The sequence below is a fragment of the Panthera leo genome, chromosome E3 (assembly GCF_018350215.1).
Source record: "Panthera leo isolate Ple1 chromosome E3, P.leo_Ple1_pat1.1, whole genome shotgun sequence".
NCBI classification, from domain to species: Eukaryota; Metazoa; Chordata; class Mammalia; order Carnivora; family Felidae; genus Panthera; species Panthera leo.
The window spans coordinates 18,728,643-19,000,407 of NC_056694.1; the positions used below are offsets into that span (position 1 = coordinate 18,728,643).

At 51.9% G+C, this 271,765-nt stretch overlaps 11 protein-coding genes, 2 long non-coding RNA genes and 1 other non-coding gene across 58 annotated transcripts in view; 8 read left to right on the forward strand and 6 right to left on the reverse strand.

Moving 5' to 3' along the window:
- The window catches only part of LOC122209692 (eukaryotic translation initiation factor 3 subunit C), a 20,748-nt gene extending 14,877 nt beyond the window's left edge, over window positions 1-5,871 (forward strand). The window contains exons 16-21 of the mRNA XM_042921792.1: window positions 2,271-2,634; window positions 4,838-4,997; window positions 5,092-5,157; window positions 5,247-5,334; window positions 5,450-5,612; window positions 5,700-5,871. Coding sequence (XP_042777726.1) covers window positions 2,271-2,634; window positions 4,838-4,997; window positions 5,092-5,157; window positions 5,247-5,334; window positions 5,450-5,612; window positions 5,700-5,782 — 924 coding nt within the window. The 3' untranslated portion in view covers window positions 5,783-5,871. The remainder of the gene's footprint in view (window positions 1-2,270; window positions 2,635-4,837; window positions 4,998-5,091; window positions 5,158-5,246; window positions 5,335-5,449; window positions 5,613-5,699) is intronic.
- A 44,492-nt stretch (window positions 5,872-50,363) lies between these two features.
- ATXN2L (ataxin 2 like) lies at window positions 50,364-62,756 on the forward strand. Of its 23 annotated transcripts, none has more exons than XM_042921307.1 (24): window positions 50,366-50,885; window positions 52,404-52,440; window positions 52,612-52,668; window positions 52,754-52,825; window positions 53,176-53,326; window positions 53,722-53,846; window positions 54,917-55,008; window positions 55,429-55,629; window positions 56,257-56,432; window positions 56,608-56,721; window positions 57,917-58,129; window positions 58,219-58,290; window positions 58,551-58,621; window positions 58,808-59,103; window positions 59,182-59,251; window positions 59,689-59,835; window positions 59,959-60,031; window positions 60,135-60,322; window positions 60,563-60,692; window positions 60,778-60,899; window positions 61,051-61,263; window positions 61,435-61,678; window positions 61,828-61,987; window positions 62,256-62,756. In XM_042921307.1, the coding sequence occupies exons 1-23, from the start codon at window positions 50,587-50,589 to the stop codon at window positions 61,980-61,982; spliced, it is 3,318 nt and encodes a 1,105-aa protein (XP_042777241.1). In that variant the 5' UTR covers window positions 50,366-50,586; the 3' UTR covers window positions 61,983-61,987; window positions 62,256-62,756. The 23 variants fall into 23 exon arrangements, with proteins under 23 accessions (XP_042777261.1, XP_042777241.1, XP_042777240.1 ...); XM_042921306.1 differs by having other exon boundaries at window positions 62,233-62,325; XM_042921318.1 differs by having other exon boundaries at window positions 50,367-50,885; window positions 61,951-61,987.
- A 1,724-nt stretch (window positions 62,757-64,480) lies between these two features.
- TUFM (Tu translation elongation factor, mitochondrial) lies at window positions 64,481-68,525 on the reverse strand. Its single transcript, XM_042922919.1, has 10 exons — window positions 67,838-68,525; window positions 67,541-67,735; window positions 66,924-67,090; window positions 66,572-66,676; window positions 66,321-66,485; window positions 66,046-66,178; window positions 65,858-65,962; window positions 65,589-65,740; window positions 65,362-65,481; window positions 64,481-64,843 (listed from the first exon to the last, which is right to left on the reverse strand). Exons 1-10 carry the CDS (start codon window positions 68,523-68,525, stop codon window positions 64,670-64,672), a joined length of 2,004 nt encoding a protein of 667 aa, XP_042778853.1. The 3' UTR covers window positions 64,481-64,669.
- Window positions 68,526-74,502: 5,977 nt separating this feature from the next.
- LOC122209918 lies at window positions 74,503-75,069 on the reverse strand. The gene is made up of 2 exons (XR_006197832.1): window positions 75,005-75,069; window positions 74,503-74,846 (listed from the first exon to the last, which is right to left on the reverse strand). It is a non-coding gene; the product is annotated as an uncharacterized LOC122209918 (long non-coding RNA).
- A 3,678-nt stretch (window positions 75,070-78,747) lies between these two features.
- Window positions 78,748-87,191, forward strand: SH2B1 (SH2B adaptor protein 1). 6 transcript variants are annotated; one of them, XM_042921220.1, is made up of 10 exons: window positions 78,748-79,091; window positions 81,101-82,128; window positions 82,406-82,507; window positions 82,757-82,848; window positions 82,961-83,136; window positions 84,768-84,980; window positions 85,165-85,376; window positions 85,488-85,715; window positions 86,129-86,228; window positions 86,407-86,498. In XM_042921220.1, coding segments are annotated over exons 2-10 (2,064 nt in total). In that variant the 5' UTR covers window positions 78,748-79,091; window positions 81,101-81,189; the 3' UTR covers window positions 86,409-86,498. The 6 variants fall into 6 exon arrangements, with proteins under 6 accessions (XP_042777154.1, XP_042777156.1, XP_042777155.1 ...); XM_042921221.1 differs by lacking the exon at window positions 78,748-79,091 and adding an exon at window positions 79,143-80,732; XM_042921222.1 differs by lacking the exon at window positions 78,748-79,091 and having other exon boundaries at window positions 79,141-82,128; window positions 84,768-84,971.
- A 2-nt stretch (window positions 87,192-87,193) lies between these two features.
- On the reverse strand, window positions 87,194-92,369 carry LOC122209411. Of its 2 annotated transcripts, none has more exons than XR_006197582.1 (3): window positions 92,255-92,369; window positions 91,714-91,802; window positions 87,194-87,517 (listed from the first exon to the last, which is right to left on the reverse strand). It is a non-coding gene; the product is annotated as an uncharacterized LOC122209411 (long non-coding RNA). The 2 variants fall into 2 exon arrangements; XR_006197583.1 differs by having other exon boundaries at window positions 91,714-91,805.
- Window positions 91,101-106,564, forward strand: ATP2A1 (ATPase sarcoplasmic/endoplasmic reticulum Ca2+ transporting 1). 2 transcript variants are annotated; one of them, XM_042921219.1, is made up of 23 exons: window positions 91,101-91,453; window positions 91,797-91,814; window positions 92,214-92,296; window positions 93,724-93,828; window positions 94,522-94,660; window positions 96,594-96,674; window positions 97,533-97,618; window positions 97,774-98,071; window positions 98,264-98,430; window positions 100,132-100,220; window positions 100,489-100,591; window positions 100,792-100,923; window positions 102,488-102,610; window positions 102,739-102,957; window positions 103,637-103,972; window positions 104,177-104,397; window positions 104,505-104,707; window positions 104,854-104,939; window positions 105,032-105,165; window positions 105,290-105,407; window positions 105,588-105,705; window positions 105,947-105,991; window positions 106,405-106,564. In XM_042921219.1, exons 1-22 carry the CDS (start codon window positions 91,336-91,338, stop codon window positions 105,949-105,951), a joined length of 2,982 nt encoding a protein of 993 aa, XP_042777153.1. In that variant the 5' UTR covers window positions 91,101-91,335; the 3' UTR covers window positions 105,952-105,991; window positions 106,405-106,564. The 2 variants fall into 2 exon arrangements, with proteins under 2 accessions (XP_042777153.1, XP_042777152.1); XM_042921218.1 differs by lacking the exon at window positions 105,947-105,991.
- A 94-nt stretch (window positions 106,565-106,658) lies between these two features.
- RABEP2 (rabaptin, RAB GTPase binding effector protein 2) lies at window positions 106,659-119,204 on the reverse strand. Of its 2 annotated transcripts, XM_042921226.1 has the most exons (13): window positions 118,969-119,189; window positions 118,294-118,503; window positions 114,296-114,444; window positions 112,105-112,215; window positions 111,670-112,017; window positions 111,314-111,409; window positions 111,122-111,220; window positions 109,680-109,835; window positions 108,431-108,608; window positions 108,273-108,284; window positions 108,126-108,181; window positions 107,747-107,863; window positions 106,659-107,315 (listed from the first exon to the last, which is right to left on the reverse strand). In XM_042921226.1, exons 1-13 carry the CDS (start codon window positions 119,027-119,029, stop codon window positions 107,214-107,216), a joined length of 1,695 nt encoding a protein of 564 aa, XP_042777160.1. In that variant the 5' UTR covers window positions 119,030-119,189; the 3' UTR covers window positions 106,659-107,213. The 2 variants fall into 2 exon arrangements, with proteins under 2 accessions (XP_042777160.1, XP_042777161.1); XM_042921227.1 differs by lacking the exon at window positions 106,659-107,315 and having other exon boundaries at window positions 107,816-107,863; window positions 108,126-108,168; window positions 118,969-119,204.
- A 5,567-nt stretch (window positions 119,205-124,771) lies between these two features.
- CD19 (CD19 molecule) lies at window positions 124,772-130,530 on the forward strand. Of its 4 annotated transcripts, none has more exons than XM_042922610.1 (15): window positions 124,772-124,881; window positions 125,125-125,379; window positions 125,693-125,896; window positions 126,026-126,319; window positions 127,335-127,442; window positions 127,715-127,763; window positions 128,047-128,135; window positions 128,532-128,645; window positions 128,780-128,884; window positions 128,968-129,036; window positions 129,143-129,202; window positions 129,295-129,351; window positions 129,858-129,950; window positions 130,050-130,151; window positions 130,308-130,530. In XM_042922610.1, the coding sequence occupies exons 1-14, from the start codon at window positions 124,794-124,796 to the stop codon at window positions 130,139-130,141; spliced, it is 1,677 nt and encodes a 558-aa protein (XP_042778544.1). In that variant the 5' UTR covers window positions 124,772-124,793; the 3' UTR covers window positions 130,142-130,151; window positions 130,308-130,530. The 4 variants fall into 4 exon arrangements, with proteins under 4 accessions (XP_042778544.1, XP_042778545.1, XP_042778543.1 ...); XM_042922611.1 differs by having other exon boundaries at window positions 129,146-129,202; XM_042922612.1 differs by lacking the exon at window positions 124,772-124,881 and having other exon boundaries at window positions 125,298-125,896.
- A 6,973-nt stretch (window positions 130,531-137,503) lies between these two features.
- On the forward strand, window positions 137,504-147,028 carry LOC122209926 (nuclear factor of activated T cells 2 interacting protein). Of its 3 annotated transcripts, XM_042922236.1 has the most exons (9): window positions 137,520-137,976; window positions 138,640-138,712; window positions 140,899-141,016; window positions 141,628-141,708; window positions 141,799-141,985; window positions 142,940-143,084; window positions 143,217-143,326; window positions 144,937-145,033; window positions 145,655-147,028. In XM_042922236.1, the coding sequence occupies exons 1-9, from the start codon at window positions 137,590-137,592 to the stop codon at window positions 145,705-145,707; spliced, it is 1,251 nt and encodes a 416-aa protein (XP_042778170.1). In that variant the 5' UTR covers window positions 137,520-137,589; the 3' UTR covers window positions 145,708-147,028. The 3 variants fall into 3 exon arrangements, with proteins under 3 accessions (XP_042778171.1, XP_042778170.1, XP_042778168.1); XM_042922237.1 differs by having other exon boundaries at window positions 137,504-137,601; window positions 144,937-147,028; XM_042922234.1 differs by having other exon boundaries at window positions 137,521-137,976; window positions 144,937-147,028.
- Window positions 147,029-156,122: 9,094 nt separating this feature from the next.
- On the forward strand, window positions 156,123-164,543 carry SPNS1 (sphingolipid transporter 1 (putative)). 3 transcript variants are annotated; one of them, XM_042921806.1, is made up of 13 exons: window positions 156,123-156,573; window positions 156,866-157,157; window positions 157,253-157,318; window positions 158,917-159,053; window positions 160,166-160,317; window positions 160,422-160,488; window positions 161,309-161,454; window positions 161,754-161,909; window positions 162,201-162,390; window positions 162,760-162,825; window positions 163,091-163,189; window positions 163,525-163,696; window positions 163,987-164,543. In XM_042921806.1, the coding sequence occupies exons 2-13, from the start codon at window positions 156,917-156,919 to the stop codon at window positions 164,079-164,081; spliced, it is 1,587 nt and encodes a 528-aa protein (XP_042777740.1). In that variant the 5' UTR covers window positions 156,123-156,573; window positions 156,866-156,916; the 3' UTR covers window positions 164,082-164,543. The 3 variants fall into 3 exon arrangements, with proteins under 3 accessions (XP_042777740.1, XP_042777741.1, XP_042777742.1); XM_042921807.1 differs by having other exon boundaries at window positions 156,126-156,573; window positions 156,949-157,157; window positions 163,987-164,490; XM_042921808.1 differs by having other exon boundaries at window positions 156,126-156,573; window positions 156,953-157,157; window positions 163,987-164,490.
- Window positions 164,544-164,630: 87 nt separating this feature from the next.
- On the forward strand, window positions 164,631-170,014 carry LAT (linker for activation of T cells). 3 transcript variants are annotated; one of them, XM_042921810.1, is made up of 13 exons: window positions 164,825-164,930; window positions 165,257-165,350; window positions 165,493-165,520; window positions 165,643-165,677; window positions 165,943-166,030; window positions 166,164-166,228; window positions 166,322-166,351; window positions 166,436-166,496; window positions 166,570-166,664; window positions 168,231-168,293; window positions 168,420-168,482; window positions 168,593-168,673; window positions 168,800-170,014. In XM_042921810.1, the coding sequence occupies exons 1-12, from the start codon at window positions 164,841-164,843 to the stop codon at window positions 168,664-168,666; spliced, it is 786 nt and encodes a 261-aa protein (XP_042777744.1). In that variant the 5' UTR covers window positions 164,825-164,840; the 3' UTR covers window positions 168,667-168,673; window positions 168,800-170,014. The 3 variants fall into 3 exon arrangements, with proteins under 3 accessions (XP_042777745.1, XP_042777744.1, XP_042777743.1); XM_042921811.1 differs by lacking the exon at window positions 164,825-164,930 and adding an exon at window positions 164,631-164,705 and having other exon boundaries at window positions 166,322-166,496; XM_042921809.1 differs by having other exon boundaries at window positions 166,322-166,496.
- A 24,687-nt stretch (window positions 170,015-194,701) lies between these two features.
- Window positions 194,702-219,762, reverse strand: SBK1 (SH3 domain binding kinase 1). 6 transcript variants are annotated; one of them, XM_042921993.1, is made up of 4 exons: window positions 218,997-219,762; window positions 200,929-201,161; window positions 199,326-199,528; window positions 194,702-198,423 (listed from the first exon to the last, which is right to left on the reverse strand). In XM_042921993.1, the coding sequence occupies exons 2-4, from the start codon at window positions 201,152-201,154 to the stop codon at window positions 197,584-197,586; spliced, it is 1,269 nt and encodes a 422-aa protein (XP_042777927.1). In that variant the 5' UTR covers window positions 201,155-201,161; window positions 218,997-219,762; the 3' UTR covers window positions 194,702-197,583. The 6 variants fall into 6 exon arrangements, with proteins under 6 accessions (XP_042777927.1, XP_042777926.1, XP_042777924.1 ...); XM_042921992.1 differs by lacking the exon at window positions 218,997-219,762 and adding an exon at window positions 204,900-205,845; XM_042921990.1 differs by lacking the exon at window positions 218,997-219,762 and adding an exon at window positions 204,545-205,845.
- LOC122210380 lies at window positions 207,108-207,257 on the reverse strand. Its single transcript, XR_006198030.1, has one exon. It is a non-coding gene; the product is annotated as a U12 minor spliceosomal RNA (small nuclear RNA).
- Window positions 219,763-271,765: the final 52,003 nt, after the last annotated feature.

Here is a 271,765-nt window from a genome sequence, read left to right on the forward strand (position 1 = left end):
TTGAAGATTGGATTGTTCCATTTTTTTATTATTGGATACCAATCCTTTGTCATATAAATGTTTTCCAAATATTTTGTTCCTGTCTGTGGTCTGCCTGTTCGTTTTTAACACCATGTCTTGTGGTGTAGTCTAATTTATCAGGGTTTTTTTAGTGCTTATTACTTTCGGGATCCTATCTAATGAAATCTTTGCAGTTCATGAAGATACTTGTTTTTTTTTAAGTTCTTAAAAGTCTTAGCTTTCACGTTTAGATCTATGATTTTGATACATGGTATGAAGTTAGTATATTTTTGTTTTGTTTCCTTCATTCATCTCTGTCCTTAGGCCAGTCCCACACTGTCTTGATTCCTCTGCCCGTAGAGTAAGTCTCCCAAGTCAGGTGGTAGGAGTCTTCCCACTTTGTTCTTTTTTAAGATGCTTTGAGTATTCTGTGACCTTTGCATTTCCACATAAATCTTCAAATTCTCTTGTCAATTTCCACAAAAATGCCTGTTGGAATTTTATGGAATCTGTAAATGAATTTTGAGAGGACTGACATCTTAACAACATTGAACCTTTGGATCTAAACACTTTATCTTTTTGTTTTATTTGTTTCTGCAGTGTTCTGTGGATTTCACTGTAGATGCATTACACATCTTCTAAGAAATTATTCCTGAATGTTACGAGTTTCAATGCTGTGTAAATGGACTTGTTTTTTATCTCAGTTTCTAATTGCTAATTAACTACTTGTGTATAAAAAAAACGATTCATTTTTGTATTTTGGCCTTGAATGCATCTGTTGGGCTAAATTCACTTATTTGGTTTAGCATTCAATAGATAATCCTTAAGATTTTCTGCTAAAGCACTCACGTCACGTACACGTAGACAGTTTTATTACTATGTCAGTCTTTAGGACTTTCCTTTTTTATTTCTTGCCATGTTGTGGTAACTCAAATTTCCAGTACTTAGTGCTGAGTAGAAGTACTGAGAGCAAGCACCTTGTCTTGCCCCCCAGCCTTAGGGGAGCAGTCGGCATTTTACCACTGAGTGTGATGCTAGCAGTAGCATTTTTGTAGGTACATTTTCTCAGATTGAGGAAGTTCTTTTCTGATTCTAGCTGACCCAAGAATTTTTGTCCTAAATAGATGTTGAATTTTGTCCAGAGCTTTTTCTGCATCTGCTGAAATGATGCAATGATTTCTCCTTTATTGTGTTCATAGGGTGAGTAACCATGGTTTTAGATTTTTGTATCAGCTTTTCGTTCCAGAGATACATCCCCGTTGATCAAGGTATATTATGTCATTCATCTATTGCTGCATTTTGTTTGCTAATATTTTTTCAGGCTCTTTGCATCTGTGTTCATGACTGATACTGACCTGTATACTTCTGTTGTTATAATAAAGAGTTTATCTGCCCCCACCCCCAGAAATCTGCACCACCTGAAATCTTCCCGTCTTAATTAGTGGCAAGTCCATACTTTCAGTTGCCTAGGCCAGAAGCCTCGGAGTCGTTAATTCTTATTTTTCTCTCATGTGCCACATCTCATTCCCCAGCCGTTCCTGTTCAGAGTCCATACCTGACCACTCATTACTTCCATCGCTCCCCTCTGGCCTGAGCCACTGTCATCTTCCTGGTGTGTGTTTCTGCTCTTACTTCCCTTCCCTTCCCTACAGCAGCCAGGGTTAACCTCGTTAAGTCAGATTATACCACCTGTTTTCTCAGAACCTTCCCATGGTTTCCCATCTCAACATCCTTAACGTGGCTTCCAGGGCCGTGTGCTTGCCTCTCCAATTTATGCTCACATCTTTACTGGCTTGGGCTGAATCACACTCCTTGTTCCTTGAGTGCACCTGGCACAGTTCTTCCATAAAGCCTTTGCATTGACTTTTCCTTTTTTTCTAGAATACTCTTCTCCCACATATCTGCATGACTTTTTCTATCAGGTTTCTATTTAAACTTTACCTTCAAAATGAGGCCTTCCCTGGTTATCCTATGGAAAAATTGTGAGTTCCTACCACCACCGCCACCACCCAGACTCCCTTCTTAACTCTTCTGTTTAATTTTTCTCCTTGGCATGAGTCACTGTCTGCATGCTGTGGTTATTTTGTCCTCCATACCCTTATCCCTAGAACGTAAGCTCCGCGGAAGGATAGCGACTCGCGTGTTTTGCTCCCTGTCCCGGCCCACAGCCCGGTGCCCGGCACCAGTGGGTGCTCGGTGTAGATTTCTGGAGCAGATGAACAGCTTGCCTCATGGTCGTCACTTCTGAGTGCATTGCCCTTTGTCCCCAGATCCTGTACAACCGCACCATGGTGCAGCTGGGCATATGTGCTTTCCGCCAAGGCCTGACCAAGGACGCTCACAACGCCCTGCTGGACATTCAGTCGAGCGGCCGGGCCAAGGAGCTTCTGGGCCAGGGTCTGCTGCTGCGCAGCCTGCAGGAGCGCAACCAGGAGCAGGAGAAGGTGGAGCGGCGCCGGCAGGTGCCCTTCCACCTGCACATCAACCTGGAGCTGCTGGAGTGCGTGTATCTGGTGTCCGCCATGCTCCTGGAGATCCCTTACATGGCTGCCCACGAGAGTGATGCTCGCCGGCGCATGATCAGCAAGCAGTTCCATCACCAGCTGCGCGTGGGCGAGCGGCAGCCCTTGCTGGGTGAGTGTGGGGCTCTCCGGTGCCGCAGACTCCCCTCATCGGGCCCTCGCTTCCCCTTTATTCGGAGGATTACGAGAAGCTGAAGGGAATAACTTTCACCCGAGATGATTCTGTCTGATGGGATGATCTCTCCACGTGTAACCTAGAAGTGTTCCTTTTACTCAGTAGTCTCTGCAGTCTCTTGCTCTGGGATATGGTGTCGTAGCTTACAGATTAAGCTCCTTACTTCCTGTCATTCTTCTCTTCAGTCGATGTTTCCCAGCATTATCTTTTTTTTTTTTTTTTTTTTTTTTTTTTTAAGTAGGCTCCACGCCCAGCGTGGAGCCAGTGTGGGGCTTGAATTCATGACCCTCAGATCAAGACCTGAGCTGAGGTCGAGTTGGTCTCTTAACCATCTGAGCCACCCAAGCACCCCCTCAGCATTATCTACCTACCAAATTTATGATGTTCTACACCCCCAGTACCTTCCAGAGTTCTTCATTGTCTATGGAATAAAGTCCAGCCTCCTTAACTAAGTTAAACTCTTCATGACCTGACTCCAATGATAGTTTTTATTTAACACAAACTTACATAGTACCTTTTTTGTGGCTGGCACTGTTTTAAGTGTTTTCCAAATAACGATACTGTTTTATAAATAATACATTTAATTGTCGTTAGTAATAACCGTGTGATATGGGTACCATTATTAACTTCTTGTTTCCTGAGGCATGGGGGTTAAGTGACTTAACCCAAGTCTTGGTTGGTTAACCAAGTTAACCCAAGGTTAACACAGCTGATATGTGTCTCTCTAATCTTTCTTTTTTTCTCATTTTTCCTTTTGTGCACATTGTTTTCTACCAACCCAACTAGACCTTTGGCATTTGAAAATCTAACATTGGCTCCTTTGATCACTTGAAGGTCTGATCGATCAGTCCAGGGGTTGAATGGGATGTGATTTCACTGGGAAAGGAATGGTGCCCTTCTGGTGGGGTTGGTGCCTGAAGGACTTGGTGAGGGACCAAGCTTACTGTCCACAGCCACATCCCCTCAGTTCTGTCCTCTACTGGTTGTGTTAACTGCTGGTGCCCCTTTTACAAATTTTGTCTGCCTTGTGTAGTGAAACTTTGTTTTCTTTTAATTGGAAAATTTATAGTGAAAGTCTGTTTCCAGCATCACTTACGGCTCTCTGGTTCACTACAGTCCCTGCCTCTCTATTACTGTCTAAAACCAAAAGGCAGTTTCTGTCTCTGTTCTGCACTACTGTTCGTTTTATGTAGAGAAATACTCCTTTGAACCTCTAACTTTGTCTCTTTTAAATTTTTTTTTTTTTTTTTTAACGTTTATTTATCTTTGAGACAGAGAGAGACAGAGCATGAACGGGGGAGGAGCAGAGAGAGACGGAGACACAGAATCGGAAGCAGGCTCCAGGCTCTGGGCCATTAGCCCAGAGCCCGACGCGGGGGTCGAACTCACGGACCGTGAGATCGTGACCTGAGCTGAAGTCGGACGCTTAACCGACTGAGCCACCCAGGCGCCCCTAACTTTGCCTCTTTTAAAAGTCACAGAGTAGAAGCTGACCAGAAGTGTGTTCTCTTAGTCTTATTCATACATTTCTCTTTGGGGCTGATCTGTTATACCTTTGAGCTTGCTGTCTGTTCCAGGTTCTGCCATGTTCGTGTTTCTTTATACCTACCATCCATTTCCAGTCTTAAGAGTTTTTGCACTTGCCTGTCAACTCGGAATTCCTGTGACTCTTGTTAGCCACGTTTTCTCTTCCTGGCTTGTCTTTAAGGAAAAATTAGCTGAACAGCGTGATATACAGATCTATTCAAAATCATGAAGGTAGTATAAGAAGGAATGAAGTTTGGTAACTGTTTTTCCAGCTGAGATATTAGAAATTGTTTTAGGTCAAGAAACCTCCTAAGAACCTGATGAAAGCTGGGGACCTTTCCCTGGGAAGATGTACATGAGGATAGGCGCAACAATTTGCCAACATTTTCAAGGCGCTCACCAGTCCCGATGCGTGTCATAAACTGATTTAGTCCAAATAAACGTATTCTGATGTTAAGTGATTTCTGCAATCACATGGCTATTTAATGGGGAGCTGGGAGAGTCCCAGTCTGGTTGTTTGCTCTCTCGTCCAGTGTTCCTCCTTGAATAGTGCCCAAGGTGGGAGCTATGTTGCCAAGCTTCCCTAAGCCCTGCCTTATTCCCAACCTTTCAGGTCCCCCTGAGTCAATGAGGGAACATGTGGTGGCTGCCTCCAAAGCTATGAAGATGGGCGACTGGAAGACCTGCCACAGTTTCATCATCAATGAAAAGATGAATGGCAAAGTGTGGGACCTTTTCCCTGAGGCTGACAAAGTCCGAACCATGCTGGTTAGGTGAGCGGAAAGGAAGGCCATGGTGGGTGGGGAAGACAAGACTGGTTGGTCTCCTTCAGTGGAGATGTTCCCCCTTTCTCCCTTCTCCCCACAGGAAGATCCAGGAAGAGTCACTGCGGACCTACCTCTTCACCTACAGCAGTGTCTATGACTCCATTAGGTAGGATGGGCCCCGAGGACGTACAGGGGGCCCAGCTTCGTAGTCAAAGCTCCTAATTGCTCCCTGCTTCCTGCCTTGCTTCTCCACAGCATGGAGACCCTGTCTGACATGTTTGAACTGGACCTGCCCACCGTGCACTCCATCATCAGCAAGATGATCATTAACGAGGAGTTGATGGTAAGGGCCAGGGTGATACATGGGCAGGCAGGTGGAGTCATGGGGAGTTCCAGTGGAGATCTCCAGTCAGCTTAGAGACCTGTGTCGCGTCCGTTCTCTCTCTCCCTCCCATCAGGCCTCCCTGGACCAGCCGACGCAGACCGTGGTGATGCATCGCACCGAGCCCACCGCCCAACAGAACCTGGCTCTGCAGCTGGCTGAGAAGCTGGGCAGCCTGGTGGAAAATAATGAGCGGGTGTTTGACCATAAGCAGGGGACCTACGGTGGCTATTTCCGAGGTAAGTGGTTCTGTTTCTCTGCTCTCCCAGGGTGCTGGCCCCCTTCCTGCCTCTTCAGTGTCATTCACCTCCTCCCCCGTCCTGCAGACCAGAAGGACGGCTACCGCAAAAACGAGGGCTACATGCGCCGAGGTGGCTACCGCCAGCAGCAGTCTCAGACAGCCTACTGATCACTTCCTCTGTTCCTGTGGCCTCACCCATTCAACCCCGAAGTCCTCAACCACACTCTGACTTATTAAAGTTCTGTTTTGAGTTGTTACGGTTCCTGTTGTCTGCATGTCGCCACAGAGGTGGGTCAGACATGTTCATTTGCTAATTGTATTTCTGCGCCTTCCGCCACATGATAGGCACGAGGCTCAGGATGCAGAGGTGACTTGTGCATGTCGCTGACTTCAGAGCTTGCTGCTCTTTGACATTCGACAGAAAGTTCTAATAACATGTGAGAAGTTGCTTTTTTTTTAACGTTTGTTTATTTTTGAGAGCGAGAGAGAGCACGAGCGGGAGGGGCAGAGAGAGGGAGACACAGAATTCGAAGGAGGCTCCAGGCTCTGAGCTGTCAGCACAGAGCCCGACGCGGGGCTCAAACTCATGAGCTGTGAGATCATGACCTGAGCCAAAGTAAGATGCTTAACCGACTGAGCCACCCAGGCACCCCCATTGTATTTTTCTCTTCCTGTTTTGGCCTAAGGGTGCCCCTGTCATCTGTAGTAGTGGCACCAGCAGTTAAAACTTCCAAAGAACCCTGCCTTTCTGACTGAGATTAAATTGCCTGCTAAAAATTCATGAGACTTTAGCAGAATCTAGTCTCACAACATAATAAAAAATGTTCTGGATACAATCTAGAATTATTCATCATATGGCCAGTTTTCAAGGGAAAAGGCTATTGACAGATGCCAACTGATAACAGAACCTGTAAAGCACCTACTGTAACATTATTGCATGAAACAAACTTTCAGTGAACGAAAAGGTAGATCTTCATATATCATCAATAAAATACAAGCAAATGAAATCCAACAGCTTATTACAAGGATTCTGCACCATGACCAAATGCATTTATTGCAGAAATGCAAGAAGGGTGATTCAACATCAGGAAATCTGTGTAGAGGGGCCTGGGTGGCTCAGTCTATTGAGCGTACAACTTTGGCTCAGGTTATGATCTCACGGTTCGTGGGTTTGAGGCCCCGCATCAGGCTCTGTGCTGACAACTCAGAGCCTGGGCCTGCTTAGGATTCTGTCTCCCGCTTTCTGCCTCTCCCCCACTCGTGTGAGCGCGCGTGCGGGCTCTCTCTCAAAAATAAACATTAAGTTTTAAAAAACGTGTAATATACCACATTAATAGAACAAAGGAAAAATTCGTCAGCTCAATTGATGCAGAAAAGGCATTTGACAAAACCAAGTGCCCTCTCATGATAAAATACTGGAAAAGTAGGAACAAAAGGAACTTCCTTGATAGTGATAAGGGCATTTGTGAAAACCTGACGGCTAACATGCTTAGTGATAAAAAACAAAGTACCCCCCCCCCAAGATCAGGAAAAAGACAAGGAAGTTCTCTTTCAACATAGTACTAAAAGTTTGAGCCAAAGTAGTTGGACAAGAAAAAGAAATAAAAGGCATCCAGTCTTGAAAGGCAGAAAGAAATAAAATCTCTATTCACAGACATGATCCTGTATATAGAAAAACCCAAAGACTCCATACGAGAGCTACTAGGACATTCAGCCAAATTACGGAGTACAGATTGTTCATGCATCATCGGACACTATCAGGATGAAAGGCAGTCCACAAAGTGGGAGAAGATATTTGCAAATCCTGCTTGATAAAGAGTTAATACCTAGAATTTATGAAGAACTAAAACCCAACAACAAAACTTGATTTTAGAATGGTCAAAGGAACTTGAAGATATTTTCCCAGAGATACCCAAATGACCAACAGGCACATGAAACATTAACCATTAAGGTAGTGCACATCGAAACCACAGTGAGGTACCACTTAACACCCATTAGCATGGCTATTATGAAATAGAAAATAAATGTTGATGAGGATGTGGGGAGATTGAAATTCTTGTACATTGCTGGTAGGAGTGTAAAATGGTGTGGCTGCTGTGGATAACTTGGTGGTTCCTCCAAAAGCTAAACAGAATTAGCATGTCACCCATCGGTTCCATTTGTTACATACCCAGAAGAACTGAAAACAGGAACTTAACACAGGACAGAAGGTACCACGTGGAGAATGTAGTCAGTGGTATCGTAAGAGTGTTGTGTGGTGACAGATGTAGCTACGCGTGTGAGTACAGCATAACTGTGTTGAGTTGTGGAATCGCTGTGTTGTACATCTGAAACGAACATAGCATTGTATGTCAACTACACTTCAATAATAAAAAGAGAACAGGGACTTAAGCTGATACCTGTACACCAGTGTTCATTGCAGCCTTGTTCACAGGAGCCAAAAGATGGAAGCAACCCAAGTGTCCATCAGCAGAGAAATGGATAGACAAACTGATGTATACATGAAATGCAATACTGGTCAGCCTTAAAAAGGAATAAGGTTCTGATACATTCTACAACATGGATAGAACATGGTAAATGAGCCAGACAAAGGAGCGTATACATTGAATGATTCTACTTCTATGAGGCATCTAGAATGGGCAAGTTCACAGAGGCGGAAAGTGGAATGGAGATTACCAGAGGCTGGGGCACAGGGAAATGGAAAGTCATTTCTCGTGGTTACACAGTTTCAGTTTTAGGTAAAGAAGTTTGGGAAGTAGATTGTAATGGTTCTGCAACATTGTGGGCGTACTTAAATACCACTGAGTTGTGTATGTAAAAATGGTTAAAAATTACCACTATGCACCGATTTGAATTACCAAAACCCGGAACAGACACCACCAAATGCTGGCAAGGGTGTAGACCAACAGGAAATCTTACTCATTGATGGTGGGAATGCAAAATAGTACAACCACTTTGAGAGACACTTGGGCAGTTTCTCACAAAACTAAACTCTTACCATGCCAGCCAGCAGTCATACTCCTTGGTATTTACCCGAAAGAGTTGGAAATTTACATCTACACAAAAACTTGCACTTGGATGTTTATAGTAACTTTATTTGTAACTGCCAAAACTTGGAAACCACCATGTCCTTTGTAAGGTGGGTGGATAAATAGACTGGTATATCCAGACCCTGGAGTAGTATTCAGTGCTAAAATCACCAAGCCATGGAAAGACATGGAGGAGGGGTGCCCTGGGTGGCTCAGTCCATTGAGTGTCTGACTCTTAATTTCTTGGGCTCGGGTCATGACCCCAGAGTTGTGGGATCAAGCCCCTTGTTGGGCTCTGCACTGGGCGTGAAGCCTGATTAGGGTTCTCTGTCTCTCTGTCTCTCTCCCTCCCCCCCCCCCCCCGTCTGTCTCTCTCTTCCCCCTCTCCCCCACTTTCTCTCCCTCTTTCTCTAAAATAAAATTAAGAAAAGACCTGAAGGAAACTTAAATGCATTTTCTTAAGTGGAAGAGGCCAGTCTGAAAAGGCTGCATGTTGTTTGATCCCAACTGTTTGACATTTTGTAAAAGGCAAAACTATGGAGACGGTAAAAAAATCAGTGGTTGCCAAGGATTAGGGAGGAGGGATGCACAGGTGGTGCACAAAGGTATTTTTAGGGCAGTGAAATTACTACATGATACTATAATGGATACATGCCATTAAATTTTTGTCCAAACCCATAGAATGTATAACTAGAGTGAACCCCAGTGTAAATTGTGGACCTCGGGTGATGATGTATCAATGTAGGTTCATCAGATATAACAAATACACCATTCTGGTGGGAGACATTGATAATGAGGGAGGCCGTACATAAGTGAGAGCAAGGGGAATATGTGGGATATCCCTTTTTTCTGCACAATTTTGCAGTGAACTTTAAAAAAAGTATTTTTTAATGGTAAATTTCATCTTATGTGTATTATACCACAGTAAAATAGAAACTGATCAGAGACCTAACTATAAAAAAAACTTACAAAACTATGGAAGAGGGGCACGTGGATGGCTCAGTCGGTTGAGCATCCAACTTCAGTTCAGGTCATGATCTCACAGTTCGTGAATTTGAGCCCACATCAGACCTGCTGCTGTCAGCCTGTCAGCACAGAGCCCACTTCAGGTCCTCTGTCCCCTCCTTTCGGCCCCTCCCCCGCTTGTGCTCTCCCCAAAATAAATATTTTAAAAAACAAAATTTTTAAAAATAAAACTATAAGAGAATCCTGAAGGAAATCTTTGTGACCATGAGTTAATTAAGCAAATATTTATTAGATATAATACCAAAAGCATAATTCATAAAAGAGCAAAAAAAGTAAATTGGATCTGATCAAAATTGAGAAATTCTGTTCTTTAAAAGTCACCGTTAAGAGAGAATGAGAAGACAAGCTACAGACTGGGAGACATTTGCAAATCACATGTCTGAAAAAAGACCTGTATCCAGAATATATAGAGAAGTTAAAAACTCTGTAAGAAAACAGCCCAATTTTAAAATGGATAAAAGAGAGGGGTGCCTGGGTACTTCAGTCAGTTAAACATCCAACTCTTGATCTCAGTTCAGGTCTTTTTTTTTTTTTTTTAATCTTTATTTGTTTTTGAGGGAGAAGAGCGTGAGCAGGGGAGGGGCAGAGAGGGAGACACAGAATCCAAAGCAGGCTCCAGGGTCTGAGCTGTTGGCACAGAGCCTGATAGCGGGGCTCGAAACCACGAGCTGTGAGATCATGACCCAAGCTGAAGTCGGACGCTCAACTGACTGAGTCACCTAGGCGCCGCAATCTTGGTTCAGGTCTTGATCTCAGGGTCGTGAGTTCAAGCACTGTGTTGGACTCCGCGCTGTTCGTGAAGCCTACTTAAAAATAAATGGGTAGGGAAGCAAAAGTAATATAAAAACGGACAAAACATAAGAGACTCTTAAATACAGAGAACAAACAGGATTGCTGGAGGGGGTGTGGGAGGGGGGATGGGATAAATGGGTAAGGGGCATTAAGGAATCTACTCCTGAAATCATTGTTGCGCCATGTGCTAACTAACTTGGATGTAAATTTTAAAAAATATAGAAAGAAAAAGATGGGTAAAAGATTTGAACAGACACTTCACCAAAGAAGATAACTATATTAATCGCCAATAAGCACATTAGGAGGAGACTCAGTATCATTAGTTTTAGGGAAATGAAAAATTAAAGCCACAAGATGCCACACTACACACCTATAGATATGTCTGAAATTAAACAGATTGATATCCTAAGTGCTGGAAAGGATGCGGAGGAACTGGAACTCTCATACGTTGTTGGCAGGAATGTAAAATGGCGTAGCCAGTCTGGAAAGCAGTCTGACACTTTCTTACAAAGCTAAACATATGGCTACCCTATGGACAGGGGTCTCAAGACATTTAAAACATTGAAGACACCCATGTGTAATACTCTCCATGCCTTGTTTGCCTTTCCTGGACTTGTGACAACCCTGTGGATGAGAAGGGCAGAGGTGTGGCAGGGCCAGATCCTGGCTTGGGTTCCCCTTCTACCACTTCTGCACGTGTGATCTGGGGCAGATTTCTCCCAACCTCTCTGAGCTTCAGTTTCTTCAGTACCACGGCAACATCACCGGCACACTGTAAGATTTAACAAGAACTATGATAACAGAGCACCAGGGTGGCTCAGTCGGTTGAGTATTGGACTTGGGCTCAGGTCATGGTCTCGCGGTTCGTGGGTTCGAGCCCCAGGTTGCGCTTTGCGCTGATGTTGTGGAGCCTGCTTAGGATTGTTTCCTTCTCTCTGCCCCTCCCCAACCTCTCAAAAATAAATATTAAAAAAAATTAACAAGAGCTGTGATAGTACGGTTTATAAAAAGCCATTTAAGTATGAAATGTTATGCTACATTGTCATGAACATCAGGAAGTTTTAACTGCTTGAGGTCACACAGCTAATGCAAAAGAAACATGATGTTAGAAATTGAAGGGACTTCCAGGATGTTGTGGTCGTCTTCCCACATCTGCCAGATGAGGACACGAAAACACAGCAAGAGAAAGTGATTTTCCCGAGGTATTTTGCCTCCCTGACTCCCACCAGTGTTCTCTCCATGACCTCTCCCCTTTAGTGTAGGAAAGAAACTCAGTCCCAAGAAGCCCTCTTCGTGTTGCCCGTTCTGGATGCCTCTCCTGGACACTGCCACAATTCCTCAACATGGGTTGCCAACCCCCAGAAAACAAACATGATGAAGTTTCCTAGGCCTGGCCTTGCCACATCTTAGCCTCAGAAACGAATTCTGGAGCCTGAGAAAAAATGGCCACCACATTTGGAATAGAAAGTCCAAACCTTTGCTCCAAAGACTTGGTCAGGCAGAGGGAAAAGGCTGTGGCCAGTTAAAAGCTAAGAGTTTGGAGGACAAATGTCACGCCCCTTCTGGAGTTCAGTCCAGGCTCTGGGGCTGCCAGAGGTATGGAGGGTGTTTAGGAAGGGCATGCAGTCTGCAGGTATGGAAGACCCCCCCCACTAACCTACACATGCATCCTGAGTGATAGCTGAGTGGAAAACATTTTTTCCCCTGACCTTCAAGTCACTCTTGCTTATTGTAGGAAACATGGAAAATACTAGAAAGTATGGAGACAAATCGCTTGTAACTTGCATACATATTCTACTACCCAGAGGTTATAAACACCATTAACATGTTGGTGTCTTTTTTCTGGTGTGTGTATTAGTTTATTACCAAATTGGAATAATTCTCTTTCCATATATATAGGATATAGAGTGTGTGTGTGTGTGTGTGTGTGTGTGTGTGTTCACTTTGTATTGCTTTAGTGTTTTGTTCTTCGTGGACATAATATTAACTTTTTCTTGAGAGAGCACAAGCAAGTGGGGGAGGGGCAGAGAGGGGGACAGGATCGGAATTGGTCTCTGCACTGACAGCAGTGAGCCAGATGTGGGGCTCAAACTCACAAACCACGAGGTCATGACCTGAGCCAAGGTCAGACGCTCAACCAACTGAGCCACCCAGGTGCCTCCCCCCCCTATTTTTTAAAATTCTAACTAATCCTCTGTTTGGGGAGGTAAGAGGGCATAGTAGCCAAAGGACAGGACTTAAGTCATCGGGGTTCAAATTCCAACTCCTTCCCTTATAAGCTACTGCCCTTGGGCAAATCACTTTCCCTCTTTTTTTTTCTTTTTTTTTAAGTTTATTTTGAGAAAGAGAAAGAGCAGGGGAGGGGCAGAGAGGGAGGGAGAGAGAGAATCTCAAGCAGGCTCTGTACTGTCAGCGCAGAGCCCAGTGTGAGGCTTGATCCCATGAACCGTAAGATCCATGACCTGAGCCGAAACTCAACCGACTGAGCCATCCAGGCACCCCAAATCACTTCCCCTCTTAAGCCTCAGTTTCTCCATCTGTACAAGAATCATACCTGTCTATTGGGATCGCTGTGTAATATAAATGAGATGGCATGCCTTGCGTGAGTCCAGTCTAAGGCATAGTGAAGCGTTGGCAGGGACAGTGGTATTTCACACCTTCAGGAGCATCCAGTGCTGAGATAGAGGCCCTCGTGGGAAGGAGGCAATTACACGGCTATTGCAACCGGCCATTCACATTCATAAACGCTTGTAGAGCCCCTACAGGTGCAAAGTCTCAGCCAGAGGTGCAGTGTAACCCAACAGTGACCAGGTGGCTCTGTGCCACGGGTTCACAGCCTAAGTAAGTGGGGAGAAGGCAGAGACCTTGTCGCAGAGGCGGGAACCAACCTGCCCTTCTCAGATCTCACTTTCCTCATCTCTCAGATGAAGAGAATACTTTTCAACATACAGGAACAAAAACTTCGTGTTCAAAATGTTCCATTAAACTGATCATTTTTTTTTTTTTTTACTTTACAAGAAATTGAGATGAAAAACATCAAATAGCCATTTAAAGCAAGGAATTCAGTGGCATTTAGTATATTCACAATGTGAATCTGTATCTAGTTTTAAAATGCTGCCATCACACCAAAGTAAAGTCCCTTATCCGTTAAGCAGTTTCTCACCATATTTCCTACCCCCACCCCCAACCCTGCAGTCTGTCCTTATTCTGTCTTTATGGATTTATCTCTTCTGGATCCTTCATATCCCTTTGTGACTGGCTTCTTTTGCTTCACATATTTTGGAGGTTCATCCACATAGCGTGTGCCAGAACTGCGTTCCTTTTTGTGGCTGAATAATATTCCATTTATTACAAATATTCCAGAACTCATTTATCCATTTATTCACTGATAAACATTTGGGCTGTTTCCACCTTATATTATCTAATTTTTAGCATTATCTCTTTTTATCCTCACCAAAACCCATTTTTTTAATGTTTATTGTTGAGAGAGAGAGTGAATGGGGCAGGGGCCGAGAGAGAGGGGGACAGAGGATCTGAAACAGGCTCTGCGTTGACAGCAACGAGCCCAATGGGGGCTTGAACTCATGAACCACGAGATCATGACCTGAGCCAAAGTCAGATGCTCAACCCACTGAGCCACTCAGGCACCCAAAAAGCCATTTTTTAAAGGGGAAACCAAGGCTCAAGAAGGTCACATGACTTGCCCAGGGTTCCCCAGGGACCTAGAGAGGGAGCCAGATGGGCTGAGACCCAGGACTGGCCTCTGCACTTCATTATCATGTCATGGCAAGGTCTGAGTTTTTGATGAACCGATGAAAGTGTGGCCTGGGTAATGAGAGACATTTGACCAAGGAAGGTTTTCTGGAGTGTGTGGCATCTGAACTACACTCCCTTTGAGGGAGAGATCGAACCCCTCCTTCCAGGTCTGCTGAGCCCCCGTACTCCAGGTCCCCAGGCCAGCAGGTGGCGTGGATCAGCAAGAGGTACACACATGAGTTTTGTTGACCTCTAGAGAGGAGTCACTGGATCTTTCTAGGGAGAGTTCTGGCCTGGCTACTGGAATTTCTGCTCTGAGTCACATATAAGAAACCTTGTTTCCTTGAGACCTGAGGTAACCACCTTTGGGATTGGTGTTTCACTTCCCAATCAGTGTCTTAGTGGAGTCAGGGGAGAGACATTCGTTTATCCTGGTCTAGGGATCACAACTCAGTGCCCACTGGGACCATTCATGAGGAAGTAATGCAACAGAACAAGATAAATGAGAAAGGGCAACTGATGTGTTGATGGAGAATGACAAACTGGAGAGTGTATGCCCTGTCTCAGGAGTCAGCCCCTCAACATAGGTCTGGTGTTGCCAGAGCTGGTTTTTTCAAGGGAAGCAGAAATCTAGATTTTATTGTGACATCTTCTGATCGCAATATGTTGGATTTTTATAAAGCATTTTGCTGATGAATAAATTTTGTAGGACAAACAAAACATTCGTTGGCTAGTTTGGTTCTGGGGCTCTTGGTTTGTGAATTCTGCTCCCATCATGTAGTTACTGTCAATTAAGCATTCAACCACAATTTATTGAGGCTTTCATGTAGGTCTTTGTGGAAGGAAGGCACTGGGGAGAAATTCAGTGAATGTAATTCATTTAAATACGGACTGTGCACTGTCTCTGTGTTAGTCCCTGATCTGGGCCCTCTGGACACATATGAACAAGGACTTTAGGCTCAAGAGACCAGGGGAAGCAAGGGCCACCTCTGTGCTCTAGAGAACATACCTGCAGTCAAAAGATGTGAGAAAGGGACTTCCAGGACAATCCAGATGATCCCCTCTTTGGGACTCTGGATGCCTTTAGATCCAACCACCAGGCGCCAATTCCCCTCAAGTTTGAGGGCATAAAAGGGCATATTTTGCTGCCTTTCAAAAATCCTTGGGCTAGTTTTTGTTTTCATCCTGCAGGCCATCTTTATTTTTCCAGGAAGTGGTATTCTCTCACAGAGTCCAAGGCCCACTCTTCTAAAAGCAGCAAAAGGCCATATGACAGCAGCTTCTCCTTTAACCAATCCATTCTGCCCTCACAGCCCTTCTCAGTCTTCCCCACCAGCAAAGCCTCATATTCTCCACACTCTAAAAACAGAATCCCCTGAGAAGCTTTAAAAACATACTGGTGGGGGTGCCTAGCCGGGCCAGCCAATAGAGTGTGTGACTCTTGATCTCAGGGCCATTAGTTCAAGCCCCACTTTGGGCATGGAGCCTATGAAAGAAAAAGAAAAAGAAAAGAAAAAAAGAGGAAGAAAGAAGGCAAAAAAAACAGACACTCAGGTCAATGGAACAGAGTAGAGAACCCAGAAATGGACCCACAAATGTATGGCCAACTAATCTTTGACCAAGCAGGAGAGAATATCCAGTGGAATAAAGACAGTCTCTTCAGCAAATGGTGCTGGGAAAACTGAACAGCGACATGCAGAAAAATGAACCTGGACCACTTTCTTACACCATACACAAAAATAAACTCAAAATGGATGAAAGACCTCAATGTAAGACAGGAAGCCACCAAAATCCTAGAGGAGAAGCAGGCAAAAACCTCTTTGACTTTGGCTTCAGCATCTTCTAATTCAAAGTGTCTCCAGAGGCAAGGGAAACAAAAGCAAAAATGAACTATTGGGACCTCATCAAGATAAAAAGCTTCTGCACAGTGAAGGAAACAATAGGCAAAACTAAAAGACAACCAACAGAATGGGAGAAGATATTTGCAAATGACATATCAGATAAAGGGTTAGTATCCAAAATCTATAAAGAATTTATGAAACTCAACACCCAAGAAACAATCTATTGAAATGGGCAAAAGACATGAATAGACACTTTTCCAGAGACATCCAGATGGCTAATAGACAAATGAAAAAATGCTCAACATCACTCACCATCAGGGAAATACAAACCAAAACCACAATGAGATACCACCTCACACCTGTCAGAATGGCTAACAATAACAACTCAGGCAACAACAGATGTTGGCAAGGATGTGGAGAAAGAGGATCTCTTTTGCATTGTTGGTGGGAATGCAAGCTGGTGCAGCCACTCTGGGAAACAGTATGGAGCCTCCTCAAAAAATTAAAACTAGAACTACCCTATGACCCAGCCATTGCACTATTAGGTATTTACCCAAGGGATAGAGGTGTGCTGTTTCGAAGGGGCACATGCATCCCAATGTTTATTGCTATAAACATTAGTGCTATCAACAATAGCCAAAGTATGGAAAGAGTCCAAATGTCCATCAATGGATGAATGGATAAAGAAGATGTGGTATATATACAATGGAGCATTACACAGCAATCAAAAAGAATGAAATCTTGCCATTTGCAACTACATGGATGGAACTAGAGGGTATTATGCTAAGCAGAATTAGAGAAAGACAAATATCATATGACTTCACTCATATGAGGACTTTAAGATACAAAAAAGATGAACATAAGGGAAGGGAAGCAGAAATAATATAAAAACAAGGAGGGGGACAAAACATAAGAGACTTTTACAGAGAACAAACTGAGGGTTGCTGGAGGGGCTGTGGGTGGGGAGATGGGCTAAATGGGTAAGGGGCATTAAGGAAGACACTTGTTGGGATGAGCACTGGGTGTTATCCATAGGGGATGAATCACTGGAATCTACTGCTGAAGTCATTATTGCACTATATGCTAACTTGGATGTAAATGAATATATGTGTGTGTGTGTGTGTGTGTGTGTGTGTGTGTGTGTGTGTGTGTGAAAGAAAGAAAAGGAAGGAGGGAAGGAAGAAAATAAGTCAAAATATATTAAAAAGTAAAATCAAATAATAAAATGAAAACATACTGATGATCCAACTGTATCCTGTTTTTGAGAGATCTACTTAGATTCAAAGACACAAACAGGTTGAAAGTAAAAGAAGATATGCAATGCAGAACAAAGCTGGAGTGACTGACTGTACTAACATCAGGCAAAATACACTTTAAGAAAAAAATTGCGAGGCGACTGGGTGCCTCAGTCGTTTAAGCATCCGACTGTGGCTTAGGTCATGATCTCACAGTTCATGAGTTCGAGCCCCATGTCAGGCTCTGTATTGACAGTTCAGAGCCTGGAGCCTGGTTTGGATTCTGTGTCTTCCTCTCTTTCTGCCCTTCCCCCACTCACACTCTGTCTCTCTCTCTGTCTCTCTCTCTCTCTGTCTCTCTCTGTCTCTCTCTCTCAAGAACAAATAAACATTAAAAATTCAAAAAAAAAAAGGAAAATTGTTACTGCAGGCAAGGGTGTTTTTATAATGATAAGAGGGTCATCCATTAGGAAGACCTAACAGTTAAAAAACATACAAGCACCTAATGTTAGAGCCCTCAAATACATGAAGCAAAAATTAATAGAACTGAAGAGAGATACGGGCAGCTCAACAGTAATAGTTGAAGACTTCAGTACCCTACTTTCAACAACGTATGTGATAACTAGGCAGAAGATTAACATGGAGATAGAGGACTTGAACAACACTATAAACCAACTGAACCTAAGCATTTGTAGAACACTCCATCCAACAATAGCAGAATAAACCTTCCTAAGTACTCTTAGATCATTCTCCATGTAAGAACATAGAGTAAGCCATGAAACAAATCTCAATAAATTTAAGAAGATTGAAATCACACAAAGTATGTTCTCCAACCATAATGGAATTAGATCAGAGATTAAGAACAGAAGGAATTTTGAGAAATTCACAAGTATGTAGAAATTAAACAACACACTCCTAAAACTATCAATGGGTCAAATTTAAAATCACAAAGAAAATTGGAAAGTACTTTGAAGTGAATGAAAACAAAAATACAACATGCCAAATCTTAGGGAAATCATATTACTCAGGCTTTAGAGGGAAATTTATAGTGGTAAACATCTATATTTTTAAAAGAGAAGAAAGATCTTGCATCTATAAGCTAAACTTCTACCTTAAAGAACTAGAAAAATAGACCAAAGGCAAGCAGAGGAAGAAAATAAGAAAGACAAGAGCAGAAGTAAATGAAACCAAGAATAGAGAAAATGAGTGAAACTGAACGTTGATCCTTTGAAAGATCCACAAAGTTGACAAACCTTTAGATGGATTGACCAAGAAAAAAAAGAGAGGGCTCAAATTATAAAGCAAGTACAAAAGAAGAGACATCACTACCAGAAGAACAGAAATAAAAAGATTATAAGGGACTACTATAAACAGCTGTATACCAACAAATTAGGTAACCTGGATGAAAGGAACAAATTCCTAGAACAGAAACTACTGAAACTAAGTCAAGAAGAAATATAAAATCTGAATAGATCTATAACAAGTAAAGACATTGAATTAGTAATTTTAAAAAACTTAACACAAGGAAAAGCCCAGGCCACATGACTTCATTATGAATTCTACCAAACATTTAAAGAATTAACATGAGGGGCGCCTGGGTGGCCCAGTTGGTTGGGTGTCTGACTTCGGCTCAGGTCATGATCTTGCAGTTGACAGGTTTGAACCCTACATCGGGCTCTGTGCTGACAGCTCAGAGCCTGGAGCCTGCTTCAGATTCTGTGTCTCCCTCTCTCTCTGCCTCTTCCCTGCTCATGCTCTGTCTCTCTCTGTCTCAAAAATAAATAAACATTTTAAAAAAATAAAGAATTAACATGAATCCTTCACATGCTCTTCAAAAATTGAAAGAGGGAGGAAGACAACAGAATAGCAAACACCAGGAATCCGTCTCCCACTAGACAGCAGTTGTACTGGCAGAGTCTGTCTGATGTGACTATTTTAGAACTGGAGTCTATTGAAGGCTTGCAATTCCAGGGGGATGTGTTGGGTAGTATTTAATTTCAATCCATTTCAGCTCCTACCTTGATAGCAGCTGCCCAACCCCCAATCCTGTTGCAGGCAATGGTGCACATGTTCTTGGAACAACTCACATGCAGCTTGTGGAAGCCAGGTTGGGCAGTCCTGTCCTTCAGATAAAGGGGTATCTGTGTTCTCGTCACTGATTGCTGCTTCTGATCATAGAGGTGCACACCCAGAGGCAGGCAGCCTTTGATGCGTGTACACACACACACACACACACACACACACACACAATCACTGTTGCCAGTCCCTCTCCCTCTGGCTGAAGTGAGTTCTAGGGGTACCTTTTAAAGCAAAGGTACCCTTTCTTCCCTTTTATTTTTGTCTTCTTCTTCTTTTGGGAGCCAGACATTAAAGACTAGGATATCCAAAACCAACCATATATACAGGGAAATTAGAGAGTCATCACACATGCCCAGAGAAAGGTGTAGATTCAGAAAAGACCTGAAGAGACCTTAGGTTTACAATTCAGTCTAATCTTCAGCACAGAGCAGCCTATGGGATGCAAAAAGCAAAAATAGCAAACTCTAGGAAAGAAGAGTCTGATTTGTAGTTGACAGCTTGGAGCCTGGAGCCTGCTTCGGATTCTGTGTCTCCTCTCTCTCTCTGCCCCTCCACCACTCGCGCTCTGTCTCTCTGTCACCCTCTCTCAAAAATAAATAAGCATTAAAAAACAAACAAACAAACGTTTAAAAAAAAGTAACAAAAGTATGGCCCATTCATAGGGGAAAAGAAACCAATAGAAACTGTCCCTGAGAAAGACCAGATAGAAGACCTACTAGACAAAGACTTTAAAACAGCTGTCTTAAAGATGCTCAGAGAATCAAAGATATGGAAAAGTTAAAAAAAAAAAAAAAGAGGTACGAACAAAATGTAAATGTCAATAAAAAGATAGGTTTAAAATGAAACTAAAAAGAAATTCTGGAGCTGAAAATTACATACCTAAAATGAAAAATTCGCTAGAGGGATTCAAGCATAGATTTGAACAGACAGAAACATAATCATCAAACTTGAAGACAGGACACGTGAAATTGTCCAGTCTGAGGGACAGAAAGAAAAAAGATTGAAGTGAACAGAGTCTCAGGGTTCTGTGGGTCAGTCATGATCAAGCAAACCAACATATGTGTTGTCAGAGTCTCGTAAGCAGACCAGGGAAAGAGGCACAGAGATTATTTGAAGAAATAATGGATGAAAACTTGACAAATACCAGATTAAATAGTCTTTAAATTTTAAAAGAACACAAGAGACAAAGAGGGATATTATATATTAATAAAAGGGCTAATACAGAAAAAATGTAATAAATATAAACATTTACACACCTGATAGGCCATCAAAATATGTAAAGTAAAAACTGACAGAATTGAAGGGAAAAATAGACAATTCCACAAGTGTTGGATACTTAAATATTCCACTCTCAGTAATGGGTAGAACAACCAGACAAAAGATAGGTAAGAACACAGAGGACTTGAACAACACAATAATCCACCTACATCTAGCAAATATATACAGAACATTCTACTCCACAAAACAGAGTACACATTCTTCTCAAGTGCACGTGGCACATTCTCCAGAATAGACCAACGTTATGCCACAAATTAAAAATAGATTTAAAAAATTTTTTTAATATTTACTTTTTAGAGAGAGAGACAGAGCATGAGTGGGGGAGGGGCAGAGAGAGAGGGAGACACAGAATCTGGAGCAGGCTTCAGGCTCTGAGCTGGCAGCACAGAACCTGATGCTGAGCTCAAACTCTGAACTGCGAGATCATGACCTGAGCCAAAGTCGGACACCCAACCAACTGAGCCACCCAGACGCCCCTAGAATTTTCAATATCATGTTGATTAGAAGTGGCATAAGCAGGCATCCTTGCTTTATCCCTGACTGTCGAAGAAAAGCTTTCCATCTTTCACCCTTGACTGTGTTGTTCTCTGTGGGTTTTTCATGTATGGCTTTTATTATATTAAAGTAGTTTCCTTTTATTTCTAGTTTCGGAAGTATTTTTATCGTGAAAGAGTGTTGAATTTTGTCAGATGCTTTCTGTGCATCAGTTGAGAACAGAGCTCATGCTCTGTTTCTCTTTCTCTCTCAAAAATAAATAAACATTAAAAAAAAAATTCTAGCCAGAGCAATTAGTCAAGAAAAATAAAGGTATCTAAACTGAAGAAGTAAAATTATCTGTATTTGCAGATGACATGATCTTATATGTGGAAAACCCTAAAGATCACACACACACACACACACACACACACACGAGTTTAAGCTAATAAATGCAGATAATAAACCAATTCAGCAAAGTTGGAGGATATAAACTCAACACACAAAAATCACTTGTGTCTCAGGGCGCCTGAGTGGCTCAGTCTGTTAAGCGTCTGACTTTGGCTCAGGTCATGATCTCACAGCGTGTGAGTTCAAGTCCCACGTCAGGCTCTGTCCTGAAAGCTTAGAGCCTGGAGCCTGCTTTGGATTCTGTGTCTCCCTCTCTCTCTGCCCCACCCCCACTCACACTCTACCTCTCTCTCCTTCAAAAATAAATAAACATTTAAAAATTTTAATTAAAAAAAATCAGTTGTGTCTCTAGACACTAACAATGAACAATTCAGAAAAGAAATTAAGAAAACAATTTCCTCGGGGTGCCTGGGTGGCTCAGTCTGGTGGAGCATCCAACTCTTGGTTTTCACTCAGGCCATGATCTCATGGTTCGTGAGAATGAGCCCCGCGTTGGGTTCTGCACTGACAGTACAGAGGCTGCTTGGGATTCTCTCTCTCCCTTTCTCTCTGCCCCCCACCCCTGTTCTCTCTCTCTCTCTCTCTCTCAATAAATAAATAAACACTTTTTTAAAAAAGAAAGAAAAAACTCATTTAAACATAGTAAAAAATAAAACAAAACCAGAAAATAATATGTTGGAAAGGATGTGGAGAAATTGGAACACTCAGGCATTGCTAGTGGGAATCTACCATGGTTCCACCACTGTGGACAACAGTATGGCAGTTCCTTAGAAAATTAGACATAGTTACTGTATGATCTAGCAATTCCATTTCTAGGTATATGCCCCCAGAAATGCAGGCTGTCACCGAGATCTTTGTACATCCATGTTCACAGCAGCATTATTCACATTAGGCAAAATGTAAACAACCCAGGTGCCTAGAGGTGCATGAGTAGATAAGCAATGTATATTGTATATTCAATGAAATATTATCCAGCCAGAAGAAGGAAGCAAATTCTGACAGATGCTACAACATGAATTGAACCTTGAGGTTATTATAGTAAGTGAAATAAGGCAGTCATAAAAAGACATACACTATATGATTCCACTTATATTAGGTACTAGAATGTTCAAATTCATAGAGACAGGTGGTGGCCAGGGGCTGGAGGCAAGGGGAGAATGGGAACTGATTGCTTAATGGGTACAGAGTTTCAGTTTTGCAGCATGAAAAGAGTTCTAGAGAGGGTGGTGGTGATAGTTGCACACCGATTAATTTTTTTTAATGTTTATTTATTTTTGAGACAGAGGGAAACAGAGCGCGAGTGGGGGAGGGGCAGGGAGAGAGGGAGACACAGAATCTGAAACAGGCTCCAGGCTCTGAGCTGTCAGCACAGAGCCTGATGCGGGCCTCAAACCCACCAACTGTGAGATTATGACCTGAGCCAAAGTCGGACGCTTAACCGACTGAGCCACCCAGGTGCCCCAACTGCACACCGATTAAAAACGATTAAGATGGTTTAAAAAGGGAAGTACACTTTCTCACTTATGCTGAGACCAGTATTACCCTGATACCAAAACTAGACATAGACAATCACAAGAAAACTACACACCAATATCCTTATTGATATAGATGCAAAAATCCTCAAAAAATATCAGCAAACAGAATCCAGCTGCACTTAAAAAGGATTATATTCTACTCCAACATGTAAAAAGCTTGGAATTATCATTTCAATCTCACAACAACAACAACAACAAAAACAACAACAACAAAAGCTGAACAGGGCACCTGGGTGGCTCAGTCGTTAAGCATCTGACTTCGGCTGAAGTCATGATCTCACGGTTCATGAGTTCGAGTCCAGCTTCGGGTAAGACACAAGCCCCATTTTGGGTGAGCCCCACTTCTCTCTCTCTCTCTCTCTCCCTCCCTCCCTCCCTCCCTCCCTCCCTCCCTCTTGGGATTCTCTCTCTCTGCCTGTCACTCACTTGGGCTCTCTCTCACTCTAAAAAAAAAAAAAAAAAAAAAAAAAAGAGAAAAGAAAAGAAAGTTGAACAAACTGAAAACGAAGAACCATTTTTAGATGCATCAGAGAATGGAAGTCACAAGGCAAAGCAACAGTCTGAAAACTGAAAAGACAGGCAATACAGAGAATCCCAGTTTACCAGGTGCAGAAGGAATTGGAACCAGGAACCGGTAGGAAAACACACTGCAATCTGTGAGCCTGTAGAGGATGAAGAGGGGCTAGTTGGAGAGTTAAAAACTCCCAGGGACTCAGTCTTAGGGGACCCTCACACTATTGACTTTTACCTCCAGGAGCCCACCACCTTCTCATAATGAAGATTGGAGAAAAATATCCTCGTGGAGGGGAAAAAGTAACTATTTAGTTCCAGGGCATTCTGTTCTCTATCTATCCTCAAGGGAAGCTACTTTATCAGAGCCTAACCTGTATGGGGAAGGGGCACATCCACCCCCAGCCCTCTCTAGCCATGCTGTCTCATTCAAGAAGGGGAAAAAGCTGAGAAGCATTTGTAAATATCACATTCCAGGGGCACAGATCCACTAAAATACTGTGATATTTACAAATCACAGGATTATAGATTGCTTTCCCCTCCCCCCCATTCCTTGCCACCACATCAAGAAGACTCCCATACAGTAACAGAGGATTATAGTTGAAAGAACTGTATGGGCTAGACTCTATCAAAGAAGGAGTTTCAGGGAGCCTGGGGGGCTCAGTGGGTTAACCGTCTGACTTCAGCTCAGGTCATGATCTCGCAGTTTGTGGGTTTGAGCCCCACGTCAGGCTCTGTGCTGACAACTCAGAGCCTGGAGCCTGCTTTGGATTCTGTGTCTCCCTCTCTGCTCTTCCCCCGCTCGAGCACTGTATCTCTCTCTCTCTCTCTCTCTCTCTCTCTCTCTCTCTCTCTCCCCAAAATAAATAAACATTATTTAAAATTCTTGAATAAATTTTATTTTTTAAAATTTTTTAATGTTTATTTTTGAGAAAGAGAGAAAGAATGCAAGTGAGGGAGGAGCAGAGAGAGAGGGAGACACAGAATCCGAAGCAGGCTCCAGGGTCTGAGCTGTAAGCAGAGAGCCAGACGCGGGGCTCGAACTCATGAACGGTGAGATCATGACCTGAGCTGAAGTCAGAAGCTTAACTGACTGAGCCACCCAGGTGCCCCTAGACCAGGTTTTTAAAATAACTATAATACGCTAGGAGCTCTAATGGGAAAGGGAGACAACATCCAAGATCAGTAACATAAGCAGAAAGATTAAAACTCTAAGGAAGAATCAAGAGAAAATACTAGAAAGCAAAAATACTAAACAGCAATGAAGAATGTCTTTGATGGACTCATTGGTAAACGGGACACAACTGAGGAAAGGATCAGTGAGCTTAGCAATATGTTAGTAGAAGACTCCCAAACAAATGTGAACATAAAAAATAATGAAAAAAAAAAGAAAGAAATAGGCTATCCAAGAACTCTGGGACAATACCAAAAGGTGTAACATACATATAATGGGAATACCGGAAGGAGAAGAAAGAAAGGAACAGAAGAAATATTTGATTAATGGCTGAGAAGTTTCCAAAATTAATGAAACACCAAACCACAGATCCAGGAAGCTCAGAGAACAACCACCAGGATAAGTATCAAAAATTCTACACCTAGACATATCATATTCAAACTGCAGAAAACTAAAGACAAAGAGAAAATCTTGCAGAAAGCCAGAGGAAATAAAACACCTTGCATGTAGAGGAACGAGAATAAATATTACATCAGACATTTTTTTTCCACAAACATGTAAGCAAGAAGAGAGGGGAGTAAAATATTTAAAGCACCAAAAGAAACAAGAAAACCTCTACAATTCTATATCCCGTAAAATTATCCTTCAAAAATGAGGGGGAAACAAAGATTTTCCTCAAACAAAAACTGAGACAATTTTGTAACCAGTAGACCTGTTTGCAAGAAAGGTTAAAAGAAGTGTTTTAAAGAAAAGGAAATGATATAGGTCAGAAACTCAGATCTACATTAAAAAAAAGAGTGTTAGAGAAACAATGCATGAAGGTAAAATAAAACCTTTATATTTCTTATTCTTAATTTATCTAACAAGTAAATTTTTGCTCTAAATGGTAATAGCAATCAGGTGTTGGATGATGACAGCTACAGAAATTGAATGTTACAAGGGATGGAAGGGAGGAATACTGTAAGATATTTGACTGTCCATGAAGGAACATATTTAAAAATGAGCCAATGGGGCGCCTGGATGGCTCAGCCAGTTAAGCGTCTGACTTCAGCTCAGGTCATGATCCCACGGTTCATGGGTTCGAGCCCCTCATCTGGCTCTGTGCTGACAGCTTAGAGCCTGCTTGGGATTCTCTCTTCTCTGCCCCTCCTCCACTTGCGCTCTTTCTCTCTCTCAAAAATAAATAAACATTTTTTTAAAATGAACCTAGATTAGTTGCAACTGTATATGCAAACTCTAGGGAGATCCTAATACCACAACCAGATAAAGACGATACGAGAAAGGAAAACTATAGGTTAATATCTCCCTGAACATGGATGCAGATATCCTCATCCAAATATTAGCACATTGAATCCATCAGTGTTTACAAAGAATTTACACATAATGACCAAGGAGGATTTATTCCAGAGATTCAAGCCAGAGTCAACATTCAAAAATTAATTAATGTAATCCATCACATCAACAAGATAAAGAAGAAATCACAAGATTCTATCAATAGCTACAGGAAAAGCATTCCACAAAATCCAACACCTACGCATGATTAAAAAAAAATTCTCAGCAGATCAGGGATACAGAACAAAATCTATAACTAACATCGTACTCAATGGTGATAAAGTAGGTGATTTCCTTTTTAAGACTTGGAATAAGGCAAGGATGTCCCTTCTCACCACTAGTATTCAACATTCTTACTGCTAGTGCAGTAAGACAAGACAAGAAAGGTGTGCAGATTGGTAAGGAGGAAACAAACTATCTTGGTTGCAGATGACATGATTGTCTACATAGAAAATCCCAGAAAATTAACCGTAAACTCCTGGATAAAACACGGATATCTCCTTTTACCCCTTCCATTAAAACTCTAGTTTCTAGCCAGGACAAGTAGGTGAGCTTGAGAAGGATTGGTGTTAGTTCTTCTATAAATGTTTTGCAGAATTCACCACCGAGGCCATCTGGCCCAGGGCTTTTCTTTGCTGGGAGGTTTTTGCTTAATGATTCAATCTCATTGTCTACAGGCCCATTCAGATTTGCTCTTCCTTCATTTTTGGTAGATTGTATGTTCCTAAGAATTTGTCCATGTCATCTAGCTTATCCCACGTGTTGGCATGCAGTTGTTCATAGCATATTCTCTTTACTCTGAAGGGTTTGAAATCGGAATACTGAACTGATTGTAACTGGTGCTGGCTCCTTCTCCCTCTTCTTCACAATTCTGTCTCTTCTCCCTATCTCTTACTCTCTACTTTTCATTTTTCAGCCTTTCTCGCTCTTCACACCTCTTCAACCTGTCTCTTTTTCCTTCTTTCTCCTGACTCATTATTCCTCCTTCCCATTCAGCTTTGTAGCTTACAAAGCTACATTCGTGAGTCCTTGGGGGCCTCTCTGTGCTGCATACGTGTCCCTTCAGTAGAAGGAACATCATTGGTCTGGTTACTCCACATACACTGTCATGTCCCATATGGCCTACACATTATGGCCTAATTTCTGGAGAAGGAGGAGAACAGTAGTAATGAGGCGTCCCCCCAGGTTCTATTTTCAAGACAACACTTCCCTATTGATACTCAGAATGCAGTAAGCTTTTAGGTCTTTCTCTTCATTGCCCCCAACTTCCACATAACCCTATCTCTTCCTGAGTTGTCTGCATCTGAGATGTAAGGTGTTCCAGACAAATGGATGGGAATGTTTGTAATAATAATCCATCTTCCCTTTTCACATTCCTCTGGCTGTCCCCCCATCTCCCCACCACCCCCACCATCTCTCTGCTCCCAATCCAGGTATCTTCAAGGGAGAATACCACTCTTCTCTGACACTTCGAAGATTTCTATGCAGTAGTGGGCCTTCAGGCCTGGTGGCTGTGGGGTAGGAAGGAACAGCCAAGGGTGATCAGCACTGGATTCCCCACACAGACCTGGAAAGCACCTTTGACCTGGAGCCGCCCTAAGCCTGATTCTACAGCCCTAAGATCAAGGGCCTGACTTTTTACCTGTCACGTGGCCCACCCAGCCATAGGACATCCCTGCAGCAGATACTATGGTTAAAGTTCAGAGAAAGTGGAAAGCAGTTCAGTGAGATGGCAGAAGAGGTCAAAGAAGATATGAAAAGGCCAACGAAGGGGTCACAGAAGATAAAGAACATGGAAAGGAGGGAGACAGAAGACGGTCTGGGTGAGATGTTTGCAAGATAACTTCTTTACTTACAATTTCTCATTCTCCGGTGGTCTGTAAACATGAGCGGTCAAGTTTGTAAACTGTCAAGTATCCTTTCAGTTCTGATGCCAGCTCTAGCTTCCATCATTTCCTTCCTTTGCTTTATTGCCAAATGTATAGAGAATACACCACTCATTGAACACTTAATGCTCACCAGATGCTTTCCTTGTAGCAGTGGTTCTCAAATTTTTGTGTGTGTCAGGACAAAATATATATATATATACGTGCCCGTGTTGAGCAATATATATATATACGTATATATATATATGTATATATATATATATATACGTATATATATATACGTGTGTGTATATATATATATACACACGTATATATATGTGTGTGTGTATATATATATATATATATACACGTATATATATATATATATATATATATATATATACACGTATATATATATATATATATATATATATATATACACGTATATATATATATATATATATATTGCTCAACACGGGGCTTGAACTCATGACCCTGAAATCAAGACTTGGATGCTCTACTGACTGAGCCAGCCAAGTGCTCCGAGGATACCTTTATACTCTTATTAAGGAACCCGAACAAACTTCAGGTTATGTAGTTTATCATGTAGCCATGATGTTCATCCCGCTGGAGATTAAAATGAAGATTTAAATGTTAGTCTCTCATTTAAAAATGCCAATAACAAACTACGTTAACATAAATACCGTGGTCTTAAATGAAAAGACAATGTTTTCCAAAAGAAAAACCCAAATTTACAGAGAAGGAAAGCTTGTTCTACATTTTTGTAAATCTCTTTCATGTCTGACCTGACTGGAAGAAAGTTGGCTTCTCATGACTGCTTCTGCATTCAGTATGGCTTGATGCATTGTTTTGGTTAAATATACAAAGGAAATCCAACCTCATGCAAATATATAGCTGGAAAAAGGAAGACTATTTTTCAGATAATTATAGATATACTTTTTTGATACTACACCAAAAGTTGACAGAGTTGAATTGTTTTAAGATTCATTAAAAATGTGGAATGTGAAATCATATCAATGAATATATCCTACTCTGTTATATGAAATTCCAGTGGTCTATCTTTACCACCAATCTCATTGGGAAAAAAATCTTAATATATTGAGAAGCTGTCAGGATCTTGATTACAGGCATAAGTTTTCAAAAATTATATATTTTCATTTAAAAGGTAGAATTTTATCACTGGCAACAAACATTGTCAGTTTTTTCTCTTGGTGTGACAGGCTTACTTAATTCATTTTTGTAAAACGTCTCCTAGAGATGACATAATACTATATATAAAAAACACTAAAATCTCCACTAAAAAACTACTAAAACTGATCAGTGAACTCAGTAACACAGGATACAAAATCAATATACAGAAACCTGTTACATCTCTATACACTAATGGTGAAGTACCAGAAAGAGAGATTAATAAAACAATCCCATTCACAATTGCACCAAAAATAATAAGATACCTAGGGATAAACAAGGAAGTGAAATACCTGTATTCTGAAAACTCTGAAACACTGATGAAACAAATTGAAGACAATACAAACAAATGGGAAGATATTCCTTGCTCAGTGATTGGAAGAAAAGATATTGTTAAAATGTCCATACTACCCAAATCAATCTACAGATTTAATGCAACGCATTGCCAACAGCATTTTTCACAGAACTAGAACAAATCCTAAAATATGTATGGAACCACAAAATACCCCGAATAGCAAAAACAATCTTGAAAAAGAACAAATCTGGAGGTTTCCCAATCCCAGATTTTGAGACACCCTACAAAGCTGTAGTAATCAAAACAGCATGGTACTGGCGCAAAAAATAGACACATAGATCAATGAAACAGGATAGAGTCCAGAAATAAACTCATGATTACATGATCAATAAATCTATGGCCAAAGAGGCAAGAATACGCAATGAGATGTTCTCTTCAATCAGTGGTGTTGGGAAAACTGAACAGCTACATGCAAAAGAATAAAACTGGACCACTTTCTTACGGCATGCAGAAAAATAAACTCAAAATGGATTGAAGACATAAATGTGAGACCTGAAACCATAAAAATCCTAGAAGAGAGCACAGGCAATAATTTGTCTGACATCGGCCATAGCAACATTTTTCTAAACGTGTCTCCTCAGGCAAGGGAAATAAAAGCAAAATAAACTGTTGGGACTTCATTAAAATAAAAAGCTTCTGCACAGCAAAGGAAACAATCAACAAAACAAAAAGACAACCTACCGAGTGGGAGAAGATATTTGCAGTGATATCTCTGATAAGGGATTAACATCCAAAATATATAACAACTGTAGAACTCAACACCCCAGAAACAAATAATCCAGTTAAGAAATGGGCAGAAGACACGAACAGACATTTCTCCAAAGACATCCTGATGACCACCAGACACATGAAAAGATGCTCAACATCACTCATCATCAGGGAAATGCAAATTAAAACCACGATGAGATATCACTTCACACCTGTCAGACTAGCTAAAATGAAAAACGCAAGAAACAACAAATGTTGTCAAGGAGGTGGGGGGGAAAAAAAGGGAACCCTCCTGCACTATTGGCTGGGAATACGAACTGTTGCGGCCACTGTGGAAAACATTAAGGACCTTCCTCAAAAAATGAAAAAATGAAATGACCCTATGATCCAGTAATTGCACTACTGGCCATTTACCCAAAGAATACAAAAACACTAATTTGAAAAGATATATGCACCCCTATGTTTATTGCAGCATTATTTACAATAGCCAAATTATGGAAGCAAGCCAAGTGTCCATCAATAGATGAATGGATAAAGAAGATGCAGTATGTGTATGTATGTGTGTGTGTGTGTGTGTGTGTGTGTGTGTGTGTGTAATGGAATATTACTCAGCCATAAAAAAGAATGAAATCTTAAAAAAAAAAGAAAAAGAACGAAATCTTTTGTAACAACATGGATGGATCTAGAGAGTATAATGCTAAGTGAAAAAAATAAAATAAAGCCTGCCAATACCCAAATCTGAATAAAAATAATTTGTTCTTCATTCTAATGAGTAAACATAGTACTCCATAAAAAATGACTAGCACAACTCACAACCCCATCTCACAAGTGTCTTTCCTTGAGATAACCATTGTTCGTTATGCATCATAAGTACCTTATCTGAACTCCTCGTTTTGACATGCAGAATATTAAAAAGATATAAATTCAAGGGTGGAGATTTAATAAAATCGATAGTTTTTGCTGCTCCAACAACATTCTTAAGTGAAACTGTCTTTCTTTTTTTCATTTTTTAATGTTTATTTATTTTTGAGAGAGAGAGAGAGACAGAGCGCCAGCTGGGGAGGGAGAGAGAGAGAGGGAGACACAGAATCCAGGCTCCAGTCTCTGAGCTGTCAGCACAGAGCCCGACGTGGGACTCGAACTCAGGAACAGCGAGATCGTGACGGGAGCGGGTCTGATGCTTAGCCGAATGAGCCCCCCAGGTACCCCTGTCCTTTTTTTTTTTTTTTTTAACTCTACGTCCGTACTGGTGAAAAGTACAACGACTATCAAGTACAGTATGCCAGTTACCAGTTTATTGCCTCTTAGCTCCAAGTCCATTAGTTGCTTTGCTTGCTTCTGGAATTGGAACTGGTAAACGTTTCGGCTTGCCAGTAGAGGGCGGTAGAGGAACACTGTGGGAAGAAGGGGCTTTTCGTGTTTCTTCTATGGGTTTTGTTTTGTCTTTTTGGTTTGTTTTTCTCTGCTGACCGTGGCAGGCAGCGCCGCACTGGACACCCGGTGACATTCAGCTTCCAGCTTGCCAATCCCACTTGGTGGTTCCCTGCCTGACAGCCTCAGCACACCGGCACTTGGGTGCATGGGTTTCCTGTTTACAGTTGCCCGGCCACCAGCCTCCACTGACTGGCTACGGACCCGCAAACTTCTCCGCACTGTCCATCGTCCTGCAGTCAGATCTCTCCAATAAGGTCTGCATCCCAGCTTTGCGCAGGGCACCCCCTTTTTAAGTTTGTTACTTTCTTGGGCACTCTCCCTCAGCCTATGCTAACTTTTTAGAGTTCTCTTTTATTTGTACTTAGCAGCAATGCCATGTAAATAGCTCATCATCCGTTGTGTTAAAACTTCCCTGTTTAAATTACTGTTTTTGCCTCCTGACCGAATCCTGACCGTTACAGAATTAGTACCAAGAGAGGGGCGCCTGGGGGGGCTCAGTCGGTTAAGAGTCCAACTCTTGATTTCAGCTCAGGTCACAATCTCATGGTTCCTGGGTTAGAGCCCCACATCCAGCTCCGCGCTGATAGTGCAGAGCCTGCTTAGGATTCTCTCTCTCTCTCTCTCTCTCTCTCTCTCTCTCTCCCTCTCTCTATGCCTCTCCCTCCCTCACATTCTCTGAATGAATAAATAAATAAACTAATTAATTAAAAAAAAAAAGAATTAGGAGGCGCCAGGAGATAGATCCACAAGGAGGGAATTTTGGGATTTGTTTGGTCATGTCATTGGGTTGGAGCTCCCTTAAAACGGGAGATAGGATATTAGTAATCCATGGCGTACAGTGGTGTCACAATTAATCAAACTGTCCCCTGTGGCTTCTTTGATGAGTGACTCAGGCATGTATTTGGGGAGCCCACGTGGCTGTTGGCTTGGACGGTCACATCAGTAATGATAACTATGAGATGTGTAGTGTGCAGTGGGTTCTTCAAAGTGCACTGTCCGCTTACGGAGGGAAAATGACAAATTCAGGTCCTTTCACGCTCAGATCCCTGCCACGGTCTCGCAACCAGAGAGCTTCCGTACGGCCCTAAAATGACTATAGTTCTTCTAGCCCCGGTGCTGAGTTTGCTTAAAATCCAAAATAAAAATTGCCTGGAGGATTTCTGCTTCCAACGAAGATGAAGTAGCAAGGACCAGAGTTACCCTCTCAGAAAGAAATCAAATTCTTTTTTTCATAGAGGACCCAATCATCTATGTATAGAGACCAATGAAATCTGCATAAAGTGCTACAAGAACCAATAAGTGAGTGTAGCAAGGTTGCAGACTACAAGACCAACGTACAAAAATCTGTGGTATTTCTTTTTTTTTTTATTTTTTAATGTTTATTTATTTTTGAGAGAGAGAGAGAGAGCGTGAGCAAGGGAGGGAGGGCAGAGAGAGGGAGACACAGAATCCGAAGCAGGCTCCAGGCTCCGAGCTGTCAGCACAGAGCCTGATGTGGGGCTCGAACTCGCAAACCATGAGATCGTGACCTGAGCCGACGTCGGATGCTTAACCGACCGAGCCACCCAGGTGGCTTGTACGTCTTGTACGTCTATATTGTAGCAACAAACTGTTGACATTTTTAAAAAAACATTTTCAAAAGTACCAAAAATGAAATGCTTAGGGCTAAACTTAACAAAAGATGTGAAAGGCGTGTAACACTGAAAACTACAAAGTATGTCTGAGAGAAATGACAGATAAACCATCTCGACAAAGAGAGAGCCCTCCTTTGTTCATTGATTGGAAGACTCAATATTGTTAAGACAACAATTCTTCTGGAACTGGTCTATGCAATCTCAAACTAAATCCCAACAGACTTTTTTTGGCGGGGGGGGGGGGGAGTAGAAATTAACAAGCTGTTTCTAAAATGTATATGGCAACGCAAAGGACCTAGAGAATAGTCAAAACAACTCTGAAAAAAGAACAAAGTAGAGGGCTACCACTATAACAATCTCAAGTCTTATTATAAAGCTACAGTAATCAAAACCAGTGTAGTCTCGTAAAGACAGACAAATTGATCAGTGAAACAGCGTAGGAAATGCAGACATAAACACACACATATATGGACAACTGACTTTTGACAAAGGCACTAAAGTAATACAATGGAGAAAGGGTATCTTTTCAACAAGTGGTGCTAGATTAATTATTTATCGATATCCCCCCCAATACTTTGATCCATATCTCATTCCATATACAAAAAGTACCTCAATTCGGCTTCCGTGTCTCCATCTATCTCTGTCCCTCCCCTGCTCACACTCCGTTTCTCTCTCCAGAATAAATAAACATTAAAAAAAAAAAAAAAGATAAGGGGCACCTGGGTGGTTCAGTCGGTTGAGCGTCCGGCTTCGGCTCGGGTCATGATCTCACGGCTCGTGAGTTCGAGCCCCACATTGGGCTCTGTGCTGACAGCTCAGAGCCTGGAGCCTGCTTCCGATTCTGGGTCTCCCTCTCTGCCCCTAACCCACTTGCATTCTGTCTCTGTCTCTCTCAAAAATAAATAAACGTTAAAAAATTTTTTAAACATAATAAGATAAAAAGTAACTCAAAATCATAGACCTTAATGTAAAATCTAAAACTATAAAACTTCCAAGGAAAAAAAAAAACAGGAAAAAATCCTTGTGACTTTCAATTAAGGCAAAGACTTCTTAGATTCAACATCAAAAGGACAATCCATGAAAGAAAAAAATTATAAATTGGACTTCATCAAAATAAAAAATGTATACTCTTCAAAAGACATTCTTTAAAAAAAATTTTTTTAATGTTTATTTTTATGAAAGAGAGAAAGACAGAGGCTAGCGGGGGAGGGGCAGAGAGAGAGGGAGACACGGAATCCAAAGCGGGCGCCAGGCTCTGAGCTGTCAGCATAGAGCCCAACGCGGGGCTCGAACTCACGGACCACGAGACCATGACCTACACCAAAGTTGGACGCTTAGCTGACTGAGCCACCCAGGCACCCCAAATTTATTTTATTAAAAAAAATTTTTAATGTTTTATTTATTTTTGAGACAGAGAGAACAGAGCACAAGCAGGGGAGGGGCAGAGAGAGAGACACACACAGAATCCGAAGCAGGCTCCAGGCTCTGAGCTGTCAGCACAGAGCCCGACGCGGGGCTCAAACTGGGGACCAGCAGGATCATGACTTGAGGTGAAGTCGGACACGTAACCGAGTGAGCCACCCAGGCGCCCCTCGAATAACTAAAATTTAAAGGCTGATCATATCAAGCATCAACAAGAATGTGGAACAACTGGAACTGTGAGTAGATACGGTCTGGCAGTTTCTTACAAAGTGAACATACACATCCCGTGTGACCCAGCCATTCTGATTTTAGGTATGTATCTTATACTAGGGTCTTATACTAACACAAGTATAGTAAAATGTTAATGATAGAACCTTGTTTGTGGGTATTCAGATGTTCGCTATAAATTCCTTTCGGTCATTTTGTATTTTTGGAATTTTTCATGATGAAATTTTGGGGGGGGAGATGGCTTGAGATATACATTTGTGATTCGTTACTGCTTATTTTTTCTTAATGTTTATTTCTTTTTGAGAGCCAGAGAGCAAGCAGGGGAGGGGCAGAGAGAGAGGGAGACACAGAATCGGAAGCAGGCTCCAGGCTCCGAGCTGTCAGCACAGAGCCCGACACGGGGGCTCGAACCCACGAACTGCGAGATTGTGACCTGAGCCGAAGTCGGACGCTCAGCCGACTGAGCCACCCAGGTGCCCCGATTCATTAGTGTTTAGATCAGGGGTTGGCAAACTACGGACTGTAAGGCAAATCTAGCTTCCTGCCTGTTTTTGTATGGTTGTGAACCAAGAATGATTTGTGCAGTTTTAACTGGTTGGAAAAAAGCAAAATAAGAATGACATGTGAAAATCATATGAAATTCAAATTTCAGGGTCTATCAAGTTTATAAGAATACACACACACACACACACACACACACACACACACACCCATTAGTTTATTTATTGTCTATGGCTGCTGTTGAGCTACAATAGTTTAATTAAATAATTGGGAAAGAGACTAGAATGTTCTGGCACTCTTGTCACTTCCAGCTGCTCCTAGAGGTGCTGCAAGTCACAGTGGCACAGTTTAATGTGACAAGGGTTTCCAGTGCCATACTGTGATTTTTCTTCAAAAAATTACCAGTTCAAGTCAAAATAAGAAAAAAGGTGGCCCTCAAGTATAGATTATTTTATTCCTGAATTAGGTGGCAAAGCATTGTATTCATGGTTTAGTGACTCTGCAGGGGTGCTAGAACACAATTCACATTGACCTTGGGATGCCGGGATGGCTCAGGCGGTTAAATGGCTGACTGTCGATTTCAGCTTCGGTCAAGGATCTGACGGTGGTGAGATAGAGCCCCACGTTCCCTTGGGCTCCACACTGGGCTTGGAGCCTGCTTCAGATTCCCTCTCTCTGCTCTTCCCCTGCTTACATGCAAACGTGTGCTTCCTCTCTCTCACTCGCTCTCTCAAAAACAAAACAAAAACAAAAAACAAAAAAACAAACCAAAAGAACAATGCACATTGACTTCTCAGATCGGGTACTCATCATACTCGTAATATTCCTAACTCACAGAGAAGCAATAGTTAGGGGGGACAAAAGAAAACTTAAAGTAGCAGAATTTCTCCACAAAAATAAAAAATACAGAAGAAAGACTACAACCACAGTTTCCAAGTAGTTTATTCATTAAATCATATTTGATGACAAAAATAGCCAAAGAAAAATAGCCAGAGAAAATAAACTTGTTTTGAGACTATTAGCCATTAAGTGAGAAGAGTTGCTTAAAGAGTTAGAAAATCGAAGGCAACATAATGACAATTAAAAAACAAGACAGGGGCTCCTGGGTGGCTTGGTCGGTTAAGTGTCTGACTTTGGCTCAGGTCCATGAGTTCGAGTCCCACATCGAGCTGTGTGCCGACAGCTCAGAGCCTGGAGACTGCTTTGGATTCTGTGTCTTCCTCTCTCTCTGCCCCTCCCCCACTCAGGCTCTGCCTCTCTCTCTCAAAAATAAATAAACATTAAAAATTAAAAAAAAACAACAACAAGACAAATGATTTCAAGTGGTTCTTCCAAACGTTTAATGACTTAGTAGATGTTACCAATCCTACTTAGTTGGTGTTGTTTAGTTGAGGAATCAGTGGTGAGTTGGAAGTGATTCAAGAATTAGCTTCTATGAATAATCTGGGTGGAATAACAGGCAAAAATGTTTTTAAAGAAATTGAGGAAACGCTAATTCATTACAAACTGAAGTGGAACCTGCTAAGATGTGTTACCACCAATGCTGATAAAAAGACACGTGGAGTTGAAAAGGTCTTCGTCAAACAAATTCACAAACCTTGTGATAATGAAGGGTGTTTAAAGCCTGTAATTATTAATTATATTATTCATCAGTAGATACTTTGCAGAAATTATTTGAACGTATTATATAAATTTCATTTGTTCTTGTGGACTTCACCATTATAAATTTTTGTTAGAAATAGAAGCTGAATGTTCTGACTTACCCTACCACATAGCAATTTGATGTCTTAGCAGAACCAAAGTTCTACTGGGGTGTTTTGAGCTCAGGGTTTAAAAAAACTTTTTTGTAATGTTTATCTATTTTTGAGACAGAGAGACAGAGTGCGAGTCAGGGAGGGGCAGAGAGAGAGGGAGACACAGACTCTCAAGCAGGCTCTGGGTTCTGGAGTTCACAGACTTCAACACAGGGTTCAAACCCACGAACTGTGAGATCATGACCTGAGCCGAAATCTGGTGCTTAACTGACTTAGCCACCCCAGGCGCCCCTGAACTCAAGGTTTAGATTGAAATGTTTCTGAATGAGAAGACCCACTCCCAGCCATTACTGTCAAACACGGAATGGCCTTGGTAACTAGCTTTTGTTGCAGACTTGACAAGGTTTCTGAATGAATTCGACCTAAAATTATAAGGCAAAATGGCACCTATATACATAACTTATATTGCTGTGAAGTAATTTTGATAATATTGTTTGAATTACAACTAACGTCAAGCTGCTTTATACACATGATGTAAAAAGTAAAAAGTAAAAAAGATCTCCATGCCCACATACATTTGTAGTAGCTTTATTTTCCAAACTCAAACTACAATTCCAGCAGCATTTTTAGGACTCCAAAACAAGTACAAAGCAAGTTTCCATATTTCAAAACCCACTTGTGTGATTGAGGCAATTCCACTTGACCTTCAGTTGGAAGTGATCAAACTCCAGTGTGGTGAAATGCTAAACAGCAAATAGCAGATGAACACTCTAATAGGATTCTATAATTGTTTTTCAAATGATGAATATGATGAGGTAAAATCATATACTTATGAATTGACATCTGTATTTGGCAACACCTAATCTCCACGTCCAACATGGGGCCCAGTCCAGGGCTTGAACTCACGACCCTGAGATCAAGACCTGAGCCAAAATCAAGAGTCAGACATTTAACCAACGGAGCCACCCAGGAGCCCCAGTGTGGAAGACATTTTTAAACATTGTGTTACAAGTCAGATTTAACAGATAAATGTTTGTGATAGATTTTGATGAGAGGGAACACTAAGTCTGAACATCAATTAAATAAAATGTTGTAGAAACTTCTTTTCATTAGTAGATTTGTATTACAAAAATTGGACTCAATTATTATTCTTTTAATCTCACAAATAAAATTTTTTTCTCTCTTGCTATACAAGTACCTATATAATATCTTCATTTTTGCCTGTTGGTCCACATCTAAAATATTTACCATTGGCCCTTTACAGAAAATGTTTGCCGACTCCCATTCTAGAAAACTCAAATAATCTGTAGTGACAGAAAGCAGATCAGTGGTTTCTTGGGGATGGGGGGTGGTGGAGAGGGGCAGGTGGGAGAGATTACAAAGGGTCACAAGGCAACTTTTGGAGTAATGAATGTGTTCACTATTTCTGCTGTGCTGATGGTCTCACAGGTATATGAATATGTCAAAATATATCAAAATTTTCACTTGGTATGTGTTCAATATGTTGTATTTTACTTATGGCTTAATTAAGCTGGTTTTAAAAATGAATTCTGTGGGGTGGCTGGGTGGCTCAGTTGGTTGAGCATCCGACTTCGGCTCAGGTCATGATCTTGCAGTTCGTGGGTTTGAGCCCCGCGTCAGGCTCTGTGCTGACAGCTCAGAGCCTGGAGCCTGCTTTGGATTCTGCCTGTGTGTCTCTCTCTCTGCCCCTCCCCCATCTGTGTGCTCGTTTTTTTTTTTCTCTCTCTCCCTCTCTCCCTCTCAAAAATAAATAAATAAACAAACATTTAAAAATTTTAAAAAAATGAATTCTGTGAGTTAATGAATTACAATAACAGTTAAATTCCCAGTCTCACAAGTTTCTTATGTGAACTTCTGGGCACTGATTGTGAACGAATGTGATCCTAGGGTACCTGGGTGGCTCAGTCGGTTAAACATCTGACTTCTGCTCAGGTCATGATCTCACGGTTCGTAGGTTCAAGCCCTACGTTGGCCTCTGTGCTGACAGCTCAGAACCTGGAGCCTGCTTCGGATCCGTGTCTCCCTCTCTCTTCCCCTCCCCTGCTTATGCTCTGTCTCTCTCTCAAAAATAAACAAACATTTTAAAAAATTTTAGTAAAAATAAAAAAATTTAAAAAATGGGATCCTGAAACCTGGAATAGGAACGTCTTATTGAACCATGATGAAACTGAAAACAGTTTTCTGAGTGCTTGCCAGTAGAAGTATCTTGCCTTCCAATATCTGGGGAGATTATTGAAAACTCCATGATAACCTCACCTGGGACAGATTCCTTGGAAGAAGATGTTCATCCTCCTTAAAACAGTCACATGATTTGCAACTACGTGGATGGAACTGGAGGGCATTATGCTGAGCGAAATTAGTCAGTCAGAGAAAGACAAATATCATATGACTTCACTCATATAAGGACTTTAAGACAGAACAGATGAACACAAGGGGAGGGAAGCAAAAATAATATAAAAACAGGGAGGGGGGCAAAACATAAGAGACTCTTAAATATGGAGAACAAACAGGGTTACTGGAGGGGGTGTGGGAGGGGGGATGGGCTCAATGGGGAAGGGGCACTAAGGAGTCTACTCCCGAAATCATTGTTGCACTCTAGGCTAATTTGGATGTAAATTTTAAAAAATAAAATTTAAAAAAATCATAGAAATGTAAAAAAAAAAAAAATGTTATCAAAGATTATTTCCCGGGGCGCCTGGGTGGCTCAGTTGGTTGAGCCTCCGACTTCGGCTCAGGTCATGATCTCATGGTTTCATGGGTTCGAGCCCCACGTCAGGCTGTGCACTGGCAGCATGGAGCCTGCTGGGATTCTCCGTCTCTCTCCCTCTCCCATCTTGTGCTGTCTCTGTGTCTCTCAAAATAAGTTTAGTTTTTTTTGTTTAGTTTTTTTTTTTTTTAATTTTTTTTCAACGTTTTTTATTTATTTTTGGGACAGAGAGAGACAGAGCATGAACGGGGGAGGGGCGGAGAGAGAGGGAGACACAGAATCGGAAACAGGCTCCAGGCTCCGAGCCATCAGCCCAGAGCCTGACGCGGGGCTCGAACTCACGGACTGCGAGATCGTGACCTGGCTGAAGTCGGACGCTTAACCGACTGCGCCACCCAGGCGCCCCAGTTTTTTTTTTTTTAACTAAACTTAAAAAACAATTTTTTAAACCATCACAACCCCTTCCTGATGCCATTAGACCCAAAATAAGGGTCAGATTTCAGTGAGTCCAGAGGATTTAGGTGCATACTATAGCTTAGGAGGAAATAACTTACACAGTAAAAGGACAAGACTTGACCAAGACATATCAGCAAACACCTGGAGCATATGTATGGAAGGGGATCCTAAGGATACTAGGCCAAGTTGAGCAAAATAGAGCACTAGGTTGGGTCAAATTCTTTGATGTGGGTGCACTTACTAGAGAGTCTGGAGATGTGTCGACTCATGCAGATGGAAGTGGTCCTAACAGTTCACTTGGTAAGCTGACTGAAATTTAAACTCAGCACTGGCCTACCGTGATGGAGTTGGGATGCCCGAGCTCCCTTCATAATGTGGAATAAAGAATCCAAAGGCTTAGCGAGATAGGAGTATCGGAGTAGACTTACCGTGTGCAATCAACATACCTCCCTCCTAACCGCATTGCACGAGAATTCCTAGAAGATATTTCCTTCACTAAGGCATTGAGAAATACACTGGTGAGGAAAGTGCCTGCATCACTGAAAAATCTCCGTTGTTGCTCTGTGTTTGTGTAAGCCAGGTATTCCATAGAGGATTCACCACGCAATGGGTTTATCACGTGGGCTCCCTGATTTCGGTGAGGACAGGAACCTGAAGTGGCAGAGGCTATAGACAGTATATTTCCACCAAAGATATGATGGGTACATCTGCTGTAAAGGGCAGCAGGGACATGCCAGTAATCGGAAGACTTTGGCCCACAGCGATCTTTGGCAGTGGCTGATTGGTCACCATGTTCTTAAGAACCCAAGGATGAGCAGCCTACTAAAAAGTTGTTTGATCTGAGTAACAGAAAAAAAAAAATCTTGCTCTGGTAGCCAAGAAATCTAACTTGAGTCACTACATTGGGAAGCCACAGTCTCTCTCCCAGTTTCTAGACCTAAGTCAGCATAGACTCAGAGCACCTTGATTAAAAGGGAGATTAAATCTCCTTGAGAAAGGAACTGTGGAGGTTTGTTGGAGTAACTGTGTATTAGGGGAAAGAAAATACCCAGACCTTTTGAGAATTACTAGATACTGGCTCTGAATTGATGCTAATTCCTTGGGGGATCCAATGGTGCTCTGGCCCACCAATCAAGGTAAGGGCTGAAGGTGGTCAGGTAATAGATGGATTCTTAGCTCAAGTCCAACTCACGAGGGGATCAGCTGATCCACGGTCCCAACCTGTGGTTATTTCCAAGTTCCTGAGAGTATACTTTTCTTTTATCTTTGTGAGGTATTTTTTTTCATTGAGTTTTTAATTTTAATTCCAGTACAGTTAACATACAGTGTTATGTTAGTTTCAGGTGTACCATAGAGTGATTTAACAGTTTCATACATCAACCTGTGCGCATCACCACAAGTGCACGCCTTAATCCCCATCACCCATCCCACCACCCCTCTCCCTTCTGGTAACCATCAGTTTGTTCTCTATAGTTAAGGGTCTGTTACTCGGTTTGTCTCTGTCTCTCTCTTTTTCCCTCTATTCATTTGTTTTGATTCTTAAATTCCACATATGAGTGAAACTATATGGTATTTATCTTTCTCTGTCGTATTTCACTTAGCATTATACTCTCTAGTTGTGTCCATGTTGTTGCAATGGCAAGATTTCATTCTTTTATGGCTGAATAATATTCCTGTGTGTGTGTGTGTGTGTGTGTGTGTGTGTGTGTGTGTGTACCACATCTTCTTTATCCCTTCGTCTATCAATGGACACTTGGGCTGCTTCCATAATTTGGCTGATGTAAATAATGCTGCAATAAATGTAGGGGTGCACATATCCCTTTGAATTGGTGTTTCGTATTTTCTGCGCAAACACCTTGTAGCGCGATTACTGGATCATAGAGTAGCTCTATGTTTAACTTTTTGAGGAGGTTCCTTAATATTTTCCACAGTGGCCGTACCAGTTTGTATTCCAATCAATAGTACAGGAGGGTTCCTTTTTCTCAACATCCTCACCAACATTTGTTGTTTCTTGTGGTTTTGATTTTAGCCATTCTGACAGGTGTGAGGTGATAATGTTATCGTGGTTTTGATTTGCGTATCCCTGATGATAAGTCATGTTGAGCAACTTTTCATGTGTCTGTTGGCCATCTGGATATTTTCTTTGGAGAAATGTCTGTTCATGTCTCCTGCCCATTTTCTAATTGGGTTATTTGTTTGGGGGCTGTTGAGTTCTATCAGTTCTTTATATATTTTGCATACTAACCCTTTATTGGGTATGTTATTGGCAAATATCTTCTTCCATTCAGTAGATTGCCTGTTAGGAGTTTTTTGCTTTTGCTTTTTCACCTTATAGTTTTGTTGATTGTTTCCTTTGCTGTGAAGAAGCTTTTTATTTTGAGGAAGTCCCAACAGTTCATTTTTGCTTTTATTTCCCTTGCCTGAAGAAACATGTAGAAAAATGTTGCTATGGCCAATGTCAGAGAAATTACTGCCTGTGCTCTCTTCTAGGATTTTTATAGTTCCAGGTCTCACATTTACGTCTTTCATTCATTTTGAGTTTATTTTTGTGTGTGGTGAAAGCGGTCCAGTTTCATTCTTCTGCATGTTGTACAGTTTTCCCAACACCATTTGTTGAAGAACTATCTTTTTCCCACTGGACATTCCTTCTTGCTTTGTCAAATATCAATTGATCTTATAACTGTGGGTTTATTTCTGGGTTTTCTATTCTGTTCCATTGACCTATGTGCCTATTGTGGTGCCAATACCATACAGATTTGATTACTACAGATTTGTGATATAACTCAAAGTCTGGAACTGTGATCCCTCCAGTTTTGTTTCTCTTGTTCAAGATTCCTTGAGCTGTTTGGGGTCTTTTGCGGTTCCATACAAATGTTAGGATTGTCTGTTCTAGTTCTGTGAAAAATGCTGTTGGTGTTTTCATAGGGAGTTCATTAAATCTGTAGATGGCTTTGGGTAATATAGACATTTTAACAATATTTGTTCTTTCAATCCATGAGCATGGGCTATCTTTCCATTTCTCTGTGTCATCTTCAAATTCTTTCATCAGTGTTTTATAGTTTTCAGAGTGCAGGCCTTTCACCTCTTTGGGTAAGTTTATTCCTGCTATTTTTTTTTAAATTATTGGTGCAATTGTAAATGGGATTGTTTTCTTAATGTCTCCTTCTGCTGCTTCATTATTAGTGTATAGAAATGCCACAGATTTCTGTACATGTATTTTGTTCCCTGTGACTTTACTGAATGAATTGATCAGTTCTAGTGGTTTTTTGGTGGAGTCTTTTCTATATATAGTATCATGTCATCTGCAAATAGTGAAAGTTTTACTTCAGTTTGGATGTCCTTTATTTCTTTTTGCTGATTGCCATGGCTGAGACTACTAAAGTACTACGCTGAATAAAAGGGGTGAGAGTGGACATCCTTGTCTTGTTCCTGACCTTAGGAGAAAAACTCTGTTCACTGTGGGTTTTTCATATATGGCCTTTATTATGTTAGGTACATTCCCTCTAGACCTACCTTGTTAAGGGTTTTTATCATGAATGGATGTTGTACTTTGTCCAGTGCTTTTTCTGCATTTATTGAAATGATCATATTGTTTGTATCCTTTCTCTTATTGATGTGATGTATCATGTTGATTGATTTGTGAGTACTGAACCACCTTGCATCCTGGGAATAAATGTACTTGATCATGGCATATAGTTTTTTTAATGTGCTGTTGGATTTGGTTTGCTAGTATTTTCTTGAGGATTTTTGCATCCATGTTCATCAGAGATATTGACATTGCAGTTCTCTTTTTTCGTGGTGTCTTTATTTGGGTTTGGTATCAGGCTAATACTGGCCTCATAGAATGAATTTGGAAGTTTTTCTTCCTCTTGTATTTTTTGGAATAGTTTGTGAAGCATAGGCATTAAGTCTTCTTTAAATGGTTGGTGGGATTAACCTGTGAAGCCATCTAGTCCTGGGGTTTTGTTTGTTGGGAGTTTTTTGATTACTGATTCAACTTCATTGCTGGTAATCAGTCTGCTCAAATTTTCCATTTATTCCTGCTCCAGTTTTGGTAATTTATGTTTCCAGGAATTCATCTATTTCTTCTAGGTTGGTCAATGTGTTGGCATATAATTTTTCATAATATTCTCTTATAATTGTATTTCTGAGAAATTGTGGTGTTGGTTATTTTTCTTCTTTCATTTGTGATTTTGTTTGTTTGAGTCCTGTCTCTCTTTCTCTTTTTCTCTGTCTGATAAGTCTGGCTAGGGGTTTATCAATTTTGTTGATCTTGTCAAAGAACAGCTCCTGGTCTCATTGATCTGTTCTACTGTGGGTGTTTTTGTTTGTTTTTATATCATTTATTTCTGCTCTGATCTTTATTATTTTCTTCCTTCTGCTGGTTTTGGGTTTTGTTGTTGTTGTCATTGTCATCGTTCTTCTTCTTCTTCTTCTTCTTCTTCTTCTTCTTCTTCTTCTTCTTCTTCTTCTTCCTCCTCCTCCTCCTCCTCCTCCTCCTCCTCCTTCTCCTTTAGGTGTAAGGTTAGGTTGTTTATTTGAGATTTTTCTTGCTTCTTGAAGTAGGACTGTATTGCCATAAACTTCCCTCTTAGAATCACTTTTCCTACATCCAAACGATTTTTGGACCATTATGTTTTCATTTTCATTTGTTTCTATGTAATTTTTTTATTTATTCTTTGATTTCTTGGTTGACCCATTCACTGCTTAGTAACATGTTATTTAAACTCCACGGATTTGTGCTCTTTCCAGACCTTTTTTCTTGTGGTTGACTTCTAGTTTCATAGTGTTGTGGTCAGAAAATATGCATGGTATGACTTTGATCTTTTTGATTCGTTAAGACTTGTTTTGTGGCCTAGCATGTGATCTATTCTGGAGAATGTTCCATGTCAAAATCTCTGGCAATCCTAGAACACAACCCTACCGGCAGAAGTTGATTGGAACTGAGAAGCAGGTGTCTCTTTTATTCATTCATTCATTCATTATTTCTTTATTTAACATGTTTCTTTTTGAGAGAGAGAGAGCTCACATGCACATGCATAACCTGGGGAGGGGCACAGAAAGAGGAGGACAGAAGATCTAAAGCAGGCTCTGTGCTATCAGCAGGGAGACCAGTGCAGGGCTCAAACTCATGAACCGTGAGATCATGACTGAGCCAAAGTCAAAGGCCTAACTGACTGAGCCACTCAGGGACCCCTTTTAGAGAGAGCGCATGCTGTCCAGTTTGTCACGGTGCCTCCTTGCTTCACTCTTTTTTATTACCAGCTTTCTCATGTAGGCATTTGAATTTGGTACCCTTCGTCTATTCTGACCTCTCCTTTTAGACAGAGGCTGCGGCCTCAGAGGTCCAATCACTTGCTGTGGTCGGTAGACTTAGTAAAAGACAAAGGCAGAGCTAGAATTCTCTTCTGGGCCATATCCTGTTAGGCCTGTATTGTTTCTGCTACCAGATGCTGCCTGTTCTTGAAAAACATTTTGGCACTTATGGGGAAAAAGTGTCCTTGTAGGATGTGTGTTGGGGAGGTAGAGTCAAATTTTCATCATAAGGAACATCTCATCTCGTTGCCCCAGCCACTCTCTGACATGTCTTAAGCGAGGAATATGCCCTCACTGTTTTGTATGAATGGAGTCCTAGTATCATTTGAGCCTCAAACTGGGACTACTTCTCAGATACACGCGGATAAAATGCCGTGAACACTGGTGTAGTGCCTAAGGGTATTCCTCAGAACTAAAAACTCCTCGCTTAATTCATCAATGAGTTTGTGGATGTTTAGTAGATATAATTACGTGGTTTACTCACTCCTTTCCCTAACTTTAGGGGTGTTAAAATGATATTTACTTATTGATATGTAAATTCTTTATTTTGAACATAATTTCAAACTTACAAGGAAGTTGAAAGGCTACTACAACGAACTTCGGTATGAAGTTTACCCGGAATGGGGCCCCTGGCTGGCTGAGTCAGAACATGCAACTCTTGATCTTGGGGTTGTGAGTTTGAGCCTCACATTGGGTGTAGAGATTACTTAAACATAAAATCTTAAAATAAACAAAAAAGAAAAATAAAGCTTATCCAGATCCACTAGTTAACATTGTGCCATAGTTGCTTCATCATTTTTTCTGTGTGAACATAAAGAAAATACATACACATAATTTGAACCAGTTGAAAGCAGGTTGGATATATCATATTCCTTTACCCCGTAGAATACTTAAGTGCATATTTACTAAGAATATACTTGTACACATCTACAATAGTTATCACATTCAGGAAATTATCCTGGATGTATTATACAGTCTATATTACAAATTTGTCCATTTTTCTCCATGTCTTTTATAGCAGTTTTTTTTTTTTTTCTTCCTGGATCTAGGCCAGGATCTAGTTCACTTTTTTTTTTTTAATGTTTATTTATTTTTGACAGAGAGAGAGAGAGCGCGCGCACACACACACACACACACACACACACACACACACACGCATGAGTGGGGGAGGGGCAGAGAGAGAGGGAGACAGAGAATCCGAAGCAGGTTCCAGGCTCTGAGCTGTCAGCACAGAGCCCGACGCGGGGCTTGAATTCACAGACCACGAGATCATGACCTGAGCCGAAGTCGGACGCTCAACCGACTGAGTCACCCAGGCGCCCCTCTAGTTCATTTATTGGTAGTCATTTTAGCCTTCTTTAACCTGGAACAGTTCCTCAACCTTTCTTTGTCTTTCATGCCATGGAACAGTTTTGAAGAATACAGTCTTGCTATTTCTCCTGTATGTTTCTTTTTGTGTGTGTATGCATGTATATTTATACCTATTAACAGTACGGATGTATGGATTCCTCTTTTATTCAATGGGTTATAACCTATTACTATACTTCTATATTGTGGATCCTCAAACTGTGTCAGGTTTGGCCTCTTCACGATGGTTCCTATGTCCCTTTAATGCCCTAATACTTTTTTTAGTACTTACTTCCTGGCACAACAAAATATTCCAAACTCCCTTGGTATCTTCCTTGCTCCTCCCCAAGCTGGAATCAGGAAGGAAGCTTCAAAGGGCCCTGGGACCTGGGATCTTTCTGTGGAATATTTAGAAGCCAAGATCTGGGAACTAGGTATGTGTAAATCAGTCAATCTATCATCTATTTTTCCCCCATAAATCTTATACTGATATTTCCTGTTCTGATCCAGCCCCACTAAAGTTTTGCTCACTTATTTCCTTCCATATTTGCTTTTCCCTACTTCCGCATGATAATCCTCCTTCTCAGCAATGTCTGTTTACTTGCATGTTCAATCCCCATACCCAAGGTAATTTCAGAATTGCTATGCCACTATCACTATAGCAAACCTCCTAAGAAGAACTTAAGGTTTGTAGTTCTTTTTTCTGTAGGCAGAGAGTGCCTGAAAGTTACTTGAATTAGTTCGATTTTTCCTCTTTCAGTGGGTCACTTTCACTCATCTAAAATAGAGTTGGGATCATTTATTTATGTCTATATTCTGATTTTAGCTACCGTCCATCTCTGTTGATTTAACTTTTTGAACAGGTCGACCATTAGGGGTGCCTGGCCGGCTCAGTCGATGAAGTATGAGACTTTTGATCTCGGGGTTGTGAGTTCAAGCCCCACGTTGGGCGTAGAGCTTACATTAAAAAAAAAATTGGGGCACCTGGGTGGCTCAGCCGGTTAAGCATCCAACTCTCGATTTTGGCTCAGGTCATGAACTCATGATGGAGCCCCTCGTCAGGCTCCATACTGAGCGTGGAGCCTACTTAGGATTCTCTTTCTCTGCCTGTCCTCTGCTCATGCTTTCTTCTGCCTCTCTCTCTCAACGTAAACTTAAGAAAGAAAAGTTTTAAAAAAAGAAAGTGTTGACCATTAAACATGATTTGAAAAGTCCAAGTTATATGAAAAGGTAAACTCAAAGAAGTGTCTTCCTCTCTCCAGAGCTCTGTTGTTTTCCTTTTTAAAAAAATTTTTTTAATTCTTATTTATTTTTGAGGGAGAGAGATAAGAGTGTGAGCGGTGGAGGGGCAGAGAGAGAGGGAGACTCAGAATCTGAACCGGGCTCTGGGCTCTGAGCTATCAGCATGGAGCCCAACATGGGTCTTGAACTCACAAACCGCCAGATAGCGACTTAAGCCAACGTCGGAAGCTTAACGGACTGAGCCACCCAGGCGCCCTCTGTTGTTTCCTTCAACAAGAACATAAACAACAACCCAGGAACCCTCATTAGGTAACCGATTTTATTAGTTTGGGGGTTATACTTTTTGTGCTTTCCTTTGCAAAAATTTGCAGATACATTTGTTTCTTTATTTTCCCTTCTGTGAACAAGAGGTAGCACAGACTATAAGCTTTGCTTTCTTCCTGGAAATCATTCCATATCAAATCACAGTGATATAATTTCTAAATTGCATATAGTAAGACAACGTTCCATTCATTTACCAAATAATTTGAGTGACTGTGTGCCAGCCACTCGGATCCATTTCTTTCATAAGTATTCAATTGACTACCTGTATTGTGCGAGGCACTGCGGGTACAGTAAGAGTAGGATCCCAACTCTTAGTGAGCGGACACAAGCAAGACGGAATTAAAGGAGGTCTTAGAATGATGTGGAGCAATTTGCCTGGCAAGCACATAGGAGGGGAGCCTAACACACTCGATGCCTGGAGTGAGACACGGGTGAAAGCATACTTCCCAAAAAGGAAGGGTGACTTTTAGCTAGAGATTGTGCCTGTTTGTGGTAGAGGGTTTGGGAAGGCTTCCAATGCTAATGCCTGGAGCGAAGGAAGATTGAGATACTGAAAGTCTCACTGGGATTAAGACCAGACTCATCGCTGCTCTACTCCATTCTCCACACTGCAGAGTACTCCTCTAAAAATGTAAATCTGGTCTCTTCCTTTTCTGTGAAAGGCTCCCCACTACTTTGAGCATAATGTCCAAGTCTCTTTAAAATCTAGTCCCAGGTCTCATTTTTTTAAAACTTCTTTAATTTTATATTCCTGCCACGTTGACGTTTTATCTCATCACATCCTATTCCCCTTGCCTAGCAATTCATCACCCAACGCTGGATTCAGTGTAACTCCTATCTGTGCTCATACGCTTCACCTGATAGATCTCATCTAATTGTCTGGGTCTACAACTAGCTTAAACTCCTTGAAGACACGAAGCGGTTAAATTACAGTTGTATCCAGTGCATCCAGCCTAATGTCCTAATGCCCAACTGATTTTGAATGGATGAAGCCTGGCTTCATCGCAGAGGTGAGTATCAAGAATTTTGAATTAGACCCTAAGTACTTTGACCTTCAAACAGTCTCTCCGTCACTACAGTTTAAGGGTTCATTCTAGGGCACGGAGAACCCATTTAGGTTTTAAATCACTTAAGTTTAAAATACTTCAGGATTTAGCATACATTTATCTACAACATGCTGAGTGTGTATCAGTCTTTTATTTAAAGCAGACAAGGTCAAGAATAGCTCAAGAAGCCCACCACCACCCCCCGGAGAGGGGCAGTCGCTAGTCTATACCCGGGATTTCTTTGCACTTAGACTCCGCCCACGAGCACCCAAGTGGCGGAAGAACTGCACGCTACGTCGTGACATCTCACACAAATGCGGAGGCATCCTGACGCTACGCCACCGGCGTGGGCGGGGCGGCCGGCTCTTCCTTCCTCTCGGCTACTTCGGCTCCTCCCCCAGCGCTTCACACGCTCATTGTGAAGCGACAGCGGGCATCAACCCCTAGGGCTGTTTGAGACCTAGGGATTCTAAATCTTTGGCGCGCGTGAGCGCCCGCGCTGCTCCTTCCCCACTCCAAAGGCTAGGGGTGCGAGATTCGCCTTTTTCTCTCCTCTCCCGCCCGGAGCCAACCGCCCCGGTGCGCGCGGACCTCTCGCGCCGCCGTTCCCTCCTGCCCGCCCCTCCCCCTTCGGGAGCTCCCGCCCGCGCGCTCCTCCTCTTTCCCCGGCGACGCGCACGCGCGCCAGGCCGGCTCGCGCCCTCTCGCTTTCCTCCGGCCCGCGGGACCCCCCTCCCCTTCCGCCTCGCGGCGCTTCCTCGAGCCGCGGTCGTCTCTGTCCACCCCCGACACCGCGGGGCTCCCCCCGCCCGCCAACGGCGGGTCCCCAGCTTCCCAATCCCCTTCGCTTCCCGCGCTCTCCGGCGGGGGCCTAGCCCCAGCCTCCTCTCTCCCTCCCTTCCCCCTAATTCCCCTTCCGGACGCTGCCATCATGTTGAAGCCTCAGCCGCCACAACAGACCTCCCAGCCCCAGCAGCCGCCCCCCACGCAACAGGCCGTGGCCCGCCGGCCTCCCGGGGGCACCAGCCCTCCCAACGGCGGCCTCCCGGGGCCCCTGGCCTCCACCTCGGCTCCCCCAGGGCCTCCCGCGGCCGCTACTCCCTGCTTGGGGCCTGCAGCAGCCGCCGGGAGCGGGCTCCGCCGGGGAGCCGAGGGCATTTTGGCGCCGCAGCCGCCGCCGCCGCAGCAACATCAGGAAAGGCCAGGGGCAGCGGCTATCGGCAGCGCCAGGTGAGGAGGGGTGGGTTTCCGGGCGCTGGAGGCTAAGCTGCGGGGCGGCGGCGGCCGCTCGGCTCCGGCCCAGCGGCCGGCACCCGAGGACACCGCGCGTGGCGGCTACCTAGCCTGGCCACCTTTGAGGGGCGCCCGGGGAAAGTGAGGAATTCCCGTGAGGCTGGGGGTGGGCCCCCTCAGGTCCTAACAGGTCAGGGGGAAGGGGTCCCCGGGCGGCCACCGGGACATTTAAGGGCCGTGCTCAGCTCTCAGAGCCTAGTCGGGGCTCGGGGCTCGGGCCTTAAGGGCAGGCGGGGCGCATCCCGCCAGCGCCGTCAGAACGAGGAGTTGGGGGGGTGAAGAGGTGATCGGGGTCCCCGGCTCCATTACCACGAAGGGTCTCGCGGTCCCCGGCTTCAGCCAATAGGGAGTCAGCTGCGGGAAGGGGTCCCCGGCCGTAGCCAATGGAGGGGGGCGCGCGGCCCACAGTTTGGCCAATGGGGAGGGAGGGACTTGGGAGCGGGTTGCTACCACCTCCTTCCCGGTCTGGCCAGTAGGAGGGGAGCGGGGTGGGCGGGGGAACGGAAGGAGGGACAACTGGGAGGACTGCGGGCAGGGAACCTCCAGCGCGCGCGCGCTCTTCTCGTACGTGCGCGCGGATGCTCTGTCTTATGACCCGGGCGTTCGTGAGCCGCGGGTAACCTACAGGGCAGGGTGTGGGAGTGTGCGTGGCGGGGTTCGCCTGGTGTTCGTGGATGAGTGGTGGGCACCCCACTCGGCTTCTTCTGCGTGTGGGTTAATGGACTTGAGAGTGGCGGTACACGCAGGCGCAGTGGGTTCTGGCCGCGGAGGGGGGATTTTGGAAGCCCGTGGGCTTTAATGCGCAGGCGCAGGCCGGGCGAGGCCTCCCGGTGGATGGCTTTTGCGGCTGCGCTGTCCCCCAGCCCCGCCAACGGCCCCCTCATCGCCCTCCTCAACCGCCGGTTACATCAGCCAGCGAAGAGCAGGGTTACCGGGCGATCAGTGACCCCTCCCAGAGTGGGTAATATTGAATGAGTAAAAGAGGTCGAGAGGAGGGTGGGTCCTAAAAGGAGTACCCTCCTCCCAGAGTTTGGGGCGTAAGGCTGGTGAAAATGATTGTCTTTTCTGTTTTGAGAGGTAACGTGCGTAAACTGGGTAGTTCTGAATCTGCTTTCACCTTTATGTTTGGGGTGGATTATTGGTTAACGATTAATGTAGCATTTTGGGGGGAAGCCTGTAGTCCTGGCCCCTTGGAGGTGAGAAGGTTGTGTTGAATTGACAACCATTGCTGATTGAGGTCTGTTTTAGTGGCATTTGGAGGAAATGTGTTTACTGGCTTTTACTGTCTATGCCTTTCTTCCTCTGTAAGGTGAGAGTTTGAAAATCTTGTTAATTGGTTTGTAGTCTAAATAGGCATGTTCACAGGGTATGTGATTGTAGGATACCACGTTCTTTGAAATAAATCGTATAAGAGGGATTAAACATTTTTAACTAGTTTTTTGTTTCCTCTCATAGGGGACAAAGCACAGGAAAGGGCCCCCCACAGTCACCGGTGAGTGCCTCCTCACACACACACCCCGAAGTACAGAGGTACATGTGGGCATATGGGACAGATTAGGTGCACAAATAGTTGGGCTCAGGATACGAAATGATGTGAGGGGAGTGTGGATATTCAGAAGGAAGGGGAGGTGTCAAGCGTCTATTTCTTCTGTGTTACTGACAGGTGTTCGAGGGTGTTTACAGCAATTCCAGAATGCTGCATTTTCTTACAGCTGTTGTGGTAAGTGGGTACCTAGCCCCTAGGTTGGTTGAGGGATGTAGCACGCCAGTTTGCTGGAGACACTCTTCTTATTCCTCTGTTCCAGGGCTCCACTTGTGATGTGAAGGTGAAGAATGGTACCACGTATGAAGGTATCTTCAAGACTCTGAGCTCAAAGGTTAGTGGACTCAAATTAGCTTATTTTTGCAGGGGCATGTAAGGAGAATGAAATAGACTCACTGAAGATGTGAGTTGAGTGGTGTTGGATAGGCTTGTGGTGTATGCTACTCATTTCTCTAGGCCTGTACCAGAGTAGTGCTGGAAGCACTAAAAAAATGTGGATTGGAAATTTGAGGGCTGGGTACTTTAGTGTTAAAATACTTAGTCCTGTGGCTAATGTTCAGAAGACTATTTGTGTGACTGTGGTGTTGGAAAAAGGTTAGAAAGGGTAGGAGAAAAATAGTCCTATTTTGACCATGGTATTTCTTGATATTGACCCTTTACTGTTGGGAAATGGGATTTTTATAGTTTGAACTAGCCGTGGATGCTGTACACCGGAAAGCATCTGAGCCAGCAGGTGGCCCTTGTCGGGAAGACATTGTGGATACCATGGTGTTTAAGCCAAGTGATGTCATGCTTGTCCACTTCCGAAATGTTGACTTCAATTATGCTACTAAAGGTATCGTGTCGAGTTTTTATGCCAGACCCACTCTTTGAGTAGAGGGCATAGAGCAGTTACGTAAGGACTTGTTCTTCTTCTTCCTCCTTTACAAACGTCTTTTTTTGGAGGAGGATGGCCAGATTTTTCTTTTTGAAACTGTATCTCGATACCTAAGATACAGTGGGATGAATTCCGGCCTGTGGTGTAGTTCTTCACGTTTTCCTTGCTTTGCTTTTAACTCCTTGCTTCTTTTGAACAGTTAAGATGTGGCTTGTTATGCTGCATCCACCCTCACCCACCTCTGACACACGCAAACTTTTCTTTGCTCCTGAACTACTCATTGGGGGCAGGGGGTGTTGGAAGAAGGCTATGAAGTATCTCTTGACTCCTGATCTTCAACTCTGCCCCCACAGACAAGTTTACGGATTCAGCCATTGCCATGAACTCAAAAGTGAATGGGGAGCACAAAGAGAAGGTGCTTCAGCGCTGGGAAGGGGGTGACAGCAACAGTGATGACTATGACCTCGAGTCTGACATGGTACGGTCCCCTTCCCTGAGAACCCGAGAGCTGGGTCACTCTCCTGTCTGAGTGTGGGTTGTTGACTGTGATGTCGTAGAACCAAGAGTTGCTTCTGGGGAAGGGGAGAAAAATCTCTTACTGTTGCCTGTTGTTGGCAGTCCGATTCCAAATGGAAAGGTACAGAAAATAAAACAAAAATACCTGTTCTCCCAACATCTGCGATTGACAGCTATTAACATTTGCTTGAAGGTGTTTTTTTTTTTTTTCTAATTAACAAAGTATAGACAAGATCGAGGACCGTGTGGACCCATGTCCCTTCCAAAAACAAGCACTATTATGAATCATTTAAAATTCCTCATGAGTTAAGGCATTATGATGCTATAGTTAATCCATACAAGAATTTTCTTCCCTTTCTGTTGTTTCTGAATTATTTCATGTTTGAGTTATTTCATGATCTACTTAATGCTTTTAGTGATTTTGTCTTATTCTGTTTATATACGTATACATGGATATATATACAACAGAACGTATTTTTTTTTTTTTCACTGGTTGGTGTTTTGACTCGTTATTTTGTTATTAGAAATAGTGCCTTACAGGGGCACTTGGGTGGCTCAGTCAGTTAAGCGTCTGACTTCGGTTCAGATCATAATCTCACAGTTCATGCGTTCAAGCCCCGCATAGGGCTCTGTGCTGATAGAGCCTGGAGCCTGCTTCAGATTTTGTGTCTCCCCTTTTCTCTTTGTCCCTCCGCTGTTCGGGCTTTGTGTCTCTCTGTCTTTCAAAAAAAAAAAAAAAATAGTGCCTTGCTAAACTTTAGAACATGTGTCCCCATGCACGTACGCTAAATTTTTCTGGGACATTAACCTGGTAAGGGATTTGTTAGGTCCTGTAAGACCTTGGTTTTACTAGTTGTTAGCAGTTTGTCCTACAATTGCTAGTACTAGTTGATATTCCTGCCAGCTTTGTTTCTATTTTCCACGCCTGGTTTGGTCAGATCTTTGTTTTTTCAGCCTGGTGGAGGAGAATGACAGGTCATTGTTGGCTTTCCTTGTTGGGTTTTAAAACATTCTCCTTCCTTCCCACCTTAGTCCAACGGATGGGACCCCAATGAAATGTTCAAGTTCAACGAGGAGAACTATGGTGTGAAGACCACCTATGATAGCAGTCTTTCTTCTTACACGTGAGTGTCTTGGTACTTCCTAGATGATGCAGTTTGAGGCCTAGGGTCGTGGCATTTGTTCATTCTTTTTTGGGTATCTAGGATGTCCTCTCCCCACTCCTCATCTGTCTTGTATATTGTTCCCTCAAAATACCAGGTCATCTCGTTGGTAGAATTAACTGCTTTTTTGTCCGTTTATCCATGCTTTTCTTCTAGAACTTAAAACATACTGATATATGCGTGTAAATACTCCTCAGGTTCAGAGATAGGCCTTGTTGCTCTGCCTGGGACCTAGTAGATGCCCATTAAATATGTTGAGTTGTTGAAGGGATTAAACATCCACACGTCTGAACTGGTGATAGGACCGATAGAAACGTTTTTCCTTTTTCCTCTCTTGTCCCCTGGCACTGGGGTGGTGGTGATCTGTGGTGGTCCTCTCAGGGTGCCCTTGGAGAAGGACAACTCGGAAGAGTTTCGTCAGCGGGAGCTGCGTGCGGCCCAGTTGGCTCGAGAGATTGAATCAAGCCCCCAGTACCGCCTGCGGATCGCAATGGAGAACGATGATGGGCGCACTGAGGAAGAGAAGCACAGTGCAGTCCAACGGCAGGGTTCAGGGCGGGAGAGCCCCAGCTTGGCATCCAGGTGATTGCTGGGGGCGGCCTGGTCTGTTTGGGGCTCTGTACGGGCTAGGGCTAGGCCTGGGGCCAAGAGCTTTGTACACTCTTTTCTAAGCTTCACAGCCGTGTAAGATACAGGTTAGTACGTAGTTTTTCCCAATTTTCAGGTGTAAGAGTGAGGCCTAGAGCAGATAAGTAATTTGTTCAAGGTAACAAAGATTAAAGCTTGTGGGTTTAGGGAGGAAAAAATGAGTTTGATTCCCTTTTTTTGCTCTGCAGGTTAATCCATTTGTAGGTCTTATTCTTCCCTTCATGCAAATGAAATCAGAGTGTACATGATGTCCAGTAACCTGTAAAAGCTGTACCTTGAACTATAACGTGATACTATTTTTCTCATAGGTCAGGATGGTAGAATGTGAAGCTTTGGCCAGGTTGGTCAGGTCAGGGATTGGCACATCATAAGATCACAAGCCTTATAGCCACAGAACATTTAACTAGAACAGATTTTCAGGTGGGGCAGTGCAAAAAGCCGGAGCCAGGCAGAGTATGTGTGTGTATACAGGTACACATGTGTTTTGGGAGGGAAAACTTCATTTTTCCAAAATGTGTGGGCTTTATGACTAATCGACCTTGCTTGAACTCTCTCCCCTAGGGAGGGAAAGTATATCCCTCTACCCCAACGAGTTCGGGAAGGTCCCCGGGGAGGAGTTCGATGCAGTAGTTCCCGGGGTGGCCGCCCTGGCCTTAGCTCTTTGCCACCTCGTGGCCCTCACCATCTTGACAATAGCAGCCCCAGCCCAGGTTCTGAGACACGTGGTATCAATGGAGGTGAGTTAAGCGGGCTTTTGGGGGCAGGGGGCGGTGGTAGGGAAGCCGATAGGAAGGAAGTGGGAAGGAGAATTGAAAGGATAGGTGGGTTGGAAGGGTGATGCGTTGGTGATAATGTAATAGCAGATACTCTGCCTCTTTTTTCCCCATCTTAAAAAAAAAAAAAAAAAAATAGGCCCTTCCCGCATGTCCCCTAAGGCACAGCGGCCTCTGAGAGGTGGTGCCAAGACTCTGTCTTCACCCAGCAGTAGGCCCTCTGGAGAAGCTTCTGTTCCACCTCCTCCTGCAGGTAAAATTTCAGCAGTGTTATATGAAGAAATAAAAATTTGTGGGGGATGTAAATGTCAGTTGTTGGAAAGCTGGGTTGGGAGACCGTTCCCAGATGAAATAGATGTTTTGGGGGTTTTGAGTTTATGCTTTTTAGAAAAGAAATTTGTTTCCCTCCCGTAGAAATACCAATGTAGCAATCCACGGTTTGTGTTTGGTTGTCAGATGTCTTTTGTTTAAATTAGTTGTCAGGGTGACTGGTTGGCTCAGAGGAGCATGTGACTCTTGATCTCAGGGTTGTGAGTTCAAGCCCCACATTGGGCATAGAGCTTACTTTAAAAAACAACAGTAACAAACTTCTAAGTTAACATTTTACTTACATTTTTAAAATGTTTAATATGAGAGAGAGCATGCTCAGGGGAGGGGAGAAAAGAGAGAGAGAGATATCCCAAGCAGACTCTGAGCTGTCAGCATGGAGCCAAATTCAAGGGCCCAGTCTCACAAACCATGAGATCATGACCTGAGCCAAAATCAAGAGTCTGGCCGTTTAACCGACTGAGCCACCCAGATGTCCCAGTTGTCAGCATTTTAAGACAGGAGAAATAGAAAATTTTCAACTTCTTTGGAAATACAGAAAGTTCTGCAAAGTGAGTCTGCTCCTGTAAAACATTCTGATCTTTTATGGTGCCCAGGAATCTGTTTTACCCGATTAGGTTACCTGCCTTGCTCTTCTAGGAATTTAGGTTTGACCTTGCATATTAAAGGAAAAGGGGTGGGGGGCGCCTGGGTGGCTCAGTCGGTTAAGCATCTGATATCACCTCAGGTCATGATCTCCTAGCTCTTGAGTTCAAGCCCCTCATCCAGCTCTGGGCTGACAGCTCAGAGTCCGGATCCAGTTCTGCCCCTCCCTCCCTCCCTCCCTCCCTCCCTCCCTCCCTCCCTCCCTCCCTCCCTCCCTCCCTCCCTCCCTCTCTCTCTCTCTCTCTCTCTCTCTTTCTCTCTCTCTCTCTTTCTCTCTCTCTCTCTCTCTCTCTCTCTCTCTCTCTCTCTCACTCTCTCTCACTGCCCCTCCCCTGCTCATGCTCTGTCTCTCTCTCTCTCTCCAAAAATAAACATACATTACAAATAATTTTTAAAAAAACAGATAAACTTGATTTGGTGTTTCTAGTAGGTTCCCTGTGCCCATTGTGCACTGACCAGCAGTAACCATCGTACAGCTTTCCCTTTTCTTCCAGTGGGCCGGATGTATCCCCCACGTTCTCCCAAGTCGGCTGCCCCTGCCCCAATCTCGGCTTCCTGTCCTGAGCCCCCCATTGGCTCAGCAGTACCAACCTCTTCAGCTTCCATCCCTGTGACATCATCAGTTGTGGATCCTGGAGTAGGCTCCATTTCCCCAGCTTCTCCAAAGATCTCATTGGCCCCCACAGATGGTAAGAGCCACATGGTTGAGGGCTTGTGGACAATGTGAAGTGTGGTTCTGGACAGAAGGACCTTCAGGCATGTGTCTCTTCTTGCTCAGTAAAAGAACTTCCAGCCAAGGAACCTGGGAGAACTCTGGAATCCCAGGAACTGTCCCGGATAGCTGGGAAAGGTGAGGATTTCCACCCCAACCCCCTACCCCCCGCTGAGGTCTGAGTGTCCTTTTAATTAGGAGAGCACCTCAGTTAGTACCAAGAGTTTTGTTGGGGTTTGGGAAACAGTAGCTTGTCAGTCATGTGATCCTAATTTGTTCTATAGAACTCTCAAGCCTTTTTTTTTTTTTCTTGTTTTCTTCGTCCTTTGGGCTACTGGCATTGTAGCCACCTTGAAAAAAGAAACGCGTATTTTTTCCTTTTTCACTGTTTTTCATAGTCCCTGGCCTTCAGAATGAACAGAAACGCTTTCAACTGGAAGAATTGAGAAAGTTTGGGGCCCAGTTTAAGGTGAGAGGAGTATGGGAGTGAGCCAGGGTGTAAGGATGGAGGGAGGGTGAGGGAGCTTATAGAAGAGGCACAGGACTAGGTGGAATAGAAGAGATGAGACCAAGCAAGGAGGAAGGAAGGAAGGAAGCCACGCCTAGGGTCTGGACCAGCTGTCTGGGCACTGTATGTGTGCTTTTCTCCTTCCAGCTGCAGTCCAGTAGCTCCCCTGAGACCAGCCTGGATCCTTTTCCTCCCCGGATCTTAAAGGAGGAGGCCAAAGGGAAAGAGAAGGAGGTTGATGGTCTGTTGACTTCGGAGCCAATGGGGTCGCCAGTCTCCTCCAAGACGGAGTCCGTATCGGATAAGGAGGACAAAGCACCCCTGCCGCCAGCAGGAGCCACCGAGGGGCCAGAGCAGCCCCCGCCACCTTGCCCAAGCCAGACTGGCAGCCCCCCGGTGGGCCTCATCAAGGGAGACGACAAGGATGAGGGCCCTGTTGCCGAGTGAGTAGGATGGGGAGCCGGGCAGGTGTCGGGGGAGATGAGCAAACTGTGAAGATTGACTTTGTTTTTCTCTCACAGACAAGTGAAGAAGTCCACGCTGAACCCCAATGCCAAGGAATTTAATCCCACAAAGCCTCTGCTGTCTGTGGTGAGATGGAATGGGCGAAGGTGGACTGGTTTCTCTGAGGGAGGCTTGGGAGTGGGGAGAGAGAGCATGGGGAGAGAGGTCGTGAAAGTTGGGCTGCTCTAGGGCAAACGTGTCAGGGTTGGGGGCGAGGGGTCACGATATGTGTGGCAGGTTTTTATGTGTTTAGGGTTTAGCTCCGGGAGTATGTGTGTTGGGCTAGTTCTGAACATAGGTTTCATTCAGATCCCTGATTTTGGCTTGAATGACAAGCCATTTAACTTTTTGGCTTTTGTTTCCTCACCTGTAATTTGAGAATACTCGTCTCGGGGTTCAGCGTGAGGCTTAAGCGAGATGAAGGGTAGAGTGTATCTGGCGTGCAGCGCTCTGTTGCTGTTATAAGTCCAGGAGGAGCATACAGAGACCAAAATGCACGCATCCTCTGTTGTCTCTTACTACAGAATAAATCCACCAGTACCCCGACTTCTCCGGGGCCCCGGACTCACTCAACTCCTTCCATCCCGGTGCTCACAGCAGGCCAGAGTGGGCTCTATAGCCCCCAGTACATTTCCTACATACCTCAGATCCACATGGGACCAGCTGTTCAGGTAAGAGGAGAGACCGAGTGAGTCTAGGCTAAGAGGCTTGGCTGGGCTGGTGAGGACCGGGTCAGGCCTGTTCTGGGCATCTGTGAGCAAGCTGTTCAGCCTCATTTGTATCCTTGTTCGTAGGCACCTCAGATGTATCCATATCCTGTATCCAATTCCGTGCCTGGACAGCAGGGCAAGTACCGGGGAGCAAAAGGTGAGCAGAGTTGGCAGGGCTGCTCCGACGGCAGGGGGGTGGTGCTGCCTCGTTGCCTCCTGGCAGATGGAACTTAAGCTTGGCGTTCTCTCCCTTTCCCCAGGCTCCCTGCCCCCGCAGCGCTCGGACCAACACCAGCCAGCCTCAGCCCCTCCGATGATGCAGGCCGCCGCCGCCGCCGGCCCCCCTCTTGTGGCTGCCACACCGTACTCTTCCTACATCCCCTACACCCCGCAGCAGTTCCCGGGCCAGCCTGCCATGATGCAGCCAATGGCCCACTACCCCTCGCAGGTAACTGAGGCACGGGAGGGAGACGGGAGTACAGAGCTGAGGGTCACTCGGGTGTCGGTCCTGGCTCCGGTAGGACCCGTAGCAAAGCACTGGTACTCTCTAAAGCGCAGGTCAAACAGCGTCTCCTTGCTTGCACCCTTGTGAACGTTAAACAAGGCGGTTGCGGCAAAGCCGGAGTCGTGCCGTGTACGGGTTATCGGGCAGCGCGACGTGCCCACCGCTCCTCTCTTGTCCTTCCAGCCGGTGTTCGCCCCCATGCTTCAGAGCAACCCACGCATGCTGACGTCGGGGAGCCATCCCCAGGCCATTGTGTCGTCCTCCACTCCTCAGTACCCTTCTGCAGAGCAGCCCACCCCCCAAGCCCTGTATGGTGAGTTCTGTGCCCTTCCCGAAGACTGCTCCTTAGCCCTCTCCGGTGTGCTTGGCGCTGATCCCTTCCCTCTTTCCTGCTGTAGCCACCGTTCACCAGTCCTATCCACACCATGCTACGCAGCTCCATGCCCACCAGCCGCAGCCGGCCACCACGCCTACTGGGAGCCAGCCGCAGTCCCAGCATGCGGCCCCCAGTCCCGTCCAGGTGCCTGCCATGGGGGATCCGAGTGGTTGGGGCTGGAGGAGGGGGATGGAGCCGGGGGCTCATTCCCTTCAGGCAGGGTCGGGAGTCGGTGGGGGGTAGGCCTGGTACCCGAGGAGTGGGGTGGCACTCACCCTTCCCCTCCCCCTAACAGCACCAGGCGGGGCAGGCCCCACACCTGGGCAGTGGACAGCCACAGCAGAATCTGTACCACCCAGGGGCCCTGACAGGCACGCCGCCTTCTCTGCCACCGGGACCTTCTGCCCAGTCCCCTCAGAGCAGCTTCCCCCAGCCAGCCGCTGTGTATGCCATCCATGCCCACCAGCAGCTGCCCCACGGCTTCACCAACATGGCCCATGTTACCCAGGTAAGAGCCCAAGGGACTTGCTTTCTATGGGTCTGTTTTGCCATCAGGACCCGGGTCCTGGGGCTATCCTGCTGCCCCTTTCCTCAGTGGTCTGAACACCAGGCTTCTCGGAGCCTGTGTGTAGCTTCTGGGGTGCTCCCAGCTGGGATTTTTTGTTGTTGTTTTCTGCAGGCCCATGTCCAAACTGGAATCACAGCAGCCCCGCCCCCTCACCCTGGGGCTCCCCACCCGCCCCAGGTGATGCTGCTGCACCCACCCCAGAGCCATGGGGGCCCCCCCCAAGGCGCGGTGCCCCAGAGTGGGGTGCCTGCACTCTCAGCTTCCACACCCTCACCCTACCCCTACATCGGACACCCCCAAGGTGAGCAGCCTGGCCAGGCGCCTGGATTTCCAGGAGGAGCCGATGACAGGATTCGTGAGTTCTCGTTAGCTGGGGGAATTTGGCATGGAAGAGCTGATGGGCTGCAGGTGGGGCAGGATGCACGGGTTCTGGGAGGGGAGTGAGGGGTCTTGGAGGCAGGGCTGTCCCACAGGGCGCCCGCCGACCTGCACCTGTCTGTGAAGTATGTAGGGTGGGCAGAAGCCACAGTCGCCGCCGCCAGGGGCTTGCTCCTGGCTCTGTCCTTTGCTTCCCTCCGTCCTCGCTCAGTTGTGATCCAGCAGCCCCCCTCCCCACTGCCTCCCCAGCTCTCAGTGACCCCGACTGTCTCCTGACTTAGCCGAGGTAAGGTCAGCGCAGCAGACAGGGCCAGGCTGGGGTGTGGGGGGCTGAGCTGGGCACACGAGTAAGGGCTCTGGCTCACTGGGAAACAGCGATTGATCTGTGCTTCTGACAGCCCCATGAGACACCTTGAGGAGGCCGCTCCTACCCACACACTCCCCCCACACCCCACACTGGACGGCATTGGATGAAGGGACAGCTGCTTGGGTTCTAATGCTCCTGCTCTCTTCTCTTTCCCCTCCAACCAGTTCAATCTCATCCCTCCCAGCAGCTCCCCTTCCACCCCCCGGGGAACTGAAGATTGTCCTGGCCGCGACCTGAGACCTCCATGAGTGGAGGGAAGAGTGATCTATGTCTCTTCCCCCAGCAGCTCGGACCAGTCCCAGCCCCCCAAACCCCCCTTTACCCCGGGGGAGCTGGGGAATTCCTGCCAAGCACCTTGAAGGGGGGCGGGGCTCGAAGTGGGCAGGGCCAGGGTCCAGCGGGGGTGGGGGGTTCCTGCTCTGCCCCTGCCCATCCCCACCCCATCTTGCCCTCCCATCCTCTCATCTATCCCCCACTGGAGACGGAAGATCTTTTATTTTCTATTATTTATAACCTCAGACTTGGGCCCCCCTGTTTCTTTCTTCCCCATTAACTTGAGTGACCGGCGTGAGAGACAGACAGACAGACAGATGCCCTACAAGGATGGTTGGACAAGGACTTTTACTTTTTATTACATAAAAATATTAAAAAAAAAAATTAAAAAAAATAAAATTTTAAACTAACTTAACCTGCCTATGGTTTCCTCTGGAAAAAAGAGTAAGCTAGCAGCTGTCAAGTCTTAGGTGTCATGAGGTGGCTCCCAGCAGTGGGTGGGGACAGCATAGCAGTACAGTCTGTGGGTGCTGGTCCTTCTGCCTCTCACTGCCACACATCACCCAGCCGCCTGGGGACTGTTATCTCATGTTGATGTTGGCCTTGTCTTGAGGTTTCAAGTTTGTATGTAGTTTTTAAGTTCACATTTCTAAAAGGTTAGAAGGTGTGTGGCAGGGGGGAATCTCAGGCTCCACGCCATCAGCACAGGGTTCAGTCTCCTGAACCATGAGATCGTGGTCTGAGCTGAAATCCCGAGTCCCAATGCTCAACTGACTGAGCCACCCAGGCACCCGTTTTCATTGAAAATCATTTCCTCCTTAGAGCATCAGGGAGGTGGCACTAGTACTCGCAGGTAGGCAAGGGTGTTTCAGATGGGACTAAAGCCAGAGGTGAGCTGAGGAGCAGGGCAGGAGAAGGATTACATAACCGGGCTACAGATCCAGGGTGTGAGGGTTGGAAACCTGGTAGTTGGGGGGCATGATGTGGGTATATAGAGGTAAAGAGAAAACAGATGTGCAGGGGTGGGGGTCCCCAGTGGAAGAGCTCTCTTAAGGGATGGCAACTGTGGTTGGGGGTGGGGCACTGCTGGAAGAGGCAGCAGCAGAAAGCCAGATGAGCTCAGAATGTCTCCGGTGCAGATGGAGACCAGTCTCCGCAGTACTGAGATGGAACTGCTGTGGGTGCTGGGTGGTCCTCCTCAGGGAAAAGAACTTTGCTTCGTCCCACCAGGAATCCCGGGAAACCTTTCAGCCTCGCTCACTGACTAAAGCAAACCTGCCCTATCTTTGGACAGGACTTTCTCGTGAAGTGCTTTTTGTTGCTGTCCTTTTCTTGAGCCCACTTCCGTGCCGTGAAGTCACAGGTTGGATGGTGACTCTCAAAACAGCTCTTAGGTTGGGCCTAAGAACCTCCCCACTCTGGAAGGCTGGTCAGTGCGGAACAGGCTCCTTTGTCAGGAAGCGAGGCTAAAAGGGGTGCCCGTTAATCCCTGTCGGAAGCTAACCTTTTTTGTTTGGGGTCAGCATCCTGGTCAGTCATTTCAAGTTTTCAAGCATTTTACTCCCCATTTATCTGGTAAAAAGTCCTCTCCTTAATTTTAAATCTCGGTACATGCTCTAAACCTTCATCTTTGAAGGTTTTAAAGTTATAAAATGAAATGTCGAACTGAAGATTGTCCTGTGTTTGGAATTGGTAATATATAGTGGGGATAACCTATCAAGCACACAGGCTAGTTCAGGGACCTCCTTAGGTGCTGGGTGTTGGTCCTGGAGGTGAGCTGCAGCCTCCGGTATCTTAGCGCTTAGATGAGGGCAGGTAGACATTAACAGCCTAGTAACTACTCCCCGGGCACGGGACGTGTGTCTGGCACCTCAGCCGAACCCATGCTGCGTCTCCCCCAGGACAGCCAGCAGTATCCTGCCATGGCACTTTGCTAGACGATCCTACCCAATCTGCTAGACCAGCTTTCCTCCTCTCCTTATGTCCCAGCGGTTCGGACCCCTTGAAAACGCAAAGCTTTTCCAAAACGGTACCACAGACGTGAACTGAAGGGCAGCACACAAGCTCATGTGTCCCAGGCTCCCCGTTTATACTCCTCCATCCTCTCCAACTTAGACCAAGGACACGAGAGACACAAGCTCCCTATTCACAGAACAGTTTATTGACCTACCTCACCTGGCAGGCCGTGGGCCCCTCCTGACCAGGAGAAGTGTCCGTCTAGCTGCACTGCTAGGCAGCAGCCCATGCCCTGGGAAGGGGGCATCGAAGCAGGAGAGAACGCTGGCCAGTGCAGCCTCAAACTCAAGAGAGCCTAAGCAGAGTCCAGACTCAACTCCATTTGATGTTCTTGTCTTCCTCAGTCAGGGCCGACGTCTCCGTGACGAGGCCAGTGCCAATGGTCCGGTTGCCATCTCGCAGGGTGAAACGTTGGCCTTTTTCTAAGATCATGGGCTGCCGCAAGATCAGGCTGAGCTTCAGGTCCTCCCCGGGCATGGCAAGCTCCTGGACAGGGCAGAGACAGGGTTCAGGCATGGCCCTCGGGGCACCTTTCCCCCAACTGCTGCCTACCAAGGTTAAAAGTTACAGGAAATGGCAGCAGGGAGATCCTTTCTGGGGACAGCTTCACTCCAGCCACCAGCAGAGGTAAACATATTTGAAGACCAAAGGACTTGTGACCAGTGTTCCTAAGGTCCAATGTTGAAAGGAAACTAGGCCATGCAGGTTTCTTAGTCACAAGACTTCTCTGAGCTGTTATGCACAGTATAATTCTTCAAGGGAGAATGCTTTTCTGGGAGATCTTTCTGTGGGTAAATGCTAGCATGGCCAAGTTCACCCAGGCAATACTAGATGAAGACTGACTTCTCCTAAACCCACTGGGTCAGACCCATCTATCACTAGCTTCATCTACACCAGTCAAGGAAAAGTCACCCGTGTTGTCACATCTCTGGCACCACGAGTGAGGTAGAGGTGGTATGAAGAGTGTCTCTGCCACTCTTTCACGTTCCCTATACGCACTATACCTTCCCTGGTGGCAAGATGACACGACAGGCCATGTCCCAAGTCAGAGAGAACATGACCGGCATAAAGTGAGACACAAAAGGCTTGTGGCGGCCACCCTCCTCCTTGCTGAGGATGTAAACCTGGAAGAGAGAGCAGCAAGGGTGAAGCTGTGCTTGGCTGGAAACCCTGCCTCTTTGCAGAGGACAGTTTGGCTCAGTGATGCCCCCCCATCCCCTGGAGCCCTCACCTGTGCCTCCACCTTCTGGTGGGGTTGGATGGTCCCTGGCTTGGCCATGACCAAGCCACGCCTCAGGTCCTCCCGCTTCAAGCCTCGGACCAGGGCCCCAAGGTTGTCGCCTGCCTCTGCTCTCTCCAGGCTCTTGTGGAACATCTCAATGCCTAGGAAGGAGCAGAAGAGAGCAGGGAGGAGGATCAAGGACGGAGGGAAGACACCAAGGAGCTACAAGGGGAAATCGTGGAGCCAGCCCCCGGGGTCCCAAGGCATCTTTCCTGTACCTGTCACCACGGTCCGAATGTTCTTGCTATGTCCCAGGAACTCACACTCGTCTCCCTTCTTCAGAATGCCACGCTCTAGTGTGCCTGTCACCACCGTGCCCCGGCCTGGGAAGAAACACAACACGACCTCAGGGACCCGGGGCCAGGCTACCACCAGAGAGGAGTGCAAGTGAACACACGGTCCTCACCAGGAATAGAGTAAACGGACTCCACAGGCAGCAGGAAAGGCTTCTCTAGGTCCCGGGTGGGCACTGGGATGTAAGTGTCCACAGCATCCAGCAGCTTCTGCACAGACTTCAGGCCTAGCTCAGGGTCACGTTGCTATGTGGGGGAGGTGACAGGACTCAAATTTTCATTCCGCTCTTCTTACTAAGAGACACTCCCCCGACTCCCAGCAGAGCTCCGGATGCCCCTCCAGCCCCATCCTTTGCCACCAGCAGCCCCTGCCTGAGCCCGCCTTCACCTCAAGGGCACAGAGGGCAGAGCCTATGATGACCGGGGTCTCCTCCCCTTTGTAGCCAAACTCAGTGAGCAGCTCCCGGATCTCCAGCTCAACCAGCTCGACCATCTCCGAGTCCTGGACGGCATCTGCTTTGTTTATGTACACCACAACGTGCTCTACTCCAATCTGTGGACGGGAAACAGAGACATGGTGTCCTGAATGGACCGACTCCCCACTCTTCCTCTCTCCACCCCTCCCCAGGCTCTGAGTACCTGTCTGGCCAGCAATAAATGCTCTCGGGTCTGGGGCATAGGGCCGTCGTTGGCCGCCACCACCAGGATGCAGCCGTCGAGGGGGGCGGTGCCCGTGATCATGTTCTGGGTACGAGAGGAAACAGCCTAGTTCAAGGACCTCCTCAGCTCCACGTCCATCTAGCCAAGCACAGCGGTTAGGAACCGAGGCCCCCCTTTCTCTGCCATCTCCTTACCAGCCACCTTGGAGTGGCCGTGCCCAGATATCCGTGACCTCAACCCACACACCTTGAATACCCTAACCTCCCCCACCAGTCCAACGTTTTTCCTGGCAGGAGACAGCCCCTGGCCCCACACCCAGCAACTCTCTCACCTTTACATAATCTGCGTGACCTGGGCAGTCGGTGTGGGCATAGTGGCGGGCGGCAGTGCTATACTCCACGTGAGCTGCATTGATTGTGATTCCACGGGCTCGCTCTTCAGGGGCATTATCAATCTCTTCATATTTCTTAAACTTGGCTCCACCTCCCTCGGCTAAAACTAAGGGGAAGGAAGAGAATAAACCTCTCAGGTAAAGTTCCAGGAGTAGAGGCAAGGCTCAAGCCACACCCCTGAATCTCTCCACCTACCCAAAGGACGGTCTGGGGGAATAACGCTTCCTTGACCCCCTCCCTCAGCTCCTGAGCAGAGGTAACTGGGGTCAGAAAGAAACGTTAAAAGGCCTCAAGGTCCAGCCCTGCGAATTCTCTAGGGTAAAAGCCTCTGCTTACAGAGCACCGGCCACGGCTAGAAAGAAGCCACTCGGGCTCCCCAACTTCTGCATCGCAAACACTTTTGCGTGCAGGGGAAATGTGTTTCCTGCATCTTCCCGCCCACCGCTCGCCCAAGTTCTGGCCCCTGGGGCCACGCCACCTCCAGCAGCACCTCCCCGGCTCCGGGTCCCGCCAGCAGAGAGGGCGTTGCCGGACGTTCCCAACCAACCCCGCTTACTTTTCGTGATGGCCGCGGTCAGTGTGGTCTTGCCGTGGTCCACATGGCCGATGGTGCCCACGTTCACATGGGGCTTGTCGCGCACGTAGGTCTTCTTGGCCTCCACGGCCAGGCCGCGGCACAAGCGGGGCAGTGCCGGGGCCTTCAGCGGCCGCAACAGACCCTGCAACAGCGGGGTCGGGCCGGTGCCGAGACCTGCCGGGAAGAAGCTTGGAATCAGAGCGCGGGTCCGAGCCCGGCCACTCCGGACGACGCCCCAAGCGTCCCGGGCCGCCATCGCCTTCCCCGCCCCCTCACCGCTCAAGAGGGGCGTCGCGCGCAGCAGGGTGGCGGCCGCCATTGTGGTCGTACTCTCGCCCGGAGTACCCGGTCCAGGGCGCCCGCGCGTGCAGAAAGGAAAGGGCACGGGAGACCGGAGGTCACTTCCGGCGGAAGTGAGGACAGGGAAGGCATGCCTCGGTCCCTCTAGCCTCCAGTTTTTATGGCCATCTTTACGACTTCCGGGCGTGGGACCAAAGGCGACGCCCGGAAGGTGCTGGTGTTTCGCGGGCGGGGAGGGAGGGAGACGGTTTCCACAAGGCTCGCGGACCTCGAACCTCGCGGACTGACGGGGCAACGCAGATGTCTTTGGCGGCGCCGGGGACCGACGTGGAGCGTCCGGTCGCGCACCAGAGCCCCGCAGGCTCACGGGAGTTGTAGTTCCGGGTGGGGCGTGCTGTGTTTGCGCCGGTCGTGGGAGTCCCGTAGGGCTAGGCCGGGTCTGGAGCGAGGGTGCCGGCCTCCGGGAGGCGGAGGAGGCCCCGGCGCGGCCTGCTCGGGAACGGCCTGGCTCAAAACCCCCTGGAGTCCGACCCACTGCGGGGGTCTGGCGAGAGATCTGGCGGCCCTTGAGCCGCCGCCGCCGGAGGTAGGACCAGGCCCTGCGGCCGGGCGAAGAGAGGCGGGCCTGGGAGCCTTTCGCGGGTGGGGCGCAAGTGTGACACATCTCTCCGCTGAGTCTTTGTTTTCTTATCTGTAAAATGGGAACCGTAGGATCTACTTCATGGGGAGATTCTGACATCTGGCTCTGAGAAAATGAGCTGGACAGGAAGCAGGAAATAGGGTCCAGGGGCCTCCAGGTCCCACAGTCCTTGACCCTCAAATCCCTGCCCGCCTGGGTCACACAGCTGGCGTGGACAGCTCTGCCGTCCACCCCTGAAGCCCCTCAGCAGGCCAGGAGCTAATTCCCTTGATTTTCGCCCCACCCACTCGTCCAGTTTTACTAATGATACCAAGATTGAGGAACCGGCCTCAGGTGCCTGTAAGGGTAGCCTGTCACGTTCCTGCGGTATCCCTGGCACCTGACACAGGGCGGGGCACCCAGTGAGTGCCCAGTGAATTTCTGTTGACTGAGTGAGTGCGAGGCTAGCAAATGACCTTTAGCTTTCACATCTATCATCTCATCACCTTGCAATGATAACAGCAGCTGCTTAACCCTGATTGATGTTTCCGAAACTCATCAGATCCTAAGGCTCGGTTGATGGGTGTTGTTTCAAATAGATTTCCTAAATCCTCCCTGAAAGATTATGATTCAAGAGGGTCTCTGAGCACAGACGGGGAAAGTCTTTATTTATAACACACAGCTTCCCAAGCTCAAAGGAGTTTGGGAAACTCAGAACTAGAGCTTTGTGTGGATCAGGCGTTGTGCAAATGCTTTATATTGGCTCACATTCAGCATTCCCATTGTTACCGCTCGTGGTTGAAGCCATCCTTTCCCCCGTTTCACAGGTGAGAAAACTTGAGCCTCAGGGTGATTTAGGAAGCCAATACCGCTAAACTCCAAGAAAAGTATGCACTTAACCACTGTACTGTCCTTTAGCTGCCAATATACTTTTCAAATAAAATGAAGAACTTGCTAAGACATCTGTCCTGGCCCTCCAACCCATCAGCTCCACTTAGGAAGGCCTGGGGCCGTAATTAAAAGAGCTTCTTTGTCTTTATCCTGTATTTCATTCACTCCTCTCCTAGGAACGTCTCTTAAGACACTATTGGCCACTATGGGAATATGAGACTGGGGGGGGGGGGGGGTAGTATTTGAACGAATCCTTTCTATTTTAGTTTATTTGAACATGTATTATGTATTAGTTTGAAAAAAAGGTAGCAAATACTGCGCTTAAAAAATGAGTCAACTTAAAAGCCAGTGTTGGTAAGTAATATGGTGGCATAAATATATGGCAGAGTTGGGCGAATGCGGTGCACGAATGACTGAAATTTGAAAAACGCCACGCTCGGAAGAGTCCAGAGGGAGAAAACTTTTTGTCCCGCTGTTGACTGCAGCATCCTCTGCAATAGTTAGGAGTCTTGATTTACAGAGAACAGAGTCTACGTTGGCTGGTTTGCACAGAAGGAGGATGTGTTTAAGGGTTGGGGGCAGCTCACAGAATCGTGGGACGGGCCGGAGCAACAGCTCCCTTACGGAACTTACGGAACCTGGTAAGGCAGCTGCTATTGCTGCCACTGCCACCAAACTCTAAACGCCAGGACTGAGACTCGTCTGCGACCCCTCCTGCTCATGGCACCAAAGCCACCTCTGCCTCAAGAAAGTGACCCGTCCGACTTCCCAACCCTCCTGCCCCCAAAGTCCGGCAGATTCAAAGCCCCACTTGAAGGTGTCTGGCCAGAGAAGCCTAGATCGTCATAGGTCAGTGTTCTTGTATCAGAGGAGTCTGAGAGATGTCGCCCGACTCTGATGGAGAGCAGGAGCACGAGCACGCAGTTTCCCCAGATGTCCAGCCGTGCTCGTGAACGAGCTGAAGAGCAGAGTGAACACAGCTGTCCAGTACGGGGACATGGGAGCAGGAGTCTGGTATAGCCACCGGCTGAAGTAGGAATAGAGTGGGCTCAGACTTGCAGAGATGGGGGGAGCCAGCCACCTGGGAACGTGCTCGTGAGTGGTGCCGAATGAAGGTGGAAGGCTGGCTGCCATAGAAAAACAGCAATGGGAGGAGGGGGCGGCGGGGACAGCGACAAAGGAAGCGGAAAACAATCAGGACTTCAGGAGGCTGTGAATTTGCGTAGAGAAAGTTCTTTCTCTTTCTGACGTGTCTTTTGTATGATTATAGTTAAAGAGAGAAACTGCATTCTTTGTGCAGAATGTTGAACTCTAAAAAGGCACCCTTGAAATCAAATGGCCTTCAGGGCCCCCCCTAGCAATCTATGCATTGGAGCTCCTGCTTAACAGCATTTTTCCGTCTTCCTCCAGGCAGGGCCCTGATTTTGTTGAAGGTGGCCCTTCCCCGAGTTCCAGGAATAAATCCTGACAGGTCTAGCCTACTTCTGGTGGTCCTATTGTCCTTGCCAGGGGGGGTTGTTTAGGGGGTGACTTCTTTGGGGCCAGTGTTTGGCCCCAAAGGAATCTCCTTTGGGGGGCTTCCAGGGAAGGGTCCCTCTTTTTATTTTTTTAATGCTTATTTTTATTTTTGAGAGACACTATGAGTGGGGCAGGGCAGAAAGAGAGGGGGACCAAGAATCCGAAGCAGGCTCCAGGCTCTGAGCTATCACACAGAGCCCGACGCAGGGCTCGAAACCGTGAACCATAAGATCATGACCTGAGCCAAAGTTGGACGCTCAACCGACTGAGCCACCCAGGCGCCCCAAGGGCCCCTCACTCTTGAGACACCGAAGAGAGGGACCGCCATCTGACTCTGGGTGTTGCTGGGTCTGGATGTGAAGCCTGGCACTACTCTGCCCTTCTTATTCCGGTCAGTGATGAAGCCAAAATCCAGAAGAGGGCAAAAGGCAGAGGGTTTTAGATGACTCCTTGAGGTATGGTGACTAACGTCCTTATTATTTAAGTCAGACTGTGTCGGAGTCGTCCGTTGTCTACATTCAAATACATCCTAACAGATAAACTGTCTCACAGCATTTAATACCCTGAGGCCTAATTCTTGGTTTCCCCTCTCTGAGACTGAGTGGCCTGAGTAGGGCCAGGACTGGGCTTCCTTGATCTCTGTATCCTCTGCCTGGCCACTGTAGGCCTCTGAATGACTGCACTTGAACCATGGATGAGGCTTCTTCCAAGGGTGCCACCACGTGGTGCTACAAACGTAACGTGTCCAAAACACGACCCTCCGCTCTCCCCAGGCTGTGTGCTTACACACCTGAATACGCACAGCACCACTTTTCTTCCTTCCCCTCAGCTCCAACATCTAACCCGTTACCCAGTCCTGCCGGCCATCTTTCCAAAACATACCTTGAAGGTGACCACTTCTGTCTCCACTGTTGACACTGTGGTTCGGTCCAGAATCATCTGTCACCTAGGTTAGCTCACTGGCCTCTACAATGGGCCTCCCGGCTCCCGTTCCCCTCGATATCTGGCCAATCCACCCTCCACACAGCAGTCAGACCAGGCTTTAAAATGTGGATCGGGGGGTGCCCGGGTGGCTCAGTCGGTTAAGCGTCCCGACTCTTGGTTTCAGCTCCACGATCTCCCAGTTCGTGAGCTCGAGCCCTGGGTCAGGCCCTGTGCTGACAGCACAGAGCCTGCTTCGGATTCTCTCTCTCCCTCCGCACTTTCCCTGCTCGCACCCTTTCTCTCCCTCTCAAAAGAAATCAACATTTAAAAAAGATAATAAAAATGTGGATCGGAAGGAGCACGTGGCTGGCTCAGTCAGTAGAGCACGTGACTTGATTTCATCTCGCGGTCATGAGATCGAGGCCCACACGGTATAGAGTTTACTTTAAAAAATAAATAAAAATAAAGATTCCCTTTGAAATGTATAAAGTTTAAATAAATAAAACGTGGATCAGAAATTAACCCCCCCCCTCCATGACTCCTTACAACACTTAGAACAAAATCCCAACCCGTAGTTTAAATGGCCAAATTGTATGGTGGGTGGATTATATATCAATAAAGCTGTCATAAAATTAACAATCCAAACTCCTCCCTGTGGCCCGTCTCTTGGAGCCTGTCTCCTGTGATTTCCCTCACCCTCTCTCCTGGCCACACTGGCCATTCTTCTGTCCCACAGACCTCCCATGATTGTTTCTACCTCAGGCTCTTTGCAGTGGTTGTTTCCTCTTCCGGCAGCGTCCTTCCCTGTAGCTTTCCCCCCAGGCTATTCCTTCCGCCATTAAGGTCCCCCTCAACTGTCACCTTTTCTTTATTTTTTTAAAATTTTTTTAACGTTTATTTATTTTTGAGACAGAGAGAGACAAAGCATGAATGGGGGAGGGGCAGAGAGAGAGGGAGACACAGAATCGGAAGCAGCCTCCAGGCCCAGAGCCGTCAGCCCCGAGCCCGACGTGGCGCTCGAACTCACGGACCGCGAGATCGTGACCTGAGCTGAAGTTGGACGCTTAACCGACTGAGCCACTCAGGTGCCCCAACTGTCACCTTTTCTATCTAAAGTAGCCCCCAGCTTCCCTCTACATCAGTGGTCCTGTTTGGTTTTCTTCATAGCCCCTAAATATCTGAAATTATTTTCTCAGTTTGCCTGTTGGTTGGTTTGTGGGGTTGATGTTGTTTTCCATCTCACCAGGTCATGACAGTAAGAGCTCCTTTTTTACCCCAAGAAGAGTGCCTGACACGCAGGTGAAGAACCATTGGTTGAAGGAATTATGTGTTGAATTATTTCAGTTGAGCATTTGCATTGGGCTTATTAAGGGTCCTGATGTTTTCAGTGGCAAGCAAGTTATGAATTCACGTTCACGCTAAAGATAAAGGTGAGCCACTGCAACTTTTGAAGCTCTTGCTTTATTATCTATAAAATGGGGATGGAGTGATGAAGTTAAATTTTATGATCTCTAAGATTTTTTACAGCTGTAACCTCTAAAGGGAGGGTGGGGTCTGATGTCACTGAAATAGGGTAGCCAGCAACTCAGTGACAGATGGGGCACCAGGACCTAGAACTTTGTCCTAGTGCCATTCAACAGACCTTTTGGAAGCTCAAGGGCATTCTTCAGTCTTCCCCACCGGCCAGCCTGGAAGTGCCTCCTCAGCGATCTCTTTGGACGTTCTCCTTGGTTCTGACCCCGCTGTACTGCCCTCGCCAGGTCAGCACCAGCCTCCTCTCTGCTTCCGGTCACTACCCACCCCGCTCCTGGCCCTGGATTTCCTTCCAGACACCGAATTCCGATCACACCCCTGTCACTCAGATGCGACTGGAGACATTCCGGTTGCAAATGCTTTGTGAATGTCACACAAAAGCTACTGAGTAGAAGGCGCTTCAGAGGCAGCCTAGCTGGGTTGGCTGTGCATGGCTTCCTCCAGGAGGCCACCCCTCGAAGCGTGAAACTAGAAGGAGAAAGACTGGCGGAAGCGAGGGGAATGGTGCCTGTGGGTTCAGAGGCAGAGCCTAAGCGAAGCGAGAGGACTTTGTGTTGTCAAAATACCCTGGTTGAGCACAGTATGATGTGGAGGGGCAGGAGGTCCTGACCAAAGCACCAAAGCTGAAGTTGACGTCCCAGAAAAGAGGACAGAATAGGAGAAATCCCCATCTCTTGGTGCCAGGGGGGGGCGCTAGGGTCAAGATGACCTCCAGAAGAATCCCTCAAGCAACCACTTCCCCTTCTGACAGAGACCCTAGCTTTCCTTTGAAGAGCCACACTCCGCAGTGCTCAGCCCATCCCAGTTTCAGACGACGGGTCCGTGATCCAGCGCTTTACCAATCGGCATCATCTACCTTTGTGATCACAAATGTTGGTTCAGGGTTAGTATTTTTGTTTCCACCCGAACTAGTGTGCTGAAGTTCAGTTCTGGCACTAACTCTGAACTAACTAACCCAAAGTTAATTCATACCCCACAAGCTAAGTAAGGGCTCCCTCCTCCACAAGAATGTCCCCGTTTGAGATGCCAGCTGCAAGGGGAGTCCCATCCGTCTTCGCTTCTGACCAACCTGCTCCAGATGCGGGAGTTTCCCATGACCCCCCTCAGGTGTGATGATTTGCTAGAACAACTCACAGAATGCAGGAAAACACGACACTTACGATCACAGTTTTATAGTAAAGAATACAAATTAGCAACAGCCAGATGAAAAGATGACGTAGAGTGAGGTGAGGTCTGGGAGGGTCCACAGGCAGAGCTTTCGTGCCCTCCATGGAACCAGGGCATGCCACCCTCCCGGCACATCAATGTGGTCACCAACCAGGAAGCCCCATTGAGTTTCAGTGCCCAGAGTTTTTCATTTCATTTCTTAGACGTGATTGATGAAGTCCTCGCCATGTGACTGAACTCAATCTCCAGGGAGGGCAGGGGTCCAGCTGCCTCAAAATCCCAAACCTCTTGGGAGCCTGGCTGGCTCAGTCGGAAAAGCATGTGACTCTTGGTCTGGGGGAGGGGGAGTGAATTTGAGCCCCACGTTGGGTGTAGAGATTATTTACATAAATAAACGAACTTTTAAAAATCCCAAGCCTCTAATCACAAAGTTAGTCTTTCTGGTGACCAGCTTAGTGCCTGAAGCTATCTAGGGGCTTGCCATCAGTTACCTCATTAGCAAAAACTCTGTGCCAGGGGGTGCCTGGGTGGCTCAGTCGGTTGAGCTCTTGATGTGGGCTCAGGTTATGATCTTGTGGTTCAGGAGTCCAAGCCCCGCGTCGGGCTCTGTGGAGCCTGCTTGGGATTCTGTCTCCTTCTCTCCCTGCCTCTCTCTCTCTCCTTCTCTCTGTCTCTCTCATAAACAAACAAACAAACAAACAAACAAACAAACAATTTTTTAGAAATTAAAAAACTCTGTGCCGGGAAGCTGGGACAAAAACCAAATTCTCCACTATACGGCAGACAGTCGTTGGGTGACCCAAGCTGAGCCGATGGGACTCAACCCTGTTGCGTTTACTGGAACTATTGGGAAAGCTATGATCTTTCCCCAGGACGATTGTTAAGCTAGTAGAAAGTACGCTTGGAGCTGCTGGTAGCCATCTGGCCACCCATGAGGGGACCATCTGCCTAAGGATTAAGACAGTCCAGAGGAAAACAGAGCTAGGAGACTGAGACCAAGTTCAAATGGACGTTTATTTGAGCCTCTGGCTTCAGCCATCCCACCTCTGATTTTTCAATTCTGTGAACCAGTAAGCTCCTCCTCTTTTCGTGCTGAGACCTTGAGGTGGGGGGGGGGGGTGCTCTGTTACCGGTAGCTAAAGGCATCCTGAGTATCACATCCTCTGTTCCTGGGGAAGAAGTGCTTCTCCCTTTTATATGAATACTTTGGCTTAACGTGGGTCCTGGATCCTACTGTTCTACCGTCCCCCTAACCTCACTCCAGTTACTATCATTTCTACTGGATCCTCTCCCTTTAGACTTTCCATGTAATCAGGTCTCCCTCAGGACTCGGCTCTCCAGATTCCCCCTCCTGTTTCTTCACCTTCACCTTCATTCCCACCACCCACCACCACTTGGCTTCTGCTTCTCCCACTTCCCCAAAATCACTCTCACCGAAGTTGCTGAGCAGTCGCTGAGTTGCCGAGGGACAGAAGCAGAAAAATATTCACCTTCAGCCTAGAAGACTAACCTAAAGCCTGCAGAGTTCTGACAAGGATCAAATACGTGCTGGCTGCCATAGTCTTAAAGGGTCTCGTGACTGTCAGCACATCTCACCGATAGTTAATATTGAACCGAATGATAAGCACCAGGGAAATCTTGCGAAAGTGGTTTTACGAGTAGAAATTCGAAGAAAACATTTGTGATCTAATACTCCCTGCACACGCCCTCCCCCGTGAACACTAAGCATATAAACACCACCGTCATACAGCAACAGTGCAGATCTTTCTGCCCATGGGTCTTGTCCCCGTGCTATAATAAAAGCACCTCTTTGCGTCAAAAACATCTCAAGAGGGGCGCCTGGGTGGCTCAGTCGGTTGAGCGTCCGACTTCGGCTCAGGTCACGATCTCGTGGTTCGTGAGTTCAAGCCCCGCGTCGGGCTCTGGGCTGATGGCTCAGAGCCTGGAGCCTGCTTCCAATTCTGTGTCTCCCTCTCTCTCTGCCCCTCCCCCGTTCATGCTCTGTCTCTCTCTGTCCCAAAAATAAATAAACGTTAAAAAAAATTAAAAAAAAACAAAAACATCTCAAGAATTCTTTCGTGACCGTTTGTTCATGGCCACACATCATTAGTCGTCAATGTTTTCTGTAGGAGACCATGTCAGGACCATGGATTCCTTTTTAATCGTTTGCCTGTGATGTGTCTGCCCAACTGCCCCCCCCCCCAACTTTGTTGTGTGGTTTCTCTTCCGAGAGTAAGAATGCCCAGCTTTTTTTCTTTTTTGGAGGAATGCCCTCAGGCCACTGGGGGCTTCGCCTTGATAAACTGATGTCTCCAGGAGTATCCCTTTGTCAAAAGCTGAGGAACGTGGGTATATGTCCCTTGTTTCTGGACAAATCTGAGGCATAACTTTCATCCAGAGCTCCCCTGCAGGATCACGTTGAACTACTCTCTGCCTGAGGTCACACGTTTGCTTGGTTTCCTTTCCTTCCCTCTCCTGCTTCTCCCACTCTTACTGGTTTCTTCTGGTAGCACTTTTTGACTAAATCACGTGCACACAAATCCTCCTCTCAAGGTGTGCTTCTGGGAAACGTGACCTAAGACATCATCTCGGCGCTTTCCACTCCCGTGTCGCTGCCTACCTGTTAAGTGCGGCTTGTTTTCCAGAATTAGGTCCGGGGCCCTATTCTACCGATATTGCCTGGACACTCTCACTGATGTCCGTGGCTTCAACCACTACTCACTTCTGATCGCCACCAAACTGCTTTACGCAGCTCACTGTAGCTCTCTCTCTGCTGGACAGCTCCTAGTTGTCCTTGACCGCTCCTGCACTAATACAGTCGTCATTACCTACATGTGGCTACTGTAATTAATTAAAACTTCAATTCCATTCCCTCGTCACACTGGCCACATTTCAAGTGCTCGATAGCTACACGCGGCTAGTGGCTTCCACACTGGATAGTGTCGATACAGAACACCTGTCGTTGCAGAAAGTTTTATCGGACAACTGAGACACATTTCCAAACCTAACTCATCATCACTAGACCCTTGCCTTTCTGCATTCCTCAACTGCGCCTCTCTCCTAGAAACGGCGGGGAGAAACCTCAGAGACTACAGACACTGGAAACTACAGAGGAAGTGTGTGTAAGGGTTTCAGGGAGGAGGGAGGAATTGACATCTTCCTCCGAACTGGGAAGACGAATGGACAAAGACAGCAATGGAGACCTTAGCCAAGACCACCTGCGGGCTGATGTCAGCTTGGTTAGAGCAGAGGCAGAGCTGGGGGAGTACAGCTGGCTAGGCAGGAACTTGCTTTCTACAACGAATTTTTCCAACTCCATCTGGCAGCCTCAGCCTTGAATAAACATTCTTGTGTGAGTCAGGGGATTTATCCATCTCCAGTCTCTTGTGTTCCGGGATGAGTATTTGATCCAAGCCAATCAGCTAAGGTCAGTTCTGGAAGTTTGATTGCAAATCTCAGAAAAGAAGCACGCTGCTGCTACTTGAGTTGCTAAGCTATTAGGACTTAAGTTTGGAGCCAAAGAAAGCCATTTTATCACTGAGATAGGCCGGCCTGCGAGTGAGGCCAAGTGCATGGGGAAAGAAGAGCCTAGAGAAGAACCACAGGTTTCTCCTATCTTTTGGCTCTTTTATTCAACTGTCCCTGAAGAAGCTAGAGCTGCTCTTTTCAATCGCTTCAGCCAAGATTCCCCTATTGCTTAGTTAGGCCAGTTGGAGCTGGGTCAGCGAGAGACCAGAGATGACTGATCTCATTGTGCTTGATTTCAACGCCTCTCTATACCTTAATGATTCTCCATTTCTGTGTCTGGTCTTTACGTCTCTCCTGAGCTCCAGACTGTATGTCCACTGTATGTCCGCCTGCCCCCCGCGACGTCCCACAAGCACGTCCAAAGTGATGTCTTTATTTCTGCCCTTCATCTTTACTTCTCGTCTCAGATGGAGCCTCCTAGACCTCCAGTCTCTTTCCTCCGGGAAGCCAAGGTCGTAAGTTCAGGCTCCGCCTCTTCTCGGGGCCTCAACCAAGGTCACCCGCGTCTTCCCTCGCCGGGCTCCGCGGGGGCGGTGTCTGCGAACCCCGCAGCCGCAGGGCCAGACGCTCTAGGCTGCGGCGGGCCTTGGAAAGGGCCTCCTCATCTCGCTGGTTTCCGGTACCCGGTGGCTTCTCTAGCCTGCACCAGGGCCTCGAGACTCTATCCCCTAAGGTGGCTTCTCATGGTTGACGCCTCTTCCTTTGTCCCGACTTTCCTTCGAGAGGCCGCCTGGTGGCATCCACCCCCTGCCCATGATTGCTTTCGGGGTCCCTTTTAGGAGCAAGCGGAGAAGCCCCTCAGCCGTCCGAGGGTCACCCCCCTCTCAGCGCTCGATGGGTTTGCACGGACTAGGAAGGTGGCGGAACTGAGCGTATAGGCGCCCTTCCCTCTCGCAGCTCTTCTCTATGGTCGCTTCCTTCGGTGACGGGAAAAGGGGTCCCGGCGCCTGCGCAGAAGCGGCCTGGGAGCTAGTCGCGGAGTGCGGGGGGAGGGGCAGGGAGCGGGAGCTGCCGCCGCCGCCGGAGCTAACCGCGGGGACCGAGATGCAGGTGGGACCGGAACCGGAACCCCCCCTCTTCAAGTACCTCTTCCCTCGCCGCGACCCGGCCCCGGCGCCTGAGAGGAGCCCTGGGTGGGGGCGGGCGTGGGGGGTGGGGGCAGAGGCAGGAGGGGCGCTCGGCCCCGGAGAGTGCAGCAGACGGGGCTGGTCCCGAGGCGGCTGCGGCCCCGGGGAATGGGCGGGTCGAGGGTGTCCAGGGAGTAGGGTCGGGTCGGAGTGCATTGACCACCGGGCCCAGAGGGTCCGAGCCGGGAGCGGAGCCTGCACCCTCCACCACCCGCCCTTCGGGAAATTTCAGAACTGAGCCCAGAGGCAGGTGCACCGGGGGAATGTGTCTGAGGCTTGCTTGGCAGAAGAGAAACTGAGTCACCAGCTCAGGAGCCGCAGGGTCAGCGGGCCTGAAGGGGGCCGGGTCTGCCAGTGGTGCAGAGGGTTGGGCGGGCCTGTGTGAGCCGAGGTGGCCACTGCCTGGAGATCGCTCTCCCTGCTGCGTCTGCACCTCTTGGCTCGGTTCCCCTGTGCTCCATGACTCTTGCGTCTCCTGGCTTCTCGTTGGTTTGGAATTGTCCCTGTGGTTGGAGCCATCTGAATGTGTAGGATCTAGGCCAAGGAGGAAGGGGAGGGGTCGCTGGTTGTGGGTCTGAGCAGGAGTCTGAGGTTTGGGGAGACTTTCCTGAGCTGTCCTCCCCGCAGCCCTGGTGCCAGTCATCATCCAACGTAATATGGGGGAGGAACACTAACAAAGAGCCATGGGTTCTAAATGCCAGGCCCAGCTCTGCCACTTGCTAGTTGTAAGAGCTTGGGAAGCCTCTTCCTTTCTCTGATTTCTCTCTTGGAAAAATTGGAACCCATAAAGATAGTAATAACGGGGCAGGCACTTATGGTGTGCTTGCTTTCTGCCAAGCCCTGACAGGTTCCGTTTGATTCTCCCCGCGAGTCTAGGAGTTAGGGATCATGAGCTCTGTTTTATAGATACACGCCCGCAGTCCCGAGAGGACATAGGATCTGTTCAAGATCACGCAGCTAATAGGTGGCCGAGCTGGGACTTCATCCCAGGTCCAACTCCACGTCCCACAGCCTTAACCACCAGGCTCACCAGCCTTTAGGGCACCCTCCCCAGTGAAAGAAGAGGAAGTGAGAAACCCTAGGGCCCCAGCTCCCTGTTATGTTTTATTTACTTTGTGGCCAAGAAAGACTTGCCCTGACCCAACCCACAGTCTTCCCCCGCCTGGTGCTGCCTGGTGCCGCTGCTTCTGGGCCCCAGGCTGAAGGCACAAAGAACTGGGCTGTGGCCATTCCAAGCCTCTGTCACACCGTGCTGGGGTGCTGGGCCCTGGGGTCCGCTTTCAGGACCGTTCTGGTTTCAGTCCATCATCCATTCCGCCTCTTGACTGAGCAGACTCCCTCCCCAGAGCTGGACCTCAGGACGCTCGAGGCAGGGTCTCTAAGCGCTGCAGACCTAGCTCCCTGAGAGCTGGGGCAGGGAGGGGCTGTGACAGGCTGGTCCAGCCAGTCCCTGGGGACGAGGACTATGCAGGGGGCAAAACCGTAGACTTGGAGTTCTGAGACTTCTCTGAGCTTCGGTTTCCTCACCTATTATCAAGGTTATTAAAGCCTGTTGCAGGGAAAGGTAAGAACACATGGGAAGCATGTGATAAACCTCGAAGGACCTGTTTTGGAGAAGGGAGGTGGTGTGAGTGGTGAAGACTCCTTTTTAGAGGCAGGTGCTTTGCGGGCGCGTGTCGCTCCCGGAACCAGAACCAGGGGGAGTGGGTTGGGAAGGCAGCGGGGCAGGTGCACCTCCCTCGCCCCGGGGAGCCAGCTGAATGGGGTGTGTGGGGTGTGAGGCTCTGGGACAGGGAAGGGAGGCGGTGTGGTGTGTTCCCCACTGCTTTCCGAGGAATCCAGACCAGAGTGGGGAGTCCGCTCGGGGTGGGGCTCTGCCCCCAGTCCCACCTCAGCAGTGACTCGGTGTATGTGCCTCTCTTCCTTCTGCAGCTGCTGTCGCTCACCCCGTGTCTTCTGGCCGCTTCCCTCTTTGCTGCCCCTCCCCACAGGCTCCCCCTCTCCACCTCCTGGGGACCATCATGAATGGTGCCCCTTCCCCGGAGGACGGGGCCTCCCCCTCCCCTCCCCCTTTGCCACCACCCCCTCCCCCGAGTTGGCGGGAGTTCTGTGAGTCCCACGCCCGGGCTGCCGCCCTGGATTTTGCCCGCCGTTTTCGCCTCTACCTGGCCTCCCACCCCCAGTATGCAGGGCCCGGGGCCGAGGCTGCCTTCTCCCGCCGTTTTGCTGAGCTCTTCCTGCAGCATTTTGAAGCTGAGGTGGCCCGGGCCTCCGGCTCCCTCTCACCGCCCATCCTGGCTCCCCTGAGTCCCGGTGTGGAGATCCCGCCACACGACCTGTCCCTTGAGAGCTGCAGGGTGGGCGGGCCCCTGGCTGTGCTGGGCCCTTCTCGATCATCTGAGGACCTGGCCGGCCCCCTCCCTTCCTCAGTCTCTTCCTCTTCTACGACCTCCTCGAAGCCGAAGCTAAAGAAACGCTTCTCTCTCCGCTCCGTGGGTCGCTCGGTCCGCGGTTCAGTCCGCGGCATCCTGCAGTGGCGGGGGACCGTTGACCCACCCTCCCCAGCTGGGCCCCTCGAGACCTCCTCGGGCCCCCCAGTCCTGGGTGGAAACAGCAACTCCAACTCCTCTGGCGGGGCTGGGACCATTGGCAGGGGACCGGTTAGTGATGGAACATCCCCCGGGGACAGATGGACTCACCGATTTGAGAGGCTGAGACTCAGTCGGGGCGGGGGGGCCTTGAAGGATGGAGCAGGGATGGTGCAGAGGGAAGAGCTGCTGAGTTTCATGGGGGCTGAAGAGGCAGCCCCGGACCCAGCCGGAGTGGGCCGGGGAGGAGGGGCAGCGGGGCCTGCCTCAGGGGGAGGAGGGCAGCCTCAGTGGCAGAAGTGTCGCTTACTGCTTCGAAGTGAAGGAGAAGGAGGAGGAGGAAGCCGTCTGGAGTTCTTTGTACCGCCCAAGGTGAGGCCCCGAGGAGGGTGGGGAACCGAGGAGGGTGGGGAACCACCGGGAGCGGGGCGACCGAGCCACCAGAGTGGGACAGCCCACACGCGTAGCCCTGCTCGCTTTCGTTTCTAAAGCTCCTGACTCTGGGGTAGCAGCCGTGGGCAGGACCGCAAAAGTAGTGCTGTGGTCCTTTGTCTGACTCCCTTAGGGCTCGGGAGGAAAGATGGGTCTCTGGAGGGAAGTGAAAGGGGGTCCCTGCACAGTTTGGCTCTTGCTTTCTTTCCCAACTTAGGCGTCTCGGCCTCGACTCAGCATTCCCTGCTCTACCATCACGGACGTGCGGACAACCACAGCCCTGGAGATGCCTGACCGGGAGAACACGTTTGTGGTTAAGGTAGGGGCTCTGGGCTCCTGCCCCCTCGGGGAGCGCTCGTTCTGGGGAGAAAGCTAGGACAGCACACTGAAACGAGGGACTTGGTGACAGGAGGTGCCAGTATGTTGCCCAGGGCCTCGAGAGTGTGTCTGTGGGGCAGTGGCCCCTCCGGGGGGAGGAAAGCGGGGGAGGGTGTTCTTGTTGTCAGCACGGGTGGCTAAGGGCCTCCGGACCTGGAAGTGGCCCGTGGGCCTCCTCTTGTCCCCATAGGTGGAAGGCCCTTCCGAGTACATCCTGGAGACAGTTGATGCTCTACATGTGAAGGCCTGGGTGTCTGACATCCAAGAATGCCTGAGCCCGGGGTGAGTGAGGAGCCTGACTGCTGTCACTGAGGGGACCCGGTGGGGGTGGGGAGCAGCCTTGGGGCTGTCACTGGTGAGTTGCCTCACAACACCATTTTCCCTGTCTCTGCAGACCCTGCCCCGCTACCAGTCCCCGCCCCATGACCCTCCCCCTGGCCCCTGGGACCTCATTCCTTACGAGGGAGAACACAGACAGCCTGGAGCTGCCCTGCCTCAATCACTCAGAGAGCCTGCCCAGCCAGGATCTGCTGCTGGGACCCAGCGAGAGCAATGACCGCCTGTCGCAGGGTAAGGGCGGAGCCTTAGAGCGCTGTGAACTTCAGAACCCCACCGGGCCAGGCCCAGGCCCTCCCTCCCGACTCTACCGCGCACCCCAGTCCCACCCCTCAGCCGCCTCTTGTCACCCACCGACTGCCCGTCCCTTGTCCCCGTACGTGCCACACCGCAGTTTGCCACTTAGAACCGTCGCCATCGCCGCCTCGCACGAACCCCGGGCGAACTCCCGTCCAGCCTTCCGTGTCCGGCCTTTTCTCCTTTTCCGTGAGCCTTGTGCAGATGTCCACTCTGGCTGGACATAGTGGTTCCCTTCTCCGAGCTCCCGGAACGCTTTGTACACATCTTTGTTTGGTTCTTACTGTGCATTTCTGTACACGTGTCAACGGCACGAGATCTTCTCTCGACTCTGTACTTCTTGGCCTGACTAAAGATGCACAGGGCCTACCCACACACAGGCACGCCCAAAGACATGCATCTGCCTGGCCCAGTTCACCTTTGTAGACTCCATTATACTCTCTCTCCTGCTCCTCTGTTCTGGGTCTAGGGTTCATGGTGCCTGGCTGTGATCACTGAGGAAACAAATGGATTAAAGAATGTTGGAGCTAGGATGGACCTTACGAGTCATTAGGTCCAATCTCCTCGTTTCCAGACCCCTCAGGCAGCTAAGACCAGGGAGGGGAAATGGCTTTTCTGAGGTCACCTGAGAGTCACTGACAAAGACGGGGGCCACGCTGGTCCGCTTCCTGCACCACTACACCTGTCTTCTGAGCGCTGACAACGTACGCCATTGCCGTAGGCTCAGGCCTGCCACCAGCAGACATTCCGCAATGCCCTGCTACCTCCCTGACCTTGTGCGAGGCTCTGGGGCAGGATAGGGGAGCCCGGAGATGCCTGAGACGAGCTTCTTGCCTTCCGTGGGCTCCCGGTCTAGTTGAGTTGACGGGCTCTCGCTCCCTCTGGAAAGCAGGACGCTAACACGGAGAGCCTGTACTTAGTGTTTCTGAGTAGCACAGGCAGAGAGCTTCCCGGGAGCTCAGAGGAAGCGGAGAGTCGCGGAAGGTGGGATAGACAGGATACTACACAGAGGAGGTGAGAGGAAAGAACAGGGCTTGGAGGAGGAGGCAGAGGGCGAGAGCACAGCCCTGCAATGGGGGCGGGGGAGCCCTGGGCAAATCGGACAGGATGCTCAGGCTAGCATGGAGGGCACAGGGACACGAGTCAACGTGAAGGTCAGGTCGCCTAGGTTGGGCAGGTCGGTAGGAGGATCTCTGACGTCTCTGAGGGTTGGAGAGTTGGTCCTGAAGGCCGGAAAAGGACCCTATGTGATGCGAAAATATCCGAGGGATTCTTCGCGACGCCCACCTCCGCGACAGTCGCTGTCATTTCAGCTGTCGATTCAGAGAAACTAGAGGTGCGTTGGACTCCAGGCCCGGACGTCCGTCTGTGGTCCCTCAGCAGGGCCTGAGGCAGGAGTCGGGAGCCGGAGGGGGAGAACAGCAGCGGCCACCGCCGACAGAAGGACCCGGCGTTCCGGCCGGCCGACCGCGCCGGTGCGCGCAGGACAGGCTGGCTGGTGGCCGACCAGTCCTGGCAAAGAGTAGTTTCTCGGCTTCTCAACCTGGCCCTCCTCCCTTGTTTTCCAGGGGCTTATGGGGGCCTCTCAGACCGCCCCTCGGCGTCCATCTCCCCCGGCTCCGCCTCCATCGCCGCCTCCCATTTTGACTCCATGGAACTGCTTCCCCCAGAGTTGCCCCCCCGTGTCCCCATCGAAGAGGGACCCCCAGCGGGCACAGCCCATCCCCTCTCAGCTCCCTACCCACCCCTGGACACTCCGGAGACGGCCACAGGTACCAGAGGTGAGAGTGTGTGTCTGCGTCCGGGCCCGGTTGCCCGCCCTCGGGAGACTCTCCTCTCGGGATCCTGAAGGATCTGACCCGGGGGAGGGAGGTGACGTGTGAGGGGAAAGCAAGGCTTTTCTTCTCCCAGGATGGGGGAGGCTTCCCTGACACCCCGGTTTCCCTCCCTCTCTCCTTCCTGAAGGATCATTCCTGTTCCAGGGGGAGTCAGAGGGAGGTGAAGGGGACCAGCCCCTCTCAGGGTATCCTTGGTTCCACGGGATGCTCTCTCGACTCAAGGCCGCCCAGCTAGTGCTGGCCGGAGGCACCGGCTCCCATGGCGTCTTCCTGGTACGTCAGAGTGAGACGAGACGGGGTGAATACGTCCTCACTTTCAACTTCCAGGGCAAGGCCAAGGTGAGTGAGGAAGAGGCCGTGCGGCACGCAGTGAGCCCGCGGGTGGAGCGGGGGAACGTGGCCGTGCAGGGGAGAGGGGCTCCCGCTTCACTCTGCTCATCCTGCCCTCAGCACCTGCGCCTGTCGCTGAACGAGGAGGGTCAGTGCCGGGTCCAGCACTTGTGGTTCCAGTCCATTTTCGATATGCTCGAGCATTTCCGAGTGCACCCCATCCCTCTGGAGTCTGGAGGCTCCAGTGACGTTGTTCTTGTCAGCTATGTCGTGTCCTCCCAGCGACAGCAGGGTGAGCAGAGCAGGTCTGCAGGGGAGGAGGTGCCCGTGCACCCAAGAAGCGAGGAGGTGTGTGTGCCAGCAAGACGGGGCGGGGGGCTGTGAGGAGGAGAGGCTTCGTCAGGGAGAGTAGGGCAGAGCAGGCTCCTGGGTGTTGGGCTTTCGGAGGGGAAGCAGGACACTGAGGACGTAGGGAGGCAGAGGTTCCTCACTGGAGCCGGGAGGAAGCAGAAGCTGGGCCGGTGCATCCCCATTCCATCAGACCCCTCTGTTCCATCATCTGTGTGTCTCTTGGATCGGTCCTCTCCAGCCTTGTCTTTGCCCTTTGTCACAATCTCACCTTGGGCCTGCCCTCCTGGGGGATGCTCGGTCTGATCCCCCCCCCTCCCTCCTCCCTCGATGTCTGACGTCCCTGTCTGATCTCTCCTTTTCCCCACCCCAACGTCCCATCTGTCCCCACGTTGCCCCTCCCCCTCCCCCAGGCCGGGAGCAGGCCGGGAGCCATGCAGGGGTGTGCGAGGGAGATCGATGCTACCCCGATGCCTCCTCCACCCTCATGCCCTTCGGAGCGAGTGACTGTGTGTAAGTGTGGTCCTCCTCTCACCGCCGCCCATGATCCATCTTCCATGGACGGGGGGGTTGCTCAGGAGACGGGATGTGGGGGAGATAGCACGTGGCTTCTGGGGGGATGAGTGCAGGGGAGGCCGCCGCAAGAGCTGGCCTCCCCTCCACAGTCTGTCTTCTTACCATTCCTATCCAGAACCGAACACCTCCCATGACCCACCCCAGCCCCCTGAACCCCCTTCATGGACAGATCCCCCACATCCTGGGGCAGAAGAGGCGTCGGGGGCGCCAGAAGTGGCGGCAGCAGCAGCCGCAGCAGCCAAAGAGAGGCAAGAGAAAGAGAAAGCGGGCAGTGGAGGGGTCCAGGAAGAGCTGGTCCCCGTGGTTGAGCTGGTCCCCGTGGTTGAATTGGAAGAGGCCGTAGCACCAGGCACGGAGGCCCCGGGAGGCGCCGGATCTGGTGGGGACCCCGGGGCCACCCCAATGGTGCAGCTGCAGCAGTTACCACTAGGGGGCGATGGAGAAGAAGGGGGCCATCCCAGAGCCATTAATAACCAGTACTCCTTCGTGTGAGACACCCTACCCCGCTCTTTCTCCACTCTTCTTGCTCCCCAGCCCTTAGTTCATGAGATTGGGGCTGGGCAGGGATGTAGAGGAGCGGTAGGAATCCCCTCCCCACGTGCTTCCTGACCCTTGACGGCCAAGGGCATATATGTTGGTACAAGAAGAGGTTCGAGAGCCCTGTTAACTCCCCGGTTCGTACACTACAGGCGCCCCATCCCCTGGGCAGGGGATTTGGGCTCCATTACCTCCCTGAGGGGCTCTTATGGTCAGCCCCACCCCTGGGGGCCTTTTCCCCATTAACCACCCCCCCAGCCCGAGGAAGGGTGAGGGGGAAGGGCTGTCCGTTATATTAAGGTGGTTGTTGTTGTTGTTTTAAACAAAATGGAGAAGCATAAATAAATAAAAGGGTTTATCTCAGTTCCGTCGTGATGGCTGTGGCCACTGTTTGCAGCGGGGGCTGGGGCAGGTGGGGCAGGAAAGCAGCCCACTCGGCGTTGCCCGCTCCAGAGCTGAGAGGCCAGAAGGCTGCGTCAGGTCAAGTCCCTGTTGCCCTCTAGCCCTGTGCTTTCGGCCCATTGCTCCCCCGTGGGCGGTCCTGTTTGTTGAGCGGTAAGTGCAGAGCCCAATAGTGCTTCTCGGGGTTTGCGGCCAAGTTCTCTTAACGGGACTGGACAGTGAACAGCAGGATCGGCAACCTCCAAGGACCCTTCTTGCTCTAAGTTCTTCAGTTAAGGCTTCCCACCCTAGGGAGAAAGCAGGCAGAGGGAGATCGTGGGGGCGGGGTTGGGGCATAGTGGCCGTGTTGGCAGAGGTTGAATGTGGCAGCCACAGAGTGGCTGCAGAGGGGCCCAGGGCAGGCTGGCTGCTCCCCTTCTCGGGGCCAGGCTGGCAAGCTGGGGGGTAGATGACAGAAAGCACTGGCTTTCACTCCTAGCTTTTCCTCTCCTTTGCTGTTTGGCCTAGGCCAGGTGTTAGCCTCTCCAGGCCTCAGTATCCTCACCTGTAAAATGGGAAGTTTCGTTTGGGTTGGAGCTGCTGATACGATTTGCTTGGCCTGGATAGTATTTCCATTGGGATTTCACCTACAAGTTCAGATGACTGCCTTCTCCAGAAAATCAGAAGATCCACCCTCACGTGCTCCTCCGCTCTCTTTCCACATCTGCTCCATCCCTACTGGCCCACTTCACTCACGTGGCCTTCCCAGCCCCGTGGGCAGGAGTTTGCAACCCCTTTCACTCCTTGCAGCGCCCCCATTAAACCCAGGCTCTGCTCTCTGAGCTGAATTGCAGCCACGGGTTTCCCAGCCCTGCGGGTGGTGGGTGTCCACAAGGAGGGGCCGGGTTCCGAAGAATCCCACCTGTCGTGCTTCGCCCTCTCCCCTCCCCACCTCCACCCAGCGCTGCCTCTCACCTTCCTTCCCCGGGGAAGCAGGGAGCCTACGTTCTCACGCCCCTCAGCCACCGTTTCCCACCTCCAGGAGGCCCTACCCATGCTTATGACCTTGCTATTCTGGGCCTTGCGTCCTGTTGGGAGATGGACAGGAGACAGCTGGGCTCACAGGCCACCCAGGCTGGGGGCTAGCTGGGGGAAGCCTGCTGGCTCTCCCAGTTTTGTCTAATCCCTGGGGCTCCCCCACACCTTGGCCTCAGGAGACTGGGGATAGACTTGACCTTGCAAAGGAGGGGATGGTATGGACATCTGGGTGCTGTATTCTGGAAAGTGAGGTGGTGAGTGAAGGCTGTGGCGCCCCAGGGTAAGCAGGACATGATCCCCTCCTAATCTAGCAGCAACTGGTGCTATGAGGCTCCCCCTCCCCCTAAACCCCGCCAGCGTCAGGAACCTGCCTTCTGAAGTGGGTGGGGGAGGGGGACAAGGAGCACCCCGCACTCCAGGACCTGCATGTCTTGGCTGGAAGAGCCTCAGCGACTGTTTCCCTCTAGCCTTGCTGTAAGGATGGTTGAGCTGAAGTTCGGGACCGGTCAGGGAGTGGCCAGGCTCTGTGTCCCCGTCCTTCAGGACCAGGCCTCTCCCATTAGCTTCAGCCCTCATAGGAGGGGAGGCACACCCACAACCGTGGGCTTGGAGACCCCAGCGGGAGGGATCCAAGAGAACCAGTGCCTTCCCGGTCCGCACCCCCAGGCTCCCTGACGGCCAGCCTTTTGCAGCTCTTGTCGTGTGGCTCTCCCTCTCTGGCTTCAGCTTTCCCTCTGGGAAGTTGGGGGAGGTAGGAGTCACCTTAAAGGGCCCGGCTGGCAGCAGTGTCCTGTAAAGCCTTCCTCCCTTCGGCCTCCTGCTCTCAACTCCCTCGAAGCTGCGATCCCTCCAGTCTTCCCCCCCTTCTCCATGTTTGGGCATTCCTGCTCCTTTAAGACTGTGCCCCTGTCACTTCTCCAGGTGGTGGCAGGGAGAAGCCAGAGAGCACCAAAAGGCTTGGCAGATGCTGAGCCTGATTCTGGCCTAAGAAGGTGGGTGCTGGGCCAGATGGAGGTGCCTGTGGATGTGACCCCACTGTCTGAGCCCCCATCCCCAGGTCACAGCTTAAGGGAGGGGTTTGTTAGAACCATGAAAAGGGGGACAGAAGGAGCACCGTGTCCTCAACTCACCCAGAAGGCTCCCCTCCCCCCCAAGTCCAGGCAGAGAGAAGGATAAGTATGGGGGGCTAAATCCTTAAGTGCCACCCACCCCTGCTGGCCAGCCCGCTCCCCCAAAGTGAGGATTCCCTTTCCTTTGCTCGCCGTCTCCTCTGTCATTGTCTGCTTAGGAACTTGAGTGCCAGGGAGGGAAGCAGCCTGGAGAACCCTTTCAGTGGCCCGGACTGCTGACTGTCCATCTTAGGAAGCTGGAGGCCTAGACGCAGGAAGGACTTGAGGCTCCTTCTTCCCTTCCCTGACCTTCCACTGCTACTCTCACTGAACCTCTCTCCTCTCTCCGCCCTCCTTTCCTCCCCTGCCCACAGCCCAGGCTACCCTCTGCTCCTCCAGCAGCTGCCCTGGTAGCAACCAAAAGACGCCCCCATCCCGGAGCAGGGGTGGGGGTGGGGGGCTCAGAGCAGCTGCTTCTACGAGGAAGCTGACACCAAGGCCAGCCGCTCAGCAACAACTTGTGGCTTTGCACCCAGCCCTGGGCCCCCACCCACCTGGCTGCCGCATGCCAGCTCCCTGCTGTCCCTTTTCCCCATTGCTCCTCAGACTTCCCTCTGACCCGGGCAGCCCTGTCTCTGTTTCCCCAGCTCTGTTCTGTCCTTATTTCCCCTAGACCTGTCCCCATCGAGCTGCCCCCTCCCCATTCCTTCCGTCCGGGACCTCTACCCTATCCAGCTTCCCAGCCCCCTTCCCTTGACACCCCTTCCTCCCTCATGCCTCTTCCTGTGGGACATGCCCGGCACCTGAGCAGCTCTGACCCTCTCTCCCCTGGAGGAGATACTTCAGGGTCGGGGGGAGTGCAGACCACACATCATCTGGGGTCTTCCATGTGAGACCCTTGAATTAAAGAATACAGTGGGGGATGAGGTGACCCTCATTCCATGACTGGGGGTGACTCCCGCCCCCAGCCTGAAAGATTCATCCCTCTCCCTCTGCCATCAGCACATTCTGTAGCCTCTTGGATTACCTGGCCGTCTGGGTATCCCATTTTCTTGGGGGGGGGGGGGGATTCCCTATCAGGGATGGGGGGGCCCCCGAAGGCTACATTCCCAGAGGCTGAGTTAGAGCAATGGGGGGGGGGTAGTTTGGGGGAGAGATAGGCAGTCCTGGCTTTGCTCACCAGGGCTTGGACACTAAATCCCTTGTTGATGGCTGCAGCAACCCCTCCCGAGGGTAGGGTTACCATCTTCTGCCCTGTCCCCTTGACCCTCTCCCCTCCCTACTTCCCCTTGTCCCTCTAGAACCATTTCCTCTGGCCCCCAAAAGGATGTTGTCCCCCTCTCCAGTCCCCTGCAGGTTGGAGTATCTGCAAACTGGGTGAGGAAGAAGGAGACTGTCACAATAGAAACAGGTTGAGAGTGGGTGGAACGGGATGGGGGTCGGGGAAAGAGGAGGGTGGAGGCCTGAGGGTAGAAGTGGGGAAGAACTGGGGGCATGAGTTTGGAACAGGAAGTTCCGTACAACCGAGGAAGTCCAGGCAATTGGGGGAGGGGTCAGCAGAAGACAGAAAGTGAAGTCTTTCCCTGCCCCCCCTTCCCTGGGGCTGGGGCCACCTTAGCTTCCCTCATGAGTGACATCTCAGGCTGCAGCCCCACTGTTCCCCCTCTGTCAGCAGAAATATCTCTCTTCTGACCCCTCCTGCTGGAGTCTTAGCCAGCCAATCCCTGATCTGGGCGGGGGGAGCCTGGCCCCCCCTACTCCCTCATAAGGACCAGCTGGGGGCTGGGGGGGTGGCCGGCTGCTGCAAGTGGGACGGGGGTCAGAGCTTCGTGGAGGGAAGAAAATCCTGGGGGGGGGCAGGAGAGAAAAAACAAGAAACCCAGACAAACAGGCAGTTGGACGCACTGAGGAAGACCCCCAACGCGTGAGAACTCCCCAGAAGGAGCACACCGCCCCCTGGCCCCCAGGAAGGGAGCACAATGGAGGCTGCACACTCCAAGACCACAGAAGAATGTCTGGCCTATTTTGGGGTGAGCGAGACTACAGGCCTGACGCCGGACCAAGTGAAGCGGCACCTAGAGAAATACGGCCTCAATGGTAAGTGTCTCTTAGATGAAAGGCTGGTAACGCCCTCTTGCTCCCCCACAATACAGACATAGACGCACACTCACACACTTAGACACACTGGAGTCTCTCCCTCCCGAGTACCTCAGGGAAGAGGTTGGCCATGGTCCGGTGACTGCAGGGGTTAAGAGGATACTGACAAAACAGGGTCCCTGAGGCTCAGAGTTTTGGGAGGTTTTCTGGGATGACCTTGGTGAACCTCAGATGCCCTTTTGGTGACCTGATTCTCTTACCTTAGCCCCAGAATCCTGGGGGGGGGGGGGCATTAGACTGAGCCCCAAATGAATGTGTCCTTTTCTTCTTTTTCCCTGGGTAGAGCTCCCTGCTGAGGAAGGTAAGTTACTGGAATCTCTGGACTCTCTTAATGACACTCCTCCCCACACCCCCCACTCCCTTCTCCCCACCTTCTCCCGACTGACTCCTGGGGCAAATACCCTCCCCAAAGGTTAAAGGCTGGCTGGGGGCAGGAGTTTCCAGGTACTTTCTCTGTGAGGCCTCCAGCCCTTGAACAACTAACCACAACTTTGGGGAGCCTGTTTCTGGACTCCTGGCGAGCTCCCTCAGTCCTTCTCTCAGTACCAAGCGGCTTGCCCATCACCCCCAGAACCTTCCTGCTTAGGCTGTGGAAATCAGGCCACTCTCAGCCCCTGGATCCCAGCCTGCACCCGGAGTCCCAGCCATTCATCCACCAGACCTTAACCGTGGGGGCCCCCTCCCCTGCCTCTTCTCCCAGGGAAGTCCCTGTGGGAGTTGGTGATAGAGCAGTTTGAAGACCTCCTGGTGCGGATCCTTCTCCTGGCCGCCTGCATTTCCTTCGTAAGTGTGGGAGGGCATCTGGGGCCGGCCGGGTTGTGGGTCCGGGATCTGGAGCATCCACGGGGCCGCGGGGGGCGGGGGGCGGAGGGTGGGGGCTCCGGCCCCTCTGGTCCAAGCCCTCGGCATCCTGTTCCCCAAACCAGAGCCGAGGAGGGTATGGGGCGGGGAGGGGGGCGTGCTGATGCGCATACGCCTCGGTCCTCCCCACACCCCACAGGCAGGTTTTATTTTAAGCTTTAAGGGTGTTCTCGGCCAAAACACTGAAGCTAAGCCACCCCCGCAGCTTCAAGGGCTTCGAGGGCTCGGGTTACCCCCCCTCAAACGCTGGGCTCCCCGGCTCAGGGCTCAGACACGGCTGCGCTCAGGCCACCGCCGCTCCCGGCATGCCCCGGGGCGCACAGCCGCTCCACCAATCCCCGTGCCTCCTGGCCCCCCTGCCCCGCCCTCTCGGCGCCGATTGGTCAGGACAAAGACTCCCTCCCAGAGGCGGGAAAGAGCTGCTGGTGTGAGGGTGCCCCCAGATGTGCCAGAAGGCCCAGCCGGACCCCTTCCCTGTCTCCCGGCTTCGCTGCCGGCCGCTGTCCAGACTGGGACTCCTGGGGCCCCCCCTCCCCCCTTCACCCCGCTGGCCTGACCTTACTCGCCCTCGCCGGGCCCCTCCTAGCGGCAGGACCAACACCTGTCTGGCCCAGGAGCCCCCCTCGACACCGAGCACTCCAGCAGCCCATGTTTTAGAGTTTCCTCCTTAACATCTTAGTCCTGCTGGAAGACAAGACTGGGGGCCAAGATGTCTCCCTGTCCCCTGCTCTCCGTCATGGAGGCCCTGGAGGCCCCTGAGTACTAGCTGGCAGGGCCTCCCTTCTCCCTTCTCAGATTTGCTCCTTGACATTTGCCTGTAGCTGTTGCCCGGCAGTGGCAACAGCTGGGGTGGGGTGTGTACAGGAGGCCCCGTAACACTATCCCCCCTCCTGCTCCCTCATGAAATTGGAGCTTCCCTGCCTTGGGCTGTTGGGGAGGGCTGGCGGGAGGGGGGGGGGCGGGGGGGCAGCGTCCTCGAGGACCACAGGGTTTTCCCTGTGGAGTTTTGTCTCCCATGGGATGGATGTGGTTGTGGGGGGTCGCTGGCCTGGGTGTCCTGCGAGCTTTGTTTCCAGGCCAACAGCTCGGCCAGGGAAATCCGAAAGCATTCCCAGTTAAACCCTGAGCTGTACACGTCTACACCTGCACATTCCCGCTGCATAACAGCTGTGGCTGTGCCCCTGTGAGTCTGCACTTTGGAGCGCGTAGGACCTCAGACTGATGGGGGGCTGCGGTACCCGCGTGATGCCCAGCCCTGTTGCCTCCTGCACACTTTCGCAGCCTCACTGCCTTTCTTTATGTGTTCAGGGGGCTATATCACCTGTTATTCTCCCTTCCCCTGCTCCCAGGTGCTGGCCTGGTTCGAGGAAGGTGAAGAGACCATCACTGCCTTTGTTGAACCCTTTGTCATCCTCTTGATCCTCATCGCCAATGCCATCGTGGGGGTTTGGCAGGTTAGCAGTGACCCCGCCTCAGTCCTCACATCCTGACACTAAACGTGAAGCCATCCTCCCTCCCAGTCTCCTCCTCCTCCGTCACTTCCTCTGGGCTTGCCTTGTTCTCTGTTCCTAATGCCAGGTTTGGAAAGGGGATGGAGTGTGGGAAAGGGGGGGCGGGGGGAGACTGGTGTTCCCACTGTCACTTGCTGGCTGGATAACCCAGGCAAGTTCCTTCACCTCTCTCAGCCTCAGTTTCCTCGTCCATAAAGTGGGGTTAACAATCCTACCCCTCAGAGTTGTGGTGAAATGTACCAGGATGAGTGTGAAGTAGCCAGCCCCGTGCCTGGCATATAGTAGCAGCTCAATAAATGTAGTTTGATTTTCCTTCTTACCTTACCACCCTCTACTTTTCCTGCCCCTTGCTTTCAGATTTTCTTTGATTCTCTTTTCTTCTCTCCTCTGAACATCCTTACCTGTTTTCAGCCATAAGTGACAGTTTCCTCGACACACACACCTACCTTCACGTGGTAGGTGTGTCTTACTCCCCTGTGTCAGAAGTCAGGACTGCATAACCTGCTCTTCCTCTGTCCTGTCCCTGTTTCTCCGAGGACTCTGGCCCCTGCCCCTAATCCTCCCCGGCCAGTCCCCTCCCCTTCTACAACCTTCCTCCCTCTGATGACCCTCCTCTCCTCCACCCTGTCCCTCCAGGAGCGTAATGCAGAGAATGCCATTGAGGCTCTGAAGGAATATGAACCCGAGATGGGGAAAGTCTACCGGGCTGACCGCAAGACAGTACAGAGGATCAAGGCTCGGGACATTGTCCCCGGGGACATTGTGGAGGTGGCTGGTGAGTGATGGGAGTGAGTGGTCCAGGAAGGGAGGCCTTGAGTTCAAGACAGGGAGGATGTGTATGTTGAGGGTGGGGGCCCCTGATCCTGGTGTCCGGGAGGTAGCCAGGATGGTGGAACCTTTGCCTCTCCTTCCCAGACTCCTCAGGAGGTCACCCCAGGGCACTGTGGCCGCAGCACCCCTCCCCGTCAGAGTCTCAGCAGGAACAGCCAGTCCTGTCCCTGACGCTCCAGGCGGACCCCTTGCTCCCCCTCCTCTCACCCAGCACTTGCAAGCAACAGGTGGAACCTAGTCCCTGCCAATGGCCCCGTCTCCACCCCCCTCCCGAAGCCTGGCTTCCCGCTCCTTCCACCCACCCCCAAGCTTGGTCAGCTTTAAATCTTGACCTCTCAGTGCCCTTGAGGCCTCTTGAAGGGGAAGGAGTGAGGGTAGAAGGGAGGAGGGGGGCCGAAGGCTCAAGCCCCCAACCATGTAAGGGAAACTCAGGGCCCAGCAGGGAGCACGGGACCTGGGAGGAGGGAGCTCAAGGAGGGGCCCCGCCTCTCCGGTGAGGGACACTTAATGCCTGACCAGGGAGGGGTGGGGGCCGGGTGGCTAAGATTACTGGGATTCTGCCCCCTTCAGCGGTTTTTATATTGGCCCCGCACAGGCCTTCCCACATCTCTAGGGCCCTGGCATAGGGGGATGGATCTAGGCCTCCTTCCTTCCACAAGACTCCCAAGTTGCCACCATGGGCAACCTGGGGAGAGGGAGGGAGGGCGGGCTGAAGACCCCGCTGCGCCATTACAGGGCCGCCCTGCCACGGTGACAGTTTGGAGTCAGCGCCATGAACGTCTATAAATATCGCTGGGGCTTGGGTGACAGGGTGTCCCGCCCAACTCCGTGGCCACCTCCTCCCTCCTCCGTCAGCTTCCTCCGGCATAGGAGGAGGGACCCTAGAAACAGGGAAAGGGAAACAGCCCCGCGAACCCTGTCCCCAGTACCCTCTGTGGGACCAGGCGGGATTAGCAGAGCCTGTGGGGGGTGATTAGCCTCCCCAGAGGCCCTGAAGTCCAGGGGGGCGTTACCCGCCTTGTCAGCCCACCCACGAGGTGGTTTCCCGTACTGACCCACCCCCGTGGATCTCCCGTGGCCTGCCCCCACGCTTGCTCGGCTTTCCCCAGCCCACCCCCTATTCCTTGTTTCCTGCAGACCTCCCCTGCTCTCCCATCATCTCCCCAGCTCACTCACCGAGGCTTCCTGCCTTCCCTCAGGTGCTCAGACCAGGGCCTGGCGGGTTTCTAACGTGCCTGCGGTCGTGCGGCCTCCGCCAGGCCCTGCTGGACCTGCGCCCTCTGCCCCTGCGGCTCCTCCCTCTCCTCCTGCTTCTTCCCTTCTCCCCCTTCACCCTTGCTCCAGCTTTTGTCCTGCTTGACACTGATTTTCTCAATTTCCATGTTTTCTCCCGTTTCTTGTTGTTCCCCTGCCCCATGTTTCCATGGCATTCTCTCCCCCGGATGCGCGTCCCTCAAATTTACCGTTTTCTTCAGTTCTTTTCTTGCTCTTCTCTCCTCACTTTTCTCCCTCTTGTTTCCCTCTCTGTTTTGCTGTCCCGTTACACAACTGGACCATTCCTAATTTTCCTTTTGGCCACTCGGTGCACGTTATCCAGCACGTGCTATGTGCCAGGCAGTGCCCAGGGCCCACTCACGGGCTCACAGCCCCAGGGGGAGAAAAGCGACAAGGGGGCAATTGGAATGAATGTTGGGGGGGGGGGTGCTTGCTAGGGCTTCAGCAACCCACACCAAGGGCCTGACACAAGCCCAGGGTGGGCACCCAGCCCTGGCGACCTGAAGGACGAGGTAAGGTAGTCAGACAAAGATTGGGCTTTTCTTGGGAAGGAAGAAAAGTCCTTCCTCAACTGACTTCACTCTTGTCTACTCTTCCCACAGTGGGCGACAAAGTGCCTGCAGATATCCGGATCCTGTCCATCAAATCCACCACCCTCCGGGTTGACCAGTCCATCCTGACGGGTCCGGGGGCCTGGGTGGGAGGATGCTTCATGCAGGGGGCGGGAGGGGAGGATTTGAAGAGGCGGGGAGCTGAGGGGACACACAGGGAGGAAATTCCAGGTGGATGACAGAGAACACCCAGCAACACGACCCACTCAGAGTAGCTCAGCTTTGTTCACTGTCGCAAGCCTGAAACAAGGGGTCATGGGAGAGGGCGGGATGTTTATGCTGATGGTCCACTCTCCAGATGGTCATTGACCCCGTCCTTCCTCATGGGCATTCAGACACCCAGAGAACTCTCCCGTTCCCTCAAAAGCCCCCAAGTGAGGAACCATAGATTCTAGGACATGATGGAGGGTCTGGATGGTTAAAACCACAGCTGCTTCTGTTTCTCCACTGGGAGAGAGAGGGTGAAGAGACAGTGAGCTTTCCCTGTGGGCCAAAGAGGCAAGGATGGGCCGGCCCGGGGCAGCTCCCTGAGCTCCTGCCTAGTGGGGTGAGGGAGGCACGGTAGGGACGTCTCCTTCCCAAGAACGTGCTCTGTCGTTGACTGTGCACCTACACATACGTCAGCTCGTTCGATGTTCGCCCAGACCCTGTTCCGAAGTCTATATATATATTGCCTCCATTTTACAGAGGAACAGAGGTTAAGAGATCCCAGTCTATGCAGCTTGTAAGTGGTTAAGCTGGGACTCAGGTCAACTTTTACTCTAAGTGTGATGGATTTCCCATCACTTTTTCCAGAGTTCAGACTTCCCCCAGAACTGCTGCTCGGTCCTTACCAGGCCCTGTCCTGCCAAGCAGGGCGGGAGTTAGGGGCGGGAAGGATGGGAGAAGGACATGATGTCATCTGAAAACCCCTTGGCTCCTTCTCCACAGGCGAGTCCGTATCTGTCATCAAGCACACAGACCCTGTTCCTGACCCCCGAGCTGTCAACCAGGATAAGAAGAACATGCTTTTCTCGGTGAGCCATGCAGGGCCAGCTGTCGTGTGCTCAAGCCAGAGGCCCCGGTGTGGGAGGGACATGGCGGCATGAGAAGAGATGAGGCCCGCAGTTGGGAGGATGCGGCGTGAGGGTCGCCTCTCGCCTGATTCCTCGCCTCTCATTCACCCTCTCAGGGTACCAACATCGCAGCTGGCAAGGCCTTAGGCATCGTGGCCACTACTGGTGTGAGCACCGAGATTGGGAAGATCCGTGACCAGATGGCTGCCACGGAACAGGACAAAACCCCTCTGCAGCAGAAGCTGGATGAGTTTGGGGAGCAGCTCTCCAAGGTCATCTCCCTCATCTGTGTGGCCGTCTGGCTCATCAACATCGGCCATTTCAACGATCCCGTCCACGGCGGCTCCTGGTTGCGGGGTGCCATCTACTACTTTAAGATTGCCGTGGCCCTGGCTGTGGCCGCAATCCCAGAAGGTATGGCGAGCTCTCTCTCTCCTCCCATCGGCTAATCTAATCTGCAAAGACCCCTTTTCCAAGTAGGGTAACGTTTACAGGTTCCAGGGATCGGGACCTGATTGCCTTGGGAGCTATTATTCAGCCTACCACACAAGGTCTCCCTCTCTCCCCTGTCACTGAGTCCTCACTCCTTCCTCTTCCTCCCCACAGGCCTTCCTGCGGTCATCACCACCTGCCTGGCCTTGGGCACCCGGCGGATGGCAAAGAAAAATGCAATTGTGAGGAGCCTGCCCTCCGTGGAGACTCTGGGCTGCACCTCCGTCATCTGTTCCGACAAGACGGGCACCCTCACCACCAACCAGATGTCTGTCTGCAAGGTCAGGGAAGGGGGGCAGCTCCCTCTCCGAAGACTGCCTTTGGGATGAAATGAGCCCTTCAAAGATGGGGTTACCCCTTCCTCACTGGCGGCTTCTCATTCTGGCCGGGGAAACAAATGCTCAGAGGGCAGGTAGAGTGTGATCAGCCAGCTGCGAAAAAGGCTGAGAGAGACCCCTCTGCTCACCCCACCTGCTAGAATGGTCCTCCATGGCCACACGAATCTTGAACAGCATTTCCTAAACCAGGGCTCTTAACCTTTTCTTTTTCTTTTCTCTTCTTTTCTTTTCCTTTCTTTCTTTTTTCTTTATTTACTTTTGAGAAAGAGAGAGAGAGAGAGAGCATGAGCAGGGGAGGGGCGGTGGTGGGGGATAGAGAGAGGGAAAGAAAGAGAATCCCAAGCAGTCTCTGCACTGTCCGTGTTCACGAACCACGAGATCATGACCTGAGCCGAAACCAAGAATCTGACGCTTTATCGATTGAGCCACCCAGGCTCCCTGGGCTCTTACTTTTTTCTGTACCTCAGACTCTTTGGCAGTATGGACAACAGTTGAAATGTAGAAAAGAAAATACATAGGATTCTGTTTAAGAAAATACATCGGGTTACAGGGAAACCGGTGTTTGCAATACAGTTACCAAAACATTTTAAAAACAAATTTGTGATTTGGTCACACACAGGCTTTGGAACTAACGCATTGAGTAGCAGGAAGCCGCGATGAGCAGAGATGCTTTTGTGAGGGTTCTGCAGCAATGCAGCGTGATGGGAAAGTATCTGTGATCACACTGGTGGCAAAGGCACGGCTGTTGCTAATACTGATGTGGTCCATTGCCTGCATTCATAATTAGAAGGAAATGCTCAATGTCAGAAAATAAGAGAGGTTTTTTGTTTTTTGTTTTTTGTGGTTCTTTTTGCCATCAAAGTTCACAGACCTCTTGGCAGAGGGTTGGGGTTGGGGGTCTCATTCATGGACCCCAGGCAGAGAACCCCGGCTCTAAGCAGAGTTCCGGGGGCTGGCATATCCAGGAAGAATAAATTGTTCTGAGAATCGAGGGCCGTGCGGTCGGGCGAGGACAGCTGTACCCTTAGCTCCTTTGGGGACACCCACATGCTTGCTGGCACTTGAAAGCCTTGGAGAACGCTGACCGTCAAGAGGGTGGATTCCGCTTTCTTTAACCCAGAGTTTTGCAAACTTAACTTGACCACAGAACCGCTTTATCTCGGAACTCGTCTTTAGCCCCATCCTTTCCCCACTGGCTATAGCTCAGAGCAGGCTTGCTCCTCTCTGGGACCTTCCAGAGCCCAGGCTTCAAAGCCAGACCGCAGGCTTCTGCAACTGGGCTCCTGTCCTGTTCCCTAAAAATGAATTGATTGCCCTCATTTGAAAGTCTGGAGATGGCACAGGAAAATAACCTGACTTTCTGGCTCTTCCTGCAAAACTGGAAGATCTGGCCGCAAGCACCTTTTACCGTGCAGGTTGCTTTTTATTAACTTATCTGAAGGAGCCTCCAGTGGTGGCCTGCAGAAACCAATGACTTATCTTGGGGCCACTAACGCTGAACCCGGAGAATGGTGGCAAGGGAGTACCAGGAGAGGGGAGGCAAGCAGCCAGGAGTCTCCCATTAGTCTGTGAGCATGGGACAGGGCACTGGCCTTCGGGGATGGTGACAGTTAGACCTCTGTGCGCCTGCCCTTCTCCCTGTAGATGTTTATTATCGACAAGGTGGACGGAAACATCTGTGTCCTGAACGAGTTCTCCATCACTGGTTCCACTTACGCTCCAGAAGGAGAGGTGTAAGTCCCCCCAAAGCTCTCCCCTTAGCTTCTCGCCACCCCCCAGACACACACCCTCCACTTCTCTCCCTGGGGCCCTGCCTCTAGTTTCGTCCTTCTTCTCGTCTCCTCCTCTGCCCCAACCTTGTTCTCTCTCCCACCTGACCTCCATGTCAGTCGCCGTGTCCCTGACTGTCCCTCGCCGCTTTCCCCACGTTCTCTCTGCATCTCAGTCCCTGTTCTTCTCTCCCTGTCTCTTTTCCTTCCTTCCTCCCCGCCCCACTGCCAGCTTGAAGAATGATAAGCCAGTCCGCTCAGGGCAGTATGATGGGCTGGTGGAGTTGGCCACCATTTGTGCCCTCTGCAATGACTCCTCCTTGGACTTCAACGAGGTAACCTCTCCACGCCTGAGGCAGCCCCTCCACCCCCTTCCCACTGACTCAGGCCTCCTCAGCAGGCCACAGGGGAAGGGCCTGCCTTGTCCCGAGTCCTGGCCTGGCCTGGGTGGAAGGGGGACGGCGGGCGCGAGAGGTGGGAGCGAGGGGCCGGGAGCGCAGGGCACCTACTTGCTCTTCCTCCTCTGTCCTCCCAGGCCAAAGGTGTTTACGAGAAGGTGGGTGAGGCAACAGAGACGGCGCTCACCACCCTGGTGGAGAAGATGAATGTGTTCAGCACAGACGTGAGGAGCCTCTCAAAAGTGGAGCGGGCCAACGCCTGCAACTCAGTGAGTCTGGCGCTGCCTCCCGTGGGGCCCTCCTTCCCCCGGCTCGCACAGGCCAGGATCCAGGGAACCTCAGGACACAGAGGCCCCCGGTCCGGCCCGGCAGGGCCTTGTGCCCCATGCCGGGACCCCAGTCAGCACAAGCAGACGGCCTCTCCACAGCTTTCCTGGGCCAGGCTGGCTCTGGGTGGAACCTCCTGCCCCTGGACTTTCCACCGCCAACTGCAGCGTCCCTGGATGGCACTTCCTCCTGCGTGTCCCTAGGTGGAAGGGACAGAGCTGGGCACACAAAGCACAAGCCCTCCATCGCGGTGCTTCCCCTTGTCCAGATGAACAAACTCCATTCTATGGATTAATATTTACTTAATGTGTATATCAAGTTCCTCTTCTATATTATGTTTTCAGCATCGCTCATTCCTTTTTTTTTTAAATGTTTATTTTTGAGAGAGAAAAATTATTTTTGAGAGAAATATTTTTTTTTTAATTTAAACGTTTATTTTTGAGAGACAGAGAGAGAGAGACAGAGACAGAGAGCATGAGCAGGGGAGGGGCAGAGAGAGAGGGAGACATAGAATCTGAAGCAGGCTTCAGGCTCCGAGCTGTCAGCCCAGAGCCCGACGCAGGACTCGAACCCACGGACTGTGAGATCATGACCTGAGCCGACGTCAGACGCCCAACTGAAAGAGCCACCCAGGCACCCCTTGAAAGAAATATTTTTAAAATGTTTATTTATTTTTGCATGTGTGCGCAAGCGGGGGAGGGGCAGAGAGAGAGGGGACAGAGCATCTGAAGTGCGCTCTGCACTGACAGCAGAGAGCCTGACCCAGGGGCTCAAACTCACGACCGGTGAGATCGAACCTGAGCCAAAGTCGGACATTTAACCGACCGAGCCACCCAGGCGCCCCTCACTCATTCTTTTTTCCTGTTTTTTTGTATTTGTAAAATGCTCATTGATGCTTAGTATAAACATCAGCTTCTCTCTTATTTATTGTTACTGTCATTCCTGGTTTACTCTGAAGTGTCTATGATGCATCTGGTGAAAAAAAGCTCTCACTGATTTCGTGGAGTGCTTATGACAGCGTGCCAGGCTACTGGGTCTGCGTTGTCCGATGACACGTCTCTAGGAGCCCACGTGTAGTCATTTCCATTTGAATTAGTTAAGATTAAATAAAAGTAAAAACCCAGTTCTTCCCCTGCACTAGCCACATTTTCCATGCCCAATAACCGTGCTCAACTGTGCCATGTTGGACGGGTCAGATTACAGAACATTCCCATCTTCACGGAAAGTTCTACCAGATCGTGCCATATTGTGCCCTCCTGTTTCTGCTGGGCTTTAAACTGGATGCTGTAAGGAGGTGGCCCCAGCAGCCTTGGAATTCTCTCCGTTTGTGCCGTAGGTACCAGACTGAGCTTCAGTCTGAGACGGCCTGGGAGCTGCTCTGACCTCCGGATCCTTTTTGACTTGTGTTTTAAGGGGTCTGGGACTCTGGCCTTCAGGCACAACATCATCGTTCTGATTCCACCAGCCTCACGTCTGGCCTCTTCCTGTCTGTCTCCTCTCTCCCAGGTGATCCGCCAGCTAATGAAGAAGGAATTTACCCTGGAGTTCTCCCGAGACCGGAAGTCCATGTCTGTCTATTGCTCCCCGGCCAAATCCCGGGCTGCCGTGGGCAACAAGATGTTTGTCAAGGTCAGAAATCAGAATGTGCCCCGGTCCTCCTCTTCTTCCGAATCCCGAGGCCCTCTCCTATCCCTGCCCTCTGTCACTGTGCCCTGGAAGAAAGACAGTAGTCTCTGAGAGCCATTCTGGTCTCCTAGGGTGCCCCTGAGGGGGTCATCGACCGCTGTAACTACGTGCGAGTTGGCACCACCCGCGTGCCGATTACAGGGCCGGTGAAGGACAAGATCCTGTCCGTGATCAAGGAGTGGGGCACCGGCCGGGATACCCTGCGCTGCCTGGCCCTGGCCACCCGGGACACCCCCCCGAAGCGAGAGGAGATGATCCTGGATGACTCTGCCAGGTTTATGGAGTACGAGGTGAGCAGACGAAGCCTCCCGTCACCCCAGAGTCATCCGCCTCACCCCTGCACCGCCCCGGTCCTCTCCTACTTCGCACGGGCCCTAGAATCGCAGGACAGGACCTAGAATCTGAAAGAACCTTAGGAATCCCCTAGTCCAGTACTACTTTGCTTGTGATCATGGACCCGTGTGAAGTGAGGCGTGGCGCTTGCAGCCAGAACAGAGAGCCACTCGGTCACCAGGCATTCTCGGTTCTGCCGATGTGTTTCTAGCTGAGGTATTCCTGATTCGAGAAGCAGGGCATAGACCTGAATTCTGGCGCAAGCACCTTATCTTGCAGTGGACTGGCTCTCTCAATAGCACCAAAGTCCACTCCCTTCGTTTTCCAGACTGGACCCCTTGGCCCGGCAGGTAGCGTGGATTTGCTCAGAGCTGTAGACTGAGTGAGTGGCCCTCCTGAGGGCAGAAGCCACTGTCCTCCCAGCTCGAGTTCTTGCCCTGAAATGCACGCGGTCTGCCAGCGACGACGGGCTTGGCGGCGTCAGGCCTGCAGGCGCACGTGTGAACAGGGAGGATCTCTTGCCCCTGGGCTTCTGAGGCGCCCCTGGGATTTACACACCGGGCCCAGGGTCAGCTTCCTCCCCGGCTCATTTTCCGAGTCCTTCCCCAACCCCGTCGCTCTCTGCTGTCTCCCCAGACGGACCTGACATTTGTCGGCGTGGTGGGCATGCTGGACCCACCCCGCAAGGAGGTCACGGGCTCTATTCAGCTGTGCCGGGATGCCGGAATCCGAGTCATCATGATCACCGGGGACAACAAAGGCACAGCCATTGCCATCTGCCGACGAATCGGCATCTTTGGGGAGAACGAGGAGGTGGCCGACCGAGCCTACACCGGCCGGGAGTTTGACGACCTGCCCCTGGCGGAGCAGCGGGAGGCCTGCCGTCGCGCCTGCTGCTTCGCCCGCGTGGAGCCCTCCCATAAGTCGAAGATCGTGGAGTATCTGCAGTCCTACGATGAGATCACGGCCATGGTGAGGGGACGGCAGGGCTGCGCGGCGGGGCCCACGTGCATAGGCGAGGAGCAGTCTGCACAGAGTCCCCTGAGATGATGGTCTCGAGAGCTGGGGGCCCCGGGGGACTAAGCGGGGGCCCTGGCCAGATGCACAGGGGAGGGTCAACCCCGGAGGAGGGGTGTGTGCCAGGCTTCGCGTCCCACCTTCGCTTTCTCCCCTCAGACGGGTGATGGTGTCAACGATGCCCCCGCCCTGAAGAAGGCCGAGATCGGCATCGCCATGGGATCCGGCACCGCCGTGGCCAAGACCGCTTCTGAGATGGTGCTGGCCGACGACAACTTCTCCACCATCGTGGCTGCGGTGGAGGAGGGCCGCGCCATCTACAACAACATGAAGCAGTTCATCCGCTACCTCATCTCCTCCAACGTGGGCGAGGTGGTCTGGTGAGCGGCCAGGGAGGGCACCGCGGAGGAACCCAGGGCCCGGTGGGGGTGGGGGGCGACCCCAGGTCCGGAGGCAGGATGGACGTGTGACCCCCTCCTTCTGGCAGCATCTTCCTGACCGCCGCCTTAGGACTGCCTGAGGCCCTGATCCCTGTGCAGCTGCTGTGGGTGAACTTGGTGACAGATGGGCTCCCGGCCACAGCCCTGGGCTTCAACCCACCAGACCTGGACATCATGGACCGGCCTCCCCGGAGCCCCAAGGAGCCCCTCATCAGTGGCTGGCTCTTCTTCCGCTACATGGCAATCGGGGGTGAGCAGGACGGGACCCCACAATCCTTCCCAACCCTCCGGGACACCTGCTCCCTGATGCAGCCAACCCGAGGGGCCCTCTTCCTCGACCAGCTGTTCATGGCCAGGAGCCCTCCTGACGCCTCCCCTCTCCCGTCTCTATCACAGGCTACGTGGGTGCGGCCACTGTGGGAGCGGCTGCCTGGTGGTTCCTGTATGCAGATGACGGGCCTCATGTCACTTACAGCCAGCTGGTAGGGAGGACAGAGGCGGGAGGAGGGTGAGGAGCAAGAGGGTGGCGTGGAGGCTTCTGTGGGATCCCAGCTCCTCAATCCTCCCCCTGCAGACTCACTTCATGCAGTGCAACGAGGAAAACCCCGACTTTGAGGGCGTGGACTGCGAGGTCTTTGAGGCCCCCCAGCCCATGACCATGGCCTTGTCTGTGCTGGTTACCATTGAAATGTGCAACGCTCTCAACAGGTGGGGCCTGCCCACCCACCCCTGCCACCTCCCACAGGCCACCGTGTCCTCCCTGTCCTCTCTCCACTCACCACTGCTTTCTTCTGCTGCCCCCCTCTGCCTCCACCCGGCCTCCGCCTCACAGCCTGTCTGAGAACCAGTCCCTTCTGCGGATGCCGCCCTGGGTGAACATCTGGCTGCTGGGCTCCATCTGCCTGTCCATGTCCCTGCACTTCCTCATCCTCTATGTCGACCCTCTGCCGGTGAGCCTCCTCCGCCAGGGGCCTTGCTCTGCCCCTCAGGGAGCCTTCCTAGGCTGGGGCACTGACGGAGGAGGGCGTCAGGCCCGGGTGGTTCCTCCCGGGGCTCTGGGCTGTCCCCTCCCTCCCGAGGGCAGCGCTGGTCCTCACCACCCCTGCCTGCCCCTCCCCCGCCCCCTCCAGATGATCTTCAAGCTCCGGGCCCTGGACTGCACCCAGTGGCTCATGGTCCTCAAGATCTCATTTCCGGTCATCCTGCTCGATGAGCTCCTCAAGTTCATTGCTCGGAACTACCTAGAGGGTAAGCCACGCCCCCCGCCTCCGCACCCTGTTCGCCCCTGGTCCCACACGGCCCCTCCCTCTGCGCTGCAAAGGCGCCTGCCCCCCCCCCCCCCACCTCCTTCTCAGCTGGGTGCTCTGCCCCTTCCCCGGGCCCCGACTCCCCTGCACCTGTGCAGGCACCCGCAGCCCCCTTAGCCCTCTTGGCCCTCCGCGCCCACCCGCGCCCTCCGTAACCGTCTCTCTGTCCTCTCTGGCCATAGGATAACCCGTTTCCCCCTCCTCCATCTCTTTGAACCGTGTCACAGGTATCGCCCCCCTCTCTCCCTCGCCCCTAGCTGCTGTGCCCCCCCGCGCGTCCCCCTCTCCCCCTCGGTGGCGCCTGACGTCACTTGCGCTCGCTGCTCCACCTGGAGCCCCTGCTGCCACTGCCGCTGCCAAGCTTCCGGGGCCGGGCGGGCTGCTGCCCTCACTGTGAGGTCGGCGGCGCCCCGCCTCGGGCAGCTCGGTGCGTGCTGGGCTGCGCTGCGCTGCGCTGGGCGCTGAGCTGTCTGCCCGGGCTACAGTGCTGGGGGGGAGTGGGCTCTGGGACACAGGTGAGTCCAGGGGGCTGGGGAGACCCTCCAGGTGAGTGTGCCAGGGGCCGGGGGACACAGAGCCCGGGAGGGACTTTTCCCCTCCTCTCCCACCCCCTGCCTCATCCTTCCCTTTCTCCTTCCAGATCCAGAAGATGAAAGAAGGAAGTAATCAGTCCTTTTTGCCCCTTCTTCCCCGCCCTGATAGTGACGCATCTTCAGGCAGAGCTGTGGCACAGACTCCCACGTGCCCTCCCTGTCCCCCCACCCCCAACGTTTTTCTGTTTATAAACACCATGGTCCCTTTCACTTTTCCAACCCCCTCAACAACCCACCTTCCCTCCCTCCTGCTCTTGGAAAACCTCCCCTCCCCAACCCCACGGGGGCTCGCAGGGACAAGGCGACGGACTGAGCTGAGCTGCTTATTTATTGAAAATAAATGACAGAAAAGTCTGGCCTTGCCTCTGTGCACATCTTGGGGCCTGGGTTGGGCCCCTGGGGACAAGCATCTTAGTGTCATGCGGTCCAGAGAGCAGCTGCCCGTCCCGGGGTGCGCGGGTGGAGGGACCCGTGGCCACGCGCCAGAGGCCCCCAGCTGCCGCTCACAGCTCGGCTGTGCGTCGGGGAAGCGATGTGGCTATTACTCTGGCTCAGGAGACGGCGGCAGGAGGACCAGGACCCAGGAGGCAGCATGGCAGCCGGGAGGCCGCAGGGCTAAGCCTGCACCTTTGGTTCCCGGAGGGGGCTGGGACTCCACCCGGGTGTCATCCTTGGGGGCAGGAGGCCAGCCACCCCTGGGAGGAGGCGCTAGAGAGACAGGGAAGCGGCGGCCCCGGCACCTCACCCCTAGGCTTGGAGAGGATGAAGACACTATCCCGAGACCCCCACAGCCCAGGCCTCTTGGTTCAGGAGTGGGGAAAGGCAGTCTCCCCCGGGGTGGGTGGGTGCTAGCCCCTCAGGTGTCCTTGATGTCCCTGATGTCCCTGAGGGGCGCCTCATCCATGATGCTGCGCACTTGCTCCAGACTCTCGGCCTGGCGGATCCGTTCTAGGCGCACCTGTGGGGCCCGGCGAGGCAGGAGAAGGGTGCTTGGCGGGGAAACGTAGCCCCCGCCCCCCCTGCCAGCCCTCCAAGGGGCGAGGGCCCGGGACCGGTACGCCCAGGCGCCCCATCTTCCCAACCCACAGTGAAAGTGGGTCCAGGGGAAGAAATGGGTCCTGACAGAGTGGCCTGATGCAGCGCAGGCTGGGCAGGTGGGGCTGACACAATATGCCACACGTGGCATGCCAGTCTCTGGGCCAAGGACTCCACGTGTCCAAAGACAGACGCACACGGCCTTCAATTTCTTTTGGGCAATAACTCAGAGGAGAGGAGGACGCCGGCCTCGGGAAGAGGAAGGGAACTCCCCTAATTGGAAGGCTGTCCTCGCAGGATCTAGAACAAGCCACCTGGATCATGCCAGCCTGATGGGAAGGGGACACACTGTACCTGCAGGGCCTGGGACAGTCGTACAAAATCCCTCTGCACCTGTTCACTGGTCTCGAGCTCAGCCTGCAGCCGCAGCACCTTGGCCCTCTGTTCTGAGAGGAGGTCTGTGAGCTGGGCCTGGGGGGACAGGACGCAGAGCTGGGGCTGGCACCAGATGGGACGGCGTGCGGCCAAGGAAACAAGATGCCTGGCCAGGGGTGCCCCTTCCACACCGTCCCCGACCCTGACCTCTTCTGTGAGGCCGGAGCCCGGTGGCTACCTCGGGGCCTTCCTGCCACCCGGCCTAAAGGCGACAGAAAGGGCGGGAGAGGCCGGCGGGGGTCTCCACGCTGCCGCCCCTCCCGCCGTCACGGAGTCTGGCCCCGGAGTCCAGCCTCACCTTGCTCTGTTCCTGCTGGATCCGCTCCATCTCCGTCCTCAGGCTGCACAGGGAGGCTGGGAAGTCAGGCAGGGGCCGGACGTCAGGCCCGCACCCTCCCTGCCCTGCCCCCCCCACCGCCCGGGCCAGGCTCCAGCCCATACTCACCCTCCATCACCTCTGCATGGAAAGGAAAAAAAAGAGAGGTCAAGGCTTGTTCTTACGTGGTCTCCTCTCTCTCCCCATCTGCTGCCCGGGTGCTCCCCTGTGGGGAGGTCAGCCTCCCCGGGGGCGAGGCCGGGGCGGCTCCCCTCCTCCGCCCTCACCTGTCTCCTCCCGCTGCACCCTCAGCTGGCCCTCCAGGCTGGCCCTGGCCGCAGTCTCCTCCTCCAGCGCCTCCCGGAGCGTCACGATCTCAATCCGGAGGCGCTCAGCCTCGTGCTCCCGGGCCTGCTGCTGGGCCCGCGCCTCCTGCCTCGTGTGGTGCACCAGCTGCTGCAGCTCCTGCAAGGGAGGCCGGTCACCTGCCCGGCGGGCCAGCAGCCCGACGGGGACGGGGCGGGGAAGGGGACAAAGGAACGGCGGGAGGGAACTGAAAAGGGGAAAGGACCCCCGTGGCCGCTCCCAAGGAGAGCGGACGGACAGAGCCGGCAGTGAACACGTCACAGCGGCCACACCGCCAGGGCTGGAGGGACCCGCCGGCACGGCGCTGAGGGAAGAAAGTTCCCGAAAATTGCCTAGAGCGGGACACCGTTTTGTAATGCTCGGAAAACAAAAGCACTGCGCTATTTGGACAGACGCGCATGTAGAACAACAAAAATGATACCAAAAGAGAGCAAGAGAACGACAGGGGATCCACCAGGATCTCAGAGACACTGAGAGTCCCCCACAGTCCCATGGGGACACCCAGTTGTAGGATTACCCTCAGTTCAATCAAAGGTCAGGACGGCAGAAACAGAACCCAGGGGCTTACGGGGGCGCACGGAAGGAGGCAGAGGCCGTAGCTCTCAGGGTGGGCAAGGGTTCCGGGTGACCTTCAGGTTCCTAATGAACTCGGTCCACAGAGCCACGCACAACTTGGCGAACACAGTCAACGAACACAGCTTGGTAATAAACCAAGATGACGATGAATTCAGTTTTGTGGCTCTCACTTCAAAATAACAAACCAGGGGCGCCTGGGTGGCTCAGCCGGTTAGGCGTCCAACTTCAGCTCAGGTCGTGATCTCACAGTTCGTGAGTTCGAGCCCCACATCGGGCTCCGTGCTGACAGCTCGGAGCCTGGAGCCTGCTTCAGGTTCTGTGTCTCCCTCTCTCTCTGCCCTCCCCCACTCTCGCTCTGTCTCTCTCTCTCTCTCAAAAATAAACATTAAAAATTAAACAACAACAACAACAACAACAACAACAACAACAACAGTCAAATCACTGCCTCCTTCACGTCAAGCGCTCTGCAAACTCATCTTCTCTTTACACCGAGGCTGGGAAGGGGGTATGGTCCCAGGCCAATGCTCTGCTATGCGTGGAGGATAAGGGCCAGCAGGGTGGCCCCCGGGCTGTCAGCACCCACACTCCCCTTACCGGCACCAAGCTGGGCAGTGACTCCTCGTGACCCTCATCCTGCTCCAGGCCCCGGGGGGCTGAAGACAGCGGCTGCTCGGCCCGGAGTCCTTGGTTTTCCTCAGTCAGCCGCTTTACCTCGTGGCTCAGGCACTTGTGTGATGTGGCCAGCTCTGCCTGGGGATGCATAGTCAGTAGGAGGGGGATGAGGGGGATGAGGGGGACAGGGTGTCGCCAGAGCCCCGTGAGGCCAAACCCTGACCCCCCCCTCCTGACACCCTCTGCTGCTGAGAAAGGAAGAAGCACCCTTTATTAAGTGCCTTTGGCGCCCAAGCGTCTTATACACTCTTCTTTTAATTTTTTATTTTGAGAGAGCGTGAATGGGAAGGGGCAGAGAGAGACAGAGAGACAGGCAGACAGAATCCCTAGCAGGCTCCGCACCATCAGCACAGAGCCCGATGTGGGGCTCGAACTCACAAACCGTGAGATCACGGCCAGAGCCGAAATCAGGAGTCAGATGCTCAACCGACCGAGCCACGCAGGCATCCCCTTTATACACCTGCCTCGGTGGCTTGGAGGTCACAAGTGGCGGGCCACCTCGAGTGTTTTATTTGGTCCGTACTTTTTTTTGGTTGTTTTTAAGCTTCAATTAGGTGCCAACTTTAGGGGCGCCTGGGTGGCTCAGTCGGCTAAGTGTCTGACTTCAGCTCGGGTCATGATCTTGCGGCTCATGGGTTCGAGCCCCCTGTCAAGCTCTGTGCTGACAGCTCGGAGCCTGGAGCCTGCTTCGGATTCTGTGTCTCCCTGTATCTCTGCCCTTCCCCCACTTGCGCATGCACACGCGCGCGCGCTCTCTCTCTCAAAAATAAACGTTAAAAAAATTTTTTTTAATTAGTTGTCAACTTTAAACGTCAGGAGACAGCACGCAAATACCCAGGCTTCTGGCTTCTCTTGACAAATCAGAAAACCTGGCAGCACCGAGCCCGCGTTCCCATGTGGCTCCGGTCACAGAGCCGAGGGGCAGCGGCGCCCTTTGCGGTCCTCTCGGCTCGGCCACAGCGCGCCTTCCTGTCTACACCTGGCCCGGGAGAATCATGTACGTTTCCCGGCTGGGCTCGGGGAGTATCCGGTTCTGCAAGCCTTGCTTTTAAGCCGCACGACTGTGCACGCCAGGTCCCACCATCTCGATTTCAAGGAGCCGAGGCAGAGGCTCCAAGCTCGTGGGGTCGGCTCAGGATCACCGAGCTGGTGCGTGGGGGGCCCCGTGCGAACGCAGAACCCTTGCTCTGACCGCAGCGCCCGGTGCCCTGGAAACCCTCGGCGCGCCCGACCGACACCAACTCCAGGGCACAGCCTGAGCCGCCGGGGGGCGGGGCAGGACAGGTGTCTTGACCTTTCCACGTGCCCCTCTCGGCCAATCCCCGTCACGCTCCTCTCCCTCGTGCCCGGCCCCCAGCCCTCACCATCTGCAGCTGAACCCGCTCCTGGGCCTGGCTCACGGTCCCCTGCAGGGTCCGCAGCAGCTGCTCTGAGTTCTGGACCTGGGCCAGGAGCACTTGCATCTGTGGGTGGAAGGAGGTGAGGGTGAGGTCGGGGCCGGGAGGCAGGCCGCCGCCGGGGGGGCCCTGCCGGGGCCGCGGCAGAGCGGGGCCCACCTGCTTGGCGCAGTCCTCGTTGCTCCGTCTCAGACCCTCCTGCAGCTCGTCCCGCTCTCGGCTGATGCTCTCCAGGTCCTTCTGCAGCTGCCGGCCCTGCCACGGATGCCGGCCTCGGTCTCAGCCTCCGAGCGGAGGCCTGCCCTCCTCACCATGCCCCTCGGGCCTGCCTTCTACATCTCGGTGGGGTGAGGGGGGGGGGGGGGGCGGGCATCTCTCAACCGGCCAGCCTGCCTCTGTTGCCTGAGCCCCAGTTCGAGCTCCAGGGGTGGACACAGGGGGTGCCCGGGGAGCGTCCGGGGAAGGGGGAGGTGGATGCGAGCGCGTGGGCAGGCCGCTCCGCCCCCTCCACTCACCTCCATTTGCAGCTGCTCCCACTGGTTGTCCGGGACGAGCTGGTAACCAGGAGGGGGCAGGTAGATGCCCTCGGGGACCAGGGTGCCCGTGGACACCAGAGAGGCGGTCTCTTCCTGCTCGGGGCTCAGGCCCTGGCGGCTGCGGGGCAGGGACGTGCTGCCGGCCCCGCCACCGAGGGAGAAGGAAGAGATGGAAGCGCTATCGTCACAGTTGTGGGCGAAGGCTTCGGCCGCCGCGCCCCCGTCTCCACTCAGCTCCTCGAGAGGCTCCAGCGGGGGCGACGGGTCCCGGGACAGGGGCAGCAACTCCGCGGAGCCGTGTAAGGAGGGGGGAGGCCGGGGCCGTCTCTAGGGGAAGGGGCAGGGAAGAGGCTGGGGGGCCGGGGTCCTGCGGCGCCCCCTCTTCCCGCAGCAACCCCCCGGCCGCCCCCTCACCTGGATCTCTTGAATGAGCTCCTCCGCCCTGAGCAGCTTCGCCTTCAGCTCCTCAATCTCCTGCTCCATGGGCAGCACGATCTCCCGAAGCTTCTCCGAGTCCTCGTGGGCCTGGAGGAAGGGAGGTTGGGCAGCAGCCGTCCCCCTCCCGACTACTGGACCCCTAGGGTCTGTTCTGAGCCTTCTCTCCAAGCTCGTCAGCCCTTCTAATCCTCCCAAGAGGGTGCCGGGCCTCCCCATTTTAAAGAGAAAAACACAGAGGCTCCGGGAGCTTATGCGACTTGCCCAGGTCACACGGCAGGTAAAGAAGCCAAAGTCGCGACTATCTTCCTGGTGCCCACTCGCTCATTCTCTCCTTCCCCGACATCCATTTTCAGTTGTTTCTTTTATCACAGAAGCTTGCATTTATAGTTGGGCGCGTGCCCTAAATCCTACAACACCATCCACATTTCTCACCTTCCCTGTAACTAAGCATGGCCACTCGACCAAGTTCCAGCAAAGGAGATGTAAATGCAAACTTCCAGGGCAACTCCTTAAAGGGAGAGGGTGGGCTTTTCTTTACTCCTCCCCCTCCGCCTCGCCGGGTAGAATGTGGACATAATGGCTGGCACTCCAGCAGTCATCTTGGGCCATGAGGCAATAAGCTACCTACGGCAAGACAGTAACCTAAAAGGAATCTGGGTTCCTAGTGACCTGTTGACCTGGCATCAGTCCTAGAATGTCTACCTGTGGACTGTAAGGAAAATAAATTTCTATCTTATTTCAGCCACTGTTGGTTTGGGTTTTCAAATTTCATCCTAACTTGTACGTCCTTTAGTCCCATCACCCCCACATTGCTAGCAATTTCTTTTTGGTCTGCTTTCAGGTTTGGGATCCTGCTGAACCTGCACAGCCAAGGCAATGGTCTCTGGCCATCCCTGAATGTCACACAGGCTCCTCTATCCAAGTACAGCCAAATCTGAACCACTCACGACAACATTTCTCCTCCTCTGGGCTTTAGGTCACCTACCCAGCTGTCCAAGACTCAAATCTGCCGGTTACCCATCCTCTTCCAATCCATGCCATTTCTGCCTCTTGAATCACTCAAAATCCTGTCTCAAGCAAGCTCAGCTTAACCCTCCAAATCCCTTGCGGGAACAGTTGCAACAGGCCGGGGAGGCCCGCATGGCCCAGACAAAACACTTCGGTCCCATCTGAAGCCCGGGAGTATACGCTGTGCGGATGCCATGCGTTGGGTGGACGACGGCAGGACGCAGGAGGCGGGCCGGGGCTGAACTGCCATGTCTCTAGGCCCCCTGTGCTTCTGCTCGCCGCACCAGGCCTCCACCCTGCAGAGCCCTCTCCCTCACCGCCCTGTGTAACTGCTCCCCAGCAACACTCGAGCACGAGCAGCAGCCTCTGCCTGCAAGCCGTGCGTCACAAGCCTCCTTTCTTGGACTCCTATTTTGATTTTGTCTTTCTACCCAGGCCGGTTACTACACTTCCCGAGCCTCAGTTTCCTCGTGCATGAAATGAGGGAACGATGCGAATTTGCTTTGAAAGATCAGCAAATCAGCTCCCACCCCCTGTTAATGACACCAGTAGTAATGGGGGGGGGGGGGGGCGATGCGCCATAGAGATTAAGAACAAAAACCAGACCGCCTAGACAAACATTTTAGAACCAGACTGCCTAGGTTTTGAAATTCCCACTCTGCTTTTTTTATGCGCACAGCCTGGGGGCCTAGGTTTTGAAATTCCCACTCTGCTTTTTTTATGCGCACAGCCTGGGGGCCTAGGTTTTGAAATTCCCACTCTGCTTTTTTTATGCGCACAGCCTGGGGAGACCCACTGAACTCCTTCAAACCTCACCTTACTCATCTGTGAAATGGGTCTAACGGAGCTCTCTTTCAGGGGAAAGACGGGGTCTGGCCCGCAGTTATCACAGTGCCTTGTGTGTGAAAGCTGTCCTGAAGTGTCAGCTCCCTTCCGCCTACACGATCTCCTTCATTTTGGAAGTAAACAAACCTGGCCAGCCCTCCAGAAAGTGGCAGGGCCAGGACCTTGCCAAGTCTGGAGCCAGTACATGCCACACCCAGAATTATGGCTGGGTGCCCTGCTCCCAACGATCTGCCCGACAATCCCTGTGCCCCGTGGTCACCTTGACTGCCTCAGCATCTTTCTATATCCCGGGGCCGGGGGAGGTCACCCCAACCTTTTCCATCTGCTTCTCCAAGGAGTCCAGGGGGTGAGCCCGGGACAGCAGCTGCTTCAGGCGCCCCAGCTCCCGCTCCTTCTCCTCACAGTCCTGCTGCTGCTGCTGCTTCAGAGAAGTGATCTGGGCTTCATAGCTGCTGATGGAGTCTGGAGGGGCAGGAAGGGCAGCGGAGAGGGAGGGTCAGCGCGCTGGCCCTCCCTGGGGGTGAGGAGGGGGTGCTCTATCACTGCCGCTCTCTGCGAGGCAATTCACCGCAGCGATGGAGACTGTGGGCTCTGTGGACAGACGGCCCCGGGTCGTGAGCCTCTGCGCCGGGGTCCTCTGCCGCAAAGCGGGGACACTACGATTACCCCGCTGGGTTATCAAATGAGATGACACCTGGAAGGTGTTCAGCCCTCCTCCCGGTGCATAACAAATGCTGAAGAGACGATATCTACTCCTGTTAATATGTACCAATAACGATCAACCTCCAACGACAGTAGTACGTTCTTACTCTGGACCAGACTCCGCGTGGGGCTCTGGAACTAGAGAAACGAATCGATCACAAACCCGGACGCCAGAAGCCCACGTTCCGACGGGGAAGGAAGCTGCGGAAATAGTGACAAAGCAGCGGGAGAACATCCCCAAGAAGACCACTCCGGGCTTTGTGGATCCTAGAGCACGGAGCTCTTCACTCCGCCTGCCTGGCCACGAGAGGACACCAGCAGGTGGCGGAAAGAAGGACACATTAGCACAGCACCGGTGCAAGCAGAGGCTCAGAGGTGGGAAAGTAGATGGGGTATCGGGGGCACGGTGGGCATGTCGCAAGAGCTGGGGTGAAGGCCCCCGCAGAGACGTGCTGGAAAGCGGGGACAGGGTGGCAGGGCATGGCTCTTGAGACCGTGCACGCCCTACCAAAGGGTTCGGATTTATCCTACAGGTCAGTGGGAGGTAGAGGTGATGGTGGGTGGAACGGGGCCACTTTTTAATTTTTTTTTTTTTTTTAAGCGTTTTTTAAAAAGGCTTTTTAAAAACCTTTTATGTGAGGGGCGTCTGGGTGGCTCTGTCAGTTAAGCGTCCGACTTCAGCTCAGGCCACGATCTCACAGTTCATGAGTTCGGGCCCCGCGTCGGGCTCTGTGCTGACAGCACGGAGCCTGCTTGGGATTCTCTCTCTCCGCCCCTCTCCGACAAAAAAAATAAACTTAAAAAAAAAAAAAAAAGTACTTAACTCAGAGCCTGGCCCACAGTAAGTGCTCAATAAACGTTAACTAGGATGATGATCGTGACCGTGACAACTACAGGTGTGCCCCACTTTTCAAAAGTTCACATTATACCACTTTGTTTTTACAATAATCCTACATTACTACCTGCTTTTACCAGGAGAAATCAAAGATTTTCACTTTTACAAAAAATAAACAAATAAAACAGACAAAAAGTGAAAACAGCGTGTAGTGTTTGTTTTACAGGGATCCGTGGCAGAGGCAGCACATATCCGGAACAGCAAGAGTGGCCCCAGCAAGCTCCCAGGGCACTACACTCAGCCTCTGGGGGCATCAAAGCTTCGAACTGTGTCTATGGTCACCCGTGCTTTTATCTCCATTTATTTTGGGCATTCATTAGCCAAACGTCTCCTACAGGATCAGAAAAACCTGAGGGGGGCTATTTTTTGGGTCTGGGACCACTCGAACAATTTTCCACGTCAATTAATGGTAATTGTTTCTTCACTTTACATGCTATTTTGGCTTAGAAAATTTCCATTGGAATACTCTACTTTTATATAGTGGGGGAAACCTGTATTATCATATTTAGGACACCCTTGGTTTCTCTTATACAGACAGGAAGTTTTATTTTTTATTGTTTTTAATGTTTATTTATATTTGGGAGAGAGAGAGAGAGACAGAGCATGAGTTGGGGAGGGGTAGAGAGAGAAAGGGAGACACAGAATCCGAAGCAGGCTCCAGGCTCTGAGCTGTCAGCACAGAGCCCGACACGGGGCTTGAACTCACAAACCGCGAGATTATGACCTGAGCCAAAGTTGGACACCCAAATGACTGAGCCACCCAGGCACCCCTCTTTTATTTTTTACTTACTTATTTTTTTTAGACGTATTTATTTTAGTAATCCTATACCCAACATGGGGTTCAAACAACCCTGAGACCAAGAATCACATGTTCTAGGGCACCTGGATGACTCGGGTGGTTAAGCGTCTGATTCTTGGTATGGGCTCAGGTCATGAGCTCACAGTTCCTGCAATCAGATCGGGCCCTGCGTTGGGCTCTGTGCTGAAAGCACGGAGCCTGCTTGGGATTCTCTGTCTCCTTCCCTCTCTGCCCCTCCCCAACTCGCTCTCTCTCCCAAAAGAAATAAATGAACTTCAAAAAAAAAAAAAAAGTCACATGTTCTACCAACTGAGTCAACCAGGTACCATGGAAGTTTCTTTTATTATTCTTTAAACAATTTTTTGATATTTACATTTCGAGAGAGAGAGAGAGCACAAAAAAAGGGGGACACAAAATCTGAAACAGGCTCCAGGCTCTGAGCTGTCAGCAGAGAGCCTGACATGGGGCTCAAACTCACGAACCACGCACGAGATCATGACCTGAGCTCAAGTCGGACGCTTAACCAACTGAGCCACCCAGGCACCCATCCAGGTATCATGGAAGTTTCTTTTAAAATAAACGTACGCATGGCGCCTGGGTGGCTCAATCAGTTAAGCATCTGACTCCTGATTTCAGCTCAGGTCATGATCTCATGTTTCGTGAATTCACGACCCGTTGCTGTCAGTGTAGAGCCTGCTTGCGATCCTCTCTCTCCCTCTCTTTCTCTCTGTCCTTCCCCTGCTCTGGCTCCCTCTCTCTCTCAAAAAAATAAGCAAACTTAAATAAATGTATGCAAGTTTTTACAAAACGGTCTATCTAAAGAACGAATACTAAGTAGATGACAGAGTAGGTTGTATGAGACAGCCATGGCACACAGGTGCTATGTGGACGCCTGAAATGCAGGAAGTACGGCCCCAGAGAAGTCTGGAGCCAGCAGTGGTTATTAGAAAAGGAAATGACTCGGTGAGATGGGAATTTTAGGAAGTTTACTCTGGAAGCCAATGTCAAGGCCAGACTATAGAGTCGGACCTGTGAGAAGGCTGGGGCACCATCCAGGGGAGCTGTCAAGAGCTTCACTCCAGCAGGGGCCACAGAAGCAGAGGGGTGGGACAGGGCTGGAGACTATTTCAGAGACTCTGGACTCAGACTAGAGGACAAGGGGGAAATAAGAACAGAGGTTGGCATGGGTGCACCTGGGTGGCTCAGCCGGGTAAGCATCCAACTCCCGCTCGGGTCATGATCTCGCGGTCCGTGAGTTCGAGCCTTGTGCCGCTCTGTGCTGACAGCTCAGAGCCTGGAGCCTGCTTTGGATTCTGTGTGCCCCCCTCTCTCTGTCCCTCCCCCACTCATGCTCTGTCTCACTCTCTCAAAAATAAATAAACGTTAAACAAAAATTTAAAAAAAAAAAAAAAAGAACAGAGGCTGGAAGATCTGGGGCCCGGTGAGCTGGTGCATCTCAAGTACAGAGAATGGGAGGGAGGGAGGGAAGTCTGAACATGTGTGAGACAGTGCAAATGTAGGGGTGCTTGAGGAAGGAAGGAAACCGGAGGGTTAGACTCACAGAGACTGGGCCCAGAGAGGAGTCTGAAGCCCAGGGGCTTACATGAGGCCGGTTCCAGGAACTGAAAAGTTGCTCATCTTCAGGGTTGATCAGTCATCGGTGAGGGACAAGAAATGACACCAGGCAAGGGTACAGGCAGAGGCTCGGAGCTAAAGTTAGTGAAGTCACAGAACTGCTTCTAGCACAGGCAGGACCTCTGTCCAAATCAGAAAGGGGGACCCCTTCCTCTGGGCCCTTAGGCCTGTCCTGTGCTCGGCAGCCGTGCTAACCTACCCACAGCTTATCTACCCCTTTCTTGTCATGCATTTCCCTCTTAGGGGGCCGCCAGGGAGTCTGGGAAGAGTCCTGCCTCACCTTTCAGGATGGCCTGCAGAGAAGCCACCTCCTCTTGGCACTGCCGCTGCACCGCAGCCACAGCCTCCGCCTTCGTGCTCTCGCTCACCTCCGCCACAGCCTTCATGGTCTCCATTTCCGCCAGGGCGCCTGCCAGCTCCGCCCGAAGCCGGCCAAGCTCCTCTGACTCGGCCTCAGCCTTCGCGCCCTCCTGGGAATGGGGGTCCGGCGCTGTGGAGGACAGGAGTCAACTTCTTTTCCCATCACTCCCACGTTCCCCATACCCCAGACTACGAAATCTGCAAGTCCTGCCACCTAGTACCGCAGCCGCGATCCTCGCACCTTCGCCTGGCCCCGCCCCGCTCCCGACCCCGCCTCTTCCTCCGCCTCCTTCTCACCTCGTCGTGCCACGTGCTGCTTGGAGCCCCGCCCACCCACCCCCTTCTTTTTCCAGGCTAGACCCCTCCCTTCCAACGGCCCCGCCCCTCCCCCCCCGAACCCCACCTTTCACCTGCCACTGCCCCGCCAGACCACGCCCCCTCCTCCGGTGGCCGCAGGCCCCGCCCCCTCTCTCTCCCGGCGGCGTGGCCCCGCCCCTTTCTCCAGGCTCCCCTCACCACCCCGTCCCCCGGCTCCGAGCTCGGCCCCGCCTCCGGTTCCGTCGCCCCTCGCGTGCATGGACGCGCCCTCACGTACCGGCCCCCTGTTGCCGTCGCCGGCCATCCTCGCCAGCGACCGCCGGCGCAGCTGCCGCCATCGCCTCCGCGCAAACGGCGGGTTCCAGCACTCCCTGGTGATGGCGCTCACCCCTTCCGGGTCCCCTCGGCTGTTTCCGGATCCGCTCGGCTGTTTCCGGATCGGCCCCGGGCTCCAGGCCCAGGCCGCAGCTGGAGGTTGATTGCCGAGCCTGGGCCGAAGATTTCCGAGCCGGAGCCCGGCCGCGGCCCCAGGCCCCGCCCCTCCCCGCCTTCTTTCCTGGGCAGCGATGTTCGAGAAGGGCGCTTGTCCTTCAAACCCCGAAGTTCTTTCATCAAAGGTCTTCTGGCTTTTCCGCGTGACTTGGAAACTCTGCTCAAGTTACACCTCCTCGGAGACGCCCGCCGGCCTCAGCCTAAAGAAGGCGAAGCTCTCGCGGTGTCTCCCGAGTCCCGCAGCCAGCCCCTAGATGGGCCCCTGGTCCCCTGCTGCCGATGCCTGGCTTACGTTACAGCGAATTGTAATGTACCCCCTGCCTGTACCTCCGCGGCAGGGCTGGGTCAGCTTAACTTTTCTGGGCGCCGGGGTCCCCTTATCCGTTGGAGAAGTCAGAACCTTCCACGTCCCCACCCCCACCTTGATACTCAACCATTAATCCCCTTCTAATCCCCCTCCCCCCTGCCAGTGCCTCGCAAATCCCTCTCCTCCCTGGGCCACTGGCCTAAATCAAGGTCTCTTTATCTATGAACTTGGCCACCGGCGACCTGACATCTTCCCTTAGACGGTGACGGGTGACCGGCAGCTCAAACAAGTGCAGTATCCTGATTCCCGTTCTCCCAAACCCGTTTCTCCCGCTGTGGAGTACATTCCAGGAGCCTCCAAATCCTGGAAGCTCTACCTCCAAAGGACAATATTCCAGAAGGTCTCCCTTTTTTCTTCAGCCCCACCACCTATCTCCCGAACTTCCACAATGCCTCCTAACTGTTCCCCTGTGTCGCCTTTTGGCTCCTTCAGTTAATTCTCAAAGCAATTAGAGTGATCTTTGCAAAACCGATATGTCATCCCTGTTTAAAATCTTCTAGAAAATTACGATTTGAAAATGGGCGAAGGACAGGAATAGACATTTCACTGAGGTCAGAGGTGGGAAATCTATGCATGAAAAGATGTTCAACATCGTTAGCCATTAGGGAAATGCAAATTAAGACCACAAGGAGATAATCACCACACGCCTCCCAGGATGGCTTAATTTATTAAATTTAAAAAGAGTGATAGGGGCGCCTGGGTGGCGCAGTCGGTTAGGCGTCCGACTTCGGCCAGGTCACGATCTCGCGGTCCGTGGGTTCGAGCCCCGCGTCAGGCTCTGGACTGATGGCTCGGAGCCTGGAGCCTGTTTCCGATTCTGTGTCTCCCTCTCTCTCTGCCCTTCCCCCGTTCATGCTCTGTCTCTCTCTGTCCCAAAAATAAATAAAAAACGTTGAAAAAAAAAATTTAAAAAAAAAGAGTGATAATACCAAATGCAGGTACGTATACGGAAACACTGTAGTTCTCTTGCATTCCTGATGGGAAATGCAAACGGTATAGCCTCTCTGGAAAAGAGTGTGATGGTTTCTGGGGTGCCTGACTGGCTCAGTTGGATGAGCATGTGACTCTTGATCTTGGGGTCCCAAGCTCAAGCCCCATGTTGGGTGTAGAGATTAAACAAACTTAAAAAAAAAGTGTGACAGTTTTCTTTCTTTATTTACTTTGAGAGAGAGTGGGGGAGGGACAGAGAGAGAGAGAGAGAGAGGGAGAGAGAATCCCAACCAGGCTTCACACTTCAGCGCAGAGCCAGATGTTCAGCTCAGTCCCACGAACCTCGAGATCATGACCTGAGTTGAAATTGAGTGGGACGCTCAACCAACTGAGCCACCCAGGTGCCCCAGGAATATGACAGTTTCTAATGAAACTAAACATCTTATTTGAACATACCAAGCTGTTCCCCACCTCAGAAGACACCTCTTTGGTGAGGCCTTCCCTCACCATCCTGTCTCAAGTAGGTCCCTCTATCACCTGTCTGCCATTAGATGATTTCTTACCATCTGAAATTGTTTATTGATTAACTTGTTTATTACCTGTCCCCCTTTACCCTTCCAGGTCCCCAAAACTTGAATCAAAGCTCCATGGGGTTGGGAACTTTGTCTAGTCCCTTGCTATTTCGCCAGCACCTGGCACAGTACCTGATTTAGAAAACAAACAAAAAAAAAACACACACACATAGTAAACATTTGGTGAATAAACAAATGAATGAACACTTTCCTTACTGATCTCTCTGGCTTCCCTCTCATCTCCCCTCCACCCTGCAGCCAGGGGGAGTTTTAGAAAATGCAAATCTGGCCAGGTTAGGGGCTCCTGGCTGGCTCCGTGGGAGGAGTGTGAGACTCTTGATCTCGGGGTCATGAGTTTGAGTCCCAAGTTGGATGTAGAGATTACTAAATAGACAAACAAACTTAAAAAAAAAAATCTGGGGGCACCTAGGTGGCTCAGTTGGTTAAGCGTCCGACTCTTGGTTTCCGGCTCAGGTCATGATCTCGTGGTTCATGAGTTTGAGCTCTGCATTGGGCTCTGTGCTGAGCTCCCGTTGGGGTTTTTCTCTCTGTCTCTCTGTCTCTCTCTCTCTCTCTCTCTCAAAAATGAGTAAACTTAAAAAAAAAAAGAGTATTAAAAAAAAATCAGGCCAGGTTAACTCCTGCTTATATATCCCAAGCAGTTTACTGCCCTCAAATTCCCTCTGTGTGTGGCAGAGTATCTTGGGAAGGAAATGAAATGGGGACTATAAATAAGGCTCCAGTCAACTGTCAGGCTTGGATTTTATCCTGAGGCCCTGGGAGCCTTTGAAGGGTATTGAGCAGGAGGAGCACATGACTAATACCAAGGAAGTTCTTTCTGTGTAGAGTGTAGGTAAAGAGCAAAAGATAGAAGACAGCTCACAAAGGAGGCTATTGAATTGGTTCTGGTTGGGAAGGGAAGAGCCCCCAAAGAGGAGGAAGTTGATTCTAGAAATACTTAGGATGAAAATGGACTAGCCCTGGTGACTGAGTGCATGAGAGAGAAGTGAAGAGAAAGTTTTCTTTTACTCTTCCTAATTTCCTTTTGTTGTTTTTGTCTTACCAGCAAAAAACAGTTTACTTGGGAATAGCAGACAATTGCAATTCAGGATAAGCAAGGGACAGCAAAAACTATATGCTAGCCCAGCAAATACAGGAGAGGGATGTTATTTTATGGAGAAGAAGTTGGGAGAATCCCAACTGGGCGCCTGGGTGGCTCAGTTGGTTAAGTGTCGGACTCGGACTCCAGCTCAGGTCATGATCTCACGGTTCATGAGAGCCCCGCGTCAGGCCCTGTGCCGACAACTCCGAGCCTGGAGCCTGCTTCAGAATCTGTGACTCTCTCTCTGTCTCTGCCCCTCTCCCGCTCCCGCTCTCTGTCTCAAAAAATAAATAAGTGTTAAAAAAAAAAAAAGTTGGGAGGGGTTGTATTGAATGAAAATTCGTTGGAGAAAAGCAAGAATTCAGGATGATAATGGTTTCTCTTTGGCTGAGTTGCAGGGATGGTCGATTTCTTGTAGGAGATGTAATGTACATCTTTTCCTGTTAGGGCCTGTGAGGATGATTCTCTCCTGTGGAGGGTTCTTCCCTTGGGTCTGTAATTGACAACGCTTCCTACAATTGAGGTAGAACGGTTATGGCGGGAGTGCTCCCCCTTCTGGCCTGGTTTCCCTTCATTAATTTTCACATTTTTATGCAACAGATACTTAATGAGCACCTACTAGATGCCAGGGAACAAGCCAGTAAAGATTCCTGTTGTTGAAGAGTGAACAGCCTGGGGCAGGAAGTAGTTGAGAGATTAACAAATAAACAAGCGTATTTGGGAATTGGGGCAAACGCTGGGAAAAAAAATAAAACAGGGGTGTGAAATCAAAGGTACCTGGAGGGTCAGGGAAGGCCTCCTTGAGGAAATAACATTTGATCTGAGGCCTGAGGGATAAAAAGGAGCCAGTGAAGTGAAAAGCTGAGGAGCGATCAGGAAGGAAAGCGGCAGGTGCAAAGACTTTGTTTGGAGCGAGGGACAGAGTAGTAGAGGGTTGAGATGGGAAATGGAGGCAGGTGCAGCCTCACTCAGACTTTGGAGGCCATGGTGTGGAGTGTTTATTTTGGTGTGGAGTGTTTATTTTAGGTAGAGGAAACACCACTACAGTGTTCTTTTTTTATATATATGTTTATTTATTTGGGGAGACAGAGAGCGCAGGGGAGGGGCAGAGAGAGAGAGAGGATCCCAAAGCAGGCTCTGCACTGTCAGCGCAGAGTCAGACGCGAGGCTCGAACCCATGAACCGTGAGATCACAGCCTGAGCTGAAATCAAGAGTCAGATGTTTACCCGACTGAGCCGCCCCGTCCCTATGGTGTCCTAAGCGGGAAAGTGCAGGGGAGGCAGCTGGAGAGCTAGTGAGGAGCTAGCGAACACGGAGCCTTCTCACCCTCTCGATTCCCCAATGCCCCACTCTTCCCCCTCCTAGCCACCCCAACCCGACCAAAGGGAAGTGGGGCCCTACCAGCTGGAGGGTCCCCTGGGGTTCGCCTGAAGCAAACAGGAAGCTGCCGCCCAGCGAGACGAGCCTGGGAACTGGCAACTGAGAAAGCAGGTCTCCTGGGTCCCTGGCCCCTTTCCCTGAGTGACTGCAGAGTGAAAGTGGAGACACAGCCACGTATACAGAGAGACAGATAGCTGGAGGAAGAGGAAAGGAGGGGAGAGACGGGGTGGGAGTGGGGGCAGAAGAACAGATTTATTAAGAGTTAGGATTCCCGAGTTCTAGGGCTCCCTGTGTGATCTCAGGCAACACCCTGCCCTTTGGGGGCCTCAATTTCCCTATTTCTAAATGGGTTCCTTCCATAGCTGAAGCAGGCAGGGGCTTCCCAAGTTCTTCCCCAGGAAGCAAAGGGGCACTGATCACCAGTCATCTCTCAGGACCGCTGTGCGGGAACTGCAGTAGCAACCTGGCACCCGCCCTTGGCCGCTGGCTGATGCTGACTCTCACTAACTGAGGGCCTACTATGCGCCAGGCGAAAAATGCGGCACGCATGCTGTCCTGTTGCCTCTTCACAAACAAGATTTTCATCGTGCTATCACTGTCCCCAGTTTACGGAGAAAGAAACTAAGGCTTAGATGAATGAAGGAACTTAGCCAAGTGGGAGACGGGGAGGATTCAAAGTCAAGTCTGCCAGATCCCAAAGTACGCGTGACGGGCCAGCTGTACAGAGTGGGAAGGAGGCCCAAGGCGTGTCGGCTGAATGAATGAATGGGGTATGTGTGTGAAGGGAAATGATTTAGAGCCTGAGGTTGAAGGAGGGAGGGGGAGAAGGAGGGAGCCCCTAAAACTGGAGCCGCTTAATTCAACAAATATTTATTGGGTGCCGGCGATGTGCCAAGACTGTCCCAGGGCACTGCGCATTCAGTGGTGAGCAGGACCAAGTCTCTGCCTTGAGGGCTTATACTCTAGTGGGAGGAACAGAAAGGGATACACAAATAAGCTCATTTCACATGGTGCGAGGTGTCGGGATGAAAATAAAAGTGTGTCAGGGTAGAGACAGGTTTTGTGGGTCCGGAGGGGTGCCAAGGGAAGGGGACTGGAGGCGTGACCACCCCTTCCTCCCCGGGGGGTGGGGGGGGGGGAACTGCCTGCCCGCCTGCCCGCCCCCACAGACACTCATGGTTCAGTGCCCCCCAGGCCCCCACCTGCCCCCAGCATCCACCGCGCGGCCAAGCTGGGTGCCCCGGGGAGTCTGGCCGCCATGCCACCTCCTCTTCTCCTCTTCTTCCTCCTCTTCCTGACCCCTGAGGGAGTCAGGCCCCAGAAAACACTGCTGGTGGAGGCTAAAGGTACGTCCAAAGGGTACAGATGGAAGGAGTTGGGGCTGGAAACTTGGGCCTGCCAGGGTGCCCTTGACCAAGTAACTATCCTCTCTGGGCCTTCATTTTATTATCCGTAAAACTCAGAGAGGGGTCGGAAGGACTCTGAGCTCATCCACTTCCAGCTTGTGGGGTCGCTGGGTTATCACCCAGTGTGAGGAATGAAGGGGGCTAAGAGTTCCCCTCTCTCTCTCTCTCTCTCTCTCTCCTCAGAGGGAGGCAAAGCTGAGCTGCCATGCCTCAAAGGTCCCTCAGATGGTCCCCCTGAGCAGCAGGCCTGGTTTCAGGGGGCTCAGTCAGAGCTGGACCCAGGTTCACAAGGCCTGGGCATCCAGAAGGGGCCCCTGGGCCTCCAGCTCCTCATCTTCAACGTCTCTGACCAGATGGGGGGCTTCTACGTGTGCCAGCTGGGGCCCCCTTCTGAGCAGGCCTGGCAGTCTGGCTGGACAGTCAGCGTGGAGGGCAGCGGTGAGGTCTGGGCTAGGGCAGGGAGGGGTGGATGAGAAGAGGGAGGCCCCACGGATGGAGGATGGTCCGGCAGTGAAGACAGATTTGCAGGGAGGGGTCGGAGGGTCTGCGGGACAGGCACGCAGCTAGTTTTAGGTGGCTCCTAAAAACTCCTGTGGCTTCGTGACTTCCACCCTGAGCTGTTCCAGATGTCTTTCACTCTTGTCTGTCTCTGAGTTCCATTTCTCTCTCTGGATCTCTCTGGGTCTTTGTCCCTCTCTGTCTCTCTTCCTCTCCTGGATGTGTCTGTATCTGGTTCTGGGTCTTTTCCCAGGGGAGCTGTTCCGCTGGAATGCTTCATACCTAAATGACCCAGGCTGTGGCCTGGGGAACAGGTCCTCAGAGGGCCCCAAGCCCTCTTCTGGTTACCCCACAAGCTCCCAGCTGTACGTGTGGGCCAAAGGCCACCCTGAGATCTGGGAGACAGACCCTGAATGTGCCTCGCCCAGGGGCAGTCTGAACCAGAGCCTCAACCAAGGTAAGGTGCTGGGGAGATGCCAGGAAGCGGGGGTGCCAGGGAGGCGGGATGGCGATTGGGAACCGGAGGGTGTGCAGGGAGGAGACCCCAAGGATTACACTTTCCTAGCCTTGGCTCTCCCTGCCCCAGACCTCACCGTGGCCCCTGGCTCCACATTCTGGCTGCCCTGTGAGGTGCCCCCTGCCTCCGTGGCCAGAGGCCCCATCTCCTGGACCCTCGTGCGCCCCAAGAAGCATAACATCTCATTGCTGCACTTAAACCTGAGGGAGGATGCCCCGGTCAGAGAGATGTGGGTCCTAGACACCCTCAGGGGAGGGGCTGTTCTGTTGCTGCCCCAGGCCACCGCTCGAGACGCTGGCACCTATCATTGTTACCATGGCAACATGACCATCGAGATGCAGCTGAAGGTCACTGCCCAGTCAGGTAGAGTTTCTCCCAATTGTGGGGCACCCGTGTGGGGCTACTGGGAAGAACTGGAAGCCAGTCGACCTTGGCGCCCCAACCTGAGAGCTAGTGCCAGGCTCATCCCAAACCCCAGCTTCCATACTGAACACTGATTCCATCTCCCGTCCTCCCTTGTTTCCAAGTCACGACTTTTCTGGGTCGTCTCCTCCTACTGGTTGCTCCTTCCCACAAGCTTTGACAGGGTCCTCCTTCCTCCCCAATCCTCACCGTTGGAGCTCTGAGGCCTCTTCTTACACCGTCAGCACCCTCTCGTCCTGGTCTACCCATTCTTCCTGTTTCCCTCCTCTCCTCCCATGGGTCCTTAGGCCACCGTGCCTTAGTGACTCGATTCCGGTTTCCATACACCTCACACCCAGCCATTTCCTGGAACTGCCATTCGATGTTCCATAGACACTGCAGGCTCAAAAGACACAAAGCCAAACCCCACATCTTCCTGGAGTGTAGTCTTTTGGGTGTCCCTGTGTAAGTGAAGGGCACTACCACCTGCCCACAGGCCAGAGCCAGGAACCTGGGTATCTTTCCTTTTCCTCACCCATCCATCAACCCAGTCACAAGTGCTCTGCCCATTCTGTCCCCCTTAATACAATCCTCCTGTGGTACCCCAACCACAGTTCTCAAACTCAGCCTCAACTTTCACTCCCATCACACTGTGGCTTCCCACCTCTGACCCTGTGAACTTGACTCTGTCCTTCACTTTGAAAATGACTGTCCTTAACATGCTCCCCTTAATCCTAACATAGAGTCTAACTATAGTCATGGTTTGTTCAATAGATACTGCCCCAGGCCCCATGTCAGGCTCTGGGGCACAGTCTGTGACCTCAGAGGGAGGGAGAAGAGCTCTCCTTGTAGCTTGTGATTTTGAGGACCTGTGTCTTGCTCATGTTCCCAAGATTTACGGTCCTTTGAGGTCCCGAGGCTGGGAGGCAGGATGCCAGCCTGGGGCCCTCATCTCATACCTGCTTCTCCCTATCAGTAAGACACTGGCTGCTGGAGGCTGGTGGCTGGAAAGTCCCCGTTGTGCCATTACTTTATCTGATCATCTGCCTGGGGTCCCTGGTGAGCTTTGTTCATCTTCGAAGAGGTGAGTCATGTCCCCCAGCCCATCTGCCTAACCCACCCCATCTTCCTCAGGACAGCCAACACTGGCCAGTCTGACAACCAACCATCTTTCTCCCCTCGCATACCTTCCCCACAGGCCTCCAGTCCTGTCCCCAACTCCTCTAACCGCCCTCCAAAGTTACCGGGCCCCTTGGATTTTGAAGTCCCATCCCCTCCATGGACCCAAGTGGCCTCCCCGGTGCCCCGCCAAACTTCACCCTGCCTCCTCTGATCACTCCTCTTAACTCCCACCAGCCCTGATCCTCAGGAAGAAAAGAAAGCGAATGACCGATCCCACCAGAAGGTAACGATGCGAGCGCACCCGCAGTCTCCCATTCCTGCACTTTTGCTTTATGCTTTGCACTTACTGTTTCCTCTGCTCAGCATGTCTTTCCCCCTTCTCTACCGCTGAAATACTGCCCAAGCTTCAAAGCCCAGCTCCAAAGCTACCTCCTCTGTGAAGACCTCCTTGGAGTGATCCCAAACCCCTCAATAGGCTGTGCCAGAACACAGGAGCTAAACACAAGTGGCTACATCTTATCTTCCAAGGGCCTGGCCTCACTGTGCAACTCCTCTTCCTTCGCCAGGTTCTTCAAAGTGACGCCTTCCCCGGGAAGCGGGTCCCAGAATCAGTACGGGAACGTGCTCTCCCTTCCCACGCCCACCTCTGGGACGGGTAGGAGGCACCGCCCACTCTCTGACTCCAAGCTAGAACCCCACCCATTTTCCCCGGTCACTCCAATCCCCTGAGGGCCCGGCCTTCCCGAGCTCCGAGCGCCGCCTTCAGGAAAAAGCCCGCCCCCGGGCGCGGGGTCCCGCCCAGATCGGAGCCCCGCCCCTAGCGCCGTGGCCGTACCCCAGGGCTAATAGCCCCGCCCCCAGGACGCGGGCCCCGAGGTCCAGTTCCGAGAGCCGCACCTCCCGGGAGACGTAGGCCACGCCCCCAGCTGGCACAGCCTCCAGTGCCCCGCCGAGCCCGCAGCTTCCTCTCCTTTGCCCAGCCTCGCAGACCCTTAGCCTTGACCGCCCCCATCTCTTTTCTCCCGCCCCGTTACAACGTTCCTCCCGCCAGGACGCGCCCTAAGGTGGGCTGCAGGCCTGGGGGCCGCCGTCCAGTCGTACGGAAACCCGCGCAGCGACGTACAGGAGGTCGGAGCCGCGGGGCCCCGGAGCCCGCCACCAGCAGGTGATTGCGGGGCTGGGCAGGGGTCCCCACGTGGAGCGTGTGGGAGCGGTCTGTGTCAGGAAGAGTGGACTGGGGCCTGAAGGGGGGGGGGCGGGGGCTGTGACTCGGTTCCCACTTGTGTCCCCAAACCCCAGGCCCAGAAGAAGAGGAAGGGGAAGCCTATGAGGAGCCGGACAGTGAGGAGGGCTCCGAGTTCTACGAGAATGACTCCAACCTCGGGCAGGACCAACTCTCCCAGGGTAAGACTGCGCTCCCCGCGGCTGCCCCACCTCCTCAGCGGCGGGCTCTGGGCCCTCGCTGGACCCCCTTCCTTCTCCACCAGATGGCAGCGGCTATGAGAACCCTGAGGACGACGCCTTGGGTCCCGGGGATGAAGACTCCTTCTCCAGCGGTCAGTTGGGGTCCTTGCGGGGCCTCAGCGACTTGGGAGGACCCAGAGGGCTGTGGCGCCCCTACAGGGCAGGAGTGGTCTCTGGAGTTCTCTTTTTTTCCTGCAGCAGCCGAGTCTTATGAGAATGAGGATGAAGAGCTGGCTGAGCCAGTCGCCAGGACAGCAGGCATGTGTGAGGATGGTCAGGGTAATGTGGGTGTGGGTGTGTGGGGGGTGACCTGGAGGCCAGCAGGAATAACTTCCTTCTTCCTTCTCTAGACTTCCTGAGCCCCCATGGGTCTGCCTGGGATCCCAGCAGGGAGGCAACCTCTCTTGGTGAGAAATGGCTAGGGACCCTCCTGCCTTGCCCAGATGGGGTTGACTTGGCCTCAGCGCTGACTCCACACTCAACCTTGACCTTGACTCCGACCCCGGGCCTAATCCTGGTCTTAGATGGACTCCTAACCTTAACCTCCACCCCAATCCTGATCCCAGTATTTACCCCATCCCCAACTGTGAACATCAGCTCTGATCCCAATCCGATTCCAGCCTGGATTTTGACCTCCACCTCACTGCAGCCCCAGCGCAAACGGCAGCTTTGACCCCAGTTGTCTCTACAACCTCCTCCTCACTGTGACTCTGACTTTGACTTCTTCCGGTTGGGTTCTTGACATGGATTATAATCTAATCCATACCTGACCGTAATCACTCCTTCCTAGTACCCACGGATCAAGCCTTCCACCTTGCTCTGCCTCTCAGATTCCCTCTGTATGTCAGGCCGCACTTCCCTTCCCCAAGCCCCCAGCATGGCGCTAGGCCTCCCAACTCTCCTGCCCACGCAGGGTCCCAGTCCTACGAGGATATGAGAGGGATCCTGTATGCAGCCCCCCAGCTCCGCTCCCTTCGGGCCCAGCCGGGTCCTAATCATGAGGAAGGTGGGTGCTTCTCCTGCTGTCCCTGCTGTCCTCTGAGACTTACCCCCTCCCAGTCTACTCTGTCTCCACCTGTACCTTACTCCTCCCGGTCCTAATCAGATGCAGACTCTTATGAGAACATGGACAATCCCAATGGGCCAGAACCAGCATGGGGAGGAGGGGGCCGCATGGGCACCTGGAACACTAGGTGATTCCTTCCAGGTGAGCTGGGAAATGCCCTCTAAGGAAGGGGGAGAAAGCGGGGGAGGAGTAGGGGTGGATGTGGTTCTCGGGGAGGGAGAGGGGAAAGGTTTCCCGAGGCCTGGGGTTCAGGGGAAGGGCTCCTGGAACCTCCTCGTCACCATCTCTTCTACATAGCCTGGGCCTCCTTAGGCCCCCGAGATCCATACTGGATTCTGAAATCTGGGACCCCAAGCAGACAGTGTCGACTTCTGGAGCAGCGTTGACTCGGATGTGTATATCTGTGTGTGTGAGCGCACGTGTGTGTGTGTGTGTGTGTGTGTGTGTGTGTGTACCAATGAAACTTTGGCTCCCTTTACTTACTCCAAATAAATTCAGTGACTTCTAATCCTATGACGTAAATGCCCTTGTATGGGAGGGGGAGGGAAGGTGACGATGTGTGTACTCCCCTCTCGAATCCAGCAGAGGACGGAGAGCTGCATCCTGGGTACGATGGGGCCTCTTCCCTCCTGTGATTTGGCCTGCATCTGTTTAGCCACCATTCATTCAGCAGCTGGGGGTGCCCAGTGAAGAGAAAGCCATCCAGGAGTTGGCAGTCATCGCTGACATGTACTGAGCATCTCCTGGGGGGCCCGGGTGGCTCAGTTGGTTAAGCGTCAACTTCGGCTCAGGTCGTGTGATCTCATGGTTCCTGAGTTCGAGCCCCGCACTGGGCTCTGAGCTGACAGTTGGAGCCTACTTCAGATCCTGGCTCCCTCTCTCTCTGACCCTCCCCTGACCGCACGCACGCTCTGTCTCTCAAAAATAAATAAACATAAAAAAAAATTTACTGAGCATCTCCTACGTTCCAACACCAGTTAACTATTTAATCCTTAAAAGTATTTTTTTTAACGTTTATTTATTTTTGAGAGAGCGTGTGCTCCTGTGCGCACACACACGGGCACACAAGTGGGGGAGGGACAGAGAGGGAGACAGAGGAGCCCCGTGCCAGACTGGAGACCCAGTCCCTCTCCTGCTCCAGAAGGTTCAATGTGCTATAGAAGACTGACTAGAGTTTTCAGTCCTTACACACTTTATTGCCAGAATTTCGCTTAATGTACCCATTTTTTTCTTCGCAATGCCCTGTTATTTCGAGACCGTCTTCCTTCTTTATCTCTGAACCTTTACAACTTACTTTCTGTGTGTTAACACTATTCTGTGCCATGCATTGTGCTAATAAGTGCTTTACAAATAGCATCTCATTTTATCCTTACAACAATCCTTTGAGGGAGGGACGCTAAAATTATTCTGTTTACACCTGGGAAGCCTGAGTCATGGAGAAATTAAATACTTCCTGCTAACTGACCTTAGGTAACTTACTTAAGTCCAGGGACCCTCAGTTTCCCCGACTGTCTAATAGCATTAGGGAGGGGGCATGGTGTGGTTACCATTATCTGTATACTGGGTTGAATTTCCCCGTGGTGATGTCAAGGTCTCTTTGACTTCTTCATGTTTCTCCTGAGCTTCCTGGGCCCCACTGCCGGGGGGCCAGCAGTGACTTTTTCCCTCCACTGTCTGTTGGGTGACTTGCTTCCATTCTGCATCCCAGAGCCCGTGGGTGGATTTTTTTTCTGTCTTCTGTGCCCAGCCCTTTCTCAGCTCCTGGTTTTGGGCAAGCCACTGAGTTTCCTTTCTCTGCTGTCCCTGGGGCCTCAGCTTGACCTCTGTCCCCATGTGGGTATGAAAACCCCAATCCTAGGGATCTCGGTGTCCCCGTGGAGTGCTAGACTTCAGCCACCTCTCAGCATTGTGGCTTTGATTTCCTTCTTTATTTCTAGCACCAGGAAGATTGTGTTGCTGTTGAGCTCAGATATCTATTTTAAAAAGAAGAAGAAGGCGTGCCTTGGTGGTTCAGTCACTTGAGCATCTGACTTTGGCTCAGGTCATGATCTCATGGTTCATTAGTTCGAGCCCCAAGTCAGGCTCTGTGCTGACAGCTCAGAGCCTGGAGCCTGCTTTGGATTCTGTGTCTCGCCCTCTCTCTCTGACCCACCCAGCTCACACTCTGTCTTTCTCAAAAATAAACATCTAAAAAAATTTTTTTAGGGGCGCCTGGGTGGTTCAGTTGGTTAAGTGGCCAACTTCAGCTCAGGTCATGATTTCGCAGTTCGTGAGTTTGAGCCCCACGTTAGGCTCTGTGCTGATAGCTCAGAACCTGGAGCCAGCTTCAGATTCTGTGTCTCCCTCTCTCTGCCCCTCCCCTGCTTGTGCTTTGTCTCTCTCTGTCTCTTAAAAAATGAATAAACATTAAATTTTTTTAATAAATAATTTTTTTTAATTAAAAAAAAAAAAGAAGAGGGGTGCCTGGCTGGCTTAGTCAGTAGAGGACGCAGCTCTTGATTACGGAGTTGTAAGTTTGAGCCCCATGTCGGATGTAGAGATTACTTAAAAATAAAATATTTAGGGGTGCCTGCGTGGCTCAGTCGGGTGAGTGTCTGACATCAGCTCAGGTCATGATCTCATAGTTCGTGAGTTCGAGCCCCACACTGGGCTTTGCGCTGATAGGGCAGAGCCTGCTTTGGATTCTCTGTCTCCGTCTCTCTCTGTCCCTTCCCTGCTCATGCTTTCTCAAAAATAAACATTAAAAAAATTAAAAACAAAATCTTCAAAATAAAAGCAAACTTCCTGTATCTTGCATAGTATATGTTTGGAGTGTGGGAGGTGGGATATGTACCTCCAGCGTTACCTGGGTTTCCATTCTGGAATGGAGTTTCTGTGGCAAAGAAAAAAAATGCAAGAATAAGAAATCCAGATCTAGCTCAGCATTCAAACACCCACCTTACCCTTCAGTCAAAGGAAGCTCTCCAAATCGCCATAATCCCCACCCTTCCCTATTACCTTTCATCCACCCGCTTCAGTCCATTGAACTTTCCTGCCTGTGCCTGAAGCATTCGAGCACGTGACTCCGGGTAAAAACATCCTGCCTTCTTGAGGGCAAATCCATGCCGGGGTCTTCTTTGTGCCCCTGGTGCCTAGCCGGGAGACGGCAAAGATCAGGAGCTCCAGAAATAAGTGGGGAAGGAGGAGTGAAGGGACAACGCAGGAAGCCCTGAGATTCAGAGCGCACAGGCTGGAGCCACTCCTGGGAAGTGTGGACAGAAGTTGGGAAACAGAGGAGTGCCACTTCTAGCCCAGTGCTCCAGAATTAGACCATCTGGTCTTTTTTCTTTTTTTTAACTTTTTAAATGTGTATTTTATTTATTTTGAGAGAGAGAGAGAGAGAGAGAAAGAGTGAGCGCAAGCAAGGGAGGGCCAGAGAGAGAGGGAGAGAGAGTGAATCCCAAGCAGTCTCCATGCTCAGTGCAGAGCCCGACGCGGGGCTTGAACTCATGAACCTTGAGATCGTGACCTGAGCTGAAATCAATTTCAGATGCTTAACCGGCTTAGCCACCCAGGCACCCCTGGACTATCTGTTTTTGTTTTAAGTTCATTCATTTATTTTAGAGAGAGAGAAATAGAGCAGGGGAGGGGCAGAGAGGGAGCGAGACAGAGAATCCCAAGCAGGCTCTACGCTGTCAGCACAGAGCCTGACGGGAGGCTGGAACTCAGGAACCGTGAGATCATGACCTGAGCCCAAAGCAAGAATGGGACACCCAACAGACTGAGCCACCCAGGCGGCCCCCCTCCTCTTTTTTTAAAGTGTCAGACTATCTGGGTTTGCACCCTAGCTCACCCCTCTCTAGCTGTGTGACGCAAGCTCTGTGCTGTGGTTCGGAGGTCTGTAAAATAGGGGTGATTTTACCTACCTTAATGTGTCTTAGATGTAAAGCTCATGACGGTGATATAGCAAGCACGCTGAATATTAGTTTATTATGATTCGGCATTTATTAGGGGCCTACCGTGTGCCCGGAGCCAGAGGGCACCAAGATCGTTTTCACGGGGGCTTCCTCTGGTGTAGGGCCTTGCCCAGGAGGAGGTCACACTCCAAAGCTTCTCCATATCCACAGGACCCAGTTTTTTGGCAGGGGCTGGACCACTTCTAGCTCTTGAACAAGGTTTGAGAAGAAGGAGGCTTGAGGGAAGTTCCAGGTCCTCAGGGCTACCCTCTGCCTCCCTAGTTTGCAGTGGCTCTCGAGGTGGGGCTCGAGGCTGGCCGAAGGGTTTCTGGTGCAATCTCTGTGCCCTCAGCCTGGCTACCAAGAATGGCTGAAGATCTCCTGGGACTGCGAGGTCCTTGGAGTCCCGGCTACTGGGTCCGAGGTGCCTTTGTCCCCTGGTAGACAGCACCACCTGCTGGGTGTGTGTTTGTGTCTGTACTGTGTGTGAGGTGTGGCGCGGGTGAGGCGTCAGGGGCCATACGGTTGGAGGTGATGTGGGAGGTGTGAAGTGTCGCATGATCCAGGAGTTGCCAGTAAGGTAGATGTGTGGAGCATATGTAGCTTCCGAGGCGCATGATGCTGTCGGTGGGTGTGTTGGTGTGAAAAAAACAAAACTCTTCTTCCAACGCAGAAACCCCCCACCCAGGTGATAGAGACAGAAAACAGACTTTATTACTGGAAGCATTAAACCAGAATGGTATGTACATTACAGGTGTTAACCTTAAGAATAAAACCGTTGGGGCCCCCGGGGGGCTCCGTCGGGTGAGCGCCCGACTTCGGCTCAGGTCATGATCTCACAGCTCGTGAGTTCGAGCCCCGCGTCAGGCTCTGTGCCGACAGCTCGGAGCCTGGAGCCTGCTTTGGATTCTGTGCCTCCGTCTCTCTCTGCCCCAACCCACTCGCATTCTGTCTCTGTCTCTCTCAAAAATAAACATTAAAAAAAAAAATTTTTTTTTAAAAGAATAAAACTGTTAAGGGCGCTCATCTGACTCTTGATTTTGGCGATGGTCATGATCTCAGGGTCATGGGAGCAAGCCCTGTGTTGGGCTATACACTGAATGTGGAACCTGCTTGTGATTTTCTCTCCCCCACTTCCTCTGTCTCTCACCCCTCCCTCGTGCTCATTCTCTCTCTCGGTCTGAAAAAATAAATTAAAAATGAGAGTAACAGTGTCAGTTATTTTTTCCCAGCAGAAATAGGTTTATTCAGGAATAGCAGAGAAATACTACTTAAGACTTGTAAGCTCTGACAAAATTATAGGTAAGGCTGGAGAGGAACCGCTGCTTTATAGAGGAAAAGAGGGGGCCTTGGGAGAATGGCTGTTATAAACAGAGTCCATTGGACTGAACTGGGGGTTCCAAGCATAGGGGCTTCTCATTGGCTGAGTTGTGCCAGTCTCACATTGACCCGGGCTCCTGCTGGGTGAGGAGAAAATCTCCTGCTGGGTAGGCTCTTGCCTCTTGCAAATACAACTTAAGTCTCTTGTTGGTTCTGGAAAAGGCTGTAAGGAGTGGTAGGATATGAGAGCTCCCCCCCTCTGGCTTCCCAACTTCATTTTTTTTTTTTTTTTTTGTAAGCTCTGATGAGGGATAAAACAGAAAATGTTCACCTTTAGCCCGGAAGGCTGATCCAAAGCCTACATAATTCTGATGAGGCTCAAATACGTGCTGGCTGCTATATTCTTTTTTTTTTTTTTTTTTTTTTTTTAGTTTATTTATTTTGAGAGAGAGCGTGAGTGAGCACACACGTGACCTGGGAAGGGGCAGAGAGAGAGAGAGAGAGGGAGAGAGAGAGAGAGAGGGAGAGAGAGAATCCTAAGCAGGCTCCACACTGTCGGCAAGTAGCCCCATGCTGGGCTCGGACTCATGAACCGTTAGATTATGACCTGAGCCGAAATCAAGACTTAGAAGCTTAACTGACTGAACCACCCAGGTGTCCCATGGCTGCTACATTCTTAAAGGGTCTCATGACTGCCTGTACAACCTACCCATAGTTAACATCGAACTGAATGATAAGAGAAATCTTGAGAGGTTTATGAGTAGAAATTCAAAGAAAACATTTATGATCTAATACTTGGATGTCCCCTCCCTCTTGAGCATTAAGCATATAACCACCAGCTTCACACAGCAAAAGTGCAGCTCTTCCTGCCCAAGGGTCTTGTCCCCTGCTATAATAAAGCACCTCTTTGCACCCAGAATATCTCAAGAATTCTTTTCTTGACCTGTAGGCTGGTGGCCCCACATCAAGTTCTACGACCAACCGTGGGGCTTGAACTCAGGACGTGGAGACGGAGAGTCACGTGCTCTACCCGCTAAGCTGGCCAGATGTCCCCCAACTTCATTTTGAATAAGGTGTTTTTGTTGTTGTTGTTTTCCTTCAGTTTCACACAAGCAATTCTACAGGTAGCCAAGCAGGTACAACCCCTTATCCTGTTTTCAAGGTAAAAATTTCAAAATCCACCGTCTTTAGTCCTGTCTAGTTCATCCTAACTTTATTATGGTTTATTGGCTTATATCCAGGGGAGAAACAAGCTTCTCGCCTATTACTGACCTGAGGTAGTTTAGTATATCATAGCAAGGCCCCCACCAAAGTGAGGCTGTTAATCCCTCTCCCAGGAACTGGGAGATCTCGATCTATCATCTATCGCTAGGGGAGGTTTGCATTTCAAAAAGATGGCTTTCAGCTCCCGGGAGTCCTGAGTTTTGAGAATTGCAAGAGGCTTATTTAACCACAATAGAGATGTACAATCATTTTACAAGGACGAAGAAAGAAATTCTGAAACAAACGTGGGAGAGAGGGAAGTCACACCCCTTCTTTTCAACAGGGAGAATCAAGCCTCTCATTTTTCACTTGGATTTGTCCCACCAGGTGTTGTTTTCGAGGCGTGTTGTGCTTAGGTGTGTGCTGCGGACGGGTGTTGCGCGAGGGCGTGTGTTGTGTTAACATTGCGCGTGAAGCCCGTCTGTGGGGGCCGTCGGGTGTGAGGGAGGGTATGTGTGATATGTGTGATGTGGGAGGTGGTTCAGAGTTGAGTGGCGTTGCAGTGCTGGGCCGGGGTGTGTACCGGGTGGGTTCTGCACGGAGCAGGGGCGCGTGTGTCGGGGTGGCGATGAGTGGAATTAGCCCACAACGTAGTTGCGGGAAACGATAACGGCGATAATGGAGAGGACTAAAGCTTGGTTCCGCGGTTTCTAAAAATTCGGAGGCCGTCTCCCTTCACTTTGTAGTCGGAGGGCTTGAGGACTACAATTCCCAGGATGCCCCGCTCGCTCACCAACCAGGAACACGCGTCGATTTAATGGGCGGGCCTGGAGTGGGCAGGTCAGGAAGAGAGGCAGACGACCAATGGGCGAGCCGGAACGAATCGAAAGCCACGCTGATTGCGCCGAGGCTGATTGGAATCTTTGGCGCCTTGGTTTCAGTGGTGGATGCATGATGGGCGGATGTAGCGACCAATGAGAAGGCGGGGAGGAGGAGCCAGGGGGTGTGGGCAGGGAGAGGTGTTAACTAGCAGGCGGTTTACCCAATGAGGAGCGCAGGTCGCTGAAGGGGGCCGGGCGAGGCGTCTAGAGGCGGTGGACTGTGGTCGGCTGGTGTGTGCCATGGCGGAGCCGGTGAGGAAACGGGGCCGCCGATCCCGGGGCGGCGGTGTCGGCCGAGGGGCTCGCGGGTCCCGGGGCGGCCGGGGCCGGCGTCCTCGCGTCCCTCGGTCTCCAGGCCGGCCCACCCTGGACTCGGTGTTTGTGGACTTGGTCAGCGACAGCGACGAAGATATCCTGGAGGTCGCAACAACGCGCAGCGCTGCGGACTCGGTCGAAGTCCCTCACCCGGAGCCCCCAGTGCCGGCTGCCCCCCGGGACGACAGCGACAGTGACAGCGAAGGGGCGGACGCCCCGCCCGCCGGAGCCCCGCGGGCCCCGGTCAGGCGGCGGCGGCGGCTGCTGCTGGATCCGGGGGAGGCACCGGTTGTTCCAGTGTACTCCGGGAAGGTGCAGCGCGGTCCCCGGGAGGGCTAACGCAGAAGGGCTGGGTCTAGGGACTGCTCAGATTAGGCTTCTGGGATTGGTTTTGGGGGACTAAACGGACGCGGGAGTTGGGGCCTTGGAAGCAGAGAGATGCAGGGTTCCTGAGGTTTCTGCAGTTTGGAGAGGTGAAGAGGTTTGGAGTGTGTTAGGAGTTTGGGATTCCCGGGAGCTGGAGTGTCAGAAGCAGAGAGAGGCTAAGGGGCTGGGATCCCTTATGCTTCTGAGAGGGGCTGGCAGGACCTGGGGCTGGGATTTGGGGCATGTTGGGTTTTGAGGTTGGGGCCCATTGCTAAGGATCCAGGAAGCTGGGGTCATGGAAGTTCAGAGAAGACTGGGGACTCCAGGAAGCTGGGTCCCCTGGTGGGAGGGTGAGCTAGGAAGCTGGGATTCCCCAGGATTTCAAGGTAGCAGGATGGCTAGCAACCTAGTAAGAGCGTAAAAGAAAAACTAATGCCTTAGGGAAAGGGCTTGTAGCGGTAAGGGTACTCTAATTTGGATCTTGTGGAAGCTGGGCTCCTAACTCGCCCAGAGAGGACTTGGACTTGAGAGCTGGAGGACGGGATGAGTCATCCTGTTTCCCTTTCAGTAGAGGGAGGACTTGGGACTGATTCACTTTTGTCTTTACAGGTGAAAAGCAGCCTTCATCTCATCCCAGATCACCTGTCCCTCCTGAAACTCTGCCCTCCAGAAGCTGAGGAAGGTAGGGGCAGACTTCCAGAGAGGAGCCCAGTGCTGGCCTCTCTGAGGAAGCTTCCTGGAGTTTACATCTCTGCGGTTTATTATTATTATTTTTAATGTTTATTTATTTTTAAGAGGGAGAGAGAGCGTGAGCAGGGGAAGGGCAGAGGGAGAGGGAGAGGGAGAGGGAGACACAGACTCCGAAGCAGGCTCCAGGCTCCGAGCTGTCAGCACAGAGCCCGATGAGGGGCTCAAACTCACAGAACATGAGATCATGACCTGAGCCAAAGTCGGATGCTTAACTGACTGAGCCACCCACGGACGCCAGAAATTCCCAGGCGCTCCTGCAGTTCATATTTTTCCTGAGGCTCAAGGGAAAGGCATGACTCCTTCAACCTAGCCAGACAAAAGCTTCTGTCCTGAAATGAGATGAGCGTTAACCAAGAGGCACAGAAAGGGCTGTCAAACTGCCCTTCCCCCAACCTGATAGGCACAAGAGTGTGCTAATCTCCAGATTTCTAGGCCATCTCCAGAGATTCTGATTCTGTATTCCTGGGGGCAGGGGAGGAGGAGGGGTTGAGAATCTGTAACATCGTGGTACATCTGCAACAAGTTCCTTGGGAACACTCTGGAGCCAGCATGGTGTTCTTTGAATCTTATCAGAACTGGTCCTCCCTCAGTGATGTGATGTTTTGCGAACCACCCAAAGGCAGTGAATAGGAGTCAAGTTTAATGAGGAAGGGATCCAGTGGGCAAATGCAGACCTTGGGCCAAGCCTTCTGTACCGGCAGCAAGTATGGTAGGGTGATCAACAGCTGATTTAGGAACCAGCTGGCCTGGGTTTGAATCTCAGCTCTACCTTTTCGTAGCTGTGCGACCTTGTTTCGGCATCAGAAAACTAGGGGTAATAGTGGTCCTACGCCAGAGGATTTGGGTGAGAATTAATTAGAGAGTATACATAAGGAGCCCTCTCTTGGGCTACATGTATGGTTAGGACAGTACCTGGAACGTAGTCGTGCAAAGGTACTTCTGTCCTTGCTGCTTCAAATGTAGGCCCAGGTGCGCCAGGTGTCTCCCGGGAGCTTGGCAGAAATGCAGAATCTCATGTGTCTACCGGCTGCCACATTTATCGAGGACAGAGTTGCTCAGCCTTGACCTTACTGACATTTGCACTGAGTAATTCTTTGTGGGGACCTGTCCTGTGCATTGTAGGATGTGTAGCAGCATTGTGACCTCTACCCATCAGGGGCCAGCGTCACACACTCCGACTCCCTCCGCCTCCTCATCATGACAACAAAAATTGTCTCGAGACATTGCCACATATCCCTTGGGAGGCAAAATTGCCTCTGGTTGAGAACCACCGATCTAGGATGCATTATCATTGCTTTGTTTTTGCAGTGTTTATTTATATGGTTAATGATGATCTTTGGTTAATGGCAAACAAATGAAAAAAGAGCTTCTGTGTTCTAGAATAAACCTCTAGTTTCCTGTCATAAGGAGTTGTAGTTAAAATGAGTGATTAAAAAAAGATACTAAGTATTACAGAGATATGACAAAATGTGGTAATCATGCTCACATGGAAGAAATTTGAGAAACATGGGCTCAGAGGGCCTGTACTGCTCCGTACCTCGTTCCCTCCCTGCGCCATGCCGCCTCCTGCCCCTACCTACGTGGTCTGTCTATGCCCATCCAATCCAGTACAGGAAGAAAATAAGAGGAACAATTAAAAAAAAAAAAATCACCCTTTGCCAACATCTGGTTTGAAGTTTGTCCTGTCACATACATGGTAGTATGTGCATGTGTCACAAGGAACACGTGTGTATTAAGTAAATAACATATTTCCTAGATCGTGTGTATTTTATATGTGGGCGGCATGTGATCAAAAAAGGAGATTAAGTTAATCATAAGTTAGTTGGAGTGGCCCACCTTCCGATCGTCCCCACTTCCGTGCCGGCTCGTGCCTTAGCATGAGGTTCAGACACCTCCGCTCATCGTTTTCTCTGCACCAGGCATTTCCCTGTGACTCCTGCCCCTTGAGCACTTCCCCAGCATTATTGTGTGTGTGTGTGTGTGTGTGTGTGTGTGTTTCTTGGGACCCCTCAGTCTCCAGCTTTCTCAGGACCTTGTGAAGCCCCTGACTTGCCTCTCCTTGGCCTCTCGCCGCCCTCTCTTAGCCTACCCCTTCCACTTGTCCTCCTTTGTTCCCAGAGGCCGATGTGGCAGATTGTAGCAGTCCGCATGCTGAAGATGCCCCGTTTCCAGATTCGCCCTGGAAGAAGAAGCTGAGGAGTAGAGAGGCAGAAGAGAAGACAAAGGAGGTGTTTCTGTGAGTGAGGCTGGGGCACTGGGACCCCAGGAGCAGAAGGGGAGCCGGGGGCGTGGGCTGAGGTGGGCAGGATCCTTGGGTGGCTCGTGAAAGGGTAAGGAGAAGGGATGGAGGGAGTCTTGAGGCTCAGGGAGGAATGAAGTTGTTTTTTTGTAAACATTTTTTTAAAGTTTATTTGCTTATTTTAAGTAGGGGAGGGGCAGAGAGAGAGAGGGGAACAGAAGATCCGAAGTGGGCTCTGTGCCGACAGCGGACAGCCCTATGGGGGGCTCGAACTCACGAACTGGGAGATCATGACCTGAGTCGAAGTCGGACGCTGAGCCGACTGAGCCACCCAGGCGCCCCAAGGAAAGCAATTTACCTTAAAAAGTAGACATTTTCCTTGCTAATATTTTGGTCCCGTGGGTATAAAAATGATGGCTCAGGTTTTCTCTGACCTTACCTCCCCGTGTCCACCGGATGATGTCACTGGAAGGTGTTCCCTCTTGATAATCCACTTCCCTGCGTTGGTGCCCAGGACCAAGGAGCTACCTCCTTGTAGCTCAAGAGGAGACATATGGGACTGGGGTCCCTTCCTCTTCCTCCGTCCCAGCCCTCGCTTCTCTTTGTAGGTTTCAAGACACCTCTCCTTTGTCTCCGCCTCCTCCGAGAACCAAAAGCAGGAAGCATACTCGGGCACTCCAGAAGTTAAGGTACCAAGGGCGGGGGGCTCGCCAGGGTAGAGAGGGGCGGTTTGGTGGGTGGCCCACCCTGGCTGACCCACCGTCCTTCCTGCACCCCAGGGAGGTGAACAAACGCCTGCAAGATCTCCGTTCCTGCCTGAGTCCCAAGCAGCGCCAGGGCCAAGATCACCAGAACCAAGAGGACGAGGTGGTCCTAGTGGAGGGTCCCACCCTTCCATCGAGCCCCCGGCTCTTCCCACTGAAAATCAGGTGCCGGGCTGATGTGGTCAGGTTGCCCATGAGGATGGTAAGTGCCTGAAGGGCTGTGGGAGAGGGGTCCCCGGAGCTGCCTGTGGGCGAGTGTGGTGTCAGGGCAGAAGGGACCGTGTCTTGCTTTCCCCATCCAGCCAGTGCCCTTCCAGGTTCCCCCCCACCCATGTCTTGAGTTCGCTCTTCCCTTTGTCTCGATTGTCTTTCCCTCACTCTCTCTTCTCCGGCAAACTTCCCACCCACCCTCCAAGGCTCCACTTAAGCCTCCTGAGAAGCTTTGCTTGGTAGCCCCCTCCTCCGTTCCTTCCCTCGGACCCCGTGCTGCCCCTTAGTGCCTGCTTTTAAACTGTGTTAGTCACAGATGTCACCCGTTCACTCTGAGCTCCCCCAGCTTCCTGGTGGAAACGACTATTTTTGTAGGGATGAGCCCAATTCCAAAACAAGAGTGACAACAGAAATAACCATTTATGGAGCAGCAGCGACGTGTCGGGCAAGCAGCGAAGCCAGGCCTTGCGAACACGCAGCCCATGGCTTTTATCGACAGCGCGTCTTACTTTTTTTGTCCCGTGGACACAGAATGCTTTTCAGACGTGTGTTCATTGCCCCCCACCTCAATGAGTGATTTCATCCAAAGGACCGGTTGCCTGGCTTCTCTTAAATAGGAAGGAGTAGTTGCACTGGCCTGTGCTCCCACACGGCACCCATCAGCCAGAGCTGGGGACAGCTGGCCTGTTAGAGGGGGCGTATGAGATCCAGTTTGCCGCCTTCCCCACCCCTGCCTTTTTCCCTCCTAATCCACGGCTGCTTCATTTCTTTGTGTTACCTCCCCGAACCCCATATGGACGTGACTTTATTCTGTATTTTGCCAGGTAAATCTGTGGGACTCCCAGCTGAGAAGCTCAGCGGGTAGCAAAGGCCAGAAACGTGGGGGGGGGGGGGGGGGGGGGGCACGTCAGGAGGTGGCCTCCTTTGCTTCTTGTCCCCTCGCCAGTCGGAGCCCCTACAGAGTGTGGTGGACCACATGGCCACCCATCTCGGGGTGTCCCCAAGCAGGATCCTTTTGCTCTTCGGAGAGACAGAGCTGTCCCCTACTGCCACTCCCAGGACCCTAAAGCTTGGAGTGGCTGACATCATTGGTGAGAGGAAGGCAGGGAGGTGGAGCCTTGAGGAGGCTTTGGCCACAGGGAGGGGATAGAGGAAAAGGCCCAGAGGGGGCCCTGCTTCCAGTCCCCCCCTTAAGCCTGGCTTCCCGATCCTGCCTCCCACAGACTGCGTGGTGCTAGCAAGTTCTCCGGAGACCTCAGAGATGTCCCGCCTGCTCCAGCTGCGGGTGCAGGGCAAGGAGAAGCACCAGATGCTGGAAGTCTCGCTGTCTCCGGTGAGTGGGAGAGATGGCTGTCTGGGCCCCTCACCCTTTCCTCTGCCGACCGTGTCTCTCTGGTCAGTTACCAGCGGGTGGCTCCTCCCGAGTCCCGAGCACTTTGGGTTCCTGCCCGTCCTAGAGAGTGGGGAGAGCCCACTGTTCAGCTTTGCTCCCCCTCGTGCTGGGAACCTCTGCTCTAGTCTCCCGACTCCTGCTTAAAATGGAAAGGACCCTTGGACGGTAACCAATGAAACAGAACAACAGTGCCAGGCTTCTGAGTGACAGTCCCCATGCTAGAGATAATTAACTTCCCAGTCAGGGTGTTGGTGAACTTCACGGTGACATTGCATGGAAACCACTGTCGTTGCCCTCATTTAACACATAGGGACACGGGTCTAGAGAGGCGGGATAATTTGCAGTGTCTGTTCCTGGGGCTGCTGTAGCAAAACGCCACAAACCAGGTGGCTTAAAACAACCGTATTCTCACACGGTCCTAGAGGCCAGGAGTCGAAGCCGAGTGCTCAGCAGGGGCCGTGCTCTGTCTGAGGCTCCGGGCAGAAACGCTCCTTGCTTCTTCCTGACTCCTGGAGGTGGCCACCGGTCCTGGGCACTCCTTGGCCTGCAGCTGCGCCCGCCCCCTCCCTCAGTGTCTGCCTCTGTTGTCACGGGGTGTCCTCCCTGTGTGTCTCTGCCTGTGTGTTTTCTTGCAAGGATGCCAGACTCTGGTGCCCACCCTCAGCGACTGTGCCCTTGACTTCACCTGATTACATCCGCAAAGGCCCTGTTTCCCATCTGGAAATGGGAAATGGTCACATTCACACTTACCAGGGCCCTTGCCCAAGGTCACACATGAGCTGAGTGGGAGAGCCTGGCCTGCAGCTCGGGCCATCCTCACTCTAGGATCTGGGCTGTCTTCTTCACTGCAACAGATGCCTCCATTGGTAGGTGAGGAGCTTGGGGCTTGCAGAACCCACCTGACCCGGAGCCTGCAGCCTAAGCCTTAGCCTCTGTGGCCCGGTCCCCTAGAGAGGGACCCAGCTGTGCTAGCTTCTCTGTCCACTCACCTTCCCCTCCGTGGGCTCTGACTTGATTTGTCCCCTTTTCCTCTCTGTCCTGAATCCTCTGTCCATCTCTATAAGTTCTCAGCCCCTCTTTTCAAATTCTTTTTTTTCTTAAGATTTTTTTAATTGAAAATTTTTAATGTTTATTAATTTTTTATTAATTGTGAGGTTTTTTTGTTTTTTTAATTTTTTTAATGCTTATTTATTTTTGAGAGAGAGAGAGAGCGAGAGACAGAGCATGAGCAGGAGAGGCAGAGAGAGCGGGAGACACAAAATCCAAAGCAGGCTCCAGGCTTCAAGCTGTCAGCACAGAGCCTAATGCGGGGCTTGAACTCACAAACCGTGAGACTGTGACCTGAGCCGAAGTCAGACGCTCAACCGACCGAGCCACCCAGGCACCCGGTTAAAGATTTTATTTTTAAGTCACCTCTGCACCCAACATGAGGCTCAACCCCTTGAGCAAGCGTCACATGTTCTATTGACTGAGCCATCCAGGCACCCCCTCCCCTCCCCTCCACCCCATCTTTTCGAATTCTTACATCCATTTTTTTCTTCTCTGTCCAGGATTCTCCTCTCAAGACCCTCATGTCCCGCTACGAGGAGGCCATGGGACTCTCAGGCCACAAGCTCTCCTTCTTCTTTGATGGGACAAAGCTTTCAGGCAAGGAGCTGCCCGCTGATCTGGGCATGGAATCTGGGGACCTCATCGAGGTCTGGGGCTGAAACCCCCGCGCCCTGTTTTGACGTGCCGCCTGGACTTGGGGGAGGACAGCTGCCCCTTTTGGCCCTGTATGGGCTTATCTTTAAGCTGAAGCAAAATCTGGCAGCGAACTTTGACCCCCTCTCCCGTTGACCCTGGTTTCAAGCCGTTAGTTACTTGGTTAGTTGTGTGGTTGTTCTTGCCGTCCTGGGTGGACTGTGGCTCCGCCCACTGGGTTTGCTGCGTTCGCAGCCCCCTGGGACACGGGGAAGGTATCCCTCGCTCCCACCGAGCCCCTTTCCTTCCTGGAAATGTTTTTATGCAAATGTTTTTATGCAAGTGCTCCTATTTAGAGCGAGTGGGAATAAACGAGGGGTGGGTGTGGATTCCAGGCCTGGGATGTCTGGGAGCTGGGACCAGCAGTGGCCCCAGGGGGCTAGCAGGTAAAGTTTGAGGCACCTACACGAGTGTGGTTCCCCGGCCTGCGGGAAGATAAATGGTCCAGGCCCCACACGTGCTCACTTAAGCCCAGGCAGACAGGGTCTACTGGATCCTCAGCTTTGGATGTCTTCCTCACCCCAGGACCCTTTATAGGCACCTTCCTGAGGCACACACGTTGTTTAAGACATAGTTGAACACCTCGAGCTCTTTTTGTTTGGATCTCCCGATGCTAGTCCACGAAAGGCTTCTCTGGTTTTACGGCTGTCTCTTCCCTGCTCATGCCAGCCTAAGCACCCATTCGAGTGTGCGGATCGCGCGTCTTTGAATACAAACGCATCCTCGTAAGACGCACTGATGTGTGTGTTGAATACACTTTTGCCGCGTGCGGCAGCGCCGTGCTGTAGATCTCGTGCTGTTTCTTTCCTCACTCAATACGTGGTGCTTGTTCTACGTGGGATTCATCGCTCGAAGGGCTCGTTGGTGTTCCTCAGGGGGCCTCGGCTGCATCTTATACGTTCATGGGTCTCCTTCCGCGCTTGCGTGGCGGGTTCTCCAACATAAGCCCCCAGGATGGGATTACGGGGCGGACGGGTTAATTTCCCTGTGGTTCTACCAAATTTTTCTCACGAATGGCCACGGAGCCTCCCCCTGGAGGGTCCCCGTTTCTCCTCATCCTCACCAGCTCTTGTTACTGCCCTGCTTTCCAACTTTTGCCAGCCCGTGGGGAGGAAAGTGGCGCCGTGTTTCAACGCACATCCATCCGCTCACCGGCACTTCCGGGAATTTCTTCGCACGTGCCCAGCAGCCTTGCGGGCTCCCTTTCTGTGCGCTGCCCTGACGGCTGCCGACGGCTCGCGGACCGGCACTCGTGCTTGATTCTTTAGGGGTGTCCTTCACCGAACAGAAATTCTCAGTTTGGATGTTACGTGCGTGAACTATTTTGTCGTATCATTTGTTGCTTTTTGATTTCTTATTTAAAAGTCGTTTAGATATTTTACATGTTCTGCTCTTGGCTCCTTAGTTTGCCCTTGCACGTTTCGGCCACTAAGTAGGGCTGAGGTCCAGCCATCACACCCCGCTATGCACGTCGGCTGGCCTCTGTTCTGTGTGGGCGAACATTTGTTCGCATCGGCTGATTCCAGGCTGTACCGGCTGCCGAATATTGAATATTACTTTTAAACGATTTGAATTCAACTTCGCCTATGAGATCCAGGTTTTATTTTCATCACAGAATGAGCCAGACTTCTCAGCGCTGTCTACTAATAAAGCCATTAATTTTCCACTGATACGTGGTATAATTCTGACAAAAGTATGTCACCTTCTAAAAACTTCTTTTGTTGGAACGTGGCATTCCTTTGACCTTACAATGTGAGAAAAATAGAAGCCTCTATAACATTGAAATAATCCACGATATGGCATAACTCATTTTTTTCAGATCTTATTTTGTCCATTAATACGTTTGGACACGTTAAAATTGTGTATTCGGCCTTAACAAAATAAACGGGAGTACATTCACCTTGCGTCTCCTTGAGGGTTTCTGTCTTTGTAACCCCCCCCCCAACAGAACCCCCCCACTACAGCCCCTGTGACAGTCCATTAGTTGTCACCTTGCATCCATTGTTACTCCTTCCAGGGTAACAGAGACCCTGGTTTTTAGCAAAGCACGGAGACTTCAGAGGGAGGACAGCCAGCCTCCGTTGTAGCCAGCTGCCAGTTCAGGCTGGTGGGTGTAAGGGGGAGAGGGGCGCACCTCGCAGAACATTTCCCAAAGAGGGCAGCAGGAGCCCCTCTCCTTCGCTGTCTTCCTGCTGCTGGACGTAGAACAGCCCTGCAGACCTTGGGGAAAGAAGCCGTGCAGGTGGCACAGGACACGGAGAGACGGAGCCCGGTCCCCAGCCTCTCTGCAGCGTCCTACCAGTCCTCCACTGCTGACCTCTGGGCTTTCCTGGGAGGGGGAGCTGCTTCCGTCTGGCCTAAATCACTGCTATTTGAGGACTTCTGTCTCTGGTAACCCAGCCCAGTTCCAGCCCCAGGATGTTGCCATTGCAACATTGTAGTGAGCCGGTTGGGGTCCCTGGCTGAGATTTTTCTCAGGTTTCTCTCCAGGAGTAGAACCACCGGTCACTGAACGTGTCTGGTCTCTCTTCAGCAATGCCAGGTTGCTGACCACAGTGACTGGACCTCTTTATAAATCCATTAGCAAGTGCTAGAAGATTCCGGTTTCTTCTTCCCCAGCCCTGAATCTGGGGAGGAGATGGGAAAGACTACTTATTTTAAAAGAATTTGCATTTCTTCTATGTTGAGAGGTTATTCATCCTTTTGATCAAAGGATTGATCACTTCTCAGGTGGTCATTTTATTTTATTTTAAAATGTTATTTATTTTTATGGATTTTATTATTTTTTAAAATAATTTTTAAAAGTTTATTTATTATTGAGAGAGAGAGAGAGTATAAGCTGGGGAGAAGCAGAGAGAGGGAGACACAGAATCTAAAGCAGGCTCCAGATTCTGAGCTTTCAGCACAGAGCCCGATATGGGGCTCGAACCCACAGACCCACAGACCTTAAGATCATGACCTGAGCCGAAGTCAGACACCTAACCAGTCAGCCATCTAGGTGTCCCTTAAGGATTTTATTTTTAAGCAATCTCTTACACCCAACATGGGTCTCTAACTCACAATCCAGAGATCAAGAGTCACACCCTCCATCAACTGAGCCAAACTGGCGCCCCTATTTTCTTTTCTTTTCTTTTCTTTTTTTTTTTAAGATTTTTAAAAGACTTTTTTAAAGACTGATCTCTGCACCCAATGTGAGGCTTGAACTTACAACCCCAATATCAAGAGTCCCATGCTCTTCCCACTGAGCCAGCCAGGTGGCCTGTCAGGTGGTCTTTCTGAACTCACCCAAAAAAACCCAAAAACAAAGCCAACAAACAGGGGTGCCTGGGTGGCTCAGTAGGTTAAGCTTCTGACTTCGGCTCAGGGCACGACCTTGCAGTTCATGAGTTCGGGCTCCGCGTTGGGCTCTGTGCCGACAGCTCCGAGCCTGGAGCCTACTTTGGATTCTGTGTCTCCCTCTCTCTCTGTCCCTCCCCAGTTCATGCTCTGTCTCTCTCTCAAAAATAAACATTAAAAAAACCCAAAAAAACCACAACACTCTCCTGATGAAAAACCTTCAAAACTGGGGTGCCTGGGTGGCTTAGTCAGTTAGGCACCCGACTTCGACTCATGAGTTCGAGCCCTGACAGCTCAGGGCTCTGACAGCTCAGAGCCTGGAGCCTGCTTCGGATTCTCTCTGTCTCTCTGCCTGCTCACGCTCTCCCTGCTCACGCTCTGTCTCAAAAATAAACGTTAACAAATTTTTTTAAAAAACACCTTCAAAATTGTAGTAGGCCCTTACTCGGTGTCACATGCGAAGCTTGGTACTTTTCGTGATCTCATTCATCCAAAGAGCACCTAGGAGGTAGGTGGTGTATTATTCCCATTCTCCAGAAGAGAAACAGAAGCACAGATTAGTGAACCCGCCCCAAACCTCACAGCCACCGGGCGCAGAGCCAGATGGAAGGCCAGGTGTGCCTGATCTACGACAAGACCCGTGCTGCTCACGCTGGAACCTGCACACAAGTGAGCTGGGAAGCTTGTGGAAACACGTGGCGTCAGCAGTTCTGGGGTGCGGCCCGAGATGTTGCCGTTCTAACGAGCTCCTAGGGGTTGTGGCCGTGCTGGCCACACTTGGGGTAGCAGGATGCTGTTTTGCTTTTTTTTTCTATAGCCTCACAGCCTCCCATCTCCCCACCCCTGCCATTCCTTCCGGAAGCCCCCCCGCACCATGGGACTGGCCATGTCCTCTGTGTGTCCCCACCTCAGTCCGGAACAGGGGTCTGGCTCAGCGGACTCTTCCTGCCCACCGATCTCTTTCTCCGGTGCTAAACTGTAAGCTCCTTGAAAATAAATACCCTATCTTGTTCTTCTCAAACATCCCTAGCTCGGGGTCTGATACCTAGTAGTTAGTTGCCTGACAAATGTTTGTTGAATGAACAACTTCCTCATCGCATGAGCCAGAAACCCGTGTCACTCTGGACACCTCTTAACCCCCATATCCTCTCCGTCACCCACAGCTGCCCTAGGTGGCTAAGAGCGACTCACGTCCCTCCATCCCACCGAGGCCTGCAGCCCGGTCTCCTGCTGCAGCCGCCTGACAAGTTCTGCCACCCCTTTGGCCCCCTCCAACCCAAGGACAGTGTAGCCAGTGTAGCCAGAAGGATCTTAAATGCAAATCCAATTTTAAAATGAAGGAAATGCTTCACGTGTCCTAGGCCCCAGGCCCAGCCTGGCCCCTGCCTGCTCCCTGGCCGGCCTCCCTCCCCTCACCGTCCTCCACGCTGCCCTCCTTTCAGATTCTTGTGTCCATTATGCTTCCTTCTGTGGCCTTTGCACAAGCTTTCCACTGCCTGGAAAAGTTTTTTCTCCCCTCTTAGGAAGTCAGTGTTTGCCGCGCCCCTGTATCTGAGCTCAAGGATCACTTCCTCAGCAAGACTCTCAACCTCCCTGACCAGGTCAAATGCCCCTGTTATCAAGTCCTTGTCATACCCATACACCTGTCTTTGTTATTTTATTTTATTTTATTTTATTTTATTTTATTTTATTTTATTTTATTTTAATTTTATTTCATTTTATTTCATTTTATTTATTGTTTATTTATTCATTATTTAGTTTACTTATTTATTTATTTGAGGAGAGAGGAAGAGAGAGAGGGAGAGAGAGAATCCCAAGCAGGCTCCGTGCTGTCAGCTTGGAGCCCAACGCAGGGCTTGAACCCACAAACTGTGAGATCGTGACCTGAGCCGAAACCAAGAGTCAGACACTTAACTGACTGAGCCACCCAGGTGCCCCCAGATGTCATCTTTTTGTGGCACTTGTCATAGGTGAACTTTTTTTTCCCCAAGAAATTTCACATATATTTTCCAGACCAGTTTCCAAATCAGGTAGAGCAAAAAGTTGGGCTCCAGTTTAAACCAATAGACCTGTACAGACAGATTTATTTATCTGACCTAAAAGTAATTTTATTCCAGAAATCCATCAAATTGAAAAAGCCTGAGTCCAGGGATGAGCACAATGTTTTTTTCCATTTGGCAAAAACAATTAGCATAAAGATATTTGCCTTTATAACCAAAAAGTTTTATTTTCATTAATGTCCAGTGGTACTGTATTTGGATCACAGACTTTTTTAAAAATAATTTTTAGGGGCGCCTGGGTGGCTCAGTCGGTTGAGCGTCCGACTTCGGCTCAGGGCATGATCTCGCGGTTTTGTGAGTTCGAGCCCCGAGTCAGGCTGTGTGCTGACAGCTTGGAGCCTGGAACCTGTTTCGGATTCTGTGTCTCCTTCTCTCTCTGCCCCTCCCCCTTTTGTGCTGTGTCTCTATCAAAAATAAATGAATGTAAAAAAAATTAAAATAATTTTTAACTTTATTGGAGTTTAATTTACATGCCTAACCATTCACTCACTTGAACTGTAAAGTTCATGAGTCTTAGTAGATGTACACGGCCCAGATATGGTTCCCCAGGCCATTTGCATAATCTCCTCCCCCTGACCCCATTGTATGAATATACTATTCACCTGTTGGTGGACACTCGGGGCTTTTTCATTCTGGAGGCTATCATGAATAATGATTCTTTTAAAAAAATGTTTATTTATTTTGAGGTGGGGGGAGGGGCAGAGAGAGAGAGAGGGAGAGAGAGAGAGAATCCTCAGCAGGCTCCATACCCGGCGCGGAGCCCAACGTGGGGCTCCATCCCACAACCACGAGATGGTGACCCAAGCCAAAATCAAGAGACAGACGCTCAACGGACTGAGCCACGCAGGGGCCCCAGTAATGCTTCTTATGTATATTTGCATACAGGGTGTTTTGTAGCGGCATGTTTTCAATTCTCCTAGGTGATCATCTCCGATGATACGTAGGAGTGGAGTATTGGGCAAATGTGTGTTTAATTTTGAAGGAAACTGCCGGTTTTCTAAAGTAGCTGTAGTATTTGCATTCCTACAAGTACCGTGTGAGGGTCTTAGTTGCTCCATATCATTTCCAGAACTTGGTGTGATCAGTTTTTCTTTTTTTAAAAAGCTATTCTCACATAGTGATATTGTGGTCTTAATTTGTATTTTCCATAATGACTAACAATGTCATATACTTGTTGGCCATTCATGTATCTCTTGTGAAAGTCTGTAGAAATCTATTGCCCATTTAAAAAATTGTGTTATTCTCTTTAGTTTTCAGAGTTGTTTATATAGCGAGATATACGTCCCTTGTCAGATGCGTGCTTTGCAAATATTCTCTTTCAAACTGTGGCTTGCCTTTTCACAGGTGCGATTTTACATATGTATGGATATCTGTCTCCTCCAGATCAGCCTCCTGAGGGTAGGGACTCAATCTGCATTGTCTGACACCTGGCATAATGCCAGGAACATAGTAATGGTCTGTTGAGTACATTCAGGGACCACAGTCAGAAGTTCCTTTCCATCTCTTTCTTTCCGTTAGACCCTCAGGGGAGACCAGGCTTAGGTTATAAAACATGAAATATCTCATGGGGTGTCACAAATGAAGGGTATTTGTGACTCAAATGGTTTCTTCCCTTTCTTCTTCTTCTTCTTCTTCTCCTCCTCCTCCTCCTCCTCCTCCTCCTTCTTCTTCTTTAAGTTTATTTATTTATTTAGAGAGAGAGCACAAGGAGGGGAGGGGCAGAGAAGAATCCCAATCTCAGTGCTGTCAGCACAGAGCCCTACGCAGGGCTCAACCCCCTCCCAACCTGAAGATCATGACCTGAGCCAAAATCAAGCGTCCAGTGCTTAACTGAGTGGGTCACCTAGGCGCCCCTTGCCTCAAATGTTTTCTTTTCCTTTTTTTTCAATTAGAATAATAAAGCTATTTTAATTACTATAAATCAGCATTTATGCCTAATATTTTCATTTTTGTCTCAGTTACCTATTCTCTTTTCTTTTTTTTATTATTTTTTTTAAATTTACATCCACATTAGTTAGCATATAGTGCAACAATGATTTCAGGAGTAGATTCCTTAATGCCCCTTACCCATTTAGCCAATATCCCCCTCACAACCCCTCCAGTAACCCTGTTTGTTCTCCATATTGAAGAGTCTCTTATGTTTTTCCCCTCCCTGTTTTTATATTACTTTTGCTTCCCTTCCCTTATGTTCATCTGTTTTGTATCTTAAAGTCCTCATATTAGTGAAGTCATATGATATTTGTCTTTCTCTGACTAATTTCGCTTAGCATAATACCCTCTAGTTCCATCCACATAGTTGCAAATGGCAAGATTTCATTCTTTTTGATTGCCGAGTAATACTCCACTGTGTGTGTGTGTGTGTGTGTGTGTGTGTGTGTGTGTACCACATCTTCTTTATCCATTCATCCATCAATGGACATTTGGGCTCTTTCCATACTTTGGCTATTGTTGATATGCTGCTATAAACATTGGGGTGCATGTGTCCCTTCGAAACAGCCTACCTGTATCTCTTGGATAAATACCTAGTAGTGCATGGCTGGGTCATAGGGTAGTTCTATTTTTAATTTTTTGAGGAGGCTCCATACTGTTTTCCAGAGTGGCTGCACCAGTTTGCATTCCCACCAGCAATGCAAAAGAGATCCTCTGTCTCCGCATCCTCGCCAACATCTGTTGTTGCCTGAGTTGTTCATGTTAGCCATTATGACAGATGTGAGGTGGTATCTCATTGTGGTTTTGATTTGTATTTCCCTGATGATGAGTGACGGTGAGCATTTTTTCATGTGTCGGTTGGCCATCTGGATGTCTTCTGTGGAGAAGTGTCTGTCTATGTCTTTTGCCCACTTATTCTCTGGATTATTTGTTTTTTGGGTGTTGAGTTTGAGAAGTTCTTTATAGATTTTGGATACTAACCCTTTATCTGATATGTCATTTGCAAATATCTTCTCCCATTCTGTTGGTTGCCTTTTAGTTTTGCTGACTGTTTCCTTCGCCGTGCAGAAGCTTTTTATTTTGATGAGGTCCCAGTAGTTCATTTTTGCTTTTGTTTCCCTTGCCTCTGGAGACATGTTGAGTAAGAAGTTGCTGCGGCCACGTTCCAAAAGGTTTTTTCCTGCTTTCTCCTCAAGGATTTTGATGGCTTCCTGTTTTACATTGAGGTCTTTCATCCATGTTGAGTTTATTTTTATGTCTGGTGTAAGAAAGTGGTCCAGGTTCATTTTTCTGCATGTCGCTGTCCAGTTTTCCCAGCACCACTTGCGGAAAAGACTGTCTTTATTCCATTGGCTATTCTTTCCTGCTTTTTCAAAGATTAGTTGGCCATACATCTGTGCGTCCATTTCTGGGTTCTCTATTCTGTGCCATTGATCTGAGTGGCTGTTTTTATGCCAGTACCATAGTGTCTTGATAATTACAGCTTTGTAATACAGCTTGAAGTCCGGGATTGTGATGCCTCCTGCTTTGGTTTTCTTTTTCAAGATTGCTTTGGCTATTCGGGGTCTTTTCTGGTTCCATACAAATTTTAGGGTTGTTTGTTCTAGCTCTGTGAAGAATGCTGGTGTTATTTTGATAGGGATTGCATTGAATATGTAGATTGCTTTGGGTAGTATCAACATTTTAACAATATTTTTTCCTCCTATCCAGGAGCTTGGAATATTTTTCCATTTTTTGGTGTCTTCTTCAATGTGTTTCATAAGCTTTCTATAGTTTTCAGTGTATAGATTTTTACCTGCTGGGTTAGGTTTATTCCTAGGTATGCTTTTTGGTGCAATTGTAAATGGGATCGATTCCTTGATTTCTCTTTCTGTTGCTTCATTGTTGGTGTATAGGAATGCAACCGATTTCTGTGCATTAATTTTATATCTTGCAACTTTGCTGAATTGAAGGATCCGGTCTAGCAGTTTTTTGGTGGAATGTTTTGGGTTTTCCATATAGAGTATCATGTCGTCTACAAAGACTGAGGTCCCAGTCTTGGGACCTTGGGATGTCTTTTATTTCTTCGTGTTGTCTGCTTGCTGAGGCTAAGACTTCCAATACTGTGTTGAATAACAGTGGTGAGAGTGGACATCCCTGTCTTGTTCCTGACCTTAGGGGGAAAGCTCTCAGTTTTTCTGCATTGAGGACGGTATTAGTGTTGTGTCTTTCATATATGGCTTTTAGATCTCAAGGTCTGATCCTTCTATCCCTACTTTCTTGAGTTTTTTGTTTTTTTTTATCAAGAAAGGATGTTATATTTTGTCAAATGCTTTCTCTGCATCTATTGAGAGGGTCATGTGGTTCTTGTCCTTTCTTTTATTGATGTGATGCATCACATTGATTGTTTTGCGGATATTGAACCAGCCCTGCATCCCAGGCATAAATCCCACTTGGTCGTGGTGAATAATTTTTTTAAATGTATTGTTGGATCTGGTTGGCTAATATCCTGTTGAGGATTTTTGCTTCCATGTTCATCAGAGAAATTGGTCTATAGTTCTCCTCTGTAGTGGGGTCTCTGTCTGGTTTTAGAATCCAGGTAATGTTGGCTTCATGGGAACAGTTTGGAAGTTTTCCTTCCCTTTCTGTTTGTTGGAACAGTTTCAAGAGAATAGGTGTTAACTCTTCTTTAAATGTTTGGTAGAATTCTCCCGGAAAGCCATCTGGTGCTGGACTCTTGTTTTTTGGGAGATTTTTGATTACTAATTTGATTTCTTTACTGTTATGGATCTGTTCAAACTTTCTATTTCTTCCTGTTTCAGTTTTGATAGTTTATATGTTTCTAGGAATTTTTTCAGTTCTTCCAGATTGCCCATTTTACTGGTGTGCTCATAATATTCTTTTATTCTTGTTCTTATTTCTGCTGTGCTGGTTGTGATCTCTCCTCTCTCCTTCTTGATTTTATTTATTTGGGTCCTTTCCTTTTTCTTTTTGATCAAAGTGGCTAGTGGTTTATCAATTTTGTTAATTCTTTCAAAGAACCAGCTTCTGGTTTCATTGATCTGTACTGGGGTTTTTTGGTTTCTGTAGCATTGATTTCTGCTCTAATCTTTATGATTTCCTGTCTTCTGCTGGTTTTGGTCAAATGGTTTCTGATAAGACCTCTTGGGGACCCCATGCTCTGCCCATGAGACTCTAGAATTTCACAAGAGCTTAGAGGTCAGCTTGGAAGACAGGTCTTGAAGCTACATTTGCGTGGAACTATATTAATTTTACATCGAGTGTACATTTATTACTGTAACTTGGAGACTGAGGCTGGGGGCACTGAAGAACCATGCCAAGCTATCCTTTGGTGCCAGGGGCTCTGGGCTTTGAGTCCAATCCAGCAGCTAGGAGAATCCCAGATGAGACCACCAGAGGGTGCAAGGGCTTCAGTCTTGGTTGAAGGTGAAGAAAACCAGATGAAGACGGGCGCTTAGGGTCTAGGACGCTTCTTTCAGTGTCTACCAAGGAAGCTCAGGAGTTTACAGACAGCTGGCGTGGGGAATCCAAAAGATAGGGCCGGGGATGGGGCGGGTGGCGCGGGGGCGGGGGGGGGGGGAGTGGAGGGGGCGGTGTTCAACTTTCAACATTCCTTCCACACTTCCTGAGCATGTATGAAGCTCCAACCGGACTAATTGCCAAGACTGAGAACTGATCGTTGGGATTTCTAGAGATACGCTACTTCCAGAACATTTTAAGATTCCATTATCTCGTTTCATCTCGTTTGATAAGAAGTGTGCCCGGTGGGAGCTGCAGATAAGGAAGCCGAGATTCCGAGGGTTGGGCGACTTCAGCGGTTCGCTGCGACTCCCTGGGGGAACGCACCGGGTGCGGCGCGGGCCTGGGGGCCGTCCCCGGTTACCCCGGCGACCGGCCGGCAGTCACGTGACGGGGGAGCAGGCGGAGAAGCTGGAGAGGCGAGCACGGTCTACTGCCGGGCTTCTGTAGTCCGGCGGCGGTCACGTGTCCAGGGCTCGCGGGAGGTGGAGTTGGCCCCCCGGCTCCAGCGTCACATGACCGGCTCCGGGAAAACATGGCGGCGGCCGTGGTGCAGCGGCGGGGCTGAGCGACAGCGATTGCAGTGGGCTCCTAACAGGGGTGAGGGGTGGCTTCAGCCTGGGCGGGGCGGGGGGGGGGGGGGGGGGGGGGGAGAGGGGCGCGGGGAGGGGTCCGGGCCCTCCTCAGCCTGCTCCCGTCCCCGACGTCACTCGCGTTCCACTCGTCCTCTCCGCGCGCTGCGTCTGCCGGAACGGGGAGGCATGACAGGCAGGGCCTGGCTTCCATCCCAGCCGCGCTTTGTGCTTTCCGGCAAGCGCCTGCCGGTCTCTGGGCGCCCCTCCCTCGCCTGGGTTCCCTCCATCCTCTTTTCTCCAGCCTCCTCCCCTCGCAGGTGGGATCGTCGGTGGGACCGGAGCGCGGGCGGGCGAGGCCCCCCGGGACCATGTCCGGGTCCGACACCGCGCCCTTCCTCAGCCAGGCGGATGACACGGACGACGGGCCGGTGCCCGGCACCCCGGGGTTACCGGGGTCCATGGGGAACTCGAAGTCCGAGGATCCCGAGGTCCCGGACCGAGAGGGGCTGCAGCATATCACCGGCTTGTCTCCGGGCCATTCGGCTCTCATAGTGGCTGTGCTGTGCTACATCAACCTCCTCAACTACATGGACCGCTTCACCGTGGCTGGTACTGACTTCTGGGGGGAAGTCAGACTGGGGGAAGGGAAGGGGGTCCCGAAGGTGGGGCTGCCTCGTCGAGCCCATCTCGAGTCTTCTTTGCAGGCGTCCTTCCAGACATCGAGCAGTTCTTCGACATCGGAGACAGCAGCTCCGGCCTCATCCAGACCGGTGAGTGGAGGCCCCTCCTGGGCACACGGCAGCTTTTCTTCCTTTTCTGCCCCAAATGGGGTTACGTGCCGGCATGCCTGGGACCTTAATAGAGGTAGAGAAGCCAGACTTAGAGGAGATGGTCTTTATTTCTCTGTGGGTTGCCCTGTTCAGTTAGAACACCACATTTTAAAAGGCAGTTTAGTGTAATGGTTAAGACAGACCTGGGTTTAAATCTCAGCTTTCCACTTAGTGTGATGGTAGGCAAGGCCCTCAACCTCTCTAAGCCTTACTTTTCCTTGGTGAGAAGGAAAGAGTAGCAACCCAGAACACCTCAGAGGGCTAATGTGAGAATCAGATGCGATAATTAATGCTGTAAAGTGCGTGGTGCCGTGTCCGGAGGATGGTTGGCACCGAAAGATGGGGATGGAAGGCGGTGTCTGGAATGGGGAGAGTTGAGTTTTACTTGCTCAGAACGTTGTGGGAGAGGCAAAGCCAAGGCCAGATCCTCCTTTCCTTCCTTTTCCCCTTCATTCGTTTCTCAAACATTTCTGAGCACTTACTCTGTGCCAGGCCCTAGAGGGAGAGGCTGATAGCATACACAGAACTTGCCCAAGACCTTTTAGGCCCATTGTCTCCTAATCCTTCCATCAGTCAAAGAACAGGTGGTGGTATCATTTTATAGAAGAAGCAGGTAGTAGTCGCTATGTTTTTATAGGGAAACTGAGGCTTAGAGAATTCGGCCTTGCCCAGAGTCACACAAATGAGAGGAGAGGAGGAGTTTGAAACAAGACCTCGAAGGGTTCTTTGCTCCACTCCAGGCCAGTAAGGACTGAGAAGTATTTAAGGCAAAGTCTAGAGGAATGAGAACAGGATCACAGGCCAAGGTCTGCAAAGCTTTAAATTGTTGAGTTAGAGAAGAAGCAAGTCTTTGTCCGCTCCATTCGCTTTTTCGTTCAACACATGTTAATGAGCACCTTTTTTATGCAACGCCGTGTGTTCCACGATGGAAACACAGGAGTGGTCATTATAGGCAAGGTCCTTGTCTTCACGGAGCTGACATTCTACTGGGAATGAGCGGGCCACCGTCCTGAAAAACCTAAGCTGATAACGAGGTCATTTTCTGTAGGCTTATTTTGTAAAAGAAAACGGAGTGACTGTGATCAAGAGAGATTGGATATGTGGGGGTTGGGAAGATGTCTGAGCTGGAGCCTAAAGGTTCTGTGAAGCTCAGGCGAGTGGAGAAACGTTCCCAGTAGAGAGGACAGTGGGTGCCAAAGGTCCTAAGATGGTAATGAGCTTGGCAGTTGGGCCATTGGGATGCAGAGAAGGGAAAGTGGATGAGCATGAGGTTGGAGAGGTAGGGAGGGGTTAGATCAGATCGTGGGCCATGGTGTGGAGAGTGGATTTTGCTCTTGGCTGGATGGGAGTCAGCTGGGCCATCCATTCTACAGTGGAAGGTTTGAAAGATGTCAAAGAGGGGCCTGGACTTCTCTGGCAGGAAGCACCGATAGTTTCAGGGTTGGGAGTCATTCCTGAGCCCCCTTGCTCTCCCTGAGCTGGGGTCGGGGTGGGGAAGGGGTACCGGGGCTGGGCTGTGACTCTCTGCTTCTCCTCAGTGTTCATTTCCAGTTACATGGTGTTGGCACCTGTGTTTGGCTACCTGGGTGACAGGTACAATCGGAAGTATCTCATGTGCGGGGGCATTGCCTTCTGGTCCCTGGTGACACTGGGGTCGTCCTTCATCCCCAGAGAGGTGAGGCCCCATGCTGGCTCCTGTTTCTGCCCCACCCCCACCCCCCACCCATCAGTCTTTGCTGCCATTCTTTGGGGTCGTTGCAGACTGGGCCTGGGGAACTTATGCAGTTTCCTTGGTCCATGGCGTCTTCTCCTCCCTGCTTGCCTGAGTTAATCGGCCCACCCCATCTACTTCCCCTTTCTTCTAGAACATTCTTCTGTCATCCCCTTTCCCCCTAACCATTGACTGCTTACACTCCACACTTAAACACTCCCGCTTCTCTACCATGGGAAAGACCTTACCTGGACTGTCTGTCCTCTGTCTTCCTCTTCTGAGTCAGACTGCCCACAAGGTCCCCTTGACCGAGCTCCATCCTGGGTGAAGGAGCAGACAGGGAGAGGCTCTCACTTTGCTTGCACTTCCTCTCCTCCCACTCACCCCGGAACACTGCCGGCCAACCTACCCCCACCACTCCATTGCCAAAGTGACAGAAACCTTTTGGTTGCTAAATGTAGCTCCTGCTTCCTAATCCTGCTCTTGCTAGATCTCCTGGGAGCCTCTGGCTCTATTGACTCACTTCCTCCTTCCGGAAACTCTCTCCTAACTTCTGTGATGCCACTCTTGTGGTTTTCTTCCCGCCTCCTTGGCTGTTACTTCTTTGCTCCTTTGAAATCCCTTCTGTCTGTTCTTACTCTCTGCTCCTGGAACTCTGTCCTCAGCCCCGGGTACTGCATACTCTCCTTGGGTGACCATACCCTGTCCTTAGCTTCAGGTGTCTTTGATAGACGAATAAACTTCCGCCTCAGATCATTATTCACGATTGGAGTGTCTTGGATGGTAGAAATTAAGATTTATTCTACACCTGTGGGGGCACAAGATATTGAATAAAACTTGTATCGTCCCATCCTGGTGATAGTTGTATGAGCAAGTTATTGTTTTCCCCCTTTTCAGATGAGGAAACTGAGGCTCAGAGAGGTTAAGTTGCTTTCCCAAAGTCACAGCTAGTACGTAGTGGAGCCAGGATTCAAGCTCAGGTCTGTCCAGCTCAGGCCTCGCCCGCCATCCCCGCCACCTCTCCCGAGCCAGCTGGTGAAGGCGGGGTGCCACCTCCCCCATGTTTCGTTCCCCAGCAATTCTGGCTCCTCCTCCTGACCCGGGGCCTGGTGGGGGTCGGGGAGGCCAGTTACTCCACTATCGCGCCCACCCTCATCGCCGACCTCTTCGTGGCAGACCAGCGGAGTCGGATGCTTAGTGTGTTCTACTTTGCCATCCCGGTGGGCAGGTGCGTGGGCCTGGGGCCTGGGGGGGGGCACGGGAGGCAGGAGGGCCTGGCGTGGGGCACGGCTGACCGGCTATCCCCTCTCCTCTCCCATCCCCTTTCCCCAGTGGTCTGGGTTACATTGCAGGCTCCAAAGTGAAAGATATGGCCGGGGACTGGCACTGGGCTCTGCGGGTGAGTTTGGACACAGCCTGGGGGAAGGTCAGCGACATTGTCACTGCCCCTCCCTTTCCTACCTTCAGACATCCCCCCCCTCCCCCCCCCCCCCCCGCCTTTTAAGGCAGCGCTCACTCTGCCAAGCCTGTGGGAAGCCATGTGCAGACAGAACTCTTGGCTGTGGGTGGTAGCAGCTCACTGTAAAACTGTAAGCTCCTGGATGGGACTCTATTGGCTCTCATAGTGGAAAGCCCCAGGGTGAGCGTCAGGTAAAGCTGGATCCAGGCCTCCCGCTCCGTCCTAGGAATTCGATCATCCTTTGTCTCAGTGCTGCTTTTCCTCTGTGTTAATTTCATTCTCAAGCAAGTGAAAGCTCCACGCATTTATCTTCCCATTTAGAAACCTCGCCACCCTGGATCCTTGAGCAATAAGTCCTGGATGGTGTCTGATTAGATGAGCACGGGTCACGTGCCTGCCACTGAAACAATCACCGAGGCCAGGGAGGTTCACACCACTCTTGTCGGCCAAGTCTGGGTTATAAGCCCTGCCCTGTTTGAACCCCATGGACTGAGAGAAGTGGGGGGGAGTAGTTTCCCAAAAGGAAATTGGGGTGCTGTTATCGAAGAGGGAGCAGTTAGGCTTGCGGAAGCAGGGGGCCCTTACTGGCAGTTGCTCTGCCCTCCAAACGCATGTTCAGCTTCCTTGAGCACGTGGCTTACTGGGTGTTTGAGGTCTTGGGGCCTGAGTTGCCTTCACACACCCTCACTTTCTCCCATCCCAGCGGTGTGGAGGTGTCCCTGCCTGTCTGTGCCTGTCCTGAAGCCCACTCTTTCCCCAGGTGACACCAGGTCTAGGAGTGGTGGCTGTTCTGCTGCTGTTCCTGGTAGTCCGGGAGCCGCCACGGGGAGCTGTGGAACGCCACTCAGACTCACCACCCCTGAACCCCACCTCGTGGTGGGCAGATCTGAGGGCTCTGGCGAGGAAGTGAGTTTAGTTCCATTCTAACCCAACATCTGAGGCCCCCCAGGGAGGCCTCCGTATCTGTTCTGAGATTTACAGGAGCGTGGTCTTTGTTTGCTGCCAGCTGGCCCTCCCCCAAAGCCAGGTCACCACTGCCCCCTTGTGGCAGATGCTTGAATTACAGGCCCAGATCCTGGGCGCCAAGACAGCTTCCACACCCGTCTCCTAACCTTACTTTAAAAATAAGCTGGGGAGAGAGAGTAGAAGTCCCCTACCCTGGCACCTCAGTGGAGTCTGAGTTCCTTCTTCCCACCTGTCTTCAGTCCTAGTTTCATCCTCTCTTCCCTTGGCTTCACTGCTGTGGCCTTCGTCACGGGCTCCCTGGCTCTTTGGGCTCCTGCATTCTTGCTGCGTTCCCGTGTGGTCTTGGGGGAGACCCCACCCTGCCTTCCTGGAGACTCCTGCTCTTCCTCTGACAGGTACCCAGATGGGGGCTAGGCTAGGGGTGGCCTGCAGGTGGCAGGGGATGGAGCCCAGAGAGTCATTGATTCAGGGTCAGGCTACTTCTTCTCCCAGTCTCAGTTTTCCTGGCGGAGGAAATCGATGGTAGGATAATGCCTTCCTCTCAGAGCTCCATGAACCATAGAGTACCTGGATAGACCTGGGGTCAGGGTGGCTGGGATGGAGCATCTTCTCCAGGTGGTGGGGGCGAGGTGAGGGGGCTCTGCAGGCAGAGGGACTGGCTCCCATGTCCCTCCCCCTGCCCCCAGCCTCATCTTTGGGCTCATCACCTGCCTGACCGGGGTCCTGGGTGTGGGCCTGGGCGTGGAGATCAGCCGCCGCCTCCGCCGTTCCAACCCCCGGGCTGACCCACTGGTCTGTGCTGCTGGCCTCTTGGGCTCCGCGCCCTTCCTCTTCCTGTCCCTTGCCTGTGCTCGTGGTAGCATCGTGGCCACCTATGTGAGTAGCCAGCAGGTGTCAGAAGGGGTGTTGTGGGTCTGGGGTGGTGGGACGGTGTGCCGGGGCAGGACTGGGGTTCATCAGCATAGTGGTTTAGAGACCACTTGAACCAGAAGGCCTGGTTTTGGACCTCAACTCTGGCTCTTCCCAGCTGTGCGACATTAGGCAAGTGAGTTAACCTCTCTGTGCTCAGTCTTAGCATCTGTAAAATGGGAATAAGAGCTTTATCTCACGGGGTGTCACGAGGATTAAGTTGAATGAGTTAATACACGGGCCTGGTCCAGGGTCGTGTGTTTGCTCTCATTGCGACGGGACCAACCCCCCCCCCCCTCCATCTCCCCACTTCCAACCCCCCCCCCCCCCCCCCAGATTTTCATCTTTATTGGAGAGACGCTGCTGTCCATGAACTGGGCCGTCGTGGCTGACATTCTGTTGGTGAGTAGGCGGGCCACTGCAGGGTTAGCCCAGAGGCTGTTGGGAGCAAGGAGTGGGGGGTGGAGGCCTCACTTGCCTTAATTGTGGCCTTCACCCCTTCTTCAAAACCCAGCCCCAGACTGAATTCAGAGTCAGCCCCAGATGGGCCTGGAGTCTGGGCATTCACCCCACTCACACCTCAGGGCTGGGGTTCACCTTTGACCTCAGCCTAGACTGAGCCTTGGCCCTGTCCTTGCCCTCTGCCTCCCGCCCCCCTTCTCCCCAGTATGTGGTGATCCCCACGCGACGGTCCACTGCCGAGGCCTTCCAGATCGTGCTGTCCCACCTGCTGGGCGATGCTGGGAGCCCCTACCTCGTTGGCCTGGTGAGCACCGCCCCTCGGCTGGACCCGGGGTGGGGATCGGGGGACCCTGCGTTCCTGGCACTGGCTGACAGCCCTTGGCCTCAGCTTGAGCTGACTTACAAGGTCTGACCCAGTTGGGTGTTCGTGTGCTCTGCGCCCGGCGCCCCTCACCTCGGAGCCTCAGCCAGGCGGGCAGGACTTCATTTTGGAAGATTCCGCAGCGAGGCCACGGGGCTTTCCCTGGTTCTCCAGACCACCCTTCTTTGCCAGCTCCCGACTCCTTTGTTCTTCTGCAGTCTGGGGGCTCCCTGTCCGTGACTCGTTCTCCTGGCTCTCCTTTTCTCGTCTCCCTGCAGATCTCCGACCGCCTCCGCCGGAGCTGGCCCCCCTCCTTCTTGTCCGAGTTCCGAGCCCTGCAGTTCTCCCTCATGCTCTGCGCCTTCGTCGGGGCTCTGGGCGGGGCAGCCTTCCTGGGCACTGCCATCTTCATTGAGGGTGACCGCCGGCAGGCTCAGCTGCACGTGCAGGGTCAGTGGGGGCCTTCCCTTTGTCCATCCCCGACTCCTTGCCCAACTTCATGATACCCCGTGCTCGTCCGTCCGTCCGTCTGCCCGGACCTGTGTCCCTGGCTTCTCTCAGCCCACGGTTCTTCCCCCATCCTGCTTTGGGTCCGGCTGTCCAACGAGCTGACGCTCCCCTGTGCCCGCAGCGCTGATGGCTCTGCCGCCCCGTGTCCACTTCCCACCGCCCATCTGTCCCCTCCCTGGCTTTGTGTCTTTCCGTCCATCCAGCCCTGGCTCTGACCCCTCCCTTGGCAGGTCTGCTGCGTGAGGCAGGGCCCACAGATGACCGGATCGTGGTACCCCGGCGAGGCCGCTCCACCCGCGTCCCCGTGTCCAGCGTGCTCATCTGAGGGGCCATCGCTCGCCAGCGCGCATCCCTATCCCAGCTGGCCCTGGGCCCGCCCCAGAAGGTGCCCGGGCCGAACCCTTGGACTGGCCCAGCTTCTAGGAACGGCCTTGGGCCGCGTTCCAGCTCCCATACACTACACAGGCAGCGGTCGGTCGGGGCAGGGGGGCGGTGGGTCCGGGAGGGGCCTTCCTCTCTCCTGGAGCAGCCCCAGGGGCTTGGTGCTATTTGTAACTGAATAAAATTTGTAGTCAGACCCCAAGTGCCTGCTCGAGTCTCTCTGGGCGTTAGTATCTCTGGCTGGCAGACCGCAGGGGATGCCCTCTAGCCCCAGGACTCCCGGGGCTAGAGGGTCACTCCTGTGGGGACCTTAGGCAAATCCCTGCTCTCCGGGGCCTGGCGAACAGCAGTGTGGGGTGAGCGAGCTCAGTATGACCGTGAGTCAGAACCGTGGTTCCCCTAGAGCCCGCCCCTCTTGGCAGGCCGGCCAGGGTGAGGTGGGGTGGGCACTGCCCTGTGCCCCTCAGCTCCCAGGGGCAGGGCCTCCCTCCTGGCTGCCTCCTTGAGCCATGGCTGTGGAGGCCGTGGCTGTGGGCTGGCCTGCCCGCGTCTTGCCCTTCTTCCCCTGGTAGGGCTCGCTCTGCGTCCTGGTGGCCAGCAGACCTGTCTCGAGGGCCTGCGGGTGGCCTCTCGGGCCTCCGCCTCCCCCTCCCCACTGGCTGGGTGGGGGTGGGAAGGGGGCGGGTGCAGCTGGCTGAGCCCGATGATTTCCTGCCCTCGCCCGGGCTCACCACAGCTTCCTGCCACAGGCGGGCAGGCGCTGAGGAGAAGCAGGCGCCTAGCCGAGCGGCAGGTAGGGCTGGGGCGCGCAGGGGCCGCGCCGCCGGGTGACTGGTGCCCCAGACTCCAGCCCGGACCCTGGCCGGACTGCGCAGGGAGCAGGGGTCTTGCACGGTCGGCGCTGACCCGCCCCCCCCTACTCAGCCCAGAAAGGGGAAGGGGCCAGTGAGTCCCCAAGGAGGGCGCACTTGCCCCCCACCCCCACCCCCCAGTCGGGCTTCCAGGCTGTGCCCACCCGGCTCCCGCACCCCTGCTGGCCTGGCCCTCACCCCACCGCGGCTCGGCCCTTGAGGGGGTGTGCGGCGGGCAGCCGGGCCTGGTGCAAGCTCTCTCCCGCAGATGGAGGCGGTCGTCCTGATCCCCTACGTGCTGGGCCTCCTGCTGCTGCCGCTGCTGGCTGTGGTGCTGTGCGTGCGGTGCCGAGAGCTGCCAGGTGAGTGGGGGCTCGGCCCTCCTCTACCTCTCACTCCATCCCGACTGTCCCGAACTCTGCTTGCACGCGAGACCTGAGCCCCGTACTCCCAGCCTCTCCCCTCTTCACCCCGCTTCCTGCCTTACTGGCTTCTCTTCCCCAGGCTCCTATGACAATACGGCCTCTGACAGGTGAGTTGCCCATTGACCCTAGGTGGCTCCCTCAGTGCCCTGTGTGGCCCCGGGGAGGGGAGGGGACTGGGATGGGAGCTGGGGTCTCTCCTGCCCTTACCTATCTGTGTCTCTCCTGCCAGCTTGGCCCCAAGTAGCATCGTGATCAAACGCCCTCGTGAGTACACGGAGGGTCCTCTCCCTCGGGTGTAGGGGAGGGGGTCCCCTGGCGTGTGAGAGAAAGCGTGCCTCTGTTCAGGTTCCCCCCCACGGTGGCTGCCCACATGGCTTTGATCTGAGCTGGGGATAGGAAGGGAGATGGGTGTCCTCAGGCTGGTGCAGGGCCCAGGGGGTTCACAGAATTAGCCTGTCCTTTGAGGCCTCGATGAGTATGGGGGCAAAATGTCTGGAGTCATTCCTTGAGCTTGGTCTCGTGTCCTCAGCCACACTCGCCACCTGGACACCAGCCACCTCCTATCCTCCTGTTACCTCCTACCCACCCTTGAGCCAGCCGGACCTGCTTCCCATCCCGTGAGTAGCATCCTCCCCTCCAAATCCCCCTTTTTACTCCCTCGCCTCTGAGGATTGGGGATCTCTTTCCCTGTTGCAACCCCTCTTGGTCCAGTGCCCCATCCCAGCATGACTTCTGACCTTTGACTCCCAGGAGGTCCCCACAGCCCCCTGGGGGCTCCCACCGCATGCCATCTTCCCGGCAGGACTCAGATGGTGGTAAGTGTGGAGCAGGGCTCAGGGGGCCGGGGCTGGGCAGAGGATAGACCCCGTGTGAGCTGACTCAGCCTCCCTCTTGCTCTCTCTCTGAAGCCAACAGTGTGGCGAGCTACGAGAACGAGGGTGCGTCTGGGGCCCCAGGTGCCCTGGTTGCAGGGAGGCTGGGGCCTGGGCTGGGCCCTGCTGATCGCTGTGTCGTTACCTCAGAGCCCGCCTGTGAGGACGACGATGAAGATGAGGAGGAGGATTATCCCAACGAGGGCTACTTGTGAGTGGCCAGGTGGGGGGGTGGGAGCTCCAGCTGGGGGTCCTTACTCACCTGCCCCTTGACTTGTCCTCAGGGAGGTGCTTCCTGACAGCACGCCAGCGACAGGCACTGCTGTCCCACCGGCTCCCGCGCCCAGCAACCCCGGCCTCCGAGACAGCGCCTTCTCCAGTGAGTTGGCCATTTCTGACACTCTGCGTTGCGGCCCGTCCGCTCTTCCCTCTCCTGTTATTTCTTTGATGCTTGCTGCCCCTCCGCATTCTCTCTCCTCTCTTTCTAGAACACCTGTCCCTCAGGGCGGACTTCCACTCTGATCTGCTGGTTTCCTTACTTTTTCTATCCTCTTTTCTATTTCTTTGTCTTTCCCTTTTATCGTCTGTGAGATTTCTCCAACTTCACTATTCTTTGAGACTCTGTTCTTTTGTCTCTTATCTGAAAGCTCTTTTCTTGGTCTCTGGTGTTCCTTTTTCATAGCCTTCTGTTCTTGTTTCACAGAGACAATACCATCTTGTACATTTTTAAAGATATTGATTATAGATTGTTTTCTTTGAGGGTTTTTTTGGGAAGTTTTCTTCTGCTTCCGGCATCATTTTGGTTTCCTTTGAGCTGCTTTTCTCCCTTCGTGTTCGTTTCACGTTGCCTGTTAGAGGCTTCCTTCCATGTTTGGTGACCTTCCATTTTCTGTTGCTCTCCTCACTTTCCGTACCTGTTCCGGGCCATTCCTTCTACACCCTGACTTCGTGAGCGAGCTCGATTCCCAACTCCCCACCTCCCCCGAGCTCATTTATTCATCCATCCCTCACTTACTCGCCGTGTTTACTGGGTGCCTCTGATAAAACAGCTCACGAGATAGTGTCATGATAAAGGAGCTCAGCTTGTCAGGGACCTCCTACGTGCCTTTCTGAGAGCATTTCGTGTATCAACTCATTAAACCTCAGGATCCCCAGGTGCTCTTGAGCCCATCTCTTCCCTTCCTGCACCTCGGTTGTCCTGACTGTACGACAGGAGGGATCACGTATCTCATAGACACTTGGCGGCCCTGTTCAGATATTCTCGGCTTTAGTTCTCACTGTGCTCCTGGGAGGTGGGTGCCGCCCCTCGCCCTATTCTACAGATGAGAACACCGAGGCCCAGAGAGGCTAGGTGGCTTGTGTGAGGCTACACGACTGTCATTGTGGGAGCTGGGCTTGCACCTGGGCTCTCTGGCTCCAAAGCCTGCCTCGTCCACGGCCTCGTGGAGAAACAAGTCAGCGTGAAGGGACAAGATAGGTGGGAGGCACCCGGGTGGCTCAGTCACTTAGGCGTCCGACTCTTGATCCCGTCTCAGGTCTTGATCTCGGGGTCGTGAGTTCAGGTCCCGCGTTGGGCTCCGTAAGATGGCGCCGACGGCTCCAGGTGCCGGAAGACACCAGGATGGGAGTGGGGGTCAGGGCAGGCCTGGCCGACGGGGCCCGTGGGGCGACAGCACCTGACTCGGCACCCCACAAGCGTTGTCTCACACGGGCCACCCAGCGCCATGGCTCCGAGCTGCTCTCTGTCCCTGCCCCCAGCCTGGCCGACATGCTGTCTGTTCTCCCCCACACTTCCACTCCCTCTCATCCGCTCTGGGCACGTTGCCCTACTTCTCTCCGTCACCAGGGCCTCTGCGGGACCCCCTGGGGCTGGCTGCAGGGAGGCCTCTGGGGTCTGTGCTCGGGGCTCTGGGTGACAGTGCCGGGGGCCCTGCTTCTCCTGCAGTGGAGTCGGGGGAGGATTACGTGAACGTCCCCGAGAGCGAGGAGAGTGCAGACGTGTCTCTGGGTGAGTGGCCGGTGCCCCCTAGAGTCCCCCTTCCCTCCCCCACCCTCACTGCTGTGGCCCTCTTTCTGAGTGTCCTGTTCTCTCACCCTCCACGTGGCCGTCCCCCCTTCTGATCTGTCCCCGCAGATGGGAGCCGGGAGTACGTGAATGTGTCCCAGGAGCTGCCACCCGTGGCTAGGACCGAGCCTGGTGTGTGCTGGGATGGGAGGTGGCAGGAGCTTGGGGTAACGTGAAAGGTAATGTGCCCGGGGCAGGAGGGACGGTCTGTGAGCTTAAGACTGATCTCTTTCCCCTTCCAGCCATCCTGAGCTCCCAGAACGACGACGAGGAAGAGGGAGCTCCAGATTATGAGAATCTGCAGGGGCTTAACTGAGGGTCCGGTGAGAGGCCCTGCCCACCCTTCCGCGGCCCCTCAGCCCTATCCTCCGACTCCTTCGGGGACCCCTCGGACCCCCACTGACCTCCTGACATCGCAACCCCTCCCTCTCCCTGTCCTGTTGTTTCAGCGTGAGGCCATGCCTGTCCTCGAACCAGCCTTGCTCGGGAGTGCCGAGCTGGGCAGCTGGCAGTGGCTCTGGGGGGCCCTACTAGGCACCCGACCCTGACTGCAGCCTGAGAACAGCCTGAGAATCTCCCCCCTTAACTTATTGTCACTTTGGGGTCCAGTCTGTGTGCCCCCAACACTCTGCACCTTCTGACACAGCCTGAGAATGAACTACCCTGGCCCCGGCCCTATTCGGTGGTAGAATAAAGGCTGGTGTGGTCTGTAGCACTCTTGCCTTTGGGGGGCCCCTGGGGGGGGAGTCCGAGTGAGGGTGGGCTTGCCTGGGCGCCCGTGTGGGAGTTGTCTGTGTGCACGCACGTGTGTGTGTGTGTGTGTGTGTGTGTGTGTGTGTGTCTGGGGGTCTCCATCCTCCCTGGGCCGCCGTGCTCCTGAGGGTCCTCACCAGCCTTTGGGAGTGACCAAATGGTGCCTGGGGCACGGCGCTTCGGCGTGAGGCAAGTCCGACCCAGACTGGACCTTCTGGGCTTCGAGGCTTCGATGCATCTCCCCCAACGCGATAGTCCACCGGACCCACGGCAGACGATGGCTGGGATGATGGGAGGGCAGGGCATGGGGAACCTTGGGTGCAGAGTGACCTTCGAGAGCAAGACTGCTTCCTGCCGGCCCTCATTTTCTCCATCTTTAAAGCAAGGGGGTGGACTTAACCCCAAGCAACTGAAAGGTAATGTGCGATGCAGCCTTTGCGGACTCGGGTGTGCAGATGACTCACTGGGAGGTCTTGCTAAAATGCAGATTCCGAATGAGTAGGTCTGGGATGGGGCCCGAGAGTCTGCATTTCAGAGAAACTACCAGATGCTTCTGATAGCGCTCTTCCGAGAACCAGACTTCGAGCACCTTCTGGTGGACGCCCTGGTCATTGTGATTGGCTCTGGTCTGGGCACGTGACGTAATCTGGGCCACCGAGGACCAGCCCTGAGACTTGGGCCGGAAGTGACCGGAAGGAGAAGCTCTTTTTGCTCCATGGCAGTTGGTAAACTGGAAGAATATATTCCTGGCGCTACTTGGCGAGCCTGCCCAAGAACGAAGTCCACGTGGAGGAGAGAATGGCCTCGAGGTGGACAGGGTGTCGGAATCTCTGGGTCCAGTCACATCTGAAGCGAGACACCCCCCTCAGACTTCCCAGTTACATGGGCCAATAAATTACCCGTTGTCTTCACCCGGCTTGACTTGGGATTTCTGTTGCACACGCCAAGGTAGCCCTGAGTGATGCACACAGTTGTTGGCGACCTTTGTGGGCTCCAAAGGCAATAGTGACAGCTTCCCTTCAAGCATGCGCCGTGTTTCCACGCTTCCCTCGTTCGATCGCTGCTGGTCCCCTGTGGTCAGTTACTGTGGGTATCCCCATTCGCAGGTGAGGAAGCAGGCCCAGAGAGGAGAAGCGATTTGCCCAAAGGCACACAGCCAAAGTGACAAGTCTGGGATTCGATCCGGGGCTTTGGCCTCTGGAGTCACTGCTGCCAATGTCCTTGCTCTGGGTGTTGTGCAAAGTGTCGAGTGCTCTACAAGGGAAGCTTGTGAGAGGCCCGATTGGAGAAATGGGGGAGGGAGGCTTAGAGAGAGCGTTGGACAGGCTGGATGTCAACAGGGAGAGTTTATCTGGAGGAAATAGACGAGAAGAGGCACCTTTGTGCCTGGGCCAAGGAACAGAAAGTTTATCACAAAGCTATGCTGGTGCAAGCACCCTGGAGAACGATCTAGCAACATCAGTAAGGCTGAAGATGGTGTGTCCCTTTATCTGGCAAACTCTCGGGTATAAACCCAGAGCAGCTGGCACACGGGCTCAGGGGGCGGGCACCTGGGGCTCGGGGCAGCCTTGCAATGGCCAACAGCTGGCAACAGTAGGGGCCGTGACCAGGAGAATGGACAGGGCTTGTAGCCCAGTCACAGCACGGACGCTTCCCAGCAGGTGAAAATGAGTGCATTGGGGCAACACCAGTCAGCACAGATAAATATCACCAAGAGAATATGGAGTGAGAACCAGAAAACAAGTTGTTTTATTTATATATAGAAAGTTGGAAACATGAAAACCGAAATCTATGGTTCAGGGATACACAGCGTGTGCAAAATGGGCAAAGCAACGAGGAACACCAAGTTCAGGAGAGAGGCAACCGTGCGGCCGAGCGCGGGGAAGGGTCGGGAAGGCATTCGGGAAGGCCTCAGTGATAAGTGTCATGTCTTATTCTTAAGCGGAGTTGGGTACACAAGTGTTTGAGACAGGATTCTCTTAAGTGTTTGCATATCTAAGCGATTTCATAATAATAAGAGAGACCGAGGCCCAAGGAGGGAATAAGTGGGGGTGGGAGGATATGGCAGCTTTAAGAGACAGTAAACGGGCTGAGAATTGCTGGTCGGTCTATGCCAAGGCGGGTGAGTTCCAGGCCTTAGCAGCAGCATGTGCAAAGGCCCTGAGGTGGGGGGCGGTGGGGAGGCTGTTGCATGAGAAGTGGTGGTGGGCTAGCCGAAGAAGCAGCAGGGGCAATGGAGAGGGGTGGTGGAACGAGATGTTTGGGAGGCCGAAGCAAGGGGCGTGGTGACAGGCTGTGCCGGGAGGCATGGGGACATCCAAGGTGACTCCAGTCCTTGCCTTGGTGGATTGGGGGTAGGGGCATTCCCTGAAGCACTAACTAAGCAGCTTCCCACTTTTGCCTCTTGGACCAGCGAGATTACATGGCTTTGCTTCCACCGGTCGATGAGCCAGCCAGGACAGAGTCAATGCAATGAGATCTATGGGGCTGGGGCTGGGGTATCTTTGCCCACTGGGGTGGCCGGTAGAAAGAATCCCTGCGGATGGAAGCTGGGAGCGGAAATATTTTTTCTTTTTTTTTCTTGTACGAGGCATTGACGGTCACTGCCACGGGAGCTTGGGCTCTTCGTGGTGTTCGGTGTTGTTTTCCCCAAAATGCACCATGTGGCCCATGAGTCCTGGGAGCAGCTTCTCAGGAAAGAATTCTGTGGTCGGGAGAGCCTGGGAAAAGTTGTCTCATGCTCCGTTGCAGAGACAAAATGTGCGTTAATAAGTTCATGGCTCAGGAGACATCCTGTGATAAATATCTTTGTTTCTCTTTACCAAACCTGGTGTTTCCTGAACTTATTTGACTTCAGGGGGAAAAAAAATTATTATTAGCAATTCGCAGACCACCTTTTAACATCGATAGAGGACATCTTTTGTTTTCACCTTCCCCGCATGCTGCTTTCTTCCAAAGCCACCACCAGATTTGCATTGGAAATGTTTACAGGACTCAGGTGGGGGCCAAGCTTGGATGTGACTGTGACCCAGGATGGGCCGATCATTATAGCCCACCTCCTGGCCTCAGTAATTGGTTGATACTGGAACACGTGACCCAATTCGGGCCAATGAGACACCTTCCCGAGACTTTTGGTTGGAACTCCTGGCAAAGAGAAGCTGTTTATCCATTGAGGGGGCCCGCTGGGGGGACGCAGGCTTGCAACGTTTGCAGGCTTCTGCTTGGAGAGAGCATGCCGGTGAATGAAGGCACCGCAGAGGAAAGCAGTGTGGACCAAATAGAAATAGAAATAGAAAAGTTGAGTTCTTGGGGCGCCTGGGTGGCTCGATGGGTTAAGCATCTGACTTCAGCTCAGGTCATGATCTTACTGCTCGTGAGTTTGAGCCCTGCATTGGGCTCTGTGCTGACAGCCCGGAGCCTGGAGCCTCCTTCGGATTCGTGTCTCCCTCTCTCTCTCTGCCCCTCCCCAACTTGCACTCTGTCTCTCTCACTCTCTCTCAAAAATAAATATGCATTTAAAAAAATAAAAAAATAAAAAGAAAGTTGGATTCTGATAGCCCACCTAAGCACCCAGATCAGTGGTCCTGAAGCCATTGATTGCTTCTTTTTAAAAACAATTTTTTTAACGTTTATTTATTTTTGAGAGACAGAGCACAAGCAGGGGAGGGGCCGAGAGGAGAGAAACACAGAATCGGAAGCAGGCTCCAGGCTCTGAGCTGTCAGCACAGTGACGACACGGGGCTCGAACTCCTGAACTGCGAGACTGTGACCTGAGCCAAAGTCGGATGTTTAACCGACTGAGCCACCCAGGCGCCCCATGGATCTCACTTTTCAAAGCCTTCTTATTCCGGGGTCCGTAGCCCCGAAAGGTATCCCCGGAAGAAAAGGGAGGGGATCCCGGTCCCTGGTTGCTGAGAAACTCAGAAACAGGTGTGGCTGGGGTCAGAGGCCTAAATATTATCGCCAACTTCTTTCTCCTCAGCTCTCCTTTCTGTGTGGCCCGTAGCTTTCGTCTCCTTGTGTGGTCATATGACAGGTCTAGCGGCTCGGGACACAGACACCGTGTGTTTCCACACATGCCTGGGGGGGTGGGGGGCAGAGGTCCGAGCATCTCCAGCAAAAGCCCTACACTCCCTCTAACTGCCCTGGCTTGGGACACATGACTTCCGGAGCCAGTCGCTGGCCAAGAAGGTGTCCCGTGCCGACTGACTTAGGCCTGTGGTGTATACTCCACCCGCAATTCTGAGGTTCTGGAAATGAGAAGGCACCCAAGATTAGGGGCTATTGCTGGTAGAAGGGGGGACGGCTGTTGAGATGCATTTGTTCCACATTTATTGTGTGTGTGCCGCACTCATTCTTTCAGTGAGTTTCACAACATGCCTAGTGTCTAAGGTATGAGGGGCCCCTCTTGTGGAAAAAGAAAAAAGTGGAGACGCCTGGGTGGCTCAGTCAGTTAAGCGTCCGACTTGGGCTCGGGCCATGATCTCAGAGCTCGTGAGTTCGAGCCCCGCGTCGGGCCCTGTGCTGACAGCTCAGAGCCCGGAGCCTGCTTCCGATTCTGTGTCTCCCTCTCTCTCTGCCCCTCCCCCACTCTCTCTCTCTCTCTCTTAAAAATAAACATTAAAAAAAAGAAAAAAGGAAAAAGGAAAGGAAAAAGGTTCAGAGAGGTTAAGGATGTGCTTAAGGTCACACAGCAAATTCCAAAGTTATTTATGGAAGCGCAGCCTGCTTTGGGTGGGGGCAGGGAGGCGACGAACTGGTTAAAAGTTAGCACAAGAGGAGAAAACACAGAGGCAAACCAAAAGAGCCATTCCACAGAGAGTGGAATTAGGCTCTGCACAGGGACTTTTGCTCAAACTCGAGGGACTAAGGCTCTGTCTCTCTTCTGGGACTAGTCAACAGAGGACAGAGGAGCCTGGAGTGACCAGAGGCCACCAGGGGAAGGGCACCCACGAGAGAGAAGGCAGCACGGAGGTGAGCGGTGCCAGGTCGAGGAGAAAGCTTCTTGGGAATGTGGGTTGAGGTCCTGGATCCGTCTGGGCCTGGAACTGGATCTACCCATGAAGCGTTCAGTTACTGGAGTTACTAACACCCTCCCTCACTTGGCTCAGCTCCAGCTGGACTTCTGTGTCGTTTGCAAATGAAAGGGCCCTGACTCATCGAGACAGGATGCTGTGGCGCTTCGACCTTCAACGGGCCCACTGTCAGCCACTTACGTGTGTCGTGCCCTGCCATGCACTCCACGTACGTTTGGTCCTTACTGTGACCCCGAGTAAGTTCTTATTGCCACCTGTGTACAAACGGGGAAACTGAGGCTCGGAGAGGGCACCGTGGCCAGACCCAGCAGGGCGCTGGCGCTCCCTCCCTGAATGCCCAGGCAACCCCTGTTCCCGAGTGCCTCCTCTGTGCCCACCAGGTCCCTCCTCGGGCCTCTGTCCACCTCTGGCCCCGAGCGGGGTGGGCCACTCAGAACCCCCCCCCGCCGCCCCCGCCCCCGGCTGGGCATCTCCTGGGGCGGCGGGGACTCCAGGGCTGGGCCTGAGCACAGTCCTTCTTCTCAAGGACACAGGGCTTCGTAAGCCCAGCGGGGGACGCTTGGGGCATCTGTGGCGTCGTGGGGGCTCTGAGAAAGATGGGGAAGGGGAGGCCTCTGGTCTCCTTCCCCCAGGGCCCCTCTGGCCTGGGCCCGGCGGCCCCCCCTTCCCCTCCCCCCTGCACCTGCGCGGGCGGCCCCCTGAGCTTTCCTCACCTTCTCCCATCTGGCTCCCACACTCGCCAATTTCTTTTTGTTTCCGGATGCTCCCCAACACCCCGTGCCTCACACCCCAACCCTGATCGCCTCCCTCTCCCGCTTGCCGCTTTCAGTTTTGCCTCAGCTCTGGGGCTCCTCTCTTGCCTCCTTTTGGCTCTGTGTCTTTGGGGCACCCTCCCCTTTCTCTCTCTCTCCCACCTCTGTCTGCCTCAATCTGTTTCTCCTCTGTCTTGGAATCTCTATCTCTCATCCGTCTCTCTGTCTCTGTGCGGCTCTCTGTCTCGGAGAGTCTCTCTGTCTCTTTCCTCTCTGTGCCTCCGTCTGTCTCTCATCTCTCTGTGGTTCTCTGTCTCTCTCTGTGATCTCTCTCTTGTTCTCTGTCTCCCTCCTCCTCTCCCTGCCCCTCCCTCCCCACATCCTGAGTTGTCTTTGGGGAACCGGAAATTTGGGGGATCAGAGAGATACTGGGAGGCTCAGCTGCTGCCGCCTAGAGATAATGCGTGGGGGGGGGCGCTGGGGCTGGATGGGGGTGGGGGAGCCCAGAATCCCCTGCGTCTTCCTCCTACCCTGGTGCACGCAGAGACAGGCAGAGGAATTATGTCCCCTCCCCGGGCCTCGGCGTCCCCTTCTGCGGAGTGGGTCCGATGAACCACCTCCCTCGTGGGGTTGGTGCGAGCGAGAAGAGAAGTTAATCGAGAAGTTAATCGAGCAGCCTGGCCAGAGCAGGGGCTCAGGGAGATTGGGGATGAGGGACAGAAGCGAGGGCATGTGCAGGGGAGTCGGGGGGTGAGGCTGACTGGGACTGAGAGGGGCTGAGGGGAGCGTGGCTCCCAGGTGCTCCTGAGCCCGTCTTTCCCCCTCCCTGCACCTCATTCGTCATCCCCTCTGTACCACAGTGGGCTTCCGCGTTGAACACCTGCTTGGTGGCACTTTCTCTGCCACACGTCCTGTCTATAGTCCCTGCTTGAACCCTCACAACACCCCTGCGAGGTGGGTACTGTTATTATTTTCCAGGTGGGGAAACTGAGGCACAGAGAAGTTGAATGGCCTGCCCAAGATCACGCAGCTGGGAACCCTCCACGGGACAGGACTCTGAATTAGGCCGGTCGTGGCCCAAGTCTGGGGGTGCCATATATGCGCCCATTTGAAACAGAGGCAGCGTTAATGACCACCCCCCCCCCCCCGACCTTAAATCCCGGGGAGAGAAAGGCATTTTCTTCTCAATTCTGATTCTGGTTACAGAGAAAGGCTCTGTGGGAGTGCGACATGTAGTTGCCTTTGAAATGACTTTCCGTGTAAAAAGGAAATCATTTTAAAGAAAAGTAACGAGAGACTTGGTTTGGGCAGTTTATGGATGTGGTAAGAGTCCTACACGTGGATTCGGAATCGAGTCTTAGGAACCCCAGAGGGACCGAGAACGCTTTCCTGGCTCTGCCGACGTCCCTCCCAGCCAGGCAGAGCTCTCAACCGCCTGCCCAAACCACGTGGCCAGTCAGCGGCGGATCTGGGACCCCAGCGGCCACCGCACGGGCCGTAGGGATGATCAAAGGGCCACCAGAGCCCCAGAGACCGTCCGGTCCTTCAGAGATCCTGGGAGCAAGCCGTAGAAAGCAGCTGGGGCTGTCTGATTCAGAGACTCCGCAGATGGGGGGCCAGGCCCAGAGGATCATGGGAGAGGGCCAAAGTGGGCTCAGAAGACCAGCAGGAAGTGAGGGGACGGTCCTGCTGAGCAGGTGCCCGCTGTGTCCAGACACTCTCAGCCCAGGCAGCAAGCCATTGGCTTGAGCCCCAGCCGTCCTCCCCCCTCCCAGGCCTCATGCCCAAGAGGGGGAGAGGAGGTCCTCCCCGTAAAGGAAGTGAGCCCCCCACCGAGCCACACACAGTAAGTAAGGGCCTCCAGACCCCTGACCCCGGAGCCAGGAGCCCCTCCCCTCCAGGCCTGACTTCTGCTCAGCCCTGCGCTTGCTTGGAGCTCCTTCCCCGCTCTGGGCCTCAGTACACCCCTCTGCCGAGTGGGGGTGATGGCGCCCAAGCAGATCCGTGGCTTTTAAATCACGCCAGGGACCTAATTCAGAGATCCAGCAGCCAGTGGGTGTGTGGAGACAAATACGAGACTTTGAGGACCTCGGTCGACCCAGGCTTTCTCTAGGACAGTACCGTTTCGCGTCCTGATGAGTTTTTTCTAGCCTGAAAGAGAGAGTGACACATGTGAACTCACAAAACAAGTTTATGCTGATAAAAGACCGGGTTTTATCTGTTTCGTGCACACGGGGCTGCTGGTGGCACGCCAGCCATCCTCCCCGGCCGGCTCCTGAGTCAGGCCTTCCTGCTCTCGCCCCGCTGCGAGCAAGCCACGCAGGCCCCTGTCTCCAGGCCTTTGCACCACTCTCCCTCCTCCTGGAGCTCTCTCCCGTCCTCACAGGCCCCGGATCTTCTGACGCTGGGATCTCAGATGAAGTTCCCCTTCTCAGAGCCCTTCCGGTCTGCCCCATGTAATCTCGTGCCCTTCCCGTCACCCTGTATCCTGTAACCCCATCGAATTGGTATCGTGAGCGCTGATCCTTTCACGCATTCAGCGTCTGTCATCTGTTCCCTCTAGGCTGCGAGCTCCCCACTCATCTCTGTCACTCCGGGGCCTGGAGCTCGGCGTGCGGTCGGCGCCTGGGAAGTGTTGCTTGAAGCAAGTGAAAGACAGCTCGAGCGGAGCATGTCAGGCCCTCCGTGATGAGCTCCCCACGGTTCTTGCAGTCCCAGCAAAGGATACCTGCCCGGCCCCCGGGGAAGCACTGTCTAAAGGAGAGATTGCAAACTGGCGGCCCACCGCAGTGTTTAATTTTTTTTTTTTATTGTGGTAAACACACACACACACAGACACAACACAAAATTCGCCATCCAATCATTTCTCAGGGTACAGTCGAATAGCGTGAAGTGTATTGTTGGGCAACAGATCTCCAGAACATTTTCTTCTTGCAAAACTCCAGCTCTGTACCCATTAAACAGCGCCTCCCTGGGCCCCCCTCCCCCCAGCCCCTGGCAACCACCGGTCTACTTTCTGTTTCTATGCATTTGAATACTTGAGGTGCCTCATATCATGGGAATCGTATGCTATTTGTCTTTTTGCGACAGAAAGCTTAGCGTGTCCCCAAGGCTCATCCATGTGGTGGCACGAGACATGATTTCCTAACTTGTTAAGGCTGCATAATATCCCATTGAATATATATATATATATATATATATATATATATATATATACACACACCACGTTTTCTTCATCCATTCATACTTTCGTGGACTCTAAGCTCGCTTCTGCGTCTCGGCTATTGGGAACATAATGCTGATATGAACACGAATGTGCAAATGTCTCTTTGAGATTCTGTTTCCATTCTTCGGGGTGTATTCCTACTGGCAGGGCAGAAGGGTTCCAATTCCTCTGCATCCTTGTCAATACTTGTTATTTGCTATTTTTTTTAGAGCAGTCATCTTCGTGTCGATGAGGGGATATCTCGTTGTGGTTTTAATTTGCATTTCCCTCATTATTAGTGATGTTGAGCACCTTTTCATGTGCGTGTTGGCCACGTGTATATTGTCTTTGGAGAAATGTCTGCTCAAATTCTTCGCCCATTTAAAAAAATCTAGTTGCTTTTTTGTTGTTGAATTGTGGGAGCTCTTTATATATTCGGGATATTAACGCCTTTTCAGATGTATGATCTGCAAATATTCTCTCCCATTTTGTGTGTTGCCTTTTCACTGCATTGATTTTGTCCTTTGATGCACAGAAGGTTTCATTTATTTATTTATTTGTTATTGATTTATATATTTTTTAAATTTTTTTTAACATTTATTCATTTTTGAGACAGAGAGAGACAGAGCATGAACATGGGAAGGTCAGAGAGAGAGGGAGACACAGAATCCGAAACAGGCTCCAGGCTCTGAGCTGTCAGCGCAGAACCTGATGCGGGGCTCGAACCCATGAACTGTGAGATCGCGACCTGAGCCGAAGTCAGACACTCAACCTACTGAGCCACCTAGGTGCCCTGATGCACAGAAGCTTTTAAGTTTGATGTAGTCCCATGTATTTGTTTGTGCTTTTGTTGCTAAGCCTTTTGCATCATATCCAAGAAATCATTGCTAAATCCAACGTCATGAAGCTTTTCTCATGTTTGTTTCCCTCTGCCTAGGATTTTTATAGCTTTAGGTCTTTTTTTTTAGTGTTTATTTGTTTTAATTTTATTTATTTTTGAGAGAGACAGAGTGTGAGTGGGGGAGGGGCAGAGAGAGAGGGAGACACAGAATCCGAAGCGGGCTCCACGCTCTGAGTGGTCAGCAGAGACGTGGGGCTCGAACTCACGAACCTCGAGATCACGACCAGAGCCGAAGTCGGATGCTTAACCGACTGAGCCACCCAGGTGCCCCTAGTTTTAGGTGTTATAGTCGATCTTAATCCATTTTGAGTTATTATTTATTTATGTATTTATTTTACATGTGGCTATCCAGTTTCCCCAACACCATTTGTTGAAAAGACTGTCCTTTCCCCGTTGAGTGGTCTTGGCCCCTTTGTCAGAGATCATGTGACCATGTATGTGAGGGCTTATTTCTGGACTCTATTCTACTTATTTTATTCCGTTGGTCTATATGTCTGTCTTTTTTTTTTTTTAATTTTTTTTAACGTTTATTTATTTTTGAGACAGAGAGAGACTGAGCATGAACGGGGGAGGGTCAGAGAGAGGGAGACACAGAATCAGAAACAGGCTCCAGGCTCTGAGCTGTCAGCACAGAGCCCGACGCGGGGCTCAAACTCACGGACCATGACATCGTGACCTGAGCTGAAGTCGGACCCTTAACCGACTGAGCCACCCAGGCGCCCCTATATGTCTGTCTTTATGCCAGCACCGCACTGTTTTGATTACTGTAGCCTTGTAATAAGTTTTGAAATGGGGAAGTGTGAATCTTTGAACTTTGTTGTTCTTTTTCAAGATTATTTTGGCTATTCGGGGTCCCGTGAAAGTCCGTATGAATTTTACTTGTTAAAACATTATTTAACACATTTTTTAAAAAAATGTTTATTCACTTTTGAGAGAGAGAGAGACAGAGAGACAGAGCAGGGAGAGAGGGAGACCCAGAAACCGAAGCAGGCTCCAGGCTCTGAGCTGTCCGTACAGAGCCCGATGTGGGGCTGGAACTCACAAACCAGGAGATCATGACCTGAACTGAAGTCGGATGCTTAAGTGACTGAGCCACCCGGTGCCCCTCCAGGAATGGACATTTTAGATTGTTTCCAATAATTTACCAAAAAAAAAAAGGTGCACTGAAGAGTCTTATACATAAGTCATTTAGCATATGTGGGAGTATCTCTGTATAACGAATCCCTAGAAGCGGAGTCATTTGGTCAAAGTGAACAAGCATGTGTGATTCTGATAGATGTTGCCAAATTCCCCTTTGGGGGAGGGAGCCAGCCGACACCCCCACAAGCAATATCCGACAGGGCCTGTCTCCCCACATCCTCGTCAACTCAGAGTGCTATTGAACTCTTGAATTTCTTGCCCAACTGTCGGGTCAAAATTGGCATCCAAGTGCAGTTTTTTTTTTTTTAATTTTTTTTTTAAGGTTTATTTATTTTTGAGACAGAGAGAGACAGAGCATGAACGGGGGAGGGGCAGAGAGAGAGGGAGACACAGAATCGGAAGCAGGCTCCAGGCTCCGAGCAGTCAGCACGGAGCCCGACGCGGGGCTCGAACTCACAGACTGTGAGATCATGACCTGAGCCGAAGTCGGACACTTAACCGACTGAGCCACCCAGGCGCCCCCCCAGTGCAGTTCTAATTTGCGTTGCTTTTGTCATGAAGAAGAGACAAAAGTCATCTGTATTTTCTGCGATCCCTTTGTGTCCATTGTCGTTTTTTCGAGTAGTTTTTTTTTTTTTTTTTTCGTGTTTCTTCCCAGGAACACTTTACATATTAGGAAAATCAAGTCTCTGTGGGTGATTTGAGGGAACAAACGTATTTTCCCGGTTTGGCTCTGTCTATACCCAAGCAAGCAAGCAAACACAAAGACCTCGGAAGTATAACATACACAGCAAAGCACCAGATCAGAAGCGTGAAGCTTGATGAATCGTCACCGAGGGAACCCACCTCTGTCACTTCTCGATCGCTGCTTTATCTCGCTGGGGCTTTTGCCTGGAGAAGTTTTGTATTTTTACCTAGTGGTTTATGGTTTTCATCTAAATTTTCAGTGTGATTCAGTGTAAGGTGTGATCTCTGGCACAGCCGCTTATTTATTTATTTATTTATTTATTTATGTATTTATTTGTTTATTATTATTATTTTTGCCCAGATGGCAAAGCCTCGTCCCGCTGCCGTTTAGTGAATACTCTGTATTTTCTTTGCTAGTCTGAAACGGTGCCACGGCCTCAGACTTCCCCTGGTCTGTGTTTTGGATTTTTCTGCTCCCTTTGCTAACGTCTGTCTGTTCTTGGGCCACGTCAGTTGGTGATCTCTGATTTGGGGACTTAGCGGATGCCTCTGTGCTGTTTTACACGTAAGCTGTAGCTGTTAACAGCTTGGACCCTCGAGCCCTCCGTTTGAATTACAGACTCGAGCAGCAAGGGACTTCATCGCTCTGCCTCCGTTTCTTCGTCTATAAGGTGGGGATAATAACAGTACCGACCTCCCAGGGTGGCTGGTAGGATTAAATAATTTAACGAATTATGTAAAGTGCCTAGAACAGTGTCTGGTATATAATACACCCTAACCGTTACCCGGTTTGTTTGTATTATTTCAGGCCCCTTAAAATTTTTTTTTATTTTACTTTTTTTTTTAATTACATTTCTTTATTTTTGAGAGGCAGAGCGTAATTTTTTTAAATTACTTTTCTTTATTTTTGAGGGGCAGAGAGAGAGGGAGACGCAGAATCCAAAGCAGGCTCCAGGCTCCGAGCTGTCAGCACAGAGCCTGACGCGGGCCTCAAACCCACAAACCGAGAGATCATGACCTGAGCCGAAGTCAGACACTCAACCGACTGAGCCACCCAGGCGCCCCATTTCACTCTTTTTTTTTTTTTTTTTTTTTAAAGTAAGCTCTGCGCCAGACGTGGGCCTTGAACTCACGACCCTGAGATCAAGAGTCACAGCCCCCACCGACTCAGCCAGCCAGGGGCCCCGAAGGCCACCTTTAATCCTCCCGTCAGCTCTGTGATGTGGAAAGGATCGTTGACCCTATTTGTGGATGAAGAAACCAGACTTGGAGCCTTGAAATGACTCGCCTGGGGCTTTGGGGGGCAGCGGGCACCGGTTTTGACAGGGGCCTTCCCATTCCTGCGCCGCCTCCCATGGGTGTCAGGGGCCTCCTTTTCCTCCCTCTCCCCCAGCCCAGCGGTGGCTGTGGCTGATCCTCAGAGAGGAAATGTCACCTGAGGCCCCGGCTGCAGGGGGATGGGATGAGGCTTCACCAGGCAGCCTCTGCAGCAGGTCCCGTGTGAAAAGGCCTAGGGGACCCGGGGTGGGGGTGGGGGGACTGGGGCCTCAACAGCTCAGTCCCTTCCTCCAGGGCCTACTCAGCCGCTGCAGGGAAGCCGGGTCTCCAAGGAGGCAGGCGCCTGCTCTGGGCATCCCCAGGGCCCTTGAAAGAGACCTCCAGTCGGCCATGCACCGCGCCGGCTCTGTGACCGGACCTCTCTGGGCCTCGGCGCTCTCATCTGTGAGATGGGCCGGTCGCAGTACATCTCAAAGCAGAGGATGGGGGCGCGGCCGCATGGCGCGGAGGGCTGATTTGTGGCGGCCTGTTCACTCGAGGCGGTGTGTTCTGTTTTCTGCCCCCCACCCCCCCAGCAACGCAGAGCCCAAACTGCCAGTTCAAAGGCCTGTGCCAGGTGCGAGGCAGAAGGGACTGGGGAGGGAAGGCCAAGTGCGACCAGAGAGGAGAGGGGATGGGGAGAGAGCGTTGGAGTTGATGGAGGTTTTCCTCTCTACCTCTCCTTGAGGCTCGCCCCGCCCCGGGGTGAGGTTGGGCGGAGGGAAAGGGTCCCCAAGGAGTTTGCAGCCTCTTTTTTTTTTTTTTTTAAGTTTATTTATTTGTTTTGAGAGAGAGAGAGAGAGAGAGAGAGAGAGAAGGAGGTGGGGAGGGGCAGAGAGAAGGAGAGAGGGAGAGAATCCCAAGCGGGCGCCTCACTGTCAGCATAGAGCCTGACGTGAGGCTCGAACACAAGAACTGTGAGCTCGTGACCTGAGCCGGAAGCAAGAGTTGGACACTTAACCGACTGAGCCACCCGTGTGCCCCGAGTTTGGTGGCTTTGAGGGAAAGGGGAGACCACAGCCCCTCCACGGCTGGATTTGCTAGGCATCCCCTAGTCGCACTGCCAGATTTGGCAAAATAAAAATTCCAGATCCAGGGGCGCCTGGGTGGCTCAAGTCGGTTAGGCGTCTGACTTCGGCTCAGGTCGTGATCTCGCGGTTCGTGAGTTCCAGCCCCTCGTGGGGCTCTGCGCTGACCGCTGGGAGCCTGGAGCCTGCTTCCGATTCTGTCTCCCCGTCTCTCTGCCCCTCCCGTGTTCATGCTCTGTCTCTCTGTCTCTCAGCAATAAATAAATGTAAAAAAAAAAAAAAAATTAAAAAAAAATTCCAGATCCAACATTTGGGACGTACTCGTACCAAAAACATTATTTGTTGGTTGTCTGAAATTCAGATTTACCCAGTGTCCTGTGGTTTGTCCAGCCAGCTACCCACAGGCATGGAGGGGACAGAGCAGAGAGAGAAAACGGGAGGGCATCTGGGGGGGGAAGGGGGTGGGGGTATCCTTTGCATATTGAAGAGGCCTTCCAGAAGTTTTTGCAGGCTCCGACGGGGACACAGAAGGTAGCTGGGAGGAATGGCTGGCTGGAATGGCTTGCTACCAGGGAGGCTCGCTCTTCTCGGGGGTGATGTGACCTTGGAGCTGAGGGCTGGTGCCCAACTGGGCGTCGAGCAGGAGGCCTGAGGAACCACAGCAAGAGTGAACGTGAGGAAGCCTTGAAGCTAAAGGGAAACCACAGCACTCGGGTGGCCCCGCCACCAGGGCAGGTGGAAGGGGATGGGGGATGGGACTGAAGCGTCAACCAGCCTCAGCTCGGTCCAAACCTCCCCCAACCCCCACCTGTCTTATCACTGTAGCGGGCTCCTACTCACCCCTCATCGGCCCTGTGGGCCTGGGGTCCTCAGGCCAGCCCAGAGGCAAGCAAAGGGGGAAAACACCATGTCCTACAACTCCTGGGACTCAGAGCCTTCAAAGTGACTGAAAAATCACCGGTTTGGACTGAATTTCCCCAAACGTATCTTGATTATGTTGTCAGAGGCAGTGGGGAGCCAGAGTCAGGAAAAAGACGTTCGATCGGTCGGAAAGTCAAGTTCTACTGTTTTCTTCTGCTCTTGGGTCCTGTGGACCGTCCGGCTTGCTCTGCGCACACAGATCACCTGCCCCAGGAGCTGGAACAGGGCCTTGGGCGACAACTGGAAAGCCCAGGGCAGGGCATGCAGGGGGAGGCACCCCAACAGGTGCTCCTTGTGACCCTGACCCTGAGGTCCCCCCGGGGTGGGAAGTGAGAGCTGGCCAAGTGTTTACAGAAAGGCTGATATTTGCAGGGGATGCAACTGTTTATTTTATTCTCAACAACCCTCATAATGGAGTATGGACTGTGGGCGGGCTCGAGTGCTTTCTAAACCCCAGTTCAGTTCATGCCCATAAGAGCCCTTGGAAGCAGGATGACTGTTATCTGCACGTGGCCAACAAGGGCACTGAGTTGCAGACAGGTTAATTTAAATGGTTTGCCCAAGGTCACACATCCAGGAAGGGGCAGCTCCCAGGGCAGGCCAAGCCCAGCCTGACCACTCAGCAAGCGCCGGGCCCCAGCCCTCAGCACTGTTCATGGGCAGGAAGCTGGACCCTTGGCCAGCCATCCGGAACGTAGGATATGTGTTGAGACGTCCAGTAGGACAGGCCAGGGGCTGGGATCTGGGACGAGCACGGAAACAGGGCACCATTTCTGTTCTTGCAGAGCGCTGGGTCCAGATGGAGAGACAGACGCAGTCACAACCCAGTGCACACACATCAATGCTACGAAATGAGCCTCTTTAGTGAGCATTTACTGTGGCCACACCCTGCTGTACGCGCGACTTATCTCCTTATCCTTGCAAAAACCCCTTGAGGTAGCACTGGCCTCATTTTGTCGATGAGTAAAGTGAGGCTCAGGGAGATTCAGTAAGTTGCCCAAGGTCACAGAAAGCAAGTGGCAAATTTGGGGCTCGTTAGGGGAAGTGTGGGGTTCAGCGGGGGGCACATCCCAGAGGGCTTCCCAGAGGAGGTGCCGCTGCCCTTGAGTTGTCCAGGAGAGGGGACTGGTCCAGTAGAGAGAAGGAGGAGCGGGTTCCAAGCAAAGGAAACCACCTACAAAGGCCTGGAAGCTGACCGGCCTGGCAACCTGGGGTTGCTGCGTGTGGCCTGGCCAAGAGGTCACCTGTGCTGAGTAGAACTGGTCCCTTCCCCAGATGGTGGCCCCCGCTCGCCGCTCTCAGGGGCTCTGGCTCAAGGTGCAGGACCGGGCCCAGGGCAAAGACTCAGCCTTGCCCAGCCCTTGGGACAGTGTTGGTGCTGGAATGCCCATCACGGAGGCGGTCCAGACTCCCTGCTCTGTCCTTTGCGGACTCTGTGGCCTTGGGCAAGTCACTTCCCCTCTCTGAGCCTTGGTTGCTTGAGCTACCTCACGGGCTTTTGTGAGGCTTACATGTTTTAAAAGATACAAAGGGCTCAGGGCAGGGCCTGGCTGGAGTTAGCACTCGAGAAGTGCCAGCTGTCACTGGTTTTGAGACCATCCTCCTGACAAATTCACTGCTTTCACTTGGGTTAAGGGACGCCAGCAGTGGTTATGGAGCCTAGTGGCCCCCAGTCACCCGGCCCCCAGCCCGGGACTCAGCCTTGCCGGTTCCACCACCAAACCCTCACCCCCCCCCCCCACCCCGGGGCCCGAGTCCCAGTGGGGGAGGCACAGGTGCCTCTGGCTGGGGACATGGAGATTCCTGGCAGTTGGGGGGAAGGGTGGGAACCAAGAGACGCGGTGACTAAGACGGGAACCCGAAATGCACTCACACAGAGAACGCCTCCAGCAGGTGGGTTCTTTCCCTCGGGCTCTGGTGAGTGACTCATGCGGGGGCAGGTACAGAAGGTGCTAGGGCCCAAGGGGTGTTGCTTGTCCTTCCCAAGAAGCTGGTCGCACCGTGGGCCAGGGAGGGCTGGGGGCGCCTCCCAGGCTCTAGGGCTGGGGAATGGATAGGCCCTGTGACCGGGAGGCCTGGAGTCAGAAAGACCTGGGTTCAGATTCCAGCACGGTCATTTGGAAGCTGTGCGACCTTGGGCAAGGAACTTCCCCTCTCTGTGCCTCAGTTTCCTCTCCTGTAACATCAGGCCAATTAAATCCACCTCCCGGCACTAAAGCCTTCCTATCGTGCTTTGTTGGATCTTGGTGACTCCCCACCTCAAGGACCTGCAGGGGCTCCCCCTTGCCCACCCAACAGAGCAGGGCCTTCTTCTGTTAGGAGCTGGGTGGCACATTTGCGGAATATCTGCAGACTCTGTGCATCTTTTCTCTTGTTCAAACCTCACACAAATCTGTTTTACAGCCACGAAAGCAGCCCCACACGGTGCTCAAGTTGCCCAGGAACAGACCTGGGTTTCAAAACTTCATGTATCCTCTCCGTCGCATACATAGCCTCGCCCAGTTAGTACAACGGTGGGAGGATGTGCCTGGGTGGCTCAGCCGGTTGAGAGAGTCCAGCTCTCGATTTCGGCTCAGGTCATGATCTCACGGTTTGTGAGTTCAAGCCCCGAGTCGGGCCCCACGCTGGCGGTGGGGAGCCTGCTTGGGATTCTCTCTCCCTCTCTCTCTCTGCCCCTCCTCTGCTCTCTCTGTCTCTCAAAATAAATAAATAAACGTCTAAAGTAAATAAAGTGGCAGGCGTTTAAATGCAGGTATGTGGTTATTACAAAGAAGAAAGGAGGGAAGGGGAGAAAACCAGGAATCACACTGTAGAGTCTCATCTGTGCCAGGTGACTTTCCCAGACAGCCTGGCCGGCTCCAGAATCACCATTAAGGAAAGAAAGTGCAGTGGGTGCCCCCCACCCCCGCCCCCGCCTTAGCCAAGCTGAATCTTGGTGACCCAGACAAGTAAGTTACAAACCTCCCTTAATTCGGTTCCCTCTGTGTCCTAACTTACGTTTATGTTACATCCTGTTTTGTCTTGTCTTGTTACATACCTTTTTTTTGTATGCATAAAATTATTTGTAAAGGCACCAGGCCCTGATGATTTCAAAGACGAATTTAGCTAATCTTCTGAGAGTTTAAACTGATAACAGCAAAGGTAATTCTGATGCTTCTTAAACGATTCTAGGTCACAGAAAAAGACAGAAACTCTCCCATTTATTGTATGGAGGCAGCGTGACCTTAACATAAAAACTTGAAAAGCAAATAAACCCACCAACACATTTTAGCAAGAACAAGAAACACAAGCCAGTAAAGCACAGACCCCACTCTCTCTGATTTTGACGCAAACATTCCAAATCAAATGCTAACAAATAGGGGCGCCTGGGAGGCTCAGTCTGGTAAATGTCCTACTTCCGCCCAGGTCGTGTCTCATGGCTCCTGAGTTCAAGCCCCACATCGGGTTCACTGCTGTCAGCACAGAGCCCACTTCGGATCCTCTGTCCCTCCTCTCTTTCTGCCCCCCCCCCCCACTTGTGCTCTCTCTCAAAAATAGACATTAAAAAAAAAAGAACAAATGCTAACAAATAAAATATGGCTGTATATCAAACGAATTAACATACTTTGAGCAAACAGAGCTTACTTCAGGAATGCAGGACAGGTTCAATGTCAAGTAATCGATCAACATACAATATCAAGTAACTGATCAACATAATTGTTTACACCACGTTGAGAGAGGGTAACAGGGGCGCCTGGGTGGCTCAGTTGTTTGAGCCTCTGACTTCGGCTCAGGTCATGATCTCGCCGTCTGTGAGTTCAAGCCCCGCATCGGGCTGTGCGCTGACAGCTCAGAGCCTGGAGCCTGCTTCAGTTTCTGTGTCTCCCTCTCTCTCTGCCCTCACCCCCCTCCACTCTGTATCTCTCTCTCTCAAAAATAAACAAACATGAAAAAAAAATTAAAAAAAAAAAGAGAGAGGGTAACAATGTGATCATATCACTTCAATAGCTTTTTCTTTGAAAAAAAAAAAAAAACTACTAACTAAAACAAATAAATTACTGAAGTATGATAAAGGTTCTTTGCCAAAACTAACAGCAAACATCATTCTAGATACTAAAGCCATTTCCCTTAGAATCAAAACAAAACAGTGTTTTTGGAGGTTCTATCAAATACACCAGGATAAAAAACAAAAAAAACACAAAAGAAATGCCACCGAAAAAGAAGAGATAAGGCAACTTGATATTATAAGAAATCGTTGGCTAAAAACAGAAAAAGGAAAAGATTTCATTCACATGTATATTATTAGGGGGATACATCTAACAGAGAAGGTGTAGGACCTCCGTGAAGACAAAAGGTGTTGAGGCATAAAGAAGAAAGAGCTAACGTCGGAACGTGGGAGGAGCCCCCACGTGTGATTCCAGTCAAAATGCCAGTGGGAGGGGCGCCTGCCTGGCTCAGTCGGTACAGCAGGTGGCGCTTGATCTCGGGGTCATGAGTTCGAGCCCCAGGTTGGGCATGGAGCTCACTTAAAAAAAAAAAAAAAAAAGCCAATGGGGCCTTTTAAAAATTAAGTACACACCTACCTAACCTGAAGATGCTCCGCCTCATCAGAAACCAGAGAAAGGCAAATGAAAGTACCGATGAGTTAGCACTTTCTACTGAGAGGTAGGGCAACAATGAATGGCTAGTGGGGTTTTGGGCGAGGCACTCCGTCATTTTTGCTGATGGAGAGGCAAACTCTTACCAGCTCTTTTAGAAAGAAACCTCGCAATATCCCATACAATTTGTTTGCAAGAACTTAAAACAGTTTACTTCTTGTGCACCCTTTATTAGCTTTCTCTCACAAAATGTGCCCACAAGAAAGTGAATCAAGTAAGAGAAACATAATTCGAGACACGAATAGGAACTCCAACATAGAAAAGAGGGAAAGGGACTCCTCGAGGAAATGAATGAGAGGAGACAGACCCCGGGAAGAAACCGCAACAGGTCTGGAGAGCAGTTGGTTTGTACTGGAGCAAGGCAGGGAGGGGGCTGGGCTCTAGCAGTTTTCTAGAAGGTTAAATTTGGAAAGCACTTAAACAAACCGAATCCCTTGGGAAACGGTTTGAACAACGAGTGGAGAGATTGGGGTTGCGTTACTAAGGACATAGATGATTCTAAGCAAACGGAAAACAGAAAATTCCTAACAGCAGGAAAACGAAAGGTCGTGCAGAAAGGAAAGGTAATCAGAACTTCTTACATGGCTAACGTAATAATAGGGAATAACAATGTTCGCTGAGATTCTTGGATGGACAGATTAATGTCTTCCATCGCATTTGGGAAGTTTTCAGTCATAATTCTCCACATTTTTCCCCCCGCCCCAGTAAGTTTTTTGAAAGAGGATCATGGAGCAGATTTGCAAGCAGAAACAAAGTGAATGTCTACCCAAGCGACGGTTGAACGGGGTGTACTAATATCACGCTGCAAAATGACATGGCAGAGGGCATGGGTACACCGAGGGTGCAGGGTTGCGGCCAAACGTTGCCCCCCATCACCATTATCCACAGGAGACTACCCCTTCTCAGCCAATTACTTCGGGTGGGGCTCTGCTTCCAGCTCTGGGGTGGTCATGTGACAAGGCCTCAGCCAATCAGAGAACTGCGTTGTGGCCATGCGATTGGATCAGCCATCGATGCAGGACCCAATCAGAACCAAGCAAGCTCAAGGTTGCCTGGGTGGCTCAGTCGGTTGAGCGTGGGACTCTCAGTTTCGGCTCGGGTCCTGATCTCAGGGTGTGTGGGTTCGAGCCACACCACAGGCTCTGTGCTGGTAGTGTGGGGGCTGCTTGGGATTCTCTGTCTGTCTCTGTCTCTTCCCCTCCCCTGCTCTCTCTCTCTCTCAAAGAGAAACTTGAAAAATTTCAAAAGAAGAATGAAGCAAGCACAGAGAAAGCGCCAACTGGGATGGGCAGGGCTCACACACGCTCTCCCGTTGGGCGGCGCTCTTGAGAGGCTGAAAACTTGCGGGGGGGGGGGGGGGCGGTGGTGGTGGCCATCCTGCACCACAAGGAGAGGAGAAGTCTAGAAGAAGTCTACCCAGAAGAAGTAGATCAGTTGGGATAGAGAAACCCATCGTGGTGTTGAAGTTGCTGCCTTTGCATTACGCTGCACCTGAAGATTTTTTTTGTTTTCGTTTTGTTTTGTTTTTTTGGAGAGAGAGAGGACACAAATGAGCAAGGGGCGGGGTGGGGTGGGGCGGGGACAATCTCCCAGAGAGAGAGATAGAGAGAGAGGGACAGAGAAGCAGCGCTCACGCGATGCAGGGCTCGAGCTCACCAATGGTGAGCTCATGACCTGAGCTGAGGTCAGACGCTTAACCGAGGGAGCCACCCAGACGCCCTGAGGTTGGTTCTATTTCGGGACTTTTCTTTTTCAAATCAGCCAGTTTGAGTTGGGTTTTCTGTTGTTTGGGACCACATGGGTCCTGGAGAATACTCTGGTAATCTCAGCTTCAGAAGGGAGCAGCCAGCCCCAGAAGGGCTCAGTGGCTTCTCTTGATCAAGGTCACTCGTTGGTCAGGAGTTGCTGTTAAGGCAGGGCCTCATAGACATCAGTGGCTTCAGGGGTCTTACGGATTAGGTTTCTCTGGATATTAGTTAGGGCTCCTTTATATGCAGGCTGCAGACACCAGCCTCAAATGGATTTATGAGCATAGATTGGCTCATTAACTGCAAAACCCATTTATATCTAATTTCAGTCTTGGATCCTAGTGTTCAAATAATGTCCTCAGATTCCCTTTCTCTTAATCTATTGGCCCTGCTCTGTATAGGTGTCCTGTTCCGACAGAAGCTACCCAAGTGGTGGCAAAGTTGGTTACCAGCAGCTCCAGCCTTTCCTCCCACAAACCTAGCAAATCTTATGAAGACAAGAACATTTTAGGGGCGCCTGGGTGGCTCGGTCGGTTGGGCCTCCGACTTCGGCCCAGGTCACGATCTCGCGGTTCATGGGTTCGAGCCCCGCGTCGGGCTCTGTGCTGACAGCTCGGAGCCTGGAGCCTGCTTCCGATTCTCTGTCTCCTTCTCTTTCTGCCCCTCCCCCGCTCACACCTCTGTCTCTGTCTCTCAAAAAGGAATAAACATAAAAAAAAAAAAAAAAAAAAGAACACTTTACCTAGTAATAGGTGTAGGAAAAGGCCAGGAGCTGCCTCACTTGGGTCGTATGCCCATGCCTGAGCCAATCGCTGTGGCCGAGGAATGGAACGTGCTGGTTGACCAGACCTGGGGCATGTGGCCACCCCATGGGGCCAACGGGGGGAACCAGCCTGAACCATATGGATCAAGAACATAGAAGGAAAATTTGAGGTGCTGTCAACCAAAAGGGGGGGGGGGGTGAGTGGGTGCTGAACAGGCAAAAATAGCTGTCGTCCACTACCTTTTATTCTATTCCCAGTATCCCAAGGTCATTATCACAGCTGTAATTAAATAGACCCCCAAACCCTCCCCCTTCTTCAGGCACCCTGTGTTTTCCTTTAACATCAAAATAGAACGACCTGAAGGGCACCTGGGTGGCTCCCTCGGTTAAGCCTCCGACTTGACTTTGGCTTAGGCCATGATCTCACAATTCGTGAGATCGAGTCCTGAGTCGGCCTCTGCGCTTGAGAGCTCAGGTCCTGCTTGGGATTGTCTCTCTCTCTTCTCTCTCTCTGCCCCTCCAGTGCATGTGTGCTTTGTCTCTTAAAATAAGTAAACTTAAAAAAAAAAGAAAGAAAGAAAGAAAGAAAGAAAGAAAGAAAGAAAGCGGTTTACCTTAAAAAAAAAAAATAGAATGACTCGAGCCCCGTTACCACCTGTTAGGGACAACCAGGCCCCTCCATGATCTCCCTGAGGATCTCCAAGCAGGGCTCACGGTCTCCTGAGTCGGGTCACGACCAGCTTACTTCTTTATTATTATTATTATTATTCTTAGCTTAACTGAGGTATAATTGACAAATAAAACCTGTATATGCTTAAAATGTACGACTTTAGGTTTTGAAATATGTATACATTGTGAAACGATCACCACAAGCTAATATACGTATCGCCTCACATTGTGTGTGTGTGTGTGTGTGTGTGTGTGTGTGTGTGTGTGGTGAGAACACTTAAGACATGCGCTCTGAGCAAATTTTGAGTATACGATACGGTATTGTTAATTACGCGGCCTACTTCTTTGGCTGTCCCCGTACGCTCTTGGTCGCTGGAGTCGCCAGTCTTTTCTGCCCTTCTTTGGCTCCAAAGGAAAACCCCCGAATTTCTCCATTGCCCTCAAAGATCCAAAAACCAAGGCTGGGTGATGAACATTTTCCTCCCCCTCAACTGCCGGTAAATAACTCTCAATTACTTTTCTTACACCCACATTTCCACCCCAAACCAGGCACTAGATGCGGGGAGGGAGGTAAGGCCCTACATTTTTTGAGAGAGACATGCTGTTTGGAGACTCTGTCGCTCAGTGACGAGTGGGCATCGCGTGAAGGGGATGATGGGACGCTGAGGCTGCCCTTCTGGTCCTTGCGTCGGCATGCTTAGCGGTCACTGGCCGGTAGCTGGGGAAGCTTGCATAGCAGTTAAAGGGCATGTTGGGAAAAAAAACGCAATCGAGAACAAAATCCTTTCCCTTCTTTAAAATAAAAAATTGTTTGAAAATGTTTATTTACCTTTCAGAGAGATAGACACAGTGTGAGCAGGGGAGGGGCAGAGAGAGAGGGAGACACAGAATCCGAAGCAAGCTCCAGGCTGCGAGCTGTCAGCACAGAGCCCGGCATGGGGCTCGAACCCACGAACTGCGAGATCATGACCCCAGAGGAAGTCAGACGCTCAACCGACTGAGCCACCCAGGCGCCCCCATAATCCCTTCCCTCCTGAAGTTCAATGTTACTGGAACTTTTCTGATGGACTGAGTCTAACCTGAAGACTATGGGGGGAGAAGACACCAAGGGCCCTTGAGAAGGAACTCACCATGATCAAGGGGACGTTACCCACCCTACATGGAAAGGGTTGCAGGGGTTTGTCTTGTTTAAGATAGGGTGTGGGAGACGCTGGAAACCCTTCTGGCCAAGCCCCTGTGGCCTTGACACAGGGTTCATCAGTGATGCTAAGCAGCAGGACGAAGCAACAGCGGCAGAAAACCGAGGCCCCCTAGTGGTAAGTCCCGGCACTTCTCTGACACTAGGGCAGTTAGAAGGTGCTATTCGTACACCCACCGAGCGGGGAAACAGGGCCACTGCTGGCATTTGCAGACTTCCCCTCCACCCCTTAATGATCCATTTTAAAGTGTTCTGTTAAGCCCCTAGGTATCCACTCTTATCATCATTGCAGGGAAGCGGCAGATGTTTTGAAACGGCAGGGTTTTCCTTTAACATATCCTAGCTAAAATTCTTGGGTATGAGCCCTTACCCCTGTGATCTAGTCGGAGTAGATTTGTTTTTCTCTTTTCTTACGGTTTTTCCTCTCTATTTTTTTACATGGATAATTACGTAATCTAGTGGATGTCTAGTTTCCTCTTCAGCAAGTAAGCTTCGGGGGATAGGGGTCGTTGATCTTATTCATTGCTGGCTCCTCGGCCCCTAAAACAGTATTGGGCATTCATTCATTAAGCTGACGGATCGCTGGGGAGTGTCTGTCCTGTGCCAGGCCCTCCACTAGGCATCGGGGGTGGAGAGGGGATAGCAGTTTGCCAAACACTGACGCCGTTCTTGTGGAACTTCCGTTCTAGTGGGCAGAGAACACGCTATCGTGAGCCGTGGTGGGTACTCAGCATGTCATGAGCAGGGTAAGGGGCTCCTGGCCCAGGCGGTTTCCTCTGATCCCTTGATATTTGAGCAGGGACCTGAAGGAAGGGAGGGAGGGAGGGGGCTCCGGGGAGATTTGGGAGAGTCCCCAAATCTACTCAGGTACAGGCCCTGAGGGGAGAGCATGCTGGGCCGTCCCAAGAGCCAGCGTGGCTGGGAGGCAGCACAGGGGAGGGGAGAGGGGATGGGGTGGGACTTTGGAGGCCACCCTAAGGACTACCCGGCCGTGCCCCACTGCCCAGAGAACTCTGAATGCTCTGGTTTCCGTCTTCAGTGGGCTCCCGACACCCCCAAACTTGATGAGCTTCTCAGTTACGTACTTGCCCAGCACCCAGCCTTCTATGTGGGTTATGTCTGTCTCCATGACTCCATCGCTGGCTGCCTGAGGACAAGGACGCCATCTGTCCTGCTCACTGCTGTATCCCGGGTTCCTAGGAGGAAGCCCGGGACACAGAAGGTGCTCGGTAAATATTTGCTGGGTGGTGACTGGGTGAAAGCAGCCTACTCTGTTCCTCTGGGCTCTCGCTTCTATTTTCTGCCCAGTCTGAAGGGCTCCAAGCTGAAGGCGGACGCCAGGCCGGGGACAACTCACTGCCCCTTCCCTCCCAGAACCTGGTCCCTGTTCCCGTCGCCTTCAAGCCCTGGCCGGGACCTGTTCCAGGCCTGAGAGGCCCCAGGAGGCCTGAAGTAGTTGCCCTCAGACTCTGAAGACACCCCTTCCCCCACTCAGAACATCTGTCGAGTTTGCAGTTCAAGAGTAATTCTGTGTGCCCTCTCCCTACTCCGTCCGTTTCTGAGACAAGACAGCCACCCAGTGGTAATTTTTCTAGGCTTTTGTTTATTTTATAGCAATTGTCATGATTAGAGAAGTAAATAACACATTTAAAAACCTTCTCAGGGCCAAAGGATGCCAGAATATTTACAAACACATGGGGGGGGGGTGGCAAGACATGAGGGGCTGGGATTCCGCCCAGGCCCTGAGCCAGGCTTGGATGTTGATGCTAGCCACCAGGACTGTCCCACCGGCCACAGCACGGGCTCAGGGAGCAGTGGCAGCCGTGGGGCTCTGCTCAGTGGGGCTCTAGCTAACCTGTGGCCCCGCCTCCTGCCCAGGGGGCTCCCCACACCCCACAGGCCAGCTCAGAGGGGCCTCTGGGAAGCACCGAAGGACAGGGGCAGTATGGAGGCACAGGGGCTATGACAGAGACCGGGGATGACCCAGTCTGCCCGGGATGGGACGGACACGCTCACACACACACATACAGACACACACACACCTTCACAGAAGAATCGCCAGGGGAAGATCTTTTGTGTGTTTTTCGTCTTCTAAGTCTGCGTGTGTACGGTGTTATTAATTTTTTGCTATTTGTTTCTTCGACAGTGACATAAACTGAGGTAAACATCTGTGACCAACACCTCTCCTAAGGGGCGAAGGGTCCCAACCCAACCAGCAGGTGGCAGCACAGGGCCCCGACGGCCACGGAGCAGGCCGGGCTTCTTCGGCCCTGCTCCTGCGTGGGGCCATCGCTGCCCCTCTCTGTGCCTCTGCAAACAGGGGCTGGGCTACATAACTACGGTCCCCTTCCCGAGTCTAACATTCTAGATACTACGACGAGGGAGAAACTCCCAAAGAGGATCTTAACAGAGAAAGAGAGAGAGAGAGAGGGCACACGGCGAGGGACATCTACTTGGAATCTTGCTTCCTTGTTATTGCAGGAGAGACGGGGTGTCGAGAGGCCTAAGGCAAAAGGAGAAGTCGCGGCTGGGAGAGAGAGGTGGCCCGGATGGGCTCCAGGTGGGCCAGGGGCAGTGACGGGGGGCCTTCTCTGAAACTTGGCCCGTGGTGGGAGGAGGGTTTGCTACTTACCTGGCGTGTGGAGGGCCCCAGTGCCCACTGGAGAGATGGGTCTCGAGGAGGGCGGGCGCACCGAGGAGAGCGGGGCCAGGCCCTGGGGCAACCACAGTTTGTAAACTGGACCCAGGCAGGGCAGGGGGACCTATAGCCCTTTTGCGCGATGGGAATGAGGGATGAGTGGAGAGGTGGGGGCTCCAGGCCAGAGGGTGGTCAGCCCTCCCTGGCCAGCCCGGCTCATCAGAGAGCCCCCTCAGATGGCCTAGAACCCCAGTGGGACCCTGGCAGGTGCGGCCCGGGCTGGTGGACGGGACACGGTCAGGCAGAAGGAGCAGCCTCACCCCTGTAGAGGTTATTGCGGGGTCCCAGGCCTCCAGAGATGGCAGGGGTCATGGGGGAACACTGGGTGAGCTGGGGGGCCTGTTTTGCTGCCTGGGGGCTGGAACCAGCCCTCAGGTGCCTCCCTGCCAGATTCCCTGAGGGGCGGGTGAAGCACAGGGGCCTGGACGCCCTCTGGCAGCTGCCTGGGGAGGGTCCGGGGGCAGAGTGGTCTCCAGAGGCGTCTGGATGCAATCACCGAACACACAGGACTGCACGCGTACACGTCCACTCTACTCACACACCGCACGCACGCCTGCTCACACACACTCACCCCCCTCCTGTTTCCACGGACCCCCATTCTCACGCCCACAGCGGCATACTCCAGGACCGGGAACCTGGGGGACGCGGGGATGGGGACAACCCCAGGCTGACAGGCTGGTCTCCGGCAGAAACCCGGGGGTATTCCTGGCACGAATCACCTCGCCGCCTGCCAGCAGCCCAGGCCACCGGGTCTGGGCTCGGGGAGCCAGGACCTAGGATCTGGGGTTCCCGGGCCTGGGCAGGCGCGGCCAGCAGGGGGAGCTGGGCCGGCCCTAGGCTCGGCGCTCACTCCCTTCGCCTTAGGGATGCGGTGGGGGGCGGGGGGAGGAGGGCAGCTGAGGCCCCGCCCCGGCAGCCCGTCAGTCACGAGGGAGTGGGACGCTCGCTGGGGAGGAGGGGGAGGGCTTCGCGAGCGCCACCTCTCAGGGGCTGTGCGGCTCCAGGCCAGTTGCCCTCCTCCTGTGCTCAGTGTCCTCATCCGGGGAACGGGTTGTGTGGGAGTCACTAGATTCTTCGGGTCCGTGCCTGTACACACACACACTTTTGCAGCATCCAGACATTTGCTACATTTTGCCGAGGGCTTGGCCTCTTCCCTCCAGCCTCCCGGGAAAGGGGCAGGACGCAGGTGAGCAACGCCCCTGCCCTCAGCTCATCGCCTCCCCCCCCCCCCCCACCCCGCCCGCAGCCAGTGTCCGGGGGCCCTACTCCCCTTCTCTGCCCCAACACTCCAGTCCCCTTATGTGCCCGGGGGCGTGGTGGCGCAGGGTAGGGTGGCCAGGAGGGCAGGACCAGGGGTGGGACTGCGGGACGATCTGCCAGGGGGTGCAAAGGGCCAGGAGCAAACTAGGCAGGGTTCCAGGGTTCGGGGCGGTGTGGGGGAGTCTGCCCGCAAGCTCCCTTGCTCCTGGTGTCGGGGGCCGGGGGAGGGGGCGCCTCTGAATCCTCGGGTCTGTGGGGCTCGGCTCCTGTGGGCCAAGTCCCTGCCCCACAGGCGGGGCGAGAGGTCTTTCGGTGGCTATCTCGGCGGCCCGCCGCGGACCCGGCGCCTGGGCCCGCCGTCCCGCCTAGCCTACCGCTACTCCCTCCTGCCGCCGCGGGGGCTGGGCGGATTTGCCGCGGCCGCCGCCAAGCCCCCCGTTTTGGCGCGGGCCCGGGGCGGCTCCCGGCGGCCCGGCCTGGTGCGAGCGCGGCGCCCCGGCCCGAGGGCGGCGGGGGCGGCTCAGACGCAGATCTCGATGGCCGTGGCCAGCACCACCTGCCCTTTGCTCTTGTCCGGGCGGCCGTCGGTCCTGCCGGGGGGGCCCGGGGGCGCCAGGCCGGCCTCGGGCACGGGCACGGGCACCGGCACGGGCACGGGCACGGGCACGGGCGCCGGCCCGACGGCGGGGGGCGCGGGCCGGGAGCCGCTGCCGCTCTCGGTCAGCACCGTCCGCTTGAGCGGCCCGGGCGCCTCGAGGCGCAGCGGCCCGGCGGCGGGCGGCCGGTCCCCGGCGGGCTTGCGCGCGCGGTGCGAGGGCCGGCGCCGCAGCTCGGACGTGAGCTCGTGCTTGAGGAAGCGGAAGACCTCCTTGGCCGGCCCGCGGCGCTCGGGTTCCAGGGCCAGCAGGCGCTGGAACATGCGCAGCGCGGGCTCGGTGAAGCGGCGCCACTGCGACGGCAGCCCGGGCAGGCGGCCCCGCTGCCAGCGCACGAACTCCTCGAAGAAGGCGTCCGCGCCCGACGCCGCCTCCCACGGGAAGTTGCCGGTGAGCACGCAGAAGATGAGCACGCCGAAGGCCCACACGTCCACGCCCGTGTCCACCGCGAAGCCGTCGGCGCGGCCCGCCTGGCACACCTCGGGCGCCGTGTACGGGATGGTGCCGCTGACCCGCTTCACGCGGCAGCCCACGCGGCGCGTCATGCCGAAGTCGGCCAGCTTCACGCGGCGGCACTCGCGGTCGAACAGCAGCACGTTCTCGGGCTTGATGTCGCGGTGCACCAGCTGCCGCCCGTGCATGAAGTCCAGCGCCAGCCCCAGCTGCTGCACGCAGCGCTTCACCGTGTCCTCGGGGAGTCCCACCTGGCGGGCCGGGGGTGGGGGTGGGGGTGGGGGTGGGGGTGGGGGGAGCCGCGCTCAGGGACGGCCACCCCGCCGGGCCCTGCCAGGCCCCTCCCGCCGACCAGTCCCCACGGCCGCCCGCCCCCCCCCCCCCCCCCCCCCCCCCCCCCGCCAGGCCCCGCCGGCCTCGCCCCGAGCTCCCGGTCGCATTCCCGGGGCTGCCGCATGGGCCATGCTTCTCCCTTCCCCCACCTCACCGGGGCACTTCCTCCTCTCTCTCTGGCCCAGTCATTCTCATCCCGCACCCCCCACCCCCACCCCCACTGCAGCCACAGACCCGGGCCTGAGCGCCCATGGTGGGCCGGGTGCCCTTCCCGCGCTGTCTCAATCCCTCACAGCTGCTGTTACGCCCACTTCCCTTATAGGGACATAAGGCTCTGAGAGGCCTTGCCACTCACCCCCTGAGCGCAGGAGCAGATTCATACCTGGCACCACCAGACGCAGAGCCGGGAGCCTGGGATTTTCTGCGTGCTCCCTCCCACTCCAGGGCACCTCCTCTGGGAAGCCTCTGGTGGCCCCGCGGCCTCCTCTCCCCCCTCGTGCCCCCACTGTTCCTACGCAGCATCAGACAAGGCTGCCGAGGAGGGTGGTGTTGGACTTCATCCCAGGCCCCTGGCCGCTGCCTTCCCAGAGCCTGGCTCAGTCTGTCATCTGGCTTATTTCGCAGTGTCTGTTCCCCAAGAGGAGGCGCGCAAGCCTTTATTCCTAGTGTATCCCGGGCCCTCCGGTGGCTGACGTACGGAAGGGGCTCAGTAAATGCTTGTTGGCTAAATAAGTGGTCTGACTGCCCCCCGCCCCCCCTACTCTCCCCCTGCAGGGGTGGGAAGACATCTCCCCTCTCCCTGGGCCGCCACACCCAGTACCTGAGGAGGAATGATGTCGAACAGGTCCCCGGCAGGTGCGTACTCTTGGGCGAAGACGTAGCAGTCCTCGGTCTCAAAAACCACGTCAAAGACCTTGATGATGAAGGGGCTGGAGGAGAGGCTGCTGGTGATGCTCACCTCCCGCAGGAAGTTCTTCAGCTTGGTCTTGTTCTTGTTCACAAACTTCAGCGCCATTTTCGTGCCTGACGGGGCAGGAGCCACAGTGGTGAAGGCTCCTGTCCCCGCGCTCCGCACCTGACGTCCCCAGGCCTGCCCGCACAGCCCGTCCCCGCCACGGGGCAGCGTGTGTCTGTCCTCATCTTACTGGTAGCAAACTGAGACCCGGGGAGGGGAAAGGACTGGCCAAAGGCCAGGCGGCGAGTCGGGGGTCAGGCCGGGTCTCCTGCCCCAGCCTGCCGGCCTCGGTGAGGATGGCCTGCTGCTTCCTCCACTCTCCCCTCTCCTTCCTGACGTACAGGATCCTCCTTCACGTCTCGGTCTCCCCCACGCTAGAACGTAGCCCCCTGAGCGCGGGAATCTGTCTCGCTCGTTGCTGTATCTCCAGTGCCTTCAACAGTGTGGCGCACAGTAGGTGCTCAACACATGTTTGTTACGTGGCTAAGGAGGAATTAGACACTGAGAGGTGAGGGTCTGCAAGGCATAGGTCCCTGACTCTGCACTTGGGCAGCCATCTGTACCCACTGAGGGTGCAAAGCCGTGTGACGCACACGTGTCCACAGGGCCCTTACCTGTCACAGGGCCCTCTCTTCACTTCGCACTCTCAACCCGCGCCTCATAATGACCCTGGGAGGTGGGCCAGCCCTAATGCTATCCTATTTTTAACAGAGGAGGAAACCTACGCACAGAGAGGTTAAGTCACTTGCCCAAGGTCACACAGAGAGCAAGTGGCAAAGGTCAGGCCACCCCATGTCCAGTGTTCCTCCCGCCGCTGTCGGTGGGCACAGAGCCCCCGCCCCCCGCCCCAGGTGTGTGCAGCTGTGGGCGCTCACGAAGTCCCCGTCCCTGACTGGCTGCATGGGCACCGCTGTGAGGCTGTGCTATGGGGAAGGCATCATGCTCGCGGGGAAGTGAGAAGATTCTGGAGCTGCCTTCTGGGGTCTTGCCCTGCCTCACAGCCTCTACAGCTGCATGAACTTAGCTGAGCGATGGGTCTCTGGGTCTCGGTGTCTTCATCTGAGAAATGGAGATGGCCACAGTGACCTCCCGGGGACATGTCCCACCCCTCCTGAAGCGTGGCGCCGTTTCCAAGGACGCACCCTCGGGCTCTGTCCACTCCGCTGGGGTCAACTACCCCCGATGGGCCAGTGATTCCGCAAACACCACTGCCGGCCCTGACTTCTCTCCTGAGCTCCCCATGTCCCGGGGTCATGCCCTTGGCTCCAAAGCAGCCCACCCTCCAGTCTGGGCCCCGGGCCCCGTCTCAGGTCTCCCTGGGCCGCTCAGGCTACATCTCTCCACCTGGACCACGAGCTCTGTCTGCCTGCTGACCCCTCGGCTCCGGAAGCGAACACCCACGAGCCCCAGGCAAGTCCCCCCGCCCCCCGCCCCCCAGCCTTCACACCCGCCGCCGGCAGATGCTCACCCGTGCCCTTGTAGGCCACCAGGTCGACCTTCCCATAGGTGCCCTTGCCCAGCTCCCGGACGAGTTCGTAGTGCTTGGTGACATCGCTAGCGGCCAGCGTGCGGAGGGTCAGTGCCTGCATATCTTCAGTGAGGAGCGGCACGCCTGCCCCCAGCCCAGGGGCGGTCCCCGGCCCACAGCAGGGCAGGGAGCGGGGTGGCTCGGGCTCCGGGCAGCCCACGCTCATCTTCTCCCTGTTGTGGGGGGCGCGGCACCAAATGTGACATCAAGCCAGGGCCCCCTGGCCCAGCCACCCGCTCCTTCCCCGGTACCTCGGGTCCCCGGATGCCAGGCTCAAGATGACCACACGGGGGCGACGAGCATCTATCCCCTTTCCCCCAAGGCTTCAGGGCCAGGCCTGAGCCACACTCCCTGGAGACACGGTCCCTGCCCCCGCAGTCCCCACTCGGGTACCACTGGCCCGTCTGTCTCAGGCTGTCATCCGGACACAGCCTCAGACAAGGCACACGTGTTTACGTCACACAAAGACACTCCGTGTACCAAGTTCACACGGCCGCTCCTGTCGGCAAATACTGATCACCACCTGCTGTTCGCCAGGGGCCTGCTGCTCAGAGCCCTGGGCCCGCATCACTAAACCGACAGGTAAGAATCCCACCCTCACGGGACTTAGGTTTTGGGGAGGAGACGGGTGATAAACATAGTGAACGCGTGAATTACACATTATGATACAAGGTGTTACGGGCTTTTGAGAATGTAAGGCAAGGGGTGGGGAAGGTGTGGTCTCAGGGCAGGGGTCACGGTAGCAAATTCCTCAGCCAAGCAGGCGCAGACAGAACTCTGGCGGGGTGGTGCAGATGTCCCCCGCTCCCCCAACAGCCTTACGCCCCTCCCCCCTCCCCAGACAACACAACCCTGCTCAGGCATACGCGGCTACAGGTGGCATCCCGGGCCCCACCTCCCTCCCACACCCGCTCCGCCCCAGACCCAAGGCAGAGCCCAGGCCCACAGAGACCCAGCCCTCCCCTGCCTCACCCTCCACATTCACAGCCTGACTGACCCCTTCGGTATCCGCACAAGCTGCACCCACCCGTCAGAGGCACCGAGTTTGTCCCCAGTGTTGGCGGGTCAGGGAACTGCTTCAGGGAGAGTCCGGGGGGGGGCCGGGTGAGAGTGAACGCCCACCTGGGGCCTGCATTTCTTGTCTGTCAAGTTGGCGGTGGGGGTGCTGGGAGCGAAGCTTCCAGGAGCAGGTGCGCACGTGTCTGTGCGTGTACCCGCAGGAGAGGCCAGCACCGAATCCTCCATAAGCTGAGCCCCGGGAGCCTGCCTCCTGGCGCACCTCCCCTTACTCCCTCCTACCTCCCATCCCAGGTGACTCACCCCACACTTCCCCCAGCCCCCACCCCTGCAAGACAGCCCAGGGGTCTTGGATAGCCGACCTGGAGCTAGCCACCCGGCTTTGAATCCAGCTCTGTCACCTGCTAGCTGGATGGCCTTGGGCAAGTTACTTCAGCCTCGCATGCCTCAATTTTCCATCTAGAAAAAGGACGTGGAGCGCTTGGTGCCTGGCACACGTAAGGGCTCTGTAAGTGCCCCGGAGTGGTGTCGTGCATCCTGCGTCCCCTCCGGCTGAGCCGGCCACAGGCTGCTCTCGGGAGCCCCGCATCCTCACCCCGGCCCAGCCGCTCCCCTTCCAGGCCCAAACCCTCTTCTCCTCCTCTGCCTTCCCCTTCCCTCTTGGCACGACCCAGCCTCCCACTTCACACGGAGAGGAGGAACATCAGGAGGGAACTTCCTGGCCTCCCACGTCCTCCGGCTGGCTGGGGGAGCAGGGGGCCCTCCGCCCCTCCTCCGATTTGGCTCCTGCCCCCTCTGCTTCCTCAGGATCCTGCTCCCCCACTCAGCCCCCTTCCCCTCCATTCATGAGCAAGCCCTACTCCATAGAAGCTTCCCCCGCTGCAGGCTCTGCCCTTCCTTCCCTAATTCCTTTGGTCTGAACGGATGCCAGGAGTCTGTCTGAAACGCCACACGAATGCCCTCAGTCTGCAGCCTGGATTAGCCCATTTCATAGACCCCCACGGGGGAGGGATGGCGCCAGGCCCACGGACACAGGGTCCCGCTGCCCCTACCTCTGCCAAGCTCCTTGTGTTGAACCCGACTGGGCCGTGGCACCTGTCACCCGGTCTCTGTGCAGTCCCAGCTCCAGCCAGACGGCACCCTGTTACTGTAGCCGCCGACTAGGCTAAAGTGGGCGGCATCTCCCCGTGGTGGTCTTTCCTTGCCTTCGGGGCTAGAAGGGGTCACTGGTCCCAACCTCTGCCAAATATCCCTCCCTGCCCCCCCACTCCCCGTGGGGAGAATTCCGAGTGAGGAAACCCAGGCGATCCGCTTTGAGGCAGCAGGGAGGGGTAAGGCTGTCTCTGGGTGAGCGTCCTCAGGCCCTTTCAGGGGAAAGTGCGGGCCGGTCCCCCAGGGGGTCCGATGAGTACACACCCTCTTTGCCTTGAACTCTTCCCCCTGCCGGCCAGTGAGACGCTGGGCTGCTCTGCTGACCTACTTCTCTTGATGATTGTGGACTCCCCGAGGGCTGCTGCGCTGGGCAAGGCCATGGGCGTGCAGGCACATATACACACCTGTGTGCAACGCTCCCGCTTTGGGCTTTGGCCCTGCCAGTCCTTTGGGGCTGTTTCTACGTCCTCTGGGAGGTTGACCGACTGGCAGCTGCAAGTTGCTAGAAGCTCTTTCGCCTCCTCTCCCCTCCTCCCTCGCCCGGGGGCTGTGGGGTACATGGCTCATCCCTGCTGCTTTGGCCGCCGAGATGCACTGTGCAGGCAGCTGTCTGGGTCGGGGGTGCAGCCACAGTGGGGTGGGTCTGGGTCCCACATTTGCCCCCTGCACTCCGGTTTAGCCCTTGCTTTGACCACCACCCTGCACTGCGTCTCTGTGGCTTCAGTGCCTCTCTCGAGTCTCCTCTGCCAGTCCCGCTGCCCGCCTTGATCTCCCCCTGCCCCACAGCCAATCTTCTCTTTATCCTCAGGCCCCACTCTTCCAGGAAGGCTTCTCTGCTGCCCCAGGTGCCGGGTCCTGCCTCTGCTGAGTCCCAGGATTCACATAGGGTCTGTGTGGCTCTCTCTGAGGGCTTCTGTTGAAGATCTTGGGGTGGTCTCCACTCCGTCCCCTGTCTGTTCCCATCAACAGGCCAAGAGCTCTCCCGGGGGTAGTTAGTGGCTACTTTCTCCCAACCTTTCTTAGTTCCTAGGGCCCAGTTTTGGGGGTCCCCACTACTGGCCCCTCCCTCCTTCACAACCTCCCTCTCCCTTCAGACCTGTTCTCTGCCAGCCGTCAGCAGGCGACAAGGAATTAATCCACACAGCCCTCCCCGTCGCTGCGTCATAGCCCCAGGTACACACTGCCTCTGACCCAGTTACGATGCATGTGACTTAAGAGGCACAGTGGGGAGCGAAAGAAACAGCATGGGCCTTGGGGCTCAGCAGGCTTGCCCTTGATCCTGCCCTGCGCCACTTTTTAGGTGGGTGACCTTGAGCAAGTCACTTGTCTGGGGAAAATAACAACAATGGCAATAGCAAGCAACTAACGCTGAAATGGGGCTTACTACCTGCCGGGCCCTTGACTCAGGATGAGCTCATCTTATCTTCCCAATTCAACGGGTAGGTGTCATCATCACCCCCATTTTAGGGCTGAGGAGAACGAGGCACAGAGAGCTTGAATAACTCGTCCAAGGTCATGCAGCTCGCGTTGGGACTGGCTCCAAAGCCGGTGCTCCGAACCACTGTTTTCCCAAGTCAGGATGGTAGAGGATCTCATCCGGATGCCTTGGTATCCAAGTGGGGAAACCGAGGCCCAGGAGAGAGCAAAGCCTGAGCCGAAGACGCCCATGCATTCGCTCAGCTCCTGCTGGGAGGTGACTGAGTGGCAGGCACTGTCCAGGCGCTTCACGGGTATTAACTCACAGCAGTAGGTAGACCAGCAACTTCCTTCAGGCGGGGACTCCGGGCCAGAGAGTAAAGTAAGACACATCCGCCTCCCCGAGTGGTCGAGGGCACATACACCTGGCATCGGTGGGAACTTGACCTGAAACTATTTTGCCTTCATCACCATTGCCTCCGCTTGAAGGAGCGGCTGTGGACTCGGTGGCTGTGAACTTTCCAGCAGCAGGTGGTGGAGGCCCCTGGCTGGCCCCCTGTTCCTCCCATGTAGCCGGCCGTGCCGGGGGACCTCACGTGCCTTGCACCTCAAGTGTGTGTGTGTGTCCTCGCTGGCCCCGAGGGAGGCCCTTGGTTTCCGGTCTGTGTTGCTGAAGGCAGGTGGGTGTCACCCAGCCTTCCCGGCAGCAGTTGTGGCTCTGGCCCTGTGGGCTGGGTCTTCTGCCGCACGCCGGGAGGGCTTCCCAAGCAAGAAACAAGACCGAACCGCCTACCACTTCCTGTTGGCAGGTGGCTTGGGCTGGGTGCCTCTCTTACGAAAACCATACCCAATGCACAACCCAACTCAGAGCTACTTTGGAGCCTGCCTTCCCTACCCTCCCCCACCACATGCACACACAGTGCCAGCTTGGCAAAATGTCACTTACTGAGTCCTCATAAGAACCCTGAGAAGAAGGGCAAGATGCTCCCTCGGTTTTTTTTTTTTTCTTAAAAACACAGCTATATTAGTACACACCACAGAATTTACCGGTAGTAGGCGTACGATTCAGTGATTTTAGCAAACGTCCGTTGCCGCAATCAAGTGCTGCTTTCTGTTTTATAGATGAAGAACCTAGGAGGTTGGTGATTTACTATGGTTCTGGAAAAGACAGCCACTGTCCACCAAAACTTTGTGTTCCCTCTTTTATAATACAGAGCTGCTGCTGGAGGGTGGCTGTCGGCAGGGTACTGCATTTCCTGCCTGCCTCGCATCCGGATGTGGCCATGTGACCAGTTTTCCCCAATGGAACGCGAGCAGTGATGATGGATGTGACTGTCTTTTAAGACTGGGAGGAGTTTCTCCATTCTCTCATCGGTCCTAAAAGACAGTGGAGCTACAAGATAGGAAGGAGGAGCCTGGGTGCCTGGCTGTAGGTCTCCTGGCCAAGAGGATTACCCACTCTGCATTTTATGGGAGCCAGGAGCGAACGGCTATTGTGTTAGGCTGCTGAGATACAGGGGCTTGCTTGTTACAGCGGCTAGCACTACTCTAATCCAAGGATTATGTAGCAAGGAGGCCAAAAAGGTATGATTTGAACCTCGGTTTGTCCACTTCCCTGGAGGATGGCCAGTCTCAAAAGAGAGGGGGGCCTGCGCTTACCCTGTCTCCTGGGAGGATAATAATACTGGCAAATGTTTATTGAGTGTTTCTGTATGTCGGGTGCTGTGCTAACCACGATGGATTCAATCATTTAACAGTTACAAGCCTGGGCAGCAGGTTCTCCTATCATTACCCCATTTTACAGAAAGGACTACTGATACACTGGTGGGCTAACTAATTCGGATTTGAACTCAGGCGTCAGGCTTCAGGTCCCGTGCTCTCATGCACCGCGTCCTCTGAGGCTCCTGAGGGTAAACCCAAGCAAACAGCAACCTAAAATGAGACCGTTGTTACAGTCCCAACAGGGAGGACATGTGTTCTCCATCACTGGGGGAGAGAAGCAGAGAGTGGGGAGTTGGGGGCGGGAGGTAAGGTTGGACCAAGTGATATCACCCAGGCCTTTCTTACTCTCACTCGGGGGGGGGGGGGGAGGGTGTCTAAGATTCTCTGTCCCCATAGTACAGGCAAACCCCAAGAGTATCCTTAACAAAGCTCTGGCCTAGAAGGATTCCATCCGCAGACGATTGTTGCTGGGTGGGTCACCTCCTTGGGTTCGTCTTATTAAAAGCCGTGTGAAAAAAGCAGCCATAAGGCATTATTTCAGGTACTGAGTGGGGACAGGGAGCCTGCTTCACTCTGCTTCTATGTAAAGCGAGGGGGTGGAGGCTCATTCCCCAAGCCTCCATGCCGAGCCAGCTCCCGATACCCCCGGCCCCCTTATCTGCCTCCAGGCTTCTGCCTCTGAGGCCTCCTTGTCCGTGTCTTAAGACCACATCAGACCCACTCCTTGTCTTGCTTAGGAATTTTCAGTGGCTTCTTTTTTTTTTTTTTTTTTTTTTTTTTTTTTACTGCTTTTTCAGGGATTAGAAGGGGGACGGGCAGATCGCGACTCCCAGGCATCCCGCAAAGTAGGCGGGTCACCTTAGGGGCAACCTTTACCCGCTCAAAAATTCGTCTCACATTAGCAGTGAGGATTCGGGCGTCACCCCGAATCGTTATTTTCCTTACTCATAAGTTTAAGGCATTTTTCAGTGGCTTCTTAAGTCGGCCCGTGGTGCTTTTTTCCTGCTCAGCATGAATTTCCCTTTCTTCAGGGAATGGCCCCTCTCTCAGGCCACGTGGTTCAGTAAGGTGGTCTCCATCTTGGCTTAGGGGCAGGCCTGACCTGGGCCTAGCTGGCCAGCACATCCATCCCACCTGCCAGGTCATGTGACCGGTTCACAGATGAACCTGTGACCAAAGGTGGCCCGCTGGGATCTAGCCCTAGGACTCTGGCTGCAGCTGTCAGGAAAGAGATGCCTCCTGATCCCTGGAGGACCCAGGTCTGGAGCTGCTGGGGGGCCAGCTTTGCCACCATGCGGGGAGCGCCTGCCTGAGAATGAAGCAACAGAGAAGAAAGGCAGAGCTGTAAGGCGGAGAGGTTTCTGATGGCTCGGGGCACCTGGATCCAGGCATGACTAAAGGCAATTATACTCCTGACCGTTTGTTTCATGCATCGATACATTTCCTTTCTGGCTTGAGCCACTTTGAGTTGAGTTTACGTAACTTGCAACCTTAAGATTCCAGATAAGTATACCCGCTCGGGCCCGGGCACCACGTAGGGTGCTGGCACGGGGCGAGTAGGTTAGAGTGAAGCATCAGGTAGAAGGTGTGAACCTACACTTCAGGAAGGCAGATAAAGTAAGGAGTCAGGTGACCAGAAGTCCGAAAAGCCAATGTCAGCACTCCAGCATTTCCAAGGAGGGCATGGCAGTGGGGGTTAGGGTGGGTTCCTGGAGGAGGTGACACACAAATGGGCTTTGAAGGGGGCTGACAATCCAGTAAGAAACCCAAGAGCTCCTTGAAAGCAAGCCTCATGCTTTAGTCACCTTGGTGTTCCTAGCACTTAGCCAGGGTGTGACAAATGGCAGGTGAGTAACGCTTTCCGTGTTGGGCAAGTTGTAAATTTGTGTCTCTTGGCTTTCCTGAACGTGACCCTTCAGGCACAGTTATTTCCTAGGGGGCTTGTGTGAGGTAGCATCGGCCCCGTTTTAGCGATGCAGAGACTGATGGCCAGAAAAGAACAGTGATTTGCTCAAAATCGCACAGAAAGTCAGTGGCGGGGCGGCACTAGAGGCCAAGGTGCAGGGTGAGGTGTGCTCTCCCCCCAACAGCCAGGGCCTCAAGCTCAGCAGAGATGGGTGTGGCTGGGAGTGCCACCGGTGTGGACAGAGTGGCGGGAGGTACGAGGATAACGGTGATAGCGGCAGGGGAAAGTGATATAACTGCTAACACTAAGGATCCCTGTTGTGTGCCAAGGGCCTCACAAAAATCAACTCATCTAAGCCTCCCAACATCCTACGACACAGGGACTATACTTCACCCCAACTTACAGATGAGAAAACGGAGGCCCAGAGCAGTCATGTGACTTGATCAAGATCATCCGGTCAATGGCAGAGCGGGGATTCAAATCCAGGCATTGTCACTCCAGTGTCCGAAAGCCTAACCACTCTGTTTCATTGACCCTAAATTGATATAGTACAGATTATCACTCATATTCTCAGTATGCCAATGCTTTGCATTGCTGCTGTCATCCAATCTTCACAGCAACCCCATTTTACAGATCGGGACACTGAGGCTCAGAGGGGGTCAGTAGCCTGCCTAAGGCCACTCAGCCGGTAAATTGCAGAGACCAGGACTGAACACTAAAGTTCCCCTGCTCCGCTCCTCTCCTCTCATCTCTCCTCTCCTCTCCTCTCTCTGGCCCCAGCCTTCAGCACCACAGGTGAGGACAGCACCCAGGCGGGCCCAGTGCTAAGTGCAAGGTTAGGAGAGGCGGGAGCTGGGGAAGTAGGCAGGGTGGATGGACCACTGCAGACCTGGAACTCAGGCCTCCAGGGCTGGAAAAGGATGCACGGGTATACTGCCACTGATTTAACCAGACCCCTAATGGGTTGTGTTCAACTTTTTTTGCCACTACAAACAATGAGAAGCCTGCACATAACTCATTTTGCTGTGTGCCAATGTGTCTGTAGGCTCAATTCTAGAAATGGGTTGCCAGGTTAAAGGGTGAGTGCGTTTGGAATTTCTGTAGAATGTTCGATTCCCCCAGAGGGCTGTGCCACTGGCCTTCCCCCAGCCGTGTAGGAGAGAGCTGCTTCTCGGTGGAGCAGGGCAGCGGCCACCAGCTCCTTCGCCCTCTGTGGGCTTCTGTATCAGAAATGTGGGGTGGTGGTGGGGAGATACGAATAGGTTTCTCACTTGCTTGTTACTTGCATAAAGTAACTCTGGAGTCAACATCAGACATTAATAAAGGTGCTTGACCACCCTTGGCACTCACTCCCACCTCCTCCTTCAGCTACTGCGGTAACCTCCTGTCTGGCCCCCCCACCTACCACAATCTATTCTTCTTTTTTTTAATTTTTAAAATGTTTTTATTTATTTTTGAGACACAGAGACAGAACATGAGCAGGGGAGGGGCAGAGAGAGAGGGAGACACAGAATCCGAAGCAGGCTCCAGACTCCCGAGCTGTCAGCACAGAGCCCGACGTGGGGCTTGAACTCACGGACCGTGAGATCATGACCTGAGCTGAAGTTGGACGCCCGACCGACTGAGCCACCCAGGCACCCCTACCACAATCTATTCTTGACCCAGCGGCCAGGGAATCTGGCAGAGCCTACTCAGGTCGCATTGTTCCCACCATCGGCTCCCATTTCATTCCAAAGTCCTTACAAGGGGCCTCAACTTACCCCTCTGACCTGTCTCCTCCCTCCCTCTGCTCCACACACACTGGTCTCCCCGCTGTTCCCCCAAACGCGCCAGCTCCCGGCCTGGGGGCTGTTCTCTCTGCCCTTAGATGGCTCCGTGGCTCCGTTCTTCCAAGTTCTGCTCAGATGACAGCTTCTCAACCACGGCTACTCGACTGCACTCCAGTTATCCTGCTCTAGCTGCCCCCAGGGGAGGGTATCACTCTCTAGCGTGTTATAGAATTTACTGACTGGCTCTATCGGTTGTGGCCGTCTCTCTTCCCCACCAGAACTTAAGCACTAGGAGGGCAGGGACTTTGCTGGGCTGGTTTTGTTCACTGCTGATCCCCCAGCAGCTAGCACAGTGCCTGCACAACACAGCACTTAATCGATATTTGGTGAATGAATGAATGCATGAATGCATACATCCCTGGGGAGAGGCGTGGGAACTGAGTGACCAGAGGCAGGGCAGGAATGAAACTTTTCACTAGGATTTCACAGTCCTCTTGGGTCTAGGGAGTAAAAGGAACTAGGCTCAGCTGGTGGTCGAGGCAAAGCCAAAGGAAAATGCAAGGGGAGGCCATGTGCATCCACCTAGGCTCAACAGCCCAGGGCTGGGATCCCCTGAGAGGGGCCAGAGGAGGGGTGGCCCCCGGGAGCCTCCTGGACGCCCCACCCTGAGCAGAGCCCTCTCTATGTCCCCACGGCAGGTGCCGTAGTCTGGCTCTCGGCTGTTCACCACCTTCCCTAGAGGGTGTCCTTGATCCTCTCATTTGTTTGTCCCACTGAAGAAATCTGTTCACACGTGGGTCCTCCTATCTGCTGCCAGAGAGTGGGGAGACCCAGAGCCTGGTCCCGCTGGCCCCAGAAGGAGGCCTATGGGGTGCTTGGAAAAGCACTTGCCCCTGCTGCTGCCCCCAAGGAGCTCTGGTCAGCCACCTGCCTTCCCTTCTCTTCAGTCTTCCAGTCTATGAAATGAGCTATTTAGTGGTTCTTATCCCTTCATCGGTCACCGAAGGTTCACTACCCTCTCCTCTGAAAAAGTCCACAGCTACCCCATGCACACTTGTATGTACGACATCGGTGGGGGGGGAGTGGTCAGAGCCCCAGGGAGCCCTCAAGAGACTCCAGATAAGGCCTCTCCCTCCCCTTGGCCTTTCAACACAAATATAAACTCTAGCAAACATTCTATTCTGGTCAAAAGGAGAAAGAGAAGAATATTCTCAAATCACTTCCTTGTCTTCCCCGTTGTGCAAATTCCAGCTCTATCCCTTCTTGCTGTATGACCTGAGGCAGGTTGTGCCACTTTCCTAAGCCTCAGTTTGCCCGTCAAGAAAATGGGGCTGAGAATGCCCATCTAACGTGGTGGACCTCTGTAAGAATTAAACGGGCACTGGCTGGACAGAAGGGCCTGGGGCCGTGGTTCCGTCGTGGATTTGGCACAACCTTGCACCACCTTGGGTAAGACCACACTCTGACTTTGTCTTGGCTTTCTATGCTGGAAATGGGGGCTCTGCTAAATCTCACCCCCTGAACCCGCCTGAGCCAGAAGGGGCTTTGGAGGCCATCTGACCCAGCTTCCCCATTTCCCAGGTGAGGAGGCTGAGAGAAAGAGCTGGGACTTCAACAAGATCAAGCAGGCGAAACTGGAAACGACCTTCTGGCCACTGCCCTCCCCACTAGGGGCAGCCTAGGGTTCCCCTCGCTGTGAGGCTTGGCCTCAGCCTCCCCTCCCAGCTGGCGCAGTCTGCCCCTTCCCTGGGGCACATCCTTGGTGGTTATTAATAGCCTGTGACGCTGTCTGCCTGCAGCTGGTGCCCAGAGCTGGAACAGGCTCTCTGCTCCTTTTTGCCCTCCCGGCAGGACCCTGGGGGGGGGGGGGGGTAGTCCTGGGCCTCATCCCTCCCCACAGGCCTGAGGGCCCAGTCCCTGTGGCAGCCCCTGCGGGTGTGGGAGGTGAGCCCTGTTGCCTGGGTGAGGCGGGCGGCCCAGCACCCGGGGAGTTAGCAGGAGTGGAGGGCCGAGAGCACGGAGGTGGCCTGCCACTGGCTGACTGGCCCAGGGGCCCGGGCTGGGTGTCCACCAGTGGAGGGGTGGTGACCACCGGAGAGACAACAGGGTGAGCAGAGGCTCCCTGAAGAGACGAGCCCTTCCCTAGCTATGCCCTCCGCTCTTCCCCGAGCCTCTCTCGGCTCTTCCCCGAGCCTCTCTACACGGGGTGAAACGAGGATGTAGCCTAGCTCAGGAGACACATTCAGGGCACCCCTGGGTAGGGCCACCACCATTTCTCGTCACAGAACTCTGGGTAAGTCACTTGTTCTTTCTGTGCTTCTGCTTCCTCATCAGTAAAATGGGGATAATATGGTACAAGTTAAAGTATTATTAGGGGAGCCTGGGTGGCTCAGTCAGTTAAGCGGCCGACTTCGGCTCAGGTCATGATCTCGCGGTCCGTGAGGTCGAGCCCCGCTTCGGGTTCTGTGCTGACAGCTCAGAGCCTGGAGCCTGTTTCCGATTCTGTGTCTCCCTCTCTCTGACTCTCCCCTGTTCGTGGTCTGTCTCTCCCTGTCTCAAAAATAAATAAATGTTAAAAAAAAAAAAAGTATTATTATAACAGCTAACATTTATGAGCCACTTAAAGTATAAGTTCTTTAGGTATGTAAAGACTCATTTAAAACTCACAACAGGGGCGCCTGGGTGGCTCAGTCGGTTAAGTGTCTGACTTTTGGTTTCAGCTCAGGTCATGATCTCCAGGTTCGTGAGTTCGAGCCCCGCAGCAGGCTCCATGCTGATGGTGTGCAGCCTGCCTAGGATTCTCTCTCTCTCTCTCTCTCTCTCTCTCTCTCTGCCCCTTCCCCACTCGCACTCTCTCTCAAAATAAATAAGCTTTAAAAAATTAAAAAAACAAAAACAACTCGCGACAATCTTGGGAGGAGCTATTAGTATTCCCATTATTTCCCTTAGAGCTCAGGAAAACCGAGACTCAGAGGATGAAAGATTGGGTGACGTGTCCTGTGTCACAGAGCTAAGAAGTGGCTTAGAGATGTCTGTCTGGCTCCAGAACACTCCATGAATACTTGTTGTCGAGCATCTACTTTGTTGAGCATCTACTATGTTCTGGGATCTGGAATACATTCATGAACCAAACAAACAGTCCTGCCCTCAAGGAGCTTATGTTCCAGTTTGGAGGCAGACGATTGTAAGGGTAGGTAACAGATGTAGGTCAGAGGGCCTAAAGGAGAAAGCAAGGCAGGGAGAGGTGAGGGAATGTTGAGGGTGAGAGATGAGACTGTAGACACTGGGTGGTGAGAAAAGGCCCCACTCACAGGACTACAAGCATGTGGATACTGTGGCGAAAGCACTTTCTCGGCAGGGGCTCGGGGAGCAGTGGGGAGGCCAGCGTGGCTACAGTGGTAAGGGCGAGGCACAGGTCGAGCAAAGAGTGACGATGCCGTGTGCAGGGTCTTGGGGGCCGCGGCAAGGACCTGGCTTTCACTCTGTGAGATGCGCGCCGAACACCTGACTTGAGCAAACCCTTCCTGAAGCCAACCTGCGTGCCAGACTCTGGGAGGCCAAGAGACGCTATGAACCTGACCTCGCTTCCACTTAAGAGACTTGGAGTCGAGCCCCCCACCGCCTTCCACCACTGTCCCAGGCGTGGGGCTGAGGCGGAAGGGGCGAGGGAAGTCTTAAAAGCTTCTGGGAAAGTTTCGTGGGCCTGCACTGCAGATGCCTCCATGGCCCCATGTGAGCAGAGGTGTGGGAGCAGGAAAGCGGAGCGATATGTCCAGAACTGCAGCCAGAGCCCAGGCTAGGTCCTGTCGGCTCCTTCTGGCTGGCCTTGCTCTGTGAATTGTGTGCGAATGGTCTCAAAGTGGGCAGGATGTTCCGTGAATCCTAGATGTGGAAGCGTGAATAAAGACCTTCACCTCTGAGCTTCCATTTTTTTTTCCCCTGTAAAAGTGGGGGCAACATTCCCTCTCTGCTCAGGGCTTGTGGGGACTCACGTTCACAGCACGTCACAAACATTCATTCGCTTCATCCTCCCCATGACCCCAAAAGGCAGGCATTACCACCATCCCTTTTTGTAGGTGAGAGATCTGAGGCACAGAGAGGTGAAGCACCTTGCCCAAAGTCACACAGCAGGGTCTAGAGGTTGTGCTTTTCTCCACTAAAATATGTTAACTGGGGGCCTCGCCACCCCTCCTGGAGACACTTGGGAATCAGGGCTGGCAGATAACCTGAGCCCTTGGGAAGGGAAGATCTCTCTGCAGGGCAGTGGGCCCCCGGCTAGAGAATGGGAAGCCTCCCTTCTATGATGGGGGAGTCGAACAGACCCAGGGGAGCTACTCTGGGGTGGAGATGTGTGCAGTCTCTCTGGGGCCTGACCAGGAGGAGGGGGAAGAAGGCTCTGTCTTGTCCAGTCCCCACACCCCTGTCCCTCAGGGTCATCCCAAAGATCAGAGGCGGTTGGAACATTCTCTGGCTAATGTCACAGAGACAGCAGGGGGTGGGGGGTCATTGTGGCTTCCTCTGGCCTGGCCCAGCTCATTTGCATACCCCGCAGGGTGTGGCAGCAGTGACAGAGCAAACACTTAAGTACCAGGCACTGTTAAAAGCACTTCACTTGTAACATGTTCGTCTAACCCTCCCCATAACTCTAGGAGGTAGGAGGTTGGAGCTATTTTCACCCCTACACTCCATCGGAAGGAACTGAGGCACGGGACAACTGTCTTGTCCAAGGTCACATGGCTAGGCAACGGTACAGGTGGGATTTGAACCCAAGGAGTTCGATGCCAGTTTCACCCAAACATTTGGTGGCTCATAGAGGTGGGGAGTCAAAATCCTCGCTCTGGGCTAATGTGCTGTTCTCAGCACTAAATGAGAAAGCATGGTGCACTTGACATTGAAAAATGTTCCACTGCTTCTTCCCAAGCCTGATATTACACGGCTCCCCAAGTGGGGGCTGAGCTGGGAATCTGGACCTGCCCTGTCTCCAGACTGTAGCCAAACTATGTAAGGGCTCTAACTGGACCCTTCAGGCCCACTGCTGCTGCTTCCTGAGACCAGAAAGGGGGCTCAGGGGAGCAGGGGAGCGAGTTGGTGGTTTGGGTGAGACTCAGGATCTGTTGGAGAGGCTGGTCCTGGCTCTGGCCTGATGCCCAATCGCCGGGGGCAGAATGCCTTGGGAACTCAGTCAGCAAAAGCCTGGCAGGTGCCTCACCTAGAGAGCAGAGGTGGGAAGGAAGACGGCCTTAACTACAGAACTATGGCCAAGCAGTCCTAGATCCCACCCCTTGCCACAGGGTAAGGTTCTGGAAAGGCCCTCATAGACTCTCAGGCTTGAGCCCCACCCCATCCTGCCCGGACTCGTAGCAGGGCCATGCTTCATACTCTCAGGCACCACTGGCTCTCAAACACTCCCTTCCCCTTTCTCGGGGATAGCAGAAGCCCTGTGGTCTCCCCAGACTGGCTACGGGAAAACCAAGGCTGCATTATCACCAAGGCTTAGTCACCCACTTACCAATGCCCCTTTGAATATAAGAGTCAATAGTTACTGAGGACTTTTGACATGCCAGATCTCATCCTAGGCCCTCTCTTCATGCTTTAGCTCACTTAATCCCCCTGATGACCTTGAGGGAGATATCATCCTTGTTTTGCACATAAGTCAGTTGAAGCTCAGAGAGGATAAGTGACTTACTCAAGGTCACACAGCAGCTATGTGGGGAACCCTGGCCGAGTCCAGAGGCTGTGATCGTAACCATGGTGCTTTGCTATCTCCTTTGACCTCGGGTTTCTATAGACCTTCATCCAGGAAGACGGTACGCTCCCTTCCAGGGCCATGCCCAGTGGCTGGAGCCCAGTGCTGGCCCCTAGCCCCTAGCCCCGCCACTTGGCAACACCCATTGGCTTCATTAATGCTTAGGGAATGTCAATAATTTTGAGGGACTCTTGCATCTAGGCCCCCATCTCTCCTGCCTGACCAAAACTTAAAGCAGCTTGGACTCAGTCCTAGAAAGTTAGAGTAAGGAGTGAGCTTATAGCAGAGAGAACCTCTAGTCCAATTCCTCTGGACACCTGGGTAAACTGAGGCCCAGAAAGCAGTCCTCCCCCAAGAGTCCTCGGCAGTAGCTGGGCCTAGCGCCTTGGACTTTTGCTCCTGAAGTGGAACAACTGAAAACAAGTTTTTGGTGGGTGAATCCTTCTAGCGCAATGAACGGTCACAAGACAGAGCCTAGGGTAAAAGTGGGGCCAGGCTGGGATGCTGTGGCTAGAGGAATTCAAGTTCACTTCACCACTCAGCCCTGGAGGGACATTGCTCTGTGCAAGTTCTAACTTGACCACGAGGGAGGCAGGGAACACCCGCATGTGCAAAACACACACAGATGAAGGTCACCTGCTGAGCAAACATTTTCTGGCCTCCCCCTGGGCTGGCAAAGCCAGATGCCTACAGGAGGGGGTAGCAGGTCACATAAATGAGTAAGCAGGCCAGTTGAGGCCCTGGGGTGAGCTGGAGGGCAACTGCCCTAAAGAAGGTGGTGACTCTTCAGCTCTGGCCTGGGGTTGCCACACCATCAGAGTCTTTAAGAGGCTCCAAAAATCAGTATTTGTATATGAAATTGTATGTGTTTTTTTTTTTTTAACACTGGTAACAAATGCAAACATGAGAAAAACACTGATTGGCTCAAGAAAATGCGTCTAGAAGCTGTATTTTCCAACAGGTGCTGTACAGCAGGCTGGGCTCTAGGATGGACACAGCCATTGCAACCCGGACAAGATAGACCCGGTTCCGTCTCCCGGAGCTCAGGGTCTAGGTGTGGAGACAAGGTCTCGCAGCACATGTAGACACGTGCCACTGTCTCCAAGCCGCCAAGCATCAACCAATCCAGCCCAGCTCTGCACTCTCTCTCTGGCCAGGTCAGATCAAAAGGGAGGTGGAGGCAGAAGGCTGTTCCTGAGCCAGCCTATGGCAGGACTTCTCAGGTTGAGGGAACAGCCCCCCAGTGGCGGGAGGGAGTCAGAGGACACCCAGAAGTGTAAGAGGTGAGTGAGGAGTGAGGGCTGATGTTTGAGAGGCGGGTTAGGGCCAGAGGGCCAGTGTCGGGCCTCAACACAAAGGGCTTGGTCCTGTGCTTTATTCCAGACTCAGTGGGGAGCCACTGCAGGTTAGGGAGGAGGGGAGATCTTACTCCCCGTCCCCTCTTGCCTCTTGATGGTTTTCCCTAGGCACGGTGAGTCAAATCTCCGCAATTTAGCGTCAGGCTCCACTCCCTTGCCTGTGGGTCATATGATAAGGCCCCGGGGCTCCCGGGAACCCATTGGAAATGAACTCCTTCAGAGAGGGAGAAGACACACCTGGGTGCTCCTTGTGGCCCAACTGTGATCTATATACTGCAGAGTGAGTGGCTCACTCTCTGTCATTATCTCTGGGAGATGCCACACGCTTGCCCAAGGTCACCCGGTCTTCCGAGCAGCTGGCCCCTCCACAGCTTGGGCTGAGGGGGTCTGGCCTCAACTGTCCTTGAATGTGCAGGAGGGGCTGCCGGAGGTCTGGCCTGAAGCACCCCAACCTCTTCTCCTGCTAGTCACATCCTCTCCCTTGGGTCAATGCCAGCAGCAGGTGGGGTGGGGGCACTTGGTATTGGGAACGGCGGAGAAGAGGGATCAGCCTCCAGGCTCAGGGCCCCCAAGAATGCAGCAGGATGAGGATCAGATGCTTCAGGTGTGGGGTCAGAACTGGTCAGCTGGACCTGACCAGGTCTACCTCCACTGGCCCAACAGAGAGTGGTCTGGGCAAACGAAGAGCAGCCCCAGGGTCTTACGACCAGAAAAGACCAGGAAAAGGGGATCAGGATGTCGTGGGGGAAAAACAAACACACAAACCCTTGACTCCGTTGCCTGGCACGTCACAGACACTAGCTAGAGGTTTGTTGAATGAAGAAATGAACAAAGGAACTCCCAGTGGGGCTCCCTGTATATCAAGTCCTGCCTTCCTCAGCATCACTGCCTGCCTGCAGAGGGCTCAGAGAGGAGACTGGGGGAAACCCCAGCAGCCCAGAGTGTGTTTCCTCAGCACCGTCCAGCCCCTTCCCAGGATCTCTGATCCAGAATTTCAGGGTACAACATCCCCCGGGCCTCTCGTCTTCCCACGAGCTGCAGGGCCTGGGGTTCGGGACGTTACTGACAGCCAGGCTGGGCCCGGCTTTGTAGAGCCTGGAAAGCTAAAGCAAAAACCTAGAATGGTCCCTTGGCTGTCCAGGACACAGTGATCCAACCTGAGGTTTGGCCCTGGGTATTTATGGAGGTCAGGAGGAGAAGGCAGTCTTGGGTTTGCTGGCCCTAGGGCACATGGGGACAGAAAGGTGCCCTGACCTGAAATGGCTTCTTCGTCCAGACTACCTCTCCTCCCCAGAAACCAGTGCCTCACTTTGGAAAGAGCTTGCCCCCTCCTGCAAAACATACAAAGTATGGCTTGGGGGCGACCTTCCCTGTGGCCTGGGTGGGGGGCAATGGAGTCACAGAGAAAATATGGGATTCCCACCCGTTCTCTCAAACACACCCCTTCCTTGCCCTCTCAGAGACAAAGACACACACCCAAAGCCCAGGCCATCGCCCTAGGGCCACGCACCGCAGGCCCCCCTCACCTGTGGACATCCCCAAATCTCCTCCCAGGGGGACTCCGCTTGAAAACTCAGCCCGGCCTTGCGGGGAGGGGTGTAGATGCTCCAAGGGCCCAGAGTCCAACAGTTCCAGGGGGGGGGAGGTGACTCTCCACCCTATTCCCTCCTCTCCGTGGCATAAGGGGCTCTGCCACTACTCCCCTGCGAGGTCGGGGAGCAGCGCCCAAACCCCAGGGCTAGGGGTGGGGGGTGGGGGAAGGGAGAGGAGGAGGGGGCGGCTCCTCCAGGCGAGACACAAAGAGACGTCCTTCAGCCTCGGCTCCATGGCGACGCTGGGGAGGGGGCAGTGCGCACCCAATACTTCCTTCCCCACCTGGAGGGCTAGGGACCTCGGCGGCCACTCACCTGGGCCCGGCTTACCTGGGCTGGGGCCGCGGGGACGCCGCGGCAGGGGGCCTGGGCGCCGTCTCGGTTTCCGTCAGCCCGGCCCGGGGGGGGGCTCAGGGCGCCACAACCATGGGCTGGGATGAGAAGGGCGCCGCGAGGGGCTCAGTCGCCTGGGTCCTGGAGCTTTGAGGGGGGCCCCGAGGCCTCTTGCTGGTGAGGGATAGCTCTTGCCGTCCTCGGTTCCCTAGATTTGGGGTTCCTGTGTACCGGAATTGGGGGGGTCTAGGAACCCCCTGATCTAGGGGCGTTCTGAGCTGAGTCTTCGTGTCTTGAGGTGTGGAGTTGTAATGACCGGGTTCTTGACAGGGGGTCCTAGCAGTGCCGGAGGAGGGGGTCACTGCGTTCTAGGTCTTGGGGGGGGCCCGATTGAAGAGGGGGAGTCTTAGCCGTACCGTAGGGAGGTCACTGTCTTCCGAATACGGAGGAAGTCTCCGCTTTCCCCAGCTGGGGAGTAGCTCTCTGTTGGATCTGGAAGGGGTCTCCCGCTTTCTTGGGGGTCTCTGGGTCCTGGATGTGGTGGAGGGGGATCCCCGCGCTCCCCGGCTGCGGGGGCTTGCAGAGTCCCGGCCACCGGCAGGAACTGGGAGGAAGCCCCTCAGCCGCTGGGGGGCTCCGTTGCCGCCGCTACGAGCAGCCCGGCTCTGCGGTCCCGGACCCCGGCCTGGTCCGGGCTCTGGCTGCGGCTCCGGCTCGCGATCCGCCCGGTTCTCGGGCCCCGGCCCCGGCGCCCGCCCGGGCAGCGCTCCATCGCTGCATCGCGGCTCCGCCCTCTGGCCCGCGCGCACCTGCCCGCCAGGCCCCGCGGCTCCGCCCTCCGGCTCGCGCGCCGCCGCCCGCCCCTTTGTCCGCCCTGCTTGGCGCGCGCTTTCGCGCACGCGCACTCCCCTCGGCGCGCGCTCTCCCTCCCGCCGCGCCCTCCCGCCGCGCGCCGCGGGGCGCAGATTCTCCCCGCGCCGAGGGAGCCGCGCGGCGCCCCCACCCCGCCTTCCGGCCGCGCTGGGTCCTAGCGCCCGTGGGCGCCCTCTCCACCTTCCCACCCCCGTGTTTTCTAGGTCAGAGCCCACGAGGGGGCAAGAACGAGGTTAGAGAGGACTCGAGGGAGTCTGAGAGGGTCACCTGGTCCAGCCTCCCGGGCCCTACGGGACCAGACTGCCCTAGACTGTCCCAGTCTGTTCTTGTAAGGCGGAGCATGTGTCTGTTTCAAGGAGGGAAGCAGCCAAGCTCTGCAATCGCGTGTGCATTCATTCATCCATTAGCCTGTCTGCCCATCCATCCATCCATCCAGCCAGCCATCCCTCCCTCCCTCCATCCTAGTTTGAGCCAGACTTCGGAGAGCTACCAGTCTACTCGGGGAAGAGGTCGTCAACTGGGGCCTCGGGGGCTGTGAACAGCCCAGGTGGGGTTTGCGACTCCCTCTGTGAACAGTCGGTGACTAGTCCTGGAATGCGGCTGATAAGCTCAGCGCTCACTGGAGAGAAAAGAAAGGGGATTCCAAACAGAGGGAGCAGTGTGTGCAAAGGCACGTGTGAAGGAGCATTATTTGATACTGGAAACTGGCTTGGAAGGAGGTGGGGTAGATGAGGCTGGCGATGAGATAGGGACCACTCGTTCCCCCCCTCCCCCCCCCCCCCCCCGCCCCGGGCCTTACTCCCTCTCTTACCCCGATGGGTAAGAGCCACACTGTTTCATTAATGAGAAAGCCCCGACACACCTTCCATATTTCCTCTCTTTGTTCAGGCTGTTTCCTCCACCCAGCCTACTCTTCCCAAGCACCCTGTTTTTTAGATCTTTTGGAACAAGGGATCGTAGACTCAAGTACCTGTGGGTCACAGAAATTAGTGACTGGGCTCAGGCGTCAGGTGACCGGAAGTGGGGGACAGGAGGCAAACTGGAGCGTCATGGGCTTGTATGGACGGATGATTTTTCAAGAGAAGCAGGAAGCCCATATAGTGTCTTCCAGCTTTTCAATATTGGAAACTCATTCCCAAGTTTGGAAATACTGAATGGGCCAAACGAAACACACTTTGGGATCAAATCTAGCCCAGGGGCCATCATTTTGCAACCTCTGCTCCTGAGAATATTGTCTCAGTTCCCAGTTTTTCTCGCTCCTGCTTCTTTCTAGACTCTTTTGTCCTAGAATCCAAGTACTATGTGACCATCAGCTCTGCAAAATACAAGATGGATTGGGTTGCTCCTTTGCATAAAATTGCCAAGGACACCCTGTTACCTCCAGGGCGAAAAATCGAACCTCCTTATCCTGGTGTTTAAAGCCCGTAGACTTTGGGCCTCTACCCCTTTCTTTACTGAGGTCCCCTCTTCTCCATTAAGCCTTGAACTTAGCCTAGAATGTGTGCTTTCTCATAGCGATGTGCCTTCATACGCTTGGTTTTCTTTGTTTAGAAACATTTCCCCCCTCTTTTTCGTTCTCTGAACAAGTTATCCTCTGAGATATCTCTTCTATGTCTGCCTTTTCTCTCTCACCCCTCCCTGTCCTGCTAATGTTCCAGAGTTTCAACTTTCACCCTTTGTTCTACTCCTCTCCAAGTAAGGCCTTATTGACCCAAACTAATGGAGGGGTTTGGGTTATGGGGCAGGCAGAAGCGGGGAGAGGAGAGGAGAAAGGAGAGGAAGGAAATGTGTTCCTGGGTCTAATAAACCGAGAGGAAACCGAGACCTAGAGAGGGGGTAGGAGCAGAATCTGGCCTTGAAATGCTCTCAACCACAGTTATTAAGGGTTATCAAGGCCACCTTGTCCAGAAGCCTTCCCCGATTCCTCACCTGGGGCATTTGATTACCTACAATTAGAAAATGTTTGCTAAGATGTATTGTGGGTATTCAAACCCCCTTCCCCAAACCCCCAAGCTCTGCAGGGTGAGAAGTCCTGGTCCCCAAAGGGGGTACACTCTGACCAGGGGATACATCAAGGGTCTCATTCAAACTTAAGCTATGGCTGCTGCCAGGGTACTTTAGACCCCATGTGTTTGGAACTGACAGGCAAGAAGAACGAGTCCCTTCTCTGACAGTCAAAATCGACCCTAATCAATTACTAGAAGTTACTAGAAGTACCCCGATTAGTTACTAGAAGAAGGCAGGGCTGCTTTTACAAAGTGGGAGCCGGGAGAAATACATGTGGAACCCAGTGAACCACTGGAGTGATCCCTTGGTTATGATAACCTAGAGCTTAGACCCTTCAGGACTGAAGGGTTGGGTCACAGCACCCGGTGATCCATCAAGACCAGGGAAGGTGATAGCTGAGAGTGTGGATAATTAAGAATGGAGAGTGAAGGGGGAAAGGACAGGTACCGGTTACCCGGTTACGGCCCCGAGATCAAGTACAGGAAGGGGGGAGGGGCTATAGTTCACATCACTAACCACCCTCCTCACAGTTTCCATTTAGAAAGAGAGGCATCCACGGAGGAGCTGTGTGGCACGAGGCGGGGGATGTGGCAGCCACGAAAGTGCACCATCCAGACCTCTGACTGCGGGGCTGGTGACTGCCCAGGGCAGCGGCGATGGGGTCTCTCCACGGTTCACAGAGGGGTCTCCACTTTACCTTCCTCTAGGTGGTCCCAGTCGATGACTGGGTGCAGCCAAGACACCAAAGCATCCAGCTCCTTAGAGACACAGAGCTTCCCTGATGGGCAACTAGGGATCGAGGACTTCCCACTGGCTCCATCAAAACTTTCTTAGCATTCTCATCCCACCTTCCTTCCTTCGATCCTCATTCCAAGCTTTGGATCCGTTGAGCCCGACGGTTCGTCCAGCCTCCCCCGGCTCCCTTCTGATTTTCCCGCCCAGGCATTTTCCCCAGCAGGATGGATCACTTGCACATCTGACCCCGTCTTGGCCCGCTTCTTAGAGGACTGAACCAACACAACATATCTGAAGACAGGAACTAAAATAGCTATGCCTAACGCTGCGGTCCCTTTTCCCTGACACGTGGGGATAATCCAGTCTTGCCAGCTCAAAGTTTTGCATCCACAGCATTGCGGCCCTTCCAGAGAGGGTCTTGGTGGGTATGATCTGGGTAGCAGAACACAAAGATAAAACTCAGCTCTGATTTCCATAATAACACAGAAGAGACATCGGGAAACCCCATTTGGGTTTCCCCTGCCTGGGGCCCACACCCTCTTTGATGCTGGGGAGTCCTCTTACTCCCGGGCAATCAGTTTGCTGCTCCCTGTTCATGGAAGCTCGTGAGGCCAGTGACCCCAGGACTTCCCTTTGGTTGCCTCTTGTATTCACTGACGAATCACAAATCTCTGTTGTGGGGATCAGGGAAGGAGTCAAAACAGAGTCCCCATCCTTTAGAATATATACCTCCTGTTTCAAACTATACGAGTTTGGGTAACTCAACCGGCCGTACTGAAAGTGATCTGTTAAGGTGATATGTCGGCCAGGGGCGCCTGGGTGGCTCAATTCGGTTAAGCGTCCGACTTCAGCTCAGGTCATTATCATGCGGTCCGTGAGTTGCAGCCCTGAGTCGGGCTCTGTGCTGACAGCTCAGAGCCTGGAGCCTGCTTCGGATTCTGTGTCTCCTTCTCTCTCTGCCCCTCCCCTGCTCTCGCTCTCTCGCTCTCTCTCTCTCTCTCTCTCTCCGAAGTATTTATTTAATGACTAAACATTAAAAAAATAAAAAATAAAAAAGATGATGCGTTGGCCATATTGATAGTCCCCAAAGCTGGGGGAAAATGATGGCATTTGGGGATCTCCCCAGAGTGGTCTATGTTCTATGATGCTCCTAATTGCTCACGTTGTCAGTTATAACAAAGAGAAAGCTTCCTGGCCTGTTGGTCCGCATTACGATGGTACGGGAAGAAACTTCTGCCCTGATGGCCACCTTCACAGGATACTGCTGCTGGTGCCCAACTCGTCAGCATGATCAGAGATCCTGGTGGCACTGGTGACTGAGTAGTTCGGAGGGCTGATCAGGTTTAAGAAGCTGAAGATGATGACGTTTTGAGCAGAGGTTATGGAAGGCGTTCAGCGCCAGGAACAGGAGCCCCCAGGGCCCCTGGGAGACACAGGTCAAGCTATGGCCAATAATGAAAAACCAACAGGTCCACCAGAACCCAAGATGGATCAGAAGGAAGACAGCGGGGCAGCCCGGGACATAACAGCGGCTGCAGGTGATGGATCTTTGAATCTCTCGTTACCTTTTTTGGAGGATATATTCTGAAGTGAGAAACACAGTGTTCCAGCAAGAGTCCTGAGGAGCTCCCCACCTCCCGCGTCCAAAGACAACTCTGTGACCGCGGCCAGCAAGATGGCACCGGATAATGGCAAGTACAGAATAATGGCGGTGCAGAGAGGGAAGGGCCTGCTTCTTTATGATTTCTCAGAGCTGCTGAGTTGTACTTGGAGCGGCTTTGAAGGGAATTCTCCTCCCTGTAGCTGAAAGCTTGCCAACGGACATGAGAAAAATATCTCTAAAATCGTGAGAGTGGTTGCTCCCGGAGATGGGATCCAGGAAATGGGACTGGGGTCGGGGTAGATAATGGGAATTCGTCTTTCTGTGTCACGTGTTTTCTTTCTTTCTTTCTTTCTTTTTTTTTTTAATTAAAAATATCTGACACAGGGGGCGCCTCGGTGACTCAGTTGGTTGGGCGTCTGACTCTTGGTTTCGGCCCAGGGTCGTGAGTTCGAGGCCCACATGAGGCTCTGTGCCGACAGCACAGCGGGCCTGCCTGGGATTCTCTGGGATTCTCTCCCTCTCTGCCCCTCCCCCTCCCTCTCTCTGTCAAAATAAATATATAAACACTAATTTAATGTTTATTTAAAGCCAGATCCAGGAAGGATCTAAAATGACCCCACCTCTAGGGGCGCCTGGGTGGCTCAGTCGGTTGAGCTTCCGACTTCGGTTCGGGTCATGATCTCGTGGTTCGTGAGGTCGAGCCCTGCGTCGGGCTCTGTGCTGACAGCTCGGAGCCTGGAGCCTGCTTCCGATTCCGTGTCTCCCTCTCTCCCTGCCCCTTGCCTGCTCACACTCTGTCTCTATCTCTCAAAAATAAACATTAAAAGAGTTAAAAAAAAAAAAAATGACCCCACCTCTCCGTCTCTGAGAAACACAGGACTGGGTAGTACCTTTCGCTCTCTGGCCCCCTGCCCCTCACACCTGTGGCACTCCTTAGGCCTGGATGTGGCTGTCAGTGTGGATGTGGAGTGCGGATCTGATACGTCCTCCCGTCCCCCCCGCCCGTGTTTATTGCAGAGCATCAAGAAGCATCCTCTGGAATCCTCGGAACAGAAGCAGAGCTACTCAGAACCGCTTCAGTCCCAGCTCCTTCGTCGGGGATGGGTCACCAAAGCCATCCCTGGGAACGCAGGCCTTTGGAAGGAAACACGTGCTGTCTGGTGCACGTCCCCCGGGGTCTGGATTTAATGATGTCCTAGTTTGGGTTTCCCAGAAACGGACCCTGAGACAGGGATTTGAGAGGAAATAGTTTATTTGGTAGGTGATCTCAGGTAGGGGAGTGGAGAAGTGAGCCAGGAAGGCAAGTGCACACTGTGGGCGACAGAAAGGGAATCCCAAGGGGGAGGGGGCTCTCAGAGACAGTGTAGGATGCCTACCTGCGTAGACCATGTATGATACTCCAGCCCCCCACCCCCCCCATCAGGCATCAGTGAGAGCGGCCGTGGGGGATGCCAGCCGAGGAGCAGGCCTGATCAGATAAAGCCCCCAGGAAAAGTAATGAGAATGCTGGCAAGTAGAAGTGGGGGAAGGGCCCAGAAAGACTGGATGGGGAGCTGACGGTGGGACCAGCCATGACTAGCACTTACTGCCCCGGGTCCCGGGGCTGGCATGATACGCACATTGCCAAGTGGAGTAGAACCCTCTTATCCGGCTTGGGGACCCATTTTCCTCGACATACCCTTCCCTATGCACTAGGGGTTCTTGGCGGCAGGGGGGGGGTTGCCCACCTGTTCGGCTCTAGGAGGGGGCTTGCGACCCAGAGCCTACCAGTGTATTCCACCCCCCCTGGCCATCCTGATTGTTTCTGAGATAGGCCTGTGCCCCAAGCCAGGCCAATAGGATAGAACTCTCCTTCCATTGAACTGTAGAGAGAGGGAGAGGTAGGTCTGGAGTTAGTACCACCGGGGAGACTCAACCAGACGACGAGGCCGAAACGACAGACGGCAGAGCCGGGAGCCGAAGAGTCAAAACCCTCATGCCATCACCTGAGCCCCTGGACCTAGCCACACCCGAAGCCTCCGGACTGTTCAGGTCCGTAACCCACTGAAGTTCCTTTTGCGCTTAAGTCAGTTGGACTTGGGTCCCTGCCACTTACAACCCCAAGTTCTTTACGCTGCGTATAAATGTGGGTTTCTAAAATGTTTACAAACGCAGGGGTAAATGAAAGATTCTGCCATCTGTCCCCATACTCACTATTTCCTCAGCATCCGGGTTGTGAAAGGGAATTCTCAGAGGGCGTTCAGCCTCCCCAGGAGTAGGAGGTTCAGATCCTGGGAGTTCAGCTCGGGCTCCCTAAAGGCAATCGTTCCTAAGGCCACACGAGGAGCCGGGGAGGTTCACAGCCGAGCGTGCTGGTGGGTTCCTGGGCTGCCACAGGGGGCCCCTTTCCCTTTAAGTTGCAGGAACCTCCGGGTTCTTGGCCAAGACATGGACGCAGTCATTCATTCATTCATTCACCCTTGATAATAGGCACGAGGATAAATAGGTGAGTTACGCAGACAATCCTGGCCTTCAGGAGCTTTCGGCCCAGTGGGGGAGACACTGTACTCATCGCACCAATGAGTGGCAAATTCTAGCTGAGACCAGACTACCAACGAGAGACAAAGGTCGGGGCTTTCTGGAGGAAGTGACGGCTGCACTGGGATTGCCAAGAGCGAGCAGGGGCTACGTAGGTAAAGGGTAGGCAAAGGGCCGTCTCGGCGTTCAAGCCCTTTCTCCCCACTTCTGATCCGTCTCAACCAAGCCATCCTCACCTCCTCCTCTCCCCAGGTTCCATTCGATCTCGTTGCCTTCTCCCTCCCTGTCTCCCTCCCTATCATGATTTCGCGATTTCTGATTTCTATCTATTCCTGCCTGTGGGCTGTCGCCTGGGAGGGGCCCTGTCCTGGTGTCCTGGGACAACAGGGGGGGTTGGGAGAGGGGTGGGGGTGTGGGGAGGGACACAGGGCAGAGGTCTGGGTGGTAGAAGGGCCCGGGGGCCACGCCCCAATCTATTCCCAGCTTCGTGGAGGCTCTGACTGAGCCTTGAGCCTGAGCCGGGGCCTGGAGGAGGTGGGCAGGGTGGGAGCAGGAAGGGGCTGGGTGGAGCCAGGCCTGCAAGCCCTAATTAAGTCAGTTAATTAGGTGGGGAGGAGAAGCCTGTGGGAGTTAATGAGCTTGGCTAATTAAGTGGATCCTGGAGAATGGCTCAAATTCTGGTGGCTGGGGAGGGATGGGGGCTTAGGCAGGATGGAGGGAGGGGGAGTGGGATGCCTGGTGCCTCCCAGGTGTCACCAGGGTCTGTCTGCGGCCACCACCGGGGTCTGAGGCCACTACCGAGAACTTCAGTGACCGTCGGGGTGTGCAACGCCCCCCCTCCCCCGCCCCCGCCACCAGGGACTGGTCTAAAGTTACCATCAAGGCCCAACGCCCTCACCAAGGGCATATATGCTATTGACATCTGGGCCTGAGGTCATTATCGAGGCCTGGTCCCGCGTCACCCGTCCCTTGGGGGTTCAAGCTAGGTTCCCTTTGAGCAGTTTGGGGGATGGGGACAGAAATTGAGCCCTGACCCAGGAACCCTTCAGGGCAACCAACACAATCCCTGTGGTGGGTGGGGAGCCATGACCGCCACGCCCACATGCCAAGTTTTAAGACTGCAAAGCATTCCCGCTGTCACTGCCAGCAGGGAGAGCTGCAGGGCTCTTGTCCCAGCTCACAGATGCGGCAACTGAGGCCAGGGAGGAAGGAGCTTGCCCTGGCTCTTCCTCAGCCTCCTGCTCACGGTGCAGACCCGGGAGGCAGGGCCGTGGGGGTGGGGGGGGGGGGAGGGGAGGAAGAAGACAAGGGAATGTTCTCTTCCAGGCCTGGAGCCGGTCACCTGCTAGGCCACCAGCTGTTCCAGGAGCCTGGAGGCCTTCTCTTGCTTGAGCCCTGTTTCTCTCTGATTGTGGGGTCCTGAAACGCCACCACCAGGGATCCTGGGGCGGTGAGGTGTACCTGATACCAGGGCCGGCTACAGAATGTGGGCCTCCTGTTCAGGAAGCAGAAAGAAAGCTTTTCCCTTCTACCCAGCTCGCGCGTGCTCTCTCTCTCTCTCAGCCTGTCATGGTGGTTTTTTATTTGCTATTTAAGGCCATGCTCCCTTGGGCGTGGGGATATGCGGGGGCCAGTGCAGACCCTCACAGGGGCCCAGGGCCACCCCGCTGCACACTTGGTGTGGAACCTGCCTGCACCCAGGCCCCTGCCCTACAAAGACCAGCCCTGGTGACTGGGTGGGGGCAAGGAGTGGGGAGCTGGGAGCCCCCCCCCCCCCCGCCCAGGGGGGTGTGGGAGGGTGGGATTGCTTGTGGCGCAGGCTCCGTCCTCCCAACAGACCCCACTTACAAATTCAAAGATGAAATTATGAAGAATTGCCCGATGCCACCTACAGAGCAGCAAACCCCAAGTTCGGGGCCCCGCGTGACGGCACTGGTCACACCCGGCCGGACACACACAACCTGACGGTCCTCGCGGCCACTCTGCACGCTCGGTGAACTGCCCCCAGTTCACCTACTTGCTCATTCATTCATTCATTCATTCATCAAGTATTTATTGAGTGCCTCCACGCAAAGAACAAAACAGAAAAGATCTCTGCCCTCATTCATGCTAGTGAGGGGGAGAAGGCAACAAATGGAGTACCTGAGTAAATAATTATGCTTCAAGGGATTCGAGTGAGGGAAGAAACAGAGCAGAGAGGGCAAGTCCTTGCAGAGGAGGTTACATTTGAGCAGAAACTTGAAGGGGAGGGAAGGAGCCATACCGATACGAGGGGTCCAGTAGGCCAGCCACGGGCAACAGCCAGCGTAAAGGCCCTGGGGCCAGAGTGTGCGTGGTGGTGGTGGTGTTGGGGGGGGGGGGTCAGGAAATGAGGAGGCTGGTAAAGCATGAGAGGAGATGAGAGGTAATGGGGACAGTTCACTCAGGGCCACCATAATAAGCCTTTGGCTTTGACTCTCAGTGAGGTGGGAGTTTATTGGAGGGTTTTGAGCAGAGGAGGGATGAGCTTTCGGCGTTAACGGGCTCCCTCTGGCTGCTATGGACAGATAGCCCTGGGGGCGGGGTGGCAGGAGAAATGAGGAGGCTCCTCACCCAGTTGGGTGAGAGAAGACGGCATCTTGGAACAGGGCTGCAGGAGGAAAGGTAGTGAGAAGTGGACTTCTGCTGACAGACTGGACGAGGGGGGTGGTGTGTGTGTGTGTGTGTGTGTGTGTGTGTGTGTGTGTACAGTTTACCCTGGGTACCTGGACCATGAATTTCCACGAACAGGTGAGGACACTAAGCAGCTCTCTGGTCCCCAGGATTCTGTGCCCTTGAGAGTCGGCTGTCATTTTGGGGGCACCCCCCCTCCATACCTCTACATTTCTGCCTGCCTCGGGCCAGCTGCTGCAACGTGGAAAAGTTTACATGAACCCTATGGATGGGGGACATGGCCTGGGCAGGGACAGCGGTAAACCTGAGAGCTCTGGTTCATCTGAACAGTGAACCTGTGACCCTGTGACCCACTGTTGTCACATGGGAATGTGCACTCAGGCTCTCAGAGCTTGCAATTTTTCAAGAGACGTTGGAAGTCTAGATCTTAGGACGCAATGCCCTGATTTTTTAAATATTGGCAAGTCAATTCTTTTCATATTTACTTATTTATTTGGCAGGGGGAGGGGCAGAGAGAGAGGGAGAGAGAGAATCCCAAGCAGGCTCCATACTCAGTGCAGAGCCGGATGCCGGGCTTGATCCCACAAGGGTGAGATCATGACCTGAACTGAAATCAAGAGTCAGACGCTTAACTGACTGAGCCACCCAGGCACCAGGCACTGAGGCACCCAGGCACTTACCCAGGCAAGTACATTTTTTTCTTAATTAAAAAAAATTTTTTTAAAATATGTATTTATTTTTGAGAGACAGAGAGAGACAGAGCATGAGCAGGGGAAGGGCAGAGAGAGAGGGAGACACAGAATCCAAGCAGGCTCCAGGCTCCGAGCTGTCAGCACAGAGACTGATGTGGGGCTCGAACCCACGAACCACAAGATCATGACCTGAGCCGAAGTCAGACGCTTAACTGACTGAGCCACCCAGGCGCCCCAGGTAAGATTTTGATGTCAGGGCAGGCTATACCCCTGTGTGGGACCAAAGATAGGACAGGGGCTGCTTCCGTAGGCCCTCTTCCCATAGCAACATCTGCATCTGGGGTGTCTGGAAACCCAGATCCCCCTGGGGCGTGGCTTGATAGGTCAGCTCTTGGCAGGTCTAGGCAGGAGCCGGGGTGAGGGGCCGTTAGAACAGTTGGCAAGGAGTGACCCCTGTGAGCCCTTTGGGTGCCAGGCAGTGGCATAGCTCCAGGGATGATATGGTTCCCAGGCAAGGGTTGCCGCTGGTCCTCTGGGCACCCCAGAGCAGGGAAGAAGGTACAGTGGCCAGAAGGGTGAGACCGTGGCCAAGAATGAGCCATAGGGTGAGATTTGCTCCAAGACAAGAGAACCAGCATGAAGGGAAGGTGCCTGGACTTCTCCTTGTCCCTGCCCTAGAGACCACCCTCTACCCCAGCCTCTGCTGTCCCCAGACTCCCCCCAAAAAGCCCACCTCCATTTCTCCATTTCCCTGGACCTGGGCTGGGCTGAGGGGCTGCGGGAGAAGCAGAGAGAGAGAGAGAGAGAGAGAGAGAGAGGCGATAGCAAAACTTCCTCCGCCATCACGTCGGGTCAGCATCCCCGTGTGGCCCTGTGCTTCCCAGGTGTGACCTCATTCATCCTGCCAACGTCGGAACGACGGCTGTGCCCATTTTAGTGCTGACGAAAATGGGTCACAGAACAGCTGGGTAACCTGGCCAAGGTCACAGGGCCTTGGAAGTAGTGGGAACTGCAGTTAAGCCCGGGGGTGTGTGGCTACAAAATCTAAAATACGAACACAGAAACTGTCAGATAAAGAGTCCAGAGCCTCACCGCCGGCCACGGGCTGGGCCAGTCGCTGCATGTGTGAGCGCAGCGCTCCCTCTAGCGGCTGGTCTGACACGGTGCAGGGAGGACTGGGACTCTCTCAAGCGCGCGCGCGCGCGCACACACACACACACACACACACACACACACACACACACCTGTTTACTCTCTGGTTCTCCAGAGGAAGACCACACCATCTCCATCTTCTGCTTCCCTACAACCCAGGACCCGTGGCCTCTACCCAGCTGGTTCACCCAAGGCCCCTCTCCTTGGTCAAGGGAAGCTTGACCTTGGTCAAGCTGCGCCAACCTCCGGGGCATCTTCTCGCTGCTCCTCTGCTTGTCCCTTTCTCTCTGTCGATGCCTGGGTCTCTTTGTCTCCACCCGTGGTTCTCTCAAACTTGGCTGCACGTTATAACCCGCTGGGAAGCTTTCAAAAATCATGATGCACAGGCCACACGGGAGAGGGAATGAATCCGTCTCCTCTCACCATCTTTGATTTCCAGGGACAGGGGGGGTTTCCGGGAAGCCTACGGCGGGCCTCTCGGTTTCCCAACGTCGTCTGCTTCCAAGCTTAAACCCCAGATCTCACCGCCACCCCCCCCCCCCCCCCCCCGGAGATCTCTATTTTGTTCAGTGTTTTCCAAAAGCCTTCCATCCCCTTCACCACTTGTTATGATACCCGGCTGTAGCAGCTCATCGAGCTCATGGAGACCATCACCCCTTTCCGCCACCGCCATCCGTCTTGTCCCTCTCGGTCTCCGCCCGCCACCACCAGAGCTGCTGCCCGGAATCCCCGCTCCCCTGCCCACCTCCCTCGTGGCAGTACCCGCTTGGCCATCACCGACTCTCTGCCTGCACCGAGCAAAGCCGACACGGCTCGGAGCGTCCCACACCGGCCTGGCAGCTTCCTTTCTGGTTCACGGTCTTTTTCTAAAATTGTTTTTAAGTTTATTTCTTTATTTTGAGAGAGAGGGAGGGAGCGAGAGAGAATCCCAAGCAGGCTCCGCCGCCGTCAGCGCAGAACCCCCTAGGGGGCTCGATCTCACCAATCGGGAGAGAGCGTGACCTGCGCGGAAATCCAGAGCCAGACGCTTCACGGACTGAACCACCCAGGCGCCCCTCCGGTTCGTGGCCTCGCAGGGGCGCTCATTGCTGCCACGCAACCCCCGCTGGCCTGCCAGCTGCTTTTTCCCCCCTCTCTGAGAAGGGAAACTTCCATTCCCCTGTGAATCTCCTAGGGATCTCGGCGAAGGCCGGGCCCCTGCGTGTCTAACCCGCTCCGAGGCGGTGCCAGTGCTTCCGGTCTGCGCCCCTCCCTCTGAGCCGCAAGGTCTTGGACGACTCTCTCCCACCTGCTCCTTTCGCCTCCGACCGCGGCTCCCACTTCACGGAGCAAACAGATGGATCAGACTGCCTCCCGCCGGCAAAGCGCAAACCCACCCAGCTGCTCACTTCTCGCTTCTTCCCATCTGCTTTGGGTGGGGGAAGCTCTCCTCCTGTGAGGCCAAGCCTCCCTTGGGACCTCGTTGTCTCAGGACTCCGCTCCCTCCCTGCCCCACCAACCTCCTTCTGGCTCCAGGACTGTTCCCACAGCAGGCGGCGGGCTGGGCATCGCCTCCCTCACCCCACGCCTCCAGCTATTTCTTGGACCCCCCCCCCCCCATCCCCCTGCACAGTGTGGAAAGCTTCCTGGCAGAGTTGGCTTCTTGTCTCTGCCCTGCCACCTCCAGTTCTCCGCTTTGTGCTTCGTGTTCTTTCCACTATCCTTTTGTAAATATGGTTCTTATTTGTAGTCAAGTTCAACGTGCCCGTTGCTTAGAATCAAGAAAAGCGCAGCACCCCCACCCCACCCCCATTTCCCACGCCCGAAGGGCAAGCCTTTCAACTCGGGGCAATTTTTACTTCTGTGTTTCCTGCAGAGCACCTTCACTTTGCTTCTTGCCAGGTTTAGGCTTTCGCTGTCGACTTCCTACTTGGGAAGAGCAGGATTTAGCTCCCTTCCGTTCCCCCCCACCCCCCAAGTTTCCTATCCCTGCCCTCCTAATACAGTCATATCAGAATATTTCTGGTGCTTACACGTTGTGGAAACATTGCGGACATGGAAACATGTGGCATTGTATGGTTTCTTCCCCCCTTTTCCTTTTTTATAATAGATTTTTTTTTAAGTAATCTCTAGGCCGAACGTGGGGCTCGAACTCATGACGTTGAGGTCAAGAGCTGCGCGCTCCACCGACGGAACCAGCCAGGCGACCCTGGACTTTATCTTCTAAAGCAGTTTTAGGTTTAAAGAATTGTGAAGAAAGTACATATCCCGCCTCCTCCTTCCAGGATCCTATTATTAACGTGTCGCTTAGGGCCATACGTTTGTTACAATGGATAAAGCAATACATACACCACCATTCACTATGGTTTGGGGCACCTGGGTGGCTCAGTCAGTTGAGCCGCCAACTCTTGATTTCATCTTTGGTCATGATCCCAGGGTTGTGAGATCGAGCCCCGCGTTGGGCTCTGTGCTGAGTGTGGAAGCTGCTTATTAGGATTCTCTCTTTCTCCCTCTGCTCCTCTCACGGTTCCCCCTCCTCGCATGCGCGCGCACACACACACACACACACACACACACTCTCTCTCTCTCTCTCTCTCAAATAACATAAATAAAATAATGTTATAAAGTCCACAGTTCACCTGAGGGCTCACTCTGTGCTGTACGTTCTATGGTTTTTGACAAATGCATGGTGTCATGGACCCACCCTTGCAGAATCATACAGAATAATTGCATTGCCCTAAAAAGCCCATGCTTCACCTGTTCATTCCCCTGCTCCCTCCCCACACACCCCTGGCAACCACTGATCTTTTTACTGCCTCTGCACTTTTGGCTTCTTCAGAACGTCATGTAGCTGGAATCGTAGATTACATACCCTTCCGGACTGACTTCTTAGCAATATGCGTTTATGGTTACTCCATGTCTTTTCATGGCCTGATAGTTAATTTCTTTTTATGGATGAATAATCTTCCATTGTATGAATGCACCACAGTTTATTTATCCACTCCTCTGTTGAAGGACATTTTGGTTGCTTCCAAGTTTTTGGCAATTATAAATAAATCTGCCATAAACATTCATGTGCAAGTTTTTGTGCGGACGTAAGTTTTCAACTCATTTGGGTAAATCCCAAGAAACGCTATTGCTGGATCATATACTAAGACTCTGTAAGACACTGTTGGTCTGTCTTCCAAAGTGGCTGTACCACGTTACATTCCTGGCAGCAAAGAATGAGAGTTGCTATTGGTCTCACATCCTCACCAGCATTTGGTATTATCAGTGTTTTGGATTTTAGCCGTTCTAATAAGTGTGTAATATAGTATTTCACTGATGTCTTAATCTGCTATTCCCTAAGGACATATGATGATGAGCATCTTTTATATGCTTATTTGCCATCTGTATATCGTCTTTGGTGAGGTGTGTATTCCAATCTTTTTCTCATTTTAAAATTGGGCTGTTCGTTTTCTTACTGTTTTTTTTTTTAAGAAATCTCTGTATACTTTGGATAATAGTCCTTTATCAGATAAATGGTTCTTCTGCATTTCTTTTTTTTTTTTAATGTTTATTTATTTTTGAGAGAGAGAAAGAGTGTAAGTGCAAGCAGGGGAGGAGCAGAGAGAGAGAGAGAGAGAGAGAGAGAGAGAGAGAATCCCAAGCAGGCTCCATGCTGTCAGCACGGAGCCCAATGTGGGGCTCAATCCCATGAAGATCCCAATGAGATTATGGCCTGAGCCAAAATCAAGAGTCGGATGCTTAACCAACTGAGTCACCTAGGAGCCCCTAGATAAATAGTTCTTTATCAGATCAATTATTTTTGCAATTTTCCCCCCATTTTATGGCTTGTCTTTTCATTCTCTTAACAGTGTCTTTCACAGAGTAGAAGTTTTAAATTTCAAGATTCTTTCTCTTTTCTGCACAGAAGTTTTTTTCCTATGTGTTTATGTCTAATTTGATCCACATTCTCTCCTACTTGTGTAAATCTCTCATGAGTTCAAATACTTAGGCATTCTATCAATTTCATCTCCTTAAAGAAATATTTTCTAGAACCTTTTGTCTTATTTCACAATTTTTTTTTAGGTAGGCTCCATGCCCCTCAGTTGGTTGAGCATCTGACTTTGGCTCAGGTCATGATCTTGCAGTTAGTGAATTTAAGCCCTGTGTTGGGCTTTGTGCTGACAGCTCAGAGCCTGCAGCCTGCTTCAGATCCTTTGTCTCCCTCTCTCTCTGCCCCTCCTCTGCTCATGCTCTGTCTCTGTCTCTCTCTCAGTAAATACACATTAAAAAAAATTTTTTTTTAAGTAGGCTCCATGCCCAATATGGAGCTTGAACTCACAATCCTGAGATCAAGAGTTGTGTGCTCTACCAACTGAGCCAGCCAGGTGTCTCCCTTCTGAGTTATTTCAATGTGAAATGCCTGTCTTTTCATTTCCCTTCACCATCATCTGGGAGATTCCCTTTACCTTCAAAATTTTGGGGCCCTTGTAAATCTGAAATAATCTTTTTCCTACTCTCACTTTATGGACAGTTTGGCTAGGTATAGAATTCCAGGCTGACAATCATTTTCTTTCATACTTTTGAAAACAGCTCCACTGTCTTCTGGTTTTCCGAATGGCTGTTGAGAAGTCTGATGCGATTTCGATTCTGGATCCTTTGTAGAATCTTGTAGAATATTTTTCTTGTTCCTGTATTTTAAAATTTACTGGTGACTAGCCTTCGTGTGGGTCTGTTTTTATCCTGTGATTGGACACAGTGGACACTTTCTACCTGGAAATTCAGGTCTTTCCATTCTGAGAAATATTGGAAATATTTCATTATTTCCTGTCTTCTCTTTCTGGGACTCTCTTATTCAGGTGTGAGATTCTTGCACTGGTCCTCTTATTTTCTTACTCCTTCTTTCCTATTTTTCACACAGTGGCAGCCCCAGAGGTGCCCTGCTGGGTTCTCCCTTCCAGAAGAACTTGTCACTCAGCTGTGAGGAATGCAGGTGGCTGACAGCCTCCAACCACAGGACCTTTGAGATCTGTCACAGCCTCTGAGCTAAGACCAAGGTCTTCTTGGGCAGCCTTAGCCAGCGACTGAGCTCAGCAGACACCAAGGTCTGGCCATTTCTGCCATCTGAGGGGTCCCTCGGATGGACAGTCTTTGTTCTGGGAGCCCCTCCTGGGTTGGCCAAGAGTTTGTTTGGGTCTGCATCCAGGTCAGGTGCTCTCTGCTTAGATCTGTTTCCATCTAGCATTCAATTCACAGGTGTCAGATCTACAGCACAGTTTGAAGATTCTCCCTACTTCATCCTGCTTCCTCTTCCTTAATTTTCATGGGCATGAGCCATCGGACACTTCTTGCATTCCTAACTCTGTGTCACGACGTCTGTGACTGGAGGATCCAAATGTATCTTTACCCTTTTGCTCTACTTTTTGAAAAATTTCTTTAACTTTATCTTCTCAGCCAGTGGTCAGCAAATTTTTTATTCAGGGCCCAGTGGGAAATACTTGAGGCTTGTGGGCCATATGGTCTCTGTCGCAACTACTCAACTCTGCTTGTGTGAAAGCAGCCACAGGACATAGTAAATAAATGAGTGTGGCTATGTTCCACTAAAACTAACTTTCTTTCTTTCTTTCTTTCTTTCTTTCTTTCTTTCTTTCTTTCTTTCTTTCTTTCTTTCGAGAGACTGTGTGTGCACGCACACAGGTGGAGGAGGGGCAGAGGGAGAGAGAGACAGAATCTTAAGCAGGCTCTACACCGAGCACTGAGCCCTACTTGGAGCTTGACGCCAGGCTTGATCTCACAACCTTGGGATCATGACCTGAGCCAAAATTCAGAGTCAGATACTCAACCTACTGAGCCACCCAGGCACCCCGCCAATAAAACTTCATTCAAAAAACAGGTGACAGGCTGGATTTGGCCTGCAGGCCATAATTTGCTGACCCCTGTTCTAACTCTTTCAAACATGTTTTCCATTTCTGTACGATATTCTTAGTTTCTAGGTACTTTTTTTTTTTATTTGTCTTGTTCATTCTCAGAGTGTTTTTTTCCTTTCAAGATAGCATCTAGTTTTTGTTTCATAGTTGCGATGTATTTTCCTAAATTTCCAAACATAATCATAATCATTTTGTTTTTAGGCTTTCTGTCCCTTGTGTACTCTGTTTCCTCCAAATTCTGTTTTTCTGTTTGTTTTTGCTCTGCTTCTTATATTACAGGTTTTTCTCCAATGTTGACGGTCTGTGGTTACCTGCTCATACTTAAAAGATTTAAAAAGAGCCAATAGAATAGTGGCTGCCTCTGTGTGTGTGTTGGGGCAGGAATGGATTGGGGCATGACGAAACTTGCAAAGGTGTTACCTTACATGGCAATGTTCTAGATCTCAATTGAGGTGTGGGTTACACAGGTGTATACATTTGTCAAAACTCACTGAGAGGCACCTGGGTGGTTCAGTTGGTTAAGGGTCCAACTTCAGCACAGGTCACCATCTTGTGGGTCATGGGTTCGAGCCCTGCGTCGGGCTTTGTGCTGACAGCTCAGAGGATGGAGCCTGCTTCGGATTCTGTGTCTCCCTGTCTCTCTGCCCCTCCCCTGCTTGCATTCTGTCTCTCTCACTCTCAAAAATAAAATAAACATTAAAAAAAAAAACTCATTGGGATGCCTGGGCAGTTCAGTCGGTTGAGCATCCAACTTCGGCTCAGGTCATGATCTCCCGGTTGGTGAGTTTGAGCCCGCGTCAGGCTCTGTCAACACAGAGCCAGGAATCTGCTTTGGATTCTGTGTCTCCCTCTCTCTGCCCCTCCCCCACTTGTGCACGCACGCGCGCGTGCTCTCTCTCGCTCTCAAAGATAGATAAACATAATAAAAAACCCAACTCGTTGACCACTTACTTAGGACTTTTACATTCCACCCTAACTATGTCTTGATTACAGAATATAAAAATACAATTTATAAAAGCAATCCGATGAGTATCCCTGTGGGGGGGGCGGGGCGGGGCTGGCTGACTTGGGGGTTCAATCTAGAGAATTCCGGTTGGGCTGTTTCACGGGGATATCCCTGATGCCAACCTACAAAGTATTCTATTCTTGGCCCTTTAGACTCTAAGATAAAGGACAGAACTAATACAAAGAGAAAGAAAGCAACTTGGAGAAAACAAAGACTATGCAGGGAGAAGAGACTGAGAACGAACAGGAAATGAAATAACAACACTAACAAAATACTCATCATTAATGTATCCAGAGACTGAGGGAATGAACTCTGGCATGTCCTACCTGGAAAGGTGAGTCCTGACCTCGCAGTCATGGGAATCCAGAGCAGGAAGGAGCCTGGGGGTGATGGTGGGTAGAGGGCGGGGCTTCCTACAGTCAGGAGGTGGACTTCAAAAAATCCTTCTAGTTGGGGGCAGAACTGCCCCCTCATCATGCTGTGGCCTCCCGTTCAGAGACCCTGTGTTTTATCCTCTCTGGAGAATAAACCTCCAGCCTTTGTCAGGGTGGGGGAGGGGCGGTCGCCGGGCTGTGCTGAGTGGGAGAAGGAAATCTGAGAATTAAGGCCCTTCTTACACCAATCCTCCTGTCTCGGGCCCTAGCTCTACTCCCATTTCCGGAGGGCACTTAGTCCACTAACGCTGGAGACTTTGGGGGGTTTGTGGGGTTGGCTGGGGAGATTCTTGCCTTTCTCACTCCCAGAGTGGGGCTCGCTTCCGGTGCACGGTCACGAGGGTGCTAAATCAGTTATCACAGGCTCATCTGCCTTCCAGACTCAGAATTCTGTTGCTGTGGTCTCCTTTCCAATGTATCCGTTTTTGCTGATTGGTACTGTAGAGGGCAGAATAATGCTCCCCCGCCCCAATGTCTGTGTCCTAATCCCCAGACCCTGTGAGTATGTTACCTTACCTGGCCAGAAGGGGCTTTACAAGATGTGATTAAGGTTAAGGACCTTGGCACGAAGGGAGGATCCTGGATTATTCAGGTGAGCCCAACCTAATCACATGAAGCAGGAGAAGCAGAAAACCTTTCTTTCCCGGCTGTGATCAGAGAAAGAGAAAGCGGGACCAGAGAGATGCTACCGGCTTGTGGGAGGGAGGGGGCCACAAGCCAGGGAGTCTAGGGCACCTCGGAAAAGACTGGGGGATGGATTCTCTCCCCTCAAACTTTCAGGAAGTTCTTCCAGAAAGAGCTCCCTGGGACAGCCTTGTCAACACCTTGATTTTAGCCCAGCGAGACGTGTGCTGGGCTTCTGACATACAGGATGAGAGAGTAGATGCGTTTGGTCTTAAACAACCAAGTTCGTGGCGATTCGTTATGGCAGCAAACCCAGGACTAATAGGTGCACTTTGAAGAATCCACTCGCTTCCTTTCAGTGGGGTTTCGGAGAAGTTCGGTGTGCGTCTTCAATTCGCCGTCTTACCCGGGTGTCTCCGCTCCCGCCAGCTTTTGTCTCCACCCCTTCGTGAAACGTTCTTAGCGAAGTCACTTTCGACCTCCGTGTTGCTGAATTCTCATTCTCATTTTCCTTGACCGTTTGGCATTTTTGAGATGAGTTGCCCATTCTCACTCCTCCTTGAGATGCTCTTCTCTTGGCCACGGGGACCGCAGCACACGGCTACCAATGCCACCTTTCTGCTGATGTCTCTGACGGTCTGTCACCAGCCAAGAGTCTCCTCCTTCGAGCCCCAGACTTCCGGAATCAAGCCCTCACTTGACATCGTCCCTTGGGCAGCTCACGTGCTTCTCAAATTGAAAACACCTGTGGCAGAAGTCTCACCACACCTCCCCTCCCTTGGGTCTTCCCATCATTCCCATGCATTTCTCCAACCCCAAAACCTCAGGTTCGTCCCACATCCCTTTCTTGCTTTTCCCACCAGCAAATCCTGTCTCCCGAATATATGTAGAAGCCGTCTGCTTCCCCATCTCCAAGGCCCGCCTTGGCCCAGGCCGCCGCCACGGCCCCTCCGTCATCACCATGACCTGCCCACAGGTACCCCGCGTCCACTCTGGCCCAGCTGCCATTGATTCTCTCCAGAGCTTCTTGAGAGATCGTTTAAAATGTCAATCGGATGCTATGTCGTCCTCCACTTAAAAGCCTCTGGAGGTGTCCCAATCCTGTCCAGGATAAAATCCATTCCCTTACCACCGCCCACGCCTGTGTCATTTAGCCCGTTCCTCACCTCATGTCACTTCCCCCTCCCCCCCCCCCCCCCCGCCCATTTGCTCCGCTTGAGCCGCGCTGACCTGATATGTCCCCACACTCCCCTACCTCTGGTCTGCCCCTGGGCCTTGGCGCGTCTGTTCTCCGGGCCTGGGATGCTCCTACCCCCACTCTGCCTGGCTACCTCTCATTCTTTAGCTCTCAGATGAAATGTCCCTACCTCCCCTGTTCACCTTATGCAAAGGGGGTGTCTCCCCCCCCATCCCTCTGGTCATTTCCTTAACAGTGGGTTTGGATCATAGTTGTGTGTCTGTTTAATCATGTCTTCTTTGGCTCCCCCATTGGATATAAGCAGGACGGGCACACAGGTGGTATCTTCACCTTCCGATGTCTAGTCGAATTTGTGGAATGAATGAATGAATGAATGATCGCCTGAACAGACACACCGCGCACCTGTTATATGCCAGGTGCTTCGATATATTTCAAATTTTTCATTTCCACAGCCCTGTGAGGTTGTCACAGCTGGGCTACATATCCCAGGGGTTTTGTTTTGTTTTGTTTTGTTTTTTTGCAATTAGCTGTTCTGGCCAATAAGTGCGGGCCGAGGCAAAATAGGCCACTTCCGGCTTTGGTTCAGGAAACCTCACATGTGATTCCTGTTCTCTTTCTTCTTTGTCTGCCAGTGGTTGCAGGGGATCCGGCGGTGGATGCTGAAGCCCTGGGTGACGGCCGAGTGAGTCACAAGTTGGGAGAAGCCCGGGTCCCCGAAAGACTGAGGGGAGCACGGTCTCCACGACACCCCGACCCCTCTGGAGCTTTGCATAGGCAGGAGCTGGGCTCTGCCATGTCCAGCCACTGCGATTTCCAGGCTTACTTGTTACAACGGCTAGCCTCGCCTTAATTAATACATCAAAGCGTCCCATGGAGGTGGCTTTGAGGCTTTTGCTGACAATGCCTGAGAAAATCCAACTTTAATTTTACAGAGGCCCACGGAGGGTTACAGAGAAGCGGGGAGGAGAATCAGCAGGACCCAGGGCTGCTAAGTATGCCTGTGGCTATTGGGAGTGAATCCTGGTGCCTTCCAGGGGGCTGGAGGAGGGGTGAGAGGGGCGGGGGGTAGGGGGGATACCTTCTCTAAGCCCCTAAGGCGACCCCACCAAACCTCACTGCCCACTGCCCCTCCTACAGTAGGAAAGAAATATTCCAGAGCCTTCCTCCCACTCTCTCCAGCCCGCAGCCTGGGTGTCCACATCACTCAGTATTTTTAGCTTCACCACCTGGCACCTGTGGTCACTGTCTGCCCAGCCTGGCGGTGTCCCCTCTCCAGGCCTTAAAGGGCAAGCAGCCACCAGCTGGCAAGGAGACTGGCTTCTGCAAACGCTGTATCCCCAGGGCAGGAGACAGAGGGGAGTCCCCCGCGTTGGAGGGTGCCGACGTTTGGAGGCGGGAGATGGGAGGAGGAAGGGACAGCAGGATCTCACTGGTGCCTGTCTGTAAGGCCTGTTTTATCTCATTCTAGAGTTTCCCAAAGAGTGGTTTGCTCAAGTTGGTCCCCTGGGCCCTGGCCACAACACCACACCGGTCCCCTCTCAGACCCGAGGCCGCCAAGTCTCCAGGGCGGGGCCCGGGAGTGTGTGTTTTTTAACCACCCACTCCGAGGACTCTGGTACCCTATGTCCTCATATCATCATTCGTTCGACAAGCATTCTGAGCCCCCACCATGAAAATAACGCTTCTCTCTGAAGTCCATTGCTGTGGGACTCACCTAGGGTCGCACTGAGTCTCCAGCTTGGGCCCTCCCCATTGTTCACTCCACCACCTACGGATTAAGTCCTGGGCTCAGCAGTCAAGGCCCCTTGTGATCTGGCCCCCTGGACCCGGCCAGCCTCCTCTCCCCGATCCCCCTTCTTTCTCGGATGACTGAGCTCTTCCCGTTCCCACTGCCTGTGATGCCCTCTCCTCAACGTCACTCGGCACCTGGGGGAGGACCCCAGGGTCTCCTGGAGCCCCTGCAGGCAGAAGTGGTCCCCCTTCCCTTCTGACTCCCTGACCACAGTGCACCCACCCTCAGCAGGGCGCCCATCATTCTGCCAAGCTGATCTGTTTGCGTGTCTGTCTCCCCTAGCAGGCTGTGACCCCGCCAGGGCTGGGGCTGACTGATGGACTGACAGCCATGGCAGGGAATATCTCCCATTCCACAGATGAGGAGACAGAGGCCACAGAAGGAAAATTATAGCCTGGGTTCCAACAGAGAAATTCAGGGAGGAACCTGGTCCAGGCTGCAGGAGCCCACACCCTCGCCCTCCTGAAAGGGGCCCGGAAGGGGCACCTGGGTCGACCCTCAGCCCGCCCTTCTCCCCACCCAGGGTAGTGCTGACTCAGGCAGCGATGGAGGCGTGGGCGGGCTGGGCCGGAGCAGAGGTGACCCCTGTGTCCCCTGCAGACTCTCCATCCATTCCCGGAGTCTGTGGTCACAGCTTGGGTAATGCACTTGGCTGGAGCCCGGGTTTCCCTGCAGGTGGGGGCGGGGAGAGCTGGCAAAAGGGACAATGGCCCTTGGGGCAGGAGCCCTCACCGGGGCATAGCGCACAACCCTTTTCCTACAGGTACATCGAACTTGCACCCACTCCCACAAACATGTATGCACATGCACAATCACACACACGCCCCCAAATGCCCAGTCACACAGCCACGCCAACCTTCGTTCTCACCCCTTCGCCGCGCTCTCCCTTTTCCGCACACACACACCCAAGCATATATGTGTATATATATATATATATATATATATATACACACACACGCAGACATCTTCACTTAGTAATTCAACAAAGACTGAATATTATCAGGTGTCAGTGCATTGCAGGGAGGAAAGGTGGCTCTCAGCTCAGGGTGGGGCAGGGGCTTCCTGGAGGGCTTCCTGGAGGAGGAGGCATTGCCGCTGGGCCTGGACGGTGGGGAGCCCGGGAAAGGGAAGCCTGGGCAGTTTTCCCTGGGGGGGTGACTCTAGGGGAGCAGAGCACAATGAGGTGGGTGCGGTCGGCCCAATCACACAGGCCTTGAACACCCCGCCAAACGCTGACTTCATCCTGTGGGAGTGGGGAGCCACGGAGGGCTCTGAGCAGGGGGTCAGGCCCGCAGCGGGAGAGGACAGGAAAGTCACTGCGGGGCCAGAGCGGGAGAGCCAGGGCGGAAGCTGTGGTGAGAACCAGGTAAGGACCTGTCTGGCTCAGGGAGGTGACAGAGGGTGGTAGGCAGTGGACAGGCAGAGAGTCCAGAGCAGGTCTGCGGGGCCCTGGGGGGCCGAGCCCCTCGCCCTCGCCCTGTCTCTCCCCCCCACCCACCCCCGCCCCAGCACTGACCTCTGCAGTGGGACCTCTTCCAGAAGCTCCTCCTCCTCCTCCTTGTGGAAGCACACGAAGCAAAAGGCTGGGACATCCTCGGTCCCACAGCCCAGGGGCCAGGCTGGCGGCAGCTCCAGGACGGGGCAGGGGTGGCTGCTGGTGGCCTCGGCGGCATCGTCCCCGGCCTGGGCAGGGGTGCCCGAGCCAGAGCGCTCCAGGGTCAGCAGCCGGTTGGCCTCGGGGCCCTGCGCCTGCCCACCTGCCACCTGTGCCTTTTCGCTCAGGTTACCCGTCGCCTCGGTGGGTGGGAGAGCCTGTGGCTCCGTCCGATGGGAACGCCCGTCCTGCCCCGCAGGGCTGGGCCCGGCCAAGTGGCTTCCGGCCGGAGCCTGGGCTCAGAGGTGGCTTGCTGGGAGACAAAGGTCCGGCAGGGCCCCTCGCTGCCCCTCGCGGAGCCCTCGGCTCCCCGGCCACCCGCTGTGCTGCCGCCTGTCAGAGCCGGGACCGGGAGGGCAGGCTGGCGGACGCCCTGTCCGTCTGTTCATCTGTCTGTCCAGACGTCTGCTCCTCCCTGTCCAGACGGCAGCAGAGGTGGCTTCCCTGAGAAAGTTTGTTCTTCCCTCCTGGGGTGGGTGGCGTGGGTGGCCTCCAGGACAGAGGATCGGGACCCGAGGCTCCAGGGGGGGTGAGGCCCGCGTGAGGCTGGCACGGCACCCACGCCGGCCCCAAGAAAAGTTCTGGCCCTCGGAGTCCTGGCTCTGGCTCCGGCTTCTGCCCGGAGCTCACCTCCCTCCGCTGCCTGCTCCCTGCTCCCTCCGACTCCAGTGGCTGCTCTGGCAGACCGCTTGGCTGTGGGTATTAATAGCTCCACTTTCACGCTGAGAAGCCTGGAGGTTAACTCCTTCCCTGCCAGAGCTGGGGAGGCCGCCGGGGCGGGGCAGGCGTGGAGGTGGGGGGGGACAGAAGAAAAGGCGGCGCCTCAGTCCCGCCCCCACCTGAGCCTGGCTCGCTTCTCGCTTCTGGCTTCTCGGCAGGACCCTCTCAGATGCCTCCACCTCCTGCCCACGAGTCTCGGTGCAGCACGGGGCCGTTGGGATCTCGGTCAGCGTGCCTGGGCCACCTGCACCCTCCATACGCCCCTCCTCCGGGGAGCCAGGGGGGACTGGGGGCTCCGGACAGCACCCCTGCGATGGACAGGGCTCTGAGCTGAAGGGAGTATCTCCGGGACTCCTCGGCTCACACATCCACCCCTCAAGCCACTGGATTCTCCCGCCCCATTCCCTGAACAGCCACCATCTCTGACTTTGGGTCCGGTTCACTCGCTGGCTTGGGGGGCGGGGCGGGGAGGGGAGGCCCCCCAGTTGAACCGCATGCAGCTCCCACGGGACCCAGAGACCGATTCCCTGCACTCGGACGTCCTACGGAGGAGCATGGGAATAGGGTGGGAGTAGGGGAATCTGGGTCGAATTCGCTTGCTTGAAAAATGTTTCAAGCATCTGTGTGCCAGGCACTGTGCTGGGTGCTGGGGACCCAGCAGTGAAGAAGGCAGACACTGTTCCTGCCTTGGGGGGGGGGGGGGGGCGGGGCTTGCATATGCCGGCGGGAGGCCAGTGGGCCACAGCCCATCTACGTGGAGCCGGTGTGTGGATTAGAACGAGGCAGGGGCAGCCGTCTAGCACCAGTGTGCGATGTCCCTCACAGGCTGGGTTTCAGCCCCACTCACCTTCTCTGCAACTTACAACCCACGGAACCATTCACAGCGGCCCCGGAAACATCAGGAAACAAAGGAGAAATACATTTGGAGTGTGAACAGGGCTATGAGAAAATACAACGGGGAGGTGTGGGAGACGCTGAAGACGGGGACTTGGTTTGGTAGGGTGTTCAGGGAAGACCTCCAGGGGAGGTGACATTGGGGCCTGGAGCTGTGACCAGCAGGAGGAAGAGGCGGCAGCCGCCAGAGATCTGGAGGGAGACCACCCAGGGAGAGGGGTCAGCAGGTGCAAGTGTCCAGAGGCAGGAACTATCTCGGGGCTGGGTCTTAAGGAGTGAGCAGAGTTTTTCCGGGGGCCTCAGGAGCAGAGGGAGCAAAGGATAGGTAAGGGGGCATGGTGCCAGTGCAAGGCGGTCAGAGATGTGGCGGGTATTCATTGCAGGGCTTCCTCTCCCGGGGCTCTGCGGGTGGAGGATGGCGGGGAGCGGAGGGGGGAGCAGGAACCTGGGTCAGCTGAGGGGCTGAGGAGGTGGACGGGGGCGAAGAAGCTTGGAAGGAAACATCTATATTTGTTGAACTGAATTCCACTGGCTGGAAGGACAGAGCTGTACTTTCTTGGCTAAGAAAAGGTGGGGGCTGGGGACACAGCCCCCACACATCGTTGTTTAGGCTGTGCACACTGCACAGGGCATCCTGGCAGATGGTGAGTGGGGGCTGATATCCAGCCCTATCTTGCTCCGCCAAGCTTTGTCTCTTTAGCCCCGTGACAGCACGGGGTGTGCGTGTGTGTGCGTGCGTGTGTGTGTGTGTGTGTGGATGGGGGGGGGGGTCACCTTTTGCTAATTGGTCAGCCTGAAGAGTGCCTTCTAGTTTTTAATTTTTTAAACTTTATTTATTCTTGAGAGAGAGGGAGAGAGAGAGTTGAGCGAGCGCATAAAGCAGGGGAGGGGCAGAGAGAGAGAGAGGGAGAGAGAGAATCCCAAGCAGGCTCTGCATGGTCAGTGCAGAGCCCGACGTGGGGCTCGAACCCACGAACTGGGAGATCATGACCTGAGCCGGAATCAATAGCTAGAAGCTGACTTAACTCACTGAGCCACCTAGGCGCCCTTGAAGGGTGCCTTCTTAACATCAGTCCACCTAGAGGGGTGTCTTTTTGGAACTGGTCTATCCAGAGAGGGTGACTTATTTCTAATTTGCCCAAAGCTGCCTTTTAGGCTGGGCTGGGGGGATGGCCTAGAGGCCCCAGGTTCTAGTATGGGCTCTGCTACAGTCCTGTTGTATGTTTTGGGCCAGTCACTGTCCCTGTCGGGGACCGTAGACCTCTAGACTTAACTAGAAGTCAGCCAACCCTGACACTCCGCAGAGAAGGGAATGAGCCTAGAAACAGGCAGACTCCCCTGGGGTCCCCCAGTGACACATGGCAGAGCTGGGCTCCTTGACTCTCACCTCAGTGCTCAGTGTTTGCCTGGGTTGCTTGCCATGGAGACTTGGTCTTTCCTTGAGGGGAAGACAGGAAATGAGAGGAGGCAGGAGGAAGAGTGAAGATTCTGGGAGAAGGCGGAGGAGGAGGAGGGGAGGGCAGGCTAGGCCAGGCTATGGCTCCCCGGGGTGGGAGTCAGAAGGGGTCAGGGTGTCCCAAGCCTCTAGGTGCCCCTTCCCCCCTCCCCTGGGCCCCATGGGTTGTCATTTGTGGACGTTAATTATTCACGATGCTGGTGCTTTGCCTGGTTTTAATGCACTCGGATGGCGTTCTCTAGCTAATGGGGAAAATCAATTCTCGGTGGCTGTGAAGCTCTGTCTCTTGTTTGGGTGACTGGGCCTGGCCCTTGGGCTGGGGGGTGGGGTTGGAGGGTCAGACCAAGTTTTCAGGGGCCTGAGACCCCACCTTTCCCTCTCTACCCTCTTCTGATTCCGGCCTGGGGAGGAAAGATTAGGGACCAGGCAGCTCCAAACTCTGCCCCAAGCATCTCGGAGGGTCTGCGCCCTTAAGTCAACCATTCGCTGCAAAAGGGATGACCCGTATTCCAGACCTATGGGCCAGAAGGACGTCAGCAGAGGCAGCCTCACCAGCTTGTGGGTGCCAGAGTCAGGCCTGCAGCCCTGGGCCCCTGTGTTTGTAGTCTGGGGGCGCCTTCCCCTGTCCTGGCCTCAGGGTCAGCCCCGGTCATCCTCCTGGGCTCAGGCCAGGCTCACAGACCTGCCTCAGGCATGGAGGGTTGCTTGTCCAGGCCTTGCATTCTTGAAGACGCTTCTTCCCCGCCCCCGCCACCCCGAAGAGACTTCTGATATGATTTCTACGTGCAGTTCTGTATTCAGGCATGACAATTCCCTGACAGGACTGAGGCCTAGGAACATTCGTGGGACATTACGAGCATGTCTTACTGTCCCAGCTCAGACCACATCCTCCCCACAGCATCCCATGGGATGCCCTGAGTCAATATCCTTTATGAATCCTGTAATTACCTTGTGAACGGAACAACTGTTTTGCCCTGTATTTGTGTGTGTGTTAAAAGCGTTGATTAGGCAAGGGTGAACGTTTAAGATACCCCTCGGTCTTCGTTGTTTTTGGCACGTCTTCATGTTTCCAGAACACAATGAGGCTCCAAAAAAAGGAACCCAGGCCTTCCCCGGGGGACCCAGGACCCACGCCTGGCTGATTGGAAACACTTGAATCCTCGGCAGGGCCTGTCTGCTGGGTTCCTAGCTTAGTGCCGTGGCCCTCTGGAACCCGGGGACCAGGACGTGGAGAAGGGTGACTGCCGGGCCTCACCCATCCCGTCCACCCAGGCCCCAGCCAAGCCCCAGAGGACATTCCCCGACATCCCCTTATTTCCCACTTAGGACTCAGGGGTGCAGAAGGCACAATCGGCCCATCTCTTCGGTTCGTGACACATCGTTGTTCTTGGTCCATGCAGAGCCCCTCCTGGCTTTTATTCATTTCTCTATTTGTTTTTACCCCCGTGGATGGCGGGCAGGCAAAAGCTGCTGAGGTTTACTCCAAATACCCACCTTGCAGGCTCTTGGGAGAATTATATGAGTCAGAGTGTATAAAATGCCTGGCAACAGTAACTGGTCACTTAAGTTCCATCTCCTGGGCCGGCTCGCTCTCTCTCTCTCTCTCTCACAGGGGTCTCTGAAGCTTGGACAAAACACCTTCCCCTTTGGCATACTGAGTATGGCTGGTATTTTTCAAAGTCCTTCATTCAAGATCTGAATGATCACTTGGATGAGCCTCATGGTCTGGTGAAGAAGCAAATATGGGCCCAACTAGCCCTGATTTCGATTTCGAATTCAGTAGTCACTGGGTGCATACTCTGGCCAGGCCATGCGCTGGGAAGTGCTTGTGGGGGCCCAAAGAGGAAAGGGCCCCACCCAAGGGGGATTCTATGCCCAGTGGGGGTGGGTAGAAGATGGCCCTTTTCTCTCTCTCTCTTAGGGTACACTAAGCCACTGTAACAAAGAGGGCCCACATTACAGCAGCTCAAAAAAGTCTTCTGATAAGTCAATTAGGAGCAAATGCCAAAGTTGTACTTCAAGTTTGCCACGAGGTAAGGGGCTTATAACCAACTTGGTTCAAAGAGTCCTTTCCCCATTCTAGGGAAAAGAATGGTTAGATACTCATTGTGTAACACAAGAAAAATAGAATGTCTGATTCTGGATCATTAGCACCACTGGCTGACAGCTGAGTGGATGGGAACCTCACTTCCCAGAAAAGGTCTTACTTGAATTAAAGTTTATGTGAATGTTGTTTAAGCATTCTGTTGAAAACGCCAGTGTCTTTCCAGAAGGATCATGTGGATTACATCACCAGGGAAACGTTTTGTGTCAATCCAGGTCGGGTCCCAGTTTATCACGAGGTGGATATTTATTTCTCTTCAGGTAACAGCGCAGAGGTAGGTGGTCCTCTGGGCTGAAGCTGGCTTATGAGCACCGTATTCACATTTTAGTCCTCAAGAGGGAGGGAAGATGGAGTGATGCAGAAGAGGCATTCCTCACTTCTACTCATGTTCTCAGCGAGTATTTAGCCCACCAGCATGAAAGGAGACTGGGAAGTTCAGGCTCCATCAGCATAACAATATGCATAGCTAAAAACTAGGGCAGAGTATTACTAAAAGGAATAAGGGAGGTTAGGATACAATTAGTAGTCATGAAGCCCTAATTTATAGCCAAGGAACTGAACACTGTTCCCTGCTTCCTGCCACAAACTGTGTGCCCGTCCATTACTTGGTCTTTTTAGTTGAGGAAATATATGGAATAACCAATCTATATTGGACCCAGAGGACAGAGGCTCCAAGATTTAAAGTATATCGTGCGCTTGAATCTATAAAGAAGAGTTTTTAGTTTTGTCAGGAGAGTTTGAGAGTGCATTAATGAAGGTGAAATGAAAACATAAAGCAATTATTAACTCCAGTGAAAACAAAAAGTTGACAATAAGGGAAATGTAATCATAGTATATTATGTGGCTGAGGTGTGCATATTATCGACCAAGGCATAATAGTATAAATATTAAAAAATTATTTTAACCAAAACGTCATATAACTACATTGGGAGGATGAGGACAGGATGCATGTGTGTGGGAGAGGCTGGAGTGAGGGTAGAGGAGAACTAAATTTTCATTGTCTATATTAGGAAGTAAGATAAAAAAACAAAAAAATAATAAAAAAATAGGTGTGTTAGCATGTTATTTAGAATCTTGCCATTTAAAGAGTGATCCACGGACGAGCAGCATCAGCATCACCTGGAAACTTGCTAGAAATGCAAAATCTTGGAACCCACCCCAGACCCGCTGAATCAGAACCTGTATTTTAACAAGATCCCAGGTGATTCACATGCTCCTTGAAGTTTGAGAAACCCAGACTTAGAATAGCAAACAGAAGGAAGAGTCAAAGAATTGAATTTGTTGCCTTTAGGAAAAGATCTGCAGTACAGAGGGGTAGGGGGTAGGGGACTGCTAACTTTTTGTATAAGCCTGCAGCTTTTTTTTTTTTTTTTTTTGAGTTTTAAACAATGTGGAAGATCTACGATGCTGAAAAAAAGTAAATCATGCTCATGATTTTAAATCCCATCAATACAGGGGTACCTGGGTGGCTCAGTTGGTTAATCGTCTGGCTCTGGATCATGATCCTATGGTTCGTGCAGAGCCTGCTTGTGATTTTGTCTCTCTCCCTCTGCCCCTCTCCCGCTTGTTCTCTCTTTCAAAATAAATAAATGAACTTAAAAAAAGAAATAAAATCCCAACAATACAAAATGGAATGCAAAGTCCTCCTCCTACTAGAGACTCCCAAGCTCCCCTTTCTCCTTGTCCATCATTTCTACAGGATACATTCAGAATTTTTCTCTGCATATCCACCCACTGTGCGTATGATTATCCTGTTTATTTTTTATGCACATGCATGGCACGAATTTGGGTCTTGCCATTTTTTTCCTCAACAGTTTCTTGGAGCTGGTTCCTAGTAAGTGCATATAGATTTGCTTACTTCGTTTATAGGTTGGTTTTATAGGCTATTACAGGGTGCCTACTATTGTAACTTACTTAGCTGTTCCCCTACTGATGGGAAATTAGGCTCTTTCCAGGTTTCCTCTGTTTCAGGACATCACTATGGCGTAGAGATAAGGGCACAGGCCCTGGGCATAGCTTGCCTGGGACTAGAAACCCAGAGCTGCTGTGAAGGCCAGTTATGGGGATTAAAAACAATACTTTCTCTAAAGGTGGTTGGGAGGGATTTGTTCCATGGCTATTTGTTGAGCACCTATTATGCGCCAGGCACCACTTTAGACCCGAGGGATTCAGTAGTGAACAAAATATAAAATTCCCTGCCTGTGTGAAGATTATATCCTAGTGGTGGGAGACAGATAATAAGCGAGATAAATTAATAGAACTCAGGATGGTGGGGGCTAAGGAAGTGAAACAAGGAAGAGGGTTGGAGTGGGTGGTTTGCAATTTTAGATAAGGCAGTCATAGATGGCCTCACTGATAAAGTGACACTTGAGTGACAGAGACCTCAAGGAGATGAGTGGTGAGTCATGTTATTGCTGGAGGGAATACGCTCCAGGCAAAAAGATCAGGGACGGGAACTCACTCCTTCTTGAGATGGCTGCTGGTAGTGGGAAGGGTGCCTTCTACCCATGAGCCTTAAGTCCACACTTCGGGAGTTATACACAATAGAGCCCCTCCCCTGCCGAAGAAGCCCAGTGGTCTCAGAGAGGGGCTGGGATTCCCAGCCAGGTGGGGTCAATCCCTGGCACCAGGGGCCTTTGCCTTGAGACCTCAGTCCTTCCTCGGGAGTCATATGTGGCTGGGAGGAGGAACCAGGGAGTGAGGGGCTGGGAACGCTATCTCTCAGTCAGTACACCGAGTCGGACTGAGCTTTGCAAAGACAAGTTTCACGGGCTGGGCGAGCTGTGTGGAGATCTCAGTGAGGCAGGTCTTAGGCCTGGGACAGCAGCCCTTTCAGGCCTTGTTGATCTATCCTCCTGAACCCGAGTAAGATGAGTTCTAGCATTTCTCTGCGGACAGTTTTGGGAAGGCAATCCGGTTGGGAGAGGAAGAGGAGTTTGTTTTGAGGCAGCGATGGAGGGCAGGGGTGCCATTGAACTTAGAATATGGTTATTTGGGATGACTTGGGGAGGGTCTGATGAAGTGGTGGGAGGGCTAAAGCCCCTCAAGCCACCCCTTAGCATCACCATGGCCCCAGAGTCCTAGCAGCAGGTGCAGGAAGGTCCTCCTCATGCTCTAGCCTCAAAATCTATTAACCCAGAAGAAAAATGGTTTGCGGAGCCCTGTCCTCTGCATTGCAGAGCAGTGTAAAGAGGTAGGTTTGAGCTTAATATCTGGCATGAGGGCATTGCAAATTAGCGAGGGAAAGATAGGCTACTCTTTTCTTTGAGAAAGACGTATATCCAGATCGTCACTTACCGGATACCTAACTCGTTAAATCATAAGAAACACTAGACAGAGGAAAAGTTTCAAACTTAAAAATAAAACTATAAATGAATTAGGAGAAAACAGGAGTGAATTAAAAAAAATAATCCCAACGGGAAACTGTCCTGCTGGTCAGAAAGCAAGTTCAGAAGTCACAAATTTGACTGTAAAAAATGTTAAAATTTCTTTAAAAAAATTTTTTTTAATGTTTATTTCTGAGACAGAGAGAGACAGGGCATGAGTGGGGGAGGGGCGGAGAGAGAGAGAGAGAGAGAGAGAGAGAGACACACACAGAATCGGAAGCAGGCTCCAGGCTCCGAGCTGTCAGCACAGAGCCCGACGCGGGGCCCGAACTCACAAACTGTGAGATCGTGACCTGAGCCAAAGTCGGTTGCTCAACCGACTGAGCCACCCAGGGGCCCCTAAAGAAATGTTAAAAATTTTTTGGCAAAATGTTGGCAAAAGCTACTGCCAACAGAATAAACACAAACGGCCAACTATTTTTAAAGCGAGTTAGTAATCCATGTACTTTAAATATCTTACGATTTTGTCAATTATGCCTCAATAAAGATGAAAACAATGACAGATAAAGGCTGATATCCTTAACACAAAATTAGCTCTTACAAATCAGAAAGAGAGGGCCCCACGAACCCAACGGGGCAAACAGCAGAGACCAGGAACTGGCAGTTCCGAAATAAAGAAATACAAATAGCCAGCAAATATGTGGGGAAAGATATTCAACTTGTCTTTTTCCTCAAGGGTCTTTGCACTTCCTGGTCCTTTGTCTGGACCAGTCTTGCTCCAGGTAGCCACACAGCTGGCCACTCAGTTCCTGGAAAGTCTCCTGTAACATCTTCGGGGACAGGGATCCCCCCCCTTCTATTGTGAGACCAGGCTGGCGGGTACCAGGCCACACCCGCAGGTTAAAGGTTTTGATTTGATCCTAACAGCAAGTGGAGGCCAACGTGGGGGGGCAGGGTGGTGGTAAAGGGCCCACACAGGTGATGCAGTGGTCCAGGGTTCCAGTGGTGGTCTGGAACAGACTGGTGGTGGTAAAGTGGGAAGTGAACGAATTAGAGAGATATTTCGAGGGCAAATCTCAGGACTTGGTGAGGCTTGATGAAGAGGAAGGCCCTGAGGATGATGTCCTGCTTCTGGCTCGAATATCTAGACGGATGCTTGCATGTCTAGACTCAGTCACTGAGGGTGGAATGGGGGACCAAGAGGGCGAACCTGGCCTGACGGGCGCCAGGGACCTTGGAAGCATCTGGTCGGAGTTGTGGAGCGGGAAGTCAGAGGTACAAAACTGAAGCTCCAAGGCGAGGTTTGGACAGACAGCGATTAAAGCCAAGGGTGTGTGTGTGAGACGTCCACTGGGGACAGTGTGGAGTGAGGGCAACAGAGGGTCCCGGCCTCGGTCTTGAGGAATCCCCAGATCGGATCGCCACATACGGGGCATGAGCCTGTGCAGGGAATGGAGGAGGGGAAGAAGCCAGCATCATAGAAGTCAGCTTTTCAAAAAAGAGGGAGGGAGGCTCAGTCAACACTCTGAATGCTATGAGGGGTCAAGATACATGAGGACTTAGAAAAAGTCCACTGGATTGAATGCCAGGGGTAATCTTAATGCTGGTTATCTCAACGTTGGCACTGTTGACATTTGGGCTGGCTAATTCTGCGCTGTGGGGGCTATCACGTGCCTTGGAGGGCGTTCAGCAGCATCCCTGGCCTTTACCCACTAGATGTTGTTAGCACGCCACCCCAAGCTGTGACAACCAAAATTGCTTCCAACGTAGCCTGGTGTCCCCTGGAGGGCAAAATCACACCCCCGTTGGGAACTCTTGCCTTGCTAGTGTTTTGGGTAGGCGTGCAAATGGAGGCAGTGACATTAGATAGTTGTTTCTAGAAGTTTGCTTGTGGAGAAGAGAAGAGAAATAGTATAGTGCCTGGAGAGAACAAGGGAGAACGTTTGGAAAATGTATGAATAATGATAAAGTGTCAAACTTTTGGATTTCTTTTGGCCACTCTTTAATAGGTGAGAAATAGCCTCTTGGTATGGTTTCGATGTGCATCTCCCTTATTATGAGTGAACTTGGCATCTCTTCATAGGTTTGAGGTCATTTTTCTTTAGAGACTCTCTTTTTTATGTTTGTAATCCATTTTTCTATTGGGTCATTGGTCTTTTTGTTGTTGATTTTAAGAGTTGCACGTATTAGGCAGAAGAGCCCTTCATTTGTTTTTTGTTTGTTTGTTTTTTAAGTTTATTTATTTATTTTGGGAGCGAGCACGTGAGCAGGGCAGGGGCAGAGAGGGAGAGAGACAGGGAGTGACAGAAAATCCCAGGCAGGCTCTGTGCTGTCAGCACAGAGCCCAATGCAGGGCTCGATCTCATGACTGTGAGATCATGACCTGAGCGGAAATCAACGGTCAGACACTTAACCCACCGAGCTACCCAGGTGTGCCAGAAGAACCCTTCATTTGCAATTTGAGTGACAAATATTTTCCCCCAGCTTGTCGTTCTCCTTTTGACTCTCGGGAGGCGCTTATGTACATTTCTGGGGGGGTTCCACATTTGTACAATTCTTGTGATTGACAGTTTGTCATTATCTGTCAAAATTACTGGTGCATTTATCCTTGACTTGGCAGTCTCACTTCTGGGAATTTACGCTCTAGAGCGACTTGGCATGGTTGAAAATGTGTGTGTGTGCAGGGGGAGGGCTGGTTGATCATTGTTGCTTTTCTTTTTCTCACGAGACTGGAAATAGCCCAATAGGGCACAGATTAAATAAACTATGGTACATACATAAATGGAATATTTTGCTGCTATAAAAAAAATGAAGTGGGGCACCTGGGTGGCCCAGTCAGTCCAGGGTCTGACTCTTGGTTTCAGCTCAGCTCATGATCTCATGGTTTGTGGGTTCAAGCCCCTCATTGGGCTCTGCGCTGACAGTTCAGAGCCTGGAGCCTGCTTCGGACTCTGTGTCTCCCTCCCTCTCTGTCCCTCCCCTGCTCGCGCTGTGTCTATCTCAAAGGTAAATAAACATTAAAAATTAAAAAAAAAACCTGGTGAATTGTCTACTCTTTTTTTTAAGTTTTATTTTATTTCTTTAAATGTTTATTTTTGATAGAAAGAGAGCATGAGCGGGGGAGGGGAGAGAGGGAGGGGACAGAGGATTTGAAGAGGTCTCTGTGCTGACAGCAGCGAACTCACATGCCTCGAGATCATGACCTGGACTGAAGTCAGACATTCCACTGACTGAGCCGCCCAGGTGCCCCTTACCTAACCTTTTAAAAGTTAATGGGATAAAATAATAATAATAATAATAATAATAATAATAATAATAATGATAATAAAATAAAAAATTAAGGGCGCAGATCCAGTTGAAAGGGGTTGAAAATATAGAAGCGAGAAGTTTTCAAGAAGGTAGGAGAAGGGGACACCTGGATGGTTCCATTGGTCGGGGGTCGACTCTTGATTTCGGTTCAGGTCACTGTTGTGGGATTGAGCCCCACATCCCACTGCTTGGAATTCTCTCTCTCCCTCTCTCAAAATAAGTAAATAAACATTAAAAAAAAGAAGAAGGTGGGGGAGGGTGGGATTCAAGGTCCAAGTATAAGGGTAGGAATTTGCCTCAGTTTCTCCCTCTGTAAAAGGAGGCTTCTCAAGCTAACCATGAGAGGCACCTAGCACTGACCTTTGTCAGACATAACCCTCACCTTTTCTCTGAGACCCAGGACCGACTGGACACAGATATGGGCTGCACGAACAGGCCTTGTCCTCAACTTCTTCAAGTGCATTGTGGGCGGACAGTCGGTGGTCAGCGGAGGGCCTGAGCCAGTCCTGGCCTCCTGGAGGGAGAGAGAGGGAAGCCCGGAGGGAGGCTGTGGGCCTGCAGCCAAAACTTTTTCAGTCTGCCCACACCCTTCTCCAGCCACACCAAGCCCACGATGGGGACAGATGGGCCCTAAATTTAGCTGAGACGCAGCCCCAGAGGGAGCTCTCGAGAAGCAACCTGAACAGTGGCCATCAGCCTGTTAAGCCCCTTGCCTCACAAAAGAGGAAACTGAGTCACAGAAAGGGCAGAAGCGGGATTGACACAGAGCTGCATCTCAAGCTAGGTCTGGCTTCTGCGAGCAAAGGGGAGGCTGAGCGGAGTGGTGTCCCCCTCCCACAGTGCATGTGTTGAAGTCCTGACCCCCGCACCTCTGAGTGTGACTGTGTCTGGAGATGGGGTCTTTAAAGTGGGGATGGAGGTAAACTGAGGTCACTGGGGTGGACCCTAAGCCAATATGATCGGTGTCCTTAGAAGAAGAGGAGATTGGGACACAGAGACGCACAGGGGGAAGACCACGTGAGGACGGGAAGAAGACGGCCGTCTGAGTGCCGAGGAGGGAGGCCTCCTGACACCCTGCTCTTGGACTTCCAGCCTCCAGATTTGTGGCAAAACATATTTCTGGTCTTTAAGCCGCACAGCCTAGGGCACTTTGTTGCAGCCTCCAGAGCGGACTGACAGAGTGCGTCTCCCGGTCAGGCCAGGTCACAGAGACCCAGGCTCCACTTCCTCTCCCACCTTCTGTTTTCAAGGTCACCTCTTGCACCAAGATGGCTGCTGGAGCTGCCCACTGCGGACGGCAACAAGGAAGAAGGGACAAAACGCGGGTCCCTTCCTCTTAAGGAGACTTCGTGTAAGTCCCCCAGAGCAGGGTTGCGGACATCTTTCTGGCCACCACGCGGTCACACGTCTCACCTTGCTGCGGGGGAGTCTGGGAAATGTGTTCAGCTAGAAGTAAGGGTTTACTCCTAAGGAACAAGGGGAGAATGGGTGCCGGGGGGAGGCAACCAGCCATGTCTGTCGCAGACCGTCACTTCAGTCCGCGTACTCAAGGGTGCACGAGTAGCCTTCTTCACTTTTGACATAGTTCACTCTGATTTTTATTGCAAAACCAAGATGGCATGCATACCTTCCTGTGTGAATGTGTCTAATTCCTGGGTGGCTTTTGAGGCGTCTAGCTATGGTGGGCAGTGCCTGTCCTGAACTCCTCTGTCCATGAGCTGTCTACCCCCGACCATGAGCTTACACAGGCCACCTCGTTTCTGTCTGTGCAGCTCCTTTAGCCTCTTCTCGACCATCGTCAAAGCTCCGCGATCAGGATATCCCGCTGCTCTCATGCCTGCTGGGAACCAAGGCACTCTGGGAAGCATTCTTTCCATCTGCACTTGGACTTCACGAACCTCGCTTTGGAATCCTGCTGCTGTCCCCACAAGAGGTAGGGTTCAGGGCCTGCCCTCCCGAGATTTCCCAAACGCTTTTTTCGTTACCTCTCCTCCTCCTCCCTAGACCCCGGGAGAATATTCCTGAGCCGGAGAGGGCAAGCCCTACTTTTGGCTTTTATGTGTCTCCAGTAAGGACTTAAGGTATCGGGGCACAAAAGCCAGGCTCATGGCCTTTTCTGTTTCTCACCCTCTCATATTCCTCTCTTGAGGTGACAAGCATAGCTTTTGTCTTGGTGGCAGGAAAGAAAAAAAAGAAAATATCAAGAAATTGGGAGGGGGGCCTTGGCTGGCGAAGTCTGTAAAGCATGCAACTCTTGATCTCAGGATCGTGAGTTCGAGCCTCACATCAGAGATAGAGATTACTTAAAAAAACTAAATAAGAAAATATCAGGAAATTGAAAACAACATAGGTCGATGTCCTAAAAAGATTATCCTACCGTATTTACAGTAAACTTTCCTGTGGTTGACACTATTTGGCATTGCCCACTCCTCGCCTTCTACTGCCACTGTAGTCTAGAAAAACTAAATATTTTCTTTCCTAGCCTCTCTCGCAGCTTAAGGAAGCTGTATTTCTCAGTTCTGATCAATAAGACAGGAGCAGATGGCTGCTCAAGGTTTATAGGGAGGCTTTTACTTTATCCCCCCCCAAAGTGGGGGGCGGTTATGGCTGACACATTCTCTTTCCCTCTGCTTCTTACTTTGAATGTGAACACAATGCCTGGAGCTGCAGCAGCCATCTTGCCACCATGAGGGCAAGGCTAAGAGAATCATAGAGATGCCATTGCACCATTGAGCACCTGAGTCTACACAGTGTCATTTATTTACTATTAAGCAAAAAAAACAAAAAACAAAAAAAAAACCTAAAAACAAACAAAAAACCCCCCAACCAAACATGAAAGAAAAAAGAAATATAGAAAGAAAGAAAGAAAGAAAGAAAGAAAGAAAGAAAGCCAGTCCTCATTTTTGAGACTTTGTTACTTGTTGCTGAAAGCATTTCTAATGCATACACTATCACTTTATTTAAATTAGCACGAGTGGATTTCTGTTTCCTGTCACACACTGTGCCGAAACAGTGACAGCCTCTTGAATTCTGGACCACGTGGATGCAGGACAGTTCCTAACCACCCTCCATCCTGCTCAGCCCAGGCCCCAGCCGCCAGTTCTGTCCCGGTGGTTCCCATGCCAGACTCTGTCAGAGTGAGTCACGTGGATAAGATAATACTGCCCAGGGGTCCTAAACAGAACCTTCAAGTAGGTTCTGTAGGTAGGTCCTTCAAGCAGGCTGGAGGATGGAGATAGTCCACTAGCTATTGTCAACCTTGGGACCTACCACATCTCTTCGGCCCCCTTTTGGGCAGCAGAGGCCTCCATTCACTGAATGTTTGAAGGAAAGCCAGACCTGTCTATTAAAGGTCTTCAACAATGTGAGTCATGATATGTTGGGCCGGTCCCTGCTCCAAGAGGAGGGGCCGGGCTGAGGTCTCCCTTTACGTGAGAAGTCCCTTTGCTAGTCTGTCCCTTCTGTATCCTCCCTCACCTGAGGTCATCAAGGCCTGGAAATAGAGGAGTGACAGTGCGGATATGTACCATCCGGGACTTCAAATTAGATTCCACCCAGCTCAAAAGTGATGGTTCAACGGAAGATAACCTAGAGTAAGTTGTAGGACGCTTTCCGGAATAATTCAGGAAGAAAATCATTCTGTCTTTTAGACTTATTCTTGAGAGGGTAAGAGTCCGGTACAGCCGGGGTCCGCCACTAGGGGAGAGCTTAGCCAAGAGCAAATGATAAACTAAGAGAAAGCGAGATCAAGTTTCAAGGACCTGCCAGGAGTCCCTGGATCAAGCTATGCCTGAATACCACTGACACCCAGACGTTTAATATATGTGAACCAGAATATATACCTGTTCCGTTAAAGCCAATTTGAATTGCTTGTCTCTTATACAAACTAAAACAGTCTTGAGAATTTCAGCCCATGACAAACAGCATGGCAGGTGAGCAGCTAGGCTGAGACCTAAATCCCAAATTGCCTGCTGTCAGATCCAGTGAAAGGCACTGATAGGCCAGAGCCTGACTCCAAAATGTCCCCAGGAGAATATGTGTGCACACAGCTTCTCTTGATGTTTGAGTTCTGACTTGTCTCTGAGGATTTCCCAGACCATTGGGTTCGACCCAAAGTGCATCTCTCCACTCCCCACGTTTGTCTGTGCGGTGCCTTTCGCATGGGAGTGTGTGCCATTTCATTCTGTTATTGTCCTGTTCTGGTCTTTAAATCTTGGCAGACGGGCTGCTCTGCGGCTTTTCTTCTCTTTTCTTTTTTTATTATTTTTTCAATTTTTACATGTATTTATTTTTGAGAGACAGAGCACAAGTGGGGGAGGGGCAGAGAAAGAGGGAGACACAGAATCGGAAGCAGGCTCCAGGCTCCCGGCCGTCGGCCCAGAGCCCGACGCGGGGCTCGAACTCACGGACCGCAGGATCGTGACCTGAGCTGAAGTCGGACGCTTCACCAACTGAGCCACCCAGGCGCCCCTCGGCTTTTCTTTCTTGATGTGAACTCCGCCAGGCCAAGGGGCTGGCTGCTACTGATCTCCTTTTCCCACACAGCTCAGGGCTCAGCACACAGATGGAACTTTGGGTGGCAGCACGGGACACTGGAAGGAACGCTGGCTCTGAATCCTGGCCCTGCCACTTACTAGCTGGGTGACCTTCAGCAAGTCGCTTAATTATTCTGAGCCTTAGCACGGTTATGGTGGAGACCGCATACTATCACGTGTCATTCGTTTGTTTGTTCCTTCAGTAAATCTTTATTGAGTGGGCGCTCTGTGTAGGCATGGGGCTAGGGGCTGAAAATACAATGGCAGTGTAACAGTCAACATACAGTTTGGTTGGAGAGGCGCCTGGGTGGTTCAGTCAGTTGAGCGTCTGACTCTTGATCTCCACTCAGGTGCTGATCTTGGGGTCGTGGGTTCAAGCCCCATGTTGGGCTCTGTTCTGGACATGAAGCTTACTTAAAAAGAAAAGAAAAAGTAAGAAAAAAAAGTATACTCTGGTTGGTGGTAAGCAGAGGAAGCAAACACTGTTTCTTTTTTCGTTCTGACACACAGACCTCATTTTTTAGCTTTCCTGGCAGTTGGGAGGGGCCGTATGACTAAGTTCTGGCCAATGGAATCTGGGGGGAAAGTGATGTGATATGTGACCTTTCTCCTCACGCACGTCCAGGGGAATCCTTTACCTTCTCTGTTTGCCAGCAGATGCAGAAGATCTGATGACTCCAGGGACCTGAAGCAGTGTTGAGAGCCAAGATCAAAGGGCCTGGCACCCTGAAGGATTTGCCAACATTCTGTAACTGTGACACAAACAAGAAGTAAACTACTGTGTTAAGCTACTGAGATTAAAAAAAATTTTTTTTAATGTTTATTTATTTTTGAGACAATGCGAGAGACAGAGTGCAAGCAGTGGAGGGGCAGACAGAGGGAGACACAGAATCTGAAGCGGGATCCAGGCTCTGAGCTGTCAGCCCAGAGCCCGACGCGGGGCTCGAACTCACGAGCCGTGAGATCATGACCTAAGTTGGGCACGTAACCGACTGAGCCACTCAGGCGCCCCTAAGCTACTGAGATTTTAGGTTGTTACTGCAGCATAGAGTACCTTGACATCAACTGTGGCCAACTTAAGTAAAAGTGAATTTCTTGGAAGGAAATGGGCTGTTCTTGGGGTCATCAGGAGCCTTAAAAGTGGGCAGCTCCAGAGGCTAAGGAAGGAGGATGTGTCCACACATCCGGAACAATAGTCCAAACATTTCTATCTTTTTGTCCCAATATTCAAATTCCTGGGAAGGGGCTCCACTTATAGCCTAGTTTGGGCCATATGCTCCTTCCCTTGGCTAGAGGAGAGAAAATCTTTGATTTCAATCCCTACTCACTGTATTTAATGAGAGGATGGAAACGTCAGAAGGGAATTGAGGGGGCGATGGATGTTGGGCAAGATGAAAACAAGCACTCCCTGAAATGAACACACTTCCTTCCCTCTTTGCGTTCCAGCCAAGGGGAGGCCCGGACTAATCGGGTCCTCCCGCAGCACAGCACAATGACTGGGGTGATCTCCATGATGCACAAGTACAGGCCACCCAGATGTGGGCCGAGAGGTCAGGGAGAGCTTCCCAGAGGAAGTGACATTTGATCTGGGGTTTGAAGTGCGATAGAAATCTACTATGTGAAAGGAGAGGGGGCGGCAAAGGAGAGAACATATGTAATGGCTAGGAGGTACCACAGGAGAGGTGAATTTCTCTTTTCTTCCTCTTCCCCAAACATGAGGGACTTGGAATCAGGGGAAACGTCCTCTTTGATTTTCAGTCATCTCTAAGATATGGAAAAAGGGAGCTAAAATCAACATGATTGACAGATGATACCGTTTTGTTTGTTTGCTTTTTTTTAAGTAAGCTTTATGTCCACCGTGGGACTTGAACTCACAACCCCGAGATCAAGAGTTGCACGCGGTAAAGACTGACCAAGCCAGGCTCCCCTCAGATGATACAGTATTATACCTGGAAAACCTACGTGAATCTGTTGGAAGAAACAAAACAAAACAAAACAAAACAAAACAAAACAATAAAAATATTCACTTAGTTGGCTAGGTCCAAAATTTAAAGAAATCGATAGCTTCCCTATTTATACTAACAACGACTGCTTAGAAGAGATAATGGAGTGGTGGCCCCGTCTACAATGGCAACACAAAAGATAAAGGACCTAAAAATAAACTTCATAAGAAATGCATAAAATCTATTTGAAGGAGGGGCAGCCGGCAGGCTCTGTCAGTAGAGCGTGCAACTCCTGATCTCAGGGTTGTAAGTTTGAGCCCCATGCTGGGCGTAAAGATTACTTTAAAAAATCTATATGAAGGACACTGTAGAATGCTATTGAATGATGCGAAAGACGACTGAATTTCTTTCTTTTCTTTTTTTTTTCCTAGGCTTTTTCTGGATGCGGGAGCAGCTACCCAGTCCCTTTTCCTGGTCTCCTTGTATCTTCATGCTGACGGGGAACTTGGGCTTGCTGTCTTCTTGCTGTCACCCTACTGGAGCACGGTGCTGCTCCTGCTGTCCTGGCCGGTTCTGGGCACATCTTTTGTTTCATGCATCAGCTTCTGGCAACAGGTCTGGCCTCTTTCTGGGAACTAAGTCACCTTACTCAGTGCCCGGTTTGGGGTTGGCGTCTCCTGTCTCAAACAACAGCTTGGGTTCGTACCTCGCACTGTATACCAATATAAATTCTACGTAGATCAACGATTTACCTGTATTTTTGAATTAAAGATATAAAAGTACTTGAAGAAAGCATGAGTAAATTCCTTTAAATATTGGCATGGGAGCAACCTTATAAAGTTTGACTCAAAATCTGAAGCCATAAAAGATCGATTAATTCAGCTATAAACAATAAATTAAGACTTCTCTGTGGAAGAGTGGAGCCATAAGCAAAGTCAAAAGGCAGCAATCTGGGAAAAATATTTTCAAGTCAATATCACAAAGAGTTAATCTCCCTGTTGCATAAAGAATTCTTAGAAACATAGCGAAAGAGCCCAGCAACTCAATGGCAAAGAGGGGCAGAGCACAAAACTGGACAGTTCACCAAAAAATTGCAATGTCATCTCTCAGATGGGCAAAAATCCGGAAGGCTGACAGTACTGACTATTGACTATTGACCGGTCTGTGTAGAAATAGATACTCTCTGTGTAGCTGGTAAGAGTGTACAACTCCTTTACAGGACTCTTCAGGACAATCCATCAAATCACAAAGGCATTTACCCTTTGACCTAGTAATTCTCCTTTGTGAGTCTATCCTATGGATACACCCGCGCATTTATGTGTATGCACAGGGTAAGTTTTTACAGCATTGGTTTTGTTAATGAACGAACGGAAACCGCGTTTTCGTGGGTCACATGCTTACCTCTGATACTGAGGAGTGGGGTTGGCCCCATCCAAGCTCCAAAAAACCGAGTATAAAGGAAAGGTGATCCTTCATAGAAAAACTGGAGTTATCGGAAGGGACAAGAAAAAAAAAAAAAAAAAACCAACAGATGTCCCCTGCATCGTCTATACCCTTCCTGTGTCACATGCTGAGACAACTTCCTTTGCTGGAAGGCTCCAGAGCAAACACAGTGATACAGCACTTAGATGTGTTTGGGGAACCAGTGGTGGTGTCTCAACTACCTTCTAAGGGCGGTGGGTTCTATCCATGTGAGGGCCCTTAGCTCTGCTGAACACCCATGATGCGTGTGAATATACTAACATGGGGTAGCATCTTGGGCAATGTTGAGGTGACTGCGTCATAGTGAGGAGAGAGGCTTGAGATTTGGAATGAAATTCTAGAGGGGAGAAAGATGAACTAGCCAGCCAGGCATTATGAGGGGGGGAGGGGCTGAGGGAAAAAAGCCATCCAGTAGCAGCCCAGCTGATGAGGGATTGCAGGAAATTGCGGATGGTGGGAATGACGGCTTCAGAGTCTTTGCTACGAGATGTGCGATGTAAGTCCTCTCCTCCGTACATCATCTTCAGTAAAGAAGGGTCCCTACTGCTTTGCTGTAGCGTTTCCCTGTTGAGGGTGATACTGCCTCCAGGAGCACTTGGAAACAGGTGGGCTTCGTTTTTCTTGTCCTGATGACCTGTGGGAGGTGGAGGCATGGTCATTACTGACTTGGTGACCAGGATGACGCTACCTGGTGAGATGTCTCTCGCACGAGGCCAGTCGCACCCCCACTGGAAACGCTGCTGTGGTGTGAGTGGATTGTTTGGGGAAACTTAAAGGTGTTCAGAATTTGGGGTCCAGGTTGAGGTTGGGCAAAACCAAAGCACACAGGAGCCAGAGGACAAAGGACTGACACCTGCGTCGCACCTGTATTTAAGATTTGGATTATGTGTATAATCACTGCTTAATGAGTCTTTTTATAGCTTCCTTCCCCGCAGCCTTAGTTTATTTCCCCATTTGTCATTTGCTTCGTAATAGGCTGTTCTTTTAACTTTCTGCATTTTACACTTATTTTTTGTTAGCTCTAATCTGCATATAAAACAGAGGTATTTTGTACTCAATTTGTATCCGTTGGCCCCCAGACCCGGCCTCATCTTCTCCTTTGTCAGTGCCATATTCTTGGATCCGTTTGTGAACTTTTATCACCTTCCCCATTTTTGCGTGCCATTACTGTTCAATAACACACTGGGTTTCCTAAATTTAGATATTGTTGAGGAAATACTTTTCGATAAAAATAACTATTACACACACTGTTCAGAACCAAAGTATTGCAATTTCGGACTTTCTTCTATTAGTTATACATACGGCCGGCTTTAGCACTTCGTCATTACTTCCGAAGTTTGCCATGCCAACAGAAATCCATTTCAGCATTGGGGCATTGGGCTCAAGCTGGAGGGTCTCTAGCCAGAAGGTCGCCTGGGGCTCACTGAGGCTGGGAGACCTGGGTGTGCTTTGGGGTTGGATGGGGAGGGGATGACCTTGTATGAGGTGCTTCCTGTCCTTTAAGGACGCAGTCCCCAGAGGTGGCACAGGACTTATATGAGGGGGTTGTCCAGCAGCTGATTGGGGACATGGAGAACTGATTTTTCACAGCCCTTCAAGAAAGCTGTGATGGCTCCTCATTAGTTTCCTTAAAGGTCAGATCCAGGGGCTCCTGGGTGGCTCAGTCGGGTAAGCATCTGACTCTTGGTTTCAGCTCAGGTCATGATCTCATGGTTCGTGAGTTTGAGCCCTGCATCGGGCTCTGTGCTGACACCACAAAGCCTGCTTGGTACTCTCCCTCTCCCTCTCTCTCTGCCCCTTCCCACTCATACTCTATCTTTATCTCTCTCAAATAAATAAACTTAAAATAAAAGGTCAGACCCTTACTATAGTGTTCTGGTTATTTATTGTTATATCCCCAAACATAATGATTTTGCATTCCTGCTCGTTTATTATCCCTCATAGTTCTGCACAGTTGATGGGGCCTTAGCTGGGTGGTTCTTATTTGGGATCTCTCATACTGTTGCAGTTAGAGAGGTGCTGTGGGCTGGAGTCTTCCCAAGTCATGACTGGGCTCAAAGGTCCAAGATGGCCTCTTCACTCACATGGCTGGTACCTCAGCTGAGCTACCTGTGATGGATTTTTCTGGTCAGGCAGTACTCTCTCTTTTCACATGGGCTTTCCATTTGTCTGGCTAGAACTTCCTCACAGCTTGGTGTTCTCAGGTAATCAGACTTCTTACTTACATGGTAGCTGGCTTGTCCCAAAGATAATGTCCGAAGAAACCCAAGCAAATACTATACAGCTTTTTAGGAACTAACTTTGGAAGTCATGCTCCATTCCATTCCATTTTACTGGTCAGAAGGGAATTCATAGGGCCAACCCAGAATCAAGGTCAGGGGACTACATGAGGATGTGCATTCCAACAGACATGGTTCAGTGAGGGCATTTTTTTTGGACTACCACACACGGTCTCGTGTGCCAGTCAGGAGATGCCAGGTTTTGTTGCAGTAACAAACCACCCTAAATACCAGTGCCTCGAAACACAAAGTCTATTTCTTGCTCATTCTGTTGACCTGGTGTAGTTGAGGGCAACGTTCCACCTTATGGTGCTCCAATCCCAACATAACGGTTCACAGGGCACTATGGCAGGGGAGAACAGAATCAGAGGGACTTGAAAGGAAATGCTAGCCAAGGAAATGCTCTGGCCCAGAAATGACGTGGGTCACTTCCAGCCAGCTGGCCTTGTCCAATCCAACCACAGGAAGTGGGGAAGTATAAACCTCCCTTGTACTTGGAAGCGAGCCAAGGCAGATATCGCTGAACATTGGAAGTCTCTCTCCCATCATCCCCTGCCCATGGGTAATTCTTGTTGGATATTTCTGGTGGGTGTCACAGCTAGGTAAGACCTCAGACAAGATTTCTCCCTTAATCATATTAATGGGTGTTTGTAAACAGCTCTTTATTCTACATGAGGAGGTCACTCAGTAAGCGATATTTGAGTTGGGTCTTCAGGACGAGTAGGAATTTGAAGGGGAGGGAAAGAGACGAGGAAAAGGACATTCCTAATGATAGAATGACATGAGCACAGGCTCAGAGACGTGGAAGAGACTGTTGCTTTCCAGGAGTCTAGCACGGTGGGCTTGTAGAGGGAGAGGAGATAGTAAGCGAGGCTGTAACTAGGATGGAAACAATAATAAATAAGTAATATTTATTGAAAACCTTTTTAAGGTGCCCGTCACAAAACACTTCACATGCTTCGCCACAGTAATGGTACTGTTCTGCTGAATCTCTTCCATTTGCACCTCCGGGGTCCCATTTCTTCTTCTCTCCTGTGTCCTTCTTCTCGCCCTGTGTCCAGGAGGTTGGCCCCAACCACTATATCACCAGGCTCCCTTGCTCTCTGGCTTCTGGTTGGATTTGTCCAATGGGGAGCCCCAATAGGAGATGGAGGGAAGAGAGTGTGGTCAGGGTATTTATTCCACTGGCTTCCTCCCTACAGGAACACCTTCGCTGGTTGCTTCCTTCACCTGCTCTCGCACGATTCCCCCTAGACAGATTCTGGCAAATGTTCCTCCACTTGCCTCTTCAGCCCTCGGGGTACTCAAAGTCCTGGTGTTACGAGACTGGGGGTACTGTATTATCTTTTGTACGGTTTCCTTACACCCCTTTTAAAATAGCTCCCTTATCAATTCCTCAAATTCTAACTAGAATTTCTTGATAGAATCTGACTGATACAGGTATGTAACTGACCAGGTGGGTATCAGTATTGCTCCCATATTATGGATTAGGAAACTGAGGTACAAAGAGTTGAGGTGACCTGCTCAAGCCATACAATGACCTAAGAGTAAAAACTCGGGCAGAGTATGGCTAGAGAGCTCCAAAGACCTTCAAAGGCCTTAAGTGCCATGTTAAACAGAGACTGTTCCTATCATCTATAGAGGGTACCAGATGCTCCTCCTTTCTTCCTTTTTTTTCATTAAATCCACACTGGGTGATACTCCTATGCCTCCTGAGAAACCAAGGTGCTTCCTTGCAGGGAAAAATGAGAGAGTTCCTCAGGTTCCGATGGCTTCATAGAGCTGTGGTGGCGCTCAGAGAGATTTTTTTTTTTTGCCATAGAAAGAGCTTTTCTGGAAATTGGGGCCGAGGGTGTGACTGAGGTCCAGCCAATCAGAGCACCACAGTCCCCCTGGTCACAGTGATTGGCTCAGGAGTGATCCAATCAAAGCCAACGGGACTATTTTCCTGAAACACTCGTAGGAGAGGCAAGCTTTCCATAAAGCATGGACATGCCAGGGGTGACGGTGTGGATATAGGACCCCCCCCCCCCCCCCCCCCCAATCAAGGAATCAGAACCAATAAATGGAGAGGAACGGAGTTCTGCGATGCCACTTCGGACTCTGCCTCCAGCCGCGTCCGAAATCCAAGTAAACCTTTGGATGATTCTCTCACACGAGACGATAAAGTCTGTGTGATAGCGTTCCCACTCCCAGGGTCACGACCTCGTCAGTTGCCATGGAAAGAGTCGTGATACAGTGGGAGAGAGCTCGGAGTGGGAAGAGGACGGGGCACTCTGCAGCAGGCAGGTGAATTTCTGTTCATCCCGCGAGACCCGATGAAAATGTTACCCATCTTCGTCCAATCCTCCAACCACGTCTCTCTCCGTAGCTGGTTGCGCCGTCCCCTCTTCTTGTGCACCCAGAAAGTTTGCGCACACCCCTGCTATATAGCACCTTATTGTGCGGTAATTGTTGGGGGGGCTGTTTCTGCCGTGAGGCAGCGAACGCTTTGCCTGAGTGTTACTCATTTTGGGATTTTGGGTCCTTGGCGAAAGGCCTGGCGTAAAGTTGATACTGGGTGTTTGTTGAGTGAATAACTGAATGAATGAGACCAAGGCAGCGGCAAAAGGGATGGGCAGGAGGAGCTGGATGGGGGCCATCTCTGCGGTGCCAACAGAAAACAATAGCAGCCTTAAATCTTGTTTTGGAATAGACAGGCTGGAGATTAATATTAATAACAAAGTGTTATTTAGATGACTTGGACCTAATCCCTGGAGCAAAATTAATAATACCTGTGATTTATTATATGCCTCGTGTGCCAGGTGTTCTGCGGACATTCAATTTAATATTAACTCCAGCTTGGCAATGGAGGTGTGCTGATCGTGTAGGGGTCCCACCGCACCCACTTTATTATGGGGAGTTGAAATCGACTCCAGGGAAATAGCAATTCCATCCTCCTCCCATGTGGCTGGTTCAGGGACGGGTAGGCCTGAGCCAAGTAAGACCAGTAGGATCAAGTTTATTGCCACGAGAAAGGGTGCTCTCTCTTGCCGGATGTGAACCCGGAAGTGTGTGGCCCTGTCTGTTCCCGGCAGCCATCTTGAGGACAAAGCCAATCCACGGAGGAGAGCAGAGCCAAGAAAATCCTGGAGGAATGGACCCAGGGCTTCCATCACTCCCAGCATGAACGTGACCTTTTTCTTGTTTTCTTTTCTTTCTTTTTTGTGAGCTCTACGCCCAACATGGGGCTCAAACCCAGGACCCAGGACCCTGAGGTCAAGAGTTCCATGCTCTACCAATTGAGCCAGCTATTGGTAGACCTATTGGCTGACCTATTTCTGGATGTCCAGTTATGGGAGTTATGTGAATCAAAGGCATACCTCTGAGTCTGGGTTGGGTTTCTGCTACTTCAGCCAATTACCCAGCGAGGGAGTCAAGACTTGGATAGTCATGTGCTTAACGTACCTCAGCTAATGGTAAGAGCTGGGATTGCTTCCAGATCCGTCTTATCCTACAGCCTTTGCTCATCCCACTGAACTGAGCCAAGAAAGGTCAAGTTACTTGGTCTCGGTTCGGATTCATCCGTTTACCTTTTGATATGGTTTCCCTAATACAGGCAGTTTCTACTGCCTAGAATATTCTATGCATCCTCTCTTTGCCTAGAAAAGTACAACATATCTTTCAGGCCTCAGCTTAAGTTAATGTCACTTCCTGACCTTCTCCCCATTCCAACCCTGGAGATTAACTTAGATCCCTTGGCCATTAATTCTCATGGTGGTTTGTATTTTTTTTTCACACTTTTTTTTTTTTTTTACATTTATTTATTTTGAGAGAGAGAGAGAGAGAGCACGCAAGCAAGTGGGTGAGGGGCAGAGAGAGGAGAGAGAGAGAGAGAGAGAGAGAGAGAGAGAGATTGAGAGAGAGAATCCCAAGCAGGCTCTACGCTCGATCTCATGAAAGGAGACATCATGACCTGAGCTGAAATCAAGAGCTGCATGCTTGGGGCGCCTGGGTGGCGCAGTCGGTTAAGCGTCCGACTTCAGCCAGGTCACGATCTCGCGGTCCGTGAGTTCGAGCCCCGCGTCAGTCTCTGGGCTGATGGCTCGGAGCCTGGAGCCTGTTTCCGATTCTGTGTCTCCCTCTCTCTCTCTGCCCCTCCCCCATTCATGCTCTGTCTCTCTCTCTCTCTCTCTCTCTCTCTCTCTCTCTCCCAAAAATAAATAAAAAACGTTGGAAAAAAAAAATTAAAAAAAAAAAAAAGAGCTGGATGCTTAACCGGCTGAGCCACCCAGGCACCCCTTTCTTCCACGCTCTTATCACAAGTATAACTGATTTATTATTGTATAATACTTTTAAAATAGCTTGTCTATTTCATAAGGGCACATAGGTATCTGTTTTCACCTTACCGAATCCTCAGAACAGTGGATGTCACTTAGTGGGTGGCAATAAATATTTGATGAGAGAAGGAATGAAAGCTCTTGCTTTCTGTGGTCAGGAGTTCTATTGGTAATTCTCCAAGTGTGGTCCCAGGACCTGCCAGCATTAGCATCACCTGGGAACTTGTTAGAAATGTCAATCATTAGGCCTCTTCCAGACCTACTGAGTTAGAATCTCGGAGAGTGGGACTGGGATGGCAATCTGTGTTTAACAAGCCCTTCAGGCCATTCAGGTTCTTGCAGGAGTTCGAAAGACACTGGGTTATACAGATTTGCTCTAGTCTATGCAGTGGGCACACATTAGGGCTTAGCCTCTGTGGATTGGGGTCCTTCCTTCCTTCCTTCCTTCCTTTCTTCCTTTCTTTCTTTCCTTCTTTCTTTCTTTCTTTCTTCTCTCTCTCTTTCTTTCCCGAGGGAGAGTGAGTGAGCAGGGAAAGGGCAGAAAGAGGGACAGAGGATCCGAAGCAGGCTCGGTGCTGACAGCAAAGAGCCTGATGTGGGGCTCGAACCCACAAACTGTGAGATCATGACCTGAGCTGAAGTCAGAGGCTTAACTGAGCCACCCAGGCGCCTCTCCTCCTGTTTCCTAAAATCAGCACTTTCACAAGGAAAGCGCATTGGAGGATAGGAACAGGAACTCATCACATTCTATGCCCTCTCAGAACCTCTGCAGTTGCTGCTAACTTCAGCTTAAAAAAATTTTTTTTTTTCTCTAAATTTCATTTTTTTTTTCATTTTTTTTTTTAACGTTTATTTATTTTTGAGACAGAGAGAGACAGAGCATGAACGGGGGAGGGGCAGAGAGAGAGGGAGACACAGAATCGGTAGCAGGCTCCAGGCTCTGAGCCATCAGCCCAGAGCCCGACGTGGGGCTCGAACTCACAGACCGAGAGATCGTGACCTGAGCTGAAGTCGGACGCTTAACCGACTGCGCCACCCAGGCGCCCCATCTCTAAATTTCATTTTTAAGTAATCTCTACACCCCACATGGGGCTTGAACTCACAACCCCAAGATCAAGAGTAGCATCTCTACCAACTTAGCAGGCTTAAAGGTTTTATTTTTTTTAAAGTCATCTCCACACTCCGTGAGGCTCAAAGTCGTAACCCCAGGATCAAGAGTCTTCCAGCATGCTCCCACTGACTGAGCCAGCCAGGCCCCCTACTGCTCCTTCAGCTTTGATCACGCTTTCCACTATTACCCGACTTTATTCTTCAGGTGTCAGTCTACATTTTCATCCCCTCCCTTCCTTGCTATCTCGGCCAGCTGCGTGTTTGTTGGGTTCCTAACATTCACAGCACTCCTTTCTTGCAGTTAGTTTATTCATTTGCCCTTCCCTTGTTTCTCTGCCTCCGCCAGCGCCGGGACGACAGCAGCCGTGCTGACTGCACTAGTCCTAGCGCCTGGGTCCTTAGCAGGGCTGGCTAACGTGTGCGTGGACTAAATGACTGTAAGCTCCACGGAGGGCAGAG

What these genes read in the sequence shown, in the direction of transcription:
- ATXN2L (XM_042921307.1), top strand. Translation starts at nt 50,587, where the DNA reads ATGTTGAAGCCTCAGCCGCCACAACAGACCTCCCAGCCCCAGCAGCCG. An exon ending in AGCCCCAGCTTGGCATCCAG is followed by an intron (nt 55,630 to 56,256) that starts GTGATTGCTGGG and finishes TCTCTCCCCTAG; the next exon opens with GGAGGGAAAGTATATCCCTC. An exon ending in GTCCCGGATAGCTGGGAAAG is followed by an intron (nt 58,291 to 58,550) that starts GTGAGGATTTCC and finishes TGTTTTTCATAG; the next exon opens with TCCCTGGCCTTCAGAATGAA.
- TUFM (XM_042922919.1), bottom strand. Translation starts at nt 68,525, where the DNA reads ATGTGTCACACTTGCGCCCCACCCGCGAAAGGCTCCCAGGCCCGCCTC. An exon ending in GACCGCGGCCATCACGAAAA is followed by an intron (nt 67,091 to 67,540) that starts GTAAGCGGGGTT and finishes CCTTCCCCTTAG; the next exon opens with TTTTAGCCGAGGGAGGTGGA. An exon ending in CTGCCCTCTGTGCCCTTGAG is followed by an intron (nt 66,179 to 66,320) that starts GTGAAGGCGGGC and finishes TCCCCCACATAG; the next exon opens with CAACGTGACCCTGAGCTAGG.
- SH2B1 (XM_042921225.1), top strand. Translation starts at nt 81,190, where the DNA reads ATGAATGGTGCCCCTTCCCCGGAGGACGGGGCCTCCCCCTCCCCTCCC. An exon ending in CAAGAATGCCTGAGCCCGGG is followed by an intron (nt 82,849 to 82,960) that starts GTGAGTGAGGAG and finishes CTGTCTCTGCAG; the next exon opens with ACCCTGCCCCGCTACCAGTC. An exon ending in ACTTCCAGGGCAAGGCCAAG is followed by an intron (nt 85,377 to 85,487) that starts GTGAGTGAGGAA and finishes TCCTGCCCTCAG; the next exon opens with CACCTGCGCCTGTCGCTGAA.
- ATP2A1 (XM_042921218.1), top strand. Translation starts at nt 91,336, where the DNA reads ATGGAGGCTGCACACTCCAAGACCACAGAAGAATGTCTGGCCTATTTT. An exon ending in ACCAGATGTCTGTCTGCAAG is followed by an intron (nt 98,431 to 100,131) that starts GTCAGGGAAGGG and finishes TTCTCCCTGTAG; the next exon opens with ATGTTTATTATCGACAAGGT. An exon ending in ATGTCACTTACAGCCAGCTG is followed by an intron (nt 104,940 to 105,031) that starts GTAGGGAGGACA and finishes CTCCCCCTGCAG; the next exon opens with ACTCACTTCATGCAGTGCAA.
- RABEP2 (XM_042921226.1), bottom strand. Translation starts at nt 119,029, where the DNA reads ATGGCGGCAGCTGCGCCGGCGGTCGCTGGCGAGGATGGCCGGCGACGG. An exon ending in TCTGCAGGCCATCCTGAAAG is followed by an intron (nt 114,445 to 118,293) that starts GTGAGGCAGGAC and finishes CTGCCCCTCCAG; the next exon opens with ACTCCATCAGCAGCTATGAA. An exon ending in CACTGCCCAGCTTGGTGCCG is followed by an intron (nt 108,609 to 109,679) that starts GTAAGGGGAGTG and finishes CCTCCCTTGCAG; the next exon opens with GAGCTGCAGCAGCTGGTGCA.
- CD19 (XM_042922609.1), top strand. Translation starts at nt 124,794, where the DNA reads ATGCCACCTCCTCTTCTCCTCTTCTTCCTCCTCTTCCTGACCCCTGAG. An exon ending in CCGGAGCCCGCCACCAGCAG is followed by an intron (nt 128,646 to 128,779) that starts GTGATTGCGGGG and finishes CCCAAACCCCAG; the next exon opens with GCCCAGAAGAAGAGGAAGGG. An exon ending in GCCAGTCGCCAGGACAGCAG is followed by an intron (nt 129,203 to 129,294) that starts GCATGTGTGAGG and finishes TTCCTTCTCTAG; the next exon opens with ACTTCCTGAGCCCCCATGGG.
- LOC122209926 (XM_042922234.1), top strand. Translation starts at nt 137,590, where the DNA reads ATGGCGGAGCCGGTGAGGAAACGGGGCCGCCGATCCCGGGGCGGCGGT. An exon ending in AAGACAAAGGAGGTGTTTCT is followed by an intron (nt 141,017 to 141,627) that starts GTGAGTGAGGCT and finishes TTCTCTTTGTAG; the next exon opens with GTTTCAAGACACCTCTCCTT. An exon ending in TCAGGTTGCCCATGAGGATG is followed by an intron (nt 141,986 to 142,939) that starts GTAAGTGCCTGA and finishes TCCCCTCGCCAG; the next exon opens with TCGGAGCCCCTACAGAGTGT.
- SPNS1 (XM_042921806.1), top strand. Translation starts at nt 156,917, where the DNA reads ATGTCCGGGTCCGACACCGCGCCCTTCCTCAGCCAGGCGGATGACACG. An exon ending in CTGAGGGCTCTGGCGAGGAA is followed by an intron (nt 161,455 to 161,753) that starts GTGAGTTTAGTT and finishes ACCTGTCTTCAG; the next exon opens with TCCTAGTTTCATCCTCTCTT. An exon ending in TCCTGCTCTTCCTCTGACAG is followed by an intron (nt 161,910 to 162,200) that starts GTACCCAGATGG and finishes CCCTGCCCCCAG; the next exon opens with CCTCATCTTTGGGCTCATCA.
- LAT (XM_042921809.1), top strand. Translation starts at nt 164,841, where the DNA reads ATGATTTCCTGCCCTCGCCCGGGCTCACCACAGCTTCCTGCCACAGGC. An exon ending in GGCGCCTAGCCGAGCGGCAG is followed by an intron (nt 164,931 to 165,256) that starts GTAGGGCTGGGG and finishes TCTCTCCCGCAG; the next exon opens with ATGGAGGCGGTCGTCCTGAT. An exon ending in GAGTGCAGACGTGTCTCTGG is followed by an intron (nt 168,294 to 168,419) that starts GTGAGTGGCCGG and finishes CTGTCCCCGCAG; the next exon opens with ATGGGAGCCGGGAGTACGTG.
- SBK1 (XM_042921989.1), bottom strand. Translation starts at nt 203,717, where the DNA reads ATGTACCCCACAGCCCCCGGGCGAGGGAGGAGGGGAGAGGAGGCGAAA. An exon ending in AAGAGTTCAAGGCAAAGAGG is followed by an intron (nt 201,162 to 203,421) that starts GTGTGTACTCAT and finishes CCCCCACAACAG; the next exon opens with GGAGAAGATGAGCGTGGGCT. An exon ending in TCGACATCATTCCTCCTCAG is followed by an intron (nt 198,424 to 199,325) that starts GTACTGGGTGTG and finishes CCGGCCCGCCAG; the next exon opens with GTGGGACTCCCCGAGGACAC.